This window comes from Trichosurus vulpecula, chromosome 7 (assembly GCF_011100635.1).
Source record: "Trichosurus vulpecula isolate mTriVul1 chromosome 7, mTriVul1.pri, whole genome shotgun sequence".
NCBI classification, from domain to species: Eukaryota; Metazoa; Chordata; class Mammalia; order Diprotodontia; family Phalangeridae; genus Trichosurus; species Trichosurus vulpecula.
The window spans coordinates 257,308,344-257,556,542 of NC_050579.1; the positions used below are offsets into that span (position 1 = coordinate 257,308,344).

Genomic DNA, 248,199 nt, shown 5'->3' on the forward strand with positions numbered 1-248,199 from the left:
GACAACATTCATTTAGTTCAGGGGAAAAACGCCAGCATTCAGTTAGCGTTCAGTTAGTTCAGGGGAGCAAAGAGACAGGCATCAAGAGACAGACCAAATACAATTTCATTTGCTTACTTCAGGGGAAAAAAACCAGCACCCTGAGGTTCAGAACATTCATTTAGTTCAGGGGAAAAGAACCAGCACCCCGAACCTCAAAACCAAAATACAAACAAATTACAAATATCAACAGACAGACCCAATACAATTCATAGTTACCAACATCTGGGCTTGGCCTGAGAGCAAGGGCTGGCCCAGAATCATGTTCCCCACTGCTGCCGTGCCAACCAGAAAAGGAAAGAGAGCTCTTCAAGCTGTCCTCTCCCCTCTTATAGAGTTTTTGACATCATCAAGCGCTGCCTGAATGACCAGGGCCAATTGGTTCTTGAGTTGGCCTCTCCCCCTGGCGCAGACTAGGTTAACACCCAATAGGGCATGGCTCTGGAGTCAACACCTCCCCTCAGCCAGCCCCATGACTCATCACACAGGAAGTTCTCTTCTTCCTGGCATGGTTTCTGGGCTTCCTGCCCCAGAAGAGAAGCCCCCAGCGCCCAGCGAGGCTCAATGAGGTAAGCTGAGTCACTCAAAGAAAACAAAGGTCACTATGGTTACAGCATGCCATCTTACAGAGGGGGGAGAGGAGGAAAGGGAGAAAATTTGGAACTAAAAAGCTTGTGGAACTGAATGTTGTAAACTAAAAATAAATAAATAATTTTCTTTAAAAAAAAGATGTACTATGTTCAACCTGATTTTCCAGAAAATAAAAAAGAGACCTTAAACAATCCAGTCTCAGAAAATCAAGCTATCTGTAATGGAGCTAGCAACAAGAAAAAAAGTCTGGTCTATGTGAGTTTTTAGGTGAATTCTATGAAATATTTAAAGTCATTGATAAGTGTGCTAGATAAATTGTTCTCAAAAATTGAAAAAAAATTAATATAAAAATGTAAGTTCCCATTAGAATATAAGTTCTTGAGGGCAAGGACTCTTACAGTTTTTTCCATATCTCTAGCACTAGTATAATACATGGAATATAGCAAGTGTTTCCTTTGATGAGACAAATATAGTCTTCCAACCAAAAAAGACCAAAAACCCCAGTAAAGACAAATATGCTGAAAATATTGATGATGAAAACTTTTTAAAAATTCTTGCAAAAAGGCAAGAAAAATTATTTATTATATGCAAGTTTAATTTATTTATATCAGGGACGGAAGAATGTCTCCACATTAAGAAAAATAATATAATTAATTATATAAACCAGAAGACATAATAGTATAGTGGACAGAGAGGTAGCCTCATAGGCAGGAAAACTGCTCAAGTCCTATGAAAGAATATTGTTTTACATGCCTTCCCCCAACCCCTACCAAGTCAGTTAATCTCTCAGTACCCCCATGCAACTCTCTAAAGCTATAAATTACAGAGAAGGTCTCAGTCTTCAACTAATAGAAGAAGTTCCTCACTGGGAGCTCTGTACATTAATTGTAGAACTAGTTCAATCTTTTAAAATAACATTAAAAATTAAAATGCCTAAAATTGCATGATTGTATCAAAAATTGCAGGAAGCCATTCAAAAAGTACAACACTCATTTGTACTAAAAATCTACACAAAACATCATCATAAAAGGGTCATTTAAAAATATGATTACACATATATAATAAATATATATGTATACACACATATATACAGCTATGTGTGTGTATTGTATGTGTATACATATATATGCATATATACACATCATTGACAATAGGGAAATGATAGAGGATTTCTCAGTAAATATAGGAATAAAGCATGTCCCTTTTCCCCAACCCTCACACTAACAACATGGTTAGGTCACATGAGTATAATAAAATTATGATGATACATTTACAAATTTAGTTCTATACCATTCAGTTCTTTATAGAACTAAACAAATAATGCAATTTATTTGAAGGAACAAAAGATCTATGTAAAATAATGTGGAAAAAGTAAGAATGAAAGGGAAGGAACATTTGCAGAATTGAAATTATAGAAGAGTGATCATCAAAACTTTTGGTAGCAGACTACTTAAAAAATCAATAGAACAGACAAGATAAGGAAAAAGCAGGGCGGGGGTGGGGAGGACTGAGATCGATAACTCGGCATTTGATAAACAAAAGAACTTAAATTGCTTGGGAAAGAACTCCCTATTTGACGAAAACTAGGAAAACAGAGAAGCAGTTTGCCAAAAAAAAAAAAAAAAAATTAAAAATAGGTTCAGAACCTCATCATATATTACATAACTATAATGAACTCAACATGAATTTATGACCTGAATGTTAAAATTCACAACATAAAAACAAAACGAGAAGAGAATCAAACCATGAACCTTTCGTGGTTATAGCTAGGGGAAGACTCATGGTGTACCTCTTTTCATTTTGTTAGCATTTCTGCTTTCTGTCCCCTGTATCCATGCATTTAAGTTTCACTTACATGTTTCTCAGCATTCTTCATATTCATCAATTATTATAATAATAGCTAAGATTTATATAGCACTTTAAGCTTTGCAAACACTTTGAAGAAGTTAGCTCATTTGGTCCTCACAATAACCTTGTGAGGTAGATGTGATGATATGATATACCACGATCTGTTTAGCCATTCCTCATTAAGTGGGCACCATTTTGTATTATTATCATTTTTTCCTTTTGTTGCTACCTCATAGACTGTTCAATAAATTCACCGTCTAGTTTCTAATCTGACTGCAAACAGTACAAATTCATTTTATATAACCTTACCTGGGTTATATTATTGGGTTATGGGCAGCTAGGTGGTGTAATGGATAGATGGTGTACTGGGCCTGGCCTCTGAAACTTAATAGCTATGTGACTCTGAACAAGTCATTTAACCCTGTTTGCCTCAATTTCCTCATCTGGAAAATGAGCTGGAGAAGGAAATGGCAAACCACTCCAGTATTCCAAAATGGGGTTATGAACAACTGGTTATATAATATTGTTACACGTGAAGTATCACTCTGTACAAACACTATCCAGCTTCATTGAGAAGATTAAGATCACCTAATATAACTTCTCTCAATCCCCCTTTATCACATTCTTTCATATCACATTCTTTATATCCCAGACATTTTCTTTCCCTACTCCTCACCATGCCTAATCACTCTATCTATATCCTTGATCCCATTTCTTCCTTAGGCCCTGTCATTTATTCCACAGCCGCATTCTATCATTTTCAGTTATACCCACTTTATAAAAGTCTTCAACCTCCCCTCCCTCCCTTTCCAGCCTTCACTTCTTTCCTTATGAACAAACATCCTTGGGGTCTCCAATTCTAAAAAGTCTTTCCATTAACTCTTGTACCCCATCCAACTTTGCCATTTTGAGGAATTTTCCCAACCATCCCATTTTGCTTCTCCCCTTTATTAGTTAACTTCTTAAAAAATTTGTCTGTACCTAATCCCTCTAATTCCTAGCAACATACTCTTTTTTCAGCTCTTGTAAGGGGGTTTCTGCCTCCACTAATCAACTCTCAGTGGCCTTTTAAAGATTATTAACATTCTCATTGAATTACCAAATGCAATGACCTTGTTTTAATACTCATTTTCTTTGAACTCTCTTCTGCTTTTGACATAGTAGACCATTCCTTACCACTAGATTTTTTCTTTTCCATTGCCTTCAGAGACACCACAGCCTCTCACTTCTTCTACCTCTCTAGTAATTTCTTTTCTGTCTTTATCACTGGCTTATCCTTTTCTTGATTGCTTCATGCGGACTTTCCGTAAGTGTCGATTCTCAGGTGTCTTCTATTATTTTTCTATACTACCTTGGTTAATAATCTCATTTATTTCCATCATTTCAATCATAACATCTGTATAGATATATTTAATCATTACTGCTTTTGAGAACTCCGGATATGAATCTCAAACCACCTACATAACCAGTCTTCATAGATGTCCCAAACCATGGATGTCCAAAACCACGACCATTTTCTTTCTTTCTAAACCTGCCTCTTTTGACTTCTCTATTTATGTCTGTGAAACTGTAATTAACTCTCTTTCCCATGTTTTTAACTTTAAAAAATCATCCTCCTTCACCTCTCACATCAAACTAGTTACAAAGTCTTACTGATTCCAACTATTCAATATCACTTTTACCTATCTCTTCCCTTCCATCCCTATTGCTATCAGCTTGGGACTAATTCCTTGGTACCAATACCTAGCAGTAACCTGATAGTACAACTTCCTGTCTTTATTCTCTCTAACTTCCAACTCATCCTTCACCCTATGGCTAGAGTAAACTTAATTACCCTTAGATCTCTTCGTGTCCCTCCTCTGCTAAAACTCCCTTAGTGGCTCTTGCATATTGAATGCTTTCCAAAATCTGGCATCAGACCACTTTCCAATCTTATTCCATATCAAATCTTTCTACCTTGAGCTCCATTCAAACTAGAGTATTTTGTCACCTGAAAATGCATTATGCTCTCTCAATTTTGCCTTATAGGTCCTTAATAAATGATTCATCAAATAATTATCCTGTGTCAAATACAAATGCAAAAGACTGTGAGCTACTTCTTATGCTTTTGTTTACGTATTATGCTGTATATTACATTGTTAAAAATTGCACTTAACCTTGAATGCTCAAGTCCTCTTCAATGAGTTTCATATTTGCTCAAAAGAGATGGACGTAGCAAAGCACACAGGTTAAAAAAAAGTGGCTGAAGAATGGATACTGCACAGGTAATGACAGATAATTGCATGGGCAACCCGTTGTGTCAGTCCTTGGTACATATATCTTGAACAGGAACTGTAGATAGACCATGAGATGGACCCAGACTGGGTTTCATTAGAGAAATTAGACATCCTTTTCTTCACTCCAAGCTGACCCCTTTTTTAAAAAAGGCATTCTTTTTAATAGCAATAATTTTCAAGTTATGTTATATAGGTGTCAGTGCTAAGGGAGATCCATACCAGAGATAATATAATTATGAGGGCATTTCAAGACTGATTTACAACATATCAAAAATAGGGGGAAATGCCAATGGGAAGAAAAAAAACTCAGACTGTATTGATTTCCAAAAAAGCTAACCAAGAATACATCAATAATTACTAACTTATATGCCTACTCTCCCATCTATACAAGAATGGGCCACATTTTTTATCATTTTACAATTTACTGAAAGATATAGGCAACATAAGATTCTTATTGTTTGCTATTTCACAAAAGAAAACAAAGAACCAACACTTTTGACTAGCTGGAACAAAATGCTACCTTCTAAGCTCTCTTACAGTGAATTATCTTTCATCCACATATCAAGATCATTCAAAATTTCTTAGAAGACATAGCAATAAATAATTCTATCGAATGATCATCTGATAATAAATATCAAGGAAACTTAACATTTGGGGATGTATGCTTAGCCAAAAGCATTTGCTATTGTTATGGAGGAACTCCAGAGTAGCATCCAAGTCAGAGAGGGTATTCCACAATGTTGTAGAGGAGAACCTCTTGGTGGTGAGGGCCTCCAGATGCTCCTGTTTTCAGATCACATTGGGTTTATTTTTACAAGTTCCATGATATTGCAGAGCTTCCTGAAGAGATGTGCAATTATTCAAAGGAGTTTGGCCAATTTACCCACATAGGAAAGAACAAATGGATAAGGAATGTCAACTCCCCAGACTTCAACAGATTAGAACTTGCAACTAAATGGCATTCTGTAGAGACTATTATAAATACACGCATATGTATGTGTATATGGATATACATACATACATATATGTATATATTTATATCTATACCAATACTGCATATATACACACCTATGTATGTATATGTATGCTTGTGTGTGTGTATAGTCAATAATAAATAGGTAATAACTTTTGGATCTCTACTATGTGCTAGGCACTATGCTAAGCACTACAGATAAAAATACAAACAAAGACTGTCTTTGTCCTCAAAGTGCTTATAATATAATCTTACAGATAACACACCAAAAAAGGAAGTAGAAAAACAGGGGTGGAAGAGTATTCAATATAGGGGCATGGTGGAGAAGTCAGAAAAGTTTCAGAGTACTGAAGCCAGGTGAGGAGGACAGAAAATACAGATGGACAATGACCAGGGCCAAGAGTAAAAATGGCAGCTGGCTGGATTATTTTAGGAAGCTGAAAAAGCACTTCCTCTGACTCCAAGTTTCTCATTACACCCATCTTTTTAGTACAAACATTTTACCAGTTTTAGTACACAGCAGGAAGACCTAGAATCCCACTGCCTCTGAAGAACTATAAATGAACATCACTTAGTGGACAATGGAAAGGATCATGGTGGGTGTGAACAAGCAGCAACGTACTACCAATGATAAACTCTAAAAAAAAAAAAGGAAGTAAACTATGTCATCACAGAACCGTATGACAAAAAGAAAAGATGACTGGTTACATGGTGAGAATGAGGAAGAGGGATACATGGCCACAGTGTTCCAATGGTACTCTCATTCTATTGGGAGAAATCAAGACAGGCCTAAAGTACATCTGATGTACCCTATGCTAAACTTTTGGGAAGACAGGAGAAAGTCAAATAGAGTATATAGCATGGATAAGTTGGGATATGCATCATTGGGGGGAACTCTCAAATTGATGAGACCACAGATCCATTTGAGTTTGAGTATATGAATATAAAGGCAATATAAAGGTACACAGAGTCAGTCCAATGGCAAACCACTCCAGTATCTTTGCCAAGAAAAGCCCAAGTGGCATCACAAAGAGCTGGACACAACTTGAAATGACCGAACAATGACAAAAACAAAAATGGACATAAATCTTGTTTCTCATAATCATATACTCATAAGAATATAAAAGTTGCAGGTGACCCAAAGGGAAATGAAGAGATACATGGTATGTGAAAATGAGCAGTAGAATGTTTTACTTGTAAGAACTTATAAATTCTTATATTTTAAATACCATTTATGAGAAAGATGTATGGTTTGTGAAAACAAATTGCACTTTATTTTTAACAATTTTTTTCAATTAATGGAAATCTATCTTCTCTCTCCAACCCCACCAAAAAAGAAAGAAAAATGAAATCCTTATAACAACTATTAATAGTTAAGCAAAGCAAATAAACACAAATACAAGCATTGGTCATGTGCAAAAGAAAAATCTGAATTTGCACCCACAGTCCATCACCTCTCTTCCCAAGATGGGTAGCATATTTCGATTATGACTCCTCTCAAATTGTGATTGGTTATTGTGCCAATCAGAGTTCCCTGCACAAGGAGAGAATGATGAAAGATAAAGAGCACACCCAAAACGACTGCTCCAGATTTGATGCAGACTGCTACACTTTCCTGCCCCACTTTTTTTCCTTCACCCAGAGCCCAATCATAGGTTCTTATCTTTTCTTTCTTTTCTTTTAAGCCTCTCTTCACAATCTTGGGATTTAGAGATGGAAGGGATACTAAAGACCATTTAGGTCAAATCCTTTATTTTAGGAAATTGTGGGAATAAGTGATTTGTCCAACTTGAGGTAGGATGTCAGTAGCATATGCAGAATAACCTAGGCCACCTAATTTCTGGTTCAGCCAGGCTTCTTTCCACTGTATTATACCTATCTGGTGTAGGACTTTGAATTTGCTTTAGCAATCAACCTAATTCATTACTAATCCTTGCATATGGGTCTGGATTAAATGAAATCGAGAAAAAAAATTATTCTGACATCAGTGTAGGATGGAATGAAAAACAGGAAAAAATAGATTCTATAAATTCTTATCAGAGGCCTATAATACATATAAAAACAGGATCCATAAAAAAATTACACAGCCTCATTACTCTTTCTGTGACCCATAGAGAGTTTATTTTGACTCTGACAGAAAAGAATTCAGTAGAGTATCCTATGAGACACCCTATGGCTTGCCAGAGGCCAGTTCTCCAGAGTCCCAGACTAATGAAACATAGCAACTATTTCCTCACAAAAAGATCATTCAGCCAGGGCCCCTACTAATCCTTTAGTCAAAAACAAATTAACTATAGATAAATAATAGTGTTTATTGAATTTGTCTTCTCTACTAATTCCACCAAAGAGTAAAACATGGTGCCAAATATCATGGAATCCCCAGGACTAAAAACCTGCTTCTTCTACCTTACAACTTCATTCATTTTTATTTGAAAGGAATCTCTGATTCACTGAAGAAGCTTTTAGCCTAGAACAATGGGAGGCAACAAAGGAAATCCAATCAATAGAGTTTGTACCTTAGAAAACAAAGTTAAGACTGAAATAATCAGAGTAAATACATGTAAGTATTATCTTGATGATAATTTAATATTGATTCTTATTTATTTGAATGATAAGAGGAAAGACATTAAGATTAGATTTCATTGTACCTATGATTTATATAATGTATATGCATGTGAACATATATGTATACTTAAGTATATAGTGAGTATGTCTACATAAAGCTAAATTGACTGCAATTGCTACTTTTTCTCCAATTATTTGTATCTACAACCTGCATGACCATATCTCCCAGTTCAGTGTTTTGAGCAAATGAAAATTTATCAGCATATTATTAAAATAGTCTATAAGTACAAATCACAAGTGAAATAAAGGATATTTGCATGGCATTTCCCTTGGTCCTTGAATACTTGCTTTGCTGTTGCAAAGGCATTATGATGAAAATCTGTGTCAGTGTGGTAGCCACCCCTCCACCAATGCAGATTGCAAACCTGTTTATAACTTGGAGAATTTTTTAAGTCTTAGGGAGGTTAAATGACTTTCCCATAGTCATATATGCCCATAAGTACCAGAGTCAGGAAATCTACGCATTGTTGCCTCTCTAAAGATATTATTATCATTTTTAATTTATTTAATTCTTTATTCTTTAGTCTTAATTCCCAAGAATTTGTTGAGACTATCAAATAAGTCTGCTCAATTAGTTTGAAAGCACATTATTCAGGGCGTAAAGATCAAAGTCAAAGGGGGTACAGGTGCGAAAGATGTCATGTGCTCGAAGAGAGGAGAATATGTGTCCAATCACGTATGCCCCATACAAATTTCCAGGGCTATCTAATCTTCAAAATAATCAATAATTCAGATAATTAGGCTGTGGTGCAGTGTAAACAAGACTGGACTGAGAGCCGAGTTGTTTGGGTTACAGGTTTAATCCTATTTAGTATATAATCTCAAGCAAGTCACAACTCCTTTGGGTCTCAATTTGCTCATACATAAAATGAGGGCATTAAATCTATAAGGTTCCTGAAATGACAATTGTATGTACATATGTAACAAGTGAAACTGTTCTGAATGATTAAGCTATCAATAAAATGCTTTAGTATAGTAGGCATTAAATTAATAGCTTTGATTTGATGTCAGAAATTCCATAATCTATTTCCCTTAAACAAAAATATTTTTAATTTCTTTTTTATTATTAATAAAATAAATATTAACATACATGAATATTTCAATATATAAATAAGAACAGAAGAGGATTTTATATGAACCTGTGAATTGCTATTATGTGCAGTCTGGTTTTTAAGTGTAGGTTAAATTTAATATGATAACCACAAAACTGTTCTGCTTGTCTGTATCACTTTCTGAACTTTCTTCTTCTCTCATGTGGAATTTTTAATGTTTCATTGAATGTTTTTTCCATTATTTTCACTTGCTACCAATTATACCCAAACAAACTTATTCTGCACCAATAGGAACCTTACCTTGTAACAATTAAGTATAGTCAAGCAAAACTAATCTATACATCGGCTCTGTTTGAAATTGCATATTCACTTCTATATCTGTAGTCTGTCACCTTTCTGCCAAGAATGTGCTTCATCTGAATTCATGATTAGTCATTGCATTGACCAGAATTCTTAAGTCTTTAAAAGTTGTTTTTATGTTTATTTTTATAGTTACATAAATCATCCTCCTGGCTCTGCTCACTTTAATTTTTATCAGTTTGTACATGTTTTCTAAGTTTATCTGAATTCATCATATTAGTAATTTCTTATTGTGCAATATTGATAATAATGTTGAAGCAACTATGTGGATAGAGTACAAGGCCTGGAGTCAGAACAATCTGAATTCAAATCCAACCTCAGACACTAACTTGCTATGTGACCTTGGGCAAGTCATTTAACCTTTGTTTGCCTCCATTTCTTCTACCGCAAACAAAGAATGATAATAATAATAATAATAATACCTACCTCCCAGAGTTGTTGTGAGAATTAAATGAGATAACATTTGTAAAGTGTTTAGCCTAGTGCCTGGCATTTAGTAAATGTTGTATAAACACTAGCTATTATCACTGTTATGAATTATTTTGTGTTTATGTGTCATAATTCCTTACATGAAAATCTGACCATGATTAACCACATTATTCTTTCATGACGAAATACACAACCATTTCATATTTGTGTAGAAATGTGAATGACTCAATAATCCAGAAAGGCAATTGGCATGAATAAAGTTATTGATATGAGTTAAATTCCCCAAATTTTAACTTGGTGTTCACTTCATAATACCTAGAAGGAACCTTAAGTTGTGTCCTCATATTGACATACTCTCAGACAAAAGAGAGAAAAGTCACTCTAAATATTTCCATATATTTGTGTTTTGGTGACATGCAGACCAATCATCCAAATTACTGATCATAGTTTCACTTTAGTCTGGATGCTTTCATATCATCCCCACTGATAGTCAAGTAGTCACTTCAATGAGTCACTCACACTAGTAATTCATTACCATGTGATGCCAAGCAGACTAAGAGGGAGATCTGTAAAGGAATAAGAAGGAAAAGTAAAGTAAGACCTTAAGAGTCAGAGTAGTAGATTGCAATCAATTGAAATGGAGCTTTCCCTAGCCATTCACCCAACTGCAGTCTCATAGAGATAAACATTTACTGAGTGCCTACCATGTACAGCTCTTCTCTTTTACCATAATACCCATGAATGCCTTTATTGATGAAGTAACATTATGTAATTTAATTTTCCTTTATATCAAAGCCACTGTGGACACATAGACAAAGGCAGTGATTATAAATGTGCACAAATCCATAAATTGTCATATGATTGTAGGTTACTGGGGTCAGGAAGTTGTTGTTGTTCAGTTGTTTTCAGTCATGTCTGACTTTTCGTGACCCCATTTGGGATTTTCTTGGTAGAGATACTAAAGGGATTTACCATTTCCTTCTCCAACTCATTTTATAGATGAGGAAACTGGGGCAAACAGAGTTAAGTGACTTGCCCAGGGTCACACAGCTAATAAATATCTTAGGCCAGATTTAACTCAAAAGATGAATCTTCCTCACTCCAGACCTGGTACTCTATCCACTGTGCCACCTAGCTGCCCCTATTTAGATATGTTCATAAGTAAGTCAGAAAGGGAGATAGTCCTGATTCCTAGTCATTGATAATAACCAAAATCCATCATCATGGTAAACCCTGATTCAGAGAAGGAATACTTTTCATCTAGAATATATCAAGCCCAAGCATCTGTCCTTGCCAGATGTAAATTCATCATCTTACGATCCTGACAACAAATGAAAAATTCATTTATCATCCATATGTTTTGAGTGATTTAAAGTCAAATATTCACATGGCATTAATGGAAAAAGCCCATGACAGAAAGAGAATCAGACTGAATCTGTTTGCATAAGCCATATTGAAGGGGGGAAATCAATAATTACCTAGGATTCTGATATTCTAGAATCAGACATAGCATAATAGAACTAGAGCTTGAAGGGCCCTCAGAAGTAAGGCAACCAACATAGAAATTTCTTAATTATTAACTAATTTTTTTTCACTCTTCATCTAGATATTATTTGGTTATGTTGGAGCCAACTCGAACTAGTTTGTGAGAGCTGATTGTTACATTTTCAGCATGAGCATTTACACCTTAAAAATTGACAAACATTTCAAATCAGGGCATGATTTATTGTTTTGATTATTTGGTAATGGAGTAATTGTAAAATAATGGAGAAAATGTTAATAATGCAGCTTAAACTTAAAGGTGTGTTGTACCTATATTTCCTTTCAGAAAGCCAGTTGTTAAACATTTACCAGCACGTCACTGAACATAGTGGAAACAACATTGGACCAAGAGTCAGCAGGCCAGTTCTGTTCCAGCTTGTGCTACAGAAGAGCTCTGTGTCTTTAGGCAAGTGCCTTGATGCCTCTTTTGTGTCTATAAAATAAAGGAATGGGATTGGATGATCTCTAAAGTCTTAAAGGTTAAATGGCTAACTGGTTAGCAAGTTAATCTGGACCAGAAATACCAAAGCTGAGCCTCTGTGCTATGAAGCACAATGTAGATTAGCTTTTAGCTAATAAATGACATTTATATGGATAGTTTTTTTTAAATTATTCATTCTAAACTTAAAGACAAAAAAAGAACATGTGCACAGTACAACATAGAGGATTCAATATAAAACCATGAATTTCCATTTCAGATTGGTATACATATACATGCCACATGCACATACACATACACACATATATGTACATATGTATGTGTATATATATATATATATATATATATATATATATATGTATGAACAATACATACTTCTCTGGAGGTGGATAGCATCTTCCTTCATAGGTCCTTTGTAGTTGGTTTGAATATTTATGATAACTCAAGATGAATTAGTTATTCAAAGTTGTTCTTAGGACAATATTTCTGTTACTACGTACAATATTCTCTTTGTATCGCTCGTTTCATTTTTCATTATTTCATGCAAGTCTTTCCACGTTTTCCTAAAATCAACCAGCTCATCATTTCTTATAGCACAGTTGTATTCCATCACAATCATATACCACCAGCTTGTTTAGCCACTCCCCAATTGAAGGGCATCTACCGTTTTAGTCTCATCGGTGTAATGTGATATTTTAAAGTTCTTTTAATTTGCATTTCTCTAAGCAATAGTGATTTACAACATTTTTTATATGACTACATATAGTTTTTATTTATTCTCCAAAAAACTGTCTGTTTATATCCTTTGACCTTTTATCAATTGGGGAATGACTCATTCGTATAAATTTGACAAAGGTCTTTATTGAGAAATGAAACTTTTATCTGAGAGACTGTCTATAGAAAATTTCCCCAGTTTTCTACTTTTCTTCTAATTTTGGCTACATTGGTTTTATTTATACAAAACCTTTTTAATTTAATGTAATTGAAATAATCCATTTTACATCTCACACTGATTTCTATTTCTTGTTTATTCATAAATTATTTTCCTATCCATAAATCTGATAGGTAATATGTTCCATGTTCTAATTTTCTTGTGATATCTCCTTTTATATCTAGGTCATGTATCCATTTTGACCTTGTATTGGTAAATGCTTTAAGATGCTGGTTTATAACCAATTTCTGCCAGACTGCTTTCTAGCTTTCCCAAACAATTTTTTTTTTACCAAATAATGATTTTTTGTCCCCAAAACTTAAATCTTCATATTTGTAAATATAAGGTTATTATAATCATCTACTACTGTGTATTGCATGTCTACCCTGTTCCATCTTTCTATTTCTTAGCCAGTACCAGATAGTTTTGATAATTACTACTTTAAAATATAGTATAAGATCTGGTACTGCTAAAAACCCCTTCCTTTTCATTTTTTGTTAGTTGCTTTGAAATCCTTGACCTTTTGTTTCTCCAAATGAATTTTGTTATTATTTTTCTAACTCAGTAAAATAGTTTTTGGGGTAATTTAGTTGAGATATCAGTGGATAAATAGGTTAGGTAAAATTGTCATTTTTATTGTATTGGCTTTGTCTACCCATGGACAATTAATATTTCTCCAGTTATTTAAATCTGACTTTATCTGTATAAAGAGTGTTTCATAATTAGGTTCATGTAGTTCCTAAGACTGTTTTGGCAGATATACTCCCAAATATTTTATACTATCTACACAGTCATTTTAAATGGGGTATATCTTATTATCTCTTCTTACACAGTTTTATTAGTGATATATAAAAATGATGATGATTTATGTGGGTTTATTTTATATCTTTGTTAAAATTATTAATTATCTCAAATAACTTTTTAGTTGGATCTTTAGGATTTTCCAAATATATCATCATAGCATCTGTAAAAAAGAGATCTTTTTATTACCTCATTGCCCATCCTGTTCCCTCAAGATCAGAATGACTGGAAATGGCTCTGGATGCAGTGGGAGACCTTGGCCTTTTGAAGCTAAGATCTTTAACAGGTCTCAGTTTGACTAACCTTAATCACTGAATATCATTTGTGGCAGGCCCATAGTTCATAATATTTTTTTCCAGAAAGATAACATAAGATACTTTGTTAAATGCTTTGCTAAAACCTACGTAAACCAGTCCATCAAGATGTATTTATTAAGCATATACTATCTGATAGTTAATTGATAGGCTTTGTTCTAGGCACTAGAATATTCCCCTGAACTCCTTGATTAATGAGGTTAGTCTGCTATGAACTATCGATTAAGTCACGCTGACTATTGGCAGTTATTGCTTCCTCACAGAGATGTTCATGTTTAATAGCGTGAGTTCAAAAGTGCCAAGAATAGAACTCAAGCTCACTAGTCTCTATATGCAGACTCTATTCTATTTTCTTTTTTGAAAACTAAGACAGGATTTGTCCTTCTTCAGTCCTGAAGAACCTCTCCCATTCCTCATGATCTTTCAAATAGCACTGACAGTAGCTCAGCAATCACATCTGTCAGTTCTTTGAGGTTCCAGGAATAAAATTTATCTGGGGCAGGTGATTTGCTTTTATCAAGGGAGCCAAATAATGTCAAACAACCTCCATATTTATACTTTGTATCCCCACTAGGCATTTTTCCTCTATCCTTTATAGTCCAGATCTCTTTTGCAGAGAGAACAGAAAGAAAATAAGAGTTTAAAAGATCCCATTTATTATTCCAGTTATTTTCCTATTCTGTTACAACAGCGGTCCTATCACTTCTCTGATCTTCTTCTTTGTCCTAATATAGCTTTTTAAAAACTCAGGTGTTGTCCTTAACTTCCCTTAACATCATAAGCTCATCCTGAATTTTATCATTCCTGACACTATTGCTAGGGAATGAACCGTGATTTTGTCTTCGTCCTCTGTTACTTGCTCCTACTTTCATCTTCTATATCTATCATTTAAAAATATGTCGGCTTCTAAATTCTACGTACGTTCAGATCGGATCGCTCTCTGCAGACAGCTCCCACTTGCCCTCATCATTGGACCTGTTTCCCTTTGTGGAAAACTAAATGAAGTAGCTTGATTTTCCCCCCATCTAAATAGACCAACTAAAAAATAAATCAGAGGTTTTTAGATGGCACAATGGATATGGTCTGGGACTTGGGAGCCCAAAAGACCTGAATTCAAATCCATCTTCAGATACTTATTAGCAGTCATTTAATCTCTCACAGACTCAGACTCTTCCTCTGCAAAATAGGGATGATGATAACAGCTACTTCAGAGGGTTATTGTGAGGCTCAAATGACTTAACATAGGAGAAGTGCTTCGTAAACTTAAAGCACTATCGTTATTATTATTGAATTATCTGGCTCAACTAGGCATTTTAGAATGATGAACTATAGCCCGTGTATACGCTTTGGTCTTTCTTCTGCCTGCTTGCATCATGTCTCTAGTGCTCCAGCTTTCCCTTTTCGTGGTTCATCAGTTTGAAAATAAAGCAAACTATGAGTTTTTCCATGTGTTCATTTTTTCCCCTCCTATGTCCCTTTTCAGATCAGGCAAAATGAAATATGGATGGAAGAAATCAAACCACAGTGATGGAATTCATTTTTCTTGGCTTTTCTGGTGTCCAACAACTAAAGATCGCACTCTTTGTGATGTTCCTGACTGTGTACCTACTCTCCCTCACTGGAAATGCCCTTATCATCATCATTGTCCTCATGGAGCCCGTGCTGCACACTCCCATGTACATTTTCTTAGCAAATCTTTCCTTTTTGGAGATTTGGTATACTACAGTCACAGTGCCCAAACTATTGGCCACCTGTGTATCACAGATTGTCACTATCTCTGTTGCTGAATGTGTAGCACAATACTATTTCTTCTTCTCCATGGGAGCTACTGAGTGTATCCTGCTGGCTGTAATGGCCTATGATCGGTACCTTGCCATTTGTAATCCTCTGCACTATGCAATCCTAATGAGTCCTCAAGTCTGCCTTCGGTTTTCAGCTGGCTCCTGGGTAGGTGGTTTTATTGCCCCACTGCTGCCCACAATTCTCATTTCCTATCTCTACTTCTGTGGCCCTCAGAAGATCAATCATTTTTTCTGTGACTCAGATCCCATCTTCAAACTCTCTTGCTCGGACACCTTCATGGTGGAGGCCGTGGGCTACACTTGTAGCTCTGTGGTGATTTTGAGCTCTTTCCTGCTCACGATGTCTTCCTATGTTCAAATAATAATTACCATCATTAAGATGCCTTCTCGGGAGGCCAAGAAGAAAGCTTTCTCCACCTGTGCGTCTCACCTGACTGTTGTCACCATTTACTATGGTACTATCATATTTACCTATGTGCGTCCCCCAGCTAAGTATAATTTCACCATTGGCAAAATCATATCTGTCTTCTACTGTGTGATTACCCCACTGTTAAATCCACTTATCTATACACTTAGAAACAAAGATGTGAAGAAAGCTCTCAAGAAATGTCTGGCCAGAAAGAAGTTGCTTCTGGCCAAAAATATGTAATGTTTTGGAGGGCCCATTCAAAATGTGTTCTCATTTCACCATTTTCAAAAATGGTGAAATGAGGGAGGTTGAAATGATAATTTTGATTATATTTTCTATCCTAAGCCTTATTCTATATCTTTAAAAAAAAGCTATGCTTGATTTATGTCCTTGGCTTTTACATTATAGTAACAAAGAAAAACAACTAAACACACCCATCAAAAAATGAGCATATCCAACAATACATCCTGTGTGTGATATGTATATATGAAACAATATATTATATCTAGATATGTGACACATATGTGTTATGTACATGATGGTGTGTATACACATGTAATATATGCAAGTGTCCTAGGAGTCCTCTTCATCTGCCCCTTCATGTGATGAGTGGGGAACTATTTTTTATCTGTTCTTTGGCAACTTAATTAGTTTTGCAATTGCTCAGCGTTGGACTTATACTTTTAGTAATCTTTTCATGTATATTATAGTTATTATGCATGTTATTCTCTGGGTTGTGCTTATTTCCTTTGCATCAGCTGATACAAATTATCCTATGTTTTCCTGAATTTCTCATATTTGGCATTTATATTGAAAAAAATATTCTATTACCTTCATACATCATAGTTGGATTTTTTTCCCCATCTATTCCCTGGTGAATAGTTACCCACATTGTTGTAATTCTTTGATATCACAAAGGAATATATTTGTATATATTGGACTTTCATTTCTGTCCTTGACTTCCTTGGGTTAGTTATCTAGTAATGGGGCTACTGGATCAAAGGCATGGATACTTTAGTTACTTTTCTTATATAATTCCAAATTCTCCTCTTCCATTGATACTTCATTCAGCTGGCAAATTGATCTCCCTAAATTACAGGTCTGACCAGGTTATCCGTCACTCAATATGCCCCAGTGGTTCGCTATCACCTCCAGGATTAAATATAAAATCCTCCATTTGGACCTTCATAATCTGGCTCCTCTTACCTTTCCAGTCTTCTTATGCCTTACACCTCACTACGATCCAGTGATCTAGTGATCCAATGACACTGCTTTTCTCACTATTCCTCACACATAAAACTTCATCACTAGCTTTGTCTTCCCTTTTATATGGAGCAGTTTAGTACTAAAATGTGCAAAAGAAAACTGATTGTGTGTTTATGTGGTAAAAATGAGTGAATAAGAAGTGATTGAATACATTTACATTATTACATATCTAACAGTTTGAATTGGAGTACTTCCAATGGAGCTAGGCATGTGCCTAGTCCACTTCAAGTGATATATGTGTTCTGGCTCCTTGTTAAAAAAGGCTTACACAACTGAGGTTCTTAGTTGGTCTCCTGGTCCTCATGAATGGAGTGGAAGAGATGGAGGGCAGGCTATGCCAAAAAGTATTTGCAACTGATTCAGAAAGAGCCAGAAAGAGTGAGAAGTGAGTAACAGCTTCTAATCTCTTTTGAGGTAGTCTCTCTGTTTGTTTGAATGGCTTCCATTTGAATTGTCTTAGGAAGATTCTGAAGATCACCTGGCAGGATAAGATACAGACAACTCCAATGGGCCAGACACATTGTTTGAATGCAAAATGCATATTTGCCAAAAGACTATTTTATGGAGAACTCACACAGGGCAAGTGTTCACATGATGGTCAGAAGAAGCAATGCAAGGACACTCTCAAGGTGTCTCTTAAGAACTTTGGAATTGATTGTGTAACAAGGGAGATACTGGCATAGGACTGCCCAGCATGACATGCCTTCATCAGAGAAGGTGCTGTGCTCTATGAACAAAATTAGCTCAAAAGAAAAGTGAGATGTGCAAATTTAGAAAATCTACCCCAAATGCTCACATGAACCATTTGTGCCCAACCTATGGTAGAACATTTTGAGCTTGTATTGTTCTGATCAGCCACAGTCAGATAAACTATAACTTGACCCTAGCATAGTGATGTCATTTTGGTCCTTTCTGAGAATGAAGGACAAAAACTAACCAACCTTTGCTGGGGCATAGCTAATACCAACTCTACCTCAAACTCCAGTGAGGGTTGAAAGGAGATTCCTCTCCTCCCTTCCCCTCCCTTTCTTTCCCCTCCCCTCCCCTCCCCTTCCCTCCCTTCTCCTCTCCTCTCCTCTCCTCCCCTCTTCTCTCTCTCTGTCCCTCTTTCAAGTCCTTCCTTCTTTACTTTATGTTTTGTTGTTGTTCAGTCATTTTTTAGTCATGTACCCTCTGTGACTCCAATTGGTGTTTTCTTGGCAAAGATACTGGAGTGGTTTGCCATTTTCTTCTCCAGCTATTTTACAAATATGGAAACTGAGGCAAATAAGGTTAAGTGACGTGCCCAGGGTCACACAGCTAGCAAGTATCTTAGGCTAGATTTGAACTCAATAAGATGAGTCTTCCTGACTCCAGGTCTGACACTCTATCAACTATGCCACCTAGCTGCCCTTCATTTTATGGTACCTGTCAATTAACTATGAATCTCATGTCAATATCTAGTCTTACATGGAGTTTCCATTTACTTTGAGCTTCAATTTCAAACAACCTGTCTCCAAGAAGCCCTGATCTTGACGTACTGTGGGCCATGGACCCCATCCATTTACCTTTCAACAGCTTCACGCCATAGTGAACTCGGGAGATAACTGCCAAGTTTTGAAACATCCAATAGGATAGCTGGTCAGTGACACTGCTGTACTGACTACTCATGTTTTCCCAAATGCATATGATCAAAAGCTTTCAAAACACAACTAGTAGGAAAAATTAAAACCATGTGGGAACAGAATGAAGTATATACCATGGCTGTCATTTTGTCTGTTGCTAGAGTTGTCCCAAAGATGCTTTCATGGAGTGCAAAAAAGGTTAGCTTATACCTCAATTTTCTGAAATCATAAAAGCAGTCATTTTATCTACCAGCACAATAGATTACAGAAGTGGTGTCAAACTCAAATAGAAATAGATAGATCCTATTCTATTTATTTTGTTAAATATTTCCCAAATATATTTAACTGTGGCTCCTGGCTACATGTTTGACACCTCTAGTATAGAAATGAGTAAGGGGTTTTCCCTAGTCCTGGAAGCCAGCTGTTGGCTTTGGACTATAGAACTTTAAATATGCAAGTATAATAGTAGAAGAACAACTAGTCCTCAGACTATTTTGATTAGAACCCTATAAGAAAGATAAAAAAACAAGACAATAAGAAAAGTAATAACAATAGTTGGAAAATAATATCTAGTAATAAAAATGTTACTGATCTTAAATAATTTTGAAGATGAGACGGACATGTTGAAATTATAATTTTTAAAAGTTCTTTTTTAATTTGATATAAATTCAACTAGTAGAAAAATTATACCAAAACAGAAATTTTTAAAACCTGCATTTTCCATAATCATCATGAATGAATGAACTTTCCCACAATTTTTGACAGATAATATAAACTCATTTCAGAATCTGCATATAGGTACATAAGCATTACACAGTAAGAACCATAGGCGGAAAGAAAGAATCAGTAAGGAATACTCTTAGGAATGGACATAATATATCCCCATGGCAGAAGTGCCTAGAGAAAGGTAATTAAGATTGATGGATAGACTTTGGAAGATTCCAACATCTAGCTGGCAATCAGCAGAAAACTAGAATGACATATCACCAGATTAAAGGCAACAAAAAATAAACATGTAGAATGGACTCTAAAAACTAAAAGTATATCAGAATTTCTAGATAAACTTAACAATTTCAAATCAAAGTCAAAAAGTTAGGGAAATATTTTTATTGTTCAGTCATTCAGCTGTGATCCCATGGACTATGATATACCAGAAGCTTGTGTCCTCCACTATCTCATGAAATCTGTCCAACTTCATATTTGTTGTTTCTACGATACTATCTATCATGAAAATGACTTGTCCAGGATCACACAGACAATTTGAACTCAGGTTGTCCTGCCTTCAGGCCTGGTGTTTCATCCACTGCACCACTTAGCTGCCCTTAAGGAATCATAAGGAGTCAAGATAATGTGTATAAAATTAAAAACTACTATCCATAAAATTTTACTATAGAAAATTTAAGAAGCAAAGAAATCAGAAGAGAGAGAGGAACCGCAAAGAAGAGGTATGTGAAAAATGTTTGGTTGTTTCATACAATTACAAGAAATCCAACAAAACAAACAAACAAAAAACAAGTTGGATCAGACACAAAACCAAAAGTTTGCACATTGCTTATATGATGAACGGCAGAATGATTAGATCAAGGGCAGTCACTGAAACTCTAACATGCTGCAAAATGGAAGGTAGAATGAATGTGTAATAGACATAATTATTGGTTAAAATCCTTTATGAAGATTTCTGGACCTTATTGAATAGAGAAGTGACAAGGCCAGACCTGTGCTAAATTACTCTGGCAACTGCATGAAGGATGGATTGGAGAGAGAGACCAATGAGGAAGCTTTTGCAATAGTCAGAGAAAGAAGTAATAAGGGTCTGACCTACAGTGGTGGTTATGTGAGTAGGGGAAAGGAAATAGACTGAGCAATGCTATGGAGGTAGAAACAATAAAATTTTGTAACTGATTGTCTATATAGGGTGAGTGATAATAAGGAGTTGAGAATGATGCTGAGATTATGAATATGGATGGCTGGAAAAAATGTGAAAGTTTTGAAAAGAGATGAGGTTTTGTTTTTTTTTTTTTTTTTTGGCAGGGGAAGGTAACGAATTCTAATTTGGACATGGTGAGTTTGAGAAGTTGATGGAATATTCGGTTTAAAAATGGTAATGTGGGACTGTAGCACAGGAAAGAGACAGATCTAGAAATCTGAAAATAGAAGCCATCTATATATAGATGATCATTAAACCCATGGGATCTGATGAAATGACCCAAGTTAAGAGAGTATATAAAGAGATGAGAAGAGGTCCCAGGGCAGAACCTTGGGGTACAACCACAGTTAGGACTCATGATATCAGTGATGAAATTGATTCGACAAATATAGAAAAGTTTTTCTCAGAGTTTGGTTGAGAAAGAGAAGAGAAACAGGGCCTAATAAAAATTTTATAAGTATTGGGGAACTTAGGCAAGTTAGTAGGCAACATGGAAGGAACAAGTAGAAAGAGGGATATTGAAAATGGGGGAGAGGGGGTGATTTCTCAATCTTCTGGAGAAAGCTGTATATGTCAGGAGACCAACTGAGAGTCTAAAACCAAAGTTAAGTAGGAATAACATATTTGTAGTAATTAATACCTATGCACTACCAATTTTAACATACTTTTGAAATAGCAACACGAATAAATATCCTCACAAAAACACATTTAATATGAATGAAACATAATGTCTATGTAGGCAGCTATAGGAATTTAAACTTTCTTGTAAAGAGAGAGAGAGAGAAGACTGACTGATAGTTGTTCTGAATAAACAGTTTAAAAATGTACAGAAATATTTTTGAAACAAAGAGACATCACATTACAAGGCAATAGTAAAGGATAATAATAAATATATGCCATCGTATCTTCTGAATATAACTTAAAATGTGTGACCTCTGGAAGGAGCCTATCAATCAATTAATCGATCAACCAACCAACAAGCATTTACTAAGCACCCACAATTTTCCTAGCTAGGCACTGGGGATACAAAGATAAAGTCCTTGACCTCGAAAAGGTAAAACTCCAGCAAAGGGAGACAATGTGCATTTATAGGTACGTAAAAAATATTGGGGATAAGACACTAACAACTTTGGGAATCAGTTGATTTCATTAGCCTATGAAATAGCTAATATCCAAGAGTGGAATCAGAGTTCTCCAAAAGTGATATTTGTATGAACTCAACCAAAAATATGTCGACTAAAAAATGTGGAACAAATGGCTGTCATGTAAATATCTTAACAAAAAAGAGGGATTTATGGTAGTGATTCAGGGCCAAGTACATATCACCAGAAATTATAAAAGTCTACCTATTAGGAACCTGGATATATTGACTAATGCAGATTATACAAGGAAATGGTAGAAATTGTTCAACATTTTACTGCAGGTTGCAAAAAATCTAGTACCTACCAAACAGATATGATTAAATGGTAACGCAAAGTCTGTTCTTCATTAACAGAAGACAAATCTCCCTACTGAAGATACAGACCCCAAACCTTCCTTAGGAATTCAACAAATAAATTGTGTAACTGGCACATTATTACAGACAAAACTGTTACACACAGTTGACTGGACATTGATTAATAAAGATTTTAGAACATGGTTTTTAATAGAGGTCACTAATATGAATATGCACAATCTCTCAACTACCTGGAATAAAAAGCGCTCTCTCTCTCTCTCTCTCTCTCTCTCTTCCCCCTCTCGTTCTCTCTCTCTCTCTACGTATATATATATATATATGTATATATATATATATACACATATATATGTGTATATATATGTATGTATATATATACATACATACATATATATACACATATCAGAAAACATCAAAACTATGTGAGAACGTGATAAAGAGCATAGCATTCCCATCATCTTATCTGCTATTGAAATGGTTCCAAAGATTCTTTCATTGAGTCTACTGAAGATGAGCCTGCATGCCAATAATTCTATTCAATTACAAAAAAGCAGTTCATTTTGTCAACCTGCACAAAAAATCCACAAAACATTAAACATAAAAAAATGATAGCAGATTATCGACACGGCTAAAGGCCATTTCTCTCTAAACTCCATAAAAAAACAAGAGAAGTGAAATAATAACGATCATGATTTAATAATGGTGATCCCTAAAATATAACTGGACCAGAATTATAGCTGGTAGTATGTTTATGTTATAAAGCAAATGTTATAAGCTTCTTGAAGGCAGACACTATTTCATTTTTCTCTTTTTATTCCCAGTGCCAGGAGCAGCTAGATGGTGCAGTGGATAGAACTAGAGTAAAAAAGACTTATTTTTCTATGTTCAAAACTGGCTTCAAACACTTACTAGCTTTGTGACTCTGGGCAAGTCACTTAACCTTGTTTGCTTCAGATTCCTCATTAATGGCAAACCACTGCTGTATCTTTGCCAAGAAAACCCCAAATGGGGTGACAAACAGTCAGACACAAGTGAACAACATTTGTTCCCCATGTCTAACCTAGTCCCTGTCATGTAGTAGATACTTGGTAAAGAAATTTTTGTTGAATTAGCTGTTAATATTTAGGTTGAATATTTATGCTGAAAAATGAACAATTTAATCAGTCAACTTATTTTTTTTACTGCCCAACACAAAAGAACCAGTTTGTTTGGACATTTTCCCCCTACTTTTGAACAAGGTGTGAGCATAAGAGTCAAAACTATCTGTGTCCAAAACCTGTTTTAGGTGCTTACTGTGTGCCTGTGGGCAAATCACTTAATCTATTCAGCTTCAGTTTCTTCATCTTTATAGATTATTCCTATTTTTCAAGGGGAAAGAATAAAGATTGTGAAGTCTATGAGATCATATAAGAACGTATTTATGTATTAAACATGTATGTAAGTACACATGTGTATATATGTATGTATGTGTACTGTGGAAAAATATTATACTATTTTATATCATTTCTAATTTCAACCAGACCCAGAGCCTGATTTAATGAGTAACTGGATGAAGATCCAGGACCTGGGCTTCTGTGTTCTCTCTAAAAGTTTGCTCAGGCAATACCCTTATCTCTGTCAACAAGGCCAGATCATTAAGGATGTTACCCTAACCCCAAGAGAGATTACCTTGCTTAATATTCTACAGGTATATACTATGTTATGGAATGTAATGAGACACAGAGACGCTGGGCTGTAGTCTCAACTGACTTTTGTCAACATCCTTTACAACTCTATTCCATTAAGGAAAATCCTCTTCTTGTATCATGGTTAAACATACATGGGGGTCATAAATGTGAGGTAATACAGGCTTGCTAGCTCTGCTAAAATAACGTATATAAGTTTTCTCATTGCTTTGTTCAAGCAGCCAGAGCTTCTGCTCTGACTCCTTGTACGTACAAGTAAGCTAGCTTCGCTATGCTTTAAGGGAAAATAATAAACAACATGGATTTTTCTATCACCTAGCTCTGTTGTTTCCTTCAACCAAATTTTCAGGTTTAACAGTACACACACACACACACACACATACTTGTTGGTTCCAGTCCATGGAGCAGGAACTCTGGGGACTGTTTCTGGTCATGTGTTGGTAGTGGTTGGCATTTTGGTATGAAACAGAACCTGGAGGGTTGCTTTGGACTCCTCCTCTGCCCTGTGAGGTGGTGGGGAGGGAGGTGAAGCTATGTCATTTAAAAGAAGAGACAGCTTTAAGCTCAGTCTCTTGCTTCAAATCTCCTATAGGGCTAATAGTCCACTTAATCTTTAGATTCTTTATGAAGGGAAGTGGGGATGGTCAGGAATCTTTTCATCAAGTCCACCATTGCTTCTTTGTGGAGAAAAGGCAGAACGAGGCAAGCTTCTACCTGGGTCCCATGTCTTTTCCACTTTATGTTTCCTATCTTGAGTCAACCATTGTTCTCATGGTGTTGTTGTTCATTTTCCAAAGAGGACAAATGACATCATGAGGGTGCAGTCTTGACTTTTGGGTAAATTGGATTTAAATGAGACAGTGTTGTCAGAATCACTCTGTCTTCCAGTCATTAAAGTGCAGTGGCAAGACAAAAATCAAAATGACTGGTGATGGCCCTGGATGCAGTGGATGGTCTTGCACCCTATTTGAATATAAGCTCTCTTAGAGCAGAGACTCTTTCTTCCTTGCTTGTAATTGTATTACAAGAGCTTAGCATGGTGCCTGGCACTATTAAGTGCTCAATAAACACTGGCTACTTTTTCTTAAATCAATCTACCAACCAAAGCGTTAACAAGTAGCACCTGCTTTAAAGAATTCATAAATGTTTGTTCCTTTAGGTAAGTTAAAAATCCATTTGCAACCTTATTTACACTGATAAGCCTTTTCTTGGCCGAGTTCAAATAAACTTTTGCCCACCTTGGGTCAAATAGTCTCTTGATAAATTAAGTGGGATCTAAATTAATGAAGCTCTACTACACGTTGACTAGAACAGCCTACAAAGACATTTTTATATGGGCATCAGCATTTTTAATAACATGAATTCAACAACACAAATAGTTTAACCTTGGTAGAACCTGAAACAAGAGCAAAAGGTAGTGGGGAGAGGGGAGGAAACAGTTGAGTGTATAAAGTGTATGGGAGGGTGGAGGAGATTTTAAGTGCAACACTTAAAGAGTGCTGGCAATTTTAGAAGGGGTTTGTTTATTTGTATTACGTGTGAAAAGCCCACCAAACTACCATCTAAGCAGCCCTTTACAATCTGGGAGTCCAGCAAAAGGACTGCTAACTGAAAATGGAAAGAAGGGTTTTCTAGGCAATGGATGAGAAAGGAGGGGAGACCCTTTGCAGAATTTCTCCCAAGGGGCTTATCTAATTTCTTAAATCCTCCTAGGAATCAGACATCTTTTCTAAATCACATGACAACTAGTTTTCAAATAAATCTAATCTGAGGCCTAAATTACTCTGACTGAAGATTCTTTTCTCCAGAAGAAGGAATTCACTCTTACCTTTGCTCAATAATGCAGTCAAATGGGCTGAAAAAAATGTTTGCAAGATTTTGGATGTTGTCTTAACTCTTTGGGGCTCCTGCTGTCACCATTTCCATAGTGGACCAAGACACTGTACTTTCAGCCTTGCAGAACAGGTTCTTTTAAAAAAATATATATATATATATGTATGTATGTATGTAGTTTCACATTAGTCGTGTTGTAAAGAAGAATTAGAACCAATAGGAGGAACCACAAAAAAGAAGAAACAAAACAACAAAAGAGAGAGAGAGAGAGAGAAAATAGTATGCTTCAATGCGCATTCAGACTCCGTACTTCTTTTTCTGGATGTAGATAGCATTTTCCATCATGAGTCTTTTGAAGTTGTCTTAGATCCTTGCATTGCTGAGAAGAGCCAAGTCTTTCAAAGTTAGTCATTGTACAATGTGGCTGTACAATGTTCTCCTGGTTCTGCTCCCCTCACTCAGCGTCAGTTCATACAAATCTTTCCAGGTTTGTCTGAAGTCTGCCTGCTCATCATTTCTTATAGCACGATAGTATTCATTACATTCATATACCACAGCTTGTTGAGCTATTCCCCAATTGATAGGTAACCTCTCAATTTCTAATTCTTGGATACAAAAATAGCTGCTAAAATATTTTTGTACATATGGGTACTTTTCACATTTTTATGGTTTCTTTGTGATACAGATTTTGCTGGGTCAAAGGGTATGCATAGTTTTATAGCCCTTTAGGCATAGTTCCAAATTTCCCCAGGATGGTTAAATCAGGTCACAACTCCACCAACAATGCACTAGTGTTACAATTTTCCCACATCTTCTCCAATGTTTATCATTTTGTAGAACACATTCTTAAACTGTGCCTTATGGTGTACATTTCTAGACTTGGAGGTAACCCTGTGAGTTCAAGAGATCCCATTGTTTGGAGCTGGCTAGTGTTAAAGAAAGTTTCTGCATTAAACAAGATGGTCGCTGACAAGAAGATAGCTAGATACTATACATTGTAATATATATGTGTATATATATATATACACATATATAGGCATATAAGTATGTATTACATATACATATGTGTATGTGTGTGTATGTGTATGTATATATGTATATATACACTCATACATATTTTTCTGTACTGTGGAGGAAATGGATAAATCCTATAAGCAGAGTTTGAGGAAAACACCTTCTCCCTAGGGGGAAAAATAACCTTATAGGTCAAAGAAACAGAGCTACAGGGTTTTATAAACAGAAACAGACCCTAAGTCTGGCAAAGACAGGATGAACCTTATTGATTTCTCCCTTGAAGGAGGCCTCCACTATCTTGGCGACTTTCTACCCCACCAGGATATTCTGATAAGACTCTCCTCAGACAAATACACTGGAACAGACCTGATCTTTGCAATTCTTGAGACCCCCAAACTGAATACTTTCTTCTCCAAATGTCTGGCTATCACTATTACTCAGCCTCCCAAATAAGGGCAGTGGCTGAGTAGCTTCACCTGATAGGTTCATTTTGCTACTTCAGGGTCAATGCTATTGGTCAGCAGGTGTAAAAGCCTCTATATGTGTACCCACTGGCAACTGCCCATCAGCTAATTCTAATTTGCGTTTTTTTTTTGCTTATAGCCTTACCCCTCCATTTACTGACCTCCATTCAAAGGAACAAAGGAAAGAAGGATTCTTCTCCAGGCAGATCTTAGGACCTCTGTACTGAGGAATCCCATTAGCACATATTGTACTGCTGCATGATCTTCCCTTTCCCTGCTCCCAACCTCCCAGAAAATAAACGTATGGTCTTTGAGGGCAGAAACCATTTTATTCTTGTCTTTGTATCCCTAGTGCCTTACATATAGTAGGTGCTTTATAAATGCCTGTTGAATTGATTATTTTTTGGGTGAGGTATAAATTGTGCCTTAGAAAGGTTAGGTGATTTGCATAAAGTTTCACAGCTAAGTGATGCCAGCTGAGCCTTGAATTCAAATATTCTGACTCCTAGTCCTTGACTTTTCTGTTCCATCACATTTCAGTTGGTGACTGTTGAGTCCTTTTCTACACCACCTTAACCTTTCATCACTACTGTGTTATTTCATAGATTGTTTCCACTTTACCCAACTCTCCCATCTGACCCCACTTGAGTCTTGAGTTCCAGGATTTCTTGAATGATTCCTCTTCTACACAGGGCTTCCCAATTCATCCTCTGCTTCTCCAGAATTCCCACAGAAAGCCCTGAAGTCATCCCTACAGACTAAAAAATAGAATCCAAGATAGCTCTAAACCCACAACATAACCAGGGAACTGATGTTCTGCTTTGGTTGTATATAAAGATTTTTGAAGGGAAGTAAGGATTGAAGGGAGGAAATGGCCCCAGGAAGCAGCAGTGAAAAAGCTAAATAGATGCCAATAAATTCTAGTAGTGAATAGTCTATATAGCAGATGTCTCCTAGGAGAAGGGTAATGAATTGCTCTGGGACTGAAGCAAGAAAAACCTGATTGTAATGGAATGTCTTTAGGCTATAGGGAAAAGCCTGACATTTTTCATGACTGAGGCTTCTTTTTGAACTTCTGAGCAGTACCATTTGAATGTCATAGCCTCATGGAATAAGGACAGTCATATAGGCTAGAGGCTTTAGCTGAATATTTCTAGCAATAATGGCAGAGGGAGTCTTCCTGCTACTTCAGCTATAGTTCACAGACCTCAAAAGAAGCACTGCTAGAATTGGAGACCAAAAAAATGTTACTGATGTCAGGAATGGAAGCTACCAATCCACTGGCTCTCAAAGTTACAGCTAGAAAATAAAAAACACAACAACAACAATCACAAATTCAGTCAAACCAATCATTTTGAAGAGGTTTAATCAAAATGAATATGGTAGGGAACCATAGGTTTCTAGGGGTGCTCAACACCCCAAAGTACCTACACACCGGATCCTGCCGAAAGAATTCGACTCAAGCCTTCTCAGCCAAGGGAAGAGACAAAGTTTATTAAGGGTTTGCCACAATGGGTTGTCTTAAGAAATCCCACCCTTTGTGACACCTGTTTCCACAAGCGGGCCAGATTCAATCTACTGAGCCAGATTGAATCTGAGCACCTTCATGGAGGCAAGATGGAGATTATATACACAAAGATTGTGGGAGGGATTGAGGGGTGGTCTGGGGTGACTAGAGGAGGAGTTTAGGAAGGGACTTGAGGAGGAGTCTAAGGAGGAGCTTGATGGGACTTAGATGAGGTCAGACTCCAGGGTGGGAAATAGCTGAAGGCTACATGGAGACATACAGACAATAGAGGGCTGGGGTAACAGAGCTAGGGTATAGATATTGTGATCAGGATTAAGTGATCAGGAAACAGCTGGACAATAGAGGGCTAGGCTAGGCAGAGACTTGAGCCAAATGATAATGCAAGGCCCATGGCCTTAGGGGAAGGCCAGATCCAGTTGGAAGACTCAAGAAGAGTTCAAGGGGACTCCCAGAGACTGTATTCCAGGTTCAAGGGGGTTCCCAGAGATTGTGCCCTCATCAATTTGACATCAGTCTCTAGAAGTGATTAGGGAAGATAAATATTGTGAGTGTTCAGACCTTGATGCTGAATGTTTTCATCAGATGATCTTCTTAAACAATGAGCTGAAGCCTGCTGAGAGGATCAGTTTGGATTCTGGTTTCTAAGCCTATTATCCTCTTCCTATAAGAAATGCTTATAAGTCATCTATTTCATTAAAAATAAATTTTATTCCTTGTAAGACTATGTAATACTGGAAAAATCAGTTACTGTTAGGAACCCCTGAGAAACCCCCTAGCTACTGACAAGCACCCCCAGAAAGAATGGACTCAGATCTCTTCGGCATTTAGCAGATATCCCTGGGGCCCTGTGACTCCTCCAAGGAATGTCAATAGATAGGACCATCCAACAGAAGGATAACCTGGCAGACCCTTTCTGTCTAGTAGATATCCCTGGGGCTCCGTGACTCCACCAAGGAATGTCAATAAGATTATCCCACTAAACGATAACCTATCAGAATCTTTTGATCAGTCAGGACCCTTTGTTCCTGTTCCCCTCACCCTGTGACCTGGCCTGTAGGTTCCAGGAGATAATTAACCCCTGTACCTCGTATGTCCTATAAAAGCCACACCTTCACCCCAACACGGGGCCATTGATTTGGGTAGCAAGACCCCAGTGGTCGCCAGCTAATAAATTCTCCATTTAAAACTTATACTCTGTGGCGTGCCTCACTCGCGACTGGTGCAACAACTATACTCAGTTTTTCTGGGTATGCTATTTTTAGCTGTAAGCTACATTGTTTCCCTTCTGAAATATTGTATTTAAAGCTCTCTGCTTTTTATATTGACAGCTACTAAATCATGTGCTATTCTGCAATCTTGATTCTGCCCACATTTTGATTTTAATACACAGTACCAGATGTGCTTATAGCACAAATGGAAATGTAACAAAAGAAATCAAAGATGAAGAAAATAGCTGTAATAAACCAAGTACACAAGGTAGAGGTCTAACCTGGAGGGGATAAAATACTGAGGGAGTGGAAGGAATGATTTTCAAAGTATCTGAGAGAATATGATCAAAATATGTCAAATTCCTCATTTATATAACATTAATTGAAAGTGATTTACATATGCTTATCAAGAGCATCCTTGATGATGATAAAAGGGAGCAGATAGATTTTCACAATTAATATTCCACAGTAGACCACTGATTTACCATAACACGATTCACAATAAGATATCAAAATACAAGACATCCGCCCCACCCCGTCCCATGTTTATTGTTTGTTGAGTATTTTTTAAAAAGCAGTTGGCTCAGTAGAGAAAATAAAACTCATGCATATTTAAGTTATTCAAGATTCCTTGAAAGATATAGCAGATAACCATTTCAGCAACTTTTTGTTCATTACATTCAAGCATGAGCATTACATGAAGCAAGGAGTCAAATGCTTGCTAAGAATATTCACCATTCATTTATTAGATCCAGTTCAGAATCCAGTGAAGTGTTCTCCCTTTGGTGAGGTCTTCCAGTTACTACTTTTTCCAGAAGGTATTTGGCTGATTATATCAAGCCTTGAAATACTTCAGAGCCTTCTAATTGAGCCCTATTGACCAGACAATGGTTGCAGCTTAATGAACAACCTAAAAAACTCAGCCATCAGGCATCAAAGTGAACAAAAGGATGAAAGCAAACTGGATTGCCTTTGAGAAATCTTCAAAGTCCTTTTAATGACACCAGACTTTTCATTCAAGCAAAGACTCATCTTTTACATACCAAAACTTTGCCTGTGCAATTGTTTAGCTGTGAGTCACAAAACACTACAATCTTTATTCTTTAGTTTCTTAACTCAATTTTATTTTTATTGTAGGTCCACGTTCTCTTTCCCCCTCTTCTCTACCTCTTGCCTTCCTCCATGAAGAAAGCAAGAAAAATAAAACCCCTATTACAAATATGTATGTATATTAAAGTAAACCAAATTTCCAAATTGGCCGAGTCCACAAAAAATGTGCTCAATCTGCATCCTGAATTCATGACCTATCAGGAGGTGGCATGTTTCGATATAAGTCTTCTGGAGTGGCGTTGGTCATTAGAACACCATAATCTTTAAAGATCTGAAATAAAGGATCATCCTGATATAGCCCATTATAAATAATATAAAAATTATCCAAGAGTCCATTGATTAGGTACTGCTGCCAATTACCAAATCGTCACATAGAGATAGTTATCAGCAGATTTTATTTATGCTCAGAGCGAAGGCTCATCTGTACGAAAAGTAAGAGAGCCTAGAACATCAGCTTCAGTAACCTTAAATAGAATAGGAATACATAAGCAGCATGGAAAGGTGGAATTTTGCAGAAAACAAGAGGGGATGTGTGAATGAAGATGATGAGCTAGTCACATGGTGAGAGTGAGGCACAGCTAACAGATACCTTACGTGTTCTACTGGTATCATTTGATGTAAAGAGAAAGCAACCAAGGACCGTAGCATTTTGAGAAACTTATGGGGAAACACGGAATCATGGAAAATAATCACTTAGGAAGGACAGACATTTTCCTGCACTCCCAGGTCTTAGATCTCTCAGAAGACATCGAATCCCCGGTCGCTCTCTGCAACGCTGCTTGCTGACTCTCTCACATTTCCTTACAGATTGAGCCAAGAGAAAGAGCTGACATCTTCTTTGTTCTGCAACGCCATTTCCAGACTTTCCCTATCTTTCTTTTTTAAGATTCACTCAGTCTATTTATCATCTGGGTCCACATCCTTGTTGCTGTGATCTACCATATTCTCCAGGGCAGCTAGGTGGTACGGTGGATACAGTGGTACGGTGGATAGAGGGCTGGGCCTAGAGTCAGAAAGCTGCATCTTAGCAAGTTCGTATCTGGCCTCAGACAACTGATGACCCTAGGCAAGTCACATAACTTTGTTTGCCTCGGTTTCTTAAAGGAAAGAGTAAATCACTCCCATATCTTTGCCAAAAGCAAAACAAAATCCCCAAATAGGTTCACAAAGAGTTGGATATGATTTAAAAAAAAACCACTGAACTAAACATTGTGTTTTCTATTTTTTCTTATTTTTTTCCCTTCACAAGTTGGACTCTCTAGTTCATCAATTAAATTGTCTTCCACCCTTAACTGTCTTGTCTCACTGTCATCTGCAATCTGCCAGGCCTTATCCCTGGATCACCTTTTTTGGTCATTGGCTAAACTGTCACACACAGAACTCATTAACCTCACTCATAAAATTGTCCTGGTTCCCAAATACTTTGTGGCTCTGTTCTGTGTTTATTAATTTGAGATATTAGTTACTATTGGTAATAGCTTCATAACTTTTAATTTGCAGATTTAACTTTTAAAAGAATATCAAAGGATCATAGATTCAGAGACAGAATGGATCTAGAGGCGACCAAATCTAATATTTTCATTTTATAAAAAAAGTTAAGTGACTTGTTCAAGGTCACAAAGTTGTTAAGCGTCAAAGCTAGGATTCAAAAGCAGGATCTCTGATGTTAAACATAGTGTCCTTTTCGCTTGATGTTGTTTCCATGCTTAGCTCTGGTAGGGTTGAGGCGGGAGAGTGAGGAAGGAAGCTAAAAGTTCTGTATCCTATCTCTAGTCAAATGATCTGAATTACAAATTTTGTGTTCTCCCTAATATGGAGTTTTCTGAACCTTATTTATAAAAATTATAATATTTGCATTACAACATTTGAAGTTTTATGATTGATAACTATGTTAGAACAACTTTTTTTTGGTGGGGGGAAGGCAGGGCAATTGGGGTTAAGTGACTTGCCCAAGGTCACAAAGCTAGTGAGTGTGTCAAGGGTCTGAGGTCGGATTTGAACTCAGCTCCTCCTGACTCCAGGACCTGTGCTCTACTCACTGTGCCACCTAGCTGCCCCTTAGAACAACTTTTGAAGAACTAAATGTCCAATTCAATGTTTTCCTCAACTATCCTTAATGTTTGACTTTTTTTCCCTCAATGTCTTTTGAAACAAGTGTTAATTGTGAACAAATCTTCCCAAATGGATTGCCTTCACTCTTTGTATTGAGTCCATTTCATTTGGGGGGTGGGGGTGGGGGAAGGAAGGACAATTGGGATTAAGTGACTTACCCAAGGTCACACAGCTAGTAAGTATGTCAAGTATCTGAGGCCAGATGTGAACTCAGGTCCTCCTGACTCCAGGGCTGGTGCTTTACTCACTGTGCCACCTAGCTGCCCTATTGAGTCCATTTCAAAGCATTCTGTTGTGTTCATTTCTTTTTCTAGCTCTCTTCTAAGCCAGATAAAGCATAGGCCAAAGTTTACCTTTCATACTTTTCTGAATATAGTAAAGCCTTTGCTTCCTTCATCTCTTCATGTAACAAAGAGCTAATACAACAATCCTATAATGTACTAAAGTTATTATTAAATGACATGTTCATTATATATGTATATATACTATATATCACTTTATATTATATATACATTGCATATGTGTTATATATCACATGTGTTACATGTCACAATGTTTCACATATAACAAATAACTTAATGGTTATAGATAGTATAATAGTAACATGTCTATGTTGTATTTGTATGTTAGTATTTGTGATATTTATGTTATATGTGAATAACATATCACTTAGTATGTATTATATGATATATGTTATATATGGGTATGAATAACATATATATCACTTAATAGTCATATGCATATAAAACATGTGGGAAGCTAGGAGGGAGGGTAGAGGAGGGAAAGCTTTCCTAACATTCCAGGTGTTAGGGATAGCCAGTTGTTTGAGACAGGATTTTTAAATAATTGGAGAGACAACCTTAGGAGAAACAAAGTAAATTTATTTTACAAACCTTGCAAGATTTGGGCACACCTCCATAAGGGAGAAGGTGAGGTAAAAGGGAGCCTGCCTTAATTTATACTCTTTAATGAAAAGATTCCCACCCACCTCTATCCCTTCTCACCATTGGCTGGGAGGTAGGCTTACAGTCTAGGCATGAAAACTATACAGAGGACCAAGGTTGATCCGGTCCATTCAGGTTTTCTCCTATCAGAACTCAACTGCCAGGGTGGCATCTGAAAGTCTAGGAAAAGAAATGGGGTGGGGGGAGAGGAGAGACCTTCCTGGAGCAGAGAAGAAATAGCTCACAGGAAGTTCATTATCTTCTAATATCTGAGAGAGAGGGGGAAGGGCATGCCCACAGTTCCAGGCCCTGACCTTTCAAAATCACAAAGCCAAATCCCAAAACCTCTCCTACTCCATTAGACATACCCTGTGAAGTCTTCACAATTATCCATCCCATTCACAGTGATGTATATATATATATATATATATATATATATATATATATATATATATACACACACACATACACAGACACATATACATACTACATATGTTACTATTTTAAGTATATGTTACTATTAAGTGATGAATGTTATATATGTGGTATATCACATGTGTTATATATAGCATACATTACTTAATTGTAACATATATGTGAGTATGGTCCACAATCATAAGGAATTAATTTTACTTTATTCAGTCTTCAAACTGGAAGTTTATTTGAGCCATTTTCTATTTATCTAGTGAGAAGTGAAATAACTTAAATGGCTAATAAATATCTAAGGTGAGGTCAAAAGTCAGGAACTCTTTCTACTTTGCCATATCGCCACTCTGGTGAGGAAACCAAAGCCTTAAAAGGTAAATTGACTTACCCAAGGTCAGACAGCTTGTCACTGGGAGAGCTAAAACTACAACCTGTCTCTTCTAGCTCTACATCCAGTTCCTCTCTCTCTCTCTCTCTCTCTCTCTCTCTCTGTCTCTCTCTCTCTCTCTCTCTCGCTCTCTCTCTCTCTCTCTCTGTCTTTCTCTCTCTCTCTCCCTCCTTTCACTCCTGTAGACATTCATCCCCTTTCAAGGGATGAAGGAGCTGAGACTCAGAAGAGATTAAGTAATTTGTCCAAAGTCATAAAAATGGGCTGAACCTAGGATGAAATGCCTTTTATCTTGCCTTGACAATTAATCTTTTCAAATCACTTAGCACATTTTTTTAAAAAATCCATTTTAGCATCACTTTACCAAAATGGTTGGGTCACTTTGTAATTCTTCTAAACTTCACTAAATGGCCCCCTCTTTCTTTCCTGGACCACAGCCGGATCCCACAAGCAGTTGTTTCAGAGCTCCCTTCACATCTTTGTTCCTCAGGGTATAGATCAGGGGGTTCAGCATAGGTGTCACCACCGTGTAGAAGAGAGCAACAAACTTACCCTGTTCATGTGAACTACTCTTAGCTGGCTGAAGATACATGAAGATGATGCTGCCATAAAACAGGAACACTACCACCAAGTGGGAGGAGCAGGTGTTAAATGCCTTGTATCTCCCCACAGCGGATTTGATCTTTAGTACAGCCCGAGAAATCTGACTGTAAGAAACCAGGATGAGTCCCAGGGGCAATACAACAAAGATGAAGCTGGCTATATACATCTCCACCTCATTGAGACTGGTATCCACACAGGCCAGCTGCATGATAAGGGGCATCTCACAGAAGAAGTGGTCAATACGGTTGTGACCACACAGAGGCAGTTGTACTGTGAGTGTCGAGCCTAGCAGAGAGGTAGAAAGGCCACCAAGCCATGCAGTTGAGGCAAGGCCCCAGCAGACCCATGAATTCATGATGACAGTGTAGTGGAGGGGCTGGCAGATAGCAACATAGCGGTCATAGGACATGACTGCTAGGAGGACACACTCAGTGGCCCCCAACCAATGGGAAATATAAAACTGGACCACACAACCTGCATGGCTAATTGTCTTCTCTGGTCCCCATAGGTTGACTAGTAGTTGAGGGACAATACTAGTAGTAAAGCTGATGTCTAAGAAAGAGAGGTTGGTGAGGAAGAAGTACATGGGAGTGTGAAGCCTGGCATCTAAGCGAGACACTAGCATGATGGCAGCATTTCCCAAAAGGGTCAACACATAGAAAATTGAGACAAATATAAAAAGAATTGTCTCTAGTAATGGTCGGTCAGAGAAGCCCAGTAATAGAAAGCCTTCTGGGATGCTTATGTTGACTTTTTCCATTATTCTTAAATATCAGGGGACACTGGAAGAGAAGAGGAAAACATAATCAAAACTATTGCTTCATATCTAAGTGCGTAGAGCCCCCAATAATGAGGAGATCATGTGACAGGTTCATCATTTCTGGTCATATGGATCAGGTGTCTCTGATGACATCATTTATAAAACTTTTACTAGTCAACTTTTGTTTGATAATGCCTTAAAACCTACTCACACCCATTACTCTCTTGGCTTCTGAGATAACTTTTAGCTTCAATTCTTCAGAGAGTAAAAGGCCTATAGAATTCCCATACATGACATTCCATCTCCTATTTCACGCCTTTGCACAGACTCTCCAATCATCCCATGACTCGAATCTACTCCTTACCTACTTACCTTCAGAAAGACCCTAACTTCCTTCAAGAATCAGCTCAAGTATTACATCATAAATAAAGTTTATTCTGTTCCCTCCAGTTGATAGTGCCCTACTGCATCCAATTACTTTGAATTTACTTTATATTTTATAATTACTTTTGAGTACATATCATTTCTTCCAATAGAATGTAAGCTCCTTGAGGAACTGAATTGTTTTATTTTTTATCTTTTTTAATGCCTAGCACAGAACATGAATGATTAGTAAATTATTATTATGTACCCACCATGGGCCAAACATTACAATAAATGCCAGGGAATACAAATACAAAAGATAATCCCTGCCCTCAAAGAGCATATGTGTTACCTCTCTGTATTCTAATCAGAAGAGGTAACACATAAAAGGGAGTGGTAGACAAGGGAAGGTGTTTTAGTCTGGTGAGTAAATTTTGAGATATGGGGAGTCTACACCCATTAAATCTGATTGACATATCCAGAAACAATTTTAGTGTATGGGTGTGTGTATGTGTGTATGAGAGGGGTTGTTCAATTATTTCCCTCCCCAAGCCCAATTAGTGAAATCACAGCAGAGGTAGATAACATAGACAAAAAAGTGTTAAATGAAATGCAAAGAAGTATTTTTCACTTTGTTGCCTCTCTGGAAGTGTGAAGACATGAAGAAATCAGAGGAAAGTTCCCACTGACTGACCAAAGACTGGCCAAGCCCAGGTGGCTTTTAGTAAACTAGCCTGACAGCTCCCAGAGGGAAAAGAGAGGTAGGAAAGCTTTGTAGAGTATAATCCAGGGAACAGAGAAGAGAGACAATTATGGAGGAAGAACCTTGTTCTTGAGAGGGGAAGGAGTAACAGAGATTTCTTCCCCCCTTCTCTCCTCATAACCATGGTGACTTGGTGAACTCCCATTGTGAAACACTATACCCAATAGAGAGTTAAGAAAAAAAACATTAAAATGGAGATAGCTTCAAAGAGGGGCCCCTGGAAGCAGAGAAGAGTCAATCATAATTTCAAGAGAAAATTAGCCCTGACAATCAGGAGTCCAGCTGCATTTAGGACTAGGCTTAGGGAACCCAGGTGAATGTCAAGAAAAGACACTGAGGAAGGCACAAGAGGGAAAAATATGAGAATATCATGAGACTAGAAAAGGCACAAGGGTCCTATGGTGCTACAGGTATGAGTTATCTTGGCCACATATGTACCTAACAATCAGTATACTTTGGATTTATGTTTATTCTTCTCACTAATGCTATGTGTATTTATGACAAAATATGACCCAGCTTTGTTTGTTTGTTTATTTATTTATTTGGGGGGAGAAGTGAAAAGAAGATGTTTTGTAATAACTTACTTTGCCATCTTAGTAAATACATTTTTATAGAACTAATTATGTCTGTTGGCTGATTGTTAAAGGTAAACACACCAAAAAGGTCTTGTGAGCTTTATTTTTAATAGAGCAGACCCACATAGTACCTAGAATCTGAGGTAGTAATCGTGCTAGGGACCCAATCTCCATCTTAGTAGTGTAAGTGCAAGTTGGAGGGAATAGGCTTAGATGGGATGTGATAGTAGTTTAATTTGACTACAATTACCAGAGTAAGAGGTTAAAAGTGCGTGGAAGATAAGGGTGTGTGTTCAGTAGCACAGTGGAAGGCAAGAACATGGTCAATGTAGATTGATGGATAGGATTGAAACAAGGCCTGGTTGTTCTAGCCTGAGACTGTGTGAATTTGAACATATTCTTTCATCAATCTAGACAGTTTGGACCCAGGGCAAGAGTTCTAAATCTGAGTAAATTAAGTGTCACAAGGAGGCCTGGTGTTCTGGAGGTGACAGTAATGTAGATGGCAAAAATGGCTGGAGTGAACAATTAAATGAGATGGAAAGCATAAGAGGTGCTTTATAAATTCTTCTTGAATGGATGGATTTGAAAAGTGGGCCTTCCAGGGAGAAGTTGGAGTCATGAAAAACACTTCACAATTTCTCAAAGGCAATCCATCCTGCTCTCCTCCTTTGTTCAATTCTGGCTCCATCAGCTGTACCTGCCCAAGGCACATAAACAGATTGATCACCTCTAGGAGCTACCCGTCTAACTGCATATCTTCATGGGAACAATAAGCATTTTTCATCTAGTTTATTTTTCCCAGTGAATCATTAGACTAAATTATATTAAATGATCATGAATCTCATTTAGGAGTCTATTCATTCTCTTTCTTGCCTTGTCCCTGATTTTCTCTACTTCAAAAGCATGTCTTCTTTACTGCTGGTTCATCCTGGAACTTCTTTTAGCACCTGGGTCTTCCTTGCCCTGGAACAGTCTATAAGTCCAGCAGCCTGCTCACCTTGGAATATTTCTCCACAAGGCCTGCTCTCCCCCTATTGGTAAGATCCTTCTGAAGTCTCCATTTTGTAGAAGAATCAAGGTCACCCTGCCATCATTCTCCTCTCATCCCTCTTCTTCATTTTCTTGACTTCAAAACCACATCCCCACAACAGGTACCTTTCTTTGCCCTATACTCTCTTTTGAGACAGGGTGAGAAATGACTACGGTCAAAAGCACATATTTTTGAAAATTTTGTAGTGATGGAAAAAATGGACATATGGGTCAGTAGTTAATAATATGCTCTCAGTCATATTTTTGTGACAATAAGGTTCAAGATTTTCCCAAGCCTTTGAATATTTGCTTCTCTTTCAGATACCTTGAAAACTAATCAAAGCCCTCAAAAATGTGTTGTCTTACAGAGTGTACCTTTTATGTGTATACAGGTGTCCCAAAAGTTTTACTGAAGTTTTAAGTTTTAATTACTTCAGAAATATAAATGCTATAAACTTCAAAAAAACATTTGAAAGATTACTTAAAATATTATATATTTGTTGATAAAATTCAGTATAGCAACAGTCTATGCATCACTCTAGTTGATTCTTTTCCCAAAAATTTAGTTGATTGTTGAACTTTGCGCTAACTTTTATCAGCTTCTGTTCAGTGTTTAGTGACGGAAAGTATTACATTTGTAATCCTAGCCTTAAAATTATCTGAAAAATGAGATTTTGAAACACATTTTACGGTTTTGACCTGACCCCAGAAGAAAAAGTCTAATGGACATCGATCAGGTGACTAAGCAAAGGACTTTCTCTACCAATCTGCCAGTCTGAAAAAAATGTCATCCAGAAAATTAAATTTAAAATGTTTCATCTGAAATCCACAAAGCTAAGTATAAATTAAATCTTAACTATTCTTTTTCAAATGATCTTTCTCAGTTTATAACATTTCTATTTCTGAAGTTATTAAAACTTAAAGTTATACTAAGACCTTAGGACAGTCCATACTTGATCTAGTCCAGCCACTCTTCCCATCTTTGTTTTCTTTAGTGACATTTCTACTTCCTCATGCAAAACAATAGGAACAATGATGTTAGAGTTCAACTGTGCCAAATGTGGTGGCTCTCTTGTCATTGATGGATAAAATAACTTCGAAGATGACTTGGGTGGTTAAGTGAAGGATGGACTGGAATGAGGATAGACTTGAAGCAGGAAAACCAACTAGAAGGCCATTGCAATAGTCTAGGTGTGAGGCAATGGTGGCCTGTACCAGTGTGGTACAAGTGTCGGAGAAGACAAAGGAGGAATATTTGAGAGATGCTACCAAAGTAGGATTAACAGATTTTGGAAACAGATTGGACATGAGGGGTGAGAGAATGAGGAATAAAAGTGATCTTTACACCTTGGTTGTAAGCCTGAGTGACAGGATGGTGGTACCCTTGACAGTAATAGAGGAGTTAGGAAGAAGAGTGGGTTTATTGAGAAGGTAATTCAGTTTGGACATATTGAGCTTTTAGATGTCTATGAGACACCTCAATCTGAGATTAGAGGTGAGCAGAGAGGCTAGAATTGGAAAGGTAGATCTGAGAATCATCAGTATAGATAAATGAATCCATTAGGAGCCGATGAGATCACCAAATGAAATAGAGAAGAGGGCCTTGAAAGATCTCCACAGTTAATGGATGTGACCTGGATGAATACCATTTGAGAGCAGTGTCACAAAAACTTGGAGAGAAGAGAGTGTCAAAGACAAGAGAGTAACAACAAATGATCTGTCATCAGGATTTTACAAGAAACTTCAAGTTGGGTAGGACCAGCCAGAATTCTCATGGCATAGCCATTGACAACTGAGGATAACTTTTGTGCCATAAAGATGCATGCAAATTGGTATTTAGGGGAGAACTTAAGTCATAATGATGCTCTATACATTGTACCACTAGATTCCATCTTCTGTATACATCTTTTTAAAAATCTAAATTGATTGGTAAACTTGCTAATGACTTGCCTTACTCTCCTAGCTCTATTACTTGCTATGTGTATATGACTTTAAGCAAGTCACTTGACTTTATCTGGAAAATGAGGGGAATGAATTAGATGACCTATAACCTTCAAGTTTTAAATTCTATGACCAAGAATTCTTTAATCCTCTATGGAATGGCGTATGCCTACAGCAGTCTGGGGAGCCCCAGTTTGGGGTTGATACCTCTAAGCCTGCTTCAGAAGTATCTGTAGAAATCTGCTAGGGTCTTTATATGGGAAAGCAATGAGATTTTTCTCCTTTATTTTTTAAAGGCACATGGATATAGGATTTTGTGGAGCAAAGAATAGCCAACTAAAATATAGTCAGAATTCATACTTTATAAGCCAAACTCTCCCACAGTGGTAAACTTCAGACTATAATGGGAAGAACATTGAACTCAGATTTAGAAGACTTGGGTCCAAGTAGCCATGTGACTACTGACAATACTGGTTTAATCTCCAAAAGCTTCAGTTCTGTCATTTACAAAATGAGAATAGTGGTAGATGCCCTTAATCTGCCTCATTGGATGGTTTTGAAGATTAAATGAAGATTAAAAACATGTGACAATGCTTTGTAAATTGTAAATGTAATATAAATGTAAATCATTGGAATCTGTCTTGTTTTGCAGCATGGAAACAGGGAGAAGAAGCCTCTAAAATAGAGTTTTTTAACCTAGTGTCTATGGACAATTTTTTCATAGATAAATAGATGATAGATAGATAACTGTTTTAATGTAAATAGTTTCCTTTGTAGTTCTATGCTTTTTACTTTGTGTTTTGAAATATTATTCTGAGATAGGATCCAGCCTTTACTGGATTGCCAAGAGGTCCATGACAAAAAAAATTTAATAATCTCTGCTACAGACTTTGAAGTGACTAGATCACATGTCCAAAACAACCATTCTGGTCACTTGACTCTGTCTGGCTCTAAGTACTACATCCAAACTGATCAATGGATCTTCTGGATAGTGTATTAAGATAATTAATTAAGATAATGCTTTCATATTTATGACATCTTAAAAGTTGTCTCTCCACCCTTTGGATTTGAATGTCAACTTACCATAGCAATTAGTTAGGTTAGGTATGACTTGTCATCTTGTGTCTTCCACTTCTTGTCCAGAAATCTGTTCTAGACTCTACTAGTATGGATGTAGACTGTTAGAACTGGAAAGCATTTTAGAGGTCTTCTAATCCAATTTGCAGATTAAAAAGATGAAGAAACTGATGGTGAGAGTAAAGAAGTAATTTGTCCAAAGTCACACTGACAGTCCATGGCAGAGCCAAGGCTAATTCCATTCCAAAGTCCTATCCATGAATATCTTCAAAATAGGGAATAGGAATCTTTACCCCCAAAGAGTGACCTGAATCTGTCATAAATGGAACTCCTATTTCATAGGTTAAATCTATATCAGCTGTCTCACATGACCACAGGTGAAAGTAATGGCAAAGTTCCTAGGACTTGGGATCAATATCCGGGTGATCCAGTTACAAATCTATTGTATGGCTATACTTTGCATCCCTGAAAGTTCATATCCATTAACACTTGTAAGTAACAGAAAGACTGGATGAGATCTGAGTGAGATAATCTTGGACAAATTTAAATGTGTAGCAGTTAATTAAAACAAACAAGCCCTCAAAACCGATGTTGTACTAATGTAATGATACATTCGTAGCATCATTTCCCCACATATAGCACAGAATTAGAATTATCATTTTTCCAGTGTTCAAGATATCCATCACTATTCTCAGGACCATTAAGCCAAAAACTCCAATCTATTGATAATATGCTTTCTTCAAAAGGAAGAGATAGAAAATAATCTCCTCAAATATATCTCAAGTACTACTAAGCAGAAAAGAATGAAGATGTGTTTGGCCAATATCTTTCCTCAAAGTGGGGTATTGTCAATAGGGGAAAGTGTTTTTAGAAAGAAGTAAATCTGATCCCAAAGGAACAAAGCTAAGATGATTTAAAAAAAAAACAGTTGTGAGCAAAACATATATGTTATATTCCTTGGAGCTTTGGGGATGAAATCAGATCGAAGGGAGGGGAGAGGTACAGAAGACTTGGATTGTTAACTCAGGAGTGGGTTTCCCTATGGGATAATTACAACTTAATTCTGAAGTGCCTAAAGAGACATCATATGCATGTGGGTATTGGTTAGGGTTCATCTGAGGGCAGTAGGGATTGGGGTGGTGTGGGATGGGAAAGGGAAAATGGGAAGCAATATCATTTGATTTATTTTAAAAAATCACTCAGGGTGATGGGTGTAGCAACAATCTTGCTAGCAGCTACTGTGGCTGTGTAAAACCAACAAGAACCAGCACACAGAAGGCCACTAACACAGATTTTTTTTATCTGCTTTACTAAGAAAAGTAACTTCAAGGAGTTAACAATCTTACTTTAATTCAACATACAAATATCATTCACTTAGTTCAGGAGGAAAAGCCAGCAACCTGAACTTTGGAGCAAATACAAACAAATTATAAACATACACAATATAAACAGACCAGATCACAATTCATAGTTAAGAGAAAAGCATCAACATCTGGGTTCACAAGCCAGGGTTCTTAAAATGGCTGCCCAGAGTCCCATATGGCTCTTCCAGTGAATGAGAGCCCCAAGGGAGAACACCAACCTCTGGGTTTATATATCTTGTTCAGGGCAAAGGGCATCACAATGTGCGACTCAAACCCATGTGACCTAAAAGAGTCACAAACCTGGGACTCAAGCCCAGGTGGCCTAAAGCCACCTAAAGTCACAAACATGTCACTCAAACCCATGCAAACCAGGCTTTCCCTTGAGGCCAGGAGGTCATCAAAGACTCCTAATTTAATCAAAAAAACAAAGGCCAGACTCATTAAGGGCACTTGATTAAATAAGTGGTCCAAAAGAGAAAACAGTAAGAAAGTCCCACCTTAACTAATATTACAATAGGTCAATAGAATAGTAAGGTTTTATCTATATTTATTTACCTATCCTGCTGATTGGTCAATACAGATGAGACAAAGAGAGAGGAAAGTCCCATAATTGACTATTCCTAAGGGTCTTCTAACTTTGAATTCTAGAAGCATTATTCCAGCTCCACAATGCAAAACAATATGCCTGCTTAAGTTTCATATAGAGATACTAACAATACTTACATCCAGAATCTGAAGTCCACGTGCTGATCTCCTTTCAGCATTGATTAACTTCTATAATTCAGAATTGCTTTTGCCAACCTGGTGATAATATATGCGTGCCTATGAAAGTAGACACGTCTGTGTGTAGCCAGAAAGAGAGAAGCTAGCAATACGACAGGCACGTGACATCACTATAAGAATATTCAGAAGTGATCATTATTATATGAAGTTCTATTATTTTCTTCTCAAAATCCCAAAGCTGAGTTCAAAGCTAAATCTCTGAGATGTAGCTCAGAAAATGGAATGAAATCTTAAATTGTTTTGATTAAAAGTTACTTGTTATCTTGGGGAGAATGGAAGAAGCCAGTTTGTTTAATGTATCCCCAAGTATTAAATACCCAATTAGGTATTCCATTCCTTTTCTTCTCTAATTAACTAATGAAAAGTAGGCCAGAAGAGGTCATGCAGGCCTTTCTCCTTTTGCAGCTCTATAGCTTGGCCTCAAGAGAAGTCTCCCTGCTCACTCTGTTCTGGCTAGCTGATGTTAAGACATGACAATAGAGTAAATAATTGCTTTTTTCTTTGTGTTGTTGTGATAATAGCACGAAACTTACTGCCAGCTCCAACACACCCTTTACAGAGCTCTCCAAACCCTACCTTTTCTCTGTCTCCTTAAACCCATTCTTCTTCCTGAATATTTCTGTTGCAAGCACCACCATCCATCTAGGTAACAGCATTGGGATAATCCTTTACTTTTTATTCACCCTCAACTCCTTGTTTCCAATCAGTTACAATTAGTTTGTTGGTTCTCTCACCACAATATCTCTTGTATCTGTCCCCTTCTGTCCATTTACTCAATCATTATCATGGTTCAGGGCCTCCTCACTTCCCGCCTAGACTACTGCAAAGCCTCTTAATTATGCTCCCTGCCTTAAGTCTCACTCCTTTCCAACCCATCTTCCAAATACATGTGAAACTGATATCCCTAAAATATGACTTCATCCTCTTGCTCAAAAGCTCCAGTGTGTCCCCATTGCTTTCTTAATATGATGTGTGTATGTGTGTGTATATTGCATTAAATGATTTGTGTATATTTTGTGTAAAATGGGAAATGCCCTACTCACCTCTATTGATTTAGTCACAGAAGGCTCCCCATGTAATCACACAGTAAAAACAGGATGTTAAGCAGTCTTCCCAAGACCCTATGACAATGAATAAGTTCCTTAATCAATTTGAGAAGATGATGGTAGCCTGGCCATTAGATGAAAACAACTGATACAACACAGGAAAGACCTTCTTTTTGGCTGAAAGAATAAGTAACATCCTTTGGGCCTATATATAAAATAAAGAAACCATTTAGTAGTGAAAGGATTACAGGCTCAAAGTGCTTTGAAGGAAAAGACCCTCCTATCTATTTTATGTTTTTAATTATTAAGTAGTAGTTTATTTTTTCAATTACATGTAAAGACATTTTATCACATTCATTTTAAAAAAAAATTTTGCATTCCAATTTTCTCGCTTTCTCTGGCTCCAAAAATGATAAGCAATTTGATATGTGTGTAATCATGCAAAACCTATTATCATATTGGTCATGTTATAAAAAAAAACAGGAAAAAAATAAAGAAAGTGAAAATAGTGTGCTTTGACCTGCATTCAGACTCCATTAGTTCTTTCTTTGGATATGGATAGCATTTTCCACAATGAGTCCTTTCAAATTGTCTTTGATCATGGTATTACTGGGAAGAGCTGAGTCATTCATAATTGATCATTGAACAATGTTGCTGTTACCATATACAATGTTTTTCTGGTTCTGCTCACTTCACTTTGCATCAGTAAATCTTTCCAAGTTTTTCAGAAATCCATGTGCTCATCATTTCTCATAGCACAATGGTATTCCAGTACATTTGTATACCATGGGTTCAGCCATTCCCCAATTGATGAACATTCATTTGAGGGAATCCTCAATTTCCAATTCTTTGGGATCACAAAAAGAGACATTACAAATATTTCTGCAAAAATTTTTATGATCTCTTTGGGATGCAGAGTTAATAATGGTATTGCTGGATTAAAGGCAGAGTTTGATCGCCCTTTGGGCATAGCTCCAAACTGCTCTCCAGAATGGTTGGATCAGTTCAAAATTCCAATAGTTAGTGTCCCAATTTTCCCACCTCCTCTCCAATATTTATCATTTTCCTTTTCTGTCTGTCATATTAGCCAATCTGATAGGTATGATATGGTGCCTCACAGATGTTTTAATTTGTATTTCTCTAATCAATAGTATTAGAGTATTTTTTATATGATTATAGATAGCTTTAATTTCTTCATTTGAAAACTGCCTGTTCATATTCTTTGACTTTTTTTCAATTGGGGAATGACTTGTAGCCTTCTAAATTTGACTCAGTTCTCCATATATTTGAGAAATGAGGTCCTCATCAGAGATATTTGGTAAAAAAAATTGTTTTCCAACTTTTTGCTTGCCTTCTAATCTTGGTTATGTTGGTTTTGTTTGTGCAAAACCTTTTTTTAATGTAATATAATCAAAATTATCCATCATCATTAGCATTATTTTACAATGCTCTCTTTCTCTTGTTTGGTAAAAATAATTCTTCCCTTCTTCATAGGTCCAACAGGTAAATTATTCCTTCTCTCCTAATTTGCTTATGGTATCACCCTTTATGTCTAAATCATGTGCCCAATTTGACCTTATCTTGGTATATGGTGTAAGATGTTGGTCTGTACCTACTTCTTGCTATATTGTTTTCCAAGGAAATAGAAAACTGTCAAATAGTGAATTCTTATCCCAGAAGCTAGAGTATTGAGGGGCAGAGCCAAGATGGTGGCTTGAAAACAGGGACTTGCATAAGCTCTCCCCTAAACCCCTCCAAACACCTGTAAAAATGACTCTAAACAAATTCTAGAGCTGCCAAACCCATGAAATAACATAGGGAAACAAGTCTCTAGCCCAAGACAGAGCAGCCCAGCTTGGACTGTGCCTGAAGAGACCAGGCCAGAGTAGACAAGATGGAGCAGCCCTCAGGGCCCTGAATCACTGAGCTGTGGCAGTTACCAGACTTCTCAACCCACAAATGCCAAGGACAATGGAGCAGGTCAGTGGAAAAACTGCTGGATCTGCATGAGAGAAGTGCGCAGTCTGGCCCCAGCCCCAAGGGGGTGAAGGTGGCATGGCGGCAGCAGCAGGAAACTAGCAGCAGGAAGCTCTGGTGGCTGCTTCCAGAACTCCAGCTGTGGCTGCTTCCAACCCCAGGCCCACCTGGCAGGAGGAATCAAGTAACTGACCAGAGTGCAGGGAGAACTTTCTGGCACTGAGGCAAGGTTCTCTTGATTCGCCCAGTTTGGATCTGAGTCATGGTCCTGGTTGGCAGTTCTTGGGGGAGGAGGAGAGCTGGTGTGGCAGAGCTTGAGGTGACTGTGGAGAGGGAGTCCTCCTGGTAGTTATATGGCAGAAAGGAGAGCTCGCACTCACAGACCAGACCACAGGCCAGGAGAGGAGTATCATACCACTGCAGAATAGAAGTAGCTCTGAAAACAGCAATGCAAACCCCCTGAACCTTGGGACAAAGTACTCTCCACTCTGAAGGCAGTTATACCTTAACTAAAAGCTCAAAAGTCAAGTAACTGGCTGAGACGATGAGCAAGCAGAGTAAAAGGACTCAGATTCAGACTATAGAATCTTTTTTTGGTGACAAAGAAGATCAAAACATACAGCCAGAAGAAGTCAACAAAGTCAAAGTGCCTACATCAAAAGCTCCCAAGAAAAATATGAATTGGTCTCAGCTCACCATGGAAGAGCTCAAAAAGGATTTGGAAAATCAAGTAAGAGAAGTAGAGGAAAAATTGGGAAGAGAAATGAGAGTGATGCAAGAAAATCATGAAAAACAAGTCAATGACTTGCTAAAGGAGACCCAAAAAAATACTGAAGAAAATAACACCTTAAAAATAGATAAACCCAAATGTCAAAAGAGCTCCAAAAAGCCAATGAGGAGAATAATGCCTTAACAGGCAGAATTAGCCAAATGGAAAAGGACATCCAAAAGACCACTGAAAAAAATACCACCTTAAAAATTAGATTGGAGTAAGTGAAAGCTAGTGACTTTATGAGAAATCAAGAAATTAAAAACAGAACCAAAAGAATAAAAAAATGGAAGACAATGTGAGATATCTCGTTGGAAAAACCACTGACCTGAAGAATAGATCCAGGAGAGATAATTTAAAAATTATTGAACTACCTGAAAGCCATGATCAAACAAAAAGCCTAGACATCATCTTTCAAGAAATTATCAAGAAAAACTGCCCTGATATTCTAGACCCAGAGGGTAAAATAGAAATTGAAAGAATCCACCAATCACCTCTTGAAAAAGATCCCAAAAAGAAAACTCCTAGGAATATTGTAGCCAAATTCCAGAGTTCCCTGGTCAAGGAGAAAATATTGCAAGCAGACAGAAAGAAACAATTTGAGTATTGTAGAAACACAATCAGAATAATACAAGATCTAGCAGCTTCTACATTAAGGGATTGAAGGGAATGAGTGAATCTTGCTCTCATCAGATTTGACTTAAGGAGGGAATAACACACACAATTAGGTATCTTACCCAATAGGAAAGTAGGGGGGAAGACAATAAGGGGGGGGGGTGATAGAAGGGAGGGCAGATTGGAGGAGGAGGTAGTCAAGAGCAAATGCTTTTCAAAAGGGACAGGGTCAAGGAAGAACACTGAATAAAGTGGGGCAGGATAGGATGGAGGGAAATATAGTCAGTCTTTCATAACATGACTATTATGGAAGTGTTTTGTGTAACGATACATGTGTGGCCTATGTTGAATTGCTTTCCTTCTCAAGGAGGTTGGATGGGGAAGAAAGAAGAGAGAGAATTTGGAACTCTGAGTTCTAAAAACAAATGTTCAAAAAAAAAGTTATTTTTACATGCAGCTGGGAAGTAAGATATACAGGCAATGGGGTATAGAAATCTATCTTGCCCTATAAGAAAGTAAGGGGCAAAGGGATAAGGTGGGGGGCGGGGAGGGAGTGGGGTGACAGAAGGGAGGGCAGACTGGGGAAAGGGGCAATCAGAATATATGCCATCTTGGATTGGGGGGAGGGTAGAAATGTGGAGAAAATTTGTAACTCAAAATCTTGTGGAAATCAAAGCTGAAAACTAAAAATATTAAATAATAAAAAAATAAATTTTAAATTAAAAAAAAGAAGCTGGAGTCTTTGGGTTTATCAAACACTAGATTACTATGATCATTTACCACTGTGTCTTGTGTACCTAATCTGTTCCTCTGATCTACCACTCTATTTCTTAGCCAGTACCAGATAGTTTTGATGGTTACTGCTTTATAATATAGTTTGAGATCTGGTATACCTAGGTCACTTTCTCTTAAGTTTCTTTTCATTAATTGTCTTTGGTATTCCTGACCTTTGCTCTTTCAGATGAAATTTTTTGTTATTTTTTTCTAGCTCTGTAAAATAATTTTTTGGTAGTTTGATTGGTATGGCACTGAATAAGTAAATTAATTTAGATAAAATTGCCGTTTTTATTATATTTGCTCACACTACCCATGAACAATTGATATTTTTCCAATTGTTTAGATCTGACCTTATTTATGTAAAAAATGCTTTATAATTGTGTTCATATAATTCCTGAGTTTGTCAACAGGTAGACTTCTGAATATTTTATATTGTCTAAAGGAACTTTAAATGGAATTTCTCTTTCTGTCTCTATAAACACACACGCGTGTGCGCGTACACACACACACACACACACACGTTGATGATTTCTGTGGGTTTATTTTATATCCTCAACATTACTGAAGTTGTTAATTATTTCAAATGGTTTTATAGTTGATTTCTAGGATTCTCTAAGTATACCATCATATCATCTGCAAAGAGTAATAGTTTTGTTTCCTCATTGCCTATTCTAATTCCTTCAATTTCTTTTTCTCTTATTGCTATAACTAACATTTCTAGTACAACATTGAATAATAGTGTGTCACATATATCTATCTATCTATCTATCTCTATGTATATATGTATGTATGTATATAAGTGTATAATTCTTGCTAATGGTTTTAGATAGATACTACTTATAATTTTAAGGAAAGCTCCATTTATTCCTATGCTCTCTAGTGTTTTGTTTAATAGGAAAGAGGAATAGGAAATGCCACATTTTTTCAAGTTTTTTTCTGCATCTATTAAGATAATTATATAGTTTCTGTTGGTTTTCTTATTGATATGGTAAATTATGTTGATGATTTTCCTAAGACTTAACTAGCCCCACATTCTTGGTATAAATCCCACCTGGTCATAGTGTATAATCCTTGTGATATATTGCTGTAATCTCCTTGCGGGTATTTTGTTTAAAATTTTTGCATCACTATTACATTAAATTTTAAAAGTTTTTTGCACAAACAAAATCAATGCAACTAAGATTAGAAGGAAAGCAAAAAGCTGGAAAACATTTTTTTGCAGCTGGTGTTTCTGATAAAGGCCTCATTTCTCAAATACATAGAGAAACTCAGCTCTTTGCTTCTCAAAATATAATGTTCCAAGACCTATGGTCTTTTAGAGTAGAAGCTGCTAGGTCTTGTGAAATAATGACTGTACTTCTGCAGTATTTAAAATTCTTCTTCTTGTTACTTGCAATATTTCCTCCCTAATCTGGGCATGGAGGGAAGGAAGAAAAAAAGGGAAAAAAAGAAATTTACATGACAAATTCATTGTATACATGGAGGGAATAACAAGTTGCACATGGTAGATTTGTAGTTTCATGTGCTATCACCTTTGTTATTGTACTCGGTTATGGAGGTGTTTGTTTTCTTCCATGAATTGAAAATAAAATAAATTTTTAAAAAATATATGCACATATGTGTATATACATGAAAAATTAATTAAGTCAATTTTTATTTTTGCTTTGTCTGACCTCATGATTGCTCTCCTTGCTTTTATTTCACTTCAACTGAAGCATAATATATTCTGCTACAGCCTTTTACCTTTAGTCTCTGTGTATCTCTCTGCTTCAAATGTGTTTCTTGTAAAGAACATATTGTAGAATTCTGTATTTTAATCCACTCTGCTACCTGCTTCCATTTTATGGGTGAGTTCATGCCATTCACATTCACAGTTATAATTACTAACTGTGTGTTCCCTTTATCCTATTTCCCCCCCATTTATGCTCTTCACTCTCTTTCCTTTCACCTTGTCCTTCTTCACAGTGTTTTGCTTCTGATCACCACCTCCCTCAATCTACCCTCCCTTTTATGAGCCTGCCCCCACCTTTTCTTTTCCCCCTCCCCTCCTACTTCCCTATAAGCTTAAGATAGATTTCTATACTCAACTAAGTGTGTATGTTATTCCCTCTTTGAATCAAATGTAATAATAGTAATCTTCAAGTAATGCTCACCCCACCTCCCTTCTTGCCCTCTACTGTAATAGGTCTTTCACCCCTCAATTTACCTTATTCTGCTTCTCCCTTCCCTCTTCTCCCAGTGGTTCTTAAGAAAAAGTAAAACAAATTAAAAACCTTAAACCCAAATCACTCTGGCTTTCATTGATTGGCCAACAATAGGTCCCAGGCCAAGCCATACTTGGTCACTGTTTGGGCCCTGATTGGCTCAGAGAGAAAGTAAACAACAATTGTTTCTGTTTTGGCCAGAAACCCTGAGGGTCTTCCTCTCCCAGAGTATTTTTTACTTACTTAGCTTTAATCACTGAATAGGTGCTGCCTCAATCAAGCCGAGACCTGTTAAAGACCTTAGCTCAAAAAGGCCAAGTTGTCCCACTGCATCCAGGGCCATCTCCAGTCATCCTAATCTGTATCTCACCACTGGAACCAGATGGTTCCAGAGGAGAAAATGAGGCTCATGACTTTGCACAGCCCTCCCTCACTTAAATCCAATTCATTTGCATGTCATGGCATCACCTCCCTGATGCCATAGTCCTCTTTGAGAACTAAGGACAAACAACAACAAATCTCCCAGTGCAATCGTCTTTTTCAGCCCTTAATGTTTTTATATCATCCCACCAAGATCAACTTATATCCACACCCTCTGTTTATGTATACTCCTTCTACCTATCCAATAAAGATAATGACAAAAACTTCTCATTCTTGCCACAGGTAAATAGGAGGCTCAATGTGTTTTGTAATGATGATGTATGTTAGCATTTAGAAATGGCATGGGAGCTGCCTTTGACTTTTGTTCATGAAGATTTGCCTAAGGTAAGCAGTGGAGTACCTCTTTTATAAAGAGGACTGCCACATATATCATATTTCAAAATGGAACCTATTGCCCCGGCCTCTTGCCATTTCATTCCTAATTATGTGACAGAACAGTATCACATCAGTGAGAATGGAGGAACTATAGGCTCAAGGTGAACCTCAACTTCAGTGGGTTTTAGGATGAGTAAGTCAGAAGCTAAATAAAGTTTCAGGGACAAGATCTGCCTCTGCAGATGCAACCATGAGAGCATGTCTACCAGCAGAAATAGCTTCACAGGAAAAATTCATTCTATTTAATTAAATAGAGTGAAATTACAATGGCCTATGCCAGGATTTTCCATATTTTGCATAAGGGAATAGGTGGGAGTGAAGAGGAGTAGCAGCTAGATGCAAGCCCTGTCCCCCATTTTCACCAACCTACTATCATCTATGCATTTCCATTCACGGTAATAGAATTTTAGAACTAGAAGAGACATTTGTTGACTATCTAGTCCACCTCTAGTCAACTAGTCCATTCTGACAATCCTTTATGATTACGTGTGTGTGCATGTGTATGTATATATATATACTTTTATCTGTATAGATATAAAATATATGTGTGTATGTGTATGTATGTATATATATGTAAATATGCATGTGTGTGTACACACACACACACACACACACACACACACACACATACATCCTAACCTGAGGGATAAAATGGAAATTCCTAGAGAGTTAGCACATTAGGGTAAATGAATTACTTTTAAAGTCTAAGTGATTACATCAGATGTTTTCTTGTTTTGATAGAAATAAGGAGATTATAAATAAGGGAGGTGCTTGGGAGGACAAGTAACACAGTGTTTCAATAATCCAGCTAGCAGCTGCTGTGGGGGTGTAAAACCAACAATAACCAGCTCACAGAACACTGCAAGCCCAGATCCTTTTGATCTGCTTTACTGAGGAAAGCAATGTTAAGGGGTTAACAATCTTACTTTAATCCAGCATACAAATATCATTCACTTAGTTCAGGGGAAAAAAAAACAGCACCCTGAATTACAGACCAAATACAATTCGTAGTTATCAACATCTGAGTGTTCAGCCAAGGAGTTCATTACAACGGCTGGCCCAGAGTCACACACCACTCCTGCGGTGGCACGAAGTTCAAAGCTCGAAGCTCGGAGAGAGAACACCAGCCTCTGTGCTTATATATACTGTTCAGGGCCCCAAGGGCCCTGACCTCACCCAGCCTGGGCATGGAAAAGTTCCCCACCCCCAATATCACATCAGATACAAATCAATGACTCCCAATTGCCTCAGTGCTGAGAAATACAAAAGCATCCCACTTTATCTGCCCCATTCAAACAAAGGCCAGAATCATTAAAGGTCAACAGCAAAAAGTCCCACCTTAATTACTATTACACATGGAAGGGAAGATCTGACACCGAAAGGCTAAATGGAGCAGAAAGAGGAGAATAAAGATGCTGTAATGAAACCTGGATGTTTGCCATAGGCAAAATTGTGAGTGGGAGAATTTGTCTTTGTCAATTTTACAAATGAAATATTTCTTAGGTTTTTTTCTTTTTTTATTTTTAGTATTACCACCACGGGCAAAACTACTTATCTTTAACTGCGCCAAGTTTTGCACGAAAGTATTTTGAGAGTAAGTAGGGATTCACCTACTTCATCCAGCAACTGCTATAGCGTCTGGTGTTTAATAAATGATCATTGGTTTGACCTCCTCTTACAGAAATGGACCATGATGAGTCTATTATGTTTCCCTTGACTATTAACACTATCCACTGCTACATATTGAAACTAAGGCAAGGAAACAGGCATTGATTAAGTATTGACTACATGACAGAGGCTGTGCTGGGCTTTATAGTTAAATCATTTGATCCTCACAACAACCTCCAGTGAGCCTCATTTGATGGCGGTAGACAGAGGTTAAGTGACTTGCCCGTGGTGACATAGGAAATGTATGAGACTAGATTTGAACTCCAGTCTTCCTGACTCCAGGCAGTACACTCTAACCACTGTGCCGCCTAGATGCCATCTAAACCACAACTTAACTGGACCCTTCTCACTCACTAATGGTCTGGATTTTTCTAGCCTGATTTGTTATATGATTTCACTTTCTTACTCTTCCTGCCAGACAGGTACAATAGGTGGAGCCCCTCTGGTTTCACCAACCCCAGCGCCACCACCATCTTAACTATATCACCCTCTATGCATCTTCCTTTGTTTCTCCATTTTCCCCTCTCTGCCCTGAATTTCTATTAAGGTATGCCATTTCTCTGGGTTAGAAAAGAAAGAAAAATCTGTTTTAGAGTTGGAAGAAAACAATTTAGACCAACCCTTTTATTTCAAAGTGGGAGGGGGGAGGGGAGACAAACAAATCAAGGCTTAGAAAGGCTTGCCCAACGTGCCACAACTAGCTAGTGGCACAGCCGGGCCTTATTCAGTGTTCTATCCACTATGCTAAGGGCATTATTTCTAGAAGTACACAGTTAAACCTATCAAGTTATCATCTCTAGTCCACCCTTCAACTCTGACTTTTGAAATCTTTTATAGCCCAGTTCAGATGCAACTCCCTCCATAAAGTCTTCATTAATCCTCTAGTCAGAAGTGATCTTTCTATGAAAACTCTCATGGTACTTTATATTTTTACCTCTTCTATGTACTTAACCTATTCCCCTGCTCAAGAAGCTTTGATGGCTCCCTATTGCCTCCAGTATAAAATAAAACTCCTATTTAAAATAAAATCTTTCACAATCTGGCTACAGCCTATCTTTCTAGGTTGATTATGGATTACTCACAAATGCATGTGCATGCGCGCACACGCGCACACGCACACGCACACACACACAATTCCCGACAAATTGGCTTACTTGCTATTTCCAGTAAATGACATTTCATCTCCCAAATATGACTTTGGATAGTCAGTGTTCCATGCCCAGAATGCTGTCTCCTCCCCTCCACCTCCAGGGCCGCATTCTCCTTTTAAACTCAGCTTACATATCACTTCCTAGGGACCTCCATGGAATTAATTTTCATTTATTTTAAAATAAATTGTCTTTATTTGCCCATACATATGTTGTTTCCCCTCAGTAAAAAATAAACTTGAGAAATTCAAGAATGAACCATTAAAGAAAAGGATCTGGAAATGGAAGCGGTGATGAGTGAGAGCTAGTATGGTTTTATCATCACCCTTATTCTGTGCAGATTCCATACAGATCTACGTATCTGGTAACAGATGGAAGCCCTGAGTGATGAGGGAGACAGTGTGGTACACCCACCAGAGAGGGCAAATGTAAATGGAGTACCTAAGCTGGGGGTCGGGGTGGTCTTGGGCCCTGGACATCCAGAGAGTAGCATGAAGACATTAACAGAAGCCAGACCCAGAACGATGAGGGCGCCTGCGCAACACCAAAAGTGGAGAAGAAAAACAAATTTTGCCTCAGATTTACCTTGCTCCACTCTTCGCCACATGAGAATTCACCTGATCTCACTTTAGCATCCTAACAAATGTTTGTATAATGAACACTATAAGTTTATGAATGAGCAGCACTTTAGTACCCTGATACAAGATGAAGAAGCTTTGATTCTTAAAATCAGATATCTGAAGGCACAGTGATTTCCCATTCCCCGGTGTCAGTGTAGGCTTGGGCCATTCCCCAGGACCTTTCTCATTGCCCTTTTAACTTCTTTGTTCCTCAGAGTATATATGAAAGGGTTCAAGGTAGGGGTCACCAGACAATAGAAAAGTGTAAGGAGCTTGCTTTGGTCCTGGCTGGCTGCATCGCCTGGCTGCATGTACATGTAGATGCTGCTGCCATAGAACAGTGATACAACAATCACGTGTGAGGAACAAGTGTTGAAGGCTTTCTTCTTCCCAGCTGCTGACTTGATATTATACACAGCAGCGGCAATGTACCCATAGGAGACCAGGATCATGGTGAGGGGAACCAGAACAATGGGGATGGCTAGGAAGAAGGCCAGGCCCTGTACTCGACTGGTGTTGACACATGAAATCTTTATCACATACGAAGTGGTTGATATGCCAATGACCACAGCGTCCAATTAACAAGGTGAGTGGAGACATCAGAATGGAGTTGGCAATCCCACTAAGCCAGGCAAAAGCAGCCAGCTGTAAGCACAGCTGGGGGTGTATAATGACCATATAGTGGAGGGGTTTGCAGAGTGCTACAAAACAGTCATAGGCTATGACAGAGAGGAGAATGCATTCAATACCTCCCACTGAGAGAAAGGCAAAAAGTTGAACTACACAGCTATATTGGCAATCAAAATGGGTTTGAGTGACATGTTTGTGACCTCAGAGGCTTTTAGGCCACGTGGGTTTAAGCAGCATTTTTGTGACAATTTTAGGTCACATGGGTGAGTCGCATGTGTGATTCACCCTTAACCCTGAAAAAAGATATAAAACCAGGGGTTGACTTTTCCTTTTCTGGAGCTCTGAGCAGCAGTAGTAGTGACACATGACTCTGAGCCAGTCATTCTCCAGCTCCCGGCTGAACTCAGATGTTGCAGCTGCTAGCCGGATTGTTGAAACAAATGGCGGAGTTGTGGCAGAATCTGCATTTTAAAAGGAAAATATCACGTTTTGGGGTACTGGGGTGGTTGAATGATTCCCAGTTTTTGGATTGCTCTTTGTACTTGGAGTGGCTATGGTTCTATGGAGCCCCAGGAGCAACAAAAACCTGAAGGAAAACAGGCCAGTAGAAGTAGGATACAGAGCAGGAGATAATCCCTCCTTCTCTCTCCCCATGGTACTAGCACTCTGGAAGAGACAGGCTGGAGCAAAGGCTGTGGGAGAAAAAGCTCACCCATGGGGGAGGGTTGGACGGTCAGAGCGAGGGCTTGAGCTGATAAGCCTGGTTCTGGAGAACTGTGCTGAAAGGGTGAATGTTTTGAGATTGTATTGTATGCAGAATTTTGAAACAAGAACAGAGAACAGCCTTCCTACAGACGAGAGAAAAATCAGAGAATGGCCTTCGTGCAGATTTGGCAGGAGGGGCTGGTGAGGAGAAAGAAGAAGCAGCAGCAGCAGCAGCAGCAGAAGCAGATGGAGGCTGCTGAAATATTGACCCAGACAGAGCAGAAGACTGCCTGCATGAGAACTTTGGAAAGGTGAGAGAGGTGAGCTGCCTTCCAGCCGACTTTAGTGAGGTGAATGCAAAGGTGGGGAACCACCTACATCAGGATTCCAGCAAAAGCCAGGCACAGACAGCCGGAGGTAAATGACCAGGAACCCAGGAGCTCAGACTTCAGCCCTGGGGCAAGATGGAAACTTAAGCCATTGTCAAGCTCCCGGCTGAACTCAGTTGTTGATAACTATGACTTATATTTGGTCTGTTTATAAATGTATATTTGTAATTTGTTTGTATTTACACTGAAGTTCAGGGTGCTGGCTTTTTCCCCTGAACTAAGTGAATGATATTTGTATGCTGGATTAAAGTAGGATTGTTAACCCCTTAACATTGCTTTCCTTAGTAAAGCAGATCAAAAGGACCTGGGCAGCATTCTGTGAGCTGGTTGTTATTAGTTTTACACCCCCACATCAGCTGCTAGCCAGATTGTTGAAACAACAGCCTATATATGTGATGGTTTTTCTGGGACCCTAGAGATTTACTAACATCTGGGGAATACTGTTGGTTGTATAGCAAAGATCCAAAAGAGACAAGTTACTGAGGATGAAGTACATGGGAGTGTGAAGTTGGGGTCCAGGAGAGAGAGCAGGATGATAGTTGAGTTGCCCGTAACAGCAAAAAAGTAAAATATTAGATAGACAACAAAGAGGATCATCTCAAGCTTTGGCTGGTCAGAGAAACCTATTAAGATGAAATATTCTTCAGAGGTCTCATTGGCTGTTTCTATCACCCTCGATGTCATATTTCCTACACAAAGAGTTAAATTATTTTGTTGCTATTTACATATGATATTTCTTTGTATATATCACTGAACCAGCATCCATGGGGCCTGAACTTTGGGCTGTTTTTACAATAGTTTGAATAGATTTGTAGCATGTGAACAATATCCTCTCATACATTGTTGTCAATGTGTAATAAAATGCATAATGATTTATACTTTGATAAATAGTTTATGAAATATTCTCGTCACATAAACTTTATGCAGTATTTATTTATAGATATACAAATTGAGACATGTAAGTTAAGTGACTTGCCCAGATGTGGCTAGAATTCTAGTCTAAATCTTTGGATTTCTAATCTAGTACCCTTTACTCTAAACCTTACTGCTAACTGACCCATATGCAGATTTTACTTCCAGCCTCACAACTACACTGTTCTAACCAAAATAATTGACCATGGAGGGAAAAATACAGTGCAAAAACCATTTCTACAGCCATGGTCAAAAAGACAGAAGCCAAAAGGAAAAATTTATTTGTACTAAGTAATCAACTATATCAGAAACTATTAAAGGTTGAGTGAAATTCCCTCTCCTTGATAGGGTCTCTCTAATTCTACAGGAAGATATCAAGTATCAATACAGTTGACTGTAACCATCCATGCTAATCAGAGTAAGCAGAGGCATGGATAATCCTATATTAAATTCAGCCCAACTCCCTGAGCATAGGCTAGACTAGCATAAATTATGAACTTTCATAGAGGGACCTGCTCTAGTTTTATGGGGTATTACCATTTGTCTCTTTTGCTTCTGCCTCTGTGGTATCTATTATATCTCTTTTTTCCCTCCATTATTTTATTTTTCTAATTAATATTTTTATATTCTAAAAAGTATTTTATTTTTTTCCAATTACATATAAAAATGATCTTTAATTTTCATTTTTTTTTAAATTTTGAGTTCCAATTTCTTTCCTTCCTTCCCTCATTGAGAAGGCAAGCAATTTTATATAGGTTATACATGTGCAATCACGCAAAATATTGTCTATATTAGTCATGTTTATTATATCTCTTGATCATAAGACTCAGGTAATCTACCAACTTGTCAGTCATCACCAAATGACTTCCCAAATTGTGAGTGGTTGGCTACTCTTATCTCAAGGACCTAGACCAGACTCAAAGACTCAGATTATAGGCTTCTTACTACTAAGATCTCAGCTATGGAAGGGGCCAAAACACCAGGCCCAATCTTCCTCCTTCCCTGGTGCTTGAAAAAGAAGTAAAAGACACCCTGTCACTCATAGGACCTGAGGTTGGGAACTGTAGTTGAAAGATATTAATCTCTGTCAAATGGCTAGCAAAGTCCCACTCCTCACTTTCATAATTCCAGGGATGCAGAATGCTCATGCTTATGCATTTAATGCTTAATCAAAAATTGACCTCCATTATTAAAATCACTGTAAAATGTTATGAACATGAGCCAGGCCACTGTCCAACTCCTATTCAATCCTACATTTATCCATTTGAAGTATGCCTAAGGTATAGTCACCAATGGATCAGCTCTCTGGAGAATAGCTATTTTTCACTTACATGATTTTTCCTATGTGCATGCTTAAGCTAAATTATTTTCCATGATTAGTAAGGGGCTGGTGAGAGTATTCATAAAATATAGGCATTAGGCTTCTATATATTATATAGGCTTTCCATTTTTTTTGTTTCTTATTTCCAAACCATATTTTCTGACTTATTTTTCTTTTGGGGATCTATTTGAGGAGGTGATTGGTAGATTCTTCCAATTTCTATTTTACCCTCTGGCTCTAGAATATCAGGGCAATTCTCCTTGATAATTTCTTGAAAGATGATATCTCGGCTCTTTTTTTGATCATGGCTTTCAGGTAGTCCAATAATTTTTAAACTATCTCTCCTGGATCTATTTTCCAGGTCAGTAGTTTTTCCAATGAGATATTTGACATTGTCTTCTATTTTTTCATTCCTTTGGCTCTGTTTTATAATATCTTGATTTCTCATCAAGTCACTAGCTTCCACTTGCTCCAATCTCATTTTGAAGGTAGTATTTTTTTCAGTGGTCTTTTGGACATCCTTTTCCATTTGGCTAATTCTGCCTTTCAAGGCATTCTTCTCCTCATTGGCTTTTTGGAGCTCTTTTGACATTTGAGTTAGTCTATTTTTTAAAGTGCTGTTTTCTTCAATATTTTTTTCGGTATTTTTTTGGGTCTCCTTTAGCAAGTCATTGACTTGTTTTTCATGATTTTCTTGCATCATTCTCATTTCTCTTCCCAATTTTTCCTCTACTTCTCTAACTTGCTTTTCCAACTCCTTTTTGAGCTCTTCCATGGCCTGAGACCAGTTCATGTTTTTTTTGGAGGCTTTTGGTGTAGGCTCTTGCACTTTGTTGACTTCTTCAGGCCATATGTTTTGGTCTTCTTTGTCACCAAAGAAAGATTCCAAAGTCTGAGACTCTATCTGGGTGCTTTTTCACTGCCTGGCCATGTTCCCAGCCAACTTACTTGACCCTTGAGTTTTTCGTCGGGGTATGACTGCTTGTAGAGCAAAGAGTACTTTGTTCCAAGCTTGAGGGGATGTGCTGTTGATTTCAGAGCTATTTCTATATAGCCAGCTCTACCACTGTGTCAGTAAGCAAAATGGCCTTTGTTTTCTTTGAGTACATCAGTTTATTTCATTAAGCCTTACTAGGTGCCGGGCCCTTGGGGCCCAAGGTAGGGCTAACTCCAGGGAGGGCCTAGTTTACATGTCTGGGACAGCAGAGGCTTTTAGACCATGTGGGTTTAAGTCTGCCTCTTTGTGACAATTCATGGGGCTGGCTAAGGGGAGGTGTTAACTCCAGAGCCATGCCCTATTGGGTGTTAACCTAATCTACGTGGATGTGAACCTCCCAGGGTCCTAAGGGGAGGGGCAACTCAAGAACCCATCAGCTCTGGTCATTCAGACGATTCTTGATGATGTCAAAAACCCTATAAGAGGAGAGAAGACAGCTTGAAGATCCCTTTTCAGTTGGAGCAGCAGTGGTGGCGAGCATGACTTTGGGCCAGCCCTTGTTCTGAGCTCTCGGGCTGAACCTAGATGTTGGTAACTATGAATTGTATTGAGTCTGTCAGTTGATGTTTGTAATTTGTTTGTATTTTGTTCTGAAGTTCAGGGTGCTGGATTTTTCCCCTGAACTAAATGAATGTTCTGAAGTTCAGGGTGCTGGTCTCTTCCCCTGAAGTAAGTGAATGAATCTGTATTTTAATTTTTTTGTATTTGTTCTGAAGTTCAGGGTGCTGGCTTTTTCCCTTGAACTAACTGAATCCTGTCTGCATGCTCCCCTGAACTAACTGAATGCTGTCTGTATGCTGGATTAAAGTAAGCTTGTCAACCCCTTCACCTTGCTTTCCTTGGTTAAGCAGATGAAAAGAACCTGTGCTTTCCTGGCATGCCGGCAGCTTTCTGGGTGCTGGCTGTGGGTGGATCTTACACCCCCACAGAAGCTGCTAGCCAGATTGTTAAAACAGCCACCCCAGCGCTCCTCCTTCCTCAAGAACCACCAACCTGGACCTGATGCAAATCTTCAGCAGGCCCTTCACTCCTGCTCTGATCCGCCACTTAATTCCTCCCACCATGTGGGCCTGAGCCCAGAAGTAACTACAGCTGTAGTTCTGTAGCTGCACCTCCCCCACTGTCCCTGGAGCGGTGGCCGAACCTCGAACTCTGTCCCCCATAGCTTTTCCCACTAACCTTCTCTGTTGTCTTTGGTGTTTGTGGGTTGAGAAGTCTCATAACTGCCACAGCTCACTGATTCAAGGTGCTAGGGCCTGTTCTGCCCGGCTCCTGGTCTGGCTGGTCCTGCTGCCTCCCACGCTGAGCTCCACTCCCCTCCACTTCGTGTGCGATAGACCTCATCCAGCGACTATCCAGGCTGTCCTGGGCTGGATCCCTGCTTCCCTCTGCTATTTTGTGGGTTCTGCAGTTCTAGAATTTGTTCAGAGCCATTTTTTATCGGTTTTTGGAGGGACCTGGTGGGGAGCTCACGCAAGTCCCTGCTTTCCAGCCACCATCTTCGGGAGACTAAAGTATTAAGACAGGTGGCATCCCATTGGTGGAAGCTGACTGAAAAAGAAGGGTGCTACTACCTACAGCTGAAACTTTGTCTTGATGGTCTGCCTAAAAACTGATCTGCCCAGAAGAACTTGCTGTTGGCCTGAATGTGTAGTTCCTCAATGCTACTGTCTCTGCTTCCCACTCCTTCTCTACCTCATGAACTGATTGAAGAATTATTATTGCTTACCCTTTGAAGTTTCATGATCTTTTAAAAATCTTGTTTATTTTCTGTGTATACTTTTATAATGGATTTTTGTCTCCAGATAAATATGTGTTGACTTTTGTTGCTTACCATTTGAAGTTTCATAATCCTGTACTGTAATCAGCCTGAGTCTTCACTATGTTGAACTGAAGTTCTGTGCGGTACTGGGGAGTGAGAGAAATGGTTTTTCTATTATATTAATAACCAATTATTAAATTGGGATCCAGTCTTCTCTACTTCCTCATTTAAGGCCCATCCCCTGTAGAAGGTCAGTCAGTCTCTGAAGTATACATCTAATTGATGAGATTGCCCCTAACCTTCAGGGAACATGCTCTTCAATTTTGAGTGGGACCCCATTCAACCAGGATGGTGGGGGGTGTAAATAGAATCCAATCTAGGCAAGTTCTTGCCCCTCGTACCCCTCCATTAGAATTTAGGGTGGCTCAGTTCACGAAGGAGAAAATCAACCAGCATGGTCTGGGTGGAGATGGATTCCCCTGTCTAGATGGCTGGAGGTAGCTGAGTCATATGATCAAGCCACATTCTCAGCAGGAGGTGCTGAAGACTCTTAGCCCACCTTTTCTCACTTCTCAGGGGCATTCTCTAAAGTATTTAAGGCATTCAGTGTCTCCATTGGTGATCTTTGGTTTTCCAGGAGAAACAATTGACTGTCAATTTATTGATTATTAGCTAGTCTAACTAATTTTAATTACCCAAAAACTTTATTTCTTGGGTCTTTCATCCATAGCAGGAGGCAGCAGGATCTAATAGAGAACCAAAATGGGAGACAAAAAGCTAGATTTCTAGTCCCATCTCTATTATTTACCACCTTGTGATCTTGGGTAATCACTATACTTCTCTGGGCTTCAGCTTTTTCATCTATGCAATGATAGAGTTAGGCTAGATAATCACTAAGGTCTGTCAGCTTTAACACTTATTATTCTCCAATTCCATGAAGCAGGGAACACCAGTCTAATGCCTGGCCTCTGGAATCCATACAACCTCATATCCTTCTATTTCAACTCATTCTGAAATATGTGCCAAAGGAATATATACAGCAGTATATTAGGAAGGCAGAATTTATGATTTCAAAGAGAATCTCATATGTGCCTAAAAGGTCCAGAACCTCAGGATATAAGGAATTCTCTAGGCAGAAGGCAGGAGAACTAAAGCATGTATTTACACTCCACAGTAACAAGCCCACAAACCAATGTCCCCATTTTGATATTTTCATCAAAAGCTTCCAGGCCCAATAAGTCCGACTTACAAGGGTAATCAGAAGGCCACAGAGAAGCGAGATGGTATAAGGCAAAATCGTACACATGCTTCCCCTCTACGGTAAGAAGATTACCCACTAGCCTCTAGTCAGCTCTGCTACCGGAAGCTCAGCTTCGGCTGTAGGTGTCTCTGGCTCCAACCGGAAAAGGAAAGGAGGATCTTCAAGCTGTCCTCTCCCCTCTTATAGAGTTTTTGACATCATCAAGCGCCGCCTGAACGACCAGGGCCGATTGGTTCTTGACTTGGCCCCTCCACCAGTGTAGACCACGTTAACACACCTCCCCTCAGCCAGCGCCACAACTCATCACACAGGAAGCTCTGGTCCTGCCCCGGAAGAGCAAGCCCCAGCGTCCAGGGAAGCTCAACGAGGCGAGCTGAGTCATTCAAAGAAAACAAAGTCCATTCTGGCTACAAGCAGGTAAAGAAACTGATTTTTAAAGTGGAAATTAAGTCTAAGGGTCTTTTCATGAGAGTATTTGCATTTATAAATGCCGTGCACTTAATCTATATGTAAAAAAAAGATATAAATCTTTTAGTATTTGGGATATTTTGAAGATATAGTTGCCCAATGATAAACATCTGAATGAATAGTGAATATTTCAGTCATACAGTTGTTCGTGAATGTTTGGTGCAACATTTACAAAATATCCAGGTGGGTAACAGAATTTTTTTCCCAGACTTCTTATCTTGATTTTTTTTTTTTTACCATGTAGACCCAACCTTTAATATACCAGAGATTCTAGGTCCCCTTGTTTCCAGATGCTACATCCTATTTCCACCCAGATTTCTATGACTGTCCAACCAGCAAACTTCCCTCATCCCTACGGTTAAGTCATCCAGTCACACTGACCTGTATTCGTCACTTGCTAGCGATATTTGGTAGTTCTGGGCCCAGGATATGTTCCATGATCTGTCTTCTTTAATTTTGAAATTGATGTGAATTCATTTGGAGGAAGCATCTCTCTGAAGTTTGAGTGGTGAGAAGTATGGGAAGTAGTCTACAGCGAACCAATAAGATTTTGGTCAATAGAGACACTCAAATTTATCATCTGAGTGATATTAGAAATGAAATATGATTCCAAATATATCTTATCTATTGCCTTGGCCATAGAGATAAATACTCCAGTTTCTCTTTGTCTATGCTCTTCTCAAGAAAATAAAATTCCAGAGCAAGAACTGTACTTTGTAAAGGTAGCGTTTATCACAATGCTTTGTACCTCCTACAAGTTTAACACATATCTGTTGAATAAGTGAACAACAATGATACTTCACATTTGTGTAGAAGACGATAGTTTAAAACTACCTTCTACATAAGAATCCTGTGAGGCAAGTAATCAATGTAAAGTATATTTTATAACTAAGAAAATTTTTCCAGGAGCATGCAGCTAATTAACAGTTAAAGTAGGGCTTGAACAGAAGTTTTCTGATTCCAAATCCCAAATATCCATATTCAGATTTTTTCCAAATACTATGCTGCTGGAATCTCATAGGAAAATATTGTAGCAATTTTGTCTGGGGTAAGTGTGAGCATTTGGTGTATCTGTGAGGGTAGTTTCAGGGATAGAGCATTGGTTTAAAAGAAGAATCTCAGATCCTATGTTTATAATATCCAGGCAAACAGTTAAATCAGTTAAAGAACTGGTGAATTTGCAGGTGACGGAATCAATCAAACTTATTATTCTGAGTTAGAATAATTAGCTCAGTAAAAATAGTTGCTTTAACAGCCTGAGAGTAAATGGAGAAAGGGACACAAATTCTCAGCAGGACTTATTCCAGAGAGATAAGACATAGTCGCAACAAGTCTGTAAAAATTCCTTCACTGCCAGCCCCATCTCCCCTCGACTTTGTTTTCTGGAAAACAGCAAGTAGGACCTAGAACTAAAGAGACATTTCCTTCTTCTTACCCCCACCCCTTACGGTTCTATTGCAAAAATGAAGGGTGGTTTTATAGGGCTCACTCACATCAAACAAGGAGTTGGCTTTATCCCTCCTGAGGATTCTTTTTTAGGGTTTAGCTTGTTTACTCTTCTGAAGGCTCTGGATTGTGCTGTCTTATTATAAGTCCCCCAGAGCAATTGATAGTTTCTAAGTGTATCAACTCCCAAATGACTTCAGGGGATGGGGCTTCTTCATTTTACAAAAGAGAATATTAAAATAGAAATATAGTGTTGTGGGTCAGTGAGATAGTTTGTTCAATTTAATGTAATTCAACAAGCATTTATTAAGTGCCTATTATATTCCAGACACTATGCTGAGGATATGAAGATGATTTTTTAAATGGTTTTTGCCCTCAAGAAACTTACATTCTACTGGGGGAAAAACACCTACATGTAGGCATGTAGGTGAACACAAAATTTATACTAAATAAAATGCAACTACTTAAGAGAAAAATGATAACAATTAAGGGAATAAGGAAAGGCCTTTTGTAAAAGGTGACAAGAGCTAATCTTTGAGGGGTACTAGGCATTTGTATTGGGGATCCTTGAAGAGTTTGGCCTTCGTTTCTTTTGATTAATTCAGTGTCTTGGATTGAGTCTTATTAGGTGCTAATCCCCAGGCCCAAACCCCGATCTATTAGGTGCTGAGCCTATGTGGGTGTGAATTGGTAATTAAGGTGGGGCTCCAGGTGGGGCCAATGAAGGGAGGTGTTAACACCAGAGCCAATCACAGGAGCCTAAGTTCTGGTCACTCAGATGACCTTTGACGACATCTGAAACTGTATAAAAAGAAGATGGAGCTATTTGCTTAAGGTTCTCACTCTTGGAGGCAAGGGACTCTGGGCAGCCACTGTAAGGGTCTTCTGGCTGAACTCAGATGTTGATGGTTTTCTGGGTAACTATGAATTGTATTTGGTCTGTTGGTGTTGGTAATTTGTTTGTATTTGCTCTGAAGTTCAGGGTGCTGGCTTTTTCCCCTGAATTAAGTGAATGGTGTTTGTACGCTGGATTAAAGTAAGATTGTTATCTCCTTCCTCCTTCTTTCCTGTGGGGTAAGATACCCAATTGAATGTGTATGTTATTCCCTCCTCAGGTCAAATCTGATGAGAGCAAGATTCACTCATTCCCCCTCACCTGCCCCCTCTTCCCTTCCAACAGAACTGGTTTCTCCTGCCACTTTTATGCGAGATAGTTTACCCCATTCTATCTCTCCCTTTCTCTCTCTCTCAATATATTCCTCCCTTATCCAGTAATTTGATTTTTTTTTTAGATATCATTCCTTCATATTCAACTCACCCTGTGCCCTGTGTCTATATATATATATATACATATATATGTGTACATATATATATTTACATATATATGTGTACATATATATGTATATTCCCTTCAGCTACCCTAATACTGAGGTCTCATGTATTATATACATCATCTTTCCATGTAGGAATGTAAACAAAACAGTTCAACTTTAGTAAGCCCCTTATGATTTCTCTTTCTTGTGTACCTTTTCATGCTTCTCTTGATTCTTGTGTTTAAAAGTCAAATTTTCTATTCAGCTCCGGTCTTTTCACTGAAAAAGCTTGAAAGTCCTTTATTTTATTGAAAATTCATATTTTGCCTTGGAGCATGATACTCAGTTTTTGCTGGATAGGTGATTCTTGGTTTTAATCCTAGCTCCATTGACCTCCAGAATATCATATTCCAAGCCCTTTGATCCCTTAATGTAGAAGCTGCTAGATCTTGTGTTATTCTGATCATGTTTCCACAATACTCAAATTGTTTCTTTCTGGCTGCTTGCAATATTTTCTTCTTGATCTGGGAACTCTGGAATTTGGCAACAATATTCCTGGGAGTTTTCTTCCTGGGATCTTTTTCAGGAGGTGATCAGTGGATTCTTTCCACTTTAGAATATCAGGGCAGTTCTCCTTGATAATTTCTTGAAAGATGATATCTAGGCTCTTTTTTTTTGATCATGGCTTTCAGGTAGTCCAATAATCTTTAAATTTTCTCTCCTGCATCTATTTTCTAGGTCAGTGGTTTATCCAAAGCCATATTTCACATTGTCTTCTATTTTTTTATTCCTTTGGTTCTGTTTTATAATATCTTGATTTCTCACAAAGTCACTTGCTTCAATCTAATTTTTAAGGTAGTATTTTCTTCAGTGGTCTTTTGTACCTCCTTTTCCATTTGGACAATTCTGTTTTTAAGGCATTCTTCTCCTCATTGGCTTTTTGGAGCTCTTTTGACATTTGAGTTAGTCTATTTTTTAAGGTGTTATTTTCTTCAGTATTTTTCTGGGTCTCCTTTAGCAAGTCATTGACTTGTTTTTCATGATTTTCTTGCATCATTCTCATTTCTCTTCCCAATTTTTCTTCTACTTCTCTAACTTGCTTTTCCAAATCCTTTTTGAGCTCTTCCATGGCCTGAGACCAGTTCATGTTTTTCTTGGAGGCTTTTCATGTAGGCTCTTTGACTTTGTTGACTTTTTCTGGCTGTATGTTTTGGTTTTCTTTGTCACCAAAGAAAGATTCCAAAGTCTGAGTCTGAGTCTGAGTCTGAGTTCGTTTTCATTGGGGTATGACTTTTTGTAGAGTAGAGAGCACTTTGTCCCAAGCTTGAGGGGCTACACTGTTGTTTTCAGAGATATTTGTACACAGCAAGCTCTGCCACACCAACGCTTTTCCTCCCCCCAAGAACTGCCACTGGACTCAGATCTAAGCAGGCTCTGCAGTCCTGCTCTGATCTGCCACTTAATTCCTCCCACCAGGTGGGCCTTGGGCTGGAAGCAACTGCAGCTGTAGCTCTGTAAGCAGCCTCAGAGCTGCACCACCTCTGCCATGCTCCCCCCTCCCCCCGCCCCACCCAGGGTGGTGGCCAACAGCAAACTCCTTTCACTCTGTCTCAGAAGCTTTTTTCCACTAACCTTCTCTGTTGTCTTTGGTGTTTGTGGGTTGAGATGTCTGGTAACTGCCACAGGGTGCTAGGGCCTGTTCTGCCCAGCTCCCCATCTGGTTGGTCCAGACATGGCCCATGCTGGGTTCTGCTCCACTCTGCTCTGCTCCCAGCACAGTGTGATAGACCTTACCCAGCAACCATCCAGGCTGTCCTCGGCTGGAGTCCTGCTTTCTCTGCTATTTTGTGGGTTCTGCAGTTCTAGAATTTGTTCAAAGCTATTTTTTATAGGTGTTTGGAGGGTCCTGGGGGAGAGCTTTAGGCAAGTCCCTGCTTTCCAGCCAGCATCTTGACTCTGCCCCCCATTTCTATATATTCTTGTGGGTAAATGCTATCGAGAGAGAAGTAAATGGGTACTAAGTTATCCAAGGAAAGAGATTTTTCATAGCTTCTGAGACTTTTCTAATTGAGGCTTGAGATGAACAGGAAATTGTATTTATTTGTATTTTATGACTTCCCAAAATAGAAGAAAAAAAAAGGTTAATATGGGCCAAATCTCAACATGCCTGAGCTTATAGCCATGATTTCCTAGTAGATTTTGCTTGGCTTTAGTGGAAACCCATCCTCTGACTATATAAAAGCTGTGGTGGGACATTGCTGAGTTTCTTCTGACAATAAGAGGCTGATATTATATTCACTTGACCCTGGTCTAAGTGAAACTATGATCTGATGACATACAATCTACTGTTAACACTAATATATCAGAGCACTTGGTAATTCTATTATGTACTTGTGATAGTCTTATTATTTCAGTACGTAAGGACAGAAGAGACTTTTGTTGGCAGGAAATCAGAACAAAGGTCATCAGGGCTATCCACTCACTTTCAGTCTTGCCAAGTAAAGCTTCCAGAATGTTCTTTTCATAGGAGTGTGGTATCTGGAAGGAATTTTCTTAATCAGCCTAAAGAGGTTTACTGAATTCAAGGAATGAAAAAGATTAAAGAATAATTTTAAAAGGAAACTGATTGCAAAAAGTTTTCTGGCTAGACTTGTTGATTTGAACTTAAAAAAAAACTAAGATAATTCTCGATCCTAAGTAGGAGTAAGAAGGACTCTTCTACCATGAAGGATAAGGCCACAAAGCAATTGCAATTCATCAGAGAACTATCAGATGGCAACTTTAGAAACACAATGAAGAGGAGTCAGAGGCAAGATGGTAGAACAGCAGGAAGAAAAACGTCAAGCTCTTCACCGCACCCCATCCACACACACAAAACTCCTCCAAACAGATCTAGAAAACACACCACACCAAATCCTGATCAGGAAATCCAAGAAAAAAATCACAGTGAGTCATGTTGCCAGTCCAAGTCATCATAAGGAGACAAACCAAGATGTCTGAACATTGAAGAAGGGGGTTTGGCCTGGGGCAGACTACATGAAGCATTCCAGCAAAGGGAGAGGCTGTACTTCAGGGCAAAGAAGTGCTGGTGTAGAAATAGCTGCCAAGTGGCAGCCCTATTGCTCACTATCCAGTTTCAGGTTCCAGATCCAGGGTACCCGGGGAAGGGGATCTTCACTTAGTAGTGGCATTGTAGGGTGAGGATCGATTGATAGCTTTGGACTGTGTACCTTAATACCAAGCTAAGACCAAGTTCAGAAGCAAGTGGCAGCTATGTGACTGAGCCCCCTGGAGGGGATCAGGGCCCCAGTTCCAGATTTTATCCCAATTTGAAGCCCACAGAGGAATAATCAAGACAGGAATCCAAGACTAAAGAGAAGCCTACAGTTCTATCAATCTGAACCAGCAGAGCTTTCTAGTTGTAGTCTACAACTGCTCTGACCCAAATTTGGGTCAGGAACTTGTATAGCTCAGACTGGGGGTGGGGGATTGGGTAAAGGAACAGGAATTGGCCAAAGTTACTTTGCATCAGACTATTTGAGTTTTGTTTTGTCTTATTTTGTTTTTTGTTTTTATAATTAAATTATTTCTTTTTAGTTTTCAACATTCACTTCCATAAAATTTTGAGTTTTAAATTTCCTCCCCCTCCCTCTTCTCCTCCTTCCCCAAGGTGGAGGGCAATCCGATACAGGCTCTAATTATGCATTCATATTAAACATATTTTCACATTACTCATGATGCAAAACAGAATTAGAATTAATGGGAGGAACCATGAGAAAAAAGAAACAAAACAAAACAATGGAAGAAAAAGAGAGCAAATAGTATGCTTCCATCTGCATACAGACTCCAAAGATCTTTCTCTGAATGTGGATAGCACTTTCCATCATGAGTTTTTTGGAGTTGTCTTAGATCCTTGCATTGCTGAAAAGAGCTAAGTCTATCAAAGTTAGTCATCATATATTGTGGCTGTTACTGTGTACAATGTTCTCCTTGTTCTGCTCACTTCACTCAGCATCAGTTTATATAAGTCTTTTCCAGGTTTTTCTGAACTGCGCCTTCTCATAATTCCTTATAGCACAATAGTATTACATTACATTCATTTATTACATTCCCCAATTGATGGACATCCCCATAATTTCCAATTCTTGGCCACCGCAAAAAGAGCTGCTACAAATATTTTTGTATGTGTGCATCCTTTTCCCATTTGTATGATCTCTTCAGGATACAGACCTAGAAATGGTATTGCTAGACCAAAAGGTATGCACAGTTTTATAGCCCTTGGGCATACTTCCAAATTGGTCTCCAGAATGGTTGGATCAATTCACAATTCCACCAACAATGCAACAGTGTTCCAATTTTCCCACATCTTCTCCAACTTTTATCATTTTCCTGTTTTGTCAAGTTAGCCAATCTGATAGGTGTGATGTGGTACCTCAGAGTCATTTTGATTTACATTTCTTTAATAAATAGTGATTTAGAGCATGTTTTCATATGACTATAGATAACTTTAATGTCTTCCTCTGAAAACTTCCTGTTCATATCCTTTTACCATTTATCAATTGGTGAATGACTTGTATTCTTAGAAATTGGACTCAGTTCTCTATATATTTTAGAAATGAAGCCTTTATCAGAGACCATGGCTGTAAAAATTGTTTCCCAGTTTTCTGCTTCCCATCTAATCTTGGTTGCTTTAGCTTTGTGCAAAAGCTTTTCAATTTAATGTAATCAAAACCATCCATTTTGCATTTCATAATGTTCTCTATCTCTTGTGTAGTCATAAATTCTTTCCTTCTCCATAGATCTGACAGGTGAACTATTCCATGGTCTCCTAGTTTGCTTGTAATATCAGTCTTTATAATTAAATCATATACACATTTTGACTTTATCTTGGTATAGGTTGTAAGATGTTGGTTTATGCCTAGTTTCTGCCATACTATTTTCCAGTTATCCCAGCAGTTTTTGTTAAATAGTGAGTTCTTTTTTTTTCTTTTTAATTTATTTAATATATTTAGTTTTCAGCAGTGATTTTCACAAGAGTTTGAATTGCGAATTTTCTCCCCATTTCTACCCTCCCACCTACTCCAAGATGGTGTATATTCTGGTTGCCCCATTCCCTAGTCAGCCCTCCCTTCTGTCACCCCACTCCCGTCCCATCCTCTTTTCCCTTCCTTTCTTGTTGGGCAAGATAAATCTCTACACCCATTGCCTGTGTATCTTATTTCCTAGTTGCATGCAAAAACATTTTTTTTTGTTTTTGAACATCTGTTTTTAAAACTTTGAGTTCCAAATTCTCTCCTCTCTTCCCTTCCCACCCACCCTCCCTAAGAAGTCAAGCAATTCAACATAGGCCACATGTGTATCATTATGTAAAAGCCTTCCACAATACTCATGTTGTGAAAGACTAACTATATTTTTCCCCTTCCTAACCTATCCCCCTTTATTGAATATTCTCCCTTGACCCTGTCCCTTTCTGAAAGTGTTTGTTTTTTATTACCTCCTCCCCCTATCTTCCCTCCCTTCTATAATCCCCCCTTTTTTATCTTCTGCCTCCTTCTTTCCTGTGGGGTAAGATACCCAATTGAGTATTCCCTCCTCAGGTCAAATCCGATGAGAGCAAGATTCACTCATTCCCCCTCACCTGCCCCCTCTTCCCTTCCAACAGAACTGCTTTTTCTTGCCACTTTTATATGAGATAATTTACCCCATTCCATCTCTCCTTTTCTCCCTCCCTCAATATATTCCTCTCTCATCCACTAACTTGATTTTTTTAGATATCATTCCTTCATATTCAATTCACCCTGTGCCTTCTGTCTATATATATATATATATATATATATATATATATACACACACATACATATATACATACACACATATATATGTATATATGCATATATACACACATACATATATACATACACACATATGTGTATATATGTATATATACATACATACATATATATATATACGAACACACATATATATGCATATTCCCTTCAGCTACCTTAATACTGAGGTCTCATGAATCATACACATCATCTTTCCAAGTAAGAATGTAAAAAAAACAGTTCAACTTCAGTAAGTACCTTGTGATTTCTCTTTCTTGTTTACCTTTTCATGTTTCTCTTGCTTCTTATGTTTGAAAGTCAAATTTTCTATTCAGCTCTGGTCTTTTCACTGAGAAAGCTTGAAAGTCCTCTATTTTGTTGAAAATCCATATTTTGCCTTGAAGCATGATACTCAGTTTTTCAGGGTAGGAGATTCTTGGTTTTAATCCTAGCTCCACTGACCTCTGGAATATAGTATTCCAAGCCCTTTGATCCCTTGATGTAGAAGCTGCTAGTTCTTGTATTATTCTGATTGTGTTTCCACAATACTCAAATTGTTTCTTTCTGGCTGCTTGCAGTATTTTCTCCTTGATCTGGGAGTTCTGGAATTTGGCAACAATGTTCCTAGGAGTTTTCTTTTTGGTATCTTTTTGAGGAGGCAATCTGTGGATTCTTTCAATTTCTATATTACCCTCTGGCTTTAGAATAACAGGGCAGTTCTCCTTGATAATTTCTTGAAAGATGATATCTAGGCTCTTTTTTTGATCATGGCTTTCAGGTAGTCCAATGATTTTTAAATTATCTCTTCTGGATCTATTTTCCAGGTCAGTGGTTTTTCTAATGAGATATTTCACATTGTCTTCCACTTTTTCATTCCTTTGGTTTTGTTTTATAATATCTTGATTTCTCATCAAGTCACTAGCTTCCACTTGCTCCAATCTCATTTTTAAGCTAGTATTTTCTTCAGTGGTCTTTTGGACCTCCTTTTCCATTTGGCTAATTCTGCCTTTCAAGGCATTCTTCTCTTCATTGGCTTTTTGTAGCTCTTTTTCCATTTGAGTTATTTTTTAAGGTGTTGTTTTCTTCAGTATTTTTTTCAGTACTTTTTTTGGGTCTCCTTTAGCAAGTCATTGACTTGTTTTTCATGGTTTTCTCGCATCATTCTCATTTCTCTTCCCAATTTTTCTTCTGCTTCTCTAACTTGCTTTTCCAAATCCTTTTTGAGCTCTTCCATGGCCTAAGACCAGTTCATGTTTTTCTTGGAGGCTTTTGATGTAGACAGAGGGCACAGTGTGAATTGAATATGAAGGGATGATACCTAAAAAATAAAATTAAGTATTAGGAGGAATTTACTGGGAAAAAGAGAAAGGAAGGGGTAGAATGTAGTAAATCATCTCACATAAAAGAGGCAAGAAAGAGCTTTTGCAATGGAAGGGAAGAGGAGGGAGGCAAAAGGGAATGAGTAAACCTTACTCTCATTGGATTTTGCTTAAGGACGGAATAACACAGACACTCAATTGGGTATGGAAATCTATCTTACCCTACAGGAAAGCAAGGGGGAAGGGGATAAGAGAGGAGAGATAATAGAAGGGATGGCAGATTAGGGGAAGGGGCAATCAGAAGCAAACACTTTTGTGAAGGAAGAAGTCAAAGGAGAGAATAGAATAAATGGAGAGTGGGACAGGATAGAGGGTAATATAGTTGGTTTTTCACAACATGACTGCTATGGAAGTGCTTTACATGACTACGCATGTATGACCTATATTGAATTGCTTGTTTTCTCAATGAGGATGGGTAGAGAGGGAGGAAAGGAGAGATTATAGAACTCAAGGCTTTAAAAATGAATGTTAAAAATTGTTTTTGCCTGCAACTGGAAAATAAGATATATAGGCAATGGGGTATAGAAATCTATCTTGCGCTAAAGGAAAATAGAAGGGAAGGAGATAAAAGAGGGGATGGGGGATAATAGAAGGGAGGGCAGATTAGAGGAAGGTGTAATCAAAATGCATGCTCTCATGGGGTGGGGGAAGAGGAGAAATGGGGGGTGGATTTGGAATTCAGAATCTTGTGGAAGTGAATGTTGAAAACTGAAAATAAATAAATCTGTATTAAAAAACATTTTGGCTTTCAATTCTTTATTAACTATCTTTTTCTTTTATTTCCTTATCAAAGTAATAGTCTTCTTATAAAAGAAAGAAGCAAAGTAAGTGTTTAATAGCTCTCCTTATAACTGCCTATTATCATTTTATTCATCACAATGTGTTCTAAACTGTCTTTGATGTTCTTCTTTTCTCCAATTTAGCTATTTTTTTAAATTCTCTTTTGTCCTTCATAGTATTTATCACCACCTTCAGCTCATTCTGCTCTTTAGAGCTCCTGACATTATTATCATGTGACTTAAAATCTTGTGTATTGATTCTATATTTCCTGGCCTTCTGGTAATCTTCTATATGTATCTTTAAAAAAAAAACAACTAAGATGATTGATGAATTTCCTATACAATTATATTGCTCTCTTTGGGCAGTTATTTTGCTCTCTTCAGTTTCTCTTTCTTTCCTCACTGGAATTATTTTTATTTATATCTTTGGAATTTCACTTTCTTTAGAACTTTATGTAATTGTTGTGCTGTTTTAGCCTACAGAATTTTAAGCTATTGGATCCTATTTTTACTTTCTCTGAACTCCTGCTTTCAAATATGTTGACACATATTTAAGATTATTATGTGTGACTTTACCCTCTTCTATCACAATTCTAAAACAGAATTGTCACTTGCTTGTCCAAGGTTCCAACTAATTCTACTTCAACAATCAGTTCTACTTTGTCACAATCAGGTACAGAATAATGTGTTTCTTAGTTAATTTATTTCTACCTTCAAATAACAAAACTATCATTAAGGCAAATCAATTCATTAACTCCTCTGCTTTTGACAGAGAGCTCAAACAAATATGCATATAATTGAAAACTCCATTCACTTCAATGTCACACCTACTTGGCAAATTAATCATAGATACATTTCCTGAACTCATCTAGCCCCTCTTTTTGTCCAGGTGATCTGCATTTAATTCCCTGATAACATTATTTCTGTTTCTCCTTACTGTGATCCTCATTCAAATGTCCTTCACACTTTCTAATAACAACTATTTGCTCTTAAAATACTATATTATTTTACTGTCCTTCATATCTGTTCCTTTTAAATAAGGTATACTCTTCCAGAGTAATATTGATTTACCACCCCACTAACTCTCCTTCCAACACTCACCATAACTCTGTCTTATCCTCTAACAGTTGGAATCCTGGACCAAAGTCAGGACATGTGTATGAATGACACTTCTGGCATCTATAAGCCATAAGACTTGTTCCCACTACCTTTCTAGTCTTATTTCCTATTATTCCCCTTCAAATATTCTCTTTTTCATCAATTTGCTTTAGTAGCCTTTCCCCATACACTACATCTCCTCTCCTGCTTCTTTGTGCAAGCAGTCTACTATATTTGGAACACACATTCTTTGCCACTTTGACCTCATTGAATTCCTAGTTTCCTTCAAAGCACAGCTCACAGCTCAGTGGTCATTTTCTAATACTGAATGCTTTCTGATCCCTGAAGTTAGTAAGTTAGTATTCTCAATCTCAGTCTCTCTCTCTCTCTCTCTCTCTCAAATTGTGTGTATATGTGTGTATGCAAGCATATACATACATACACACATGTATATATGTATACATATGTGTGCATTCCTTGTTCCTGGTAGGTAAGAAATGTCATCATAATATAGAAAGACAATACATCATTACTATTTCGAAGGGAACAATCAAGCAAAAATTTGTGTCCCACAAGAATGCTGTTTAAAAAGGAAAAAAGAAAAGAAAATGTTTATCTTCACACTCCTCCTGTCCCCTGTTTCCAGCCCAGGAGTTTTTTCATTGCCTCTTTCACATCCTTGTTCCTTAGGGTATAGATAAGGGGGTTGATGCTGGGGGTTACAATAGTGTAGAACAGGGTGAGGAACTTCCCCTGGTCCTGGGAGTAACTATTGGCTGGCTGAAGATACATATAGATGATGGTCCCATAGAAGAGGGAAACCACTATAAGGTGGGAAGAGCAGGTGTTGAAGGCCTTCCTACGCCCTGCTGCTGATTTGATCCTTAGCACAGCCACAGTAATCATGCCATAGGAAGTGAGAATCAGGGTTAGGGGCACCAGAAGGAGGACCACGCCAAGTACAAAGGCAAAGGCTTCAACCAGTGCGGTATCTTCACAGGCCATGGCAATGAGGGCTGGCATTTCACATAGAAAGTGGTCCACCTGATGGTGTCCACAGCGTGCCAGTTGCATGGTCTGGGGGCACATAACAAAAGAGTTGAGGAAACCACAGAACCAGGACACAGCCATCAGTTGTAGGCAGAGTCTAGGGTTCATGACAACAGTATAGTGCAAGGGTCTGCAAACAGCAACATAACGATCATAGGACATGACACACAGGAGTACACATTCAGTAGAACCCAGTACCATGTAAATATAGAGCTGGGCCACACAACCATTGTAGCTGATAGTCTTCTTGGGACCCCATAGATTCCACAGCAGCTGGGGGACAATGCTGGTAGTAAAGCAGAGGTCCAGAAAGGAGAGGTTGCTTAGGAAGAAGTACATAGGGGTGTGTAGTCGGGAATCTACAATCGACAACACAATAATTGTTATGTTGCCCAAAAGAGTCAGGGTATAGAAGACTAATACAAAAGCAAAGAGAATCAGCTCTAGCCAGGGCCGGTCAGAAAAACCCACTAGGATAAATCCCCCTAGTGAGCTGTCATTGTCCCGTCCCATCACCTTCATCACCTACCAAAGGAGAAGAAAAAAAATTACAATGAAAGAAAAGCAATGAAAGTCAGAATCCAAGCTCCCTTTTCTTCAGAACATTAAAAACACACATTTCACCATTCAAATATTAGGGCTTTATTGAGTTGCTTCCCAAGGTAATAAAAGTTTTTTTTGTCATTAATTGGCTCACATCATTCAGAAAAGTGTTGTGCTAGATCAGTAGTTCTCAAAGTGTCATTCAAGTATGCCTGGAGATCCCCGTGACCCTTTCAGGATGTCCTCAAGGTCAAAACTATTTTCATAATAAAACTAAGATGTTTTATTTTCTAATATGATAAATATCAATAGATATATTAATGTAGGTGGTAAGCCACATAAACAAAAGCTCTTTGGGGAGTCCTTAATAATTTTTCTGAGTGTAAAGGGGTGTTGAGATCAAAAGGTTTGAGAACCACTGGATTAGATAGCTTCTAAGACTTCTTTTAAATTAAATTTGATTTAATTAATAAATTAATTAAATTTAAATTCTAATAGGTTCCATTCTCCCCTTTGAGGCCTGAATATACCTGTCTGAGCACAGAGGAGAGAAAAGGATCACTAGCTTGCCCTAGTAGGTGTGCAAGACAGAATTATGCCTTGCCTATTTAATGTCCATTCTTATGTCTTCCTGTGTGGAAGTAATCTTAAAAAGTATCTATCTCATTTTAGAGATAATAAAATCAAGACACACAAGTTCTTTAACTTGCCTAAGGTCACATAGCTAGCTGGAGGCAGAGCTAGAATCAAAACCTAGCTCTCCTGACTCTCAAGATAGTGCCTTTCTTACTATGCCACATTTTTCTTGGGGCATGAATTGTAAAAGACTACATGTCCAACAACCTTCATCAAGGCAGTTAGCTGTTGAAAGGAAACTGATGATCAACTCAGGGTGGAGGAGGAGAGAAGAAAAGGAGGTGGCTATATTATTAATAACAATGGCATATTTGACATTGGATAAAGAGGTTTTCAAGATCTCAGTGCTCATCAGAGCTGGTCATATCTGGGAAGTGATAAATGCGTAAGAAAAAATCAGATGAAGATAAGTAGAAATGGCTTGGCAGAAGAACATAAACAAGGAAAAAATAAATTTAGCATCTCAGCATGGCTGCTGCCAACAATGGCTTATGACAGAGACATCAGAGCTATAGAGCGGGGACAGAAAGGGAAAAGAGGATAGAATTGCTCCATATATCTTCACTCACTGCTGAAAGGGGAGATTCTAAAGGAAAGGTCATTCACCTCCTAATGTATGTCACTCAAAGCAGCAGGACACCATGTGAAAAGATGCCTCTATTATTACCCACTAACAGATAAAGGGATGAGAAGCAATATCTAGCTGTACATTTTTTAAAGGGGTAAAATTCCTTCATCATGGCTTTATGAGGGACAGAGGTCAAAGCCATTGTCAAGTAGAATAAGTAATGCCTCTTATACATGATAACCCTACAAATGTTTGAAGAAACACACTTATTTTGAAACTCCTTCCCCAGTCAAGCATTCTTTTCTCTGAGCTACGCTTCCTCAGTTTATTTCGTTGCTGTTCCTGTAGTATGGTTTTTAATACTGACCCTTCCCCCTGTTGCTTTTATTTGGATGTGGCTACTGAAAATACTACATATCCCTGCCTCACATGCATACACTTTAACTCTCTAGCTAAGAGAGTATAACTGCTCCAAGAAATGTGAAAATATGATCGGTAATGCTATGGTTGTCTTTTCAAATTTATCTTTTACTCACTGACTCCTAGTTTACTCTACTGATCAAAGTAGTCACTATGCCCAACCCTCCACCAAATTCTTGGGTCGCCCCTTCTTTTTCTTCCCACTGCAAACATCCCACATTGAGCATTATTGAATCCCATTCCCCACTTTCCTAAGTTCCTGGTTACTCTTAAATGATACAGAAATGTTCCCCAGCGCTCACTTTGTTAGAAGAAAGGAGTAATTGGATTTTTTAACTGAGCATACTTTTTCAGCCTCCAGATAAATCTCAGATTTGCATGATAACACATGACAAACCTTTGTGTAACATACAGTGCTTCTCCCCTCAGACTGGAGTCCACTAGTTATACAATGCTGATTTTTGAGTCATGGACTCCAGAAATCTTAAAAGAATTTGTGAGATTGTGACAAAGAAGGAAAAGAAAGTTTCTTAAAGAAAAGGAAAATTAGACATAATCTGATACATATATGAGATTATAGGAGCACACCTAACATGTGTTCAATACTTTGACCTTTACTCTATTATTTCATGCCATCCTCACAACAGCTTTATGGGGTAGGTAAGCAGGGATTTTAGCACTATTTCACAAATGAGGATACTAAGGTACAGAAGTATTTTTAAATGACAGAGATCTAGCAGCTATAATAGCATACGAATAATTATTAGTAGACACAGGTTAAGTGCTTGGCATTCCAAAACTTCGTTCCAAACTCTTTTCACTGTACTGTTCTTTCTGCTTTTCCTCTTGTAGTTTTAGAGTTTTTGCTGCTACTGTCATCTCATTTCCACCAGAGCCTTCACTAATTAGCTCTTAGTACTAGAAATGATCTTCAGACAGCTGGCTCAAATACAGAGATTCCTACATGGGCCAGTTGACTTTATCCAGCAAAAAACTGCACCTCATCACACAAATGCATGCCATTTTTTCAGTCTGCAAATCACCCCATTACTGAAAAAATGAGGTGGTAAGGTATAGGTAAAAGAGTACCGGGTAATGCCATTTGCTAGCCATGTGGTTTTAGGCAAATCATTCCACATCTCTGTCTCATTTTCTACATCTGCAAAATGAGGGTAATTATAATACATTCAGTACCTACTTTACACAGTTGTAAGCAAAGTACTTTAAAATGTGCTATGTAAAAATGGTTATAATTATAACAACAGTAATAAAGCAAAATGATGTTTACATAAAGTTTCATAGAGATAATAATAATAGCTAACATTGCCATAGTACTAAATATGTGCTAGCTTAAGTGCTTTACAATTATTTTCTCATTTGTTCCTCACAACAACCCTGAGAAATGGGTGCTATTACTTTCCACTTTTACAAATGAGGAAACTGAGGCAAAGTTTAAATGACCTGCCAAGGGTCACAGCTAGAAGTGTGGCCAAATTTGAACTGGAGTCTGGGTGATTCCAGGGTTGCATTCATTGCACTACCTGGCTATTTTCTGTTAAAACAGAGTATTCTAAGCAAAGAACAGGATTGGCATTAGTGGGAGGGTTATGCTCTCTCAACAACTTGGCTGTATCTTGTTATATCTTTCAAAAGAAGCATTACTTACAACTTATCCAAGTTGAATATACCTGCCTTTACTTCTCCCTTCTGGTGGAACTGGCATTTGCAATTTTTTTTCTGAATCTGGTGCTGTTTCTCTATTATGAGGTGAAACTCAAAACTAGGAGTAATAGTAAGAAAAACTCCTCTCTCTCATGGCCCAACTGGAGGTTGAGGTGAGTATTAGTAGAAACATTCACAGGAATTTCTATTGAATCCCCAACTGAGAGGCTAGAAGTGGAGAAATGGGACATACAATACCCTCTCTATACCCCTAATTGTGGAGAGACTTTCATCATGGGTCTTCTCATCAAGCAGGTAACTCAGTGTTTGTTCCATATCTACTGACTTAAACCTCAAACCAGGGGATATTCAGTTCCTTCTCCCTTTTAGCAGCTGAATCTTCTGCAGGAGTCCAAATCCATGTAGAAGAGACCTGGGTTACTGTGGACAGAAACAATCAGTGCTTTGGTACTGAACATACAAGGTGATGGCAGACAGGACTCTGCACCAGAGTAGTCTGCAATTAGTTCTAAGGAACTGGAGGTTAGGAGAGCTTTTATAAACACTGAAGAAAAAATGGAACTTTCTCTTTTCCCCGGAGTACTAAGTAGCTAGCAGACCCTGGGGGGACTGGAGGGAAAATAAGCTCAGTTTGTTTACTCCTTTGAGGCTTCAAAATTTTTTGTTCTACTTCAGCAACTAACTCATGGGGGGAAATTCATCAAGAGGGAATCAAGCAGAAGCCTTTCTAACCTATGCAATGTAGGAAGACCTTTTTGTTTTTGTTTTTACACCTAACAGAGCCAAGATTGGAGAATTTAATGGAAATAATTGCCAAGAATTGCTCCCTTGGTTTTAGATCTTGACCTTAGTGCCTATGTGACCTTGGGAAAGTTGTTTAATCTCTCTCTGCACTTCAGTATACTTATTTTTAAAAATGAATGGGTTGGAGGGACGGAGCCAAGATGGCAGCTGGAAAGCAGGGACTTGCTTAAGCTTTCCCTCAAATCCTGCCAAATACCTGTAAAAAATGGCTCTGAACAAATTCTGGGGTTGTGGAATCCATGAAATAGCAGAAGGAAGCAGGTCTCCAGCCCAGGAGAGCCTGGATGGTCACTGGGAAGGGTCTATCACACAGTTCTGGGAGCAGAGAGGAACACACTGTGGGCCGCGCCAGGACAGGCTAGACTGGGAGTTGGTCTGGAGCAGGACTTAGGGCCATGAATCATTGAGCTGTGGCAGTTACCAGACTTCTCAACCCACAAACACCAAAGATCACAGAGCAGTTTAGTGGGAAAACTGCTAGATTGGGTTAGAAAGTGGTCCGGTCCCACCTCTGGGGGTGGCAGAAGTGGTGCGGTGGTGGCCACAGCAGCAGCAGAAAGTTCCTGTAGCTGCTTCCAGAGCTCCAGCATCAGCTGCTTCCAGAGTCCCTGGCTCACACAGTGGGAGGAACCAAGCGGCAGACCAGAGCAGGAGTGCAGGGCTTGCTTTGCCCTGCCTGGATTTGGGTTGCAATCCTGGTTGGTGGCCCTTGGGGGAGGAGGAGTGCTGCTGTGGAACAACTTGCTGTGACAGTGGAGTAAAAGTAGCTCTGAAAACAGCAGCACAGTCCCTGAAGCTTGGGACAAAGCACTCTCTACTCTACAAGCAGTCATACCCTGACAAAAGCTCAAAGATCAAGTAGTTGACTGGGAACATGGCTAGGAAATGAAAAAGGATGCAAACCCAGACTCAGACTCAGACTCTTGAATCTTTTTTTGGTGACAAAGAAGACAAAAACACACAGCCAGAAGAAGTCAACAAAGTCAAAGAGCCTACATCAAAAGCCTCCAAGAAAAATATAAATTGGTCTCAGGACATGGAAGAGCTCAAAAAGGATTTGGAAAAGCAAGTAAGAGAAGTAGAGGAAAAATTGGGAAGAGAAATGAGAGTGATGCGAGAAAACCATGAAAAACAAGTCAATGACTTGCTAAAGGAGACCCAAAAAAATACTGAAGAAAATAACACCTTAAAAAATAGACTAACTCAAATGGCAAAAGAGCTCCAAAAAGCCAATTAGGAGAAGAATGCCTTGAAAGGCAAAATTACCCAAATGGAAAAGAAGGTCCAAAAGACCACTGAAGAAAATACCACCTTAAAAACTAGATTGCAGAGGGCAGAGCCAAAATGGCAGCTGGAAAGCAAGGACTAAAACTCATCCCCAGGACCCTCCCGCACCTATAAAAAAATGGCTCTGAACAAATTCTAGAACTGCAGAACCCATGAAATAGCAGAGGGAAGCAGGGCTCCAGCCCAGGATAGCCTGGATGGTTGCTATCACACTGTGCTGGGAGCAGAGCAGAGCCCAGTGTGGGCTGCGCCTGGACCAACCAGACTGGGAGCTGGGCAGAACAGGCCATAGTGCCCAGAATCAGTGACCTGTGGCAGTTACCAGACTTCTCAACCCACAAACACCAAAGACAACAGAGAAGGTTAGTGGGAAAAACTTCGGGGACAGTGTTTCAACACTCTGGCCAGCAGCTTCTGTGGGGGTGTAAGATCCACCAACAACCAGCACCCAGAAAGCTGCAAACATGCTGCAAAAGCACAGTTCTTTTGATCTGCTTAACTAAGGAAAGCTACATGAAGGGTTTGACAAGTTTACTTTAATTCAGCATACAAATATCATTCACTTAGTTCAGGGGAAAAAGACCAGCATACTGGACTTCAGAGCAAAATACAAACAAAGTACAAACATCAACAGACAGACCTTGTCTGATTCAAATCCAGTTACCAGAGTTTAACAAAGTCCCAACATCCGGGTTTATGAGCTGGAGGGCTTCTGAGCTACAGCTGTCCAGAGTCTCTGCATCAGCACCATCACAAGTGAGAGCCCTGCGCAAATGGCTCTGTCCTCTCTTCTCATAGGGCTTCAGATATCATCAAACATCATCTGAATGACCAGAACTTAGGCTGCTATAATTAGCTCTTGAGTTAGCTCCTCCCCTTAAGACCCTGGGAGGTTCACATCCACATAGGTTAGGTTAACACCTAATAGGGGTTAGAGCCTAGGGCTTAGCACCTAGTAAGACTCCAGACAGCATGACCCTGGAGTTAGCACCTCCCCTTAGTTAGCCCCACCTTGGGCCCCACCTTAGTTACCAATCCATACCCACATAGGTTTTACACCTCATAGGGGTTTGGGCCTGGGGCTTAGCACTTAGTAAGACTCAATGAAATACACTGAATTACTCAAAGTAAACAAAAGCCAAACTCTTCAAGGGCACTTGCTGAACTAAGTGCTAAGAGCCCATTTTGCTTACCAACACAGACAGAGTGAAAGGAATTCCCAGTTAGCCATGGCCCCAGGGGCGGTGGAGGTGGTACAGCTACAGTGGAGTTGCTTCTGGCCCCAGGACAACTTGGTGGGAGGAATTAAGTGGCAGATCAGAGCAGGAGGGCAGAGCCTGCTTAGATCTGACTTGCATTCTGGGTTGCCAGTTCTTGGGGAAGCAGGAGTGCTGCTGTGGCAGAGCTTGCTGTGTAGAAATAGTTCTGAAAACAACAGTGCAGCCCCTCAAGCTTGGGACAAAGTACTCTATACTCTACAAGCAGTCATACCCTGACAATAAGCTCAAGGGTCAAGTAGTTGGCTGGGAACATGGCCAGGCAGTGAAAATTGACTCATATTAAGACTCAGGCTTTGGAATCTTTCTTTGGTGACAAAGAAGACAAAAACACACAGCCAGAAGAAGTCAACAAAGTCAAAGAGCCTACATCAAAAGCCTCCAAGAAAAACATGAACTGGTCTCAGGCCATGGAAGAGCTCAAAAAAGATTTGGAAAAGCAAGTTAGAGAAGTAGAGGAAAAGTTGGGAAGAGAAATGAGAGTGATGCAAGAAAACCATGAAAAACAAGTCAATGACTTGCTAAAGGAGACCCAAAAAATATTGAAGAAAATAACATCTTAAAAAATAGACTAACTCAAATGGCAAAAGAGCTCCAAAAAGCCAATGAGGAGAAGAATGCCCTAAAAACAGAATTGTCCAAATGGAAAAGGAGGTACAAAAGACCAGAGAAGAAAATACTACCTTAAAAATTAGATTGGAACAAGTGGAAGCTAGTGACTTTATGAGAAATCAAGATATTATAAGACAGAACCAAAGGAATGAAAAAATGGAAGACAATGTGAAATATCTCATTGGAAAAACCACTGACCTGGAATATAGATCCAGGAGAGATAATTTAAAAATTATTGGACTACCTGAAAGCCATGATCAAAAAAAGAGCCTAGATATCATCTTTCAAGAAATTATCAAGGAGAACTGCCCTGATATTCCAGAGCCAGAGGGTAAAATAGAAATTGAAAGAATTCACTGATAGCCTCTTGAAAAAGATCCCAAAAAGAAAACTCCTATGAATATGGTCGCCAAATTCCAAAGTTTCCAGGTCAAGGAGAAAATACTGCAAGCAGCCAGAAAAAAACAATTTGAGTATTGTGGAAACACAATCAGGATACACAAGGTCTAGCAGCTTCTACATTAAGGGATCAATGGGATTGGAATATGATATTCTGGAGGTCAAAGGAGCTAGGATTAAAACCAAGAATCTCCTACCCAGCAAAACTGAGTATCATGTTCCAAGGCAAAATATGGATTTTCAATAAAATAGAGGACTTTCAAGCTTCCTCAGTGAAAAGGCCAGAGCTGAACAGAAAATTTGACTTTCAAACACAAGAATCAAGAGAAGCATGAAAAGGTAAACCAGAAAGAAAACCAGAAATAAGGGACTTACTAAAGTTGAACTGTTTTGTTTACATTCCTACATGAAAAGATGATATGTATAATTCATTGGACCTTTCTCACTATTAGGGTAGCTGAAGAGAATATACTTATATATAGGTAGAGGGCACAGGGTGAGTTGAATATGAAGGGATGATATCTAAAACAATAAATCAAATTAAGGAATGAGAGAGGAACATATTGAGAGAGGGAGAAAGGGAGAGATAGAATGGTGTAAATTATCTCACATAAAAGTGGCAAGAAAAACCAATTCTGTTGGAAGGGAAGAGGGGGCAGGTGAGGGGGAATGAGTGAATCTTGATTTCATCGGATTTGACTTGAGGAGGGAATAACATACACACTCAATTGGGTATCTTATCCCACAGGAAAGTAGGGGGAAGGGAATTAAAGGGGGGATGATAGAAGGGAGGGCAGATCAGGAGAGGAGGGAATCAAAGCAAACACTTTTGAAAAGGGACAGGGTCACGGGAGAAAATCGAATAAAGGGGACAGGATAGGATGGAGGGAAATGTAGTTGGTCTTTCACAACATTAGTATTGTGGAAGTGTTTTACATAATGTCACATGTGTGGCCTATGTTGAATTGCTTGCCTTCTTAGGGAGGGTGGGTGGGAAGGGAAGAGGGGAGAGGATTTGGAACTCAAAGTCTTAAAATCAGATGTTCAAAAGAAAAAGTTGTTTTTGCATGCAACTGAGAAATAAAATATGTAGGGAAGGGGGCATAGAAATCTATCCTCCCCTACAAGAAAGTAAAGGGAAAAGGGATGGGTTGGGGGGAGTGGGGTGACAGAAGTGAGGGCTGACTGAGGAACGGGGCAATCAGAATATATGCCATCTTGGAGTGGGAGGGGGAGGGTAGAAATGTGGAGAAAATTTGTAACTCAAAATCTTGTGGAAATCAATGTTGAAAATTAAATTATTAAATAAATAATTAAATGACTGAAAAAAATTTTTAAAAAATGAATGGGTTGTACTAGATGACTCCTAAGATCTGTTCCACCTTTAAATCTATGATCCAGGATTTAGAAATGAAAGCAGACTTAAGGATAAATTAATCTACAGGGTGTTCCTAAAGTCTGGACACATAGGCAAAAATGCATATTTTCAAGGAATGAAATGATTGAAATTTCAACATTTTATTTAATTGGAATATTAACAAATAACATCTTCAATATGATTTCCATCATTTGTGATGCAAAGGTTGATGGCACTTTGCAAGATTCATGTGAATTCAGTGCAATAATTCAATAGCTCCACAGTGCCATCAATTTTAGCACATGTACTCTTGGAATATGAATATGAAATCATATGATGTTATTTGTTAATATTCTAATTAAATAAAATGTCATTGAAAATTTCAATCATTTCATTTCTTGAAAATATGCATTTTTGCCTATGTGTCCAGACTTTAGAAACACCCTGTAGTTCCCCCTTTATTTGTAAAAACTGAAGAAAATGAGTTTCAAGACTTTTATAAGATAACAAAGCAAGGTAATGGCAGAGACAAGGTTAGAATCCAGTACCTGATTCTCAATAAGATTCTCTTTCTGCCTTAAGGTTCAACACAGTAGGATCTCTTATACCTACACAACAACAAACAGCTGAATGTCTTCAGTGACCAAGTTATTCAGCATCTTATAGACCTAATGTCATAATGATTTCACTTTTTCACTTTTCACAAAAATATTTTGGTGTCATTAAAACATATTCCAAGACCCAGAATGAAGGAAGACATTACTTAGGCTTCCTAAAAGATATGAAAGTGACCAGGGAAATGAGTTGAGCTGCGCTGTATCCTTCTCTGATATTGTAGTCTTTGCAGGGGTTGAGGTGGAAACAAGACATTAAACCTGAGAGGGCAGAGAGAATGCTACAAGAATATAAGTGAATCAGAAATTAGTTATCATTTTGACCTGTATGCTCAAATGCAAATAGTGCAAGACATCCCAAAAGTTTAAAAGTGCACTAGGATGTTGGGGACACTATATATTAAGGTAGGATGATTACTCTTCATACATGGTGCCCTCAGTTCTCTTATGCTCCACTCATAGAGCCCCATATTTTTGAAGCAGGAGTACTTCTAGCCAGATAGCTAAGTGAGTGAGTGTGTCAAAGTTCAGCTCCCAGCAGATTCAAGACAACAGACTGAAAGTTAACAAGTTTGCTTGAACTTTTTCAAAATGTCCTCCACATTGACCACAGAAAAAAGAAAAAATTGAATTCTGAGAAGGAAAGCCAAGAAAAAGCCAGAATAAGTCGTTTTTCCAGGCCAGAGCAGCCTAGGAAGATAGACAAAAGTCTGAAGACACTGGAGTACAGGATGTCCAGGTGCACACTGCAGTGGAAGTAGCACCAGGCTGTGGTGGCAGTACTGGTCTATAGTGGTGGCAGGAGTGACAAGGAGCAGCCTGACTCCCAGAGATGGTAAGGGGACTGAATATTTGGGCAGAAAGAAACCCCAAGGGACCTATGTACTAGTACTAAGAGCAGGAACAGGTGCTATCTAGATGCTCTGTCACAAATGACCCAGTTTCAAGTCACAGTTTCAGAGCAGAGGGGAGCAGTCATGATCACCTAAGTAAGGAGCAGAGTATAGACTAGGAGGTCAGTGAAGAAACTTCTTGGATTATCCCACATTGGAAGCACAGAAACTTACAGGTCCCTAAATCGATCTGTGAAAATAGCATGACATGAAAGTAGAAACTCAGGCTAGACAACACTCCCCTTTTTACCCCTAGAGGTGAGCAAAGCCCAACTCTAGTATAAAGTTCAAAGTCAAGAATTAGGCCAGAAAATGGTCATACAGAAAAAAAGAACCTAACTATAAAGCACAACCAATAAATATGAAATTAAAGCAATTATTAGAAACAATTTTGCCACAATTATATACCAATAAAACTGATAATCTAAATGAATTAGATGAACATTTACAAAAATGCTAATTGCCCAGATTCATAAAACTGGACATAAAATACTTAAATAACCATATCTTAGAAAAAGAAATTGAAGAAGGCAAAAATTATCTTCTTTTTCCCCCAATATATTTTTATTTATTTATTAGATATTTCTCAATTACATGTAAAATTTTTAACATTCAGTTTTTAAAATTTGGGGTTCCAAATTCTATCCTTTCTTCCCTCCTCCCCTCACTCCTTCAGAAGGCAATTTGATATAGCTTATACATGTGAAGTCATGCAAAACACATTTCCATATTAGTTCTGTTGAGAAAGAAAACACAGACCAAAACAAACAAACAAAAAGCAAGAAAAATGAAGAAAGTAAAAAAGTATACCTCAATCTGCATTCAGAATCCAACAGATCTTTCTCTGGAGGTGGACAGCATTTTTCATCATAAGTCCTTTGGAACCAACTTCAATCTTTGTATTGCTGAGAATAGCTAAGTAAATCACAGTTGATCATCATACAATATTGATGTTACTGTGTAAAACATTTCCCTGGTTCTGCTCACTTCATTTTGTTCATATAAGTCTTCCCAGGTTTTACTGAAACCAACCTGCTCATAATATCTTTACAGCACAGTAGTGTTCCATCATGATCATGTACCACAATTTGTTCAGCCATTCGCCAATTGATGGGCACCCCTTCAATGTCCAACCTTTGACTCCACAAAAAAGCTGCTATAAATATTTTGTACATCTAGGTCCTTTTCCTTTTCCTTTGATTTCTTAGTACCTAGTACCGGTATTGCTAGGTCAAAGGGTATGTACAGTTTTATAGCCCTTTGGGCACAGTTCAAAATTGCTCCCCAGAAGGTTTGCAATTCCACCAACAGTGGATTAGTGTCCAGATGTTTCCAAATCCCCTCCAACATTTGTCATTTTCCTTTTCTGTCATATTAGACAATCTGATAGGTGTAAGGTGGTACCTCAGAGCTGTTTTAATTTACATTTCTCTAACCAATAGTGATTTAGAGTATTTTTCCATATGACTATAAACAGTTTAGATTTTCTTCTGAAAACTGTCTGTTGATATACTTTGACCATTTATCAACTGGGGAATGATTCACATTCTTATCAATTTGACTCAATTCTCTATGTATTTGAGAAATGAGACCTTTATCAAAGAAACTTGCTGTAAATTCCCAGTTTATTGCTTTCCTTTTTTAAAAATTTTATTTTAGACTCAAGGGCCAGAACACAAATACAGACTAGAGAAAAGAAACAAAACATATCATAAACTTAAATACAAAGTAAGAAAGAAAAAAAACATGTCACATGCATAGTAGAATGTAAGAAAGGGTTCAAAATATATAGCATTAAATTTTCATTTCAAAAAAGCCTGTATGATAAATAATACACATTGTGTTGAGAATTGTTGATCTTTTCTTTGCTTCCTTGTGCGTTCTCTTTTGTTCTCTGCTGTGTACTTTTTTACTTTATTCTTTTTTCCCTCCCCCCACCTCCCCAGAATGCTACAATAAAATTTAGATATATTTTTCCACAGCTACACATATATACATATACACATACATATATACATACATATATAGACATATACCTTCCCAAACATACTCTACTAATCTTTGTTTTTATGTTTGTGCATATCTCTTGTTTCCTATCCATCCTGAATCCTTTACTTTACTTCTACTCACTACCTTGCCCTCCTATTATTCGCTTACCCCCCTCTAAGGATCCCTCCCCTATTCTCCCATTCCCATAAATCTAAACACCCTTCTACACCCCCCTTTTACCTATTCCTTCATTCTCCCCTCAAAAAATCCCTCCACTAGGTGGTCATAAGATGGTCATAAGATAGTCATCTGCTCATGTTGGACAAGAGAATGTGGTCTGGAGGTACAAAAATAAGTTGAGGGACTTTTCATATCCAGAGTCACCTCTGCCATGCTGGACTTGGTCACTATAGGGAAGAAAAATAAGGGTGGAGGGCCTCTAGTTAGCTTCCTATGATAAAGCAAGTGACTCTGGGTCTATAGGTCTGTTCTTACAATCTGTTCTACAGGTCTGATGATCTGTAGGTCACAGGTCTGGGGCCTAATATACAGAACTTACAATTACTACCCTTATGAAATCACAGCAAACTGATTAATACAGATTGGAATAGAGCAGGGGTCCAAATGAATTATTTCTCACATTAATCCCTCAGGGAAAAAAAAAAGGATATTCAATGAAATAGAGGACTTTCAAAAATTCCTGATGAAAAGACCAGAGTTGAATAGAAAATGTGACTTTCAAATACAAGACTCAAGAGAAACATAAAAAAGAGAAATAGGAAAGAGAAATTATAAGGGATTCAATAAGGCTAAACTATTTACATTCCTACATGGAATGATGATACTTGTAACTCCTAAGAACTTTATCATGTTTAGGGCAGTTAGAAGGAATAGTCATAGACAGAGGGCATGGGTGTGAGTTGAATATGATGAGATGATAACTAAAAAATAAAATTAAGAGGTGAGAAAGAGGAAGGCACCGGAAGAAGGGGGAAAGGAGAGTTAGAATGGGGCAAATTATCTCACATAAAAAAGAAGTAAAAGAGCTTTTACAGTGGAGGGAAAGATGGGGGGTGGGGTGCAAGGGAGCACTTGAATCTTACTCTCATCAGAATTGACTCAAACAGGGAATACTATACACAACCAACTGGGTACAGAAGTCTATCTTATCCTACAGGAAAGTAGGAGGGTGAAAGGATAGAGGTGCTGATAGAGGGAGGGCAGATTGAAGGAGGTGGTAGCCAAAAAAAAAAACATTTCTGAGGATGAACAGAGTGAAAGGAGAGAGTAGGATAATGAGGGAAAATGGGATAGAAAGTAATCATAACTGTGAAAAAAATTTAGAACAGCTTTCTCAGAACTGAGTCAAATTTATAAGAATACAAGTGAGTCATTCCCCAACTGATAGTCAAAGGATATGAACAGGCAGTTTTCAGATGAAGAAATTAAAGCTATCTATAGTCATATGGAAAAAATGCTCTAATGTTCTATTGATTAGAGAAATGCAAATTAAAACGCCTCCGAGATACTATCTCAGACCTATCAGATTAACTAATATGACAGGAAAGGAAAATGACAAATGTTGGAGGGGATATGGGAAGATTGGGACACTAATGTATTGTTGATGGAGTTGTGAACTGATCAAACCATTCCGGAGAGCATTTTAGAATTATGTCCAAAGTGCTGTAAAAATGTGTATACCCTCTGATTCAGCAATATTACTACTAGGTTTATATCCCACAAAGATAAAAAACCAAAAGGACAAGAACCTATATGAACAAAAATATTTAAAGTAGCCCTTTTTGTGGTGGCAAAGAATTGGAAATTAAGGAGATGTCCATCAACTGAGGAACAGTTGAACAAATTGAGGTATGTGATTGTGGAGGAATACTATTCTGCTAAAAGAAAGGGCTAGAAGGATGTTCTCAGAAAAACCTGGAAAGACTTACATGAATTGATGCAAAGTGAAATGAGCAGAACCAGTAGAACACTGTATACAATAATAATATTGCACAATTATCGATCAACTATGAATGCCTTAGCTATTCTCAGCAATACAATGATCCAAGGCAATTCTGAAGGACTCATAATGAAAAATGCTATCTATCTCTAGAAAAAGAACTGATGGCATCTGAATGCAGATCAAAAAATACTTTTTTCTTCCCTCCCTCCTTCCTTCCTTCCTTCCTTCATTTCTGCTTGCGTTTTCTTTCACAACATGATTAATATGGAAATATGTTTTGCATGACAGCACCTTTAAAACCTATATCAAATTACTTGTCTTCTCAAGGGAAGAGGGGAAAGAGGGAAGGAGAAAGTTTAGAACTTAAAATTTTTAAAAACAAATGTTAAAATAATTATCTAATGTAAGTGTTCTTCCCTGTTATTGATGAGAGGACAAAAAAATCTATATGTAAGTACTCTTAGCATCATTATTTGTGATAGGAAAAAAGTGAAGAAAAGTTTGTGACCAAATGATTGGGAAATGGTTGAAAAATTGCATGTATATAAATGTTGAAAGGCAGTGTGGCATAGATAGACAGCAAGAGTCAGGAAGATCTCAGTGCAAGTGTCACATCTGACAAAAAGGGGGTTTGTGACAATGAGAAAGTCACTTACTTCTCAGCGCCTCAGTCAACTCTTCAAGACTATAAGTTGTAGAATACTTGCTCATTAATACCTTGCTCACAGTCTACCTCTCCTCCCAGACACTCTACCTTATACTTAGGGACTTTGATTTATATGGTCCATAGCACAGGGGTTAGAGCACTGGTTTTGTAAAACAGAGGATGGAAATTCAAATTTCACTGGGGCCAGACTACGTGAGTCACAGTGAAGCAAGCACCAGGCCTGGAGTTGAACCTGTGTTCAAATTCAGTCTTAGGTACTTACTAATAGTATGAATCTGGACAAGTCACTTAACCTCTGTTTGCCTCAGTTTCCTCAACTGTAATATGGAGATAATAATAACAGTTAACTCACAGGATTGTTGCAAGGCTCCAATGAGGTAATATTTTTATAAAGCATTTGAATAGCATCTAGCACCTAGTAGGTGACATATAAATGCTTATTTCCTTCTCCCCTTCATTTCAAATACCCTTACTTCCAAGTTCATTGACTTCATCAGTGCCCATTATCTGAACCATTACTCTGCAGTAGCTACTCTTAGCAGTAGTTACACCCTCGATCTTGTCATATTTAAGTGTCTTAGATTTCCTAACTGTGATATTCCTCTATGTGACCATAACCTCCTTTCCTTCAGTCATGGAGAGAAAAAGATCAACTTACAATTTTGAGTAAAGGTCTGAATAAGCTTCATTGAGGAACGCATGGTTGGTTGGTTTGGTCAAGAGGACCAAAATGACATCACTATGCTAGAGTCAAGTTTAGCGTGTCCTACTGTGGTTGATCAGACCAGTACGAGCTCAGAATGTTCTACCACAGGTCGGGCACAAATAGTCCATGTGAACATTTGGGGTGGATTCTCTAAATGTGCACATCTTGTGTTTCCTTTGTGCTATTTCAATTCTGCTTTGCTCATAGAGCACAGCACCTTCTCTGATATGGGCATGCCGTGCTGAGCGGTCCTGTGCTAGTGTCTCCCATGTTACGCAATCAATTCCAAAGTTCTTAAGAGATCTTGAGAGTGTCCTTATATTACTTCTTCTGACCACTATGTGAACACTTGCCCTGTGTGAGTTCTCCATAAAACAGTCTTTTTGGCAAGCATATGTTTTGCATTCAAACAACATGGCCAGCCCACTGGAGTTGTGTTCTTTTACATAGAGACAGGAACACATAACTATGAGGAGAATTTTAAAGGGAAAATTTCCCTTGACATGGGCCTATAGTTAGCTTTTTATGCAGGAGTGAGGAACCTGCAGCCTTGAGGCCACATGTGGCCCTCTAGGTCCTCAAGTGAAGCCCTTTGACGGAATCCATTGGATCTTGGGCCCCCACAAAGGGCCACACTGTAACAACAACAATGTGGCTAGCAGCTGCTGTAGGGGTGCAAGACCCAACAACACCAGCAACAAGAGCTGCCAGCACAGGTTCTTTGATCTGCTTTACTAAGGAAAGCAACTTTAAGGAGTTAACAATCTCACTTTAATCAAATATACGTATATCATTCACTTAGTTCAGGAGGAAAAGCCAGCAACCTGAACTTCAGAGCAAATACAAATAGAAATTACAAGTGGAAAATATCAACAGATCAAATAACACAATTCAACAGACAGGCTTTACCTAATCAAGACATCATATACCTAGTTACCAAAAAGAGAAGCACCAACATCTCGGTTTTCTTCAAAGCTGGGGAGAGGCTCCAGCAGCTACCCAGAACCTCCACATCAGCACTCTTCCAGTGAGTAAGACCCCCAAACAAAATGCTAACCTCTCAGTTTATATACCCTTCTGAGGGCCTGAAGACTTTAAACCTAATCAGCAAAAGGGTGTGGACCTGGGGCTTCAGGGCCTAGTTAGCAAAAAGGGTGTGGGGCTTTGCACCTAGTAAGACTCAATCAAAGGCACTTGATTACTTTAGCATCCTAAAAGAGAAAACAGTAAAAAAAGTTCCACCTTAATTACCGATACAACGCCTTACACCAAAATGTACCCAGGGACCCTTTTCTCTTCTCCTTCCAAATAGTCTCACAGGGATGAATCAATAAGCAAACCTACTCTGTGCCAGGTACCTGGAATACAAAGACAAAAATGGGATAGTCGTGACCTTTAAGAAGTGAGTCAAAGGATGACCTCCTTGATTAGGAAAAAAAAAATAAAGTCAAGCTGGGAGGGGAAGATCTTCAGGGTTGCTGTTCCAAAGAGAAACAGTCACCATTGACATTCACTCTAAGCCAGGAGGGCCCAAAATACAGCCATTAATGGGACACTCTAAGTATAAGTGTAATGTAATACTCTAATACTAAGTGTAATATAATACTGTAACTAAAAGGGCCAGTGTCTCCCATTGCATCCTGGGTCATCTCCAGTCATTCTGATGAATATCAGGTCACTGGATCTAGATGGCTCTGGAGAAGAAAGTGAGGCTGCTGACCTTGCATAGCCCTCCCTCACTCAAATCAAAGTCAACAGCAAGTCATGTCATCATTTCCCTGATGTCATGGTGCTGTTCAAAAACAAAGGACAAACACAACAAGTCTTGACTTTTAAGAAGCTGACATAATAGGGAAACAATACATTCATAAATAGGCATGTACAAATTTTATGGAAGGTAAGGATAAGGTAACATTTTTTGAAAGGGGAAGGCTCTAGTAACTGGGGGAAGGAGTTTAAGAGGAACACCTATGTAGAACATCTATGTATGAAGAAGACTTGAGTGAAAATCAAATAGAAAAGGGACCACTAATCTGTACAGGACTGCTGTGGGCTGCATGTTGACTTAGTTTTAAAATGTAATGTTATTTATATTTCATTCTATTCTACTTTATTTATTTTGTTAAATATTTACTTGTTACATTTTAATGTTGTTCCAGCAACATGAGGCCCACAGGCTCTGTGTTTGACACCTCTGATGTAGAAGGTGGTAAGCAGAATTTGGAAGGAAATGAGAAATTCCAAGAGTCAGAGACACCAAAAGGGTACATTTTAGACATGGGAGACAGACAGTGCAAAGGCTTAGCAGTAAAAGATGGAATGTTAGGTTTAAGAAGCAGAATGAAGCTTAGTTTGGCTAGCCAAGGGTGGGGATCCTGTGGCCTCACAAGCAAAAATCCTGGATTTGTTCCGTAAAGTTTGGATTCAGTCAAAAGGCTGCACTTGAGGAGCTAAAGGGCCACATGTGCCCTCAAGGCCACAGGTTCCCCGCCCCTGGGCTAGACCATAGAGTATAGTACTAATATATAATAAGTCTTAGAAATATGGGGTTTTTAAATGTTAGAAACATTGTGACCAAGTTGTGGAGGGCTTTAAATGACAAACAGAGGAGTTTATATTTGATCCTAGAGGCAATAAGAAGCCATTGGATTATTTTTTTGAGTAGAGAAGTGAACATGGTTAGACTTGAACTTAAGGAAAATCACTTGATCTTCTCTTTGTAGGATGGACTAGAGAAGAAACTTGAGACAGAAAACCAATTGGAAGACTTATAATAGTCCAGGTTAGAAATGATAAAAAGCCTGTACTACGGAGGTAGCCATATGAGTGGAGAGAAGGAAATGGATACAAGAGATATTGTTGAGGTAGAACCAACAAGACTTGGCAACTGATTGGATATGGTGGTGAAGAAGAATGAAGAGTCAAGTTTAACACCAAGGTTGTTAATCTAGATGAATAGAAGGGTAGTGGTACCCTTGACAAAAATAGGGACATTTTGAAAAGGAATAGGTTTGGGGAGATAATAAATTCTTTTGAACATATTGTATTTTAAGTGCCTGCAAACCATCCAGAATGTCCAATAGGCCTCCACTGATGTTGAGAGTGGAGCTCAGGAAAAAGACTAGAGTGGATATAGAGATTGTTGAGTCATATACGTAGAGATTGACCGCAGGGAAACAGTTCTAACAAGCAGCAGAGTGAGATATGTGGAGAGCAAAAGTCAAAGAGAACAGTTACTAGGGGAGAGCTACAGGTCAGAGCTACAGTGATGGGATCAACATCTCTTGACTTGAGGGGCTAAGATAAATGTCTTGGCAAATCCTGGTTTTGCTAAACTCATATAGAGGTTATTGAGACTCCCAAGTTGCAGGCATCCACCAAGTACCTGACCCCACTTAGATGAGACTTTTTATGCCCTTGGATGACCAGGAAGCTGCATGAAGGAAGCAAGGACCACCTTGTCTCCTTTTGGGGAAAACTAATCCCTAACACAGGAGTAAAGGAGGCAAGGACCTAACCCATGTTGTAGGAAAATACTGGTAGATATTATTTTCATCACAGGATCAAATGAGATAACACATATAAAGTACTTTAGAAATCTTAAAGTGCTTGGCCCCTGCTTCCCCAACCCAAGTAAAGGCAGGGCCTTTCACACTTGGTGGGTGCCTAAGACAATGGAAGTTACCCTGTCTTGACCCGCTGTCTAGTGCTTCCATAATGAGGCAAGGCAGGCAGCATCTACAAAAGCTCAAGATAAGTACCACTGTATCCTCCTCCTCCTCTTCCTCCTCCTCCAAATTTGTTTACCTTTTTTTTTTGTTTAAATATTAACCTAGTAAGCAGTTGTGAACAACTGATGCTGCTAATCTAGGGGAATCATTGAGAATGAAGTTGCTGAAGAGGTTCAAGTAAAAATGATGATAGGTAGGGGAGCCATAGGTTTCTAGGGGTGCTCGTGACCCCAAAATACCAACACGCCGAGTCCTGCCGAAAGAATTCGACTCAAGCCTTCTCAGCCAAGGGAAAAAAGAAAGTTTATTAGGGATTCACCATAATGGGTTGTCTTAAGAAAGCCCACCCTTTGTGATGCCTGTTTTCACAAGGGGGCCAGATTCAACCTACTGAGCTAGATTGAATCTGAACCCCTTCATGGAGGCAAGATGGAGATTATATGCACAAAGACTGTAGGAGCGATTGAGGGGGTGGTCTGGGGTGACTAGAGAAGGGCTTTAGGGATGGTCCTGAGGAGTCTAAAGAGGACCAGAAGAGGTCAGAGTCCAGGAATCAAGAGAATGGGATTAAGGATGGGAAGTAGCTGAAGGCATGGATATAGATAGTATCAAGGTTGGCAAGTAACTGAAGGCATGCATGTCTATAGTAACAATAGAGGGCAAGGTTTAGGTAGAGATTTGGGCCTAATGATAATGTGAAGCTATAGTCTCTGGGGAAGGCCAGATCTAGTTGGAAGATTCAAGGACAGTTCAAGGTGGCTCCCAGAGACCGTGCCCTCATCAGTTGATAGGGGACAGTTGGGGGCTAGGATGACTCGCTGCAAACACAAAGCTATATAAGAGGACCATTGTTTTATTTGTGCAATTTCTCAGAGCAGAGTGATTCCTCTAGTGCCTGGGTCCAGTGAAATAGACTGGGTCTTATTGGGCCTCCTCTTTTTCGGTCTCGTTTGGTTATAGACGAAAGGCACTCCCAGAAAGGAGAAACCTACATAAAGCTGATGCGTGAGTGCATGTGTATGTACAAAGTATAAATTAGTGGTGCTGAGCTGAAACAGCTCAGACGCCCTTGAGGCCCGAAAAATGGACCGCACATGTTCTAGCTCAGCTCTACAGCTACCAGCAGGAGCCTTGAAGACATCCCAAGCAACTCCTCTTTCCTCGACATTAAGTTATATCGCGAGAGGACGCAAATCCAGCGGGGTGCCCACGCTTGCGCGGCGCCCACGCTTGCGCGGCCCTGGAGGGAACCCGGAAGTGCGCGGCGGCGGCGGCGGCGGCGCTCGCGGTCCCGCCTCTCAGGCCCGTACACTTCCGGTCCATTGTTCTGGGCCGTGGCGCTCGCTGTCCTTGGTGCGCCCTGAGCCTCTGGCTCCCAGAGAGAGGCCGCAAGGTCCCGCCGCTAGGCGCTGAGACGAGGAGAGTCAGCCCCGGGGCGGCCCCGGCCTGTGAGTCTGAGCCCGGGCGGTGGGAACGCCGACACCCTGGGGAGGGGCCGGGCCGAGCCCCGGAAAGGAGCCGAGCCGGGCCGGAACCGAAGCTGGAGCTCGGAGGAAGATGGGAGCTGACAGCTTCCCCGTAGGGGAGGGCAAGGCCCGGAGCTGCTGGCCGGGGCTATAGCCGTTGATAGGCTGAGGGATGTGGGCTCTGGGTGGGGGACCTGGGGCTTGCGAAGGCGGGATGCCGGGAGTCTGCGGAGGCCGGGTGAGGATGACAGTTTGGAGCTTTGGGAGGAGCAGCTGCTTGAACGCAGGCCGAGAATGAATGAAGGAACCCAGGCCCGCCGGGTTCCGGGAGGTGGGCGCTGGAGAGATGAGTGCCTGAAACCTGGAAGTTACCTGGGTCTGGGCTTAGAGGAAGACCCACGGAAAAGTGGAAAGCTCCCGAGATTTGAGGGCATATGGGAGACAGTCAGGTTTTCACTCAGGACATCTGAGAAATGAGGAAGCTGAAAGAAGAGCTAGAGGCTGGATGCTTTGGGACCCTAAGGGAAAGAAGCTATCTAAATACTAGAAATGAAGGACCAAGGAGGGGGAGGAGAGAAACAGTTGGGCGGGGCTTGATGGGGGAGATAATGACATTAATGATCTACTAGTTTAAACCTTCTGCGTCGCAGATGTGTTGAGGGTCAGTGATCTAGGCATCTGGAAACTGAATCACACAAAATAAGATACAGTTTTGCCCAAGAGAGGTATTTAGTGAAAGATGCGTTTCTGGAGACAGTGTTGAAGCGCAGGTAGCAGCCAGGTGGGAAGTGATGAGGTCTGCCCTGGGCCCCATCCTTGGGAGGAGCTTTCTGATGTCTCTCCTCTACTGAGAGGAAGGGAAAGTTCTCTAGAATGAAGTTCTGAAGACACCAAGAAAAATGATTACAGTGGTGATAAAAAGGAGTGGCTGAAAGAGACAAATGTGAAATTGACAGAGAAATTGTCTAACAGGTTAGCTGTTTAAAAGATATAGAAGGTGGAAGTAAGCAGGTAAGAGAAATCGAATATTTCCTCTTACTATCAAAGGCACCTCTAGCCTTCTACTTCACCTAGGTTCACAATTTTGGTTCCATCTTCCTCCCTTTCACCCCACATTTCCAATCAATTGCCAAATCTTGTTTCTACCTCTGCACCAGATCTTGCGTCTGTCCTACATCTGTCCCATCTTCACCACTCATACTCCCACCATCCTAGTTTAGGTTTTCATCACCTCTCACCCGGACTATTTCAGTACTCTCTTCATTGGCAGTTTCTTGCTATTTAAGTTCATCTTCCATATCACTGCCGAACTGATTTAAAGTGCAAGTCTGATCTGATCATCTAGTGCCCTATCATCTCATGAGGCAATTAAGTAGAATAGTAGGTGGAGTGCTGGGCATAGGGTCAAGAAGACCTGAGTTCAGCTCTTGCTTCAGATACTAGCTGTGTGACCCTGGGCAAATCAACCTCTGCCTCAGTTTTCTCGTCTATAAATGGGAATGATGATAGCATCTACCTCCTAGAGTTGTGAGGACAAAATGAGAGCACCAGGCCTGCTGTCAGGAAGACTCCCAATCTGACCTCAGACACTTACTAACTGTGTGACCCTGGGCAAGTCACTTAACCCTGTTTGCCTCAGTTTCTGTATCTGTAAAATAGGGGACATAATAGCACCCACTTCTCAAAGGATAATTGTAGAGCCCTTAGCACAGTGTCTGGCACATAATTAGTGCCACATGAAGGTTGTCTATTGTTATTGTCATTATCTCTTGGACCACATAGAAACTTTGCCGTTTGAGATTTCAGCTGTTTACTGATGAGGGTCAGGTTGTGATGCAGTGGGACCTCACAAAGAATTTCAGAGACTCAGGCCGACTCCAAGCCAGTTAGAGAGATTTATTGTGGTTTTGAGGTTTCACAATCTGGTGAGTGGCTGAGTTCCTTAGAGAAACCAGTGATTTTAGTAAGGCAAGAAAGACAATTTTATATGGTGGTGATTACACAATCATAATTTACATAGAACATAAGAATATGATTAATATTAAAAAGGCAGGAAGGGTTTGTTAAGGGATCAGGTAATAGAGGAGGGGTGGTCAAACATCTTGGTCGTGCTGCTTTCTGATTGGCTAGCTATTGTGGTCCTGCCTGGTCAAGATAGATAGGTATTATGGTCCTGTCTTGGGCTAAGTGGATGATGTGATTATGGTTGAATACAAGAACACACCTGTTCAAATATGTGAATTGGATCTGGGGGCAGTGGCTAACTAGGGGCAGTGGGCATGCTGTTCAGTGTGGCTTACAGTTATGTTTAGGGGCTTGTGATGTGGTTAAAGCCAGATTGTATGATAAGTCAGGACATAGCTGCTGTTTAGTGGGGCCCATAAGGAAGTTAGACTATTGGGGATTCCAAATTTCCAATTACTTTCACTTTTAAGGTTACCTTCCATTTATTCTCTTTTTTTAAAATAAATTTATTTATTTTTGGTTTTCAACGTTCATTTCTATGAGTTTTAAATTTTCTCCCCCTTTCTTCTCTCCCCTTCCCCAAGATGGCATGCCATCCTATATAGGCTCTACACATACATTCCTATCAAACATTTTCACATTAGTCATGTTGTATAGAAGAACATCTGTTCTTAACGGATATATTTTCTTCCTTATTAGAATGCAAGCACTTTAAGTAAGAGCAGAGACTATTTATCATTTTCATTCTATTCCTTACACTTAGCACAATGCTAAATGCTTCAATTCTTATTGACTGGTAGATTGGTTAACTGTAAAACATGGCATAGTCCTATAGGAATAACATCAGGAGGGCTAAAACTGAGAATAAGCTGAAGCTGTCAGGGAAAACTTAATGACAACAAAAGGGTATTTTTTTTTTTAGCCATATTGTAGAAGGCTCAAAGATGGGATGGAACCTCTACTGAGGGTGACTCAGGCAACGTTAACTGACAATTGAGGGAAGAACTGTTTAATTTTTATTTTGCTTCTCTTTTCTTTGACAAGGAGAATAATCTTCAGATGAAAATGAACAGAGCGATTATGGCTGATAAAAAATTGATACCACAAGGATTGAGAGAGGAATATATTGAGAGAGGGAGAAAGGGAGAGATAGAGTGGGGTAAATTGTCTCACATAAAAGTAGCAAGAAAAAGTAGTTCTACTGGAAGGGAAGAGGGGGCAGGTGAGGGGGAATGAGTGAATCTTGCTCTCATCAGATTTGTCTTAAGGAGGGAATAACATACGCACTCAATTGGATATCTTACCTCACAGGAAAGTAGGGGGGAAGGGGATGAGAGAGGGGGGATGATAGAAGGGAGGGCAGATCAGGGGAGGAGGTAATCAAAAGCAAACACTTTTGAAAAGGGACAGGGTCAATGCATAATGATGCATGTATGGCCTATGTTGAATTGCTTGCATTCTCAAGGAGGGTGTGTGGGGAGGGAAGAAGGAAGAGAATTTGGAACTCAAAAGTTCTTAAAACAAATGCTCCAAAAAAAAAAGTTGTTTTTTTTACATGCAACTGGGAAATAAGATGTACAGTCAGTGGGGTATAGAAATCTATGTTGCCCTACAAGAAAGTAAGGGGGAAAAGGATAAGGGTTGGGGGGAATGGGGTGACAGAAGGTAGGGCAGACTGGGGAAAGGAGCAATCAGAATATACACCTTCTTGGAGTGGGGGGGAGGGTAGAAATGGGGAGGAAATTTGTAACTCAAAATCTTGCGGAAATCAATGTTGAAAACTAAAAATACTAAATAATAAATAATTTTTTAAAAAAAGAAATTGATACCCCAAATAAGTAAGATATATAAGTGGTTCCCAAGATGCCCTTGATAAGTTCAGGTCATTTGGCCTGGATGAACAATATTCTTGACTCCTGAAAAAACTGGCAGATTTGATTACTGAGACATTGTCAGTAAACAGAAAAAAACCTGGAGACTAGAAGATGTTTTATAGAATTAGACAAAGGTAAATGTCTGTAATTTTTAAAAGAAAAGAATGGATTTTACAAATTGTAGACCAATGAACTTAAATTTCTGGCAAAATTATAGAATGTATTATTAGGAAGGATGAGTAGTGAAAAATCTAGAAAAACAAAGGATTATAAAAAAGCCAGCATGGTCTAAACAAAAACAAGTCATTCCAATCGAAACTTACATAGTTTACCTAGACTTTAGTGGAGCATTTAGCGGTTTCTTATATTATGCTTGTGGACAGATAAAGACCTGTGGACTTCCAAGTATCTGGGCTTGGCCAGTGCTAACATGGTATTAGTCTGTGTTAAATAGGATTTAGGACTGGAAGGGACCTTAGAGATTTTCTAATCCAACCTTCAGATTTTGTATAGAAAAACTTCCTAATGATGAAAGATATCCTAATATGGAATTGTGTGTCCTTCGATCTCAGAGAGGATCATGACATCAGGGAAATGATGACATGATTTGCAGTTGACTTTGATTTGAGTGGGGGAGGCCTGAGTTTAGCTCAGGAAGAAGTGGTTTCTCCTTTAATTGAACAAAGAGTTGATGACCACTTCTCAGGTATGCTTGTAGGGTTTCTAGGTGGCACAGTGGATAGAGTTCCAGCCTCCAAGAACACTGAAATTCTTCAATTCAAATCTGGCCTTGAACACGTAGCTGTATGACCCTGGGCAAATTACTTAATCATGTTTCCTCATCTGTAAAAATGAGCTGTAGAAAGAAAAGGCAAACCATTTCAGTATCTTTTTATTAAAAAATTATTTATTTTTAGTTTTCAACATTCAGTTTTATAAGATTTTGAGTTTTAAATTTTCTTCCCCTCCCTAAGACAGCATGCAATCTGATGTAGGCATACATGTATAATCAATCATATTAAACATATTTCCACATTAGTCATGTAAAGAAGAATTAAAACCAAAGGGAAAAACCAGAAGAAAGAAGAAACAAACAAAAAAAAGAGAAATTAGTGTGATTCAATCTGCATTCAGACTCCATAGTTCTTTCTCTGGATGTGGATAGCATTTTCCATCATGAGTCTTTTGGAATTGTCTTACTGAGAAAAGCCAAGTCTATCAATGTTGGTTATCATACAATGTTACTGTTGCTGTGTTCTGGTTCTGGTTTTTGTTCTGGTTCTGCTCACTTCACTCAGCATTGGTTCATGCAGGTCTTTCCAGGTTTTTCTGAAGTCCACCTGCTCATCATTTCTTATGGAAAATAGTATTCCATTAGATTCATATACCACGTCTTGTTCATCCATTCCCCAATTCATGGGCATCCTCTCAGTTTCCAATTCTTGGCTAACACACAAAGAGCTGCTATAAATATTTTTGTACAGGTGGATCCTTTTCCCATTTTTATGATCTCTTTGGGATACAGACCTAGTGGTATTGCTGGATCAAAGGGTATGCACAGTTTTATAGCCCTTTGGGCATAATTCCAAATTGCTTTCCAGAATGATTAGATCAGTACACAATTCCACAGACAATGCATTAGTGTCCCAATTTTCCCACATCTTCACCAACATTTATCATTTTCCTGTTTCATCATGTTAGCCAATCTGATAGGTGTGATGTAGTACCTCAGAGTTGTTTTAATTTGCATTTCTCTAATCAATAGTGATTTAGAGCATTTTTTCTTGTGACTTTAGATGGCTTTAATTTCTTCTCCGAAAACTGCCTATTCATATCCTTTGACCATTTATCAATTGGGGAATGACTTGTATTCTTATAAATTTGGTTCAGTTCTCTATATATTTTGGAAATGAGGCCTTTATCAGAGACCCTGGCTATAAAAATTGTTTCCCAGCTTTCTGCTTCCCTTATCTTGGTTGAATTGGCTTTTTTGTTTGTTTGTTTGTTTTTAAATATTTAATTTATTTTCAGTTTTCAACATTCACTTCCTTAAGTTTTAAATTTTCTCCCTCTCCCTTCCCGCTCCCCCAGACAGCATGTAATCTGATATGAGCTCTACACATACAGTCCTATTAAACACATTTTCACATTAGTCATGTTGCATAGAAGATTCATAACAAATGGGAGAAACCATGAGAAAGAAAACAAAACAATACAAAACAAAAGGAAAGAACCTGCTTCATTCTGCATTCCAACTCCATAGTTCTTTCTCTGAGTGTGGATGGCATTTTCCATCATGAATCCTTTGGAAAAGTTTTAGGTTCTTGCACTGCTGAGAAGGGCTATGTCTATCAAAATCAGCCCTTGTACACTGTGGCTGTTACTGTGTTCAGTGTTCTCCTGGTTCTGCTCACTTCACTCAGTATCAATTCATATAAGTCTTTCCAGGTTTTCCCAAAGTCTGCCTGCTCATCATTTCTTATAGCACAGTAGTATTCCATTACATTCATATACCACAACTTGCTCAGCCATTCACCAATTGATGGGCATCCCCTTGATTTCCAGTTCTTGGCCACCACAAAAAGAGCTGCTTGTACATATTTTTGTACACATGGGTCGTTTTCCCATTTGTATGAGCTCTTTGGGATACAGCCCTAGAAGTAATATTGCTGGGTCAAGAATTGGCTTTGTTTATGCAAAAACTGTTTAATCAGAATTATCCATTTTGCATTTTATAGTGTTCTCTATCTCTTGTTTGGTCATAAATTCTTCCTTTCTCCATAGATCTGACAGGTAAACTCTTCCTTTCTCTCCTAATTTGTTTATAGTATCATCCTTTATGTCTAAATTGTGTACCCTTTTTGACTTTATTTTGGTATAGGGTGTAAGATGGTCTATGCCTAGTTTCTGCTATACTATTTTCCAGTTTTCCCAGCAGTTTGGTTTTTTTTTAAATAGTGAACTCTTATCCCAGAAGCTGGAGTCTTTGGATTTATCAAACAATAGATTTCTATAGTCATTGACTACCGTGTATTGTGAACCTAAACTATTCCACTCTATCTCTTAGCCAGTACCAAATAGTTCTGATGATTGCTGCTTTAAAATACAATCTTAGATCGGGTACAGCCAGGCCACCTTCTTTTGCATTTTTTTTCATTAATTTCCTTGATATTCTGAACCTTTTGTTCTTCCAGATGAATTTTTTATGATTTTTTTCTAGTTCTATAAAATAATTTTTTGGTAGTTTGATTGGTATGGCACTAAATAAGTAATTTAATTTAGATAGAATTGTCATTTTTGTTATATTAACTTGGCCTAAACATGAGCAACTGATGTTTTTCCAATTATTTAAATCTATCTTTATTTGTGTGAAAAGTGTTTTGTAGTTGTGTTCATATAGTTCCTGGGTATGTCTTGGCAAGTAGATTCCCAAATATTTTATATTGTCTACAGTTACTGTAAGTGGAATTTCTCTATCTCTTGCTCTTGGGCTTTGTTAGCAATATATAGAAATGCCAGTGATTTATGTGGGTTTATTTTATATCTTGCAATTTTGATAAAGTTGTTAACTATTTCAAGTAGTTTTTAAGTTGATTTTCTCAGAATCTCTAAGTATACCATCATATCATCTGCAAAGAGTGATATTTTGTTTCTTCATTACCTATTCTGATTTCTTCGGTATCTTTTTCTTTCTCTTATTGCTAAAGCTAATATTTCTAGTATAATATTGAATAATAGTGGTGATAATGGGTGTTCTTGTTTCACTCCTGGTTTTATTGGTAATGCATCTAGCTTATCCCCATTACATATAATGCTTGCTGATGGTTTAAATAGAGGCTACGTATCATGTTAAGGAAAACTCCATTTATTCCTATGCTCTCTAGTGTTTTTAATAGGAATGGGTGTTGTAGTTTGTCAAAAGCTTTTTCTGAATCTATTGAGGTAATCATATGATTTCTGTTAGTTTTGTTGTTGATATGATCAAATGTTTTGATCTTCCCTGTCCCCATAATAATTCTCTATGGTCAGTGTTCTTTTCTGCTTTTTGCTCATTTTGTTTGCCTATTTCCTGGCTTTTAAAGTTAAGCTTTTCTGCTAGAGCACAGGGGGCACTATCCCAAGCTTCTTGTGCTGGGGGTCCAGGGGCTTTGTGTGCTGGGGCCCTCAGGTTCTGGCAGCTGGAGGCTGTAGGGGACTGACAGCTTACCTGATGCTGAGCTGGCGTCCTAGTGGTGGTGTCTGTTGTTTGCTGAGGCCAGGTAGGATTTTTCTTCGTTTCCCTGGGGCTGTACTTCAGCACATGGAGGTTCAGCCCCTGAAGGAGGCTTGCCACCTAGAGAGCTGTGCTGAGGTACCAGCTGGGTGACTCAGCTCCTGGAAGACACCTGCCAGTTTGTGCTGAAGCAAGGGTGGGGTTCGGCTGCAGGAGGATGTCTGCCCACCCAGAGCCATGGTGAAGCATGGGGAGTTTTGGCTGCTGGAAGATGCTGCCCACCTGCACTGAAGCACAGGGAGATTGGCTACTGGGGTACATCTGTCTGCTTGGGACTGTGCTGGCATAAGTAGTGGTTCTCCGAGCTGGAGTCTGCTGGTTCCTCTGGCTATGCTAAGGCACGTGGAGGGTCCTGGTGTTGGTGTGTGCCTCCTCCACCACTGTGGGGCTTAGGATCCTCCCACTGGTTTGCTGAGGTGGGGCTTGCTGTTGGCTTTCTGGGACACCTCCTATCCTGGACTGGGTTCCCCTTTTTACCTAAGTGAAATGGACCTTTCTTGGCCATCCTCTTAAGTTTCCCATGCTAAAGAGACTGCTTCTCTGTCTTTCTGCTGTTTCCTCTATTCCAGGATTTTTCCTGGGGCGGTATTTTTTGGGTTTTTTGGAGGTCAGTAAGGGAGAGTGAGAGAGATTTACTGCTTACTTCGCCATCTTGGCCGCTGGAAGTCAATTTCATTCCAGTATCTTTGCCAAGAAGATGTGACCCAGATGGGGTCACAAAGAGATGGGCACAACTGAAAAAGACTCAACAATCACATCAGAAGGGATCCTTTCTCAGGTATAGGTTAGACTTGATATGTCTAAGGTACTTAACAACTCTTGAGATTCTATGATCTTCACAAACTGAGGCTCATTGTCTATGGACAATACAGTGACTCAGGCGGGATATGAACTTGAGTGTTTTTGGATCCAAGTCTTCATTCTATCAATTATGCCAGACTGCCTCTCCATCTTGAATGAATTTATTACATTATTATTATCTTTTAAAATTATTATACTATCTTTCTATCAAGCCTAAATTTGCTTCTTTGTACCTTCTACCATTGCTCTTTGTTCTTCAGTCTAGGGCCAAGAACATATCTGATCCATTTTTCTAGAGCCAGGTAGCTGGCATAGTTGTTATTGTTTTAGACTTGGAGTTTGGACAGTTACTATATTAGGTGGGCAAGTCATTTACTCTCTCAGTTTTAGTTTCCCCATATATAAAATAAGGATGACAGTATCACCTACTTCCTAGGGCTACCGCAAGGATCAAATGAAATAATGCATGTAAAGTGTTCTGCAAACCTTAAAGCACTAACTAAATGCTAGCTATTATGTTCCACATGACAGTTCTTCAAATTCTTGAAGACAACAATCATGTCTCCCTCCCCCTACCCCCACCCCAGCCAGGTTCTCTAGGATGTCCAATTTTTTCAGCTGATTCTCATGGCATGACCTCAAGACCATTTAACATCCTTATCCTTTGGACACTGCCCAAGCTCAAATGAAATACTGTATGCATAATGCTTTGCAAATTTCAAATTGCTATATAAAAAACTCAGTTATTATTTCTATTGAAAAGTCTGAGAAATCTGGAAAGAACATTATGAAATAAAAATTATCGAAGGAAAGGCATATAGACAAACAAAACAACCTGATTGAAGCTAGGGGGAGTAACTGAAAAGTTAGAGAATTTGATTTAAATGTAAATAAATGCAAATAATAAATGTAAATTGTTAACGAAGCAAGTTTAATTTGTTACGCTGATGTTTTATATTAAGTTTGAATTCTTTTGTAGGAAAAAAGAATGAACACTAATTTTGAAGTTAGAGTATAGTTCAATTTTTAGTGCTACTTAATACCTGTGTGACCTTGGGAAAGTTTGTTAAACTAAAAGGCATCCGAACTTAGAGCCACCATTGGTTCCCAAAGACAATGCTGAAACACATCTCCCTCCTTTTAATAGAGAAGCAGTGGACTGTGGGTGCTGGATGTTGCATAATAAATAATAGTAATTGTAATTGACATAATGCTTTACATATATTATCTCATTTGATAAGTTATATATCTGGTTACTATGTCAGTTGGTTTTTCCTTTGTGACAAAGGAGGCTGCTGTATAGTTAGGGGAATATGGGGATATGTTTGTAGTATGAAAACAAAAGGTATAAATATAATTTTGAAAGGTAATTTAGCCCTAGAAAGCTGTAATTTTAAAATACCAAGCTGCTTGATATAGTTTATTTTTTTTAATTTGTAAGGCAAAGAAAATGGAGATAGTTGGATGAAATTTTTTTCATGAAAAAATTAGTTTGTAATTATTTTTATTTAAAGTGTATTTATACAGATAGGAGAAAGAAAATATTGATTATCAAATGTGTTTCCTTGTAATTTTTTATTTAGGAATTGAGTTTTGCATCCTTTTTTGTTACACATTTGTTGCAAACAATTTTTTTTTCTTTTTGCAAATGAAGCACACATCTGTGGTCTTGCTCTGCACTTTGTTGTGTCATAAATGAAGTGCATTTTGGCCAAAGGAGCAGACATGTCTTCAACCATGATTATTGCAACCTCTTATTTGCCACTTGGACAATCTCTGGTAAATTCCCCACTCATCTTTTGGATATATTCTTGATGGCTAATGTTTGATTTACAGTTTTTAAATTTATTATCTACCTATTGAGGCCCATATCTAGAAAAATTTTTTAAAAAATGCAAAGGCCATTTTCCTCTTGCTGCTTTCACTAACACCTTGTTATTTATTTGGTCAAGAACATCTACCACTTTATTCTTGTAAAGTAGGCTACTATTTGGCAGTGGCTTTGAGTCATTCTCTGTTGGAATCTCAGCATCTAGATGGCAGGTTCTTATAATAGTTACAGACTTAACTCTCTTGCAGTGGTATGAAGTTAATGTCACTGTTAGCTTCCCTTTAGATTTCACAACTAGTTTCATGCAATGGCCCATGTGTCTGATTTACTTCTGTAACATTTCTCTGCCATCCTGATGTGTAGTCTTTGCTTTGTAACTCAAGGAAAGATCAAAGGATATAAAATAATTGCCACATGTTACATTGCAGCCTTTGTCAGATAGTGGTTTCGTGAGCTTAACACTACATCTGTAGGTACATCATTGATATCTTTGCTTCCAGTATTGTCTTTTCTCAAGTAAAAGAATTCATCAAACAAATAACTGTTTTCCAAGCAAATTTTAGGCCAGGTTTGGCTTGTTTGACATATATTGAATAAATTTAGTGTGCTTTTCAAGGCAGCAGTTACTGCTTATCAGCCATGAGTGCATATAGATGATAGATACCTTTTGATGATTTTCAGTGAAAGGATTCCACGGTGAGGACATTAGCCAAAATTTGTCCTAACATAAATTTTACTTCTTTTCCACTTCCTGGTAAAAGTGAAGGTACCTCGTTGTATCTAGAAATCAATCTCATTGAACAAGAACACCCTCAAGAGCTATCCCACAAATTTTTTATGGGTAGATTCCTTTTATCCATAGTGCCATGAGCAACAAGATGACCAGTGAACTTTCCTAATTCTGATAGAATGAACCAGTTAGCATTACTCGCCATGCTACTCACTGGCCCTCAGCATTTATACATTTCTGACTGTTTCTTAGTATTGGCTTACTAAATAAAATTTTAAAAGAGAAGAAATGAGACTTTTTTCAGTGACGTGGGTTGTAGAATATAGAGTAGGTCCAGATTGAGGTTTAATAATATTTAACTATTGCAAGTGTTCTCACACTGCTTAAGCAGCAGCAGTCCATTTCTAAGAATAAGGACAATACCCGGACTAACACATTCTCTCATTTTGTGTTAGCAAGGCTGGATGAATGTTCCCTAGGAAGCCGTTTAGGCAGGCGAGTAGATTCCCATAGGCCAAAACGAGCAGTAACTAGTAATGGCCATGCAAACGTAGCTTCCAACCTTAGTACCTCAGCTTCTATTCTACTTACTATATATAAACCTTTGAGGTTGGTCATCGTGAACAGAGACTTACAGTACCTTTATCCCATTTATCTCATTTATTCCTTGTTTTGATAGAGGGAAGTGCACAAATTCAATACTGAGACATAGCAGTAGGTAGTATTAGATTGTGTCATCTAGTAGAAAATATATTGGATTTGCAATTAGAAAACCTGTTTTTAGATCCTGGCCCTGACACTTTATAGTGACTCTCAGAGGCTCAGTTTCTTTATCTATAAAGTGAGGACAACAAAATTTGCAGTGTGAATTTTTTGTGAGGAAAGTGCTTTGTAAACTTTGTAGTATTGTATAAGTTTGAGCTACTATTAAAAGGATTTATTATCATCTGTTCACTTGTTTCTCAGTATCCAAGTGAGGTAAGGACATCATGGCTTTCCTAAGCCAACATTCAGTCACTGCATCATAAATTGACTTTCCTGGTTTCTTCTGGCAGTAGTTAGAAGCATTCTTTGTCCTTGTTTTTCTATGTTTTTGCCTTTCCTCTTGACCTTTGTATACATTTGTTTCTCTCTATGTATTTGCTTAACTTAATCCAAAAAACATGCTGGTATCTACCTTCCAAAAGGCCCTTATTCACAGATCTTAACTTTTAATTCATTTGACTACTGAATTATAGTCTCCCTACTTCGTTTCTTTCTAACACATTCAGGTTAGCTGTTTGCAGAGATTGTTTTAGAGAAGTCATGTGTCTAAGTTCATAGAAAAGAGAGATAGTTTCTAAATTATTTCAAATTCTTAAAAAAAAATTCACCTTTCATATTATTGCTGGACTAGTCATTTTAACCCCATTAATCTTGGCAGAGTTTTGTTGAATACATATTGTGTGCCTCTACACCCTTGGGCTAAATCCTCTAATTTACCCTTGAGTCTAAGTATATTATATCAGTTTCAAAGGAGAGGAGATTGTGCAATGGGACAGTAGTCTGGAAAGAGAAAGAATCTGTGGCACTTTTAGTAGTCCCTTTGAGTCCTGGGAGAATGAACGGCTTTCATTGCAGAAGATTTCAAGGGAATTGATAACATTAGTAGATAGCCATCACTGGTAAGGGTAGATGGAAAGATATTAGCACCATATGGCTAGGGATTTTACCTGACCCATTGGAAAGCTAAGGGAGATGCTGAAACAGGTGAAGTAAGATAGGTCTTTGACCAAGGATGGGAACCTGCCACATATGGTCCTCTAGGTCCTCAGGTGCAGCCCTTGGACTAAATGCAGACTTCACAGAACAAATCCCCTTAATAATGAAGTTTGGATTCAAAGTGCTGCACTTGAGCACCTAGAGAGCCACATGTGGCCTCAAGGCTGCAGTTTCCCCACCCACCCCTGTTGTAGACTCTAGATGAGCATTGACTGGGGTATGTATAGCCTTCCCTTCCTAGAGGCAAATTAGAAGGATGTGGCAATGCTCCACCAGACTGAGCATCCTATTTTAGAATATTTCTGGCTAGATTCTTTTCAAGCTATTGTTACAATTCAAGTTGGCTACTACGCTACAAATTATATATTTCTTTTCAACATGTATTTTCCCTTTTGTTTTTGACCCTTCTAGCAGTTACTCTAAGTAAAAATTTGTGAAGGGGGATCTTTTTCTAACCTTTAGCTCCAAAATAAGTTTACCTTCACCATAGGCCCCTAAGTGCTTCAGAGACTAGTGATAGCTATACTTGGTGCCTTCAGTGGCCCTTGCTATAGACAGACATGCATTCTAAAGCCAAAGAGAAGCAAGCAAGCAAACAAACGATCTCAGCTGTGGCAAATTTCCCATGATTGAATGTGGGTGAATTAATTGCCCAAAACACCAGAAATGAGAAGATACATTACTCCAGGAGTCAATAACTTTTGAGGACATGGCAGTCTGCTTATCAGGAGAGGAATGTGGACAACTGGACCCCACCCAGAGGGACTGCTACCAAGATGTCCTGCAGAAGAACTATGGTAATGGAATTTCTCCAAATCGAAATTTCAACTTAGGCTAATATGTGGGATTCACAAACTTGAGTAATTGTGTGTGGGAACTGGAAGGGAGGAGAATGGGGCAATCGCTTTATAAAACTTTCCTCTTCTCTCTTCCTTTCCTTCTTTCATTTTCCTTCTTTATGTCTTACTTAGGTGGACCAGTGAACCTTACAGTCACTACTTGTGTTCAAAGGATAATAAAGCTGACATTATCCCCTTGGCCTCCATCTTACTTGCTGCTGAGGGTACTTTTTTGAACCTTAAGTTTTGCAATTGTATTTAAGCAACTGGAAATGTAACTATGAATGTCTGTGCCTGGGACAAAAAAAGAGGAAAAAGCATCCTTAGCCCTTAGTTGTTGAAGTGGGTTGGGACAGGGGAGCAGAGAGACAGAAACTTGGGGACCCTACTTTGAGGAGGTCCCTGACCCCTGTGATCATCTTGTATCTATCAGACCAACATCATTTATTAAGCACTTACTGTGGGCAAACCTCTGTGGTAGGTGCTGGGGACACAAAAACAAAATAGTCTCTACTGTTGAAGAGTTTACAGAGAGAGTGAGTGTATGTGTGTACACAGATGCATGAGTGCACATGCGCGCGCACACACACTCTACATGTTGTTTTTTTCTAGTAGATAGAAAACCTGTCTTGAAGCCAGAAGGATCTGGGTTCAAGTCCTGCCTCTGAAATGTTTTGGCTGTGTGACTCTGGGCAAGTTGCTTAATTTTATAGTGCTCTAGGCAATTTTCTAACTATAAGTTGCACAGAAAGTGCCAACCTACCTGGAGAGAGAGTTTCTTCGCCTAAGACTTTGTGCTTTCTGCAGGCAGCCAGTTCCAGTCCCCTAAACTACTAATGCCTTCCACTCACCAGTTATCTTCCAAGTACCTTTATATGTTATTTACATGTCAATAAAATATCAGTTTTGTGAAGGCAGGGAATGTTTTTGTTTCTCTTCCTATCACCAGTTTTTAGCACAGTGCTTGGTACATCATACTTAAATTCATGTTGACTAATTGATAATCAACTAGATTACTAAGGAATAGGAGATGGCATCTCTAAGCCTTGACAGAAATTAGATGCTGTGCATTCTAGGCAAGGGGTGGGGTACAATTCAGGGAACAGTAAATTGTGCTAAACTGTAGAGTACATGAAGGGTAATAACATGAAATAAGCCTGGAAAAGTGGTCTGGATCCAGAATATAAGGGTCTTTCTAACCTAGACATCCTCAAAGATTTTTAAGTAGGTTTATGCTTTGGGAGTTTTTCTTTGGCAACTACGTGGAGGAGGGATTAGAAAGAGGAAAAACTGAAATTGGAGGTTGAATATCCAATTAAGACATGGGAAGAGGTGAGAGGGAGTGAAGGAAGATGTGGTAGATGTAAGAGATGGTTATGGAGTTAGAATCTACAGACTTAGCAGCTGATTGGATATGATGAATAAGAAAGAGTCAAAGATAATACCAAGGTTAGGAACTAGGATGATTGGAAGGATGATGATTGCCCTTGGTGAAAGAAGAGATTTAGGGGGAAAGACAGTGAGTTCTTTTTTGGGAACATGTTAAGTTTGAGATGCCTACAGGATATCCAGTTGGAGGTGTACAACAGGCATTTGGTGATGTGCGACAAGAGCTCAGGAACAAATTTAGGGTTGGATTTACAGATCTGAGGATTATGATCAAAGAAATAATTGATCCAATGGGAGCTGATATCACTAAGATCAAAAGTGAGAAGAGGGCACAGAAAAGAGTCATAAGGGACAGTCAGTCATTGTCTCTCAGTCCCATGAGGGATATTAAATCACTGCATCATAGATTGACTTTCCTGGTTTCTGAGGGATAATAATCCAACAATAGGATATTGAGAAGAAACTGATCAGACAAATAGGAAGAGAGCTAGAAAGTAGCAACGTCACAGAGATAGTAAGCATAAAGGGAAAGATTTGAACCCAGTTGTTCTGACTCCAAAGCTGTTTCTTTCTACCGTATCAAGTTACCTCATAGGATACTCACGTGTTATATAAGGAATAGTGACTATGATGAACACAGAGAAGTAGTGTCACATAAATCGAGGAATGAGCACATCCAGGAGCAGGTGACCGATAATATCAAAAGCTTCAAGAGAAATAGGACCAAGAAAAAAGCCATCAGGTTTAGCAGTTAAAGAGAACATTAGTAACTTTGGACAGTGTGAGTATGGAAGCCACACTACAAAGCTTTGAAAAAATGAATAGAAAGAAAGGTAGTGGATAAAAGGAATGTAGATGGCTTTTCCTAAGACTGTGTATGTGTAATGACAATTTAGATTTGAAGATCTTTCCCACCCCTTGATAGGCCATGTGACCTGCTTCACAGGAAACCTAAGTCACATGTGGTGGGAGGAGATGAAAAGGGAAATGTGTCACAAGAAATGCTGAGAGAGCAGACATGTGCTGTCCTGTGAAAGTGTTTGTTGGTGGGAAGGCTCCAGCAGGGGGCAGGAAGGTTATGGGATGGAGTGGTTCTCTGTGATGTTGTGCATTGAATTCTTTGCTGCTGTGATGGATTGGGCTTATTGGTTCTGGGATCTGGTTCTCTGGTGTCTGAATAAATGGTTTGCTTCTTCTACCTTCTATATGGAGAATCTCTTACATTTTGCGATAGGCATACTGACAATTATCGTCAATATTGTTGATTATTGCCTTGCTAATACAGTATGTATGTGTACACACACACACACACACACACACACACACACACATGGTATAGCATGATAGAGTAAGATAGAGATCCTGCCTTGAAGCCAGAAGAATTCAGGTTCAAATCAAATGATAGCTTTTTTTTTATCTGAACTGATTATTGTTGGTATCTATGTACTACTTAGGCCATGTGTGACCAGGGGTAGGGGGTGGGAGCGTGCCTATTGCTCTTTTCCACTTGTCCAACCCTCTCTACTCCTTACCTCTTGCCCTGAGCACCAAACTCTCCTTTTAAAAAATTACTGGTATCTTTTGTTTTTACACTCTACATTTCTAAACATTTTCTTCCCCTTCCAGAGAGTCATCCATACCTTCTAACAAAAAATAAAAAACGGGGGGAAATTTCACCAAAATTAACCAGGATTTCAAAAAAGTCTGTCATTAAGTGTAGTGTTCCATACCCATAATTCCTTACTTCTGTATAGAAGCAGAGTCAAGGTTCACAATATGCAATTTCAGTTGCCCTGTTGCTTTTCTTTCCATTTACGTTATAGTCATTGTGTTTGTGTTTTCTTTGATCTGCTTGCTTAACTTTTAAGTTTGTATGAGTCTTCCTACGCATCTCTGTATTCATCATATTCGTTGTTTCTTATAACACAGGAGTATTCCATTAGCAGCTTTGTACAATGGAAAGAAATGACTCTGGAATCAGAGCAGCTGGGTCCAAATCCTACCTTTTATGCTTACTCTCTGACTTTGGTCAATTTAAATAACTCTTCAGTTTCTACATCTGTAAAGTTAAAGAGTTTAAGGAATTGAATGCGAGAGAAGGTAGAAATGGCAAGATACGGCAACTAATAGATTACGTGGCATGAGGGAGAATGAACAGTCGAAGGTAATGCTGTGATTATAATCCTGGGAGACTAGAATGATAGTGGTGCTTTCAACAGAAATAGTGGTCTGGGAGAGGTGAAGGTTTTGGGGGGAAGTGATGATAATTTTGGACATGATGGAGTTTGAAATGTCTCCAGGATATCCAGTTGGAAATGTCTAATAGGCAATTGCTGATGTGGGACTGGGAATCGTATATGTAAAGATGTTAGTTGGATCCATGGAAGTTGATGATGTTACTGGGAATAAGGAAGAAGGAGAGAAGAGGACCTAGGGCCAAACCTTGGGGAATATCCAGAGTTAGGAGGTGTGATATGGATGATAAGGTAACAAAGGAGATGGAAAAGGATCAGATGTCAGACAGGAAGAAGATTAGATGAGAGCAGTGTCATGAAAATCCAGGAGAGGAAAGGAAACCAAGAAAGGGAGGGTGGGGTCACCCTTGTCCAATGCTGCATTGGATGAGAACTGAGGAAAAACTATCCAATATAGTCATTAGTTCAGACCCACGCTGCCTGCATTATTGCAACAGCTTCCTAACTGATCCTCCTGTGGTCTCTCAACACTCTAAATCAGCTTCATGTAAGGAAATAGCTGAGAAACATATAGGGGACTTTAGACCGTGTCTTGAAAATTACTGAAACAAGTAATCTCCAAGTAACCAATCATGCGTAGAAAGTTAAATGAGTACATTTCCCTTGGTCATTTTCTTCTTCCCTAGTTATAATCTTTACACTCAGTTTCAGCAGAGTGACTTAGTTGATTTCTTTCCCCACTTCTCCAGGTTTAGGGCTTCAGCAAAGAGACAGCACAGAGGGTATCTTGAAGCAAGAGGCGCCAGAAATGAAGGAATCTTCCAGTGGGCTGTTGGCAGAATCTGACACTAGCAGGGCCCAGCGTCTGTTTCGTGACTGGGGTAGAGCTGTGGGTGAGACCAAGGAGCCTAAATTGGAAGAACAATTGAAGACCCCACCGATGGAAGGAAAAATAGGTAAATCCAATACCCCAGCAAAGGGCCAAGGAAAATTAATTGGCCATGAGAGACCTGACACAGAGGAAAAACCCTTTAAGTGCCTAGACTGTGGAAAATGCTTTGGCCGAAGCACTCATCTCAGTCTCCATCGGAGAACCCACACTGGTGAAAAGCCCTACAAGTGCGGGGATTGTGGTCGGTGCTTCAGCGATGGTTCTGCCCTCATCCGCCATCAGCGGATCCACACAGGTGAAAGGCCCTACAAGTGTAAGGAGTGTGGAAAATGCTTTGGCCGCAGCTCCCATTTGGAGTTGCATCAGCGGACCCACCTTGGAGAGAAGCCCTACAAGTGCCCTGAGTGTGGCAAGGGCTTCCGTGACAGTTCAGGTCTGGCCAGACACCAGGGCATCCATACAGGTGCCAGTCCCTACAAGTGTAGTACATGCGGTAAGAGCTTTAATGACAGCTCAGCCTTCATCCGTCACCAGCGCATCCACACAGGTGAAAAGCCTTATGTGTGTGTGGAGTGTGGCAAGAGTTTCAGTGACAGCTCTAATTTCCGTACACACCAGAAATCTCATTGGGAGGAAAAGCCCTTCAAGTGCACAGCCTGTGCAAAGAGCTATGTGCGTAGGTCAGACCTTGTCATACACCAGAGGACACACACTGGTGAGAAGCCTTACCAGTGCAATGACTGTGGCAAGAGCTTCAACCAGAGGTCTGGCCTCATCATCCACCAAACCACTCACACAGGGCAGAAACCCTTCAGCTGTAGCAAGTGTGGGAAGAGCTTTGGGCACCACTCATATCTCGTGAAGCATCAAAGGACTCACTTTAGAGAGTTTCCAGAGAAACCGCTAGAGTAAAGAGACATGCCCTTTATTATTGCCAAATGACCCTCCATCATCAGTGGGATATAAGGTTAAGATAAGCCATTCATGCACCTAGCCAGGTCAACAGCATCCATTTAGGAGAGGGCTAGATGGCTTGTGTGTGAACCATGTGAGTACTGAACTCATGACCTACACCTTACTAGCACCAGTGAGGCCCTTACGTTCACTAGATTATCTTATTTACCCCCACAACTATTAACAATGAGAAACTGATATCCCAAGAAGAAAAGGGACTAGGCCTAAGGGCATGATGAGAGTGGAGGAGCCAAGATGTTTCCTATCTGGCTTAGGAAAGTCTTGTTAACATTACCTTTGCACTAGAATCCTAATCCTTTTTCTAAAAGTGCAATTTGAAAAGCATAGTCCAGGTCAGGATATATGGAGGGTTCTGTCCCACCATGATTTTAAACTTTTTCCCTGCTTGCTAGAAACCTTCTGAAATGTTTTAATCACTTTGGAGAAAAGTCAGAGGGCCATAAAAGCAGTTAAATGTTTTCTAATATAAATGCATGTGGAGACCCATCTCACATATATCTATGGTGCCCTTATGCTGTATCACTTGGAGTTGTTAGAATTGTTCTCTGGTTTCATGCCCTGTATCTTGTGGAATGACTTCCTCAAAGAATTCCAGGCCACTAAGGAGAATTTCTAGGTACATGCTTTGTGAATTGAACATGGTCCAACCCCTTCCTTTTGCAGGTAACAAAATAAAGAGAAGTAAATTGATTTACCCAATGTCATACGTGAACTTATTTGCAGACCAATAATGTGAACCTAGATTTTGATTTTCTATCCATTGTTTTTTCTGCCACATTATGTTACAATAATCATTGCCTTGACAGTTTTTCTGTTAAAGCACTACAATTAGAAAATGGAAACCTATGGCATGGCAAAGAATTGGAAACTAAGGGAGTGTCCATCAATTAGGGAATGGCTGAACACATTATAGCATGTGAATATTGTACTTAGCATAAGAGATGATGAGAGGAACAGTTTTGGGGAAACCTGGGAAGACTTTTCTGAACTGATGCAGAGTAAAGTAAGGAGAACCAAGAGAACAATTTATATAATAACAGTATTGTAAAGACAACTTGGAAAGACTGTAGTCAATGCAACGACCAAGCATGATTCCCGAGAAATGGTAAGAAAGCTTGCTATTCCAGGGTGTGATAATAAACTCAAAATGCAGCATGAAACATACATTTTTAGACATGGACAATGTGGGAACTTGTTTTGCTTGACGATGCATATTCCATTTTCCCCTCCCCCTACCCTGCCCCAAAGAAAGGAAATGGCAGGTTAGGAGAGAATAAATGCTTGTTAATTTTTAAAAAGAGTAAAATAAAAGAAGTAGTTTCTTGGACTCTCAATTTCCTAACAAACAGATTTTTCCCTTCTTTCCTGTTATTCCTCCCTAAGCCTTCCTGTGGGACCTAGTACACCCTATAGAAATGGTTCTCAAGTTTTTCCATAATGGTAGAACCCTTCTAATAAAATCTTCTAAAATTATATTTAATGCCTGTTAACAAACAGTATAAAGTTAACTGAGAAACTTGTTTCATTCCTTGTAGCAGTGAAATACTGCCCTAATAGGAATTAGTAAGGATGGGGCTACCCAGGGTCAGAATTTATGAACCCTGATTACTGTGTCATATTCCACCAATATACGTAGCAGTGCACCTCATCCTGGTAGAAGTCTAGCCATCTAAGCATTGGAAAAGACTAGATAGACCTGTAGTCCAAGGTTGCGGTACCTATGTCCTTTAGGCTACGTAGAATCAGGATCATGGGATTTAGACCTGGAAAGAACCTTAATTCAAAATTGGGCAAAAGTATTCTGCTGTTGAAAGTGGGGCTTATCAATCTAAGAGCCTTAGAATTTCTAGAGATCTAAAAGTGACATTGTAGTGTTTTTCATACATCAAATCATTAGCTAACAAAACTTTTTTCAGTACCTGTTGGGGGTTCTACTATTGAAACAAATTAATTAAAGAGGGTTTCAACAAAATACAGGAACAATAAAAAGGGCTGAGACTGTGGTTAGGTGAGAAAAATAAACAGACGAAATAAAACGTTTATCAGTGTTGATTACTTCTGTACATTGTTTATGGGGAAACTAAATCTTGTTATATTGTACATTACATAGATATGATATACATAACATCGAGTTAAATGAGTTTAGTGGTCTAGCTTATACTATTTCCTTTAGGATCCAAAAGGAGTTTGGCAATACCACAGGATCAGAGAGAAAAATGAGTGGGAGTAGATTTTCTTTGGTTTATAGGTTTTGTTTTCTTTCTCAGAATAACTTCATGTTAAATGTTATTAGCAAGTTTGCTTGACACTTAGGTTGAAGGCTAATGTTATTTTGTCAACACATAATGTCATTGCTGTCTATGATGGGGTGAATAGTAGCAGGGTAGCAAGTTAATAATTTCCAGTAAAGTCTGACTAACTTTCTTTAAGGCCAAACTGTTCAATTTTGTGTTCCATGTTTTAGGAAAGGCATTGACAAGCTAGATAGCATCTAGAGGAATGCAAATGTGGTAACAAAGGGCTTCAAAATAATGTCATATACAGATCACCTTAAAAAATGGGATGTTTAGCCTATAGGAAAGAAGCTTGGGGAAACATGATAGCATTCTTCAAAGGTATCTAAAAGACTTTTATGTAAAAGAGGTATATGAAGGGCGATGGGGCTGAGGGAATGGGCCACTTCTGGTGACATATGTTCAGACTGTTGCAGATTCCTGATTGGTTCCTTGGTTCCCATGATGAGAGACAAGGTACCGAGTGTGCACTGTGGCCACTTCTGATAATATGTGATCTGGCCTATTGCTGAAGGATATGTAGGACCAGAGGTAGCTAACTACCTCTGTGACAAGGGAATGGGGACTGTGCCAAAAAAAACTTACCAGTCAAGAGGAGCTACCCATTCAGACTTAAAAGGAAAAACAACTTCCTCTCTTCAACCTTGTTGGAACTCTCCTTTAGTGAAAAGGGTATTTCCCCTCCTCCTCGCAGCAGCTTTGACAGCTGTATACACATAGCAATGAGTATATGTGCTTCTCTGATGACTCTCAATAAATCTTGTTTCTAGCTGCCTCTTTCTCTGAGCACAGGTAACTTAACAGCAATCATGAGTGATGCCCAGAGTGAGATCCAGATTTCTGTACAACCTTGAGAAGATGGCTACTGCTGTGAATGTTTGGCTGACCAGAAGACAATGACTAACTTTTTGCTCAGATGGTGCGGACTGAGATGAAAGTGAAATATGTGCCAGAGTGTTTCCCTGGATTCTTTACCTCTCAAGAAAGTATTATGGAGATGATGGGCTGTTATGAACTTTTTGTTTTATTACTATTTCTTAAGCGAATGTTCATGAGTACTTAGGAGCTTTTTATATATTAAACTTTTTTTTTTGGTGAAGCAAGCAGCCATCTTAAACCTGCTATCTACCACATTTAATTATCTTTCTAGAAAGGATCTTAATCCTTTTAGGGATGGACCCTAGATACACACCATAATTTATACAAAACTTTAGAAAATATTCCCTGGAAATCTGTTACGAAGTAGGGATATGAACCATAATTCAAGAAAAGCCTGAATGTCCCTTTGGTGGGGGAGGCGAGACTGACTGAGCTAAACTCCAGCCCTGGGGTAGAGATGCATAAAGACATAGTTTTTACAACAGGGCTATACACATATTTAATTAGGACTTTTTATTACATTACTAATGCAGATTGCTACCTTCTCTTGCAATTTAAGAGTTGCTTGGGATCCTTGAGAGGCTAAGTGACTTGTATAGGGTTACAACCAGGTGTTAGAGGTGGAACCAAACACACACAGTAAAGGCTGCACTAGTATTCAAAGAGATCTAAAGATGTCTAGCAAGTAAAGCAGACCCCTTCTAGTGAGTTCATGGAAAGAGAGTCAAACAAGATGGGCAGGCATGGATAGACTGTGTTCAGTATAAGAATGAATATCCCTATCAATGAGATCACAGATTCATTAGAATATTCAGTGTTTGTCATGTATAGCAGGGCTGTCCAAAATGCAGTGCGATTCATGCGGCCCGCCTACAAGCATAGAAATTTACACAAATGCTTTAGTAAACGAGCCCAAGCTACTGCAGAGCTCTCACTAAAATGGCAAATCAAAATATATTATCTATTGTTTCAATAAAAACCTAAGGTTGGACAGCCTTGATGTCTAGCATATTGTAACTCTTTCTTGAATAAAGTATGGCCTATGGTGAAGTTTGAGTATTCTTTAAACATTTGGCTGATTTCATTTCCTATCTCAACTTACCCATGTAGTAAAGATGAATGTAATATAGTTAAAAAAACAAAAACACCCATGTAGTAAATATGTAGTCAAGCAAATTCCCACATTAGTCATGGTCCAAGATTTCATGTCTCATGATTCATCTTGAATCTTTCCCTTCTATCAGACAGCAGAGTTCACCATCAGTCTCATGGAATCAGTTGGTCATTGTGTTGATTTAAAACTGTTGTCTTTACCATGCTGTTATAATCTGTTCTGGTTCTATCACTTCCTTCTACCTCAGTTCATACACATCTTACCAGGTTCTTCTCAAACTACAATAGTACCGCAATACTCATATCACATTGTGATACAATAACATATTACATGTTATTCATGTACCATAATTTGTTTAGCCATTCCAATTTACAGGCATTCTCTAGTTTTCAGTTCTTTGAAACCCTAAAAGGAGCTGCTAAATGTTTACATTTATAGGTCCTTTTGTTCTTTCATCTCTGAGGAATAGGCCCAGTGTAGGCTTACAGGTTTTCTGAGGCATTAGTTCTAGGATGCCTGTGCTAATTTATAACTTCACCAAAACTGGGCCAACCTTTGCGTTAAAGTCAGGCTCTAAGTTCTTTGCACAATTCTTTACCACTCCTATCCCCTGCAACAGATAAACTGCAAATACCTTTACAAAGTTCATTTTGTTTCTGCTTGTCAAAGACATAGTAAAGGGAGATGACCAAGAGTCCCATGAAGTGTTTCTTGTTTACTTTTAGACTTTATTTGCCTCTCCAAAGAGAACCTGCATTTAATTTATCGCATGGTTATTTTCCCAGGAAGGATGTTAACAATGATTTAATTCCTCTAGCGGTAAAAGGCACTATTTGCTCAAGCATCTCACATTTAGAATACCAGGAGTGCATGTTTCTATCCTGTAAAGTACAAGTTATGGCAAGGCTTTTAGGTGTTGGCCTGACTTTATGTCTGCTAAACAAGATCCTGAGTCAAGTCTGAAGGAAATTCATCATTACACCAGCTGTAAACTTTTTTCCTTTTTATTTTTTAAATAGTACTTTTTCCTCAAATACATGTCAAGACAACTTTTAGCATTCGTTTTAAAAGATTTTGTATTCCACATTTTTCTCCCTCCCTCTCACCCCTCCTTTTCTGAAAAGGGTCGGCAATTCGATGTTATATGTGTTATCATGTAAAATATTTCCATATTAGTCATAGTTGTGAAAGAAACAGAAAAGAAAAAAATGAAAAAAGAATAAAGTGAAAAATCTGCTTCCATCTCCATTCAGACTCCATGAGTTCTTTAAATGGATGTGGATAGCATTCTCCTTCTTGAGTCCTTTGTACTTGTCTCGCACCATGGTGCTGCTGAGAAGAGCTGAGTCGTACTTGATCATCATATAATGCTGCTGATACTGTGTACGATGTTTTCCTGGTTCTGCTCATTTTACTTTGCATCAGTTTGTGTCTTTCCAGGTTTTTCTGAAATGTGCCTGTTCATTATTTCATATTGCATGACAGTATTCCATTGTTTGCTCAGCCATTCCAATTGATGGGTATCCCCTCAATTTCTATTTTTTGCCACCACGAAATGGGCTGCCATAAGTATTTTTGCACATGTAAGTCCTTTCTCTTTTTCTTTGTGATGTCTTTGGGATAAAGACTTAGTAGTGGTGTTGCTGGATCAAAGGGTATACAGTCTGGCTGCCCTTTGGGCATAGTTCCAAATTGCTCTCCAGAATGGTTGGATCAGTTCACAACTCCACCAGCAGTGCATTGGTGTCCCAATTTTCCTACATCCTTTCCAATATTTACCATTTTCCTTTTTTGTCATATTTGTCAATCTGATAGGTACAAAGTGGTACTTCAAGAGTTTTTATTTCTCTAAACAGGTGATTTAGAGCACTTCTTCATATGGCTATTTAGCTTTGATTTCACCTGAAAACTGCATTTATCAATTGGGGAATGGCTTGTATTTTTATAAATTTGAGAAATGAGGCCTTTATCAGAGACACTTGCTATAAAGATTGTTTCCCAGCTTTCTGCTTTACTTCAAATCTCGGTTGCATTGGTTTTGTTTATCCAAAAGCTTTTCATTTTAATATAATAATTAGGTCTATTTTTGCTTTTACTTTGAGATCAAGAGTGTTACCCCTGCTTTTTTTTACTTCAGCACAAACCAGATTCTGCTCCAGTCCCTTACCTTTACTGTGTCTCTTTGCTTCAAGTGTATTCCTTCTAAACAACAAATTGTAAGATTCTGGCTTTTGCTTCCCCAATATCTGCTTCTGTTTCAAGTTCATCCAGTTCTGTTACGATTACTGTGTATTTTGCTCCAACCTATTTTTCCTCTTCTTTCTCCCTTTCCCTCCTACCAGTGTTTTCTGTCCACCACCTCCCCCCATCTGCCTTCCCTTCTGTCACTCCACCACCCCCCCCACCCCTTTACCTAATCTCTTTCCCCCCCTACTTCCTGTCAGGTAAGATAAATTTCTGTATTCAGCTGATTGTATGTATTATTCTCTTTCAGCCAATACCGATGAGAGTAAAGGTCAAGCAATGCCTATCACCCACCCTCCCAACTTCCCCTCCAGTAACAAAAATTTATCCCATTCTACCTCTTCCTTCCTTCTGCACCCAGTGTGCTCCTCTTTCTCATCCCTTCATTTTTTGTCATTCCCATGAATTCACCTTACACCTGTACCCTGTCTATGCATATTCCTTCTAGCTGTCCCATACAATTTTTAGAATTACAAATATGTTGCCATGTAGGGACATAGTTTAGTTCTACTTAATCTCTTTCCTTTTTTTTAACCTGTTTATATATCTCTTGGGTCTTGATATTGGAGACCATATTTTTGGTTTAATTCTGGTCTTCTCTTTATAAAAGCTTGAAATCCTTCTATTTCATTGAATGACCATTTTTTCCCTTGACATATTATGCTTAATTTTGCTGGGTAGGACCTCCTTTTGATTATGGCTTTCAGGTAGTCCAATGATTCTGACACTGTCCCTCCTGCAGGTCAGTGGTTCTTCCCATGAGGTATTCTACATTTTCTTTCATTCTCTTGAATTTGTTTGATTCTTGATCATTAGCTTCCATTTGCCCAATTCTAACTTTTAAGTTGTTTTCCTCAATTAGCTTTTGTACTTTCCTTTGTATTTAGCCAATTATACTTTTTAAGGAGTTGTGTAAATGTTTTTTTAAAGTTCAACCACCTACCAAGTCAAAAGAAGATATAAGGAGGGTCAACAGTTAATAAATCATTTTAACCTGCCTCTTTCAAGGACAGAATCTTGAAATACATGTTGTAGGCTTATATAATTTTGAATGTGCAATAGAGAATTAGGTATTTTACCAGTCCATGCACAGACTGAGTGAGCAAATATTGATGAGTCCAACTTTCTCATTTTAGAATTGAGGAAACTGAGGCCAGAGAAGTGAAGTGGCCTGTCCAAGATCACTCAATTAGTGGCAAACTGGGACTTGAAACTGGTTCTCTGGACAACAGGTCCCATGTATATTTCATCGTACATTCATCACCATCTTGGCCGTAGCTTTACAATGGATGTCACAAAAGATCAGAGTTTCAGACCAATTTGATATGCACGGCAATTGCCTAACCTAGGTAAATTGAATGACTGCTTCAAGTTCTAAAAATGTGTGGCAAGTGTAAAGTCCTAGATTTCAAGTCAAAAGTTTTGGTTCACATCCCTGTTTTACTACCCGTTCCCCTTGGACATGTAACTGAATGTCCAGGCCTCAGTTGCCTTATTTGGAAAATGAGATCAAACTAAATGTCCTCTAAGTTCCCCTGCAGCCTCAATTTGTGATCTTATCATCCATCCTGTGTTAGGCCTGTGGTTCATCCAATCTAGAATCATCACTGATGATTCAAATATTGGGAAAGGCCAGTTCTTGGTGTTAAACTCAAAATTTAGCAATGTGTACTAAATAACCTAGCTGCCCTTTGCAACCTATCTGGTCTCTACCTACTTACTGAAATACTGTTTTCCCACGTATATTTTTTTATTTTCAGTCTGTACTACCTCTTAAGAGAGGGCAGGAAGACCTGATGTCAAATCCAGCCTTGGTCCTCGAATGTACCAAATAAGCACTTCCCTTCTATGATATACCAGAGTTTGGTGACCAAGTCCAAGTTCAATCTATGCATAATTTGGGGGGCTTCTATCTTAACATGTCTTCCTAAATTGAAAAGTCCTTGTGTCTTTAGACATGGTAGTCAAAAGAACACTATTTTTATTCAGATAACCTTGGTTAAGTTCCAGCTCTGAGGTTAACTAGCTTAACACCTGAAGCAAGTCTGAGATAGAATCCTTACTTTCATACTACCTGCTTCATAAGGTTGTGAGGAACAAATACAATAATGCATGTAAAGCAGGTAGGTGGCATAGTGGATCGAGCGCTGGGCTAAAAGTCAGAATACTTCATTTGAAATCCAGCATTATTAGCTGCCTCAGTTTCCTCAACTGTAAATGGGGATAACACCTACATCACAAGATTGCTGTGAAGCCCAAATGAAATAATAACTGTAAAGTGCTTAGTATAGTGCCTTGCACATAGTGGCCACTACGTAAACGCTTATTCCCCATATAAATGTCTTTTATATAGTATTTAGATAAAAAGATAATAGCTATCTACATACCTATTATCTTTATGGAAGACTCCTTTGGCCTTATATCCTATCTTGATTATTCAAGATGAATGACTTCTAAAGCAGAAAGTACCCTCTGAAATAATCTAATGCTTCTAGTATGTGAGGAAACTGAATACCAAGGAGGTTAAGTGACTTGCTAGAGAGTTAACTCACTTATGTCAAAGCTGAGTCTGGAGCAGCTGACACCTGGTTTCTAGGTTTATGTCTGTGGCTTTTCTCCACAGGAAGGTCTGGTTTGGTAAAATCAAGGACCCTCAGGATTCCTGTAGCAACACTAGGCCCAAAAAGATATTTCAGTAGCCCAGCCCCCAATCACACTGATGCTCATACTAAAACTCTCAAGATTTCTTTGCATCTAAAGATAGTTTTTGACACTTGGTGTGAAAATGAGAACATTACAAAGACACTGAGGACCTCAAACATTATCTGGTCTAAATGTTTCACCACAAAATCCAGAGATTAATGATCTGTCCCAAGATCACAAATCTACCTTGTAGAAAAGTCAGGATTAGAATCCTGATTGCAAGGCTCATCTCAAAAATCTTTCCCTTGCACCACTTGGGATATTGTTGGAGAAAAACCAATGATTTGGGTAGGGTGCATATAAATTTGGAAGGCTTAATATTTTGGCACCAAACTATTTATCTCAGTGGTATAGAGTCCATATTCACGAGCTTAAAATAAAAAAGATCTCTTTCTTTATAATCTCCACATCCTTTTGAACTGCTGAGACGAAGGGAAAGGAGTAGCTCTGGAACTGTAAGGCGCCTGGGCAACTTATGACTTCCTGATCACAAAAGATGGGTTGAGCCAAAATGTCAGAGGATTCAAGAGGTAAAAGATTCCTCACCTCCTCCTATTACCCGGCAGATGGTCATAGGGATTGGGCTACAGGATAAGGGGGAGAAAAGGGGCCTTAGTGTCCCAGAGAAGGTTACCTGGGAGAACATGAATAAGAGGGATCCATCAGTTACGCTATAAAATGAGATATGTCCAGCCTCATGATCCAGAAAAATCCCTACTCGCCGGGGAGCCTCTCTAAGCGGAATGAAGGTCTGGTCAGGAGAATAGTAATAGTTTCCAAAGAACACCAGGATCCAGAATCCATTGCCAGCAGACAATTCCCCTGTCTCCTTTCTGTTCACATTTTCTTTACAAACTCCCAGAGCCCAATTAACCCTCTCCCCAACCTCCACCTCCCAATAGTGTCTCCCAGAAGTGAAGCTTTCACGACCAAGCACACAAGGACCAGGATCAAATCTCTCCTGGCTGTCAGGCAATGCTTGCCGTATGTCCCCCCGTCTAACACTTCTCCCGTCTTCAGAGAGGACCAGTTCAGGATTTGCTGTATCTGGATCCAGAGTCACATCTCCTGTAGAGAGAAGCCAAGAGCCATTCTTAGGTCTCAGAACATAAGAATGGCTAAAATGAGTTAGGTTGTAAGCAAATCCGACTCAGCAGTATTCTGCTTTTATTGGGCATCAAAAGATAATAATAATGATGTTAGTATTATAATGCTCCTTCATAACAACCGTATGAGGTATGGGAAATTGCAGGTATTATAATCTTCATTTTATAAGGGGAAGTGTAGATATTATGAACCCCATTTACAAGGAGAACTAAGACTTGATAAAACTCAAGTCTTATGTGACATCATGTTGGTCCTTCCACATCAAATCCTCAAAATTTAGTTCAACAAACATTTATTAAACTGATATACAGAGAAGGCACTGTGTTAGGCACTGGAGGTAAAAAGACAAAACTGAACTAGTTTCTGCCCTCATGGTGCTTACTATCTACACAGATGAATGAATACAAGATAAACTAATGAAAGAGGAAACAGTAACAATCAGGAAAGCCTTCAAGTATAAGGTGGTACCTAAACTGAGCCGTGAAGGAATCTTGGGATTTTGGAGATGTTGAGGGAGTAAATTCATGTAAGACAGACATTAGAATACAGAGTTCCAGGAAAAGCTATTAGATTTCTTGTTTGTTGGCTAAAACACACACAAGAAAAAAGAGAGGTAATAATAGATTAAGTCCGATCAATGCAATAATAAATATTGACTCCAAAAGAATGAAGATGAAACACACCACTCACTTCCTGAGAAAGCAGTGATGAACTTAAAATCAAGCAAGATAAATGCATTTGCAGACATAGCCTATGTAGGAAATTTTATCCAGATATGCAATAAAAGATTTCTGTTTGTTTTTTCTAATTTCTCAATGGGGATGGCATAAATGGGCGAGAGATTAATATAAAAATGTGTTACCTTAAAAAAATTAGAAAAGCAAAGGATTACCTTTGGAATATGAATATGGATATGAATTTGATATGGATATGAATTTGGAATATGGATTATGACTGAACAAGGGATAAAGAGGATCACAAAAGATAAAATGGGTTTGATTACATAAAATTAAAAAGTCTTTGTACTAACAAAATCAATGTACTAGTGCTCCACCAAAAAAGCTACACACAAAAAGAATCGAGAAGCTGAATGAACTTTGAGACCATTTGTGTTTGAGGGGACAAGGAATGATATACTTAATTCAGTCTCAAAGAGAATCAGTTGAGATGGAGAGGGACACTGAACGAGTTACTTAACTATTAGACATTCAGAGTGATTAGAAAAACATAATTTGAGAGTTCAGAGGAATCCAATCTTATTTTACATGTAACCCAATGGATCAGTAAGGCAATAATAACTGTCAAAATGCCTATGTGGTTCTGTATCACAGAGACTCTCCACATAGAAGGGAGAAGAAGTAAACCATTTATTCAGACAGCAAAGAACCAGACCCCACAAGCCATTTATCCAGTCTATCACAGCAGAAAAACATCCCACACAAGTAACACCTGGAGCTTCGCCATCCCAAAACCTCTCGGACCCCCTGCTGGGGTCTTCCCAAAACAAACTCGCAGCGCAGCTAAGTCAGCCGTTCATCTATCAGAGGCCGACTTGCTTTACCTCAGCTCTAACAGTCACGATGGCCATTCACAGCCACAACAGCTCTCTCTCTGCATTTTCTGTGCCATAACTTCCTTTTCCTGTCAGGAAGCTCCTCCTACCACAAGTGACTTAGGCTTCCTGTGATGTAAGCAGGTCACATGGACCATCAAAAGGTGGGAAAGATCTTCAACTCTAAATTGCTATTATACCCAGGAATCATCAAAAAATTCCACTATAGTCAAGTACAAAAAAGTACATAATACTGGCAATTAAGTCATTTTTTTTTCTGACACCGCAACTGCTAAAATCAAAGTTTAAGTTGTAGAGTGATTATAATTTACATTGCTGGATGGAATGCACACACTGACAAAATCACACATCCAAGAAGAAAAAGCCTCTGAAGCCATTTTCCCTCCAGATTAAATAATTCAGATTTTATTTTTTACTGTTTCCTCATGGGGTAATTTCTTCCATTTCCTCAAAGCTTTATTTACCTTAGGCCCATCTGCAGGGTATAAGATGTTACTGAAAAATGGCTTCTGGAGTTCTCCATTGTAGTGGGTGAAACCACCTAGAACTAAGGCTGCTTAAAGGTACATAAACCAGGGAAAGATTGTTGGGCTGGAGATGGACAGCAAGTGTCTTCAGAATCTTTGATTGTATTTGCCTCTAGATAATTTTAAGATAGTTCTGTCCCTTACTTTCTTCCTCAGCTGTTGGTCAATCTATCTTGCTCTCATTTGCTCCCAGTTATAAGATCAAACAGATCCCCAAAGAAGGGAATGGATCATGGCATCTGACTCAGAAAATCCACCAACCAACTCTTCCAACTATCACTTCTCTTTCTTCCTAAACATCTGCTTCAGTGCTGTATCCTTGGCTTGTGCCTGTTGTCCCTCTACCCTTCCTCTTTCTGCTCTCTGAAATTTCCTCTGAGGACAGAAAAGATGTCAATCAAATGTAAACTTCTCAACATTCCTCTTCAAAATTTCTCTGTATTTTCATTTCTTTCCTCCTGACTCAGAAAAAGAAGTGAATCTCCTCTTTTCCAAGGTTAATTCTCCCTTTGTGTCCTGGGACTCTTTTCCTAGATCCTATCATCTTTAAAACCTCTCACTAACATTCCTTCCCATGTTCTTTGGTACCACTGATCCCATTTTCCCCTTGAATTTTCAATTCTCTCTAGCCTAAAAAACCCGTCCATCTTGCTACTCCTCCCTTTACTCTTTCTCTCCCTTTTGCCTCTTAATGACTAACTTGTTAGGACTAATCTACTCTTATTTTTTTAATCTTGTTTCTGTCACCACTCCCTTCTCTCAAACTCCTGGACCTCCCAATTCCCAAATCCAGCAGCTATTTTCTCATCTACTCTGCTTCATTTGACATTGACGACCCTCTGCATCTTTTAACTAATCTCCATCCTGGGTTCTCTTAAGAGTCCTTTTCTCTGACCCCTGTGTCTCTTTTTCACAAACTCATTTTCCTAAACACTAAATGATAGAATTTCCCATTATGCTATTTTAATCTGTCTTTACCCCTTTTGCTTGTTAACTCAGCCATTCTAGTTGCTTCAAACATCACATCTACCACCAATTTCTCTCCTGAGTTTGACCATCACATCCTTCCTAACTCTCTCCTGAATATTTCCACCTGGATCAACAAATCAAATTCAACACATCCAAAACTGACCTTTCCCCCTAAACCGACTCCCTGTTATTTCTCTCCCATATCCAGCGACTAACTCACATCCCTTCTACCACTGCCATAACTCTAGTTAGGGTCTTCTGCTCCCCTTGGGGTTCAGGATAAAAAGCCACAACTTAACTACAATTAACCTCCTAACCACGGCCTTTCTTCCTATAAGCAATCACCCTACAAATTACTGCTAGATTAAGCTTCCTAAAGTATAGCTCAGAATCAAGTCATGACCTCATTCAAAAACCTCATTACTACCTGTATGTAAGGTGGATTTTAGTGTGTGTAAAGTGGATTTTTGTTATTATTTCTTAGAATGCAGTTTCCCAGGATCCACAGCCATAACAATTTCTGTTTCCCAGGCTCATGGTTCAAAACATTTCCACCATGCTTGTACAGCATTATATAGTGATAAGCAATATAAACATGTGTGCTGAAATTGTAAACATCCACTGTGACTGCACAGTGAGATACAGGGATGAGGTGATGTAAAATTGGAGGCTATTGCAATATGCTTTCTTTGTCTGATGCCCTATAAAGCAAGTGGGCACTGGTCAGTGAACTAGGGAAATCTTTACGGTTAAATGCATAAGCTGGGATGCTGTGTGTGCCTCAACTGGCCCCTATTGAGGCATGAGGGGAATTAGGGAAATATACAAGTTGTACCTGTCTTAATTGACGCCATCAAGAGGCAGGGGTAACTGCCCCCACTTCCCACCAGCCCCTTCAAGAAGGGTGATTAGGGAATCCTGTAAGAGTTTGTGCTCATTATCAGCAACCATTGTGAGAAGACTAGACTAGAATAAAGTTAGATTATTAACCCCTGTGAAGCTGTCTTTCTTGTCTAACCAGATCAAGAGTGAACCTGTTCTAGCAGCCCTCCTGTGTTTATCTGTCTTACACTACCAAATAAGTCTAAACTTTTGTTTTGAATGAGTTCAAACTAAGTGTCACTTAGTTGATCATATCTGGATGACCCAAGAATTCAGAAAATGCTTCACCTTCACATCTTACATACCTGTCCATCTAGGCCATTCCATCATCCACCTGCCACAGGGTGCGCAATCCCCATTTTTGCCCTTTACTATTCATCATGTTCTGAAAACAAGCAACAGAGTAACCAAATCTACAGAATTTCGAGAAAGGGCATATCCACTGACTTATATATATCAACCCACCACCCTGTAACTGTCCTGAAGAAAATTCCCTTTCATGGCCACAACACTATCTATGTGGTCTTCTATTAGAATGCAAACATCTTGAGGGTAGGGGTGGTCTCTTTGTGTTTGGATCCCAATGCTAGCACTGGACCTGGTGCATAGAAATTGCTTATAATAACTGCTCATTGACTGACTGATCTCCCACTACTTTCTTTCATGTTATATTTGTATCCAAAATATGTCCTGAAATGTCTTAACTCTATGTGCCCTTGCTCACCTTGCTGCTTCCACCTAAAACTGGCTTCCTCACCAGCTCAATCCTCAAGACCCAGAATGAAAACCAATTCTTCTCCAAAGCATTCCCTCCTGATCTCTCTAACCAGAAATGGCACTGTAGAATAAAGATTAAACATGTTTGCCCCTATTAAGATAAAATTGGTTAAGAATATACTACTGTATTATGTTAAGTACTGATATATAAAGTTTGGCTAAGACATAGTTCCTGCCCCTATGAAACTTACAGAAGAATATAATGTAAACATAATGACAATACAATGATAATACAAAAATAACACACAAGTGCATTTAGAAAGGTACAACACAAGTACTTTGTGAACTTGGAAGGTAGAAAGGTCATCCCTGACTTGAAAGACCAGGAAAGACTTCTATAAAATAGTGGCACTGGAGAGCTGGGCTTTAAAAGATGGGTAGATAAGTTCAGTGTGAAGGTATATGTAGAACCTACATTGGATTACATGCTGTCTTGGGGGAGGGGGAGAAAGGGAGGGAAAATTTGGAACCCCAAAACTTGTAGAACTGAGTATTATAAACTAAAAATAAAAAAATAAATTACAAAAAATAAAAGATGGGTAGAAATTGAGCACATGGATATGAACAAATTTCCACGCTTATGGAAAAACAAGAAACAAGTGATCTTTCCCACCCTTGCCCTAACATTCACTAGACTTTCATGTGGAAGCCTTAAATTACAGTGTGGGTATCTTCTTTCCACTCCACAGGAACGGCTATATGCTGTCATATGCTTCTTTGTATTTTTCCCACCCCAGTGCCTAAGCACAATACTCACAAAGCAGGGGGTTAAAAAACGTCTGCTGAATTAAAGATGTACAAAACTGAAGGGGTGAGTCACCTGCCTACACTTTTTCACTGGTAACCCAGCAGGTGAATTTGTATTCATGTCCAGAGGATGTTCTATATGGACTCAGTAGAAGTATGAGGATAAATAGACCAGAAAGAAACCAGGCAATAAGCTTGAGCCTAATGCAAATCAGTCACTTCTTTCCATATACTTCTGTTAGGTTCAAGGAAATGTGTGTGTTTACAGGTCAATAGGTCTAAAAATATTGGTTACTTCAGTGTCTCACTTACCTCTGAATCTCCTCAGCATCTCTACCAGCCCGGGAACCCTGCATACAGTCCTCAGCTCCATGGAAACGACCTCAGGCAGCTGCAACTTCACATCCTGACTCCTAGGGTGAGTACAGGTCCCACCTAGCTCAGCCAATGAGCATTCTCCCACTCTCCCACCCACCCACCCACCCATCTGACAGAAGCAAAAGACACCACATACCTACGCAGTACTTCTCTGACATCCTATGGAAAGAAAAAAAAAGTCAACAGTGAGCAGGGAGGAGAGGAACTCCCATATTCTCACTAGTCCATCAGAGGCTAATTACCTTTGTCCATTATCTAATTCCTTAGAGATATAAAAATAGCAAAAAGTCATCAGCTAATTTTTTAAATTCCTCTAATTATTTCAGGTGAATCTCTTTTTTTACCTTAGTGGGCTAGACTTTTAAGACACTATTTCTACAAGTGCCTCTCCTGCCTCCCCACCCACCTCCACTTTCATGAGTTTGATGGACCCAGAACTGAATTAGAGTGCAGGACCAGGCAGGAGAGAAATGTCTTTAATGTTCCTCTCTAAGATACTCCTCAACTTTTTGCAATTTGATTTCTGACCTTATCATATGTTGGCATTTATTATTTAAGTTCAAGAACAGGTTGTGAAAGGGGTGGGTGTGGGAGGGCCTAGGGGAGAGGGAGGGAGGAGACAGGGAGAGTCTCTCGTCTGGGTCTGCTCTAGACGGGGTTGATCCTGATTTCTAAGCCTTGGTACAGGGCACACAAGGAAGCACGCAATAAGATGAGGTTGGGGGGTACAGGTTTAGGAAAACATGGCAGGGGTGGGGGTAGCCAGAGTTACACATCCAACCAGAGGTGGGGGCTGGGATTCTCCTTGGATCAGCAGCACCACTTCTTTTTAGGAATTGAAGCATAGTGATAAGTTCCATCCCACTTATTTCAGCTCTTATAAAACATTCTTGTAGTTAAAAGTCTTTGTGCTAAAGAATTCTCTCTAACTTCTTGTACTTTGCTTCTAGTTTCTTTGAATACTCATCCAACTTGTAAGCTGCCTGCTCAGGAGCTGCTACTTGCACCTCAATTAGAGTGATCTGATCCAGATAAGGCTGAAGTGCTGCATGTTTCTGGTTTAAGTCCTTTAGGTTTCTACTTAGGTTTACTGCAATACCTTTCATTTCTAGATACTTCAAGCTAGTCAGTTTGTTCATATTTTCCAGAAGTTTATAGTCTTCACTGGTAGCTGGCAACTTGCCCTCATGTACGTGGCCATTTTGGAGAACATGTCCTGGCACAGCCCCATGATGTCCGCCTCAGCGGGCTCCATGGCCTTCTCTGCCTCCACCACAACATCGTCTAGGCCGGGGAAGGGAGGTAGGAGAAAGGATGGAGGGAAGGCTGGGATGGGGAAGAAGGGGGAAAGGAAGGGGGGCAGGAGTGGAGGGGAAGGGAGAAAAGGGGCGATTTCTGACCTTATCACCCAACTGAAACTGTTCTGTCCAAAGTTACCAATAATTTCTTAGCATCAAATCTGACGATCTTATTTCTAGTCCTTCTAAAGCATTTGAAGTATAGATCATCAATCCCCTCCTGGTTACTCTCTCTTTTCTCTGGGTTTTCAAGACACTGCTCATTACTGGTTCTCCTTCTACCAGTCTGTTCCTTCTCAGTTTCCTTTGCTAGATCATCATTTTATGCCTCCTAACTGTGAGTATGTCCTAAGTTTCTATCCTAGGCCCTCTTCTCTTCTCTCTAGATACATTCTCACCCATGGATTTAACTGTTATCTCTATGAAGGTGATTCCCAGATCTATAAATCTAGCCCTAGATCTTTAAGTCTAACCTGGATACTGTAAACAGAACCTCCCAGAGATATCTCAAACTCAATATCTGCAAAAGAGTACTTTGTATCTTTCCCTAAAAACACTCCTTTCCACGGACTTCTCTATTTCTATCAAGGCCGCTACCTTTTCCCAATCACTCAAATTTTCAACCTTGGCATTAACTCTTCTCTTTCCCTCAACTCTACATACCCAATCAGCTGCCAAATCTTGTCACTCTGTTCCACCGTTACATCCCCCTTCTCTCTACTCACTTGGCCAGAACCCCACTTGGGCCCCTTATCATGTCTTACCTGGAATATTCCAAGAGCATTGTAACTGATTTCTTTGACCCAAATGTGGCTCTCTCTCCTCTCTATTCCGTTCTCTAGAAAGCTGACAAATCCATTCCACTCTAAGGAGTGGGTCATGCCACTACTTTATACAAAAATACTCCAGGAGCTCCTTATTGCCTCAAGGATCAAATATGAACTCCTGTTTGCCATTTAAAGCCCTTCACAACCTAACTCCAATCGATCTTTTCAGTGTTAGTATACACTGCTCTCCTTCCTGCACTCTAGCCCAACAGGCCTTCTTGATGTGCCTCACATATAACAGTCCATCTTCTATCTATGCTTTGCTATGCCTGGAATGAACTCCCTCCCTCACCTCCAATTCTTAAAATTCTTTCAAAACTCAGAGCAAGCACCACTCTCTCTATGTGAAACCTTTATAAATCCCAACCCCCTAACCACAAGCTGCTAGTGAGATTTCTTCCTCCCTCCAGTCAGTTAGTAACATATTTTAAGCACCCATTATGTGCCAGGCACTGTGCTAACTGCTGAGGATACAAAAAGAGACAAAAGGCAATCCCTGCCCTCAAGGAGCTCATGATCTAATGGAGACAATAAGCAAACAAATATATTCAAACAAATACGTATAAACAAGCTACATGCAAGATAAATAGGAAATAATTAAGAGAGGGGAGGCACTCGAATTAAGAGGGGCTGAAAAAGGCTTCCTATAAAGCTGGGAGTTTAGGTGGATCTTAAAGGAAGCCAGGGAGAGCATTCCTGGCATGGGGCACAGCCAGAGAAAATTCCAGAGCAGGGATGGAGTGTGTTGCTGGTGGAATAACAAGGAAGCCAGTGTCACTGAATCTAGGTTGCAAGGTTTAAGAAGATTGGAAAGGTATGATGGGGTTAGGCTATGAAGGGCTTAAAAAGCCAGGGGATTTTATATTTGATCTTAGAGGCAATAGGAAGCCAATGGAGTTTACTGAGTAGAAGTGAGGGAGGGTAATATGGTCAGATTTTAGGAAGATCAGTTTAGTGGCTGAATGGAGGATGGTTTGGAATGGGGAGACTTGAGATAAACAGACCCACCATTAAGTTATTTCAACAGTCAAGGCATGAGGTAATGAGGGTCTGCAACCGAGTGATAACGGTGTCAGAGGAGAAAAAGGGGTTTATTGGAGACATATTGAAAAAATGAAAATTTATAGGCCTTAGCAACAGATTGTATATAGGGAGGGAAAGGAGCAGTATAGAGTCAGGATGATGCTTAGGTTTCAAGCCTAAGTGATTAGGAGGGTAGTTTTGCCCTCCTACAGTAACAGGGAAAGTCAGAGCGGGTAGGGAGATGGGGCAGAGTGTAGAGGAAAAGACTATGAATTCTACTGGACATTCAGTTTGATATGTCTGAAAGGCAGGTGGAGATGCAAAATTGGAGGTCAGCAGAGAGACTGAGGCAGGACAGGTAGATTTGAGAATCATTACCACAAAGATCATAAATCATAAGAGTTAATGAGATCATAAAGGGAAGTAGAAAAAAAAGCACAGGACAGAACCCTCCCCGAAGCACCTTGTATTTATTTTGTGTGCAACAAACACACACACACATACATACATACACACACACACACACACACACACAGAGCTTGAGGGTAGGGACTGTTTCATTTTTATCTTTGTATCCCCACAGCCTCAAACAATGCCTGACAAAATACCAGGCATTTAATAAATATTTGCTGACTTATTGATTGGATTGCCTTTGGGAAGCTGAGCTGTGTTTTCAGTAACTCCAAGCATTTCTCTGAAGCAAACATCCATATTATTAAATGTCTGTCTTCGAAATTCTTCTAGTGATGCTGTATGGCTGCCAGTCACAGACCACTACAGCTTCAAGAAAATTAAAGCTGTACCTGAAGGGCAATGCTGAGGCACATAGTTGGAGTGAGAGGATGCTATAAAATATTATCAATAAAGAGGTAGAGAGAAGAGAAGGTCATTCCTGGAAAAGGAGCTGGGCTGGTCATGCAGCATGAATGAAAGCAAGCCAACAGTCAACCTTTGTGTTCACTGGTGCCTTTCTAGGAGACAGCCCCCTCCCCCTCCCACCCCCCAGCACACTGAGATTATCCTTTGTGGAAAAAGATTTATGAAGGATATGGATAGGAGTTACACATGATAAGGAATGGTTGGGTTGTGATCTGTACCTTTGGAAGGAGTTCCCACATCATTGAGATCACTCATCTAGTGGACCTTCTAGGTACTAATAACCCCCAGGCAGGGCAAGAAACTAAGAGACCTGAGCTATCTTTTTACATTTTCCAATATAATGGACTGCCCTGCCATACCCAGTTCAGAATACTTCCTAATATCCATGCACTATAGAGATAGGTAGGCAGAACTTTCTCATTTCTCTTGTGCCCTCCCCTTCTAGGGCTGATTCTCAAATGACAAGTTCTCAATAATCTACAGGCCAGACTTACACAATCACCTCCATACTGTGTGATGGGACATGAGGGTAGGAAGAAGAGAATATACAAAAACTGGAATATAGATTTTCACCTCTGCACATCTCTATGTTCTTAGCACTGGGGAATCTCTTTTTGAGCAACTGGGGCTGAGTACGAAATTCAATTCAACAAACACTTATTATCTAAAGAATATGATGAGTATTTGGGAGGGGGCTCAGTGACTATAATTTCTTTTCCCTTTTCTCAGCCTCCTCTTCTGGCTAAACTCTTGAAATCCACTCCCCAGATCCCAAATTCTTCAGCCCTTCTTTCATGTCTCTTCTTTCTCCACCCCCATTTCTCACAGGTAGTACTGATCTCAATCAAAATAATAAGCAATGCCAAACAGGGTTGGTGATAGGTGGAGATGAGAAAGGGAAAGAGAACAGGCTGTCCAAAAGAGGAACTTACAAAAAGCTACCTGTTCTAACTATGGGAAACCAACAATCCATTTCATTCAGGCTCTCTCCCATCTCTAACCTCTGTGCGTCTAAAATTAAAAGGAACTAAGACTCACCTGCAACAAGCCCAAGGCAGGACGCTGGCATCTTTCCTCTAGCTCTGTGATCAGCTCTTCCAAGGAATGGCTCTGCTGAATCAGCTTAGCCTTGTTCTCCCTGAGCCTAGGCAGAGTCTCACTCTCTTCCTCATCCAGCTTCTGCAGGAGCTTCTGCTCCTCCTCAGCCAGAAATCGTCGAAGCTTATCAAACTCAGCTGTAACATTCTGTTTCTGGCTCTCCACCATTTTCTGTAGAGTAAGAAGAGGAGAAGAAAGCTCAGATCTAAGTCACCTCTGCACTTCTCCCTCTTCCCCTGTTCATTCCCACTTGGGTTACATTTGTTCTTCCTACTTAAGCAAGTGCCTCAAAGGCACATCCTCCAGGGCTTGTGCCTGGGGGTTCCCTGGCCTGTCTTGCTACTCTCATTCTCCCTTCCCCTCCAGTCAAGGTAGTAGGAAAGACCCCATGGCAGCTCCAGACACTTGCCTGCCAAATAATACAAGTCTCCTCTCCCTGGGTCTGAAACTGCAGAGCTTCTCCCATTTGCTTCCTCAGGTGCTCCAGTGATTTCTCCAACTTTCCCTAGAGGAGAGATGAGACTGATTAACCCCTCAGCAGTACAGGAGCACCCAATCCTTCCCTATTCCTTAGGGAAGAGTCATTTAGTTTTATGATTTCTTCTCTAATCTCTATACAAATGGCCACCACCCTGTAGTTTCAGGCCCAATTTCTTAATACAAGGTTTAGTCTGGTATCTGTTTACTGGACTTTTATTTCTATTATTTCTATGTTCCATGATGTACTCCCTCTACACACAGAATTCCTCTCTTCAAGGCACAGCTCAGGCAGCACCTTCTACATCAGGACTGTCCAAAATAAAAACCTAAGGCTGGACAGCCCTGTCCTACATGGTACTTTTTTTACTGATATAACAATGTTAATACTCCCTAACTACTTTTTAATTATTTTGTATTCAATGTGTTTAAATACATACAGTCTCTCATAGAACTTGAGCTCCTTAATCTCCTTCCTTTTAACTCATCTCTGGAACTCAGGGCCTAGGGGTCCCATTATCCAGATTGGTGACTACCTCACTCAGCCCACGGTTTCAGATGGGCCCCAGTCCTGCTTCAATTGACATCCTCTTCCCTAGTCACTGCCTTTGGAGTTTGGCCTTATAATTATGGAAACATGATCATCTCTGCCATCGTTCCTGGGAGGGGTATAACAATCTCGTCCCCAGTGTTTCCACACACCATCCCTGTAACTTCCAGAACCAAAGCGTTCTTCCCTGGTTTCCACTACTCTATGTGTGCTGTGTCCTCCTATTATAATATAAGCTTTATGTGGGCAGATGTCTTTTGCATTTTTCTCACCAGAGCTTAGGATTTTTTTTTCTCCATTTGAATTTTTCTCCATTTCTCCAATGAATATTCCTTTCTCTCTGTATCCCTAGCTATCAGAACAGTGCTTGGCATAGAGAAGGTACATGATAAATGTTTGATTAATCAAGCAAAGTTTCAATTTTCCTTGGAAGGCAACAGGTAGCCAATAAATGACTGAACAGAATAAACGACAGGAAGATGATTGCCAAAACAGAACACAGGCCTTGGTAAATGAAGTCTTCTCTTTCATTCCTCTCTCACAATTCAATCAAGTAATTAAGTACCAATACTTAGCACAATGTCTAGCACATACAAAGGGGGCATGTAAGAATCGCTAATTGAAGGTGCTAGGGATACAGAGACAAAAGAGAAATAGCCTCCTGCCCCCGAGAAATCTATAATTCTACTATGGATGGCAGGGTAACATGTACATATGGTATTAGCAAAATTGGGAAATCTGAAAGGAAAGGGTAGGCAACAAAAGAGCTGGGGAGGGCGGCGCGGGGATCAGGAAAAGGAAAAGTTTCATGTAGACAATGGCACTTGCAGTATGCCATGAAGAAAACTAGGGATCCTAAGAGGCAGCAGTAAGGAGGGAGTACAAAATTACAGAAATAGGAAATCAAGTTTTACGCCTGAATCAGTTTGGCTGGATTGTAGTGTGTGTGAAGGGGAATCATGAATGTGTGAAGGGGAGGCTGAAAAGTAGACTGGGACCAAGTTTAAAAAGCTTTGCAGAAAAATACTAAAACCCTCCCTTTTCATTCAAAAATCAAAGTACTTCTATAATCTGAAAATCCTTTCCGGACTTTTGCCCTTAGGAAAATATATAGGGCAAGAAGAAAAACTGGATTGAGGGTAGAAACAAAATAAAAGCACTTCTTGTCTAGTTGAGATCATGGTTCCCCACCCCCTGGAATGAAGAGTACTAGGACCAATCTGAGCAGTATTCTCTCTCCTTTCCAGAAGGGATGAGGATATTGATTAAAGGAAACCTAACTGGTGATTACTACGGAATCACCAGTGACTAGCTTGGGAGTGGGGGGGGGGGGGGCGGGGAGGAGATGGAAATGCCCTTAAGGAAAGCAGTCAAAGAAGGATGAGTGGTTTTGTTTCTCCAGAAGAGTTCCCGAAAACTCAACTGACTAGCTGTTCTAGAATGCTGACCCTAAAAAACCTTTTTAAAAATCATATTATATCTTCCTTCCTTGTTCAAAATTCCTAAGTTACTTCAAGTTGTCTTGGAGGAGAGAGATATTTGAAGACACAGAGGGGGACACACCATCAATTGGGATATGTCTCTGTCAATTGGGCTATTTCTCTCTCTAAGCTAGATGTTTGGATTTTGAATAATGTTAAATGAACAAAAACTGTTTCCAGTAGATTTGTGCCTAAAACAGAGTATTCATATTTTTCACCAACTGTAAATACTAAGCAGAACTGATATTTGATCTTAAACATTATCATCAACCAAAGCAAATATCTGTTTTGAACATGTGCTGACAGAAAGTAACATCAGAAGAAGCAGTTTTTATGAAAATGCTTAGGTTTGGAGATACTGCCTTTGAGACGGCAATGAGTCATCTGGAGAGTAACTGTGATCCAGGTAAGAAATTTGGGAGCAATAGGCGGTAACTTATGATTCCTTAAGTAAACAGAATTAGAGACAGAGAGAACCTTGACATGATGAGTCGGGACAAAGACAATAAATCAGTCACAAAAGGAGAGTGTATCTGTAATATCAAGGGAAAATTATCAACCAATCAAAAAATATTGATTAGTGGCCTACTATGTGCTAGGCACTGTGGTAGGTCCAGGGGAAAACAAAGTAAAAAAAGCAAAATAATCTCTACCCTAGGGGCTTACATTCAGAACGAAGGTGTAAGTTCTGCACAGAGGTCAGGCCTTATAGAAACTTGTGCGACCTTGGGCAAGTCACTTAACGCCTTTGACTCAGTTTCCTCAACTGTAAAATAGGGAATAATAAGAGCACCTAGCTCAGAGTTGTGAGGCATCTGTAAACCACTAAGCACAAGGCCTGGCACACAGAAGGAACTAAATAAATACCTACGTCCTCCCCATTCGCCCATCTTAAATAGTGTTGGGGAACAAAAACCAGATTACCAGGGAGGCCAGTGAGGAAGTACATGGACTGTTTTTTTTTTTTTTAAGTTTCATTATAAGGTAAATTTTAAAAGAGACAAAAGGTGAAGGTACAAGGTGTTTTGGAATCACTGAGGCCTGACATATTTCTAGGTGGTAAGAAGGAAGCGGAGAAAGAACTGCCGAAGGTATCTCCAATGGTGGTGGGGGGATGCGTGTGCACTCTCTTCAAAGTCACTCTGGCAAAGGGAGCTGCAGAGCTAAGTTTATTTGCTGTTCTCTCACCCCGGCCCTCCCGAAGGGCAGCGCCCCAGACCCAGGGATCCGGGCTCCATTAATCTGTGAAGCGGCGCCCGGGGCTCCTTCCCCCTTCCATGCCCGGCTGCCTTCGATCCGGGTCAGGGGACCGGCTCTGCCCCTAATCCTGTTAACCACGAGTCTCCCGAAGAGTCACCTCCTCTTCCCGGGTTCGCTTCCCGTCCGGCCCCAGCCCGGGGGCTTCGCCTCACCTTGTAGTCCTCGGCGGCCTCCTCGACGGGGGACACCCGGTGGGTCCAGTGGTCTCGGGCGCGCTCGCACACGAGGCAGAGCAGCGCCTGGTCCTCCTCGCAGAAGAGCTTGAGCGGCTCCCGGTGCTTCCCGCACAAGCCCTGGGGCACGGGCGATGGCGGGTGCAGCTGCCGGGCCATCTCGGCCATCTTGGCCAGCGGTCTGTTGGGCCGCAGGTTCCTCTGCGGGGACATCTCCCTGCACTCCGGGCACGGGTACGGGCCCTCGGCCTGTCCCCAGCAGCGGCTGATGCACTCCCGGCAGAAGTTGTGGCCGCAGTTGGTCATCACCGGATCCGTGAAGTAGTCCAGACAGATGGCGCAGGTGGCTTCTTCCTGGAGATTCGCGGACAGATCGGGGGCCGCCATGGCTGCTGCCGAGGGCAGGAGGAGGGAGACTCGGGCCAGCTCCGGGGAAGCAGGGTGGAGAGTCCCCAATCTCCCTACAGCGAGCTTCTGGGAGGGCGCAGGAAGCGGCACATCGCACCGCCCGCCCCAGGCAAGGACGCCGGGCGAGCCCCGACACTAGTGCTGGGGACGAGCCGCCGGTCTAGGGCGTGCTCGACGGGGTCCAAGCTCGCCTGGTGCGGGACTGAGCGGGGACAGCCGGGGGGTGGGGGGCGATCTGCCACGCACTCGGACAGCGGATAGGATGCGGCGGGAAAGGTGGAGAGGCCGCGCACAGAGCCCCGCTCCGCTACAACCCGAAGCGAAGGGGCGGGCACGCAAACACGCCGGGAGCCGAGCCGCAGCGGCCCAGGACAGAAGCAGCGCCGGAAAACGAGAAGGAGGCGGAAGCAGGAAGACGCGAGACTTTTTTTTTTTTTTTTTTTTTTGGAACAACCCGCTTCGTTCTAGATTGGCCGGTTCCAATCACGGGACCTCGGCGTGCTAAACCCTCATTTGGGATTGGAAATCGTTCTTCAGGTGACGTCAGTGCCGTCACCGTATTCTGGGAAAGGTCCGAGACGAAAGTTTGGGGTCTTTGCTTGGGGCAGCTTGAGACAATCGGCCTTTTCTCCGGGGGCGTTAGAGGGCGTAAAAGTAATTTTCTGGACCTTTTTTCAGCCTTGACCACTGTGGGCCACCCCCTCCTCCTGGATCATCTCGTCCACCTGGGTTTTCCTGACACTCCTCTCTTGTGAATGTGTCCTTGTGGCCGCTAGGTGGCGCCCTGGATAGAACGCAGGCCTGGAGTCCGGAGGCCCTGAATGCGGCTAGGACGCTTAGCTGTGTAACTCTGGGGCAGTTGGGAGGGGGTTAATACCAGCATCCATTTCCCAGGGTTGTTGTAAGGCACAAATGAGATAATAACTTTAAAGTGTTTAGAACAATGCTGGCACTTAGTGTTCTATACCTGTGTATGTACTACTACTACTGTCATTAATTACGCGTCAATCCTCTTGCACGATTGTACCCAGGGTCCTAAGGCAGGCTGGCTCCTCAAGAGGCAGCTAGGTGGTGCATTGGATACAGTGCTGTGTATGTCCTGTGTACAGTCCTGAAATGAGGAAAACCCGAGCCCTTTTTAGGGCTGCTTGTCCGCCTTCGGTGTCCACTCTCACCTGTGGCTCCAAGAAGCTGTAGCACGCACAGCAGCCATGCTCCAGTAAACAGTTTCAGCAGATGACCTAAGCCAGGTTGAGGGTAACCTGTTGGTGAGTTAGGGAGATGCCTACCCCGAGTACACGAAGACCTCCCCTGGTGGAATGGGTGGATGAGAACAATTTGTTTCAAAGGCCGTGAAGATGGCTGAAGCTTCGGGTTTGGTTAGATGTCAAGATCATCCACTGCATTCCAGGCCATCACCAGTAGTCTTGATTTTTATCCTGCCACCGGACTTTGATAACTCTGGAAGAAAGACTGAGGCTGACAGCTTTGTGCAACTCTGCCTCACTTACATTCAATTCAAGAGGAAGTCATGACATCACCCTGTGATACACCGGTCCACTTCAAAAACTGAAGGAGTAACAACAGCCTGGCACATATTAGGCACTTTAAAATGCTTATTCCCTTTCCTTTCCTCTTTTCTCTCAGTCTTATTCTTGGTGAATTCACTACCTCTTAGATTTGGGGCAAGAGAATTTTCTGGCTCAGGCTTTTTGCCTCCACTGTGCTAAGAAAAACTTTGCCTCGGGCTCTATCTTGAACTTCCTGGTACCATTTTGACTATGTCTCCTGCTGAAGTTTGCAAAAAATCAAACCAGTTTTGACCGACTGATTCCTTCCGGATACAGACCTGAATATCTTCTCCTTCTGTTGTCTGTTTCCTGATTTGTGAACCCTTACCTTCCCCTTCTGCTGTCACTAAAATCCCCTTGTATTCATCCTGCTTATGGATTCACATTCTATATAAGGTTGCTGAATCTGATGCTCAGGGTTGAATGAATGATTGATCAGAGTCCAATGAAGCCTGTGCTCTTATCTCTGAGAAGCTGATTGCTGATTGGCAGCAGTAATCTGTCACTGACAAATTTTGGTCACAGACCCAGCTATTATCTCTATGCAGATGACTCCCAAATCCTCCAACCCTCATTTCTTCAGCTTTTGTCCCATATCTCCACTGTCTCCTTAGACAGCTCCACCTGGATGTCCCATAGATTTCTCAAACTTAATGTGTACTCAACTCATCTTTCATCCCAAACTCTCCAATCCATCCTTTACACAGCTACCAAAGTGATAATATTAAAGCACAGGCCTGACCCTGTCTCTTCTCTCCTCTGTTCCAGAAACTCAAGTGGTTCTTCATTACCTTTAAGTTAAACTAGAAGTCCTTGGATTGGCATTTAAAATCCTATTCTATCTGGCCCCTGGCTACTTTTCCATTTATTTCACGTTGTTCCCTCTCTTGTTCGCCATGGTCCAGTGAAATTGGCCTACTTGTTATCCCCCGTTTGTCGTTCAACCATTTCAGTTATGACTGACTCTTCATGACCCCATTTAGGTTTTTTCTGGGGCAAAGATACTGGAGTGGTTTGCCGTTTCCATCTCCAGCTCATTGTACAGATGAAGAAACAGTCAAACAGGGTTAAGTGACTTGCCCAGAGTTACACAGCTGGCATGTATCAAATGTCAGATTGAATTTAGGTCTTCCAGACTCCAGGCCCAGCACTCTATCCACTGTGCCACCTAGCTGCCCTGCTATCCCCCCATACAAGACATGAATTCTCTCACCTCTCACCTTTGCCTAGACAAAAGTTGTCCCCCATGCCTGGAATACAATCCCTCCTCATCTCTGCCTTTTAGAACTTCTAGTTCCTTTCAAGGCACAAAGTCATCATTTAATAAATTTCTAGGATTGATTTCTAGGATTGTGAGGATGTTGAACCCCTACCCTCCACAGTGAAACAGGTTTCTGGGAGAGCTGTCAGGAAATTGGTTAGTCAAACAATAGGCCTTACTTATTATGTGCCAGGCCCCACTGTGATATATGCTGAGGATAAGAAATAAAAATAAACCAGTCCCTGACTTCCAGAGTTTTTCTCCTCCTCTTCAACCTCCTCCTCCTCAGTTTCCGTCTCATTCTTCATTATCTTCCTCCTCCTTTTTCATGAAAAGGTTTGTTCACTGGTTAGGGAAAATAGACAAGACTCATATCAGAGCCACTAGAAAATAACATCCACCCTCTTCCCAATTCACAGTCTGAGTAAAGATATATATGTGTGTGCATGTGTGTGCACTCATGTGTATATGTATATATATATGTGTGTGTGTGTGTGTACGTATGCATATGTATCCCAGAGAAAAAGATTATTCACAGGGAGTAAATTTTAATCTCTGAAATTTTTTTCTCTTGTTTTCATTTTTTCTGTTAAAGACCAGCCTTAACCTCAAATCACTCTGGTCCCAGAGCAAACCCTACTTGGTCACTGTTTGGCTCCTGATTGGCTCAGAATGAATGTAAATAACAATTGTTCCTGTTTTTTGCCAGATCTATTTTTTAAAGAGGCCATTCTTTGCCTCATTTTTATTAAGCCTTAATCACTGAATGGGCTTTGCCTCAGTCAAACTGAGATCTGTTTAAGACCTTAGGTTGAAAAGGCTAACCCCACTGTATCCTGGGCCATCTCCAGTTGTCTTGATCCATATCTGGCCACTGAACCCAGATGGCTCCAGAGGAGGAAGTAAGGCTGGTGACTTTGCTGAACACTCCCTCACTTAAATCCAATTCACTTGCATATTATGTCATCACTTCCCTGATGTCGTGGTCCTCTTCCAGAATGAAGGACAGCAACATAGAGATGATAATTAAACCCAAGGAGATTGATGCAGTTGCCAAGTAAGAAAGTACAATCCCAGAGTAAAAGGATTATCCAGGGGGAGAGGGTATTTACCAGTGTCAAATGCTACAGAAAGGGCAGAAAGGATGAAGAATGGAAAAGATCATCAGATCAGCAGTTAATGGAGCATTAGTAATTTAGTAGAAAGTACTTTTCGTGTAAGTTTTGAGGCCAGAAATCAGACTGTGAAATTCTGAAAAATGAGAGGATAAGACACTTAGGCAAAGAGTATAGACAGCTTTTATTTTAGGAGTTAGGTGGAGAAAGAGAAGAGAAATAGACATAGGACAACAGTTTGAGGGAATAGAGGAGCTAGCAAGATGTTTTGAAAGATAGTAGAGTCTTGGATGTGTTTTTAGGCAATAGGTAAGAACAGGTAGACAAGAAGGGAGAAAGGGCAATGATTTGTGAGCGCAGTCTGGAGAAAAGAGGAGGGGATGGATGAAGGGTACCTGTAGAGGATTTGGCTTTGACAGAGAAAGATTACTTTTTCATCAAAAACTGGTATAATGGAGAAGAGAATGAGGGATGATGTCGAGATATTTTGTTTGTTTTGTTTTACTTTTTTTTTGTTTCAGGTATATGGAAGGGAGAAAGAAGTATTTAATCTTGAATAGAAGCAATTTTCTAAGTGTAACACTGCCTACCCTGGCCTCACTACCTGAAGGTTACATTTCACCTCTCCCTTCAGACTTCTTCTAACTACACAGACTTAGAAGGTGTCTGGGTTCTCTGCCGTTGGCTCCAGCCAATGGTATTGGCTAGTATTCACCCAGTTGTAGCCATGGGTCTCCTGCATCCATATTCCATTTAACCACTAACAGTAGGATTAACTTTTATGAAAAGAAAAATGCTTCAAAGTTATATTAACACATATACAAACAGCTTACTCCCCAACATGTTGGGCTTATTCACTTCCCACACCATTTCAGTCTTGAGGGAAGGAAAAAACATTACATTCATGGTTGAGCTCAGCTCTCACAGAGCAGTCCCAAGTCCAAAGTCTCTTTGGACTTGAGTTCCAGGCACCCTGGCTTCTCAGGGCTCCCCCTGTCAGGCTGGCTGCCTGAATCATCCTACCTGGATTCTTGGCTCTGAGGTTACTATGGCTAGAACTCCTGGATCCAATGGGGATCATTGCCAGCACTTGAAACTGAGGGTAAAAACAAGGACAACAACAAACAGAACCAGACAAACATCCCAGCTACAAAGTGGAAAGAGAAGGAAAGGGTCCCCTCTACCCCACATAGTACTCAGACTGTGCATGAACTGTATAATCTCTTACCCTCTGGATGCAACAAGAAAGAATGTGCAGGAAATGGAGAAGTAATACTGACATGCAGCCTATTCTGGCTATGCACTCAATTAAAAGAGGCTACTCTCACCCATGTGGTGAGAAATTGAAATTTGCATGAGACAAGTTCCTCAGCTGGGAAGGTGGAAAAGAATTGGTATGAGAGGTCTGAGGATAGAAGGGAAGAACTGACTTGCATATGTCACATGGAAATGTAGGTTTCATTTGTGGAACGGCTTCACCCACCTCGAGGGGGTATCTGCTCTGGACTCATAGGGACAAGGTTCATTCTGGAGGGAAATGACCCCAAAGAATTGGGTGAGCTCCGCCTCTGGCTCATTGTCCCCTGTAAAATTGTCAGAGTTACTAGGAATAGATAGAGATACCTACATATCTATATCTGTCTCAAAACCTCATCCCCACCTCCCCACCCCCACAACCAGATTCTTCATTCTTATCTCCGTCAACTCTCCCACCTCAAAGTTTCAACCATATACCATCCAGCCCTTCTATCATGCCCTCTGGAGTACCTATTCCATAGGTAACAAACTTCCCTTCATCTTAAATCTTCTTCTCTATCAGTCCTTCCATCTACTGAAACCTGGCTCCTATACAAACAAGAAGGGGTAGGGGGAGCAAGTGACATTTGAACCTCATTTTCATCTGAACTGGAAGTAGGAGAGCAGAAACATTGCATTCAATCCAGAGCACACTCCTTTTATACTGCTCTTTTTTTAAGAAAGGGTACAAGAAACTGAACATAATGACCAATTCTAGAAGACTCATGATGACACACATCACAACTTTCAAACAGAGTGGAGACAGACTCACGATGAAGATTAAGATAAATATTTATTTGGACACGGCCAATGCAGGAATTTGTTTTGCTTGACTATTCATAACTGTTACCAGGGTTTTGTTTTCTTTTTTTTTTTCAATAGGGTAAAGAGTCAATAGAGAAAATGAATTTTTGTTATTAAAAAAATAAAGATTTTTTTAAAAGGTGTATGCAAGTTGAATGTAGCTAAGATTGAAAGAGAAGGCTATTGGGGGGGTACTTTGCAGCACATTTTGCTGATGTAGGCCTCATTTCTAAGATTAGGAACTGATTGACATTTACAAATATAAATCATATTTATTTACAAATAAAGAAAAATGGTCAAAGGATATGAACAGCCAGTTTTCAAAGAAACATAAGCCATGGCTATTTTTTAAATTTCCAAACCACTAGTAATTTGAGAAATGCAAACTAACTCTGAGGTTCTGTTTCAGGCCTATCAGATTTGCACAGATGACAAAAGAGCACAATGGCAAATACTAGAGTGACTGAGATTAAACAGGCACACTAGTACACTTCTGGTGGAGTTGTGAGTCGGCCGTCATTTTGGAAAGCAATTTGGAACTACTGTATGTCTCTGTAAGTTACTAAGGATGCCACTAACCCAACCTTCAAACTTGGATCATTCTGTTTAGCCTTGTTCCTGAAAATCCCCAACCATACAGACTGAGTGCATTACATTTTTATTACATAACCTCAACGGGTCCCTCACTGCACCCTCTTTTCATACCTCCCCTAATCAACTCACCACCCCAATCGCTACACAAGTTCTTCTATACACTCATTTTTCCTCAAAGGTACCCATGACTCCTCTTCCCTTACACTCTCAATTGAGAAAGGCCTATTTTACTGGGGAAAAAAAGGCCATTCTCCAAGAGCTCCCTCTTCTCTCCAATTCATCTCACTGTTAATATGCCTTCTGCCACTATCTCCTTCACCTCTCTGGCATTTGCTGAGTAAGGAGCAAACGACTCCGATGTGCATGGCACCATTACAAAAACTGAGGATTAGCATCAGAACAGAAAAAACTCGCAAAAACGCAGAAGAGGCGAACACTAACATACTAAAATTATGCTCAATAAAGACCCTTTGAAAAGATTGAGTAACTTATTCTAGGACACAGCCAAAGCAATAAAGATAGACCATACCTCAAAAAAGATGCATTAAAAAACAAAGCATTTTAAAAATCAGAAAAGCAACAAAAGTCTAGAAAATATACAAGTGAGCTTTAACATAAAGAAATCCAGCTACACGTACTATTTGCGTCAGTTATTCAAGCCACAAAAAAATATCAAGAGGCCGTACCCCATTCAGCATACAAATGTTATTACGGCTCTCATTAGGAACATGTGTGGCTCTTAAAAGAGCCTTTGGATTTTAGTTCGCGCCTCCTCGTGGCTTAAGCCCTCTCCCCGCGGATGCGGCGAGCCAGCTGGATGTCCTTGGGCATTATGGTCACCCGCTTGGCATGGATGGCGCACAGATTGGTGTCCTCAAACAGTCCCACAAGGTAGGATTCACTCGCCTCTTGCAAGGCCATCACGGCCGAGCTCTGGAAACGCAAGTCGGTCTTGAAGTCCTGCGCGATCTCGCGCACTAGCCGCTGGAACGGGAGTTTACGGATCAGCAGCTCTGTGGACTTCTGGTAGCGGCGGATTTCTCGCAGCGCCACGGTGCCGGGCCTGTAGCGATGAGGCTTCTTCACGCCGCCGGTAGCAGGAGCACTTTTGCGGGCAGCTTTTGTAGCTAGCTGCTTGCGAGGCGCCTTCCCTCCAGTGGACTTACGTGCAGTTTGCTTAGTACGAGCCATTTTACGAGAACAACCTAACGCAAGGTCTTCGTTACTAAAGTGCAAGCCAAGTGTTTCGGGCTATATTTATAGAAGTGACTCTCTCCTGATTGGACAAAACAACATTCGAAAGTCCCGCGTTATGTCCTAATTGGTTTTTAATTCAATCCTCTAATTCCACTGGGTAAAAAGCTAGTTTAAATGAGCAATGTCAATACTGAAGATTTATTTTCCTTGCTTCTAGAATCAAAATGTTCGTCAGAATGAAACCGATTTCCTTTTTTTCCAATTAACATTTTAAAGCTCGTGCTGATTTGTGATTGGTCTTTTCTGGACATTTTAAAAAATTTTGCATTCGTCTGTATTTTGATTTGTTAGTGAAAGAATGATTGGTCTCTCTAAAAGCAGAAATCATTAGATTCTCTGTGAACTTCCAACAAAACCCAGGAGAAAGAGACAGAAACATTCATTTAATTTTATAGTATTTACCCTATTTTTTGGTCCAAATTACATCTCATAGGAAGAAAACCCGGGAGTGGAGATGAAGAAGCATGTATGTACTTTTAAAATATTTGAGAACAATGCATAGTGGGATAAGGTTAACAATATCATATTTTTAAAATTCCCTAGCATGCAGTCCTTTTCATCGCATTGGATAAGAATTTCCCAGACATTTCAGAACTCAAAGTCAAAGTTAAGCCATTTCAATATTTTACCATAATTTCGAGCTGTAAGGAAGCTTAGCGATATGGCCATAAATCAACTCTCTTATTTTACAGAAAAGGAAACTAACTTCCAGATAATGAAACTAATTACCCACAAGTCAAATCCAGGCCTCTTTCCACTAAATCAGAGCTTCTTAGCCCCCAATTGACAGACACTGAAGTAGTCTGGATAGATTTTAGGGGGTCTGTGAACTTCGTTACAGGGGGGAAAGTTAAATATTTTCATTTACTCCTAATTCAGCATATCCTTCAAATAAAAATGAAATATTTATTCTGAGAATGGCTTTACCAGACTGTCAAAGGGGTTCATCAAACACACAAAGGGTTGCATGACACCCTGTTGCCGGAACCGGAATTTAGGCGGCAGTTTGTCTAAACTGCAGACTCTGCGCAGAGACAAACAGTATTTTCGCTGGGGATCCTGGGCAGCGGCGGGGATGGGAGTGGGAGGCGTTGGGTATGGGGCTGGTAGTGGAGCAGGGCGAAGGATCCGGCATAAGAAAGCATTTTCTCACCACCCTGCTTTCCAGCCCGGTATCTCGTTCCCTTCAGCAGAGCTGCGGTATGGGAGTACTACTGCTCCAAAGGTCTTCAAGTCGGCTTCCTTTAAACCAGGGGTTGATTTGCTGCAATGCCTGACTGCCTGAAGTGGAGAATTGTACACTTCCTTCTTTCCAGTTACCTAGAAGCTTTCTCTTCCCGAGAGTCTCGGGAAGTGGGACATGGGAAGAAACTGTAGGCGACCTAACGAGCCAGAAAACCCGAGATATATCCCCAACTACAAGCGGTGAGCTGGAGAGCAGAGCTTCAGCCATCAATCTGTTCTGTCCTGAGTTCTAACCCTGACCTCCTCCAGTTCTGGAAGAGAAGTTAAGACAGAGGAGAGGCAACGAATGGGGAATGCAACCATTAACTTGTGTGAAGTGCAAGTGCTCTTAGCATATAACCGCGTTTGTTCTAAGTTTTGTTCCCGCCTTCACGGTCGGATGAACAGCTTGGGCGAAAGAGAGGGAAGTTTACCTTTAAGTACAGAAGGCTCTAAATTCCGTGGCGAGCAGGGACCAAAGCCCATTCTTAGTTAAGCATTGGGCATGTTAGGTTAAGCTTAATCAGACTCTCGGCTCCCAAATTAGCAGTATCAAAACTTCATCACCTCTTACAAATTATGGGTAAGTTCACTCAGCTAGTGCTGGATGGGGGGACAATGGGTAGGTTTTGCTTTCGCTACAAAATATTGCACGACCAAAAAATTGTAAATCGCACTATGTCGTTACGCTCGAGTGAAAATGAAACAACTCTTTTTCTGAAATTGTGGGTGGCTCTCAAAAGAGCCTTTGGTTTTTTGGAAGATCAGAGACAAAAATAAAGGATCGTCTCAAATGGCAAATGACTTATTTGCCTTTGACTTTGTGGTGACTTTCGGTCTTCTTGGGCAGCAGGACAGCCTGAATGTTAGGCAGGACGCCACCCTGAGCAATGGTAACTTTGCCCAACAACTTGTTGAGTTCCTCGTCGTTGCGTATGGCCAGCTGCAGATGCCGGGGAATGATACGCGTCTTCTTGTTATCTCGAGCCGCGTTGCCAGCTAGCTCCAGGATCTCAGCGGTCAGATACTCCAGTACAGCGGCCAGATATACCGGTGCTCCAGCTCCTACGCGCTCGGAGTAACTAACTGCCTTTTCGGAGAAGCCTATGTACACGGCCCACTGGGAACTGCAAACCAGCCCGAGAGGAGCGCGACTTTGCCTTGGCGCGAGCTTTGCCACCTTGCTTTCCTCGTCCAGACATGGCAACAAGTAGAGAAGTGCTCGTACTGTTGGGATAGAATAAACCAAAGTAACGTAGAGTCCACAAAGTGACCCCTTTATACATGTAGTGAGCGCGAAAACAAAGCACTCTGATTGGCTGATTTATAGTAGCCAATGGAAAAACTGGTTTTCGATCTGTTATGTTTATAAGCTCTCCCACCCACTTCTAAATGCCAATCTACTGAAGATTTTGACGGTAAATAAAAGTGGAGGGGAGGAAGGTGGGGGAAGGGAAAGAAGGAGGGCAGAGTAACGGGAGTACTGGCTCTCTGATGTTAAGCGACAGCCAACAAACAGAAACAGAGGTACAATGAGAAAATGAGGACTAGCTATACCATAATGTGGATGTGTGATTAGACTTGCTCTGCTTGGAAGATGGGTGGACATAAGAACAAATTATAGGCTCGATGTAAGAAAAAAAAAACTTTCTTAGACTTAAGAGTTAATGAGGAATGAGCTGGCTTAGATATGTTCCCTTTAACTAGAGGTCTTCAGATATTGGAAGACCACTTATCTAATATGTTGTCAGCTTTGAGAGTCTGGAAAAAGACTCATAAAAAAAGAGGTGGATATGAAATACTCAGGACTGTTTATCAGAGATACTCCTTACAATAAGGCACATCAAAACATACATTTTGCCTGCCCCTTCGGTGCAATTCTTGTCTATATCCTCCCATAAATCCTGCAAGCAGGGTCCAGCCAATTGACATTGCAAATAGAATACTGTATTAAGTGATGATAAAAAGAAAATGATAAAGTGTATCTGCTAGCAGTTTACACCATGTAAATAAGTACATACAAGATATTTATGAAGCATATGGAAGGTAATCTCATAGGGGAAGGCACTACCAGCTGTGAGAAGGAAAAACCTCCCGCAGAAGGTGGGATCTGAGCTGTCTTAAAAGAAGCCAGGGAAACTGAGCAGTAGTGGTGAGGAAGGAGGGCATTCCAGACATAGCCAGTACTCTCCAATCCAGCTACACTGACCTATTTGCTATTCCTCACATATCACATTCCATCTCCTAATTTCATGCCTTTGAAATGGCTTGTCCCCTATGCCTGGGGGACTGCCTGGAATGCTCTTCTTCCTCCTCCCTCACCTTCTAAGCTCCCATAACTTCAAGACTTAACTCAAATCTCATCTTCTTCTGGAATCTATCCTAGTCCATCCACCTACCTGATAGTGCTTTCCCTGTGTGATTACCTTCTATATATTGTGTATATATCTTGTTTGTACATAGTTATTAATAGGCGTATATAGGTGCTCAGGGAAGACTAGTACTTCATGTGGGAGGGCTTCAGGGTTGATTTCCACCTTTGGTGTCCACCTGCCACCCAAGTCTCATCTGTGGCTCCAAGAAGCTGTAGCATGCACAGGATCCACGTCCTAGTAAACTGTTTCAGCAGATGGCCTAAGCCAAGTTGAGGGTAACTGATAGGCCTCAAACCCATCGATGAGTTAAGAGTATGTGAAGACTTCCCCTGGCAGAACGGGTGGATGAGAACAAAATTTTCAAAAGACCATGGAGGTGGCTGAAGCAGGTGCTCTGGAGCACTTAGAGTTTGGTTAGTCATAGAAGATGCCAAGGTCATCTACTGCATCCCAAGCTATCACCAGTCATCTAGACTTTTGTCTTGCCACTGGACTTTGATGACTCTGGAAGAGAGAGTGAGGCTGACAACTTTGTGCAACTCTGCCTCACTTGAATCCAATTTATTCTCTAGTCAAAAGACATTATTATTATTTTATATTATTTTTACCACTTTACCTATTGCAAAGTCCTGTGCCAACAGGCAAGTGATGAAGCAACAGGTGTGGACACACTGGGAGCTGTAATCGCAACTCTGCGTAGGCCCATAGGGTTGTCTTCTCACTGGACTGAAGCAGTAGTGGGATTCAGAACCTCCTGGTGTCTGAGCAGCCTTTTTTGAGGATCACATTGCTTACTTCCAGACATAAGGAAAGGGACTAGAAAAGATGCGCTAAAAATTGTCTGCTTCGCCCTGGTCTATTTGCCATGGCAAGGTGGGATTCTACCCTGTGGTTGAAACACACACACAAAAAAGGTACAAAAACTTTTGCAAAGATGATTCCACTCACTATTGGTAAACGGAATATGTGCACTCTTATGAAGAACAAGAATCTTTCAGTGAACCTGAAAGACAAACAGCTCTTGTTGAAAGAGAACTCAGCGGTTATCACATCCAAATAGCAGCTCTGAGTGTAATAAGGCTGGAAAACGAAACTGAGTTCACACAAGTTGCAACTGGATACATGTTTTTCTGGAATGGCTGCAGTGATGGGGAGTGTTGTGGAGCTTCTATGACTCCCCAAAGAAGTGAATGACAGGCTCATGACAATGCAATTGCCCCTTGCAGGAAATTGCCACACCGCCACCATCAGTGCTGCCACCATGACAAACTCTGAAGAGGTCAAAGAAAAATTTTACGAGAAGCTGGAAACCCTCATCATCAATGTGCCAAAAGAAGACACACTTGTAATTCTGGGTGACTTTAATTCCAGATCAGGCACAGACTATCAGACACTACAGGGAGTCCTTGGAAGGAATGGTGTTGGAAATAGAAACAGCAACAGTCATTTACTACTGAAGGCTTATGTGTCTCATGACCATCTCATCATTAACACTGCCTTCCATTTTCTTAAATGCAATAAAACTTCGTGAAAGTATCCTCGAAGCAAACATTGGCATTTAATATAGTACGTCATTGTAAGAAGAGAGAGACAGGATGTGAGAGCAACGAAGGCAATGTGTGGGTCTGAATGCTAAACTGATCATAGACTCACCATCTCCAAGCTAAACATTAGAGTTCAACAAAAGTGGCAGCCCTAAGGCAAGATGACTACCAGAAGACAATGTCAACAGATTGGAGTGCTTCTTCATTACTAATTTGCAGAAAAAGCTGAGCCAACAATACAATTGGCAACAGTGGAGCAGAAAAGGAGTGGACAGCTTTCACAGATTTGGTGTACAGCACTGAATTTACTCATCTGGGCCAAGCGATCACAAACATCAAGATTGATCTGACAAAATGATGGGGAAATACAGAAGCTGCTCACTGAAAAGGAAGAACTCCGTAAGGTTTAACAGCAGAATAGTTTGTCCATCTCTAAGAAGGCAGTGTTTAACTCCATCAAAAGTAAAGTGCAAGTGAAGCCTAGAAAGATGCAGGATGAAATTCAGTTTTACACTGATAGTAACAATTCAGAGCACTTTTATGATGCAGTGAAGGCCATATATGGGCCAAAGACCTATGGTCCATCTCACCTACTCAGGCTGATGGACTCACATTAATTTGTGATAAAGACATGGTCCTGGGTGATGAGGGCACAGTCTCTGGGAACCACTTGAACCCTTGAACTCTCCTTGAATCTTGCCACGCGACCTGGCCTTGGCCTGAGGCTATAACCATTAAGCCCAAATGCCTACCTTGCCCAGTCCTCTATTGTCCAGCTGTTTCCCACCCTTAATCCTGTTTCCCATCCTTAATTCTGATCAAAATATCTATACCCTAGCTCTGTTACCCCAGCGCTTTATGGTCTGTCATTTCCATATAGCCTTCAGCTATTTCCCCCACCCTGGAGTCTGACCTTATCCTTAAGTCCCTCCCTAGACCCCTCTTCTGGTCACCCCAGACCACCCCTCAATCCCTCCCACAACCTTTGTGTATATAATCTCCATCTTGCCTCCATGAAGGTGGTCAGAACCAATCTAGCTCAGATGGGTCTGGCCCTCTTTCCTTACAGGCGTCGCAAGGGGTGGGATCTCTCGGGGCAGGCTTATTTGGCTAACTCTTAATAAACTTTGTCCTTTCCCTTGGCTGAGAAAGCTTGAGTGGAATTCTTTCGGCAGGACCCAGCGTGTCGGTACTTTGGGGTGTCGAGCACCTCTCACCCCAAACCCTCATCACTGGGGAGATGGGCTAAATATTTCCATAGTGTTCTCAACATACTGTCATCAGTCAATGCAGTGAAGCCATTGTCCATATACCTCAGGTTGATCCTATGTAGTAAAGCACCTGGTGTTGGTTCTATTCCAGCTAAGAGTTACAAGGCAGGGGGGCCACTTCTTATAAAAAAAGTTGACTGAAATATTTGGGGTTATATAGCAAAAGAAGGAATTCAAGGATGTCTCCATTGTCTATCTCTATAAAGGAAAAGGAAATAGATGTCCTGTGACAGTGGGGGGTGGGAGTGGGGGTGGCTGTCTGGGTGTCTCTCTTAGCCATTTCTGGCAAGGTGCTTGCCAGAGTCCTCAATAGGTTGATCCTTCTCCTGGAACATGGATATTTGCAATGAAACCAATGTGGCTTCAGAAAAGACCAAGGAACTGTTGATAAGGTGTTTGCTGCCCTACAACTCCAAGAAAAATTCCAGGAGCAGAACAGAGGTCTGTACACAATGTTCATTGATCTAAGGCTTTTGATGCTGTCAGTCATGAGGGCTTGTGGGAGATCATGGCAAAATTCGGTTGCCCAGAGAAGTTGATCAGTATTGTACTCCAGTTCCATGATGGCGTACTTGCAGGGGTTCTGAATAATGGACAATGCTTTTGAATTTTCCCAGTCAGTGGTGTCAAGTAAGGCTGTGTGCTTGCTCCCATGCTTTTTAGCATGATGTTTTTGGTGAACACGCAAACAGGTTAAGTGACTGGGCCAGAGTCACACGACTTGTGTCTGAGATGGAATTTGGGCTCATGAAGATGAGCTTTCCTAATTCCAAGCCAAGTGCTCTATTTACACACAGCAGCTAAGGTTACCAAGCACTGAACAACCAAGCATAAGTAAAAAAATGACTCTTTGTGGAGCCACCAAGAAATTCAGCCACGTTAAACAGAAACACTCTGGAAAGGATTTTAAAAATTCTTTACAACTTACAAGACAAACGCCAAAAAGGGCTGGGATACAAACGAAGCTGTTCGATTGGTTCAAAGAGCTTTTTTTAAAAAATTAACCATCCAACTAGAGAGTATAACTGGCATCTCGTAATTTGCATGTATGCCTTCCAATAGGGAGCGGCTTAACATGTTTTATCCAATCAGACTTTAGAGTTTCCTAATACCTCATTTGAATACAGGAACTACAAGTAAACCAGACACGACCGAGTAGCCTTCAATCCACTTCATAAGGGTACGTTGTCTGAGCTTTGCATTATGCCTGAACCTGCCAAGTCCGCTCCCGCCCCGAAGAAGGGTTCCAAAAAGGCCGTGACCAAGGCGCAGAAGAAGGATGGCAAGAAGCGCAAGCGCAGCCGCAAGGAAAGCTACTCCATCTACGTGTACAAGGTGCTGAAGCAGGTCCACCCCGATACCGGCATCTCGTCCAAGGCCATGGGCATCATGAACTCCTTCGTCAACGACATCTTCGAGCGCATCGCCGGCGAGGCGTCCCGCCTGGCGCATTACAACAAGCGCTCCACCATCACGTCCCGGGAGATCCAGACGGCCGTGCGCCTTCTGCTGCCCGGGGAGCTGGCCAAGCACGCCGTGTCCGAGGGTACTAAGGCCGTCACCAAGTACACCAGCTCCAAGTAGATTACTTGGTAAGAACTAACAGCTAAAACCTCAAGGGCTCTTTTAAGAGCCACCCATGTTCTCAAACAAAGAGCTTTGAGCACGCCATGTGTACTGAGGTAATTTGGTGGAGAAAAACCATTACTCTGTTAAGACGTATTATCCAAATGTCTTTCAATGTAGTGTTAACTTCTAAAAATTGTTTTTTAAAAATGCATAACTTTACAATTTTTTTTCCCCAACCAGAAAGGCTAGAGCTTAACCATGGCTAGGAACAGCCTAGCTGTTTCATTGGGTAAGAAGCATTGTTATAATGGCGATTTGATTTAATACATGTAAATAAAAAAACAAAACACCTAAGGTTCCCTCCTCTGCCCCAGTTCCTATAGGATTAGATGTATAATATGTACTCCGACAGTCCTATATTATATGTAACATATTTAATCCTATACACACATAAAACCACATACAATTGCTGGTTTGGGATACCTCCTTGAGGAGACCCTGTCTCAGGCACCTATGAGTATGGTCTGGGGTGGACTGGTCCCTAAAGAAAGATCAGGTTCAATTTCTTAAAATCTCTGGCTCTTTACCCAGTCACCTCCAGAGTTCCAGGAAGATTCTCTTAAATCCTAGGTCTGGCTGATTTCTAGGGGGTCTGCCTCAAAAAGCAGTAGAAAAGTACTCAATATAATACAGCTTTTTGTTTCCCCAATATGAAAAAAAATGCTTAACACCAAGACAATCCATCATTGCCAGAGTTAAACTTGTAATTACTGTTGCATTCTCCTGGGATATTGATACTTAAAACATTAACTCATGAAAGGTTTGGTTGGATTGCTGAGCAGCCATTTCACTTCTTACTTTGTTCTTCACTGTTTTCCTCAAAGTCCATGTTTTCTGGCAAGGCAGGCTGGGGCCTGGGGTACTCTACCCTCTTGAAGGGGGTTGAGGGGTGGGAGAGGCAGAATGACAATAATAGCACTTCTTTTCTTCAGATATCCTCGGGGTTGTTTTATATATATATATATGTAATGTTCCTTTAAAGCAGTCACTTTAGGTACTGTCTTTGTGCAAGGCACTGTACTAAGTGCTGGTGATAGATGAAATTTATTTAAATGTTTGTTGATCTTGACCACTAAAGTCAATAACATATGGGGTGGAGCCCTTGAATTTTAGGATTAATGTCCACACTAATGACCATTTTCTTTTCAGTAAACTCTAGGTAGGTGACCTCTACAAATCTCACTGTCTAGGAAAACTAGGTCAAGCCTGTCTCAGAGTTGATCTATTAGAATATCTTACGGTTGCTCAACACCTGCCATTCTTCAGCTAAGGCATTAGTTGTATATGACAGAGTCCTGTACTTCTTAGCACATTGGCTTTCCTCAGCCATTTGCCTTTTTTGGTCTGGCCTTAACATGATCCCTTCCTCAGTTTTGGCTTCTCTACTATTTGTTACTAAAAATATGCATATACAGTATATTTAATCTGAAGATCTATTTAAAACAGAAAGGTATTTGGAGGACAAGATACTTTCCTACATTCCAGTCTTATGAGGCAGCTGGTCCCCCTTGTCCCAGAAAAGGACAGAAGAGCAATATAATTCCAGAACAAACACTACCTCCCTCCATCTATCTATCGATATTCACTTTTTCTTTAGCTATTGCTTCTAAAACTTTTCATCCTATAAATGAATTTTTTGTCTGTTTTGTTCAGGTGAGAAGCCAAATAAGTACCTGAAGATCTCTTTCTAGAAGAACAGACTTTCTGAAGTGAAGGGACAACTTTACAGCAATTACTGTTGTGAAGACCAAATGAGAATTTACATGTAAGCAGAGAACCATTGGGCTGAGCCAGTGGGGAGGCCTGCCCCTTGCTCCTCAGATTTCTGAGCTCTGAACTCAGGAAGTCAGTCTTTTTGAGGCATCACCCTGTGCTGGAGGGGGAGAGAAAAGAAAGTCTGTGGGGTTGTTTATGTCCTTTAGCAAGGGGCCAAAATTCCTATTACATCTTGCATGGAGCAAAAACCATGTAGTCCAATGTTATGTTCTTTATTGCTGTTACATACAAATTGTTATGTAAACCTTATAATGCCATGTAATTATTATTATATTAAAGGAAAGGGGGTCATCTCCAGCCGTCTTGATCTATATCTTGCCACTGGATCCAGATGGCTCTGGAGAAGAAAGTGAAGCTGCTGACCTTGCAAAGCCCTCCCTCACCAGATCCAATTCACTTGCAAGTCATGGCATCATCTTCCTGATGTCATGGTCCTCCTCGAGAGCAAAGGATAAACAACTGTAAAGGAAACAAAATTTCCTCAGTAAACTTTTTTAATTCAAGTTAGACTCACTCAGATGAGACTAAGTGCCTACTGTGTTCAGAACAATTTGGTAGGTATTTCAGAGAGAAATAAGTTTCTGACCTTGTAGGTTTAACATCTAGTAGATATCATAATATAACTAAAATACAATAAACTTTTTGTGGACTGGATCTTTGATTTTATTGGTATTGGGAGTGTGGAAATTTCTTCTACCAAAGCAGATCATCTGGAGTGTTGCAATTTATCTTTTTAGAGTTGCCTTGGGGCACTTAATTTGAATGACTTGCTTTGGGTTGTATAGTACATACCAGAGGTACAACATGGATTGATGGCTAACCCTCTATCTAATATGCCACACTCCCTCTCAATAACATTCACATGAAATATTAAACAACTGCCACCTCTTCCATGAAGGTCGTCCGCATCTCCTACATTGGATTTGAATTAGACTTTAAAGATGTATAGGAAATCAGCAGGGTAATGAGGACATTCCCTGACATTGGCAACAGCTTACCTAAAGGCACTGACGTGGCAAAACAGAATATATCCTGGGGACAAGTCATGGTACAGTTTGGTTAGACTGTTGGGTGGTCAGAAGAGAATACTATGAGAGTCTAGAAATGTAAGGAGCTATCAGATTTTGGAAGGTAAAGAAGTCTGAATCTTATTCTATAAGCACTAAGGAGCCACTGAAGATTTTTCAGTAGTGGTGTGATAGGACTACATTTATACAAAAGAAAGATTATTCTGGCAGTGGTACAATGGATAGATTGGAGTTTGTGTGCATCCGTGTTGGGAGTGGGAGAGGTAAGGGGAGGTAGGAAGATGGTAGGTTATTGAAATTCTCTAGTGGTTAGTAACGAAGGCCTGCCTGTATGTTAGAAGAGAGGAGGGGATAGATTATCAAAGATATGTTAAATGAGTTTTCTTTCTATTTCCTTATCCTATGAAAGATTTCCTAAATATTTAAAACTGAAAAATGTTAGGAATAAAGACGGGTGAATATAAATTATGGCTGCTTGATGTTTGAAATTAAACTTCAGTCCTATTTCCTGTAACTTTATGATTCAATATCATAATCATTTTACCCAACATTGAAATTTAGGCAAGTAAATCACACAGCTTGATCACACATCCTTATCACAAGAAGGTCAATAGGGAGACTGAAAAGGGAGTTCAAAGATATGTAAGGTTTACATATACTTACACTTTCTCAGTGTCCTTTTCTGGTTCATGAACAGAGTTTCTGGGCACCTAATAATCACTTTAGTAATTAGGCTAGCTAATAATCAATAAATCGATTATCAATTGTTTCTCTTGGAAAACTAAAGATAAAACCGTAGAGAGATTGCATGTACTTATACTTTTTGAAAAGGGATTGCCTCTGACAAGTGAAAATCAATCCTGCTTGGTGGACATTTCATGAGGAGGTAGGTTAGGAATCTAAGCAGAGGAAGCCATCTCTATCCATACCACTCTGTTTGGTTTTCTCCTTCATGATCTGGGTCACCCTGAACTCCAACACAGGGGTGCAAGGACAGCGGCTCATTTACTTGGAGCAATAATTCACCTAGAACAGATTCTGTTCACACTCTAAAAAGAAGTAAGGTCTCCCAGTTGGGCGGGGTCCCACTCAAAATGGAAGAGCACATTCCCTGAGGATTAAGGACATCTTATCAATCAGCCATGTCCTTCAGAGACTGATGGGTTGACCTTCAGGGGCTGGGCCCTGATAATTATTTAATATTAATTTAGCAACTTCAATAAGGGCCAGAGCCTGAATTCTAGAAGAAGAGCCTGGACCTAAGCTTCTTTGTCCTCTGAGTAAACTCAGAGAATATCTCTTCCTATGTCAACAAGGCCTGATCAGGCTGACTTAAGAGTATTCTTTCCTTTTAACTCTGTGGCCATTAAGGATGAGACCTTTAATCAGAGAAACTATCTTGAATAATTTGACTTTTTCTTATCTTAATATTTTATGGGCATATACTATATTACAGCATGTTAATGGTAAATTAAACACACATCCTGGGTTGTAATTTCAATTGACACTTTGTCAGCTCTCTTATCTTATTGTATTTACAACCTATTCCATTAAGGAAAATCCTTTTCTTGTATCATGGTTAAACATACATAGGGATCATAAAATTGAAGTGATGGAGGCATGCTGAGTTGGGACTAAAAATGTATTTAAACCTCATTCTTTTGCTCAGACAGTCACACTTCGTGCGGCTCCATACATGTATGTATCTGCTAGCTTTAAGGGAATAAATGAATAAGCAATATAAAGTTTCTATCACCTAGCTTGTTCGCCTTCTTTAACCAAACTTTCAGGTCGACAGCCCCAAATGAGGAAATAAAGGAGAAAAAGCCTTAATCCAAATTTAATAATTGATTGTTAATATAATTGCAAAGTAATAGTTTATCTCATTATCACACCTCTGTAACTGTAGGTATATCCCCAGAATACTGTATGAGCCCTATTCTCTGCATTCTCCCTTGGTGACCTCATCAGGTTCTTTGGGTTTGATATCATCTCTATGCGGATGATTCCCAAATGTATATATCAAATATTAGTCTTTCTTCAGTACCTCACCAACTGCTTCTTGGGTATTCCAATCGGAGGCATCTTTAAATTCATCATGAGGCTGGAGTGGAGAGGCCTGGGCTTAAGTTAGTGTAACAGCAAGCACCCTGGCACATCCAGGATGGCCTGCTAACACAGGTTCTTTGATCTGCTTTTAAAGGAAAGACAACTTCAAAGAGGTTAACAATCCTACTTTAATTACAGGTATATCATTCATTCACAAGTTCAGGGGAAAAGTCAGCACCCTGAACGTGGAGAAAATACAAGCAGAGAAATTAGCACAGAGATCAACACACAGGGTTCCAATTGTCTAAACAAAGTAAAACAACCACCCACATATACCACCATATTTGGGAGCATTTACAACTGAGTAGTGGGGGGGGGGAGCTCTTAACAAACTGCTACTCAGTCTGGTCCAGGGAATCAAAAGGTCCTTCTGATGAGCAAGCCCCCAAAGTAAAATATCTCCTCAGAATACACTTTTGGCTAGTAAGCTCAGAGCCAGAAGGCATCACAACCCTCATGACTCAGTGTCTAATTAGCTTAGTACCAAAAGGTATGAAAGCCTTTCTACAAGCAAGCCTCCCAGTAAGCAAGCCCCCCAGTAAGCAAACCTCCCTTTAGGCAAATTCCTCCCCCAATGGACTCTATGTGACTCGGGATGTATCATTTGTGAGCTGGGCCAGAGCTCAAAGAAGCAAGACATCCATGATTGAAATAACTGTGTACCTTTAAACCTGAGAACAGATTTTATATTCTATTAACATTAGAGTTAGGAAGACCTAAGTCCCCAAAACCTGCTTCAGACACTTATTATTGATATGACCCAGGACCAGTTACTAACCTCCTTTAATCTCTATCTTGTCATCTGTAATATAGAGGCTATAATAGCACCTGTTTCACAAGGTTGCTGTGAGCATCAAGTGAAATGGTTATTATCACGATTGTAATTATGTCTGAAACTCATTATTTTTGCCCCTAAACCTCTTTGGATCTTCTCTACTTCTGTTGAGTTCTGCTGTCCTAGACACCCAGGTCAACAAAATCTGTTAGTTATCCTGCAGTTTCTCTTCTTTCATCCACCTATTAAGTCAATTGACAAATGTTGGTATTTCTAGCTCCATAAGATCCCTTCCACATCAACCCTCTTCTACTCATAGGACTAACGACGTAAGTTCAAGCCCTAAATACCTGTCCTGGACTGCTTGCAATAGCCTCTTAGACTAAAGTCTCCCCAGCCCAATTTTATCCTCCACACAACTACAAATGTGATTTTCTTAATGAGAGGAGGAAATTTGTGTTACTCTATTCAGTGAACTCCAGTAATTCCACCTTTGACTTATTTTTCCCTGGACGGGCAATTTCTTCAGTGTAGGGAACTCCTAGTGAAAAACTTTATCCACTAATTAAAACCTGCTGAATCTTGAGGATAGTGACAATGAAGTGGACTATCTTGTAATTTGGTTTTCATTACCCAGGACACTCGAGGGAATGAGACTCCAAGATTCAAGATTTCCTTATTTTTCAGTCCGAATGCTTGCATCTATTCTACTCCACTCTAATCTATTATTACTGGGCAAAAGTCATTCCACTTATTAACTCCCATAAATAAAGGATTACTGGCAAATTCTTTTTTAACATCTGGTAGGGGAACAATTGAGTGTCATAAGAGTAAAAAAGGGGGTGGGGCAGAAGCTCTAAAATGAGACGCAAAATTTAGTCTAATTTAACAACTCTGAAAAGAGCTTTTGGCCGATGATTAGGAGCAAAACTGGGATTAAGCTCTCTCCCCTCGGATGCAAAGAGCCAACTTGGGCATGGTTGTTACCCGTTTCGCGTGGATGGCACACAGATTAGTGTCTTCGTAGAGACCTACTAAATAGGCTTCACTCGCCTCCTGCAAAGCCATGACAACTGAACTTTGGAAACGAAGATCTGTCTTAAAATCCTGTGCGATCTCTCGTACCAGACGCTGAAACGGCAGCTTGTGGATTAGAAGTTCGTTCCTCTTGTAGCGTCGAATCTCCGGGAGAGCCACAGTGCCGGGTCGGTAGCAGTGAGGCTTCTTGACGCGGCCCATAGCAGGACCGCTTTTACGAGCTGTTTGCGGGGTGCTTTGCCTCCTGTGGACTTACCGGAGGTCTGCGTGGTACGAGCCGTGAGTAAAAATAAACTAAACAGAATTTACGCAAAAAAAAAAACCCCAAATAGAAACCTTAGAAATGCTGCCGTCTTCATTTACATACATAAACCCATTTTGATTAGAAGCTCGGAAAAGCTGGAGCTCGAATGGATTGGTTAAAAATGAAAGCCTACATGTGGCTGAACGTAACAATTTGAATGGAATCGCTTCTCACAGTGCCCATTTTCTCTCTGGGCTCGAACGCTGATTTTTCTGTTTATCTTCTCTCCCACTTCGGGTCGATTCTCTAGCAGTTTTTCATTTTATCCTATATACGTGTTAATTTATGCTGTTTAAACTGTACTTCAATTGTAACACGCAAGCATATCTGATATCTTCTTACGGGCAGTGGCGTAAAAACTAAAAGCACCAATAAAATGTGTTCGTACACACATGCATACATATTTGGAGTCAACGTTAGTTCTCTCGGTTAGCATTTGAAAAAGCCCGCTGGAATATTTGTTAAATGGTTTACCTCTTTGCTTCGTATTCCTTTCCCTTCGCCTTCTTCAGATTCTTTAAGTACAAATCACAATCCGGTCTGCCAGTTTCCTCACTCAAGCTTCCTTAAGTTCTGGGTTCTTCCTTACCATTCCCTTACCCTTACCATCCCTCCCTCCTCGCTCTGCCTTGTACCACAGAAACTCATAGACATCGAACCAGATTTGACTTGTGTAAACTTTCTTTCCTTTTGTTAAGTAGCCCACCTATCAGAAACAGTGATTTCCTGAATATAACATTTATACCCATACAACATTAAACAGTAGAAGTGGGCAGAGTGGTGTATTAGAATAGTCCGGGTACTGGGAAAGTTGCTAACCCAGTAGCTTGTGGCAAAAGGCTAACTGAAGGAAAAGCTATGATACACTTTCTTATCTTGTCATCTCGTTAACCAAAAAGGAGAACTTACACTTTCAAATATTCTAGCCAGATACACCAATCCCACCTCCAATGTTTTATCTATTTAGAAGTAGCTGCTTTTGTGGAGCAGCCAGTACACAGGGATCACATTATAATTAATCGCAACTCCATCTGAAACAAAGGAGAAGAGGTCTTAAAATCGTTTTCAAAACTATTTTTTTTTAAATAAAAGAATATTCATTCCCTTGACCAATTTTCACAATTAATATACATGATTAATTTTCTCAGATCATATTTTATTTTAAAATACTAATAATGTGTTACAATTTTATTATATACATAATATTTGTTGATAAAATATTTGTAATCTTCATATTTGTGACAAATAATGAAAATGATAACAGTAATTATTTATCAATTAAAAGGTTGCAAAACACTTTAAATATGTTATCTCATTCGACCCTCATAACAATTCTGTGAAGTTGGTGCTCTGATTATCCCAGTTTTAGAGAAAAGGAAACTGAAGGCCTGAGAGTCTGAATAATATACCTGGGGTCACACAGCTGGCGAGCATTTAAGGGAGGATTTGAACATCTTATATTAAAAGTTGAAAGACAGGAGGGTATTAATCTAAAAGAAAGAAAGAGTAATTCAACAGTCCATTTGTACTTTCTTCTCTCTTGGTTTTGCCAGACACCACCCTCGCCTGGTTCTCTTTCTATGTTTCTGACCACTCCTTCTCTGTCTCCTTTGCTGGATCCCCCACCCCATGACACTCTCTAACTGTAAGTGTCCCTCAGGGTCCTGTCCTAGGCCTTCCTCTCATTTCTTCACATAGTATTGAACTTGGTGATCTCTTCAGCTCCCATATATTTAACTACCATCTCTACACTTAGGGTTCTGTAACAACAATTCGGCTAGCAGCAGCTGCTGAGGTGTAAGACCCAGACAAGACCAGCAACAAGAGCTGCCAGCACAGAGTCTTTGATCTGCTTTGCTAAGGAAAGTAACTTTAAGGGGTTAGCAATCTCACTTTAATCAAACATACATATATAACCCACTTAGTTCAGGAGGAAAAGGCAGCACCCTGAACGTCAGAACCAATACAAACAAATTACAAACATACATTATAAGCAGACCAAATATAAACCAACATCTGGGTTAGCAAAGCTGGGGGGCAGTTACAATGGCTTGCCCAGAGTCACCTGCCACTCTTCCAGTGAGTGAAAGCCCCAGGGAAAAATGCCAACCTCTGAGTTTATATATCCTGTTCATGGTCAAAGGGTGTTACAAACATTCCTCTCAAACCCACGTGGCCTAAAAGCATCACAAACATGGGACTCAAACTCCTGGACATGTACTCTTTGATCTAGAACTGGATTCTTGGCTGTTCCACTAACAAGACATTCTATCTCTCAGGCTCTGGGCCTTTTCTTGGCTGTCCCTCATGCCTGGAATGCTCTCCCTCCTTAGCTCTATTTAATCCAGCTTGCTTTACATCTCAAGTAAAATACCACATTTTACTGAAAACCTTGCCCAATCTCTCTTAATTCTAGGGTCTTCCTAATGGGGTTTAGACTTTGGGACCCCCCTTGAACTCTCCTTGAATCTTCCCACTAGATGAGGCCTTTGTCTGAGTGCCTAAGCCTTTCATTATGGCTAGGTCCAAATCTCTAGGTTACTCTTAACCTAGCCTTGCCCTCCATAGTCTGGCTAGTTTCCACTCTTGATCCTATCCAAGTGTCTATGCCCAATTCTGTTACCCTTAAACTAGCCTACCCCTACATTGTCTGTGATCCCCAAATAGCCTTCAGCTACTTCCCACCCTTAATCCCTTTCTCTTGGCTCCTGGAGTCTGACCTCACCCCAGTCCCATCAAGCTCCTCCTTAGACTCCTCCTCAAGACCACCCCTAAATCCCTCCTCCCATCACCCCAGGACCATCCTAGATCCCTCCCACAATCTTTCTGTATATAAATTTCATCTTGCCTCCATGAAGGTGCTCAGATTCAATCTACTTCAAATTGAATCTGGCCCACTTGTGAGTGGCTCACATTGTGGTTCACGTTGGTGAGATTTCTTAAGACTCAACCCAATATGGTGAATCTTTAATAAACTTTGTTTTTCTCTTTGGCTGTGAGAAGGCTTGAGGCTTGAGTAGAATTCGTTCCAGCAGGACCCATCATGTCGGTATTTTTTGATCTCAAGCACCCCTAAAAACATGTGGTTCCCTGACCTCATCATACCCTCTGTTAATTATTTCCTATTCATCCCATACACACCTTGCTTTGTATATATTTGTTTGCATGTTCTCTCTGCCATTAGATTGTGAGCTTCTGAAGGGAAGGGGCTGTGTTCTGCCTCTTTTTGTATCTCCAGAGCTTAGCACAGGGCTTGGCACATAACAGGCCCTCCCTCAATTAGTTTTTATTGCTTGCTTGCTTGAGTACAATATTAAATCATGACAATTCAGTTACATACATAACCTGAAGGACTTCTGGAGTAGATAAAGTGCAAATTGTAAAATCCAAACAAATTATTTGAAAAAGAGGCTTTGTATCTATAATATTGTTGTTAGTTAATGGGTACATATGCAGTTAAGCTTGATTTTATATTTCATGGCCTAAATTGTTGGCCTACTTAATTCAGCTATGAAATTAATATTTTACTCTTATATTATCAACTAATTATTAATTGTGATCCATCCTTTTTCCTTCATTTTCTGTAAAGGCTCAACTCCTGTGAAGGTCAGTCAGTCTCTGAAGGGCATGGACTATTGATGAGATTGCTCATAGCCCTTAAGGAGCTTGCTAGTCAATTTTGGGCAGAAGTCCACCCAACAAAGAGACCTGATTTCTGTTTAGAGTATAAATAGAATCCAGTCTGGATGAGCTCCAACCCTGGGGAGAGGAACCCCTGTCCTTCATCTCCTCAGTTAGAGTTTAGGGTGACCCAGCTCGTGAAGGGGACAACCAGCCAGAGAGACCCAGATGGGAATGGCTTTCTCTGCCTCAATTGATGGAAGCTGCTGAGTCTCATGATCAAGCCACATTCTCAGCAGGAGGAACTGAAGACTTAGCCTACCTCCTCATTAGTGTCCAATAATCAATGTCTACCATTGAGGTTCATTTGTCAGGAGAATACCCTCTCAGAAGGGATTTCAGGTATTTCAGGGTTCTCCCTTGGGGTCTTTGGTTGCCAAAAGAAACCACAGATCATCAATTTATTGATTGCCAGCTTACCTAATTCATAAATTGATTATTAATTATCCTGAAACTCTGTATCTCACCTTAAAGACATATATAAATGTTAGTTATTATTACTTACAAGTTTGAGAATTTAATATTCTGCTTTTTCAGTCATTGATGTGATGTTTTTCAGTGTAATTTTTCAAAATATTGTGCCACTGATAATACTGCTACTTGAAACTCTTTTTCACCCTCTAATTTAAATGGATATTTGTCTTTATAACAACTCTAGTAGGAAACCATTTTTCACAGAGTTGTGGCAAATATATAAAATTCTTCCTACTGAGGGAGGCTGAGGCTAGTGGATAGCTTGGGAGTTCTGAGGTGCAGTGGAGTAAAGAAAATTGGTATCCCCACGAAATTATGGTGAGCCCCAGGGCTTGAGGAACCACCGGGCTGCCTAAGGAAGATTAAAACAAAGGGACTGGCTTTTGTACTTTTAGATTTGGCCAATTAAGGAGACCAGATTTCAAAAAAACACAAAAAGAAAAAAACAAGCAAACAAATAAAAAACACAAACAGAACTGTTTCATGCAAGATTTAAACAGTAGTAAAATTTGTATCGCTTTATTTTACAAAGAGACCTCTTTATTCACCCATGGTCAAAACAAGATTTTTTTCTTTTGGAAACTGTGTCTGTATTTGGCTGGCCCACAATGGAAGTAGAGTGACCACTCATGGGTGGCCATCTTGGGTTGGTAGGGATAAATGCTGACATTTTATGTGGCTAGCCCTAGACTGTGTTACCAGTCAGTTCTAAGTTCCGATTTCTAGGTACTCTGGTACTACAGCCAGGTACACATTTACTATGGTCCTGACCCACTCAGGAGTAATTGCCGTAGCTGAGCAGACCATGGACCAGGCCCAAGAGGAAGTACAAACAACCCTTCCTGAGAGAACAACACTAGTGTAACATAGGCTTTGCTGGTCCATTTTTCTGAGTCCTGGCATAGCAAAGTGAGTGATAGTGATGAGGCACTTGGGTGCCTGTGCTTGGACCCAAAAATCACATCCAGTTCCAAAATCACATCTCTCCCTAGCCTCAAAACACTGTCCCTAGTAGTTTCTCTCTAGCAAAGCAGGACAGTATGCCCTAGCAAAACATTTGCTTCTCTTCCTTATACAATGGCCAGCTGTACCTATAGAATTTATTCGTCTGACCAACAGTGCAGGTGCTGAACTGGCTGTAGACTGGGTCATAGAGATATTTACTACTAACTGACCTATCACCTGCATGCTAGACCTAGACATATGTATACTCCCTTACATTTATTTTGTCTAACAAGACATTGACAGAAGCAGCCTGAGTATTTCCCTGTCAGCCCTGACCATTAGTTGACTTAGTGATGTTTCAGGCCTAAAACCACACCTACATGTAGCCCCTTTTGGGCTATTTCCCAGTGAACTCTGGGTAAAATACCTGTACAGTAGATACAAAAAGTACATGTTCCTTTAACAACTGACCACCCCTTAACCACTCCTTAATCCTGCTCTGAATCACCTAATTAACATATTTGGCACATGTCTTACTAAATTTTAACCTATATAAACTTTACCTGCACGCCTCCAAGGTTACAAGTTCCCTAACAACTCTTGCCCTCTGAAAAGCATAATAAATCTTTGCCACCTTGACTTAAAGAATGCTTGAGATCATGAATTCATTCCAGATGGCCTTGACCCTCTCCAGTACTAGGATCCTTGAGGGGTACTGCCCCTCAACTACCCTGTCTGGGAACTCCAGTCTTGGGGTTCCTGGATCTCCACTCACCCTCAACAATAGGAGTTTCTTAAAAAGAAGAAAGACTTATTTAGAGGAAATAAGAACCATTACTACACAATCACATAAGCAAATTTATGGATTGGTTGCAAATGTATTTTTGTTAGGCAACTAGAAAGTAAAACTTGTATCTCAGTGGTTGTTTTGGGGGTTTTTTTACATTTAAACTGAAAAGGATTTATCATATTTTATTTAATAGGATTTCTTAAACTTTCCTCTGAATATGGGGAATACAAATAGATGTGCCCTATCAAATTTAATTTTCATCTTTTTCGATACTGCAGGATTCTTGGCTGAGTGAAGTCTGCCCTTGACCAAAACTAGGACAAATTAGGCAGATGAATGAAGAGAAACTTTAATTTCAGGTTTAGGAGTGATCACAGAATTGTGGTTGCAGGTGCAATATTTCCTAGCAATATAAGAGCTTGCCCCAGGTTTCTGAGAGAAGTCATTCAACAAGTATATGTTAAGGGTCTACCAGCTCTTGGGAAATACAAAAGTTAATTATTCTAATTTTAGGTGAAGCTCTTGCTCCTACTTGTTTATCATGACAGTTAACATAGTACTTTGCTTTGAAATGATTGTATGTCATCTGGTTTACTAGGAAAAGAATCCAGAGCTTTTGAGATGATGGTTTTTGATTAGATTCATCAGGCATTTTGAATGAGGAAAAAGTCTTCTTTTGGGGGGGAAAGGAAGAAGGAAAGGGAAGAGACAAGCACGACATAAGGAAATAGAACATTCTTTTTTGTTGTTTGTTTGTTTGTTTTTTTGGCAGGGCACTTGGGGTTAAGTGACTTGCCTAAGATCACACAGCTAGTACATGCGTCAAGTGTCTAAGGCCAGATTTGAACTCAGGTCTTCCTGACTCCAGGGCTGTTGCTCTACTCTCTGTGCCACCTAGCTGCCCCAGAAATAGCACGTTCTTACAGTGAACTTTCATATCTGAGTTTTATCATTATTAAAATAAATGAAACAGCAAGAACAGGTATTGCATTGTGACATAGCCACTTGGGTCATTTTTGTCAGGTTGAAGATCTGCAACTGAATGCTTTAGCTGCAACCAAACTCTGGTGTGTTCCATCAGATGAATAGTCTGGTCACGGTGGCTTCCAAATACTGGGGCAATGCATTGCTTAAAGAACGGGAACTGGTATACTTCACAAATATGATATTCAGTACAAGCCGACCCCAGGCCCCCTTTGAAAGTTATTTTCCTTAAGTGCAGCTCTGACCATGTCAGAGTAGCTCCTTATAGCCTGGAGGATAAAATATAATCAATCAATCAATTAATCAGTAAATATTTATTAAATGCCTACTTATATGCCACGTACTGGGCATACAAGAATAGGCAGAAGACAGTCCCTGCCCTGGAGGAGCTCACATCCTAATGGGGGAGAGAACATGCAAACAAATATATAAAAAGCAAGCAAAATATACAATAAATAGGAAATAATTAACAGAGAGAAGGCCCTGGAATTAAGAGGGGCTAGGCAAGCCTTCCATTAAGAAGTAGTATTTTACTCTGGATATAAAGGAACCTAGGGAAGTAAATAGCAGAGCTAATGAGAGAGAGCATTCAGCCAGAGAGAATGTCCAGAGCCCAGAGGTGAAGTGTTCTGTTAACAGAAGAGACAAGAGTCCAGTGTCACTGGATTAAAGAGTACATGCCCCAGATTAAGATGTAAGAAGACTGGAAAGGTGAGCTGGAGCTAGCTTATGAAGGGCTTTGAATGCCAAATAGAGGATTATGTATTTGATCCTGGAGGTAATAGGGAGCCACTGGAGTTTATTGAGTAAGGAGTGTCCGAAGTCGTTCCTGTGCTTTAGGAAAATCACATTAGCGGCTGAAGGGAGGATGGATTGGACTTGGGCCAGGCAGACACACCAGCAGATTATACAGTACTCCAAGGCATCAGGTGATGAGGGCCTGCCCTACAGTGGTAACAATGGCAGAAAAGGGAAGGGGCGTATCTGAGAAATGTTGCAAAAGACTCTGGCTTTTAAAACCCTTCGCGCTGTTCCCAACTCTGTTTCCAGCTCACTAGACATTCTTCCCCCTCCAGCCCTCTGATCTTCCCCACACAGCACCCTCCATCTCTCGTCTCCAGTCTTTTGCCCTCACTGTCTCTAAATACACTCTCACCACCTCCTCAGATTCCCCTTCTTCCTTCAAGAAACAGTTGAAGCACTACCAGCATGAAACCTTTCCTGATCTACCAGCTGTTGGTACTCTCCCTTCCAAATCACTATATATTTAACTACATTGTATTTATTCACTTTACATTTATGTGTCAATTTCTTGCAATAAATACAAACAGAGATTTTTCACTTTTTGCCATGGGACCCTTTGGCTGTCTGACGAAGAACAGCGGCACAGAAAAATGTTTTAAAATGCAATATGTAGAACTACAGAGGAAATACATTATACTGAAATAAAGATGCATTTGTTCCCATCCAAGTTGCTGGACCTTCTTAAATCAATTCCTGCCTTAAGCTTAGAAGGTGATAGAGTAGTCCTCATGTTACTGTTTGACTTCCCAGAATTTATTTTGAATAGAAAAATTCCAGGTACCTCAGAACTCAAGCTCTATCTACTTACATTTTGCCTACCTCTAGTACCACCACCACCTTCTCCCCATCAATGCCCCTCAACACCCCCCAACCCACCCTTGACCTTTCTGTGGTTGAGGCCATATTCAGTTTGCTGTCAAGGTTTAAGTAATGAAAAAGCAGATTTTGATATAGTGTCTGTGAAGAGACAGGTGGGGACGCTTTGGAAAAAGCTTGACTTAGCTTGGTTCTTCCCTCAGCCTGAATCTTCCTCTCGAAATGCCTGAAGAGCCAATGACTCCTAGATATCTCCCTTCTGTGCCATAGCTCATTCTGCCTTTACTTCATGCTTGACCCAACTTCTAGAATCTGAGATAGCTTTATCCTTTTGAAGAAACTGCTTAGACTGCGACCAATTGTAACATAATTTTGTTGTTGCTGTTCAGTCTCATTGAAGAGGTTTTGAGTGTAGAGGTTTAGGGTGCTGGGACCCTGAGAATGCCAAGGCAGACACTCAAGCCTTCTTTTAGTCAAGTGGCAAGATTTATTGCAGAGGCAGGGAACCTTTTGCCTCAAAGTCACATGTGGCCTTCTAGGTCCTTTTGTGCTGCTGTTTGACTGAGTCCAAGTTTTACAGAACAAATCCTTTTATTAAGGGGATTTGTTCTGTGAAGTTTGGGTTCAGTCAAAGGGTTGAACTGAGGACCTAGAGGGCCACATGTGGCCTCCTGACCCCTGGTTTATTGTAACTCCAATAGCAGGGGGTGAAGTTTCTTTGGGGAACTTGTAACTTAACAGGGGTGAATACAAAGCTTATATAGAAAAGGGGCAGGGAAGATAATGTTAAGGATGCTAATTAGGTAATAAAAGGGGTCTAGGTGTCTTTGGGAGTAGGTGTCAATGAACTATGGATGGGAAAATTCAGGGAGTCAGCAGAGACAACTTTCTTGATACCAGACATTGAAGGAGAAAAGAGAGTTTTTGTTTAGCACCAGAGGCAGGATCCTTGGGCAGTCACTCTGGGAAAAAGTCCATGGGCCAGCACCCTGCACTAATAACTTTTATCTGAGGAATTACATGGTCAACTCTGTGTGTACCTGTAACAAGGAGAGAATTTTTTCATGCTGGGGATGGAGGCAGATGGATGGGGGTGGGGGAGTGTCTTGGGTTACTTAGACATGGTCTTAGGACTTTTGGGGGTTCAGGTCCCACCACCCCATCAAGCCTACCAGTCTCTTCTATGGTCCATTCACCACAAAAAAATCCCTCTACAAGACCCTCTCCACTTCTCTCTCTAAGGGAGAACCTCCACTTTGTTGAGAGACTGAAGCTAGACTGCCTTACTGTCTTCCTTCTTTGGCCCTATTCTAGATGTCCTATGGAATTCAAAAACATTTCCCTATGCCAAGTATCCTCATTCCCTGCCCCTAACCCCTTCCTGCTTCGGCTTCCTTTTGTGCGTTGCCTTTTCTCCATTAGAACATAAGTTCCTTGAGGACAGAAATTGTCTTTCTTCTTACTTGTATTTTTCTCCAAATTTAGAGAAAGCTCCACTCCAAAGGTTCATACAGACTATTTGTGCCTTTCCTGTAGTAGAGCCTTCACAGCTCATATTGGTCTGTTCAGACACAGTCAAACAAACTGTACCTTGATCCCAATGTAGTGATGTCGTTTTAGTCTTCTCTGAGAATGAAGGACAACCATTAAGTGATGCCCAACAAACTAGGTATCAACCTCCTCAACTTAGGCCTGGACTCCCAAATACAGGAGGAAAAAAGACTTTTTTACATGAAAACAACTCATCAAATTACTCCAATTAATTAAAAGGAAACAATACACTTGATTTCTAATTGGAGGAAAGATTAGAGACTTCCAAGTTGGAAGGCGAAGAGTGGACAGGTACAAGTCCTTGAATTCAGAAAAAGAGAGGTCCCACCCCTTGGAAGTGTCTGTAAACAATCAAAGGAAGGTGGAAACAACAACTAATTGATGGGTACAGAACCAGTTTTCAGATAAAATATACATGGGTGGCTTGACATGTCCTTGCTTTGGTCTTTGGACCTAACCAGATCAACACAACCTAGGTTGAGGGTCTCTAGGCCGCAGAGAGAGTTGGTCCAGGTTCCCAGCCACAAAGGGGTAGGTTCAAACAATGACATAAGATTTTCTCCTAATTCCCACAATTGCATAGAGTTTTCTCACAAGACAGAAATTGGACTAGACCCATAATTGAATAGAAACTAAGCTAGCTCCAGAATTGAGTCAAGAGATGAAGTCAGAGCTGTTCATTCCATTCCCACAATTAAACATTTGGTATTGAGAAGGGAATTATAATTTTCATATTAGTCCATATGATACGTATAAAGAATATACTAATAATTTAGTTTTCTCAAGAGCTCCCTTTCTAGCTCAGGAGTCAGAGCTTACAGTGCAGCTTGAAATGATTAATCAAAACTCTGACAACAGTCACAATCACTGAACCTGAAGTGAATTGAATCAAAGATTGTAGAATCTGTTCTGGTAAAAGAACTCTGGTTTTGTACCCTAGAAGAAGTGGTCATGACCCCCAAAGACTTGACTCCAGAATTGTTGTATTGTGGGATTTATGGGTTTCTCCAAGGACACCACAAAAACATTGTAATCCACCTTCCCGCCTGCTTTCCCACTTGTGATCTAAGTATATAACCTGTGCTTTTACTTCACCTGAGAGAACATTCCTCACTGTGAAACCGATTAATTAAACTAATAGATTCCTGGCACCCCAGTCTCTAGGCCTGCGTTGTTTGGCTCTGAGCATTCTCAGGTTAGACACTGGCTCAGTAAAAAATCCTGTTAGTAGTATCCCAATCTCCTCAGTTCCCTCATTAGATAGTAAAGAAAACTCTGGAGTCAGGAAGACCTGAGTTTACATACAGCCTGACACTTACTAGCTGTTGTGACCTTGGACATGTCCCTTAACCTCACTTTCCTCAGCTCTAAAATAGCATCTACCTTTACAGGGTGGTTGTAAGGATCAAATGAAATAATGTTTGTAGTAGGCCTAATAAATGCTTCTTCCTTTCCCTGGTAGGTATTTAATAACTGCTTGTTAATTATTCATTTGAACATATCAATCATGAATAACCTAGATAATAAAGTACACAAGGGTTGGCACTTTGCCTCCAACTACAGATTAAACAGCCATTTTAACTGATTAAATAAACTGAATCGCTCTTCATATGTTTAGTGATCAGATAGAATTATTAGAAACATTATTTTTATTAGAAAATACAGAATTAAGAAAACAGTATTAGAAAAATATTCTCGCAGCTGTTTGGAGGAAAACTGACATACAGAGATCCTTCTACCTCAATTATCATCCCAGTTTGACACAAGGAATCTTGGTCTTGTAACCCTTGTGGAAACTTTCTTGGAAAGTTCTGGAAATTATTTATTTTTGTAGTCGTATGTTTAAATTAAAATTTAGGAAGAATGTTTGTCTGGTGGAAAGAAAAAACAATTTAAAATTGTGTTTTGTGATGTTAAATCATAATAGTGTCATCCAGCATCAAAGCATGAGGTAAAGATGTTGGAAAACCCAGAGATTCAGATAATAGTGTTATGACAATTAATCAAAATTCATTTCTGTGTGCATAAAATGTTAGAGTTGTCTGCTGTGTTATAATGCAGACTAGTGTTTGCATGTATGCGATTTTACTTTTACATGGTAGTTAGTAGCTTATACATGTAGAGGTCTAGTAAGCTAAGCCTCCTCATGCATTACTTAATTTGAGTTTTCTATGAATTTAAGAGCCTGATATTTTGCTTCCACAAGCTGTTTCATTCTCCTACTCTCCTCCCTTCTTTATGTTAGAGATTTAGTCTGAAGAAACTGCTCCTTTCCACAGACTTGAAACTAGGTCTCATTTCTTTTAGTAACATTATGTTCCCTTTTGAATTACTTTCCTTTACTTCCTGATCATTATATAATCACCTAGTCTGAAGCTCTGATTTCATTTCTGACTCTCTACTCCTCCTCCTTCTTTGTATCAGACAACAGAATCCAAAAGACTCTCCTTCACTTTTATAAGTTTAATCCCAGGTCTTGGTGGTATCAACAGCAATGAATTGGATCTATCCAGCGCTACATGAAATTAATTTATAGGTCAGAGGTTCTCCCATACGGACAGTCATCTTATTAAATAATCTCATTTTCTATGGGAGGAATAATAAGTGGGGGAAGTGGGCGTCTTCATAGACCATTTCCTCATAACTCCACTTTCCAGTGTCATCCATGGTCCAGGAAGCACCCCACTACACAAAGGAACTCTAGCTCAGAACTTACATGGTCCAATTTTAAGAAAGTCTGAATTCCTCAACAAAAGAAATCTAGCTCTTCTTGAACCTTCTCACTATGTCCTAACCTGGACTGATTTCAGGAAAACTTCCTTAAATAGAACTTTGATTTGTCTCTAGCCTAACATAGACCAAAAGTGGATTGACAGAGTTGAAAATGGATTAACAGATTTGCTGTAACAGAAAAATTAATCAAAGGACAGCGGCATGGACACCAGATGTAGGCCAACAGCGTCCATCAACGCAAAGGAACTGGCTAAATCACAAAAGACTCATAAGCATCAGTTGACATGAAATAGTAACCCTGAACATCTCTCATACTATCCCTGTAGTACTTTCCTTCCTGGAGACTTGTGGGATTCCTGAATAGGCATTTGCCCTAGGAAAGCAGACCATGCACCAGGCCCAAGAGTTAAATACAACCCTTCCTGAGAGGAACAGACTAGGCCTTGACATGGGCTTTGTGGGCCTACCTTCCAGAGCCCTAGCATAGCAAAGTGAGCCATCGAGATTTCTTAGAAAAAAAGGAAAACTGGTATTTAGCGGACATGGGAATCTACTATACAATCTCACAAGTGAGTTTGCAGATTGGTTACAAACATACTTTTATTATCGTGCCAATTAGAAAGTAAAATTTGTATCTAGTTAATTTTTACATTTGAATTGAAAAGGATTTACAATATTTTATCCAATAGGATAACAGGATTTCTTAAACTTTCCTGTGAATACAAGGAATACAAATAGCAAAGTCTGCCTTTGAACAGAACTATAGTTCTAATTAGGCTAAAGTTGAGATGGATGAAAAAAAAAAAAAAACCAAACTGAAATTTAGGGATAGGAGTGACCACGGAGCAGGAGCAGGTGCAAACAGTTTGTTCTAGGCAACAGGTTCTCAGAGAAGTCAATCAAGGAGGGTATGTCAGGTGTCTCCTATGTGCCAGTCTTTGGACTATGTCCTGGGAATACGAAAGAGAGAGAATTCCAATTTTAGGGGATGTTCTGCTCCTTCACTAAGCATGGTAATTAACTTAGTGGTTTTGCTCTGAAATGATTGTAGGTCATCTTGTTGGGGTTGAGTCTCTGCCCACCCAGGGACACCAAAAACTGTTGAGTTTTCATGATGTGTTGCGGTGGAACTGTCTCAAAGAATTCAGAGTCAGACCACCTCTGATCCAAGTATAGCCATTTGTTGAGATTGACGCCACTCAGGAAGAGGGCTAAGTTCCAAGAGGTACCCGCAAATTCAGAGAAAGCAGATGTTTATTTATAGAGTAAAGATGCTGATTACACAATCAAAATTTGCATAGAATATAGGAATACGATTAATATTGAAAAGGCAGGAGGAGTTTGTTAAGGGATTAGGTAGTGGAGGAGTGCAAGTACCCATGCAATTACCCACAGTGCATATAGAAAAACCCGTTCATGGGGGGTACATATATATGATAATGATATTATCATAAACCTCTCTGTGTTATAAGCTTACTCTAGGTCAGTTCTTTACCTCTATTGTGCAGGTGCCCACTGAGGGAAAGTCTCTTCTACTCTTCCGGGCCCACATCCTGCTTGGCATCTTGGTGGTGCTGCTTTCTGATTGGCTGAGTATTGTGGTCCTTTCTAAGGCTAGATGGATGTGGTTTTGGTTGAGTGTATGAACACACCTGCTGTTTCTGTGGGAAATATGAGGAATGGGTCTGGGGGCAGTAGCTAGCTAGAGGCAGTGACTGGGATCCTATCACATGGATGTGCCTGCTGTTCTTTGAGAAATATGAGTTCATGGATAGACCCGTTGTTCTAGTGAGCAGTGAGGCATATATGAAGAAGTTAGGATGTTGAGTGTATGTGTTGTGGGGTGGGGTGAGTGGCTAGGTAGGGGCAGTGGGCCTGCTGTTCAGTGGGCCTATAAGGAAGTTAGAATACTGGGGCTGGGGGCAGCTTTATTAGGATTCCATCAATCCGGCTTTCTAGTAAAAAATCCAAGGTTTTTGGACATGGTATTTTTCCATTAGATGCAAACTAGACCCACACTCATTGTGTAGGAGTGTCTTGAGGTAAAATAAAATGAATAGCCAGATTGAAAGGAAAAGAAATTCACTAGCGCATTATGGCAGCAGCTTCGGCTTCTCAGGGAACAGATTTCCATTTTCAGAGCTTTTTAGGCTCGGTTAGAGAACATAGCGAATAAGTAGCATTCAAAGGCAGAAAAGAAATGGGTGGAAGTGTGCAAGCCTTTGAGTCATAGGAGTGGCCAGTGGTCAGGTTTGTTCCTGTGGGGTAACGCATTTCTCTGGAGTCAGTTTTATCAGAACAGCCTGTGCTGGTAGGAAATTTCTAAGACGGTAGAGGCCCCTTTTAAAATAATTCTTGTTCACTCTGTCATGACCATCTGTTCTGAGGTTCCTTTATCTGAGCAGTAGATGTTTTCCCCCCCAAACTGGAGGATTCATGTCTGCCATACCTCCAAGGGTACTAGGAAAGTCCACCTGAGATTGACTGGGCACTTGTGTGAGGGGAAAGAAACACAAAAGTAGAAAAGGTATCCTGGATACAGTCTCAGGCTCACTTGGACAAACATGTGCTTTCCCTGACATGTGCAAGTAGCCTCCGTGGTCACTCCTGGGGAAGGGAAGAGGGAAGAGAGTCCTCTCCCCCACCTTGTCCTTTTGGGAGCACCTGGGAGAGTATCAAGTCACATGTTTACAGAAGGAAGAGAGGGAGGAAGTTGTTTCTCTTTTTTCGGTCTACTGAGTGGATGACTCTTCCTGCCCAGTCACCAATTGTATTTGACATAGCACCCAGTGACTGGGACCATGGGCATCGAGGGGGAGCCTCCAGTCATCAGAGATACTTCAATAAGGGGTCAGCTGAAAGGGGCCAGGGCTGGCATGGAAAAGAATAAGTATACACTTGTTTTGCTTGGCCAGAGGGCAGTGCTAGTAATCGGGTGGCCCTTTCGTTGATTAGTTTCATCGTGAGGAACAGATTTGCCGATCGGGAATGCTCCCGATCTGAATTCCACCTTGCTGAAGTGAAGAGAGAGACTGTATACACAAATCACCAGTGGGAAGTGAGGGGGGAAGGTGGGTTAGGAACAATCATCCCCAGGGCCAGAGCGAGTGGTTTCTCACGACGGACCCACAGATGGAAGACAATGCAACAATTCTGGAGTCCTGTGAGAGCAATACCGCTCAGGTCTTTGGGGGTTGTTACTTAGCGGGTCACAGGACCAGAGTTCTGTGAGGAGAACAGGTTTTATAGTCTTTGAATCGCTTTACTTTCAGATATGCGAGCAGAAGGATGCCGGTGATTGTGAAGCCTTGTCAAGGCTGGATCGATCAGTTCACCAGCTACATTGTGAGTCTGATTCACAAGCTGGAAAAGGCAATTCTGTGAAATCTAGTCTATTAGTATATTCATGACACATATCCCGTCCATTTTTATAAAAATCAGAATTCCCTCCACCACCTTCCCTCCACAGAAGGGACCCCTCCCCTATTACCGAATCCCTTAACAAACCCCGCCTGCCTTTTTAATATTGATAATTTCTGTTATGGAATTGCATCGTCACCCTATAAAAATCTATTAGTTTTTGCTTTCTCTGCAGCCGCTGTTTCCCCTTGGAACTTAGGCCTCTTCCTGAGAGGTGTCAGTCTCGACAAATGCCTGTACCTGGATCAGAGGGGGTCTGCCTGAATTCTTTGAGATGGTGCCACCCCAACACACCACGAAACAGCAACAATATCACATATCACTTTCTGTAGTCTAGATTTCGATTCCAGTTTGGAAGCTAAAATTCGAAGCTTATGGGATAATCCTGAGGGACTAAAGAAAGCCTGGAGGAATAATGGGAAAGCAGCTCCATCTCCTTTCCCTTTTCATCTTGGAGAACAGGCTATAGAGATTTAAAAAGTAATCTCCTCACAGGTGAGAGACCTGGCCCTTCCCAGCTCAGACTCCCAGCCTATCCTGTACATAGCTGCTGTGTACTCAAGAAGTGTGTAGAAGACTCAGAGCAGAGTCTAATAACCTCTGGAAGGGGAGCAGGGTTACCCAAGGAGGGATTCCAATGATTTCTTCATGTGTCAGTGCAAAAGCAGAAGATCGATTCCAAGCAATAAATACATTTAGGTCCTCATCAAATCCGTCTCTTCTGGGATTTTGAAGTTGCCATTTCCAAATATGTAAGTGCCTTTCTCTGGTGACATCTTTCCTACCTGAGGCTGACTGCTGAACCATAAGGCCTCTTTAGGGCCTTCTTGCTCCAAGGCAGCAGGAGTAAATGAACTAAGAGGTTGTTAAAGTGGAGAAAGAAAGAGAAGACAGAACAAACAACAGATTAGGAACAGGGTCCTTTTGGGGAATGGGATTAAGGGAAACGGCAGGGTAAGGAGCACAGGATATAACAAAAAGCATGATTTTTGACTTCTGAGTAACAGAGTATCATAATTAGCTTGGAGACCTTCGGGACTCGAGGTGACATTCCGATGCTCCCCAGTTTATAAGACCCTAGTAATCTATTCTAGGACCCCAGATTAATAATCCCCGGGATAAGTGATCTTCAAGCTCCCTTCCAGCTCCATTATTACTGCCTTCCGATATGTTTGCTGGAATCTCACGTTTTCCTTGGGGTGTCAGACATCAGAACTTTCCTAGGGATTGATCGGAAGACATCAGGTAACGAAGATGACAGCAGTTTGTTTGTACTCAGGTACTACTGTTCTAGCTCCATCCTTCCCGGTTGTTTTCACCAGTCTTCACTGTGGCCATGATTTACTGATTTTATTCTGATGATCACTTTCATGATTTTAAAACGTTTGAAAGGATTTAAAGAGTGTGATGATGTCACTTGGCTGCGTCACAAACCTATACATAAGGCCAATGATGCTGGCAGATCCTAAATGCACCCAGATGTGACAGTTTGTTCGCAGCTGACACTTGAACTCCTCTATGCAATATCAATTAAGTACTGCCCTGACAACAAGTGAGAATCCATTGTGAGTCTCAGACTCTTGGTTGACTCTGACTTCCACTGTATTTTCATTGAACAAAATGTCTGAAGTGAATTTAGGTGGGAATTGTATTCAAAAATATACAATAATTTTGGCCGTTGCTTCCCCAGAGAGGAACACCCCACATTCTGGAAAAATCTGGTTTAGAGGGAGGAGGCCATTCGCTCTTTTTTTCAACCGCCCATTACTTCTTGGGTGAGTTGCTGATTGACATCAGGACAGGCAGCCTGGTTTGTTGTTGCATAGGTTTATTTGATAACTATCAATAGTTCTGTCAGTCAGCCAGAATGCAGCAACACTGAAGGATAACGTCCTTTGCTTTGCTTTCCCTTCCATTGACCAAGGGGAAGGGGAAGTGTCTGAAGTCAAAGAACTTACACTCAAGTCCTACTAAAGGCACTTTCCTGGATCTCCTTGGGCAAATCATTTAATCAGGTACAAGGTGCCTGACATCTCCAGTTTGATTCCGTAGAACAGCTGATCCTCCACCAATCCACCGACCCAGAAATCTAGGAATGTAATCGCAGGTTGATAATATGTTAAGCAAACTGTAAGAAAGGCTAACTCTTTCCTCAGAGTCACCACACCCTACCATGTATGAATTTATATCCCTTTTCTGGTTTTTTTTTTTAAGTTGTTGTTAGATAGTCAGCTGCTGGTGATGGATTCGATAAAGGGAACATCAACAGAAGAGAGGTCTTGGGAAGTGTGTGGAAAGGGCAATGGGAAGCCGGGAGTATTCTGACTTCCCCCAGACCTCCTTGGTACTAGGGCACAAGCCCATCTCAGATTGGGTGAAGAAAGCAGCATGAAATTTGGCTAAGGGAAGACATCAGTCACACCTCTGGGAATTTCACATCGCTAAGCCATGGCTGAATTTCAGCAATTTGGGTTCAAGAGAGGGAGCAGTTTCAGGCCAGGAGGAGGAGATCCTCAACGGGAGAGGAGAGAGTTTCTCTCTTCTGCCTGTCCAGATCCCAATCAGCTCCTTAGCTTTGAAAGCAGCTTCTTGGCCAGGGGGAGCCACATCCCTTGGGAAGCAGGAGACCTAGACTTCAGAGAGATGCATCACCAGAGGAAGGCCCTAAGTACCCTGTAAGCCTTCAGGAGGGCCTTTACCAGAAACTGTAAGAGACAGGAGCCTCTAAGAGACAATGCCTAATAAGTATAAATGTACAGTCAGTCAGGACGAAAAGGAGCAATGATGCATGTTAACATCCGTGTAGATAGCAGGTCTTGGCTTTAGCTGACTTCAGCAAGTCCTCTGCTTTTGAGAAATGTTTTTTCCTTGGTAATGTCGAGTCTGTCCTAATGTCTCGTGTCTGTCCTAGACCACCGCCCATCAACTGTACACTTACACTAAAAGACTTACTTGTATCCTGAGTCAACACCTGGGAGATTTTCATTGTGGTGTCGGTTGTTAAGGATGCCTGGGAGAGGCCTTTCCATCTTGTTTCTAGGGCAGATTTGCAGAGATGTTTCACAGATTCCACGGGTTTTAAGTCATACAATGCTCCTTGCAGTGGTCGCCTAGGCAGCACTGCTCCAACCTGCTTCAGAGATAACTTAGCAGAGCATGACAAAACCTAATCACATTGGTCTTCTGCAGAACTTATTATATGTGGTGAAAGCCCCTTCAAGAAAGGAAATAACAGTGGGGAAATTTAGTCAAAAAGATTCTGCCACTACCTTCATAAGACTGTCCTCTCAACCTTCCCAGCCATCTCCATCTACCCGTGAGACTGTAGCGTTTGTTGGTGGCCAGATGACACTTCCTGTGGGCATCTCTGGAAATTTTCCCTTGGAATGGTGGACTACCAATGTGATATTAAGTCAAACGTTTCTATCTGGTTTCAATACTCACATCACATGAAATTACGAACCCAAAAGGCTCCACTGCACATAGCAAGTTTCACTACTTACAATTTAAATTGGGGAACCCTTGTTTCTCAAAATAATGCTAAAATCATTAGGGCTGAATTAGGTGGTGAAAACATGCATCCTTAGTTGGGGCCTATTAGCCAGGGACCAGGACTTCCCCAAAAGATTTTTGTTTTGTCGCCCCCCTCCTGCCCCCCATAGTTTCGATACATTCTGCAACCAAAAAGCACTCCGTCTCTCCGCGTGTGTGTGTGTGTGTGTGTGTGTGTGTGTGTGTGTGTGTGTGTGTGTGTGTTCTCTGTGCATTGAGGTTGGTTGTTTCTTACCGAAAGATCCATATTCATCCTTCCTTCCCTTCCAAGTACAGGTGTGTAACTGTGATCCTAACATTTACATGCAGAAGGGAGGGACCTTAGAAGTCATCTACTCCAAACCACCTGCCCCTAACCGCCCCCCCCCTTTTTTAATGAGGAAATCGAGATCTTCCCTTAAAAGGTGACTTGTCTTTCCCAAGGGCAACCAGAAAACAGCAGGCCACTTGATCTCCAATGGAGTGCTGTGGTTTGACTTTGTCTTTGACTTGGGTCGAAGTCATAGGACTCTGCTACCTGACTAGAAGCTCCTCTAGGAGGGCTGCATTGCGCAGCAGCTCCTGGGTCCAGGCCGACCCAGAGGTGCCGTTCCCACCAAGAGGAATCCGGCCGTGGGGTTGGGCGTCAAACTCACGTCAACCCGGCGCTGTTCCCGCAAAGCAGCCGGGCGGTCCCCTTACAGCATCCGCGGAGAGGTAATTTATTCAGGGGTTGTGGGTCGCCCCCCCCCCCTCCCGCCGCGCTAGCTTCTTCCCAGGGAGCAACAGCTTTCTGCTTGGCTGGTGTCCTTCCCTGTGCAGTTAAAATGTATTGCGAGGGCATGATACCAGCACCCAGCACATTAACCCTTCCTCTCCCGGACCCACCGAAAATTTGGCCTTCCCTGTACAATCTTCACACGCGGCCGACCCCGCACTAACACCCAAGATGCTCCCCGGAAACTTAGAAAGCCACTCGGGGGCTTCGGGAAAGGCTCAAAGCGTAGCACAACTCTCCAGTGACAAGATGGGCGGCCCTAAAAAGGGCCTTTTTTTTGGTAGGTGCCCGGGAAGCACGCAGTATACGACATGGGAGCACTAGGCCGGCGGCTTAGCCACCGAAGCCGTACAGTGTGCGGCCCTGGCGTTTGAGCGCATACACCACGTCCATGGCGGTGACGGTCTTCCTCTTGGCGTGCTCCGTGTAGGTGACGGCGTCGCGGATCACGTTCTCCAAGAACACCTTAAGCACCCCGCGGGTCTCCTCGTAGATGAGCCCCGAAATACGCTTAACGCCACCGCGTCGAGCCAGGCGGCGGATGGCAGGCTTGGTGATGCCCTGGATGTTATCCCGGAGCACCTTCCTGTGCCGCTTGGCACCCCCCTTTCCAAGCCCTTTCCCTCCCTTGCCACGGCCAGACATAGCGAAGCACGCAAAGACGAGCTAACTCGGTACCCAACCGCCTGCAGCCACGGTATATAGGGAGCGGCCTATCCCGCCGCCGGACCTCTTTGAGAACAGGAAAGAGGCCAGGGGGCGGGGCAGATAGGAGGCGGGAGAGGGCGAAAGGGAAAGAAAGAGTGAGCTCCACCCTGAAAGGGCCAATCTGCCGCTTGCTCGTTGCTGAGAGGAGGGAAACCTTAGAGCAATCTGTTCCGATTTTTTATAAGTTGTTTCGTTCCTGGAGACCCCGGCCCTTCATTTCGGTTCAGTTCTGTGGTGATATTGTGTTCCCTTTGAGTTTCTCTTTTGCACGCTTTGCGTTGCCGTTTTGGAAAGATGTAGTGGGAGTCTATGATTGGTGGGGGGTTAGTTTTTTCAAAGACTCCCTCCCCCCACACATTTTTTTAATGAGAAAGTTGTCTTGCTGAATAAAAGCCCTGCAAGCCCCGTGCCTGTCGTTGTCACGTAATGACAATACCTAGGGACTGCGCGTACAAACGAACGAGACTACAAAGTAGTTGGAGCGATGGGTTCAGATAGGTCTCTGAGACAGTAGGATTGTCATCGGCTCCTCCCTCGCTCTCTCCTACCCTCACTGCCACCTGGTACAATCGTTGCTTTCCTTTTTAAAGATGGAGGGGGAATTGAGTTGGGGGAGCGGGGTAAGGCCCGGTGCTCGGGAGATGCCGGAAGGTAGCCCTTTGAACCTTCCCCTCAACTCCGAGGCCTCCTGCCCTCCCCCTCCCCGCCACGCCTACCGCTAGGAACACTACAAATGTCAAAATCCAGAGCAGCACCCCTCCCCCCCAACTCCCACACACATCTAGTCGATTGTCAAGCTTGGCCTAGTCTATCTACCCCTTTAACATCATTCACAAGAAGCCCACCACGACCGCTCATCGTGTCTCTGCAACTACTGCGACAGTCTCATGACGGCTCTCCCTGCACATAGCAGTTTCTTCCTTCTCTAGGCTGCCCAATTAATAATAGTAAAATCCACACTTGACCATATGTCCCTCTCCCGCCGAAGAAACGTCAGTGACTCCTTACTGCTTCTAGGACAAAGACAAAACTCCTCCGTTTGGCCGTTAAAGCTCTTCACAATTTAGTTCTCATTTATCTTTTCAGGCTGATTATTTTCCTCGAACTCAATGGGTCTCTATCCTTCATCTGCACCCTTCCCCTCGTGGAAAGATCACCAATGTCAGGGGTAACTTTTTATTTCTGTCTGTCTGTCCGTCTATCCATCCATCTATCTATCTATCTATCTATCTATCTATCTATCTATCTATCTATCTTCTATCTATCTATCTTTGTGACTGGAGACTTCCAGATATATGCTGGGGTTCTGTTCCTCTGACTGAATCAGAGTGGCTAATAATTTCTTGACTCCCTTTAGTGATTATTTCACACCTCAAAGGGTGGTCGAAGCAACCAGGGGGATTGCTTTTCTGGAGCCAAGAAGGATCTGGTTGCTGTGGAGACTGGAGGTGGGGAAGGGCAGAGGAATGCTAGGAACTTTGGTGGGGATACTGGGACCCCAAGAACTGGTGATAGCAAAGGAGAGAAAAGCCAGGCACAGTCTTATGTGGGCCTTGGATTTTGAGAGAGAAGATTGCAAAAGGGTTGAAAGAAAGGATGGATGAGACCCCTTGGCCTAAAGTTCTTCAGAGGGGAAGTGAGCCTAGAAGGAACCAGCAGCTCCCAAGATTGAAATTCCTGAAGATGCGGGAGAGGCCTAACTCCAACGAGGAAGAAAAGAGGGAGTTGTCAGGAAGGACTAGTATGTATGCGGAGGGAACTCACTGATGATCTTAGAATTAAAAAAAAAAAAAAAAGGTACAGAAGATGAAATCGAGCACTGTGTATGCCCCGATTGTATGACAATGGTGTCAGGAGTGCTGAAGTTCAGATTGAATTATGGCATTGAATGAAAGTTAAGAACACCAAAATGGGGTTTATTTTAGCAATGTTCAGAAAGAGAAGAAGATCTAAGACCAATGGTTGGGGCACAGATTCAGGAAAGGGAAGATTTTCAGATGAGGGAAAGCTAGTTAACTAATGTGTTGGATGTCAGCATCAGGATCCCAACAGCCCTGCACTGCCGAGAGCGGCAGTGTGAATCGAATGAGGGGCTCATCAATAGGGGAAAACAACAAGTCTCATACACTTGGGTTCAAAAAACCGATTTTACAAATAGGCGATGGAAACCTTGGCTGGGTGGCAGTTCCTGCGAGAAGAATGTGGGGACCTAAGAGGACTGTAGGGAGCTGCAGAGGATTCAGCCATGAGCTATGGAAGCCAGAAAAACTAAGGAGGCTGTGTCCACACAGGAATAGAGTCTATTCTAGACCACTTCTGGAGTACTGTGTTCAGTTCGGGGTGACACATTTTAGGAAGGTCATTGATAAGCTGAAAGTGGTCAAGAGGAGGTGCATGGGCCTAGAGTTGTTTTTGGGGGGGAAAAAAGTCGTTTAGCTTAAAGGCTGTATGTATGTGTGTGTGCTGGAGAGGGTGGGGTGGGGGAACGACTGGGTGAAAAGGGAGGAGGGGTGTGAGGCATCCAGGGAAATGCGGCAGGGGAAGGGAAATCTGGTGGCACAGGATAGCTGCCTACATCCTCCTTTGAACTCCTGGATGTTTCAAGGAATAATTACGCTCCTTGTGGTGCATAGAAGCAGGTGTTGGCTTTTGTTGGGAGGGAAAGCTTCTTAACCGTTTAGGGCTGTCATTAATTGCAACGAGCTGCTTTCTGTGGATGATCCTTCTCCCCGGAAAGAAGGGATTTCCCCCCTTCCCGGGCTGCATATGGGCACTTATTGGGGTATGTTGAGCAGTGTGAATTCTTACCCAGGTACAGTTTGGATTAGGTGGCACCTGGGATCCATTCCAAATCCTAGATTCTGGGATTTTTTTTTTTTTTTGGAGTTGAATGGAAGGGAATTAAGGAAGCAGCACGGTTGTGTGGTCGTCTCCCTACACCCCCCCCCCCCGCCCCCCAACCCTCCACCCCCGCCCCAGCACTCCCTCCCCTTCCCACCATCGACCCGCCCCCCTCAAAATCTAGGCCTTTCTCAGGTACTAAACGGCTGGAAATTGAAAAGATGACATTTTACTCCCTCCAGTTAGCGGCCCAAGGATCTTCCAAAGCTCCCTATGTCCTGAAGGCAGCTGCCTGTCCTGGATGCGAAATCCTTGCGGCATCTCATTCCCATGAATCCCTATGCCGAAATCGCGGAAGAGCCTGTGTTACTTCCTTCACTGAGAAACAGGATTTCGATGTAAAAGTGAAGAGAATTTTTTCCGTTTTTGAATAAATGAGAAGTCAAGTGTGTGCATAAGTATACTGTGGAGGAAAGGCCAGCGGGAGTAAAAGGGCAACTTTCGAATTTAAAGGAAACACAGGGAGTTGTCTCCATTTGACCTGAGTTTTGTGGGGAGTTAGGGAGATTAGGAAAGGCTCCGAGTGCAGTTTTTGAGGTTGCAGAGAGAAGCTGAGCGGCACACGAACCCCGAGTCTTCTCGCTTCAGATTCGGGTAGAAATAGCTGGATTGCGTGCCGGGAATTTTTGTATTTTTCCCTTTTTTTCAGGGGTAAGAAACACAACCGTGAAGGAGAGCCGAGTGGCTGTAAGTGGCTGAGAAGGCGGGTTGCACAGCGCACCAATCACAGCACGACTCCCTTGTCTATATATACTCCCAGGTCCAGTGTTCCCGGCTATAGAGACCGTGGTGGTCTGTGTGTCCTTAGGTTTGCGTGTTCGCTATTTGGTACGGTCAGAGCGGAAAGCCATGTCCGAGACTGCACCCGCCGCCCCGGCCGCTCCAGCCCCCGCGCCGGCTGAAAAAACTCCGGTTAAGAAGAAGTCTAAGAAGCCTGCCGGGTCCGGAGGGGCCCGGCGCAAGGCCGCAGGACCCTCGGTGTCGGAGCTGATCACCAAGGCGGTGGAAGCCTCCAAAGAGCGCAGCGGCGTGTCCCTAGCTGCCCTGAAGAAGGCGCTGGCGGCCGCCGGCTACGATGTGGAGAAGAACAACAGCCGCATCAAGCTGGGGCTCAAGAGCTTGGTGAGCAAGGGCACTTTGGTGCAGACCAAAGGCACCGGTGCTTCCGGTTCCTTCAAGCTCAACAAGAAGGCGGCCTCTGCTGGCGAGGGCAAAGCTAAGGGAAAGAAGACCGCTGCAGCCAAGGCTAAGAAGCCTGCTGGTGCTGCAGCCAAGAAACCGAAGAAGGCGGCAGGGGCAGCAGGCTGCCAAGAAAAGCGTTAAGAAGACGCCGAAGAAGGTCAAGAAGCCGGCCGCGGTGGGAGCCAAAAAGGCGACCAAGAGCCCCAAGAAGCCCAAAGCCGCTAAGCCGAAGAAAGTGGCCAAGAGCCCCGCTAAGGCCAAGCTGGTCAAGCCCAAGGGGGCTAAGCCGAAGGCAGCTAAGCCTAAGAAGGCAGCGCCAAAGAAGAAATGAAGGGTGCTACGGAAAAATTCCGCTTTCAGAAGCCTCAAAGGCTCTTTTCAGAGCCACCCCACAGTCTCCGAGAAAGGGCTAATAACACTCGCATTCCTCTACCCGGCGTACTTGCTACTTGGGGGGCGGCGCCGGGACTGCGCGCGTGGGGAGGGGCGTGCAACGTGGAAGAACAGGGCATACCTCTGTTTGCAGGCACCCAGCAACACACGCTTCTTAAGTCCTCTCCAGTTCTCGCAATATATCTTGCGAACCAGTGGCTCGGCACACTTGGGCTAGCGGTGGGCCTTCCGCAGCTCTACACTGGTGCCGGGCTCCTTGCTAGCGGTCAGATTTCCTCACACTACGGGGACCTGGGGCAGTACTTTGTTGCAGCCGGCCGCTAGCTCGCAAGCACCCTTTACCTCGGGAAAGGCCATGCTATGAACCGTAATGCCTCACAAAACATCGGGTCAAAAACACTCCTTGAGCCATAACGTGTCACTTAAACGCTCCTTTATTCACAGGCAGGTTCCCTGGGAAACCCGCGCTCATTTGGGGGGGGGGGGACGGGACGCCCAGCAACACCCCTGGTCTGCCCCGTATCGTGGACGCTCCTGTGAATTTCCTACCCTCCTTTCCGGTCCACTCTTGCCCGCAACTCCTGGACAGCCAAGACTGGCCATCCAATCAACTAATCTCAACTGAAGGAGCTGGGCCACCGGAAGCGCAGTCTAGCTAAAATACCTTAACTACACACCTACACTTACGGGGCTTCACGGGGCGTCCGATTCCACTTGCTCGGAACCGGGAGACAAATGCAAGCTCCGCCACCTCGCGAAACTTTTCTGTACTTTGAAGGCTAGGTAGGGGGTACTGAGGCCAAGCAGCATTTCTGATTCTCTGAAACTCGAAAGATAACCCTGCCGTTCTGCCCACTACACCCCAGCCCCTCAGAAAGCTTCCATTGTGGAAGCTATAACACCATGAAGAAAAGTTGGGGACACGCCGCCTCGTTAACAGCTTTTTTCGCTGAAACAGTTGGGTGGCTCTGAAAAGAGCCTTTGGTTTCGGTTATCCCTCATGAGGCCTTTACTTGCCCTTGGCTTTGTGGTGGCTCTCGGTCTTCTTGGGCAACAGCACGGCCTGAATGTTGGGCAGAACGCCACCCTGGGCGATGGTGACTTTGCCCAGCAGCTTGTTCAGTTCTTCGTCGTTGCGGATAGCCAGCTGAAGGTGCCGGGGAATGATACGCGTCTTCTTGTTGTCGCGGGCCGCGTTACCAGCCAACTCCAGGATCTCAGCTGTCAGGTATTCCAGTACGGCTGCCAAGTACACCGGCGCCCCGGCACCGACTCGCTCAGAGTAGTTGCCTTTGCGGAGCAGACGGTGCACCCGACCCACAGGGAACTGGAGACCTGCCCGAGACGAACGAGACTTGGCCTTTGCGCGAGCTTTGCCTCCCTGTTTTCCGCGTCCAGACATGGCGAAGAACACAAAACTACTCGTTCGAGAAGCCTAAAAGATGCCGGGCTTTACTCTCTTTCGAAGAGCACAGGACCTGTTATACTGTCAAGCAGTAGGCTAAACGACGCTGTCCCATTGGTTCCAAGCCTCTTTCGATAAACAAGCCAATCGGAAAGTAGGACGGGCATCTAGTAATTTGCATGTGCTCCTCCCAATAGGGAAACGACTTAACGGGCTTTACCCAATCAGACCTCAGAGCTTCCTATTCTCTCATTTGAATACGCGCACTACAAGTAGAACAGACCACTTAGGCGAGGCAGCGTTGAGTTTCTCTTCTCACTTGTTGACGTCGCTTACCTTCTGCGATATGCCTGAGCCCGCCAAGTCCGCTCCCGCCCCGAAGAAGGGCTCCAAAAAGGCCGTGACCAAGGCACAGAAGAAGGATGGCAAGAAGCGCAAGCGCAGCCGCAAGGAAAGCTACTCTATCTACGTGTACAAGGTGCTGAAGCAGGTCCACCCCGACACCGGCATCTCGTCCAAGGCCATGGGCATCATGAACTCCTTCGTCAACGACATCTTCGAGCGCATCGCCGGCGAGGCGTCCCGCCTGGCGCATTACAACAAGCGCTCCACCATCACGTCCCGGGAGATCCAGACGGCCGTGCGCCTGCTGCTCCCCGGGGAGCTGGCCAAGCACGCCGTGTCCGAGGGCACCAAGGCCGTCACCAAGTACACCAGCTCCAAGTAGACTCCTTCGTGGCAGCCGAGACCTCAAAACCCTAACCCCAAGGGCTCTTTTAAGAGCCACCCACCTCCTCAAAAGAAGAGCTTTAACTTTGTGGCACGTCACTGGAATCTGCGTGTGTCTTCCTGTAACCTCTGTAACCTAGCCATCTCACCTGGGCAATCAAAGGAAGCGATAGCATTCTCCCCGACCCCGGTAGATTGGGTAGGCGGGATACACACGCCACCCCTCTCCTACCTGTGACAAGCCTTGTTCCCGCTGAGTGCATTTATATCCACCCTGCGGGGCGAGCCCCATCACACTACACTGACTTCGCTCCAAGCCAATACATAGGCCTAACCAAACATGTACGGAGGGAAAAATAAAACTATACAGGGGGAAACTGCTCGAAAGCGCTGGAGAGAAATTAGGTATGGCTTTTAACAGGGCACACCAAGATGATAAACTCCAAATGTGTGTGCGACTTTAAAACAAATTTGAAGCACCGAGAAATCTGCATAGGGGAAGAGACCCTGATGAAATACCCGATAGTGAGAATCACACGAGGTAAAACACTTTCATCCCAAGAAATTTTTTTTGGGGGGTGGGGTGTGGGGTGCTGGGGGTAAGTAGGAAAAAAACTGAGTCAATGCAGCTAAAATTAGAAGGTACAATAGGTCGCTGGGGTAGGGGGTGTTTTTGAAACAAGTTTCTCTTTATCAGAGGAACCTCATATCCAAGATATATATGCAGCTGATTGTGATTTATAATGCCATTCCCCCACAGAAAAAAAGGTCAAAACACATGAGCAGGCAGTTTTCAATGGAAGAAATCCGAGGTATCCCACAACCACATGAAAAAAAAAATGCCAGAGAAATGCAGATTTAAAGCAACTCTAACCATCTGTCGGACTGACAAAGATGACAAAAGAGGAAAACGAGAAATGTTGGAGGGACAGGTACACTGATGCATTGTTGGCCCACCTGTGAATTGTTCCACAACCCCATCTCCCTGTCCCCCTGACCCCCAGTCTCTTCCCGACTCCCACTCCCTTTCCTGAAAAAGCATGTTGGGTCTGCTCCCAAGACGTCACTAAACTGTACAAAGCTTTTCGGTCCACCACACCACTATTAGGCCTCTCCCTCCAAGATCCCAGAAAGAGCTTTGTTTTGTTAAACCTGAAAGTTTGGTTGAAGGAGGCAAACAAGCTAGGTATTAGAAAAATCCAGGTTGTTTATTATTTTCCTTTAAAGCATAGCTAAGCTAGCTTACTTGTACGTACAAGGAGCATAAGCTCTGGCTGTCTGAACAAAGGAATGAGAAAACTTTATTAAAACATTATTTTTAGCAGACTCAACAAGCCTGTGTTACCTCACTTTTATGATCCCCATGTATGTTTAGCCATGATACTAGAAGAGGATTTTCCTTCAGGAATAGGGTTGTAAAGACAAGAGTGTTGGCAAGGTCAGTTAGAATATTAAGTGAGGCAGTCTCTCTCATCCCTTAATGGCTAACAGGGGAAGGAACGTTCTTAGGCCAGTCTGGTCTAGCCTTGTGGACAGAGGTAAGGGTATTTCCTGAGCAAACTTTGGATAACAAAGAAGCCCAGGTCCTGGATCTTCTTCCAGTTACTCATTAATTCAGGGTCTGGGTCTGGTCGAAATTAAAAATGATATAAAATGGTATAAAATATTCCCCAGTATGTACAAGAAGACCAACATGTGCAAAAAAAAAAATATTTATAACAGCTCTTTTTGTCCTGTCAAAGAACAGGATACAAAGGAACCGTCCACCTATTGTGGGGAAGCGGCTAAATAATTAAATAATACGAATGCAATGGAATCCTAGTATAAAAAAATGACAGGACAGTTTCAGTTTAACCTGGGAAGGGAAGAAAGACCTCTGTGGATTTGATGGAGAGTGAAGTGAGCACGACTGGCCAAAGAATCCCAGTGACATTACCAAGTGAAACAATTTTGAAATACTTTAGAGCTCTACTCAATGCAATGATAAACCGTAAGACTGAAAATGAAAAAGCAGCAGCTACCAACCTTCTGTCAAAGAGCATGGAATGGAAAAGTAAACGTGGCTTAGTGAAATACTGTCAGTCTCTATAAAGTAATATATTTTTATGTTTTTAAAAATCAGTAGACTCAAGGAATCAGTAGGTTACCCATCAAGGTGCTGCATGGATGGCAAATTTTTAACTCCTTAGAGTGTGAGCTCTTTGAGGGCAGGGGTCCTCTTTTGTTTCTTTTTGTGTCCCAAATACTTAGCACAGTGCCTGGCACATCTTAGGGACTTAACAAATGTTTATTGGTTGATTAGATATAAAATTTGGCATTCTTTCTTATTCCCTCGGTAGAAATTGCTATTTACCCTTAAGCAACTGGCCAAAGATCATTTTCCTTCCTTCCCTGTGAATCTACAAAATACTTAGATATAAACTCACTAAAACCGAGAGGTCTTTATAGTCACACAGTCATAAAGTACTTAGTTTTAGCAAAAGCTTTATTTCTATTTGTATATTAAATGGACTTTTGGTCCAAAGCATTTCATTATGTGTAAGGTGGTTAAATGGATCTAAATTTTTAAAATGTCTGCAGTGTGATCAGCACACTTATGTGCTACCGGATTTTGATTCAGGAAAACTTATTTCTGAATATGAGTTGATCAAACTGAACAATTTGTGGACAGAGATGAATGAAAGAACCCTTTGATACAGGATTTTCATGGGAAAATGTTTCCCAATAGCAGATGACTTTCATGAAATAGACAGCCAACCACAAGACAGTTGTGGAATGACTTATTGGACCCCTACCTTATTCCAATAAGTATTTCTCAGTTCCATAAAGGTAATGGTTATTAGCAATTGTTAGTGATATAATCATCTGGTAATACACATATAGTCAATCTAGCACTGGCAACCAGTCTCAAATGACACACATATATTCTTTCATGTTTCACGTCCTCCTTTTCTTAAGTCCCTAATGCAATTCAAGTATTGGAAATTGTTAAGGGCGTAGTCAAACATGTGTGTGCAATATTCAGTTAATGTCCGTTTAAACAACAGGGTTATTATTCTGTGTGGTATTCAAAATTGTCCAATCTGTAAGAAAAAACACTGAAACAGAACGCTGATCCAATAGTCATTTATTAAAGAAACTGTTTAATGAATGGCACCTCAGATCTTCCTCATAATGTCACTTGTCTCCAGGGCCTTACTTTTATTGTACTTGATGGCAGGATACTCAGAAGAGGCAAAGTAAAATACAGTCCTATTGGTTGATAGACCTTGCTCTTGACTCTCTAGGAGGGCCAGAAATAATGTATCAGCATGGGTAGTTACAGAATGGGTAAGGTAAGTGTCATCTCCAGTGACTATGTGGCTATAAGATGGGCCTTTCCTCATGTTAGGCAAGAAAGTGGTTTGGAGATCCAAAAGAACTTGGGGCGGGGGGCTACTGTATCATGTCAAGACATCCTACCCACACTGGGCTTGGTCACACATTTATCACTCCGAAGGGCAGAAATCCTATAGTCAGCCTTCTTGTAGTTAGGCAAGTGAACCTGATAACAGGTTAGTGAACATAGAACAGTGAACTTACAGCTTGTAGTTTGAGGCCCACTAAAAGAAATAACGTATTGAAAATTAGAATTGGGCAAAGTGAAGCCACTGAAAATAAGAGATCAAGAAATAATTAAACAAAACATGAATAATGAAAAAATAGAAGAGAAAGTGAAACATCTTATAAGAAAAACAACAGATTTGGAGAATAGATCAAGAAGAGATAATATAAAAATAATTGGAGTAACTGAAAGTCATGATCAAAAAAAGAATCTTGATACAATAATACAAGAAATAATTACAGAAAATTGTCCTGAAACATTAGAACAAGGCAGGGAAGTAGAAATAGAAAAAAATCCATCACACACCACTTAAAAGAGATCCTATGAGGAAAACTCATAGGAATATCATAGTCAAATTCCGAAATCCCCAGATCAAGGATAAAATATTAAAAGCATCAAGATTAAAACAATTCAAATATGATAGTGCCACAATTAGAATTACACAAGACCTAGCAGCAAAAACATTAAAGGACTGCAGGTCTTGGAACACAATATATCGCAGAGAAAAAGACATGGGGCTCCGGCCAAAAATATCATAGCCTTCAAATTTCAATACTATATTCAATGAAAAAATGGACATTTGACAAACCCTCAGACTTTTAAGACTTTGTTAAAAAAAAATCCTCAACTTAATAGAAGATTCAACATACAAGTACCAAGAGAAACATAAGGTACACACCAAAGTAACTATAAGGGATTCATAAAAACAGATTGCTTACCTTTTATATGACATAAAATGTAAAATGTATGTCTAACATTCTTATTAATAATTGTTGAGCTCATAAGAAAGAGAGCAATAAACCTAACTATGATATGAATTTTAAAAATAAAAAAACCATTTAGAAACAACTAAAAACAGTAACTATTTTATACAAAAGAGGTGCAAGAAGAAGAAAGGATATAGAGGATTTAGATGGGGAAGAGTGCTGGTTGTTCTGGTAACCTACTTTCATCAGGAATGAGTTTAAGAGGGAGCAATACATACATATTTATAAGAGTGTAAAAGTCTTCTAAATTTAGAAGAAATAAAATGGTAGGGGTATAGTGAGGGGGGAAGGACAAGGGAAGGATTAGGACAAGGGAGGGATTTTTAGAGGGGAGAATGAGGGAATAGGTAAAGGGAGTTTAGATTAATGGGAATGGGGGGATAGGGGAGGGATTTTTGGTGGGAGGGCAAGTAATAGGAGGGCAGGGTGGTTGGTGCAGGAGGGGGGTAGGCGAGTAATAGGAAGGTGATATAGCGGGTAGAAGTAAAGTAGAGGAGGCAGGAAGGATAGGAAACAAAAGATACGTACAAACAAAAATCAAAGATCAGGAGTAGATTATGTTTGGGAAAGTATATGTCTATATATGCACGTATATATGTATAAGTGTATGTATATATCTGTATGTCTATGTATATATCAAGAAATATCTAAATTATATTGTAGCCTTCTGGGGGGTGGTGGGGGAAAGAACAAAGTTAAAAAGTGCACAGCAGAGAAGAAAAGAAAACACAAGGAAGCAAAGAAAAGATGGACAATTCTCAACACTAGGTGTATTATTTATCATATAGGCTTTCTTGAAATGAAAATTTATTATTACATATTTTGAATCCTCTCCTATGTTCTGCTATGCACATGACATGCTTTTTTTTCTTTCTTACTTTATATTTAAGTTTCAATATTTAAGCTTATGATATGTTTTTGTTTCTTTTCTCTATTTTGTATTTGTGTTCTGGGAAAATAAAAAAAAACTTTATAAAAAAAGAAATAATATATTTTATCTAATTATCCCTATATATGTAAATATTTATTAATACATGCGCTCTTCAAGAATATTAATATTTATAAATACTATTATTTAATATTTTGATTAATAAACTAGATTGACCGAACTGATGAGTACTTATGGGAATATAATAGGGGTCCAATAAATCATTCCTCTTTTGTCTTGTGGTTGGCTATTTCATGAAGTCATTTGCTTTTGGGAAATATTTTCCCATGAAACTCCTGTATCAAAGGGTTCTTTCATTTACCTCTATCCACAAATTGTCCAGTTTGGTCCACTCAAACTCAGAAATATGTATCCCTGTATCATTTTTTTTTAACTTGGGTGTCAGTTGTTAATAGTGCCTGGAATGAATCTTCTTTCTAGGGCATATTTGCAAAAAGATTTCTTGCAATAGATCAATTTTCCAGGTTCTAAGCCACTTGTGGTGGTTTCCTAGGTAGAACTGATTAAACCTGTTAGCAATAAAGTAGCACAATTTAGTAGGGCCTTATAAAACCAAAAGTTGTGATTACATGGACCTCCCAGTAATTAGTTTATATGGCGATATTAAAACAAAACAGCAACCTCTTCTTCAGTTGGAAATTTGTCTAGAGAGGAATTGACGTCAACCTGAGGTAAACAGTCAGTGGCTTCAGCATTGGTTAATGACGGTCTGTTGAGAACACAATGGAAGTGTTCAGTCCATGTCTCCATGCTCTGTCCTTATCACTAATCAGTGTGCTAATTTTGGCCTAACAATTAACACCAGGAAAACACAGGTGCTCCATCAGCAAGCACCATGCCATCTGCACATGGAACCATCAGTTACAACAAATGGAGAGGTTTTGAATGCTGTGGATATGTTTACTTACCTTGACAGTATACTTTCCAGGGATATATGTATACATTGATGATGAGGTTGAGAAGGCATCGCCAGAACTAGCTCAGTGCTTGGGAGGCTCTGAAGGGAAATGGAAGAGAAAAGGTATTAGACTGACTACCAAATAAAGGTGTACAGGGCAGTTGTGCTGACCACATTGTTGTATGTCTGTGAAACCTGGACAGTTACCAGCACCATACTAGGAAACTGAATGGCTTCCATTTGAATTTACTGAGGAAGATTCTGCAGATCATCTGTCAGGATAAGACACCCAGACCCTGAGGTCCTTTCTCGAACTAAACTGCAAGCATTCAAACTCTGCTGCAGTGACTGCAACTCCAATGGGCTGGCCAAGTTGTTCGAATGCTAAACCTAGGCTTGCCTAAAAGACTATTTTATGAAGAACTCACATAGAGTAAGCACTCCCATGATGGTCAGAAAAAGTGATATAAGGACACTCTCAAGGTCTCTTTGAAGAACTCTGAAATTGATTACTTGACATGGGAGACACTGACACAAGACTGCCCATCATGGCACGCCCTCGTGAGAGAAGGTGTTGTGCTCTATGAGCAAAGCAGAATTGAAGTAATTCAAAATATACATGAGATGTGCAAACTTAGAGAATCCACCCCAAATGTTCATATGGACTATTTGTTCCTGACCTGTGATACAGTACCCAGCTTGTCTTGGTCTGATCAGCCACAGTCAGACATGCTGTAACTTTAACATAGTGATATCATTTTGGTCTTCTTCGAGAACAGACAACCACATCATATGGTGAAATTAAGTTCAAACTTTGTAGAATTAATCTTATAAACATCAAAGCTATAGAAAGAACAACAAATTAAGCAGCGTGTGAGTCATCTGAAAGTTTGTAAAGTTTCAGTTTTCACCTACTATTTGTTTTTTCTCTCTTTAACTAAAACTTATATGTACAACCTGTAATGGTATCTATAGCATTGTTACAGCTAATACTAACTATAGCCTAGAAGAAAAATTTTAAAAAGGATCCTTGAGTACATGATTTTGTAGAATAAGTCTTTCTGCCTCTTGATGGAGAGAGAGAGAGAGAGAGAGAGAGAGAGAGAGAGAGAGAGAGAGAGAGAGAGAAACATCAAATTGAAGGGGAAAAAAAAACCATCAATCTCCCAATCAAGAAGTGCTCTCCAAATACAGTATATTTTGGGGGTGGGGAGTAAAAAGTAATGTTGTAGTAAAAAGTTTAGCTACAATATTATTTGTAATTATCCAGTGGTGTCCTAATTTGAAAATCAAACAGACCACACTGCAGAATATTTTTTTAAATTATTTTTTATTTATGTTTTCTTTTTCTAATATCACCAGGTAACCTTGCCTCTTCCCCTGAGAGTCATTCCATATGAAAAGTAATGGGGGTATAAGGGGCTTAAAGGGGGAAAAATCAACACAACTAAGCAATACATTGAAAATCTCCAAAAATATGTGCAACGTATAACACCTGTGCACCTCCTACCTCCAGCGGGGGGACATTGAGAGAGTTTCTTCATTCCATTTATATTGTTGTAAATTACTGTGCATATTGTTTTCTTGGCTCTACTTCACTTTTTATCAGTTTATATAATCTTTCCATGCTTCCCTGTATGATCACATACATCATTTCTTACAGTGCAGTAGTATTCCATTACATTCATCCACCACAATCTATTTAGCCATACCCCAGTTGATAGACATCTACACTGTTTTCAATTCTTGGCTATCACAAAAAGTGCTGCTATAAATATTTCAGACATTTTGCTTATCCATGACTCCCTTGGGATATGTCTTGTAATAGAATCTCTGGTTCATAGGGAATGGATATTTTAATCACTTTATTTGCACAATTCCAAATTGCTTTGCAAAATGGTTGTACTATTTCCTAGCTCTACCAACAATGTACTAGTGTGTTTATCTTCCCACAATTCCTCCAACATTAATTGTTGACCTTTTTTGGCCATTTTTGCCAATTTTCAGGATATGAAGTGAAACCTCAGATTTGTGTTGATTTCTCTTATTATTAGTGACCTGCAGCATTTTTACACACAGTTGTGAATACTTTGCAATTCTTTTGAGGAAACTGTTTGCTGATGTTTTTTAATTACTTCACTATTGGGGAATGGTTATTAATCATCTATATTTATTAATTCTTTAAGATATTTTGGATACCAAACCCTTATCAGTGAAATTTAGTCCAAAGATTTTTTTCCCCATTCAATCATTTTCCTTCATATCCTAAAGGCAGTAATGTGGTCTGTGCAGAAGCTTTTCTGTTTCAAGTAACAAAATTATCTATTTTATATTTTGTAATTGCCTCTATATCTTATTTACTTAAGAATACATTTCTTACTCATAGCTGTGAGAGGAATATGACCTGATTTTCTTCTAATTTTTTATAGTATGTTCTTTCATACATATCCATTTAGAATGTATTGTGGAGTATGGGATAAGGTTTTTGTCTAAGCCTAATTTCTGCCAGAATGCTTTCCAGTTTTCCCAGCAGTTTTTTACCAAACAAGGATTCTCTGCTCCACCTCCCCAACATGTACATAATTTGTTTTCAAACACCACGCTATTGAATTCTATTGTATGTGAATCTCCTTTGCCTAGTTTGTTCCATTGATCTAGCTCTCTGTTTTTTAAAACAATACCAGATGACTTTGATGACAGCTACTTTGTAATACAGTTTGAGGTCTGAAAGTGCTATTTCCCCTTGGATCTTTTGTTTTTCCAAATGAATTTTGCCATTATTTTATCCAGCTCTAAAAAGTATCCACTTGTTAATTTGATTGGCATAGTATTAAAAATATAAATTAATTTTTATTGTATTGTCATGGCCTGACCATGAGCACTAAATATTCCTCCAGCTATTAGGGTAACTCTTTTTTTTAAACTTTTATTTAGTATTTTATTTTTCCCCAGTTAAATGTAAAACCAATTTTTAACATTCATTTTTTAAAACTTTGAGTTCCAGATTCTCTCCCTTCCTCCCTCCCCTCTCCCCCATTGAGAAGGCAAGCAATTCCATATAGGTTATACATGTGTAGTCATGCAAAATGTATTCATAATAGTCATGTTGTGAAAGAAAACATAGGCAAAGAAAGTAAAAGAAAAAGTATGCTTCAATCTGTATTCAGACACTAACAGTTCTTTCTCTGAGAATGGACAACACTTTTCGTCAAAAGACCTTCCTTCTGATTTGTCTTGGATCATTGCATTGTGAGAATAGCTAAGCCGTTCATAGCTGATCATCTTACAATATTGCTGTTACTTTGTACAAAGTACATTTCACTTTGTGTCAGCCCATGGAAGCCTTCCCAGGTTTTTCTGAGAATATACTGCTCATCATTTTTTATAGTACAATAGTATTCCATCATGATCACATACCACGACTTGTTCAGCCATTACCCAATTGATAGGCATCCCCTCAACTTCTAAATCTTTGCCCTCAGAAAAGAGCTGCTATAAATAATTTTGTACATATGGGTCCTTTTAGCTTTTGGTTTTTGTGTCTTTTGGGATACACCTAGTAGTGGTATTGCTAGGTCAATGGTTATGCATGGTTTTGTAGCCCTTTGGGCATAGTTCCAAATTGCTCAACAACAAAATGGTTGAATCAATTCACAACTCCACCAACAGTGTATTAAAGTCTCATTTTTCCCACATCCCCTCCACTATTTTTCATTTACCTTTTCTCTCCTATTAGCCAATCTAATAGGTATGAGGTAGTACCTAAGAATTGTTTTAATTCTCATTTCTCAAATCTGTAGTGAGTTAAAGCACTTTTTCATATGGCTATAGATAGGATTGATTACTTCATCTCAAAACTGATCGTATCTTTGGATAGTTTATCAATTGGGGAATAGGTCTCATTGTTGTAAATTTGACTCAGTTCTCTATATGTTTGAGAAATAAGGCCCTTATCAGAGAAACTTGCTTGAAATTTTTTTCACAGTCCCTATTGCTAACTGTATTTCCCTCCATTCTATCCCCCACCACCACTTATTCTATTCTCTCTCTTCTTTGACCCTGTCCCTCCTCAAAAGTGTTTTGCTTGTGACTACCCCCTCCCCCAATCTGCCCCCCCTTCCATCACCCCTCCCTTCTCTTATCCCCTTCCCCTCCTACTTCCTGTAGGGTAAGATAGATTTCTATAACCAATTGAGTGTGTATGTTATTCCCTCTTTGAGCCAATTCTGATGAGAGCAAGGTTCACTCATTCCCCTTTACTTACCCCCTCTTCCCCTCCACTATAAAAGCTTTTTCTTTCATCTTTTATATGAGATAATTTACGCCATTCTACTTCTCCCTTTGTATTTTTCCCAATACACTCCTCTATCATCCCTTAGGTTTTTTTTTTTTTAGATATCATCCTTTCATATTCAATGCACACCTATGCCCTCTATATATACTCTTTCTACCAAACCTAATAATGAGAAAGGTCTTATGAGATATAAATATCTTCCCATGTAGGAATGTAAACTTATTAAGTCTTTTATGATTTCCCTTTCCTGTTTACCTTTTTATGCTTCTTTTGAGTCTTGTATTTGAAAGTCAAATTTTTTATTCAGCTCTGATCTTTTCATCAAGAATGCTTGAAAGTTTTCTATTTCATTGAATATCCATTTTTCCCCCAGAAGGATTATTACTCAGTTTTATTGCATAGGTGATTTTTGGTTGTAATTCTCGCTCCCTTGCTCTCTAGAATATCATATTCCAAGCCCTCCGATCCTTTAAGGTAGAAGCTGCTAAATCTTGTGTTATCCTGACTGTGGCTCCACGATACTTAAATTGTTGTTGTTGTTGTTGTTTTTCTGGCTACTTCCAATATTTTCTCCATGACCTGGTAACTCTTGAGTTTGGCTATAATATTCCTAGCAGTTTTCATTTTGGCATCTTTTTTAGGAGGTGAGTGATGCATTCTTTCAATTTCTATTTTGCCATTTGGTTCTAGAATATCAGGGCAGTTTTTTCCTTGATAATTTCTTGAAAGATGATGTGTAACCTCTCTTTTTGATCACGGTTTTCAGGTAATCCAGTAATTTTTAAATTATCTTTCCTGGATCTATTTTTGAGGTCAGTTGTTTTTCCAGTGAGGTATTCCGCATTGCCTTCTATATTTCCCTCCTTTTGGTTTTGTTTTATTGTTTCTTGATTTATTATAAAGTCATTAGCTTCCATTTGCTCCATTCTAATTTTCAAGAAATTATTTTCTTTAGTGAGCTTTTGGACCTCCTTTTCCATTTGGCCAATTCTGCTTTTTGGGCCTCTTTTTTCCATTTGGTCTAAACTGTTTTTTAAGGTTTTATTTTCTTCAGTATTTTTTGGTGTCTCCTTAACCAAGTTGTTGATTCATTTTTCATGTTTTTTTGCATCACTCTCATTTCTCTTCCCAGTTTTTCCTCTATCTCTCTTACTTGATTTCCAAAATTCTTTTTGAGCTCTTCCACAGCCTGAGACCAACTGATATTTTTCTTGGATGCTTTGGATGTGGGAGATTTGACTTTGTTGTCTTCTTCTGAGTGTGTGTTTTGATTTTCCTTATCACCATAGTAACTTTCAATAGAGTTTTTTTCCCCCATTGCTTGCTCATTTTCCCAACTTATTAGTTGAAGTCTGTGTTAAAGTACAGCTCTGCTTCCAGGTATATTAGGAAGGCAGAATTTATGATTTCAAAGAGAATCTCATATGTGCCTAAAAGGTCCGGAACCGCAGGATATAAGGAATTCTCTAGGCAGAAGGCAGGAGAACTAAAGCATGTATTTACACTCCACAATAACAAGCCCACAAACCAGCATCCCCATTTTGATATTTTCATCAAAAGCTTCCAGGCCCAATAAGTCCGCCTTACAAGGGTAATCAGAAGGCCACAGAGAAGCGAGATGGTATAAGGCAAAATCGTATACATGCTTCCCCTCTACGGTAAGAAGATTACCCACTAGCCTCTAGTCAGCTCTGCTACTGGCAGCTCAGCTTTGGCTGTAGGTGTCTCTGGCTCCAACCGGAAAAGGAAAGGAGGATCTTCAAGCTGTCCTCTCCCCTCTTATGGAGTTTTTGACATCATCAAGCCTGAACGACCAGGGCCGATTGGTTCTTGACTTGGCCCCTCCCCCAGCGTAGACCACGTTAACACACCTCCCCTCAGCCAGTGCCATGACTCATCACACAGGAAGCTCTGGTCCTGCCTTGGAAGAGCAAGCCCCAGCGTCCAGGGAAGCTCAACGAAGCAAGCTGAGTCATTCAAAGAAAACAAAGTCCATTCTGGCTACACCAGGATAGAGGATGCACTGTCCCAAGTTTCAGGGGGTTTGTGCAGCTGTTTTCAGAGGTACTTCTAGGGACCTGTAGGTTTTCAGTTCTTCCAATGATCTAAGGAGGGGTCTTTACTCCTCTCCTGCTCTGTGCTCTGGTCTGTGAGAGACCACAAGCACTCTTTTCTGCCCTGGAACTGTGAGGAGGGTCATCTCTCTGCTGTGACTGCAAGCTCTGCTCTGCTGGTGCTCCTCCTTACGCTAAGACTGCCAACCAGGACCTGGATCCCAGTATGGGCAAAGCAACAGAAAGACCCTGTAATGTTCTTCTAACCATGTGTTTGACCCCCTTACTGTCTGTGGGCTGAGTGCTATGGAAGCAGTAGCTGCCACTGCTGTTGCCATTGCTGATTCAGTGGCTCCCAAGGCCTCCTCCTGGTTTGCTGGGACAGGGGCTTTCCTGATGCAGCCTCCACTGTCACCCAGGTGCAACACACCTTTCCTGCTGACCTTCTGAGTTGTCTTTGGTGTCTGTGGCCTGAGAGGTCTGGAAACTACCTCATTTGCTAGTGATTCCTTTGCCCTGAGGCCTGCTCTAGCTTTTCTGGGACCCAGGCTGTGCTGGTGTAGCCTGCATTGCCCTGCACTCCTCTCTCACCCCGAAGCAACAGACCTTTCCTGACACTTTCGAGGATGTCTTGGGCTGGAAATTTGTTTCACTCTGTTTTTTTGTGGGTTCTGCTGCTCTAGAATTTGTTTGGAGTCATTTTGCAAAGGAATTTGGAGGGGATTGGGGGAGAGCTCAAACAAGTGCCAGACTTTACTCTGCCATCTTGGCCCTGCCTCTGTTTTTTAATTCTTTAAAGAGTGCTTTGTTATTTGACTCTATGCGTGTCTCTTATGTGCTTTGGGAGGCTGTTCCCCAGATATTTTACACATTTTGTAATTGTTATGAATAGTATTATCCTTTCCATTATTATTTCTGGTATTTTGTAATATTTTAATTTTGTAATTATAATATAGAAATGCTGTTGATTTTTGAGGATTTATTTTGCAGCCTACAACTTTGCTAAAGCTCTTAATTGTCTCAGTTGATATCTTTGCTGACTCCCTGGGGTTCTCCAAATAAACCATCATATCATTAACAAACAGGGATCACTTTATCTATTCTTTACCTATTTTTATTCCTTTCATTTCTTTCTCTTGTCTTACTGCTATTGCTAACATTTCCAGTACATATCAAATAATTGTAGGGAGAGTGGGCATCCTTGTTTTACTCCTATATTTATTGGAAAAGGTTCTAGTGTATCCTCATTGCATATAATGTCTGTTTTTAGTTTTAGGTAGATGCTTTTTATATTAAAAAGCTCCCACAATTCCTTTGTTTTCTAGGTTATTTTTTTTTCTTAGCAAAAAATACCATTGTACTGTCAAAAGTTTTTTCTGCATCTATTGAGAGGATCGTGTCAGTTTGAATGATTTTTTAACATGATTAATTATTTTAATTTTCCTAATATTGGACTATAATTGTATCCCTAGTATAAATCCACTTGAGCATATTGAAATGATTTTTTTTGACAACTGACTATAGTCTGATTACTAGAATTCTATTTAAAATTTGTGAATCAATATTTATTAATTAAATTGGCCTATGCTTTTCCATTTTGTGCTTTATCTTCTTCTGGTTAAGGTATTAGAACTATATTTTGTCTCATAAAAGGGTTCTTTATTTCTCATTTTTTGAGAATAAGTTGTGAAGTATGGGTACTAAATGTTCTTTAAAAGTCTGATAGATTTCTCCTATGAATCCTTCAGGTCCAGAAGTTTTTGTTTTTTTCCCCCTCCACTACTTTTGGGACTTCCTTTACAGCCATATCTATTTCCTTTTCAATCTCTGTCTGATAGTTTGGGTGTTCATATTGTTGAAGGTATTCCTCTATTTCTTTCATGTTTTCAGTTTTGTTAGCATATAAGCATGCTGATCACACTGCAGACATTTAAAAAATTTTGATCCGTTTAACTATCCTGAAATGCTTTGGACCAAAAGTCCATTTAATATACAAATGGAGATAAAGTGTTTGCTAAAGCTAAGTACTTTATGACTGTGTGACTATAAAGACCTATTGGTTTTAATGAGTTTATATCTAAGTATTTTGTAGATTCTCAGGGAAGGAAGGGAAGTGATCTTTGACCAGTTGCTTAAGGGTAAACAACAATTTCTATTAAGGGAATAAGAAAGAATGCCAAATTTTATATCTAATCAACCAATAAACATTTGTTAAGTCCCTAAGATGTGCCAGGCACTGTGCTAAGTATCTGGGACACAAAAAGAGACAAAAGAGGACCCCTGCCCTCAAAGAGCTCACACTCTAAGGAGCTTAAAATTTGCCATCCATGCAGCTCCTTTGATGTGTAACCTACTGATTCCTCGACTCTATTGATTTTCAAAAACATAAAAATATATTGCTTTATAGAGAATGACAGTATTTCACTAAGTCACATTTACTTTTCCATTGTCAAGTTAATGCTTTAAAAATTGCATTAAGCCCTTCCTGGCCTATTGTGTGATTTGACAAGGGGTTTTATTTCTGTTCATCCTTTGGACCATGTGTACTTCCCTTTTCTCTTCCAAATGAATGCACATATAACATACATAACTCCAGGTACAGTTATTTAAGTTGTTTTATGAAAGAGGCAGGTAGTGATTGTTTCCTCTATCTTTTTCATTCTCAAAAAAAAAATCAGAATTTAAGAGTTTCTCAACAACTAATTAAAACAATTCTAATGTAAAGTCCTGAATTCAACTTGAAACCTTATAAGCAATTACTAAAATATATCTAAAGACAGTTAATAAAAGATATCCAAAGCCTATGTATTTAGGACATTTGTATGGATGGGCATCTATGGCTAAGAAGTTCAGTAATTCCCAATACTTCTAAGATAAAATTGAAAAGATATCATTTAGAAACATCATCTTTACTTGATCACTTCCATTGATTTTCACTGGCAAAAGAGCTAAAGTTCTAAGGCTGCTGATACAATTACAGTTATCACTATTCCCAGTCGAAAATAGTTGTTTACCTTTTAAGCTTTATTTCATTTTTTAGAATCACCTATTAAATCCACCTTCCATCTTGGAAAGAAAGAGGCTTGTCAAATTAGGAAGCAAAGGATTTGAGATAAGTAATATTTAATTTTATGAGGACATATTGCTTTACAACTGTGCTTCTTCTGTGAATGATTTAAGAGAGCTTGACTGCTTACATAAGTGAGAAGCAAAGTTACCTATGAAAAGGAAATCAGTTAATATGCATTACTTTGATTTATTTTGTTAAGGATTGTTAAGGGATCCCCCGAGCTTGTGTTTTTGAGTTGCCATATTTTTCAGAAACACTGGATCCAGAGTATGCAGGAGGCCCTGAATGTGTCAAGAACAACACTTTCCCCACCTACCCCCCACACCACCCCCCACCCAGCTAACATAATGTGTTGTTTGTCTCCCAAACTGGACTCCATGTGTATCCTTGGGAGTCAAGACAGGCACCAGGCTGCACCAAGCTTGTGTAGCTGGGACCATTGCAGATAAGCACAACATGAAGATATAGTCCAGCAGTCCCCAAGGGAAAAAGACTGTGGCTTTTGCCTTGGCCTTGCTCCTCCCCTTCCGGAGGGGTTTTGTCATTTCCCCATTTTTACTGCACCTTCCCCCTTCCCATACCATGCTCCTTTACTTGGAAATTTTTAGTATCTCTTCCTTCCTTTGTCATGCTGTTATAAACATGCAAACTTCTATATGTATTATAAACTCATTCGATTCCACATGCATGTTCATTTCTCTTATTACAAACCTAGTTTTCGTGAAAGTTTCATGAAGTTAAGATTCTGTCTTGACAATTTTTAGTTTGATTGTAGGATTGTGCTCCCTTCTTTAGGAAAAGCTAGCCCTAAACTAAACCAGACTAACATAGATAGTCTCCGAAGTCTAGGTTACATAAGATTTTGTGATTAGGTAGATTGATAAGACCTCATCATTTAGTAGTAGATAAGATGGAGTAAGAAATACATATATAGAAACAAAATCACAGGATTAAGATGAGATATCCCAGTGTAATACTGGGAAAATTAGGAACCCCTGAGAAACCCCTAGCTACTGACAAGCACCCCCAGAAACAATGGACTCAGATCTCTTCCGCATTTAGCAGATATCCCTGGGGCCCTGTGACTCCTCCAAGGAATGTCAATAGATAGGATTGATGAGGGCACAGTCTCTGGGAACCCCTTGAACCCTTGAACTCTCCTTGAATCTTGCCACTCTACCTGGCCTTGGCCTGAGGCTATAACCATTAAGCCCAAATGCCTACCTTGCCCAGTCCTCTATTGTCCAGCTGTTTCCCACCCTTAATCCTGTTTCCCATCCTTAATCCTGATCAAAATAGCCTTCAGCTATTTCCCCCACCCTGGAGTCTGACCTCATCCCAATCCCTTCAGGCTCCTCCTTAGACTCCTCCTTAAGTCCTTCCCTAGACCCCTCCTCTGGCCACCCCAGACCACCCCTCAATCCCTCCCACAACCTTTGTGTATATAATCTCCATCTTGCCTCCATGAAGGTGGTCAGATCCAATCTAGCTCAGATGGGTCTGGCCCTCTTTCCTTACAGGCGTCGCAAGGGGTGGGATGTGTTCGAGGCAGGCCTGTGTGGCTAACTCTTAATAAACTTTTATCTTTTCCCTTGGCTGAGAAAGCTTGAGTCGAATTCTTTCGGCAGGATCCGGCGTGTCGGTACTTTGGGGTGTCGAGCACCTCACCCCAAACCCTCATCAGGACCATCCCACTGAAGGATAACCTGACAGACCCTTTCTGTGTAGCAGATATCCCTGGGGCTCCATGACTCCACCAAGGAATGTCAATGAGATTATCCCACTTTACTATAACCTGACTGAATCTTTTGATCAGCCAGGACCTTTGTTCCTGTTCCCCCCACCCTGTGACCTGGCCTGTAGGTTCCAGGAGATAATTTATCACTGTGCCCCCACATGTCCTATTTAAGTCAAGCCATCACCCCAACACGAGGCCATTGATTTGTGGTTGCAGCCCCGATGGCCGCTGGCTAATAAATTCTCTATTTAAAACTTATACTCTGTGGCGTGTCTCACTCACTTTTGGTACAACATTTTGGAGGTCCCAGCGAGATGAGGCGGTACTACGTGTTACCGCCCTGGAGACACACACAGAATTCCGGACCTCAGCAGGGAGTCTCTGCCCCCAATCCACCTTCTCTCACTTCAGAGGGCCAGCTCCTGGGGATTTCTTTTCCTAGGACTCTGATGTGGGGTAATGGGCTTGGAGAATGGGCTCTTTGCTGACCTGTCCCTTTTCGGCCTACGAAGAATTCTGGTTTTCAGATCTCTAGAGGTAAGTTTTTCTGGTCTGGGGTAGCCATCTGGTCTCTGTTACCATGACACCGCTGAGGAGGGGAAGGTGGGCAGAGTTGGAAGAGCTGGGATGCCAGCCTCTTCCTGCTGGGGTGTGGGGAGATTGGGGGTTGTATCGCTAAGGAGGAAATCTGGTTCACTTTTCTGTCCTCTGAGGGGACCTGTTTAGCCTTCAATTAACCCATGCCATCTGGTTTTCTGTTTTGTGTTGGGGCGTGGGTAGATTGAGGGTCGTATCCCTAAGGAGGAAACCTGGTTTACTTTTCTTTCCTCTGAGGGGACCTGTTTAGCCTTCAATTAACTCATGCCATTTGGTTTTCTGTTTTGTGTTGGGGTGTGGGGAGATTGGAGGTCACTATCCTTTAGGAGGAAATCTCATTCATTTTTTTTCCTCTGAGGGAAACCTGTTTAGCCTTCAATTCGATCCGCACTGTGTTTTTTTGTTACGTTTTGAGTTAGTCTCTGTTCGTGTGTCTATGTCAAAATTGTGAAATGTCTATGTTTTGTTAAAAAAAATCTGAAACATAGGCAGCCAGAGATATCAGGCTGCAACTAGGGAAACATACTCCTTTCCCTTTGGCTCCCGTTTGGCTAACGTGGAACTACAGCGGGAATGGGTTATAATTTGGCAGATTCTGGGTTTTAAATTGTTAAAAAGTTTGGAAATTGGTTAGTTGAATTTTGGGAGAAAAGACTCCTGAAATTGTAAAGTCATTCCAGGAGCTCACTCTTGCTGAAACACCTCCCAATGAATGACTTCTAGTTAAAAAAAAAAAAAACTCCGTTAAAGTCTTCAGTGGGACTCTCGCATTTGTTTTAGTCCCTGATCACAGTTAGGAGGGAATCTTTTCCCTTAGATTCAAGTACGAAAAAAGGTTCTTTGGGATTAAGCAAAAAGTGAAGTTTGCTTGAGTTACAATCATTGAGATCTTTTCACTAGGGCTGCAGAAAAGGTTACAGCAATTAAATCAAACTCCTCTCCTCCCAGATCAGATTAGAAGAGAATGCAGGAGAACTGTAGGGAAAACTTAAATCACCCTCCCCACTGGGCAAAAGGAGGAGAGGGACAGAAATTCACAGTCTCTCAGTCAGTCCTGTGCCCCTGGGTACCTTTGTGGCCCATCCTTGTGGCAAAGTTTTAAAATATTTTAGCTTGGTAGAAAGAATGAGTAGGGGAGCAGTAAGCCCATGTGCTCTTAAGGACCACTCCCTCTTATCTTCCTTAGAAGTCAAAAAAATAAATCCTTTTAGGCATTTTTGTATAAGATGAAGCTTGGAAAAAGTGGGTGCAAATTAAGTTTCTCTTTTCTTTCATAAGTTCATTCACAGCCAGGCAAAAGTTCCTAGTACCTGGGCCAGAGGTAGTGGTGCTGAAGAACATACAGCTAAATAAAGTGTATTTAATATGTTAATGTATTAATATATGTGATACATGTATTTATATATTAATGTATTAATATATAATATATAATACCAGAAGTAATAGGACCAACAATTCCTATATTGTATCTGGAAATGCAATTGATGTCATCTGAAATTTATTGTTTCTGTATTTCTAAAATTATACTGTATTTTAATTTGAGTTTGATATATGTGAATTGGATGCTTTTAAAGGATGTGATGAAAAGTTGGTAATTTTAAACTGTCATATTTGGTTTAGAACTGTATCTACCTAGACTGAAATGAGTAGTTCAAATTTTACATACATAATAATGTTTAGGGCATCATTACATTTTACATTTACATTTTTAGGTCAAGAAGTTGGACAATTGCTGTAACCTAAGAAATTATTACTTCCAAGTTTTGTCTGGAAGTTCAGTTGAAATTGTTCTTGTTATAAATCAACTATTTTATTAAAATGTGGTTTTATAGACAGTAATCTTTTCTTTTTCAATGGGGAAAGTATTGGGCCTTAGAAATTAAAATGTTACCACTAGTGGCTACGAATCAGATTTGATTTGCTTATCCAACTCAGTTATGATCACTAGATTGGTAATTAATTAGAATCTGTTTCAAGTTTAAATACATGATAATTGCTTGTGGTGTACTTATTTCTAAATATGTTATATTATGCAAATTGGTTAACATTGCATTACCTATGCTGGTAGAAAATAATTTCTCTTATAATCTGGATGTTGTTAGATTAAGAATTGTACTTAATTAAGAAATTGAGGTTGTTAACTGAACCAAGGACATTTGGGTATTCAATCTTGTGTAAAAGTTTTCTGAGTAGAGGGGTTCCTAAAGTCCTGGTAGGCTTTGTTATTGTGATAAAAGCTAATTTAATTGGGTATGTAATTATAAAACTAAGTGTCCTCCACATTACAACACTTTTTGACTAAGGACCTTTGTAATATCTAGGAAATCTGCAATATTTAAGAATGAGGACATTTGGCACCAACTTAGTTAATGAATTCTAGTTTTTTTAAAGGTTAATTTGCTTTAAGGAAAGAGAAGGAGAAACTTTTCTCTTCAGAAAAGTTTAGTGAATATACCTTTTTAACAGCAGGATAAAATTTCAAACTGTTTTAAAGAAGGGAAAATGCTTTTGGAAAATGTTCTGTAAGGAGGACTACATTCTCTACTCCTCCCCACACTTAGTTTAGATAAGAAGAAAAGAATTTCACCTTAGCCCACCTCTCAGAAGGGAAGGAAGGGGAGGAGCAGCAATAAGAAGATGGTAGGGGTCAAGAAGCCTCCAACCTGGCTTCTTAAAAAAAACTGATAAGATTAGACTAAGACTTGAGATGGGTTTGGTCTGGTAGTTTAATTAGTGAAGTCTGCCATCTGATGGAGAAGAACCCACCCTCAGGGGGAGATGAGATGGCAGATCTCTTTAATAAGTGTTCCTTTCCTTTAGAATGAGTTATCACAAAAAACAAATCCCCTTTTTGTGTGTTTAAGAAGCTGGAATGGGATTCCGGTATACACAGTTATGATAATAAAAGTACTAACTTATGAGTTGTTTTGTGTATGGTTGAAATGTAAAGGAAGACTGAGTAATGGGTTTGAAAGATTTGGAAAGGTAAATTAAGGTTGAGGGAAAATAGGAAAGGCAGATAAGAAAGTTTGGGGACAAATGGGAGTTAGCTAAGCCTCTCCTGTCCCGAGAATGGTAGTTTTGATGAGGGTTTGGGGTGAGAGGTGCTCGACACCCCAAAATACTGAAACACCGGGTCCTGCTGAAAGAATTCGACTCAAGCTTTCTCAGCCAGGGGAAAAGATAAAGTTTATTAAGAGTTAGCCACACAGGCCTGCCCCCAAGACATCCCACCCCTTGCGACGCCTGTAAGGAAAGCGGGCCAGACCAATCTGAGCTAGATTGGATCTGACCACCTTCATGGAGGCAAGATGGAGATTATACACAAAGGTTGTGGGAGGGATTGAGGGGTGGTCTGGGGTGGCCAGGGGAGGGGTCTAGGGAAGGACTTAAGGAGGAGTCTAAGGAGGAGCCTGAAGGGACTGGCATGAGGTCAGACTCCAGGGTGGGGGAAATAGCTGAAGGCTATTTTGATCAGGATTAAGGATGGGAAACAGGATTAAGGGTGGGAAACAGCTGGACAATAGAGGACTGGGCAAGGTAGGCATTTGGGCTTAATGGTTATAGCCTCAGGCCAAGGCCAGGTAGAGTGGGAAGATTCAAGGAGAGTTCAAGGGTTTCCCAGAGACTGTGCCCTCATCATTCCCCCCTCAAACAAATGGGACCCAAAATCTTTTGAGGTCAGGGACGAAGGTCTCAGCTTCTGAAATTGCTTCCTGCTGGCAAAGGGGCGTAGAGCTGTCCCTATCTGGATGGGTTCCATTGAAGGGGTACAGGGGCTGGGCAGTCTTCTGGAAGTTGATGGCTTGGAGTCTCCTTTTATCTCCCTTTCCCCGGAGGGTGCTGGAGTCTTTTCGAAACAGTAGCTTGAGGTCCTCCAAGGGCTCACAAGTATATTCTGGAATTTCTGGAGGAAAGGCAAGAGGTGACATTGGTTTAATCCTAGAATTATGAGTCCAGCTGGGGAGGCCTTCAAGTTTTACTGCTGTGGGAGTGGTGAGTATGACTCGGTAAGGTCCCTTCCAGGAGACATCTAGCTCTTCTCCCTTTTGGGTTTTCCATGATTTTAAATAAACCCAATCTCCTGGTTGTACTGTAGCAGGACATTCTTTTTCATTGTCCTCAGGTCTCGGAAGACACTTATTGGCATATTTGGTTAGAGCATTCCTGACAGCCCCTAACTGAGTTGCAAATTGGGTGATTAAATGCTGTTCTGGGTCTACAAGGATGTCAGAGGTTAGAAAGGGCCTCCCATAGAGAAGTTCGAAAGGACTAAGCTTGATATTTTCCCGAGGTGTGATAGGCACTCTGAGAAGGCCAATTGGAAGATTCTTAATCCAATCTTCTTGAGTTTCTATGCATAGCTTAGTAAGGACCCGTTTAAGGGTATGATTCATCTTCTCTACTTTACCTGAGGATTTTGGATTCCAGGCTGATAAGTGATTTTAAGTGTCTTTGCCACAGCCTGCGTTATCTGTGAAATAAAAGCTGGGCCATTGTCACTCCGTAAGGAACCAGGTAAGCCAAAAGGAGGTATAACTTCCTTTAATAGGGGTGGGATCTCATGCTTAAGGAATTTTTCAATTAGTGGTTGTAGTCCTTCCCAAGCCTCAGGCTTAATTGGATATGGGCGGCAGTTGGGAAACACATTAGGGTCTCTAAGGTGAATAAGGACTGGGGTGGCATGAGTAGCTTTCCCAGGAATTCCCTGATCCCAAACAATTGGCTTAACCATCTCCCACACTTCTGGAGGAACGTGGGGAGGCCTGCTAAGCAGGGGGAGAAGGGAGATGGGAGGTTTAACTATAGAAAATTGGCTCCCCAATTTCACCATCAGGTCCCTACCTAACAACGGGGTAGGGCAAGAGGAGATAAGGAAGGAGTGTTCAAACAACAGATCCTCAAATAAACAGGGGAGAGGGTATGTCTCATGACATTCCTTAGTTTTTCCCTCAATGCCCACGACCCGATGGGTCGAGGGGCAGGTAGGACCAGAGTAATTAGTTAGAACAGAGAACATTGCCCCCATATCAATCATAAATCGGGTAACCTTACCTTCTACCTCGATGTCTGCCCAGGGCTCAGCGAGAGAGATGGTCACATGTTGGGCACGGTCCTGGGGGCTTCTTCCGGGGGGGACGCCCTGGGGGATGCCCTGGGGGACACCCCGGAGGGGCACTCCTTGGACCAGTGGCCTTCCTTGTTGCATCGAAAGCAGGTTTCCCCTTTGCCAAAGTTGCCAGAAGCACCCTCCGGCAATCTCCTGGCCATGGCAGCCGCCAAGAATTGGGCATGTTCTCTGTCTCTGGCTTTTTCCTCTGCCTGGACTAAGTCTCTATTATTGAACACTCCGAATGCTATCTCCAGTAATTGGGCCTGAGGTGTTTGGGGTCCCATTGCCAATTTCTGCAGTTTCCTCCTAATATCTGGGGCAGACTGATTAATGAAATACATGCTAAGGATTGCTGCCCCTTCAACAGTATCAGGATCCAAATTCGTATACTTCCTAATAGCTTCTACTAGCCGGTCTTGGAATAGGGCAGGGTTTTCCTTTTCTCCCTGAGTTATCTCCCTAAGTTTTAGAAAATTTATCTGCTTTTGGAATGCTGTTTTTAGACCTTTTAACAGGCAATTTATCATATGGTCTCTCTTCCCCCTATCTTCATCTTTTTGATAGTCCCACCCTGGGTCACTAGTGGGAACAGCAGCTGTTCCTGGGGGGTATGTTGTTGGGTTGTCACTGGCCAAGCTATCCCCCATTTTTTGGGCATGTTCCCAGATTCTCTTCTTCTCTTCAGTGGTACAACAGGTAGAGAAGAGGATATGCAGATCACCCCAAGAAAGCTCAAATTGTAAGGACAGGTCCCTAAAACCCTCAGTAAACTTGGTGGGATCCTCCGAGTATCTCCCTAGCCTCTCTTTGACCTGAATGAGATCTGAAATGGAGAATGGAACATGCACTCTCCGCACCCCAGTAGGGGAGGCAGGCACTTCCCTTAGGGGAAAAAGCCCTGAAGGAGCCGTGGAGACTGGAGTCTGAGCAGGGGCCTTCTCAGGGGAAGGCTCCATGGAGGGGGACACTAGAAGGGGGTCATCCAGAATGTCCTGTTCACCCCCATTACCCTTTTGTGGGGTAGCTTTAGCTACAAGCATCTTACAATCCTTCCTGAGGACAGGGTTCCAAGAGAGCTCTATGAAGGCCATCACATAGGCAAGTTCTATCCACTTTCCTTCTTTGCGACAGTATGATTCTAACTGTAAAAGAGCATTACGTTTTAAAGTCCGAAAAATAGGCCATACTTCATGGCCTTCCAAGTGATACTAAGGCCAAACAGTATTGCAAAGCCATACCAGCTTTTTCTTTTTTAAGTTCTGCAGAGCAGCTAGATTTTTCCCAGTTTTGCAGAAGACAACCTAAGGGTGAACTTGCAGGAATTGAAAAGGTTAGACCCGTTTCAGGCATTTGGGCTGGAAGTTCCTTCCTCTGTAGGAAAGGAGAAGTTAGGAGTAATTGTCGGGAGACAAAAAAAATAAAACAAGAAAACAAAATATACAAAAGGTACCTGAAATTTTCCCAACTTCCCAGCACCGAAACAATTGAAAGGATCTGGCACATGCTTCCAGATGGGGCATCTGTCCATGTCCTCCATGCCTCAGAACCTACGCTTAGGTTCATGGCCTCCGACATGACCACTGGACCGAGAACCACCTGATAGCATCAGGTTGAGTTGACCAGGACAGCGTGGCTGTCCAACCCACTGAGACCACTGGACCGAGCTGTCCGACTGGATCGAGAACCACCTGATAGCGTCAGGTTGACCAGGACAGCGTGACTGTCCGACTCACTGAGACCACTGGACCAAGCTGTCCAACCCACTAGGACCTGCTGAGGTCAGGCCCGAGAAGCACATCCAAAATGTTTGGAGAGCGAGGAGAGGGATTGGGAGAGGGGGAGGCTCACATACCTTCAGTCTTGGCTGGAGAAGAACTTGAGATTAGCAGTACTTCCCGGTTCAGGGAACCATAAATGATGAGGGTTTGGGGTGAGAGGTGCTCGACACCCCAAAGTACCCACACACCGGGTCCTGCCGAAAGAGTTCGACTCAAGCTTTCTCAGCCAAGGGAAAAGATAAAGTTTATTAAGAGTTAGCCACACAGGCCTGCCCCCAAGACATCCCACCCCTTGCGACGCCTGTAAGGAAAGGGGGCCAGACCAATCTGAGCTAGATTGGATCTGACCACCTTCATGGAGGCAAGATGGAGATTATATACACAAAGGTTGTGGGAGGGATTGAGGGGTGGTCTGGGGTGGCCAGGGGAGGGGTCTAGGGAAGGACTTAAGGAGGAGTCTGAAAGGACTGGGATGAGGTCAGACTCCCGGGTGAGGGAAATAGCTGAAGGCTATATGGAAATGACAGACCATAAAGGGCTGGGGTAGAGGAGCTAGGGTATAGATATTTTGATCAGGTTTAAGGATGGGAAACAGGATTAACGGCGGGAGGTCGTTGGGAAGACAAGATTAAGGGTAGGAAACAGCTGGACAATAGAGGACTGGGCAAGGTAGGCATTTGGGCTTAATGGTTATAGCCTCAGGCCAAGGCCAGGTAGAGTGGGAAGATTCAAGGAGAGTTCAAGGGTTTCCCAGAGCCTGTGCCCTCATCAGTTTCAGATGGTTAAAGTAAGTTGGAGATGAGTGTGAGGAAGTAATTAAGAAGATGGAAAAGTTATGTAGCTTGATCTGATAATTATTAGCTCAATGAAATTTGGGCAGTCTCATCTGAAGGATATTTATTTGCTATTTAAGATTTTATGGGACTACAATTTAATATTGTCTTAAGCTCTGATTACAGGACTAGGTCACATGGAGCCAGTAATAGTATGGGAGGCATTACAAGCTGAGAACTTTTAAGGTCGATGTTTGTGCCTGGGAAACAGTTGTGAAGACGACCTTGGTCATGGCCTAGGTAGGATCTTCCTGACTCTATTTCCCAATTCTGCTATTTCCTTTTTGAAAAGGAAAGTCCCCACCTAAACAGAGCTAAGGAAGTTCTTTCCTTCTGTTAAGATATATGACATAGTCCCTCGTTTCTTTCATAGCAAATTTATATTAACAAGAAGTTTTGTAAGCACTATGCTAAATCTGTTAGGTAATAGATGAGTATTGAAGTATCTCTGAGTTATTATAATAGGATACAGGTATGAATAGCTTACACTTTTAACCTATGTTCATGGCCAAATAAAACATTGAAATAATATAGGGATAACATCCTCCGAAAGGGGAAAATGATTAGGCAAAGCAAATGAGGCAAAGATGTAATGTGATCAATGTCTAATAAAAGGAAGAGATAGCGAATTTTGAAAAAAGGCAATAGGGTCAGATTGATTCCCCTAAGAATTATGTACAGATGTGTATGGCTGGCTCCAAAATTTATCAATTCTGGAAATTCGAGCTGATAAGTGTATTTTGGCAGTAAGATCTTAAATTTGGATGCTAGCACGAGAAAATTGTATAAGATAGTGGTAGAAGTGAAAATATATCTCCTTTGTAAAGTATCTGTAAGTCATATTAAGTTAGAATTGTCTGAGATTTTCTAGATCTCAACCAGAGAAGCAGAATTCTCTTTTACCAGATAACTACTATCAGGCATCTGGGATTTTAAAAATACTGCTTTGAATGGACATTGTGACTGTAATTTAAAGTTACTTTGTATACAAAATGTGCAATTAATTGCTGGAATTGAATCAGAAACACTTTTAGCTTTGTTAAGAATGGTTTGTGGACTATTTGTAAATGCCATCAAAAAGGCATGGCATGGCTAAAAGTTTATGATGTTATATATGATTGTTAATAATGATTGCATTACTTTGTATGGTTCAGGTTTAAGTTTTCTTGTTATCCAATTTATCAATGTAAAACATGTGACATGCAAATCTCCCTCTCTATGGTGAGTCATCTAAGTAATTGGTCTGTACCTGACCCAATGTAATTGTGCAGTTTGTGAATTATGGGAAAAACTTTATTGTAATTGTTTGGACTCATCCCTGTGTGGCTGGGATACTGAATTACTTCTTGTATTTGTTTGAACTTGGCCCTGCGTGGCTGGGACCTATGTTGTGTTTTTTTTTTCTTAATCATCAAATTACATGCGTTCTGGGAGCCCAGTGTGAGGAGTGGACATCTGGGCCTATAGGAGACCTTGCCCTGCGGTTCCAAGAGCCTGAGAGGGACAGCGCCTGATGCGGATGGCTTTCTCATGGAATCCGGAACCAGAACCTGAGCAAAGACCTGCTTTTTTCCCTTCTGAGTCCTTGTGTTCCCAAGACTGTTTTCCTGAATTTTAATATTATGTTCCCTCTGCTTGCTGACAATTAGTTTACAATTTCTGCCCATCCCTGGAGATGTCCAAATACAGAAAAGGGAAAACCTGACTCCACCTAGATAGGGATTTTAGAACTTCACCCCTGTGGAAGAGTTTTTTCCATACCTTTAATTGGTCTTTAGGCGATTACCTTTGACCAAAAGGGGGAAATGTGGAACGTTTTATACCATTTTTTAAAAATTTCTGGAGTGCAGTACCCAGAGAGGCTCCTTGGACTCTCCTTGAGTTTTCCAACTAGGTCTGTCCTTCCTCTGGGGCCAACGGCCTAGCATTGTCATTGGGCCAGAATCTCTGCCTGAGCCTTGCCCTTTATTGTTACTATCAAAATGCATGCCTTCCCCAGGCTCATCCCTGCTTAGCGTTTCGGTTGGCCCCCTAATTTTATTGCTATGCCCCATCAGGTCGTTCCTTTTTCAAGGATTTGAAAACCTCCATGAAAGAAAGTGGGGACTGTAATACTGGGAAAATTAGGAACCCCTGAGAAACCCCTAGCTACTGACAAGTACCCCCAGAAACAATGGACTCAGATCTCTTCGGAATTTAGCAGATATCACTAGGGCCCTGTGACTCCTCCAAGGAATGTCAATACATAGGACCATCCCACTGAAGGATGACCTGGCAGACCCTTTCTGTGTAGCAGATATCCCTGTTTTACCTCGTGTGATTCTCACTATCGGGTATTTCATCAGGGTCTCTTCCCCTATGCAGATTTCTCGGTGCTTCAAATTTGTTTTAAAGTCGCACACACATTTGGAGTTTATCATCTTGGTGTGCCCTGTTAAAAGCCATAACTAATTTCTCTCCAGCGCTTTCGAGCAGTTTCCCCCTGTATAGTTTTATTTTTCCCTCCGTACATGTTGGTTAGGCCTATGTATTGGCTTGGAGCGAAGTCAGTGTAGTGTGATGGGGCTCGCCCCGCAGGGTGGATATAAATGCACTCAGTGGGAACAAGGCTTGTCACAGGTAGGAGAGGAGTGGCGTGTGTATCCCGCCTACCCAATCTACCGGGGTCGGGGAGAATGCTATCGCTTCCTTTGATTGCCCAGGTGAGATGGCTAGGTTACAGAGGTTACAGGAAGACACAAGCAGATTCCAGTGACGTGCCACAAAGTTAAAGCTCTTCTTTTGAGGAGGTGGGTGGCTCTTAAAAGAGCCCTTGGGGTTAGGGTTTTGAGGTCTCGGCTGCCACGAAGCAGTCTACTTGGAGCTGGTGTACTTGGTGACGGCCTTGGTGCCCTCGGACACGGCGTGCTTGGCCAGCTCCCCGGGGAGCAGCAGGCGCACGGCCGTCTGGATCTCCCGGGACGTGATGGTGGAGCGCTTGTTGTAATGCGCCAGGCGGGACGCCTCGCCGGCGATGCGCTCGAAGATGTCGTTGACGAAGGAGTTCATGATGCCCATGGCCTTGGACGAGATGCCGGTGTCGGGGTGGACCTGCTTCAGCACCTTGTACACGTAGATAGAGTAGCTTTCCTTGCGGCTGCGCTTGCGCTTCTTGCCATCCTTCTTCTGCGCCTTGGTCACGGCCTTTTTGGAGCCCTTCTTCGGGGCGGGAGCGGACTTGGCGGGCTCAGGCATATCGCAGAAGGTAAGCGACGTCAACAAGTGAGAAGAGAAACTCAACGCTGCCTCGCCTAAGTGGTCTGTTCTACTTGTAGTGCGCGTATTCAAATGAGAGAATAGGAAGCTCTGAGGTCTGATTGGGTAAAGCCCGTTAAGTCGTTTCCCTATTGGGAGGAGCACATGCAAATTACTAGATGCCCGTCCTACTTTCCGATTGGCTTGTTTATCGAAAGAGGCTTGGAACCAATGGGACAGCGTCGTTTAGCCTACTGCTTGACAGTATAACAGGTCCTGTGCTCTTCGAAAGAGAGTAAAGCCCGGCATCTTTTAGGCTTCTCGAACGAGTAGTTTTGTGTTCTTCGCCATGTCTGGACGCGGAAAACAGGGAGGCAAAGCTCGCGCTAAGGCCAAGTCTCGTTCGTCTCGGGCAGGTCTCCAGTTCCCTGTGGGTCGGGTGCACCGTCTGCTCCGCAAAGGCAACTACTCTGAGCGAGTCGGTGCCGGGGCGCCGGTGTACTTGGCAGCCGTACTGGAATACCTGACAGCTGAGATCCTGGAGTTGGCTGGTAACGCGGCCCGCGACAACAAGAAGACGCGTATCATTCCCCGGCACCTTCAGCTGGCTATCCGCAACGACGAAGAACTGAACAAGCTGCTGGGCAAAGTCACCATCGCCCAGGGTGGCGTTCTGCCCAACATTCAGGCCGTGCTGTTGCCCAAGAAGACCGAGAGCCACCACAAAGCCAAGGGCAAGTAAAGGCCTCATGAGGGATAACCGAAACCAAAGGCTCTTTTCAGAGCCACCCAACTGTTTCAGCGAAAAAAGCTGTTAACGAGGCGGCGTGTCCCCAACTTTTCTTCATGGTGTTATAGCTTCCACAATGGAAGCTTTCTGAGGGGCTGGGGTGTAGTGGGCAGAATGGCAGGGTTATCTTTCGAGTTTCAGAGAATCAGAAATGCTGCTTGGCCTCAGTACCCCCTACCTAGCCTTCAAAGTACAGAAAAGTTTCGCGAGGTGGCGGAGCTTGCCTCCCGGTTTGTCTCCCGGTTCCGAGCAAGTGGAATCGGACGCCCCGTGAAGCCCCGTAAGTGTAGGTGTGTAGTTAAGGTATTTTAGCTAGACTGCGCTTCCGGTGGCCCAGCTCCTTCAGTTGAGATTAGTTGATTGGATGGCCAGTCTTGGCTGTCCAGGAGTTGCGGGCAAGAGTGGACCGGAAAGGAGGGTAGGAAATTCACAGGAGCGTCCACGATACGGGGCAGACCAGGGGTGTTGCTGGGCGTCCCGTCCCCCCCCCCCCCAAATGAGCGCGGGTTTCCCAGGGAACCTGCCTGTGAATAAAGGAGCGTTTAAGTGACACGTTATGGCTCAAGGAGTGTTTTTGACCCGATGTTTTGTGAGGCATTACGGTTCATAGCATGGCCTTTCCCGAGGTAAAGGGTGCTTGCGAGCTAGCGGCCGGCTGCAACAAAGTACTGCCCCAGGTCCCCGTAGTGTGAGGAAATCTGACCGCTAGCAAGGAGCCCGGCACCAGTGTAGAGCTGCGGAAGGCCCACCGCTAGCCCAAGTGTGCCGAGCCACTGGTTCGCAAGATATATTGCGAGAACTGGAGAGGACTTAAGAAGCGTGTGTTGCTGGGTGCCTGCAAACAGAGGTATGCCCTGTTCTTCCACGTTGCACGCCCCTCCCCACGCGCGCAGTCCCGGCGCCGCCCCCCAAGTAGCAAGTACGCCGGGTAGAGGAATGCGAGTGTTATTAGCCCTTTCTCGGAGACTGTGGGGTGGCTCTGAAAAGAGCCTTTGAGGCTTCTGAAAGCGGAATTTTTCCGTAGCACCCTTCATTTCTTCTTTGGCGCTGCCTTCTTAGGCTTAGCTGCCTTCGGCTTAGCCCCCTTGGGCTTGACCAGCTTGGCCTTAGCGGGGCTCTTGGCCACTTTCTTCGGCTTAGCGGCTTTGGGCTTCTTGGGGCTCTTGGTCGCCTTTTTGGCTCCCACCGCGGCCGGCTTCTTGACCTTCTTCGGCGTCTTCTTAACGCTTTTCTTGGCAGCTGCTGCCCCTGCCGCCTTCTTCGGTTTCTTGGCTGCAGCACCAGCAGGCTTCTTAGCCTTGGCTGCAGCGGTCTTCTTTCCCTTAGCTTTGCCCTCGCCAGCAGAGGCCGCCTTCTTGTTGAGCTTGAAGGAACCGGAAGCACCGGTGCCTTTGGTCTGCACCAAAGTGCCCTTGCTCACCAAGCTCTTGAGCCCCAGCTTGATGCGGCTGTTGTTCTTCTCCACATCGTAGCCGGCGGCCGCCAGCGCCTTCTTCAGGGCAGCTAGGGACACGCCGCTGCGCTCTTTGGAGGCTTCCACCGCCTTGGTGATCAGCTCCGACACCGAGGGTCCTGCGGCCTTGCGCCGGGCCCCTCCGGACCCGGCAGGCTTCTTAGACTTCTTCTTAACCGGAGTTTTTTCAGCCGGCGCGGGGGCTGGAGCGGCCGGGGCGGCGGGTGCAGTCTCGGACATGGCTTTCCGCTCTGACCGTACCAAATAGCGAACACGCAAACCTAAGGACACACAGACCACCACGGTCTCTATAGCCGGGAACACTGGACCTGGGAGTATATATAGACAAGGGAGTCGTGCTGTGATTGGTGCGCTGTGCAACCCGCCTTCTCAGCCACTTACAGCCACTCGGCTCTCCTTCACGGTTGTGTTTCTTACCCCTGAAAAAAAGGGAAAAATACAAAAATTCCCGGCACGCAATCCAGCTATTTCTACCCGAATCTGAAGCGAGAAGACTCGGGGTTCGTGTGCCGCTCAGCTTCTCTCTGCAACCTCAAAAACTGCACTCGGAGCCTTTCCTAATCTCCCTAACTCCCCACAAAACTCAGGTCAAATGGAGACAACTCCCTGTGTTTCCTTTAAATTCGAAAGTTGCCCTTTTACTCCCGCTGGCCTTTCCTCCACAGTATACTTATGCACACACTTGACTTCTCATTTATTCAAAAACGGAAAAAATTCTCTTCACTTTTACATCGAAATCCTGTTTCTCAGTGAAGGAAGTAACACAGGCTCTTCCGCGATTTCGGCATAGGGATTCATGGGAATGAGATGCCGCAAGGATTTCGCATCCAGGACAGGCAGCTGCCTTCAGGACATAGGGAGCTTTGGAAGATCCTTGGGCCGCTAACTGGAGGGAGTAAAATGTCATCTTTTCAATTTCCAGCCGTTTAGTACCTGAGAAAGGCCTAGATTTTGAGGGGGGCGGGTCGATGGTGGGAAGGGGAGGGAGTGCTGGGGCGGGGGTGGAGGGTTGGGGGGCGGGGGGGGGGGTGTAGGGAGACGACCACACAACCGTGCTGCTTCCTTAATTCCCTTCCATTCAACTCCAAAAAAAAAAAAAAATCCCAGAATCTAGGATTTGGAATGGATCCCAGGTGCCACCTAATCCAAACTGCTACCTGGGTAAGAATTCACACTGCTCAACATACCCCAATAAGTGCCCATATGCAGCCCGGGAAGGGGGGAAATCCCTTCTTTCCGGGGAGAAGGATCATCCACAGAAAGCAGCTCGTTGCAATTAATGACAGCCCTAAACGGTTAAGAAGCTTTCCCTCCCAACAAAAGCCAACACCTGCTTCTATGCACCACAAGGAGCGTAATTATTCCTTGAAACATCCAGGAGTTCAAAGGAGGATGTAGGCAGCTATCCTGTGCCACCAGATTTCCCTTCCCCTGCCGCATTTCCCTGGATGCCTCACACCCCTCCTCCCTTTTCACCCAGTCGTTCCCCCACCCCACCCTCTCCAGCACACACACATACATACAGCCTTTAAGCTAAACGACTTTTTTCCCCCCCAAAAACAACTCTAGGCCCATGCACCTCCTCTTGACCACTTTCAGCTTATCAATGACCTTCCTAAAATGTGTCACCCCGAACTGAACACAGTACTCCAGAAGTGGTCTAGAATAGACTCTATTCCTGTGTGGACACAGCCTCCTTAGTTTTTCTGGCTTCCATAGCTCATGGCTGAATCCTCTGCAGCTCCCTACAGTCCTCTTAGGTCCCCACATTCTTCTCGCAGGAACTGCCACCCAGCCAAGGTTTCCATCGCCTATTTGTAAAATCGGTTTTTTGAACCCAAGTGTATGAGACTTGTTGTTTTCCCCTATTGATGAGCCCCTCATTCGATTCACACTGCCGCTCTCGGCAGTGCAGGGCTGTTGGGATCCTGATGCTGACATCCAACACATTAGTTAACTAGCTTTCCCTCATCTGAAAATCTTCCCTTTCCTGAATCTGTGCCCCAACCATTGGTCTTAGATCTTCTTCTCTTTCTGAACATTGCTAAAAATAAACCCCATTTTGGTGTTCTTAACTTTCATTCAATGCCATAATTCAATCTGAACTTCAGCACTCCTGACACCATTGTCATACAATCGGGGCATACAACACTGCTCGATTTCATCTTCTGTACCTTTTTTTTTTTTTTTTAATTCTAAGATCATCAGTGAGTTCCCTCCGCATACATACTAGTCCTTCCTGACAACTCCCTCTTTTCTTCCTCGTTGGAGTTAGGCCTCTCCCGCATCTTCAGGAATTTCAATCTTGGGAGCTGCTGGTTCCTTCTAGGCTCACTTCCCCTCTGAAGAACTTTAGGCCAAGGGGTCTCATCCATCCTTTCTTTCAACCCTTTTGCAATCTTCTCTCTCAAAATCCAAGGCCCACATAAGACTGTGCCTGGCTTTTCTCTCCTTTGCTATCACCAGTTCTTGGGGTCCCAGTATCCCCACCAAAGTTCCTAGCATTCCTCTGCCCTTCCCCACCTCCAGTCTCCACAGCAACCAGATCCTTCTTGGCTCCAGAAAAGCAATCCCCCTGGTTGCTTCGACCACCCTTTGAGGTGTGAAATAATCACTAAAGGGAGTCAAGAAATTATTAGCCACTCTGATTCAGTCAGAGGAACAGAACCCCAGCATATATCTGGAAGTCTCCAGTCACAAAGATAGATAGATAGAAGATAGATAGATAGATAGATAGATAGATAGATAGATAGATAGATAGATAGATGGATGGATGGATAGACGGACAGACAGACAGAAATAAAAAGTTACCCCTGACATTGGTGATCTTTCCACGGGGGGAAGGGTGCAGATGAAGGATAGAGACCCATTGAGTTCGAGGAAAATAATCAGCCTGAAAAGATAAATGAGAACTAAATTGTGAAGAGCTTTAACGGCCAAACGGAGGAGTTTTGTCTTTGTCCTAGAAGCAGTAAGGAGTCACTGACGTTTCTTCGGCGGGAGAGGGACATATGGTCAAGTGTGGATTTTACTATTATTAATTGGGCAGCCTAGAGAAGGAAGAAACTGCTATGTGCAGGGAGAGCCGTCATGAGACTGTCGCAGTAGTTGCAGAGACACGATGAGCGGTCGTGGTGGGCTTCTTGTGAATGATGTTAAAGGGGTAGATAGACTAGGCCAAGCTTGACAATCGACTAGATGTGTGTGGGAGTTGGGGGGGAGGGGTGCTGCTCTGGATTTTGACATTTGTAGTGTTCCTAGCGGTAGGCGTGGCGGGGAGGGGGAGGGCAGGAGGCCTCGGAGTTGAGGGGAAGGTTCAAAGGGCTACCTTCCGGCATCTCCCGAGCACGGGCCTTACCCCGCTCCCCCAACTCAATTCCCCCTCCATCTTTAAAAAGGAAAGCAACGATTGTACCAGGTGGCAGTGAGGGTAGGAGAGAGCGAGGGAGGAGCCGATGACAATCCTACTGTCTCAGAGACCTATCTGAACCCATCGCTCCAACTACTTTGTAGTCTCGTTCGTTTGTACGCGCAGTCCCTAGGTATTGTCATTACGTGACAACGACAGGCACGGGGCTTGCAGGGCTTTTATTCAGCAAGACAACTTTCTCATTAAAAAAATGTGTGGGGGGAGGGAGTCTTTGAAAAAACTAACCCCCCACCAATCATAGACTCCCACTACATCTTTCCAAAACGGCAACGCAAAGCGTGCAAAAGAGAAACTCAAAGGGAACACAATATCACTACAGAACTGAACCGAAATGAAGGGCCGGGGTCTCCAGGAACGAAACAACTTATAAAAAATCGGAACAGATTGCTCTAAGGTTTCCCTCCTCTCAGCAACGAGCAAGCGGCAGATTAGCCCTTTCAGGGTGGAGCTCACTCTTTCTTTCCCTTTCGCCCTCTCCCGCCTCCTATCTGCCCCGCCCCCTGGCCTCTTTCCTGTTCTCAAAGAGGTCCGGCGGCGGGATAGGCCGCTCCCTATATATACCGTGGCTGCAGGCGGTTGGGTACCGAGTTAGCTCGTCTTTGCGTGCTTCGCTATGTCTGGCCGTGGCAAGGGAGGGAAAGGGCTTGGAAAGGGGGGTGCCAAGCGGCACAGGAAGGTGCTCCGGGATAACATCCAGGGCATCACCAAGCCTGCCATCCGCCGCCTGGCTCGACGCGGTGGCGTTAAGCGTATTTCGGGGCTCATCTACGAGGAGACCCGCGGGGTGCTTAAGGTGTTCTTGGAGAACGTGATCCGCGACGCCGTCACCTACACGGAGCACGCCAAGAGGAAGACCGTCACCGCCATGGACGTGGTGTATGCGCTCAAACGCCAGGGCCGCACACTGTACGGCTTCGGTGGCTAAGCCGCCGGCCTAGTGCTCCCTGTCGTATACTGCGTGCTTCCCGGGCACCTACCAAAAAAAAGGCCCTTTTTAGGGCCGCCCATCTTGTCACTGGAGAGTTGTGCTACGCTTTGAGCCTTTCCCGAAGCCCCCGAGTGGCTTTCTAAGTTTCCGGGGAGCATCTTGGGTGTTAGTGCGGGGTCGGCCGCGTGTGAAGATTGTACAGGGAAGGCCAAATTTTCGGTGGGTCCGGGAGAGGAAGGGTTAATGTGCTGGGTGCTGGTATCATGCCCTCGCAATACATTTTAACTGCACAGGGAAGGACACCAGCCAAGCAGAAAGCTGTTGCTCCCTGGGAAGAAGCTAGCGCGGCGGGAGGGGGGGGGGGCGACCCACAACCCCTGAATAAATTACCTCTCCGCGGATGCTGTAAGGGGACCGCCCGGCTGCTTTGCGGGAACAGCGCCGGGTTGACGTGAGTTTGACGCCCAACCCCACGGCCGGATTCCTCTTGGTGGGAACGGCACCTCTGGGTCGGCCTGGACCCAGGAGCTGCTGCGCAATGCAGCCCTCCTAGAGGAGCTTCTAGTCAGGTAGCAGAGTCCTATGACTTCGACCCAAGTCAAAGACAAAGTCAAACCACAGCACTCCATTGGAGATCAAGTGGCCTGCTGTTTTCTCCTGGTTGCCCTTGGGAAAGACAAGTCACCTTTTAAGGGAAGATCTCGATTTCCTCATTAAAAAAGGGGGGGGGGCGGTTAGGGGCAGGTGGTTTGGAGTAGATGACTTCTAAGGTCCCTCCCTTCTGCATGTAAATGTTAGGATCACAGTTACACACCTGTACTTGGAAGGGAAGGAAGGATGAATATGGATCTTTCGGTAAGAAACAACCAACCTCAATGCACAAACAACACACACACACACACACACACACACACACACACACACACACACACACGCGGAGAGACGGAGTGCTTTTTGGTTGCAGAATGTATCGAAACTATGGGGGGCAGGAGGGGGGCGACAAAACAAAAATCTTTTGGGGAAGTCCTGGTCCCTGGCTAATAGGCCCCAACTAAGGATGCATGTTTTCACCACCTAATTCAGCCCTAATGATTTTAGCATTATTTTGAGAAACAAGGGTTCCCCAATTTAAATTGTAAGTAGTGAAACTTGCTATGTGCAGTGGAGCCTTTTGGGTTCGTAATTTCATGTGATGTGAGTATTGAAACCAGATAGAAACGTTTCACTTAATATCACATTGGTAGTCCACCATTCCAAGGGAAAATTTCCAGAGATGCCCACAGGAAGTGTCATCTGGCCACCAACAAACGCTACAGTCTCACGGGTAGATGGAGATGGCTGGGAAGGTTGAGAGGACAGTCTTATGAAGGTAGTGGCAGAATCTTTTTGACTAAATTTCCCCACTGTTATTTCCTTTCTTGAAGGGGCTTTCACCACATATAATAAGTTCTGCAGAAGACCAATGTGATTAGGTTTTGTCATGCTCTGCTAAGTTATCTCTGAAGCAGGTTGGAGCAGTGCTGCCTAGGCGACCACTGCAAGGAGCATTGTATGACTTAAAACCCGTGGAATCTGTGAAACATCTCTGCAAATCTGCCCTAGAAACAAGATGGAAAGGCCTCTCCCAGGCATCCTTAACAACCGACACCACAATGAAAATCTCCCAGGTGTTGACTCAGGATACAAGTAAGTCTTTTAGTGTAAGTGTACAGTTGATGGGCGGTGGTCTAGGACAGACACGAGACATTAGGACAGACTCGACATTACCAAGGAAAAAACATTTCTCAAAAGCAGAGGACTTGCTGAAGTCAGCTAAAGCCAAGACCTGCTATCTACACGGATGTTAACATGCATCATTGTTCCTTTTCGTCCTGACTGACTGTACATTTATACTTATTAGGCATTGTCTCTTAGAGGCTCCTGTCTCTTACAGTTTCTGGTAAAGGCCCTCCTGAAGGCTTATAGGGTACTTAGGGCCTTCCTCTGGTGATGCATCTCTCTGAAGTCTAGGTCTCCTGCTTCCCAAGGGATGTGGCTCCCCCTGGCCAAGAAGCTGCTTTCAAAGCTAAGGAGCTCATTGGGATCTGGACAGGCAGAAGAGAGAAACTCTCTCCTCTCCCGTTTGAGGATCTCCTCCTCCTGGCCTGAAACTGCTCCCTCTCTTGAACCCAAATTGCTGAAATTCAGCCATGGCTTAGCGATGTGAAATTCCCAGAGGTGTGACTGATGTCTTCCCTTAGCCAAATTTCATGCTGCTTTCTTCACCCAATCTGAGATGGGCTTGTGCCCTAGTACCAAGGAGGTCTGGGGGAAGTCAGAATACTCCCGGCTTCCCATTGCCCTTTCCACACACTTCCCAAGACCTCTCTTCTGTTGATGTTCCCTTTATCGAATCCATCACCAGCCGCTGACTATCTAACAACAACTTAAAAAAAAAAACCAGAAAAGGGATATAAATTCATACATGGTAGGGTGTGGTGACTCTGAGGAAAGAGTTAGCCTTTCTTACAGTTTGCTTAACATATTATCAACCTGCGATTACATTCCTAGATTTCTGGGTCGGTGGATTGGTGGAGGATCAGCTGTTCTACGGAATCAAACTGGAGATGTCAGGCACCTTGTACCTGATTAAATGATTTGCCCAAGGAGATCCAGGAAAGTGCCTTTAGTAGGACTTGAGTGTAAGTTCTTTGACTTCAGACACTTCCCCTTCCCCTTGGTCAATGGAAGGGAAAGCAAAGCAGAGGACGTTATCCTTCAGTGTTGCTGCATTCTGGCTGACTGACAGAACTATTGATAGTTATCAAATAAACCTATGCAACAACAAACCAGGCTGCCTGTCCTGATGTCGATCAGCAACTCACCCAAGAAGTAATGGGCGGTTGAAAAAAAGAGCGAATGGCCTCCTCCCTCTAAACCAGATTTTTCCAAAATGTGGGGTGTTCCTCTCTGGGGAAGCAACGGCCAAAATTATTGTATATTTTTGAATACAATTCCCACCTAAATTCACTTCAGACATTTTGTTCAATGAAAATACAGTGGAAGTCAGAGTCAACCAAGAGTCTGAGACTCACAATGGATTCTCACTTGTTGTCAGGGCAGTACTTAATTGATATTGCATAGAGGAGTTCAAGTGTCAGCTGCGAACAAACTGTCACATCTGGGTGCATTTAGGATCTGCCAGCATCATTGGCCTTATGTATAGGTTTGTGACGCAGCCAAGTGACATCATCACACTCTTTAAATCCTTTCAAACGTTTTAAAATCATGAAAGTGATCATCAGAATAAAATCAGTAAATCATGGCCACAGTGAAGACTGGTGAAAACAACCGGGAAGGATGGAGCTAGAACAGTAGTACCTGAGTGCAAACAAACTGCTGTCATCTTCGTTACCTGATGTCTTCCGATCAATCCCTAGGAAAGTTCTGATGTCTGACACCCCAAGGAAAACGTGAGATTCCAGCAAACATATCGGAAGGCAGTAATAATGGAGCTGGAAGGGAGCTTGAAGATCACTTATCCCGGGGATTATTAATCTGGGGTCCTAGAATAGATTACTAGGGTCTTATAAACTGGGGAGCATCGGAATGTCACCTCGAGTCCCGAAGGTCTCCAAGCTAATTATGATACTCTGTTACTCAGAAGTCAAAAATCATGCTTTTTGTTATATCCTGTGCTCCTTACCCTGCCGTTTCCCTTAATCCCATTCCCCAAAAGGACCCTGTTCCTAATCTGTTGTTTGTTCTGTCTTCTCTTTCTTTCTCCACTTTAACAACCTCTTAGTTCATTTACTCCTGCTGCCTTGGAGCAAGAAGGCCCTAAAGAGGCCTTATGGTTCAGCAGTCAGCCTCAGGTAGGAAAGATGTCACCAGAGAAAGGCACTTACATATTTGGAAATGGCAACTTCAAAATCCCAGAAGAGACGGATTTGATGAGGACCTAAATGTATTTATTGCTTGGAATCGATCTTCTGCTTTTGCACTGACACATGAAGAAATCATTGGAATCCCTCCTTGGGTGACCCTGCTCCCCTTCCAGAGGTTATTAGACTCTGCTCTGAGTCTTCTACACACTTCTTGAGTACACAGCAGCTATGTACAGGATAGGCTGGGAGTCTGAGCTGGGAAGGGCCAGGTCTCTCACCTGTGAGGAGATTACTTTTTAAATCTCCATAGCCTGTTCTCCAAGATGAAAAGGGAAAGGAGATGGAGCTGCTTTCCCATTATTCCTCCAGGCTTTCTTTAGTCCCTCAGGATTATCCCATAAGCTTCGAATTTTAGCTTCCAAACTGGAATCGAAATCTAGACTACAGAAAGTGATATGTGATATTGTTGCTGTTTCGTGGTGTGTTGGGGTGGCACCATCTCAAAGAATTCAGTCAGACCCCCTCTGATCCAGGTACAGGCATTTGTCGAGACTGACACCTCTCAGGAAGAGGCCTAAGTTCCAAGGGGAAACAGCAGCTGCAGAGAAAGCAAAAACTAATAGATTTTTATAGGGTGACGATGCAATTCCATAACAGAAATTATCAATATTAAAAAGGCAGGCGGGGTTTGTTAAGGGATTCGGTAATAGGGGAGGGGTCCCTTCTGTGGAGGGAAAGCAAGCTGTATACGGGTGGTGGAGGGAATTCTGATTTTTATAAAAATGGACGGGATATGTGTCATGAATATACTCATAGACTAGATTTCACAGAATTGCCTTTTCCAGCTTGTGAATCAGACTCACAATGTAGCTGGTGAACTGATCGATCCAGCCTTGACAAGGCTTCACAATCACCGGCATCCTTCTGCTCGCATATCTGAAAGTAAAGCGATTCAAAGACTATAAAACCTGTTCTCCTCACAGAACTCTGGTCCTGTGACCCGCTAAGTAACAACCCCCAAAGACCTGAGCGGTATTGCTCCCACAGGACTCCAGAATTGTTGCATTGTCTTCCATCTGTGGGTCCGTCGTGAGAAACCACTCGCTCTGGCCCTGGGGATGATTGTTCCTAACCCACCTTCCCCCCTCACTTCCCACTGGTGATTTGTGTATACAGTCTCTCTCTTCACTTCAGCAAGGTGGAATTCAGATCGGGAGCATTCCCGATCGGCAAATCTGTTCCTCACGATGAAACTAATCAACGAAAGGGCCACCCGATTACTAGCACTGCCCTCTGGCCAAGCAAAACAAGTGTATACTTATTCTTTTCCATGCCAGCCCTGGCCCCTTTCAGCTGACCCCTTATTGAAGTATCTCTGATGACTGGAGGCTCCCCCTTGATGCCCATAGTCCCAGTCACTGGGTGCTATGTCAAATACAATTGGTGACTGGGCAGGAAGAGTCATCCACTCAGTAGACCGAAAAAAGAGAAACAACTTCCTCCCTCTCTTCCTTCTGTAAACATGTGACTTGATACTCTCCCAGGTGCTCCCAAAAGGACAAGGTGGGGGAGAGGACTCTCTTCCCTCTTCCCTTCCCCAGGAGTGACCACGGAGGCTACTTGCACATGTCAGGGAAAGCACATGTTTGTCCAAGTGAGCCTGAGACTGTATCCAGGATACCTTTTCTACTTTTGTGTTTCTTTCCCCTCACACAAGTGCCCAGTCAATCTCAGGTGGACTTTCCTAGTACCCTTGGAGGTATGGCAGACATGAATCCTCCAGTTTGGGGGGGAAAACATCTACTGCTCAGATAAAGGAACCTCAGAACAGATGGTCATGACAGAGTGAACAAGAATTATTTTAAAAGGGGCCTCTACCGTCTTAGAAATTTCCTACCAGCACAGGCTGTTCTGATAAAACTGACTCCAGAGAAATGCGTTACCCCACAGGAACAAACCTGACCACTGGCCACTCCTATGACTCAAAGGCTTGCACACTTCCACCCATTTCTTTTCTGCCTTTGAATGCTACTTATTCGCTATGTTCTCTAACCGAGCCTAAAAAGCTCTGAAAATGGAAATCTGTTCCCTGAGAAGCCGAAGCTGCTGCCATAATGCGCTAGTGAATTTCTTTTCCTTTCAATCTGGCTATTCATTTTATTTTACCTCAAGACACTCCTACACAATGAGTGTGGGTCTAGTTTGCATCTAATGGAAAAATACCATGTCCAAAAACCTTGGATTTTTTACTAGAAAGCCGGATTGATGGAATCCTAATAAAGCTGCCCCCAGCCCCAGTATTCTAACTTCCTTATAGGCCCACTGAACAGCAGGCCCACTGCCCCTACCTAGCCACTCACCCCACCCCACAACACATACACTCAACATCCTAACTTCTTCATATATGCCTCACTGCTCACTAGAACAACGGGTCTATCCATGAACTCATATTTCTCAAAGAACAGCAGGCACATCCATGTGATAGGATCCCAGTCACTGCCTCTAGCTAGCTACTGCCCCCAGACCCATTCCTCATATTTCCCACAGAAACAGCAGGTGTGTTCATACACTCAACCAAAACCACATCCATCTAGCCTTAGAAAGGACCACAATACTCAGCCAATCAGAAAGCAGCACCACCAAGATGCCAAGCAGGATGTGGGCCCGGAAGAGTAGAAGAGACTTTCCCTCAGTGGGCACCTGCACAATAGAGGTAAAGAACTGACCTAGAGTAAGCTTATAACACAGAGAGGTTTATGATAATATCATTATCATATATATGTACCCCCCATGAACGGGTTTTTCTATATGCATTGTGGGTAATTGCATGGGTACTTGCACTCCTCCACTACCTAATCCCTTAACAAACTCCTCCTGCCTTTTCAATATTAATCGTATTCCTATATTCTATGCAAATTTTGATTGTGTAATCAGCATCTTTACTCTATAAATAAACATCTGCTTTCTCTGAATTTGCGGGTACCTCTTGGAACTTAGCCCTCTTCCTGAGTGGCGTCAATCTCAACAAATGCCTATACTTGGATTAGAGGTGGTCTGACTCTGAATTCTTTGAGACAGTTCCACCGCAACACATCATGAAAACTCAACAGTTTTTGGTGTCCCTGGGTGGGCAGAGACTCAACCCCAACAAGATGACCTACAATCATTTCAGAGCAAAACCACTAAGTTAATTACCATGCTTAGTGAAGGAGCAGAACATCCCCTAAAATTGGAATTCTCTCTCTTTCGTATTCCCAGGACATAGTCCAAAGACTGGCACATAGGAGACACCTGACATACCCTCCTTGATTGACTTCTCTGAGAACCTGTTGCCTAGAACAAACTGTTTGCACCTGCTCCTGCTCCGTGGTCACTCCTATCCCTAAATTTCAGTTTGGTTTTTTTTTTTTTCATCCATCTCAACTTCAGCCTAATTAGAACTATAGTTTTGTTCAAAGGCAGACTTTGCTATTTGTATTCCTTGTATTCACAGGAAAGTTTAAGAAATCCTGTTATCCTATTGGATAAAATATTGTAAATCCTTTTCAATTCAAATGTAAAAATTAACTAGATACAAATTTTACTTTCTAATTGGCACGATAATAAAAGTATGTTTGTAACCAATCTGCAAACTCACTTGTGAGATTGTATAGTAGATTCCCATGTCCGCTAAATACCAGTTTTCCTTTTTTCTAAGAAATCTCGATGGCTCACTTTGCTATGCTAGGGCTCTGGAAGGTAGGCCCACAAAGCCCATGTCAAGGCCTAGTCTGTTCCTCTCAGGAAGGGTTGTATTTAACTCTTGGGCCTGGTGCATGGTCTGCTTTCCTAGGGCAAATGCCTATTCAGGAATCCCACAAGTCTCCAGGAAGGAAAGTACTACAGGGATAGTATGAGAGATGTTCAGGGTTACTATTTCATGTCAACTGATGCTTATGAGTCTTTTGTGATTTAGCCAGTTCCTTTGTGTTGATGGACGCTGTTGGCCTACATCTGGTGTCCATGCCGCTGTCCTTTGATTAATTTTTCTGTTACAGCAAATCTGTTAATCCATTTTCAACTCTGTCAATCCACTTTTGGTCTATGTTAGGCTAGAGACAAATCAAAGTTCTATTTAAGGAAGTTTTCCTGAAATCAGTCCAGGTTAGGACATAGTGAGAAGGTTCAAGAAGAGCTAGATTTCTTTTGTTGAGGAATTCAGACTTTCTTAAAATTGGACCATGTAAGTTCTGAGCTAGAGTTCCTTTGTGTAGTGGGGTGCTTCCTGGACCATGGATGACACTGGAAAGTGGAGTTATGAGGAAATGGTCTATGAAGACGCCCACTTCCCCCACTTATTATTCCTCCCATAGAAAATGAGATTATTTAATAAGATGACTGTCCGTATGGGAGAACCTCTGACCTATAAATTAATTTCATGTAGGGCTGGATAGATCCAATTCATTGCTGTTGATACCACCAAGACCTGGGATTAAACTTATAAAAGTGAAGGAGAGTCTTTTGGATTCTGTTGTCTGATACAAAGAAGGAGGAGGAGTAGAGAGTCAGAAATGAAATCAGAGCTTCAGACTAGGTGATTATATAATGATCAGGAAGTAAAGGAAAGTAATTCAAAAGGGAACATAATGTTACTAAAAGAAATGAGACCTAGTTTCAAGTCTGTAGAAAGGAGCAGTTTCTTCAGACTAAATCTCTAACATAAAGAAGGGAGGAGAGTAGGAGAATGAAACAGCTTGTGGAAGCAAAATATCAGGCTCTTAAATTCATAGAAAACTCAAATTAAGTAATGCATGAGGAGGCTTAGCTTACTAGACCTCTACATGTATAAGCTACTAACTACTATGTAAAAGTAAAATCGCATACATGCAAACACTAGTCTGCATTATAACACAGCAGACAACTCTAACATTTTATGCACACAGAAATGAATTTTGATTAATTGTCATAACACTATTATCTGAATCTCTGGGTTTTCCAACATCTTTACCTCATGCTTTGATGCTGGATGACACTATTATGATTTAACATCACAAAACACAATTTTAAATTGTTTTTTCTTTCCACCAGACAAACATTCTTCCTAAATTTTAATTTAAACATACGACTACAAAAATAAATAATTTCCAGAACTTTCCAAGAAAGTTTCCACAAGGGTTACAAGACCAAGATTCCTTGTGTCAAACTGGGATGATAATTGAGGTAGAAGGATCTCTGTATGTCAGTTTTCCTCCAAACAGCTGCGAGAATATTTTTCTAATACTGTTTTCTTAATTCTGTATTTTCTAATAAAAATAATGTTTCTAATAATTCTATCTGATCACTAAACATATGAAGAGCGATTCAGTTTATTTAATCAGTTAAAATGGCTGTTTAATCTGTAGTTGGAGGCAAAGTGCCAACCCTTGTGTACTTTATTATCTAGGTTATTCATGATTGATATGTTCAAATGAATAATTAACAAGCAGTTATTAAATACCTACTAGGGAAAGGAAGAAGCATTTATTAGGCCTACTACAAACATTATTTCATTTGATCCTTACAACCACCCTGTAAAGGTAGATGCTATTTTAGAGCTGAGGAAAGTGAGGTTAAGGGACATGTCCAAGGTCACAACAGCTAGTAAGTGTCAGGCTGTATGTAAACTCAGGTCTTCCTGACTCCAGAGTTTTCTTTACTATCTAATGAGGGAACTGAGGAGATTGGGATACTACTAACAGGATTTTTTACTGAGCCAGTGTCTAACCTGAGAATGCTCAGAGCCAAACAACGCAGGCCTAGAGACTGGGGTGCCAGGAATCTATTAGTTTAATTAATCGGTTTCACAGTGAGGAATGTTCTCTCAGGTGAAGTAAAAGCACAGGTTATATACTTAGATCACAAGTGGGAAAGCAGGCGGGAAGGTGGATTACAATGTTTTTGTGGTGTCCTTGGAGAAACCCATAAATCCCACAATACAACAATTCTGGAGTCAAGTCTTTGGGGGTCATGACCACTTCTTCTAGGGTACAAAACCAGAGTTCTTTTACCAGAACAGATTCTACAATCTTTGATTCAATTCATTTCAGGTTCAGTGATTGTGACTGTTGTCAGAGTTTTGATTAATCATTTCAAGCTGCACTGTAAGCTCTGACTCCTGAGCTAGAAAGGGAGCTCTTGAGAAAACTAAATTATTAGTATATTCATTATATATAATATATGGATTAATATGAAAATTATAATTCCCTTCTCAATACCAAATGTTTAATTGTGGGAATGGAATGAACAGTTCTGACTTCATCTCTTGACTCAATTCTGGAGCTAGCTTAGTTTCTATTCAATTATGGGTCTAGTCCAATTTCTGTCTTGTGAGAAAACTCTATGCAATTGTGGGAATTAGGAGAAAATCTTATGTCATTGTTTGAACCTACCCCTTTGTGGCTGGGAACCTGGACCAACTCTCTCTGCGGCCTAGAGACCCTCAACCTAGGTTGTGTTGATCTGGTTAGGTCCAAAGACCAAAGCAAGGACATGTCAAGCCACCCATGTATATTTTATCTGAAAACTGGTTCTGTACCCATCAATTAGTTGTTGTTTCCACCTTCCTTTGATTGTTTACAGACACTTCCAAGGAGTGGGACATCTCTTTTTCTGAATTCAAGGACTTGTACCTGTCCACTCTTCGCCTTCCAACTTGGAAGTCTCTAATCTTTCCTCCAATTAGAAATCAAGTGTATCGTTTCCTTTTAATTAATTGGAGTAATTTGATGAGTTGTTTTCATGTAAAAAAGTCTTTTTTCCTCCTGTATTTGGGAGTCCAGGCCTAAGTTGAGGACGTTGTTACCTAGTTTGTTGGGCATCACTTAATGGTTGTCCTTCATTCTCAGAGAAGACTAAAACGACATCACTACATTGGGGTCAAGGTACAGTTTGTTTGACTGTGGCTGAACAGACCAATATGAGCTGTGAAGGCTCTACTACAGGAAAGGCACTAATAGTCTGTATGAACCTTTGCAGTGGAGCTGTCTCTAAATTTGCACATTTGATGTTTCTTTCGAGCTACCGCAAGTCTGCTTTGCTCATGGAGCACAGCCTTCTTTAGGTGGGCACTTCATGCTGGGCAGTTCCTGTGCCAGTGTCTCCCATGTCTCACCATGGATTCCAAAGTTCTTCAAAGAGACCTTGAGACTGTCCTTGTTTTTGCTTCTTCTGACCTCCACGTGAGTAGTTACTTCATGTGATTTCTCGTGTTTTGCTTTTGAACAATTTGGTCAGCCCACCAGAGTTGAGCTCTCTGCAGTTGAGTTTAAATGCTTGGCAGTTCAACTCAAGAAAGGACCTCAGTGTCTGGCCCATATTTGCCAGGTGATCTTCTTCATCCTGAGACAATTAAAATGGGAATGGAAGCGATTCAGTTTCTTGGCATGGCAATGGTAGACCTTCTAGGTAGCACAGTAGCTCTTCTTTCCCACATTTCCTTTTGTGTTTCCCAAACATTGAGTTAGCTCTGGCAATTTGTGGGGCAACCGCTGCTTTAAGCATTGCTTAATAAATCAATATGTTCAGAATATCAAACCTTTGTTTTCTCAGTCACTTATCTTTCACTGGCTATGCTCATTACCTCTCTAGTAGTCTACATGCACTTTTGTTATATATTGAGCATACAAGTACAGTACAGCAAATACAAAGGATGAAATATTATCATTAAGGAGACTACATTCTAATGGAAAAGATAAATACGTGCGTGTGTGTGTGTGTGTGTGTGTGTGTGTGTGTGTGTGTGTATGAGCGAAGTTAAGACCACCCCATTTGGCTCTGGTGCAAGGGCTTATTGATTGAACTAAACATGAATGGAAGGGAACAAGCTTTTATTAACCTTTTACTATGATCCAGCCACAGTGCTAAGTGCTGGGGAGAAAAATACAAGCAAGAAGAAAGACAGTCTCTGTACTCCAGGAACTTATGTTCTAATGGAGAAAAGATAACATGCAAAAGGAAGCTGAAGCAGGAAGGAGTGAGGGGCAGGGAATGAGGATACTTGGCACAGGGAAATGTTTTTGAATTCCATGGGACATCGGGAATAGGGCCAAAGAAATAAGGCAGGGGCAGCTAGATGGTGCAGTGGGAAGAGCACCAGACATTTTGCCCTGCCTTCCCCCCTCAAAAAAAAAAAAAAAAAAAGAAGGCAGTCTAGCTTCAGTCTCTCAACAAAACTGAGTTTCTACCCCTGTGAGAGAAGTAGGGAGAGCATTGTAGAGGGATTTTCTGTGGTGAATGGACTACAGGGACTGGTAGGATTGATTGGGTGATGGGACCTGGACCCCAAAGAGGTCTCTTTGTTAAACAAAGTGATACAAATTTTACTACTGTTTAAATCTTGCATGAAACAGTTCTGTTTGTGTTTTTTATTTGTTTGCTTGCTTTTTCTTTTTGTGTTTTTTTGAAATCTGGTCTCCTTAATTGGCCAAATCTAAAAGTACAAAAGCCAGTCCCTTTGTTTTAATCCTCCTTAGGCAGCCCGGTGGTCCTTCAAGCCTTGGGGCTCACCATAATTTCGTGGGGATACCAATTTTCTTTACTCCGCTGCACCTCAGAACTCCCACGCTCAAGCCATCCACTAGCCTCAGCCTCCCTCAGTAGGAAGAATTTTATATATTTGCCACAACTCTGTGGAAGATGGTTTCCTACTAGAGTTGTTATAAAGACAAATATCCATTTAAATTAGAGGGTGAAAAAGAGTTTCAAGTAGCAGTATTATCAGTGACACAATATTTTGAAAAACAACACTGAAAAACATCACATCAATGACTGAAAAAGCAGAATATTAAATTCTCAAACTTGTAAGTAATAACTAACATTTATATATGTCTTTAAGGTGAGATACAGAGTTTCAGGATAATTAATAATCAATTTATGAACTAGGTAAGCTGGCAATCAATAAATTGATGATCTGTGGTTTCTTTTGGCAACCAAAGACCCCAAGGGAGAACCTTGAAATACCTGAAATCCCTTCTGAGAGGGTATTCTCCTGACAAATGAACCTCAATGGTAGACATTGATTATTGGACACTAATGAGGAGGTGGGCTAAGTCTTCAGCTCCTCCTGCTGAGAATGTGGCTTGATCATGAGACTCAGCAGCTTCCATCAATTGAGGCAGAGAAAGCCATTCCCATCTGGGTCTCTCTGGCTGGTTGTCCCCTTCACAAGCTGGGTCACCCTAAACTCTAACTGAGGAGATGAAGGACAGGGGTTCCTCTCCCCAAGGTTAGAGCTCATCCAGACTAGATTCTATTTATACTCTAAACAGAAATCAGGTCTCTTTGTTGGGTGGGGTTCTGCCCAGAACTGACTAGCAAGCTCCTTGAGGGCTATGAGCAATCTCATCAATCATCCATGCCCTTCAGAGACTGACCTTCACAGGAGTTGGGCCTTTACAGAAAATGAAGGAAAAAGGATGGATCACAATTAATAATTAGTTGATAATATAAGAGTAAAATATTCATTTCTCTCAAAGGTTTGTGAAATGCTTTAACTAAAGTCCTTAATACCATAGCTGAATTAAGTAGGCCAACAATTTAGGCCATGAAATATAAAATCAAGCTTAACTGCATACGTACCCATTAACTAACAACAACATTATAGATACAAAGCCTCCTTTTCAAATAATTTGTTTGGATTTTACAATTCGCACTTTCTCTATCTACTCCAGAAGTCCTTCAGGTTATGTATGTAACTGAATTGTCATGATTTAATACTGTACTCAAGCAAGCAAGCAATAAAAACTAATTGAGGGAGGGCCTGTTATGTGCCAAGCCCTGTGCTAATGTCTGGAGATACAAAAAGAGGCAGAATACAGTCCCTGCCCTTCAGAAGCTTGCAATCTAATGGCAGAGAGAACATGCAAACAAATATATACAAAGCAAGGTGTGTATAGGATGAATAGGAAATAATTAACAGAGGGTATGATGAGGTCAGGGAACCACATGTTTTTAGGGGTGCTTGAGATCACAAAATACCAACATGCTGGGTCCTGCTGGAACAAATTCTACTCAAGCCTCAAGCCTTCTCACAGCCAAAGAGAAAAAGAAAGTTTATTAAAGATTCACCATATTGGGTTGAGTCTTAAGAAATCTCACCAACGTGAGCCACAATGTGAGCCACTCACAAGTGGGCCAGATTCAATTTGAGGTAGATTGAATCTGAGCACCTTCGCAAGATGAAATTTATACACAGAAAGATTGTGGGAGGGATCTAGGATGGTCCTGGGGTGATGGGAGGAGGGATTTAGGGGTGGTCTTGAGGAGGAATCTAAGGAGGAGCTTGATGGGACTGGGGTGAGGTCAGACTCCAGGAGCCAAGAGAAAGGGATTAAGGGTGGGAAGTAGCTGAAGGCTATTTGGGGATCACAGACAATGTAGGGGTAGGCTAGTTTAAGGGTAACAGAATTGGGCATAGACACTTGGATAGGATCAAGAGTGAAAACTAGCCAGACTATTGAGGGCTAGGCTAGGTTAAGAGTAACCTAGAGATTTGGACCTAGCCATAATGAAAGGCTTAGGCACTCAGATAAATGCCTTACCTACTGGGAAGATTCAAGGAGAGTTCAAGGGGGGTCCCAAAGTCTAAACCCCATTAGGAAGACCCTAGAATTAAGAGAGATTGGGCAAGGTTTTCAGTAAAATGTGGTATTTTACTTGAGACTTAAAGAAAGTTGGAGAAGTGGTTAAATAGAGCTAAGGAGGGAGAGCATTCCAGGCATTAGGGACAGCCAAGAAAAGGACCAGAGCCTGAGAGATAGAATGTCTTGTTAGTGGAATAGCCAAGAATCCAGTTCTAGATCAAAGAGTACATGTCCAGGAGTTTGAGTCCCATGTTTGTGATGCTTTTAGGCCACGTGGGTTTGAGAGGAATGTTTGTAACACCCTTTGACCATGAACAGGATATATAAACTCAGAGGCTGGCATTTTTCCTTGGGGCTTCCACTCACTGGAAGAGTGGCAGGTGACTCTGGGCAAGCCATTGTAACTGCCCCCCAGCTTTGCTAACCCAGATGTTGGTTTATATTTGGTCTGCTTATAATATATGTTTGTAATTTGTTTGCATTGGTTCTGACGTTCAGGGTGCTGGCTTTTCCTCCTGAACTAAGTGAGTTATATATGTATGTTTGATTAAAGTGAGATTGCTAACCCCTTAAAGTTACTTTCCTTAGCAAAGCAGATCAACGACTCTGTGCTGGCAGCTCTTGTTGCTGGTCTTGTCTGGGTCTTACACCTCAGCAGCTGCTGCTAGCCGAATTGTTGTTACAGAACCCTAAGTGTAGAGATGGTAGTTAAATATATGGGAGCTGAAGAGATCACCAAGTTCAATACTGTGCAAAGAAAAGAGAGGAAGGCCTAGGACAGGACCCTGAGGGACACTTACAGTTAGAGAGTATCATGAGGAGGAGGATCCAGCAAAGGAGACAGAGAAGGAGTGGTCAGAAACATAGAAAGAGAACCAGGCGAGAGTGGTGTCTGGAAAAAGCAAGAGAGAAGGAAGTACAAATAGACTGTTGAATTACTTTTTCATTCTTTTAGATTAATACCCTCTTGTCTTTCAACTTTTAATATAAGATATTCAAATCCTGCCTTAAATGCTTGCCAGCTATGTGACCCCAGGTATATTATTTAGACTCTCAGGCCTTCAGTTTCCTTTTCTCTAAAACTGGGATAATCAGAGCACCAACTTCACAGAATTGTTATGAGGGTCCAATGAGATGACATATTTAAAGTGTTTTGCAACCTTTTAATTGATAAATAATTACTGTTATTATCCTTTTCATTATTTGTCACAAATATGAAGATTACAAATATTTTATCAACAAATGTTACGTGTATAATAAAATTGTAACACATTATTAGCATTTTAAAATTAAATATGTTCTGAGAAAAATAATTGTATATATTAATTGTGAAAATTGGTCAAGGGAACAAATATTCTTTTATTTAAAAAAATAGTTTTAAAAATGATTTTAAGACCAAACTTCTTTTGTTCCAGATAGAGTTGCAGTTAGTTATAATGTGAGCCTTGTGTACTGGCTGCTCCACAAAAGCTGCTAGATTAGCCTTTTAGATTAATACTCTATTGTTGTCCTCTTCTGAGTTTGTGTCTTGGTCTTCCCTTTCACATTAATAACTTTCCGTAGTCAAATTCTTTTTTTGTTGTTTTCTGCTCATTCTTTTTGCCTTTTTCCATTCTTTTAAATTTGTGCTCTGCTCTCAGGTTGAAAGGGGTACTCTCTCTGGCTTCTTGTGCTATTGGTTTAAGGCCTTGGCTGTTGACTGTGCTGCACTGATGTTTCCCTGACACCCAAGGGGGACTTTCTACTCTGATGGGCATGGGGTGGGAGTTGGCTGGGGATGCTGGAGGCTGTAGGGCTCTAGCAGCTTACTAGGTGCTGAGCTGGTGTCCTAGTGGTGTTTTCTGGCAAGTGCTGAGGCCTGATTCTGCATTTCTCAGTAGCTACAGTGAAGCCTGTGGAGGTCTGGACATTGGAAGATTCCTGATTCCCTGGCCATTAGGCAGAACCACATGGAACGGGTCCTGGTGTTGCCATTTGCCTACTCCACCACACTGGGGCTCAGGATCTCCTCTGGTTTGCTGAGGTACGGCTTGCTGCTATGCTTCCTGTCCTGGACTATACTCCTCTTTCACCCTAGTGAGATGGGCCTTTCTTGCTGAACATCCAAGTTTCTTGGGCTAAAAGATTGTTTCATTCCTTCTTTTTGCTGGTTCTGCAGTTCTACAATTTGTTTTGGAGCACTATTTTATGGTTGTGGAGGTGGCTGTGGGAGCAACAGTTTACCCTTCACTCCACCATCGTGGCTCCCAGAAAGGTCTCTCCCTAGTATTTTCTTTGAACATTTATAGCAAGGTCTATATAAATGTTAGCCGCTGCTGCTGCTTCTGTTCCTGTTGTTAGGCTTCTTCTCGTGAACCTGTGCCACAGGCTTTCTTTTGAATTTCCTTTCTCTCCTAAAAGCCACGTAATAGGTAGTGTGCGTTGTATCCAAGTACCCTTCATTCTAGTTTTTGCTGTAGGGTTAACATCTCCGTTAGACTGTAGTTTATTTACCAACAAAACTTCCTTTATGGAGCTGCAGTGCATTAGTGCATCATCTAGACAGGCAAACATTCACTGACCAGATAAATGAATAGCTCCTTTTAAGACTGCTAAATATCTGTCTGTCTAGATGTTGCTCCAGGACTCTTCGTTTAAATAGTTTTCTATAGTCTCTCCTTGCCTTGTCTCCTGCAAACCACCCCAAAACAGGGATAAAATCTTTCTCCCCTCACCCAATTTTCCACAGTTGGATCAAAATTATAATAAAATATATTACATACTATATAATTAATTATATATTAATATATTAATGTTTGATATATTAGTATACTGTCTATTAATGTTTAATTAGCATGATTATATTAATTGTATAACCACTATAATACAAATTATATATTAATCATATAAATTATTATATGGATATAATTTTAATCTGGCAGTGGAAAATTGGTCGAGATGAGAAAGAT

General features: G+C 40.8%; 12 protein-coding genes and 5 pseudogenes across 13 annotated transcripts; 7 read left to right on the top strand and 10 right to left on the bottom strand.

Annotated features, from left to right (window-relative positions):
• The first annotated feature begins 15,720 nt into the window (after positions 1-15,720).
• On the top strand, positions 15,721-16,671 carry LOC118857923 (olfactory receptor 6F1-like). The gene has a single exon (XM_036768385.1). The coding sequence runs from the start codon at positions 15,721-15,723 to the stop codon at positions 16,669-16,671; it is 951 nt and encodes a 316-aa protein (XP_036624280.1).
• A 19,125-nt stretch (positions 16,672-35,796) lies between these two features.
• Positions 35,797-36,762, bottom strand: LOC118857924 (olfactory receptor 2C3-like). Its single transcript, XM_036768386.1, has one exon. The coding sequence runs from the start codon at positions 36,754-36,756 to the stop codon at positions 35,797-35,799; it is 960 nt and encodes a 319-aa protein (XP_036624281.1). The 5' UTR covers positions 36,757-36,762.
• Positions 36,763-56,443: 19,681 nt separating this feature from the next.
• Positions 56,444-57,640, bottom strand: LOC118857925 (annotated as a pseudogene).
• Positions 57,641-77,200: 19,560 nt separating this feature from the next.
• LOC118856833 (putative olfactory receptor 2W6) lies at positions 77,201-78,154 on the bottom strand. Its single transcript, XM_036767360.1, has one exon. The coding sequence runs from the start codon at positions 78,152-78,154 to the stop codon at positions 77,201-77,203; it is 954 nt and encodes a 317-aa protein (XP_036623255.1).
• An 18,059-nt stretch (positions 78,155-96,213) lies between these two features.
• On the top strand, positions 96,214-120,599 carry LOC118857926 (zinc finger protein 660-like). The gene is made up of 4 exons (XM_036768388.1): positions 96,214-96,259; positions 98,742-98,798; positions 98,954-99,229; positions 117,655-120,599. Exons 1-4 carry the CDS (start codon positions 96,214-96,216, stop codon positions 118,707-118,709), a joined length of 1,434 nt encoding a protein of 477 aa, XP_036624283.1. The 3' UTR covers positions 118,710-120,599.
• A 5,037-nt stretch (positions 120,600-125,636) lies between these two features.
• On the bottom strand, positions 125,637-144,499 carry LOC118856830 (E3 ubiquitin-protein ligase TRIM11-like). Of its 2 annotated transcripts, none has more exons than XM_036767356.1 (6): positions 144,012-144,499; positions 140,501-140,596; positions 140,032-140,262; positions 135,103-135,125; positions 134,901-134,998; positions 125,637-129,074 (listed from the first exon to the last, which is right to left on the bottom strand). In XM_036767356.1, the coding sequence occupies exons 1-6, from the start codon at positions 144,417-144,419 to the stop codon at positions 128,530-128,532; spliced, it is 1,401 nt and encodes a 466-aa protein (XP_036623251.1). In that variant the 5' UTR covers positions 144,420-144,499; the 3' UTR covers positions 125,637-128,529. The 2 variants fall into 2 exon arrangements, with proteins under 2 accessions (XP_036623251.1, XP_036623250.1); XM_036767355.1 differs by having other exon boundaries at positions 134,901-135,001.
• A 7,343-nt stretch (positions 144,500-151,842) lies between these two features.
• On the bottom strand, positions 151,843-188,563 carry LOC118856836 (histone H3-like). The gene is made up of 4 exons (XM_036767365.1): positions 188,278-188,563; positions 175,516-175,533; positions 174,990-175,001; positions 151,843-152,286 (listed from the first exon to the last, which is right to left on the bottom strand). The coding sequence occupies exons 1-4, from the start codon at positions 188,561-188,563 to the stop codon at positions 151,862-151,864; spliced, it is 741 nt and encodes a 246-aa protein (XP_036623260.1). The 3' UTR covers positions 151,843-151,861.
• On the bottom strand, positions 154,368-154,773 carry LOC118856853 (annotated as a pseudogene).
• Positions 159,941-160,336, top strand: LOC118856855 (histone H2B type 2-E). The gene has a single exon (XM_036767380.1). It carries the CDS (start codon positions 159,956-159,958, stop codon positions 160,334-160,336), a length of 381 nt encoding a protein of 126 aa, XP_036623275.1. The 5' UTR covers positions 159,941-159,955.
• On the bottom strand, positions 167,006-171,389 carry LOC118856431 (annotated as a pseudogene).
• A 3,808-nt stretch (positions 188,564-192,371) lies between the features above and the next one.
• LOC118856838 lies at positions 192,372-193,040 on the top strand (annotated as a pseudogene).
• A 1,071-nt stretch (positions 193,041-194,111) lies between these two features.
• On the bottom strand, positions 194,112-194,504 carry LOC118856842 (histone H2A type 1-like). The gene has a single exon (XM_036767369.1). The coding sequence runs from the start codon at positions 194,502-194,504 to the stop codon at positions 194,112-194,114; it is 393 nt and encodes a 130-aa protein (XP_036623264.1).
• Positions 194,505-194,853: 349 nt separating this feature from the next.
• On the top strand, positions 194,854-195,234 carry LOC118856847 (histone H2B type 2-E). The gene has a single exon (XM_036767375.1). It carries the CDS (start codon positions 194,854-194,856, stop codon positions 195,232-195,234), a length of 381 nt encoding a protein of 126 aa, XP_036623270.1.
• Positions 195,235-220,570: 25,336 nt separating this feature from the next.
• On the top strand, positions 220,571-224,907 carry LOC118856854 (histone H2A type 1-like). The gene is made up of 2 exons (XM_036767379.1): positions 220,571-220,599; positions 224,514-224,907. The coding sequence occupies exons 1-2, from the start codon at positions 220,571-220,573 to the stop codon at positions 224,905-224,907; spliced, it is 423 nt and encodes a 140-aa protein (XP_036623274.1).
• LOC118856846 (histone H2B type 2-E) lies at positions 223,785-224,165 on the bottom strand. Its single transcript, XM_036767374.1, has one exon. The coding sequence runs from the start codon at positions 224,163-224,165 to the stop codon at positions 223,785-223,787; it is 381 nt and encodes a 126-aa protein (XP_036623269.1).
• Positions 224,908-225,985: 1,078 nt separating the features above from the next.
• On the bottom strand, positions 225,986-226,653 carry LOC118856837 (histone H1.4-like). The gene has a single exon (XM_036767366.1). It carries the CDS (start codon positions 226,646-226,648, stop codon positions 225,986-225,988), a length of 663 nt encoding a protein of 220 aa, XP_036623261.1. The 5' UTR covers positions 226,649-226,653.
• Positions 226,654-230,472: 3,819 nt separating this feature from the next.
• On the top strand, positions 230,473-230,821 carry LOC118856851 (annotated as a pseudogene).
• Positions 230,822-248,199: the final 17,378 nt, after the last annotated feature.

Bases quoted from the DNA above. Each gene is read 5' to 3' on its own strand.
- LOC118857923 (XM_036768385.1), top strand. From the start codon at position 15,721: ATGGATGGAAGAAATCAAACCACAGTGATGGAATTCATTTTTCTTGGC.
- LOC118857924 (XM_036768386.1), bottom strand. From the start codon at position 36,756: ATGGAAAAAGTCAACATAAGCATCCCAGAAGGCTTTCTATTACTGGGC.
- LOC118856833 (XM_036767360.1), bottom strand. From the start codon at position 78,154: ATGAAGGTGATGGGACGGGACAATGACAGCTCACTAGGGGGATTTATC.
- LOC118857926 (XM_036768388.1), top strand. From the start codon at position 96,214: ATGAGGCCCACAGGCTCTGTGTTTGACACCTCTGATGTAGAAGGTG. The intron at 98,799-98,953 runs GTATGTACAAAG...CTCGACATTAAG, and splicing joins GCTGATGCGTGAGTGCATGT to TTATATCGCGAGAGGACGCA. The intron at 99,230-117,654 runs GTGAGTCTGAGC...CCACTTCTCCAG, and splicing joins CCCCGGGGCGGCCCCGGCCT to GTTTAGGGCTTCAGCAAAGA.
- LOC118856830 (XM_036767355.1), bottom strand. From the start codon at position 144,419: ATGGCGGCCCCCGATCTGTCCGCGAATCTCCAGGAAGAAGCCACCTGC. The intron at 140,597-144,011 runs GTGAGGCGAAGC...TCTCTCCTCTAG, and splicing joins AGGCCGCCGAGGACTACAAG to GGAAAGTTGGAGAAATCACT. The intron at 140,263-140,500 runs GCAAGTGTCTGG...CTTACTCTACAG, and splicing joins AGACTTGTATTATTTGGCAG to AAAATGGTGGAGAGCCAGAA.
- LOC118856855 (XM_036767380.1), top strand. From the start codon at position 159,956: ATGCCTGAACCTGCCAAGTCCGCTCCCGCCCCGAAGAAGGGTTCCAAA.
- LOC118856836 (XM_036767365.1), bottom strand. From the start codon at position 188,563: ATGTCTGGCCGTGGCAAGGGAGGGAAAGGGCTTGGAAAGGGGGGTGCC.
- LOC118856842 (XM_036767369.1), bottom strand. From the start codon at position 194,504: ATGTCTGGACGCGGAAAACAGGGAGGCAAAGCTCGCGCAAAGGCCAAG.
- LOC118856847 (XM_036767375.1), top strand. From the start codon at position 194,854: ATGCCTGAGCCCGCCAAGTCCGCTCCCGCCCCGAAGAAGGGCTCCAAA.
- LOC118856854 (XM_036767379.1), top strand. From the start codon at position 220,571: ATGAGGTCAGACTCCCGGGTGAGGGAAAT. The intron at 220,600-224,513 runs AGCTGAAGGCTA...TGTGTTCTTCGC, and splicing joins GACTCCCGGGTGAGGGAAAT to CATGTCTGGACGCGGAAAAC.
- LOC118856846 (XM_036767374.1), bottom strand. From the start codon at position 224,165: ATGCCTGAGCCCGCCAAGTCCGCTCCCGCCCCGAAGAAGGGCTCCAAA.
- LOC118856837 (XM_036767366.1), bottom strand. From the start codon at position 226,648: ATGTCCGAGACTGCACCCGCCGCCCCGGCCGCTCCAGCCCCCGCGCCG.